This window comes from Gasterosteus aculeatus, chromosome 1, assembly GCF_964276395.1.
Source record: "Gasterosteus aculeatus chromosome 1, fGasAcu3.hap1.1, whole genome shotgun sequence".
NCBI lineage: Eukaryota > Metazoa > Chordata > Actinopteri > Perciformes > Gasterosteidae > Gasterosteus > Gasterosteus aculeatus.
Window position 1 is genome coordinate 5,398,742 of NC_135688.1, and position 255,614 is coordinate 5,654,355.

At 44.8% G+C, this 255,614-nt stretch overlaps 11 protein-coding genes and 2 long non-coding RNA genes across 54 annotated transcripts; 8 read left to right on the top strand and 5 right to left on the bottom strand.

Annotated features, from left to right (window-relative positions):
* Positions 1-4,418: 4,418 nt before the first annotated feature.
* LOC144411607 (uncharacterized) lies at positions 4,419-12,437 on the bottom strand. Its single transcript, XR_013468811.1, has 2 exons — positions 12,306-12,437; positions 4,419-11,790 (listed from the first exon to the last, which is right to left on the bottom strand). It is a non-coding gene; the product is annotated as an uncharacterized LOC144411607 (long non-coding RNA).
* A 121-nt stretch (positions 12,438-12,558) lies between these two features.
* On the top strand, positions 12,559-31,493 carry tiparp (TCDD-inducible poly(ADP-ribose) polymerase). The gene is made up of 7 exons (XM_040179317.2): positions 12,559-14,377; positions 15,491-16,544; positions 23,875-24,058; positions 24,359-24,546; positions 27,364-27,675; positions 29,095-29,352; positions 30,262-31,493. The coding sequence occupies exons 2-7, from the start codon at positions 15,517-15,519 to the stop codon at positions 30,449-30,451; spliced, it is 2,160 nt and encodes a 719-aa protein (XP_040035251.2). The 5' UTR covers positions 12,559-14,377; positions 15,491-15,516; the 3' UTR covers positions 30,452-31,493.
* An 18,551-nt stretch (positions 31,494-50,044) lies between these two features.
* Positions 50,045-108,922, top strand: lekr1 (Leucine-, glutamate- and lysine-rich protein 1). Of its 37 annotated transcripts, XR_013468838.1 has the most exons (10): positions 50,067-50,226; positions 54,381-54,485; positions 68,149-68,486; positions 78,989-79,064; positions 87,007-87,088; positions 94,030-101,430; positions 101,914-102,049; positions 102,502-102,651; positions 102,745-102,826; positions 107,743-108,922. XR_013468838.1 is itself a non-coding variant. In XM_078109174.1 (7 exons), the coding sequence occupies exons 2-6, from the start codon at positions 54,398-54,400 to the stop codon at positions 102,925-102,927; spliced, it is 531 nt and encodes a 176-aa protein (XP_077965300.1). In that variant the 5' UTR covers positions 50,067-50,226; positions 54,381-54,397; the 3' UTR covers positions 102,928-102,976; positions 107,743-108,922. The 37 variants fall into 37 exon arrangements, 5 of the variants coding, with proteins under 5 accessions (XP_077965300.1, XP_077965310.1, XP_077965289.1 ...); XR_013468827.1 differs by having other exon boundaries at positions 50,045-50,226; positions 94,030-94,201; positions 95,184-101,430; positions 101,914-102,976; XR_013468829.1 differs by having other exon boundaries at positions 87,004-87,088; positions 94,030-94,201; positions 95,184-101,430; positions 101,914-102,976.
* Positions 108,923-112,485: 3,563 nt separating this feature from the next.
* On the top strand, positions 112,486-121,982 carry ccnl1a (cyclin L1a). The gene is made up of 10 exons (XM_040183206.2): positions 112,486-113,545; positions 113,758-113,832; positions 114,524-114,633; positions 116,405-116,525; positions 116,673-116,737; positions 119,052-119,151; positions 119,250-119,354; positions 119,646-119,899; positions 119,985-120,083; positions 120,202-121,982. Exons 1-10 carry the CDS (start codon positions 113,306-113,308, stop codon positions 120,677-120,679), a joined length of 1,647 nt encoding a protein of 548 aa, XP_040039140.2. The 5' UTR covers positions 112,486-113,305; the 3' UTR covers positions 120,680-121,982.
* Positions 121,983-122,121: 139 nt separating this feature from the next.
* veph1 (ventricular zone expressed PH domain-containing 1) lies at positions 122,122-171,718 on the bottom strand. 2 transcript variants are annotated; one of them, XM_040183157.2, is made up of 16 exons: positions 171,522-171,662; positions 169,500-169,600; positions 164,853-165,369; positions 164,462-164,680; positions 162,374-162,548; positions 145,949-146,112; positions 144,501-144,710; positions 140,194-140,414; positions 139,130-139,348; positions 138,547-138,911; positions 136,474-136,613; positions 136,163-136,297; positions 131,637-131,754; positions 125,854-125,990; positions 124,614-124,667; positions 122,122-123,618 (listed from the first exon to the last, which is right to left on the bottom strand). In XM_040183157.2, the coding sequence occupies exons 3-16, from the start codon at positions 164,988-164,990 to the stop codon at positions 123,436-123,438; spliced, it is 2,478 nt and encodes an 825-aa protein (XP_040039091.2). In that variant the 5' UTR covers positions 164,991-165,369; positions 169,500-169,600; positions 171,522-171,662; the 3' UTR covers positions 122,122-123,435. The 2 variants fall into 2 exon arrangements, with proteins under 2 accessions (XP_040039091.2, XP_040039097.2); XM_040183163.2 differs by lacking the exon at positions 169,500-169,600 and having other exon boundaries at positions 171,522-171,718.
* Positions 150,656-157,434, top strand: ptx3a (pentraxin 3, long a). Its single transcript, XM_040183214.2, has 4 exons — positions 150,656-151,047; positions 153,140-153,299; positions 153,502-153,932; positions 155,686-157,434. Exons 1-4 carry the CDS (start codon positions 150,909-150,911, stop codon positions 156,318-156,320), a joined length of 1,365 nt encoding a protein of 454 aa, XP_040039148.2. The 5' UTR covers positions 150,656-150,908; the 3' UTR covers positions 156,321-157,434.
* Positions 171,719-172,976: 1,258 nt separating the features above from the next.
* LOC120823124 (lysosomal amino acid transporter 1 homolog) lies at positions 172,977-178,131 on the top strand. Its single transcript, XM_040183223.2, has 8 exons — positions 172,977-173,171; positions 173,414-173,774; positions 173,858-173,987; positions 174,152-174,239; positions 174,639-174,748; positions 174,952-175,053; positions 175,772-175,957; positions 176,090-178,131. The coding sequence occupies exons 2-8, from the start codon at positions 173,572-173,574 to the stop codon at positions 176,204-176,206; spliced, it is 936 nt and encodes a 311-aa protein (XP_040039157.1). The 5' UTR covers positions 172,977-173,171; positions 173,414-173,571; the 3' UTR covers positions 176,207-178,131.
* A 400-nt stretch (positions 178,132-178,531) lies between these two features.
* golim4a (golgi integral membrane protein 4a) lies at positions 178,532-191,216 on the top strand. Its single transcript, XM_040185555.2, has 16 exons — positions 178,532-179,280; positions 184,089-184,163; positions 184,518-184,567; positions 184,766-184,819; positions 184,935-185,085; positions 185,667-185,749; positions 185,875-185,958; positions 186,819-187,022; positions 187,115-187,396; positions 187,806-188,071; positions 188,298-188,374; positions 188,479-188,540; positions 188,887-189,099; positions 189,222-189,290; positions 189,385-189,474; positions 190,084-191,216. Exons 1-16 carry the CDS (start codon positions 179,067-179,069, stop codon positions 190,228-190,230), a joined length of 2,121 nt encoding a protein of 706 aa, XP_040041489.2. The 5' UTR covers positions 178,532-179,066; the 3' UTR covers positions 190,231-191,216.
* A 2,143-nt stretch (positions 191,217-193,359) lies between these two features.
* LOC120829042 (uncharacterized) lies at positions 193,360-197,700 on the bottom strand. 4 transcript variants are annotated; one of them, XM_078109326.1, is made up of 7 exons: positions 197,411-197,700; positions 196,828-196,957; positions 195,651-195,744; positions 194,702-194,835; positions 194,178-194,320; positions 193,875-194,072; positions 193,360-193,753 (listed from the first exon to the last, which is right to left on the bottom strand). In XM_078109326.1, exons 1-7 carry the CDS (start codon positions 197,419-197,421, stop codon positions 193,636-193,638), a joined length of 828 nt encoding a protein of 275 aa, XP_077965452.1. In that variant the 5' UTR covers positions 197,422-197,700; the 3' UTR covers positions 193,360-193,635. The 4 variants fall into 4 exon arrangements, with proteins under 4 accessions (XP_077965452.1, XP_077935659.1, XP_040048743.2 ...); XM_078079533.1 differs by having other exon boundaries at positions 194,178-194,299; positions 197,411-197,696; XM_040192809.2 differs by lacking the exon at positions 197,411-197,700 and having other exon boundaries at positions 196,828-197,136.
* Positions 197,701-199,816: 2,116 nt separating this feature from the next.
* Positions 199,817-214,101, bottom strand: serpini1 (serpin peptidase inhibitor, clade I (neuroserpin), member 1). The gene is made up of 10 exons (XM_040177010.2): positions 213,951-214,101; positions 213,413-213,525; positions 205,582-205,872; positions 205,243-205,473; positions 204,807-205,001; positions 202,899-203,103; positions 202,191-202,288; positions 201,088-201,174; positions 200,824-200,913; positions 199,817-200,728 (listed from the first exon to the last, which is right to left on the bottom strand). Exons 3-10 carry the CDS (start codon positions 205,847-205,849, stop codon positions 200,652-200,654), a joined length of 1,251 nt encoding a protein of 416 aa, XP_040032944.2. The 5' UTR covers positions 205,850-205,872; positions 213,413-213,525; positions 213,951-214,101; the 3' UTR covers positions 199,817-200,651.
* An 11-nt stretch (positions 214,102-214,112) lies between these two features.
* On the top strand, positions 214,113-223,682 carry pdcd10a (programmed cell death 10a). 2 transcript variants are annotated; one of them, XM_040177022.2, is made up of 8 exons: positions 214,113-214,526; positions 218,390-218,575; positions 220,155-220,208; positions 220,337-220,454; positions 221,052-221,178; positions 221,644-221,722; positions 221,813-221,895; positions 222,253-223,682. In XM_040177022.2, the coding sequence occupies exons 2-8, from the start codon at positions 218,486-218,488 to the stop codon at positions 222,332-222,334; spliced, it is 633 nt and encodes a 210-aa protein (XP_040032956.1). In that variant the 5' UTR covers positions 214,113-214,526; positions 218,390-218,485; the 3' UTR covers positions 222,335-223,682. The 2 variants fall into 2 exon arrangements, with proteins under 2 accessions (XP_040032956.1, XP_040032965.1); XM_040177031.2 differs by lacking the exon at positions 221,813-221,895 and having other exon boundaries at positions 214,149-214,526.
* A 1,018-nt stretch (positions 223,683-224,700) lies between these two features.
* On the top strand, positions 224,701-233,507 carry LOC120828888 (cilia- and flagella-associated protein 337). The gene is made up of 10 exons (XM_040192569.2): positions 224,701-224,921; positions 225,972-226,067; positions 226,150-226,458; positions 228,041-228,214; positions 228,615-228,698; positions 228,777-228,869; positions 228,989-229,154; positions 231,088-231,255; positions 231,450-231,598; positions 232,184-233,507. Exons 2-10 carry the CDS (start codon positions 225,987-225,989, stop codon positions 232,382-232,384), a joined length of 1,425 nt encoding a protein of 474 aa, XP_040048503.2. The 5' UTR covers positions 224,701-224,921; positions 225,972-225,986; the 3' UTR covers positions 232,385-233,507.
* LOC144383056 (uncharacterized) lies at positions 232,058-236,124 on the bottom strand. The gene is made up of 3 exons (XR_013450502.1): positions 236,035-236,124; positions 235,800-235,890; positions 232,058-232,330 (listed from the first exon to the last, which is right to left on the bottom strand). It is a non-coding gene; the product is annotated as an uncharacterized LOC144383056 (long non-coding RNA).
* Positions 236,125-255,614: the final 19,490 nt, after the last annotated feature.

The window sequence follows — 255,614 nt, forward strand, 5'->3', positions numbered from 1 at the left end:
TGGGCCCTGTTGTACCTCCAAAGATTAAGCATCTCAAAGCGGTAAATGTTTACTAAGTGACTGCGACACAGCTGTGTGACTTCATACATCCTGCATGTGTGTATACACTAACACATGCCTCTGTGAACATCCCTGGCGTGTTTGTTTGTGTCTTTTTTGACGTGTGCAACTCCCCATATGGGGAGCATGAGGGATCCGACGTTGTGGGTGGAGAACATGTGTGAGATAACAGAAGGAATTCTTCTTGGATATACTGCATGTCTGACCTACTCCACATTAAACCCCCGGGATCAAAGCTGAAGGGAGACTGTCCGGCTCAACTAAAGATAGCGGCGGGTTTTCAAATAGCCAGCAGATTTTTCAAAATGCACTCGTTGTTTGTTGTTTCTTCCCCCGTTTATGTATCCTTTCTACCTCAGGGCCTCACTTTTCATAGGACGATTCATCAACCCAGTTTATGTTCGGTGGCGTAGGGAGAAATATTGTGAGACCTACACACTGCAGGAAATGGGGAAGCTTGTGTCATGAGAGGCTTCGGCTGTCAACGGGGGATTTTCTGAACCGCAATTACAATATTTGTTTCACCTTGTTCCGAATCGTTAATAATACTTCAACCATAATATATTGTAAAATATTTTGCATTTCTAAGAGCTATGAGTCACTTGAATCACACAAACTATCTTCTAACAGATTATGTTGCTCAATTTAATCGATTTCATGTGTTATATTGTTTGTCTATTTAAAGTGTGCTCCTCATTGAGGAAAAAGGAAGTGTGATTCACATAATATTATTTCCTCTGCAGGCTGAAGTCGTCACCGTAGTTCCTGGATCTGTCTGTCCAATCAGTCAGGTCAAAGACAAAGGACATCCAAAAAGGAATTGTGTGCGGAGGCTACCGATGGCCGTTATTAAAAAACCTATTTGCACAATGCTCTGCATGTGTTCATTTTGTATAGCGCAAAATCGCAAATTACAAATTTGCCTCAGAGGGCTTTGCAGTCTGTACACATGCGACACCCTCCGTCCCGAAACCCTCACATCAGCACAGGAAAAAAGAAATGTATGCATGTGAAGACTGTGAAGTACTTTGTTTGCTGGTGTCACTTTGATCACATGTTCAAGGTGCACGTGTGAGATAATGTCCAATTCCCCGTGAGAGGTTGGCATGCTCGCATGAGAGAGTGTGAATGCGTGCGTGTGTTTGTGTGCCACGAGGCACGGCGCCAAGGTCTTATGAGGAGGTTGCTCTGCGTGCTCGCATGGCGGGGGGGAGTAGAATGAACGGCGTAGCGAACGGGATGTTAAATGAGGAGTGGACGAGGTGGGTGAGTGCTAGTGTGTGTGTGTTTACATGCGTGAACTGCTGTCCTAATGAAATGTGAAAGCCCTCCGAGTCACCTCTGCCCTCCCCCCTGCTGTACTGAATCCCGTCAGCCCCCCCGCAGTCTCTCTCTCTCTCTCGCTCTCTCACTCACACACAGACTGACACACACATTTTCTCTTATTCTCTCTTTCACACATAAACGGACATGCGTGCACAGCTCGTGTTAACATGGAAGCGTTAGCGTGGAAGGAGGTCTCCTCTCTGCGAGGCCGGGCTCTCCCTGGGCACGAGAGTACAGCTGGCAGTTTGGGAGCCTCCAGACACACACACACACACACATGTACATGCATGCAGACAGAGGCATGCCAGGCAGTAGGTCATGAAGCCGCTGGCGTGAAGGATAGACGGGTCTGACACCAGAATAGCAGACAGACTGCCTGACATGCACTGGGAAGCATTATTAGGAAAACAATGGTGTGCAGTCTGACTTTGAGTGTGTGTGTGTGTGTGTGTGTGTGTGAGAGTGTGTGGATAGGTGTGGGTGGAGCAATAATGCACGACATGCCACACAATGTGTGGGACTGAAAGCGTGAATACCAAAAGACCTCCTTGCTGGTGTTTATGTAACATCTTTTTCCTTCATACGCTGCCAAAACCAAAAGAGAAGAGCAAAAAAGATTAATTGGTGTATTCGTCTAGTAGTGACATGTGATTCAGTCAGCGTTTTATGTTATATTAGTTTGCGGGGTCACGGGTTATGTGAAAAAAAAAAGCCTGGTGTGTCCACTGTATCCAACATTAAAGTGAAGGCGCGCGTTTAACTTGAACTAAATTCCACATTCTAACAGCCAAATCATGTAGCAATGCGTCAGGTAGCTTTTCTTAAATTGTAAAGGGAGACAGGCTGTTTAAGATAAAAAGGCCGACATTCTTGTGCAAGTAAAAACAATAGAATATGTTTGGCAGTCGCATCTGACAATTTTCCTTTGCATATTTATAAATCTAAGACACTGCAATACAAGGAGAGCAAAGCTGTCGCTTTCTTCATCACATGCTGAACCTTCTCATGGCACATACAGTCTTTTCTCACAATGTGGTACACACAGCTGTAAAGTGCAAACTGACTAATCCTTCGAATGGATTGTGTGCTATGCCCTATGGACATATGAAAGATTCCACCAAGCTAAGAAAAAAAAATAATTTAATAAGCAAATTTATTTCCACCTCAAAACAAGTGTCATCAACATAAAAGCCCAGTATGTTCATTTTGAGTGGAGACTTTGCCGTCGGGGGCCAGTAAGTTAATGAGAAAAACAAGTGGTGTGCCATGAATAGCAATGACTTGGTTATTTTAAAAGCAAAGCGAGCGAGTGTGTGAAGAAGAGAGCAAGCGTGAGGAATCAGTTCTTTACTATTTCTTGTGAAGTTCGAATGAACCAATCAGGATCAGAGATTCCTGGCATGCCCCTGAAGGTTCTGCGACATTACCCTAAATTTAGTGAGTGACTAGTGCGTTGGGCGGTGGGGGGGGGGAGGGGGGTGGTGGTGGTTGTCGATGATGCAACGTGGCCCAACGTGTGTATTTTTACTGTAATCGACTTAATCGGGTGCGATGACTGATTTTGTTCTCAACTCCTTGATGGATTTAAATGCCACGCGTAGGCAACACAGACACATGGACACGCACACACACGCGTTCCATGCACTTGCAGCTGTGTTCCAGATGTGTCCGTGGTCCTCCGTTGAATCATACTACCAAGACTCATCCGTTGCAGAAAGCCGGTAGCAAGCAGCACATTTTCCATATTACCACCTCCTCCCTCCCCTCGGCGTTAATCCCCCCTCCCTCCCTGTCCGTATCTTCAGTTTCCCTCTCTCACATTTACTCCACTTTATCTGCCTGACTGTTTCATGCTTTATCTATCCGCCGCTCTCCCGCTTCCTCTGGTTTCAATCATGGTTATGGAAATTTAGCCTGTCTGTCAAATATGAAACTCATGCCAGTTAGCTTGGCTTTGTGTGAGGAATGGAAAAAGCAATTGACAGATGACCCGGGCAATAAAACCCTGCAGCACCTCTGCGGTTCATTAATTAACATGTTTTATGTTGTTCATTCAAATCAGGAAAGTAACAATTAGTGTTTTTTCAAGGAGCCACGTACAGTGCTATTTGTCAGCCAGGTGCAGTGAGCTTCTGGTGTCTTTACTGGAAACAGGTCACGTCACGATGACAAGAAAGACTACAGGAAATCACAAGCATGAGGTAAGAAAGTCCTGTACTCAACACCCATTAGCATGAGACATGCTCGTTGTTTTTATCAGCTCAAATATCACATATGGACATAAATGAGTAGCCTACTAACAATCTTCTTATCTAACCCTCAGCCCCGATGAGTGTGTTTCTGTTCCTTCATTGTGTGTGTGTCTGTGTTTAAGAGGAAGAGAGACACAGAGAGTGATGTGTGGTATTTCCATGTGTAAGAAACCGTCCAACTGGTCCACGTTAGTACTGTGTATAATTTCTGGGAAGACTGAATAGGCTCATACCAACATGTTTTCACTACAGACACACATAGTGTGTGTGTGTGTGTGTGTGTGTGTGTGTGTGTGTGTGTCTGTGTGTATGTTCATCCCTTACAGGAACTGTGTCACTCTGATGTATATTCTTTAAATAAGGTGGCGTGTGAAAGCACCAGGCCAGGAGGTGGAGCTAAAGTCTTGATATTTCTCAATCAGGAACACAAATTAGTGCAGCGATATTAATAATTAAATGATAGCTGGCTTCCCGGAGAAAAAAAGACTGTATCTGTGTTTTGCTTCTTTTCAAGAGGAGGTTAGTTAGATCAGGGTTAGATAGCGAGCCGGTACGGGTTTAGAGTCTTGCTCAAGGCTACTTCAGCAGGGAGTGTGTTTATCCACAGAAGGTCATGAACTGGGGATGCAGGACGAGTTGTTGTCCATTATACCCCCCCCTGGTGCCTACACTTCCTGGCCTTTGTGTCATAAAAGTAGAATCATCCTTCGCTTTTGCTTTCTGCTATTCTACTCCCCTTCCGATTCCTCCTCTCCTCTCGTGCCACTGGGCCCTTTTGCCAGGAAATGAGGCGATCGACTGCATTTCAAAACCACGCAGCAACACAAAGGCCACTGCTGTACACCTGCTTCCTCTGGAGAACGTTTGAGGGATAAAGTTCACCACCTTCAGTGTGAGTCAGTTGTCTTACAGCTCACACACAAACAAGCTGGCGCGTTCACGCGGTAAAACAGCCATGCACACACAACTATTACTTCATGTAAGCCTTTAGCTCCTTTAGCCGTAGTTTATTTTGCACCCTTGTTGCATGCAGCTGTGGTTGCTATACAAGCAGGAACACATGCAGAAGATGTACACAATGCTGCTTCTGTGCGTGTGTTTGGAAAAGCCTATGGTGGATCCACGGAGATGCAGGGGAAGCAATAAATGAAAACTCCGTCCTGGCAACAAGCTGTTTTCCTGTCAACATTGCCGTTTCTCTGCATGAGGGTGTATGTGGGAGCATTCAGGCTAAACGGTTTTTCCAGGCAGGAAGTGGTGGATTCTTTCTATCATCCTCCACCACTCCTTCAGTCAACATACTTGAAATCTTGACACCAGCCAACAGGCCTCCAGCTTGCTTTTACGTAGTTATTTTTCTTTTTCTCTCTCAGTTCTTCTGAGGCCTTTGTAAAAGTGTCATTTGAAGTGATGGATGGTCAGCGCGGGAGTAGCACATGGAAACATAATATGACAGGATAAGTAGAATAAAGGGGTATCAAAGATCAGTGGGAGTGGGAGAGACAGACGAGACAGACAGCACAGGAGATGATAACACAGTTTTGGAAGTAAAAAGAAGCTTAAAGCTGCACCAGCGGACACCACAGCCGGTAATACTCACCAGACCCTATGATATGAAGGTTTTTTTCTTTATAAGGGGATGAGAGAAGACCATTCCTTAAATTGAAAGGGCCAGGGCAGCTTTTGGGGACCAAAGATATTTCATGTGATTCATTGCAATCAAAGCTCTGAAACAAAGATGCAGGGATGGGCAGGTAGACCAAACGATTGACACTAAAACCTCTTAAGCCACTGATAGCAGAGTCAATCAATATTAAGATCATCTAGAGAAACAAGGTGTTCGGGAGAGATAAAATGGCTCGTGAGATTAAAGTGGCATTCAACGTCTCTTAAACAGGATTAAACATGTTTCAAACAACCATATAGACGATAACGTGCACGGCTAGTTGTGGTCACATACTGAGCAGCATGGGGCTGATTTCACAGTTTAACGGATGCAACAACTTTAACATGAATAGAGTTGCCAGCACAGCAGCCTTGACCACTTCCTTAACAAAAAGACATCTTTTATGTCCTCTTTTCTCTCCGTTTCCTGGTACCTCAAATTTCTGCGGTCAAAACCTGCACGCCAGGGGCGGTGCTGGTCACCATGGCGACGATGGCACCACTCGGTCGGGTTCATTCCCAGGTCAATGGGCTTTACAGTGTCTTACACACACGCAGTGATGGCTGACTTCAGGCCAGCAAAAGACTACTGACTCAAAAACGGGCTTTAGTTTTATGTCCTCAAATTATATTTTTAATAAAGACATCATAACTGCGTTTTGCCCCTTGGGCAGAAGGACAACATCAGAGTTAGTTTCGCATTCAAAAGCAACTCATCAAAACAACAGGGTATCATGTCAGACTGACAGGGTTCCTGTAGCTTACAAGCAGCCATACAACTCTCCAGGTTAGACATTAAAGTACATCATTCAAATATGAGACTGATTAAAAATATTCAATTTAAAAAACAAACTCTAGCTTTATCTGCAGCTAAAAGGGTTTTTCAATAATAGTAAATCCTTGCACAATAAGCTTGTATAACATGTGTTGCAACCGAACAGTTGAAGGAGAAAGAAAACCAACCCCCCCCCCCCCCCCCCCAGCCACAACCCAACCCCACCCCCCCACCTTACAACCAACACTGACACGCAACCATATCATATGCACACAGAAGTGTTGTTGCAAAAGAGTAGTAACGTCATCTTCTCCAGAAACTATCAGAGGTTTAGAGAGGGGGAGATGGTTCCCGAGGCTCGACGGGGTGAAAGAGCGTCGGGCGGAGAAAGGAAAATAGCAGATCACACCGCTCTGACGGAATGTGACAGCCGCGTCACGCTCGGGTTAAGGTTGGGACGTCAGCTGATGAGGGAAAGGGAAAGGCAACACGCTGTCATGTAAACAGAAACCTAAAGAAATCATTAACTAGCCGTTGGACATGACTGGAAACAGTGATTCTACTTCAAAACACACAGAAACCAAACAAACACAAGCACAGGGTATTGATGGCGTGACCGAGTAAAGATATGAAGGTGAGGTTGATAATGTTGCCACTGACAGTCCATGCAAATAATAACACTTATATTGAGCTTAAGAAGGGGGAAAGAAGGAGATTTAGAGGAGGAGGATATGGAAGGTATCTGAGGCATTCTCCACTCCAAACCTGCTGGGCTGGTTTCTGGGTCATTAAAATTCCTCCTCTGCTCTCCTCATGCACTTGTACTCTCTGAAGCCACAGTTTCTGCCCCAAGCGACATGCTGGCTCATGTCTACCTGCTCGGCCTCACCTCCTTCTCCTGCACCTTCGGTCTCTCTCTCTCTCTCTTATCTCCCCATGCAGGAGCACGCTGCCCTCCCCTGTGAGTCAGAGAAGACACATTTGTCCAGATGTTCCTCTGGCTGCGTTTTGCTTCCCTCTTTGTCACCCTTCCTTTTATTTGCAATAACGTCTCCTTGACGGCCCCCCTCTTTGTCTTTGTCTCCCGTCACTCACCTTCCAAATCTCAGTTTGTTTTTCTCCAGCTCTCACCTTCCTCCCCCCGGTGTGTGCCCACCCGAGCGTGTGAGTCGGCATTCTCTGGGGTGTCACTTGTGCTCAAATCCGAGATGATGAAGCAAACAAAGTAAACGTCAAACCTGCCCAGACTCCTTACCTCTTGTTTGGGTATCCCCTGCCAACAACAAGAACAAGAACAACAGCCATGACCTGAATGAAATATGTTCAGGCAACTGGAGTAGCTAAGCACTTTGAAATGTCACCTACTCAACAGAAAAAAAAACAAGTATCACAAAAACTGCCAAGAGATGCATGTTGAGTCTGCAAATAGCTTCAGTACTTGATGCTAATTGTACACGATGATTGCAGCGATCTGTTTGTGGATCACAGCGGAGGCTGCCATGGTTATTGTGGCCAGAAGAGTTGATGATAACGATACTGTGCCGATATCTATGAGCATGAGGCTATTTTAGCTTAAATGTATCAGAAAAAAAGCACTATAATAAACTAAATAAGAAAGGAGAAATGTACAGTATTAATAATAACACAGCAGTTCCATATGACACCCTAAATCAACTGCAGAAATGAGTCAGCCTGTGCATGTGTGCTGAGTGCAAGTCGACCTAACCGGACATGATGCATTGGAGGCACAGAAATAACTATGAGGCCAATTCATTGATAATATATTAGTAACTTGACCGATCAGCCAAAGAGCAAAGAGTCTTTCCTTCCATTAAACAACCGGTGTGCGATACAGTTCAATCAGTCAACTGTACCGTCCAGAATGGACAACAAATGACCCACTTAACAGACCGTCTACCAACAGCATCTATCACACATGCCGTGTGTGTCTGCTGAAGACACAATACCGTCCCTTTGTATTTCGGCCTGTGTAATCCCCAAAACTGCCCACTGCTCTTTGACAAATGGCAGGCACACAGGACCTGCTCACCCACAGCACACACGAACAACCACACACAAGCTCACACTCCCTCCTGGGCTAATCTCCTACACTGCCCCCCCCCCCCCCCCCTCTAAGAGCCAGAGCCGGCCTTTGATCAGCCTACATTGTCAAGGCACACTGGGTGACCTGAGTGTGTGTGTGTGTGTGTCACTGGGTGTGAGGCAGAGTGGCAGAAGTTTGGAGGGGGTGGGAGGTCCTGTCCTGAAGTGCTGGATATTGTTGCGCTACTTCCTGCCCTCAAAGCCCTGACCCGGGGAAGCACGGCCAAAGAGCCTTTTGTTTAGCTGACCCTCAACCTCTCCTCTGCCCCTCCCCGTCTCCCCCCCCCTCTTTCTTTCTTCTCGACCTCTTCTCCCTCTCTCCTTGAACCTCGTACACTAATGCCAAACTCTTGGAATACATCATCAAAGAGACCACCTAAGCACACGCTCAGACCAACACACTCACTCTCCCTGGCTCTATCTTACACACACAGACACATGCATTCCTGTTATGTTGCCATAGCAGCAGAGATTTTCGGTACCAAGCTTTGAACCTGTATGTTAGTAGGTCATTCTCACCTTTAGGGGTCTACTCAGACGGATGTGATGTGACACTGAGAGGGTTCCTTCTAAAGGTTAATGTATGATTAGAAGCTTGGAGAGTCTTGGAGGCGGCATGCACTACTGAGACATTAGTCTAGAAAAAGGTGAATGAACAAGTCGTTGATCAGCAGCGCGGCGTCTGGGATGATAACTGCAGTCATCTGTCTGTGCGTTAATTAGTCCACCAGTTTGCTCCAGATGGAAATATCTCTGCAACTATTAGATGGATTACAAACCTTCATGGTGGTCAAAGCAAGAATCCTAATGCATTTGTTTACACTCTAGCTTTTAAAACAGCATCATCATCTGCTGAAAACACATTTTCTTTGTTTCATACTGCAAAAACAATGACATCAGCCTCAGCTGCACTTATTGTTTTCTGCTAATGAACAAATGTATAAACTGTTAGACAATATAGCTTCTAAACACCTGCATTTATCATGTTATTGTTACCACGCTAACGTTCGCATTTAGCTCAAGGCACAGCGATGCTTAAGTCTTGCTTAACCTGATGCTGCAGTGAAGACGTTCTTTTGTTGACCAACTGGATTGTTAGCATCGTACTGTACTTATTTTGCAAGTTAGTTTGTTATTTTGCAGAAAAATGAACTCTATGGTCAACAAGCATTTATACTGTACTTCCATGTTTTGTTCAGCGTGATCATATTCACAAATGAACCATTTTTAAGATTTTTGAAGCAAAAGACTCATTTGCTAATCCTCATGCGCAAACATACATGCACTACATGTGTTTTAAGATTCCACTCATTCTACCATCAGACTTGTCAAAGCTTCTTCTAGTTATTTACGGGTATAGACTGTTGTCAGAGAGACACTAAAGTACAGGTGGTCTGTGTGTGTTGTAATCCAGAACGAGAGGATAATGATGTGTTTGTGTCTGGAAAACTGAAACAATAGTGTGCCAACTACTACTAATGAGGGAAGGTGCAATAGATGATGAATGTGTGATGAATTATGTTTGCCACTTCATACTGCACCCGTGATGAGATCCTCATAATGGGTTAGTACCACCAGCACCACAGAGCGTTCCCTACAACAGACCCCTAGCATCCCATTCATTGCTTTTAATTAAGAATCCACCCCCTGTGCCTTTTGGCAAATAACATTCTGCTCCTCATGTGCATATTTATAACAGACTGTTTTCAGTTTGCTTGCTGGTGTTTTCTGTCTCGTTTGCATGTGTGCAAGTGTTACACAATGTACGCAACCGTTTCAACTGTCGGGGATCACCTGAAATAGTTCTGGGTGCTTCATATATCAAAGCCGACCCACAAAAACAATTTATTTTCATGTGTCTTCTTTAGGAAAATGATGCAGAAAAGCGTGAACACAAGTTGGTAGAGGAATAGATTATGTACATTAGGTTTATCTATAGGTACATGCGGGCTACAGGTGGCTCATTAGTGATGCTACCCGTTTCATTCAAAATTCAAAATTCATTCAGATTTTATTTGTTGGCTGTGTAAAAACGCTTCACGTTGCGTGATATTCAAAAGATGTGTGTGGATTTCAATGAATCAATGATTAAAGGATTTTGATTGGAAGCAACAGTGTTTTATTGTAATGTTTTGCCCTTCTACTTTGTCACAATGCCACTGGCCTCTGTTCAAATCTCTTAATATCTTGTTTTATCGTCTTGTTGTTGTGTTCTGGATTAATTAATAACTATAGAACTACCTCTAATATAGTATTATCCAATGCGTTCCCCCCCAGTATCCATGTGGCTATTTCATAGTCTTTCATTTCTGTGGTGTTTCATCTCTAGCACAAAAGAATTACTTGTGAAGCCTTGGCACAGCTCTAAGGTGGTATAAGATGGACACAGAACCAGTTTTAGTCTGAAAGAATGGAACATGCTGTGTCACTGACTCACAAAATAAAGCACCTGCTGTGGGCGTTGGAAGTTACACATATCTGGAACTTTAGTCATAAAAAGTCAATAGTCTCAGTAGTTAACTCACACCGCAATCTGTTTTATCAGTGAAACCTGCCAGTATTCAGATGCATAAAATGTTCACATACTGCATCAAAATTCAAAATGGTACTTGAATGCAGGTTAAGCAGCAACATTTAGTTAAAGAATTGACTGAGGGAAATAACGTGTAAGTAAAGTGTTACGTTCCTCTTGTAAATCCGACACAACACCAAAGCCGAATGAAATTCACGTGATTCAAGAGATTAAATGACTGACAATAATCATACAACAAGACTTTCATCGTCGTCTATGGCACCCACGGGTTCCACAGCCCATCCGACACCAATTACGTCAATAAAATGTTTTTTTTGTCTGCACGCTGTGAAACCATTTTGGGCGTAAAACAGGCGTGTCGAGGCTGAAGGCCCGTCACCAGTGTTAACTGATCTGCCTCCAGTAGTTGTGTCATGTGAACAGATAACGTTCAGAGGGTGCGGCCTGAGACGCGGCCCCTTAACCTGCCAATTAGAAAGACCCACCCGGATGACCTTTGTGCTTTTGGTTTGTCAAATAAGTTCACTGTTACTAGCGTGAAGTTCCTGCTCCTCCGGGCATCTTCCCGGCTGGTTTGATCTTTGACCTCCTTTTTAGGGCGTGAGCAGAAATTCACCCACTCGGATTGAAGCATCAGTACATTTTTACAACGAGGGCTGGATAGTTTTTCCATAATGTTTCCATTATGCTTCATGAAAGCACCTCCCAGATGCCCATCGCGCTACTTGTTCTTTCATGCGTGGAGATCAGCCAGTGACTTCTGCAAGGCAACACGCAGGCTAAAGTTGGCAGGCAAGTGTCTCTTTTATAGGGCGTCCTCTGAGACAAGTCAAAACTTGAACAATAGGACGTCGTTATGCATGTCAGCCAGAGAGGAATGCTGGAGATCCGCCGGTATGCAACCAGGCAATTACTCTCATCTACGTCAGCTCTCCCCTGTCTTCAGCCGCAAGCCTGCAATTTCCCAATTACTAACCCTTGCTGGAACTGCTTTGACAGCACCGCGTTTCCCTGGTCGATGGTTGCAGACGTTTCTGTTCATCTCTGACCTCTTGATCCGCAGCCTGTGGCCTGTACTATGGATAAATAAATACATCAAAAACAGAGATGTGCTTGGTGGCTTGTGCGTGGTGAAATGGTTTGCAGCTGTGGCACACCGCTGTTTTCCCTTTTTCAGCTTTGTCCTTAAAGTTTAGGGGGTTAGTGGGCAGAGATGTTAAAGAGGTGTGGGTGCACGAATATAGAGGGGAGATTAATAGGTAAATCATTTCATCAATAACATATTAGATGTGGTGTTTCCTCCATAGTGGCTCCCACAGGGATCCTCAGCGGGAAATGCGGGGGACTTCAATTTCCTGTTATTTCACTTTCTAGAACAATAGGAATAAATACAAGACTGAGTGTCTCATCCGACTGTTGTTTCCCCATCATGACAGAGACAAACGCTGTACACTGAACCCTAATGGCTTGAATATTTGATTGAGTTTCTGGACGTAGGCGTTCTTATGAGAAACAATTCTAAAAATCTATCTCTAAATCTTGTTGAAGGGGAATAATAGAGCACAGCTTGTGACTGTCACAGCAGGCTTACCTTTAAATCCCCTCCTCTGATGTCACAATGCATGAGGTCATGACACCATCCACACAGCGCATGCAGCATAATGTGCCAGAAGCCCTGAATTGTTTTTAATCCTGACGTATCATATCCGCGGTTGATTTGCATTTTGCGCTTGGAGACGAGCCCTTTCGAAAATGCCTCTCTTTAGAAACTGCTTGGTTGAGCAGGCTTGTCTGCACACAACGAAACTTGAGCCGGAAGGCAGCACAGCAGGTTCCTAAATCTACTTCTGGTAAAACAGGGAGGAGAGAGGAGCTGACTCAATGTACTGACAGTAAACAGTTCACCTCCGTATGGAAATGCCACCGATTAAGCGTGCAGTCAGTCCAGTAAATACGCTGAGACGACAATAAATGAGAAAATGACTCATTCTCTTTCTGCTTTTGGTGAAATTATGATAATGTTTCAACAAGTCTCACATGAAATGATCTGCTGTGATCCATCCAAATGTTTCACTACGTGAGTTAACACATTGTGCACTAATGGACTCATATGTAAGGCGGATTATTACACTCCATTTCTAGGATTATAACCACTGTACTGACACTCAAACGTCCTATGAGTATTTACCGTACATTTTAAGGTGTTTCTTTATCTTCGGTTTCCCAAGCCTTTTCTACTTTTTACTCTGTGATATGTAGTGAAATTGTAGATTAAGATTTAACTAACAAGGGATTTTTTTGGGGGGGGAGGAGCGCCTCATAAAGTCAAGTAGACTTGGTTGAGATGGTCTTTGGAAAAAGATACACAGAAACACAAAAGTCACAAGAAAAGCCTCAGGCATTCTCTTTGTAAAGAATTAAAAGGCCTTTATTGAAATGTAATGTTAGACCTAAAAGCAAACTCTGACACGCTTTGCCATCAAAGGGAGCCAGAGTTTGCGCCTTGAGTTTTCTGGAAGGTCTAACATGTCATTACAATAAAAGCATTTCAAGACTTTAAAAACAGAGTGCCATAGAGGTTTTTTTAACCATGATTTTATTTAAACCACTAAAAGTGTTACCAACTTACGACAACCAAATTAAAATGCACATCTTTAATAGTACTCAAATGCCATCCTTTTTACGCGGTATCACATTGTTTCATTAATGTTTAAGAAATAATTATTTATCATATCCCAAAATAGACTACTTGGGTTTTTCAGTTCACAAAACACTCCATTTGGTGGGAGAGTAGTGCTTCGTTGTACTTTTACTAAGTAGGTCCAAATTACCAACCAGCAAAAAGCAGCTGCCCACTGCGGCCCCCAAAACTAGGCCGCCTGGAGAGTAGGCCTCGAAACCGTGTTGCATTATTAAGCTCCCTAATCACATGAACCCGTCCTTGAGGGGTCTTTGGTCACGACATCCCATTTAATTGAGCTCAAAGGGAAAACCCGTGGATGTTTTTTTTTTTTTTTTTCGAAAGTGTGTCAACTGCACACTGACAAAAGGGTCACTTTATCAGAAAATAATCCCGCGATATTATAAAAAGAAAACTGTTGATTTAATCCGCTTTATGACTATTCCCGGCTGGTCTGCCTTTATAGTTGTATAATAATGACATTTCTCGTCTTTAATCCCTACTTCCGGGGCTCGGCGAAGACCCCAGAAGGGGGTCACCGCCACCCCCATGCAGCGTCCCTCCGATTACCACCAGACACCCCCCCCCCCCCGCCCCGCCCCCCTCTGTGAAGCGAAGCCCCGCCTGTGACCAGGTTACGGGGCGGGGCCTGGCGGCGCGGAGCCGGGAGGCAGGCAGAGCTTCGCCACAGCTGTGCTTCGCCCTTTGTCGGTCTCTGCTCCTCGCCTGCGCCTTCTGCACTATCCGCCGAGCAGGATACAAAGAGAGGGACGGACGGCGCGCGGTGGAGACGGAGCATGAGAGCGACGGGGCCAGCGGAAGAACACGAGGAGACCTAACCGGACCACGGTCCGGTCCACGCACGGATAATAAAAATAAAAAATCCCCCGGACCGGGTACGGAGCTCCGCCGATGTACGCACTGGATTTTACCCACCAAAGAGTGTCGAGACCAGGGGGAGAGGGGCGGACTTTATCGCGCAGGTACTGGTTTTTGTCTTCTCATTGTGCTAATTGCCGTTGGGGTTTTACTGCTACGACCTCCACCACCGGGGTTTTACTGTTACGACCCCCCCTTCCAACCTCTACCCCGTCCCCGCAGTCCCGACTCCCGACTCCGGTCGTTTTTTTTTACGGGTATAAGCTCCGCAGAGTCCGTCGAAGAAAGCGTCTGTCGGGCGAGCTTTTGTTGCGCGGTGGGATGAAGCTCCGGGCTGCTCGCCGTGTTTCTTTTGTCGGCGCTCCGCCGCAGTGCCTTGTGTGTGTGTGTGTGTGTGTGTGTGTGTGTGTGTGTGTGTGTGTGTGTGTGTGTGGTTTTTGTGTGTCTGTGTGTGTCGACAGTAGCCTACGTGCAAAGTTGCTCACGCAGCGATGTGAAAGCGGCACGTAGACGGCAGCGGCCGCGTATCGGACTCCCGTGATCAAAATACTCTGTCCCGGGAGGCGCAGAGGGGGTTCGTCCCCGCGGCGATCGTATCGCTGCGGCTCGGCGACGCGGCTGTAATTACACGTATGACGTTAGTGAGAGCACAAAGTAAAAAAAAAAAAAAAAAAAGCAAAAGGCGAAGTGTCCAATGCGGTCCGATTATATATATTATACACACACCTCATTTTCTATAAAAAAAAATAAATAAATCTAAAACTGGTGAATATAATCTACCACTGTTATATACTATATGTATGTATTTTTTCCGCTTCAGTAACCCTTTTCCAAACGATTCATTAGAAACAGTCAGTCATGGGTTTCTAATAGTCTTTTTCAGCTGATTTTTCTCTCGCTGTGTTGTTCGTGTCGGGGAGTGTTTTAATTATTCCTGCAGGATCGTTATGAGATCACACCCGTCTGTAGTTGTGTGTCAGAGATGTTTAACAGGTTTCGTTTCGGCAGATGAAATGCAACGAGGGTTTCCTTTCCCATGAAGGAAAAGGTGACTTTACGGTCTCCCCCCCCACCCCCCTTAACTGCATAGTAGCTCACTCAAGCAGCCTATTAATCATACCGCTTTATGGATGACGGGATGAATTCAGTTTGGAAACTAAGATTATAGGATTATTGCTCTTATCTTTGATGACTGCATCTTTCTTTCTTTCTCCCAGGACTGTCGGGGCTTTAGGAGGGCACCATGGATAAAACTTTGCACATTCTCCAGAAACCCACAGAGGTCGTACCGACGGGGATCTCCCTGGATATGAGTTTAGATATGGATGACGGGGCAAATTTCCCAGAACAGCGGATAGTGGGTCTTCCGGACAAAATACCTTTGGTGAAACCTTATTTCAAAAAGAAGCAGAGGAAATTGGACACCAAATGCCTCCACCGGGCCCTGGAGGACCCCATACTGACCACTCTGCTGAGCACGGACGCGCTGGTGTCCGGGGACGGGGTGTTTGTTCCCCGGAACCCGCCGGGCAGGACTCCGGCCAACCTGTGCGCGGCGGTCGTGGTGAAGCAGAACCGCATCGGCCAAGTGTGTCTCAAACCCCCGGGAGCCCCCGGCAACGCCGCCGCCGTGGCCGGAGTGCCGGGGCTGTTGGCCCGCGACGGGGACGTGGAGATTGCCGATACTACTGCGGAGCTGGAGGAGACGGAGCGGCGGGGGGAGCGGCCCAAGATCGCCGATCCCACCCCCGACGGCCGCTGCTTTCAACCGAAACCTGGCCTCGGGGCGGCCGGCGGCGCCGCGACAATGCCGGCCCCCGGCAGAGATATACCTCCCACGGTCGCACCCCAGGCTCTTCACCAGGAGAGGAGCATCAAAAGCAATGACCTCTTAACCTCTGGGTCTAAAAACCCTCCAGTCAAAGACTGCACCGGGGCCCAGGACCCCCTTCCCCTCCTCCTGCTGCCCGACAAAAGAGTGCTATTTCAGGACAAAAGCGAAGAGGCCTCCCTGGACTTGGTTTTTGAGCTGCTCACGCAGCTCCAGTATCACACGCACCAGTCAGACTCCGTGGACATTTGCGTGGATTTCCTCCAAGGGCAGTGCGTGTACGGCAACGACTGTGCCCACCACCACACCGTGCTGCCCTACCACTGGCAGATCCGCAGGAGCAGCAACCAGACGTGGCAGAGCATCGCCGACGACTCCCAGGAACAGCTGGAGAGACTTTACTGCAACCCGGACAACGAGCAAGTCCGCCTCAAGTTTCAGTGAGTTGGCTGTATTTCTTATTTTATTGTGCGTGCTGTGCGCTCTCTGGTCACTGTGCAGGGGAGCGGCGACGCGGCGTTTCTGCTTTTCATCTGTGCATGCGGGCAACCTGGTGGTTGCTTGGGGAGTGGGGGGGGTCAATTCACTTTCAATTCAATCAACTCAAAAGAGGAACTGCAAACGCAGTTCATGCACTCATAGCAGCTTCTCGAGGGCAAGATGTAAATGTAACGTACGGAGTCCTTTGCACTCCGGCCAGTGTGGTAACTGCTGCTGAGGAGGGGTACGCCGTGTCCCAAGTACGTATAAATTAACAAACGTTTGACTCTCGTGACACGGCAACAATGGCGCAGTAAGCTGATCGGCTTGCTCGTGAATGATAAGCACCTCCAGTCTGCCGTGTTGGAAACCGTAGAACTCGGCCTGAGCTTCCTCTTTGGTTTCACCGCCGGTGACAAACTGAAAGCTTCGACTGCACAGCTGTTTGTGTGCTTGTGACTCACGTGCTGCGGCCAACTCGCAGTTCTCAATACCGTCAAAGCGCCTGTTCAATGCGCGTTTGAAAGCGTGCATCGCTCCTTTTTTTATTTTTATCTCCTCCTTCACGTGTCTTAGTTAATGTGTACCGGACACGCATCTTTTATTTGAACTGTCACGTCGGCTATTGGGCCCTCGTGTCGTCACGGCACTCCCATATCCCAGCCCCCAATATTGGTCATCCATTTTCTGGGATTTTTCTGCCCCCCCCCCTCGCTCCCAAATTTGCCCTGTGATTGGCTGCAGCTCCGTCCAAACTATGGCAGAAAGCTGTGAACTTCCCTGACCCTCGGTTGCCTTGTGCGGTCACTGACACAGACGCGCTTGGCAGCTTCTCATCATCCCCCGGTCATAGACACGCACTCCGCTGCGCGCACACACACACACACGCACACTCTGCTTGGCACGCAGACGCTCACACGAATAGGCTGCACAGAGAAGCTCAGCGGCTTGCAGTGCTCACACGCACGCCTTTTAGCCGACACAGATAAACCTTCTTTTTTTTTTTTTTTTTTTTCTCACTCTCACATACACACCCACATAGGCACACACACACACACGCAAGAACTTGGCAAGCCCCAGTGGGGTGATAAAGGAGCAGGCACCACTTCCTGTATGAAGGCACATTCACACGGACACTCACGCACAAAGAGTTTGTGCGCCGTGGCCTCGGTTCACCTGCTTCTGAACACAAGTTGCTTTATTGTTGATGTTTGTGTTCCAGTTTACTAAATCTATTTCTAGAATTGATCTCAGTTGATAAAAATCCAGCTTGATAATGATATCAAACCAGGCTTTTTTTAAGCACCTGACATTTTCTGACCTGTGCAGTTCTGACTAATGATTTAATTATCCTCCAAATGACTTGATTGTTCTCTCTCTTTCTCAGTCACGGCTTGTTGAACTAGTGTTTTTATGTTTGTTGGAAAACTTAAGGTATTCAGTTCACTATCGCGTCAATTCTAAAACAAATCCTCAACCGTTGGGAAGCTGCAACCAAATAATGACGTCCTTTGGATTAATAAATCAAAATGAGCCCACTCACTATTTCAGCCGGTTTTAGCAGCATACACAGTCAACAAACCACCTTTTAAAACCCTTTTAATGTTCACTTTAGGTACGAGCTCGTAATGTGGTCAGGAATTTGAACAGTGCTTCTTGTATTATTATCTGAATCGGTTTAAAAGTGGGCTCCGTGTAAAATACTCGATGACTCAGCGTTGTGCCACTACACCCTCAACCTGGTCCACATCATCGGGTCTTTCTTGATTAACGGAGCCCTTTGAGCAGCCATGTGTGTTTGTCTTTGTTTATGTCTGCGTTGATACCACACACACACACACACACACACACACACACAGGATCTGTATGTGTCTGTGTGTTTGACTTGTTGACTTATGTTTTCAACTGAAACTCAATGCAAAAGGCGTATTGCTCCACAAACGGGACACGCACCTGGTGGCGTCGACCCGGATCCTTCAGAGACCCGCTCGGTGTGTCACTCCCTCACAGCCGGACGGGACCACCTGGCCCAGCCGCCTAGAACTCCCAAACCGGATGTGGCAGAATCACTTGAACACGTTTGTTGTCGTTAACTGCACATGTAGAATTTCCTTGTGTTCTCATGTGCGTTGGAACGTTCTGCCCGACGACATGTGATTGTTTCTGGCAGGAATAGCACACGGCCCATTGGAGTTGTGTCTTTAGATGTGATACATTTTAAAAGTGGGCCGACTTCGTCACAAGCGAGAAAATCAGTGAATTTGCGCTGGTTTACATTTAATTACCCAATTCCAGACGTATGTCCAATTTTCCCCAGTGAGGGTCGTTGTCATCGTGACTGACCTTCATCATTTCACAAATTGTTGCTGCTACTTGCATTTCAACATATTTTTGTTCCACCACCTACTGCATACACCTCAAGAATGTGTTTCTGAAGTTTTCCCCACGCTGAGCCCACAAACAGGTTTGACTGCGCGGAAACACGCGACACAGAGGCTGCTCGTCTGCAGACGAACACCAGTTAATTCCCGGTTTAAAAAAAAGAAGTGCTGTATTGTCTTAATCCAATGTTTATTTACACCCCTGGTGAGGGGCTTAAAACAGGTGTGGGGGGGGCCGCGGCCTCGCCTGCACGTGAACCGTCGGGAGTTGGTGGTGGTGTCTTGACGTATTGGTTCGGGGCTCATAGCAGATCGGTGACAAGCGAAAAACCGAAAAGCCGGTAAACTGCTCCCACTGCTGTGATTACTCCCAATCAGTTCACTCAATGCTTTGTGTGTGTGTGTGTGTGTGTGTGTTTGTGAGAGCTCTTTTGATACTGTTCATTAGAGATGCAGTCCAGCCTGTCTTTTCATGCACGCAAGTACACACACACACAGGGCGAAGGCCTCACCGTGGTTACCACAGCCAAATGATAACATTTGTTAGCGATCTAAAGAGCAGCAGATGACTTAACAAGCCTTACTGTCGGCATAGCAACACGGTCCTGTTTTGTTTTTACCATCCGCCGCGTTTGAGGACAGGGAGTGGACAGACAACACTCTGCAAAGCATTTTTGTGTGTCTACGCGTGATTGTGTCCTGTGCGACCGGTTGTGTCGTATGCGAGTGTGTGTCCTGCGCTGAGCTGTTCTGTGTGTGTGTGTGTGTGATTCATAGCACAGGTTAATCCCATCCATATGATAAGCAGGAATTGAACTCCTGCTAGTCCTCCTTGTTCATGAACTCAGGAGTAAGGAGGAATGTCACAGTCGTCGCCGTGTTAATCTTCGGCCGTACACACAACTTACAGGAAAACAGACAACCAGATCTTCTGTAATAACACAAATCTCATCTAGTCCTTTTTTTTTTTTCCACGCTGACATGACAAAGCACATGAATCTCAAACGTGTGTGAATGATTGAGAGGCTCTTGTAAGACTGCCATAAAGAGTTAAGGAGCACTGAGGGCAGAGCGACCTGACACAATGGCGTGTGTGCGTGTGTGTGCGTGTGCGTGTGTGTTGATATCGCGGGGGATTCCACGCCACCTCATTGTGTCACGAATCAAAGCAAATCAAGAATGGTTGCGTCCATGGGAGCTTGTTTGCGTGAGTGAAAAGAGGCGGTGTCAAGATAATCAGACCGTGTGTGTGTGTGTGTGCGTGTGTGTGTGCGTGCGCCATCACGTGTCAGACAGTTCATGCCATGAATCAGTCGGGCGAGGTCTGGGTCGCTCTGCCTCTTATTACGCAGAGTCTGCCTTCATCCCTCCCATGTTTTTTTTTTTTCTTTTTAAACGTCCTCCCAACCTCCTCACTTCCTTACTGAATCTCTCATCCTCTACATGTCTTTGTCCCACCCGTCCCTCCCTCCCTCTCTGTCTTTGTTCATTCCCCACTAGTCCCAAGGCGTCCCTAAAGAGGTGTGAGAGATATGGAAATGTGCGCTTTGCCGCTGCACAAGTGTGCCAGCGTGTGGTTTTTTAATGTCGAACCCGTTTATCCACACATGTCTTCGCTGGCGCTTTTACCTTATTTTTTTTTATTTTTTAACCATCTGAAGAGTCTTAAAATTTCCCGAGAGGGTTAAAGGACCCACAGAGGACGACCTGAACTGTTGGCTTAATGATGCGCCGCAGAGGAGGACCGGTACACACTCTTAAACAGGAACAATCCAGGGCGGATTTGTTCCTGTTCTCTTTTGTGTCGTTCCCAAAGAGACCTCAAATCCGATGAAGCACCTTTTGAACCGATAACTGGGAAATGAAACGCTCCGACATGAGGAAACAACACTCATCCACAGCGTCAGGGTTGTGTGCCCCCGTCAGCAGTTTGGGTTGACTGACTTATTAAGCTGCGACTGGGGGGGAAGTGTGCGTGTGTGTGTGTGTGTGCGTGCGTGAGTGTGATATACGCAAATGAGCGAGCTCTCGTGTTTTTTTTCTTGCCCGTTACGTTTACAAAGGCATGACTGATGCTGGTATGCGGGTCCCTGTGTGTGCAGCCGTGAGAAAATTTGAAGTGTGTGTGTGTGTGTGTGTGTGCGTGTGTGTGTGCGCGTGTCTGTGCTGAAGGCCGCGTAGAGGATTAACAGCCATTTTGACACTACCGTGAGTTTCCTTCAGCCCCATTCATCCACGGAAAGGTTCTGGTGAAAAACGCGCTCTGTTTTCCTCACTCGCCACTGACCCACACGCACAGCAACAGAGGCCGCTTGCTGCACTTCAACCGCACGTCCTTGCTCAAGGGCCTTCTCCCGTCGCCCTTGGCACACAAGCGCCCCTCCCCAGTCAGCAAAGTGTTTTTCAGTTTGAAGTGTTTTTCCTGTAAAACTAAAACACGCTTTGCTTTCAATTTGCATTCTCTGTTGACTTATGCGTTGTGTGTGTGTGTGTGTGTGTACTCTTCTTTTGCACGGGCTGCAACCGCCCGACATTCGCTCTCGAAACAGGGTCGACCTTGCCAGAGTGGGCGGGCCTTGCGTCTCTTCCCAACCCTTGATTGGCCTCCGCGTTGAGAGCTCCGAATCTCGGTGCACTTAATTTAACTGGTGGAATTTTATTTTTAGAACGGCACAAACTAGTCTGGGAGCGAGGGAGGGGAAAAGAGGAGTGAACGGCTTTGAAAAAATCCCTGACTGACCTTTCTGGAGAGCGGCCTCCTTTCTCTCTCTCTCTGTGTATCTCGATGTAATCAGTGGGGCAGGGTGGCTTCTTGTAAACGCAACATTTAAGTTCACATAACCTCATAAACAAACCTGAACGTGTGACTGTGCAAAGTTCAGCAGAGGTCACACTCTCAGCATGTGTATGTGTGTGCGTGTGTGTGCGCGCAAACACACAACAGAGACCGAGACAGAGAGGCCACGTAGGTGCGCCTTTCCTTTCCAGACGTGAAATACAGAGAAACGGAAAGAAGGAGTGAAACAGGGAAGCGAGCAGAGAGATGACCTGAGAGCCGTTTGAGGAAAGAAATGAAGGATGTTCTGTTTTCACAGTTGATTTGTTTCCGTTACATTTGCAGTGGATTGCCTTGCCTGGCAGCGACAGCCTCCATCACCCTCTCTCTTCTGCTTCTCTGCGCTCGCTCTTTCTTTTGATATTCAAATTGACTTGAAACCGAAACTACGCTCTTTTTTTTCTTCTTTTTCTGGGGTTTCTCGGCTGCAAGTAACTCGTAGACGTCGTGGACGCCTTGTGTTCCTGGTAGACCTGTGAGCTGACCGGCGGTGACTCGCTGCTCGGTTTCTGCTGTGTTTTATTGATTTCACTTCCTCTTGTGGGGCTGCAGTCACAGCGTGACTTTGCACAAACACACACTGTAAATATTGTGTATGTAATCAGTGTTTTGCTTAGTGTACTGTCTTTTTTTTTTTTGAAAATTGACGCAGCAGCTCTCAATATCTCCGTCCTGACCGCAACTGTGTGTGCCTGCGTGCCTGTCTGTGCTCGTGTGTGTGTGTGTAACTTCAGTGACCAGTAGATGAAATCATATATTTGCGTTCAGTGCACCTATCACTATAAAATGTGGTTTCACTTCTCCGGGCTGTTGAACAACAACTCAGCAGGTCCACACATCCAAATCTTCTGTGTCTATAATGTAATACATGCGCTTTATTTAGCACAAACCTGAGGCACACAACCCTTACTTTACACACACGGACGTATTACACACACACTTCCAGACAGACACGCGCTGCACTCGCCGATGTCGAACCTTTTTGACTTGTCATCCGATTAGTTACCCAACATAAATCAATGTGCCCATTAGCATTGTCGTGCTACGTGCATCCTTTGTGTGTTACAAAACTTGCATGGGCGTCCGTGTGTGTGTGTGTGTGTGTGTGTGTGTGTGTGTGTGTCGAGGCATAGCGTGCCAGTCAGTGATGCCCACATTTATGCAAGTGGTATGTCTGACCTAGAAAGGATTTGCCAGAGGCCTTATGGAGGACTAATGCAGCGAGACCGTTACACACACACACACAGACGCACACACAAAGGGGTTTGTCCCACACTTGTCGAGACAGAGAGGGGTTAAGTGAGGTTGCATTTACATGATAAGATCAGATAAGATCATCATAATAAGACGTGCTTCGCAGTACAGAATCGCTGTCACAGCTTTGTAGGAGAGCTTGACCTTTGGGGAAATAAGCTCAGTCACTTCCTGAGTAACGGCGCGACTCTCGGGTCTGTACGCGCAACATCAAGCTCAACATCAAGCTCAGCATAAAGGCCGGAAACGGATCTAATTTTGCTCCGTCCAAAGGTGACTACGTCCCCTTTTAGAAACCCAAAAGCTCACATATTAACACAATATTGAAGCCAAGTTAGTCAGCTGAGCTTAATATATTCTACAATATCCAACTTTTGGCAAGACTGCAAAGTCAAATCCCCCATTTTTTCCTTTTTAACCACCATGTCAGCAGTAATGGCACATTCCTGCGCTGTATCGCTGACCTGGTTCTGGTTTAAATCTTGACAGAGTGAACTACAAGTTAAAAATAATCGCTGAATGCACGAATCATTACATCAGCGGGGCGTGCGCGCGTTTTCCATTTGTGTGAGCGGAATGTGTTGTTGGCGTTTGTCGTTTCCTGCCAGTTAACATGTGACATTCAAGTCGCGTAGCTGAGGGCTGGTCACGCTGCGTGACTCGCACTCGAGTGAGCGGGTTTGAGGTCTGGTCGTCTTGCTCCGGGGCACTTTGGTTTCATGGAATTCTGAGCTGTGACTGTTTGGGTCACCGTGCCACAGCCGCACGTCGGCCCACGCTTCTCTTCCTAACGACGGTTTTCCACTCTCTTCTCTCTAGGGGTCGCGTGTTTTCCCTCGACTTCGGGGCGATGCGAGTGTGTGACCTGGAATTTGACCGCGTCCGGCGACTGACCACTCCCGCCAGCCCCCTGCCCGCGACCAGCCCCAACCCCACCCCCAGCTGCCACACAGTGTGGAAGTACTACTGCAGAGACAACTTTGGCTGGAGGGAGTACTCCGAGGCAAGCCACTCAGTGCGATTGTGCGTGTGTGTGTGTGTGTGGGCAGGCTCGATCGGCATTGACTCCGCCCTCACCAATCGATCGACTAGCCTCAGTGATGGGATCGATCCAGACGCACGTGTGCAGGCCCGAAGCCCTCTCAGCTCCCAGCAGTTTATTTCTCTGTTATCTGCTGTAGCGCACATTTCCCTTCCTCATTCCACAGGGGAATGAAAATGCAGAAGAGCCAACTGCCTAAAATGATAAACCGTTCGGGTCTAATCTCTTCTTTGTCTTCCTCTTCCTCCTTCGCCGACGCAGCCGGTGGTGAAGCTCATAGAGGAGGCGAGTTCGAGGGGTCTCAAGGAGGTGCGCTTCATCACGCTCCAGAACCAGTACATCCTCAACATCCGGGAGGGCTTCCAGCAGAACGCCGTCTTCGGCTTCCGCCGTCAGATCAAGAAGCGGCCCACGTTCATGTCCTCCGTGATGCTCACGCCCCACCTTCAGTGAGTAAAGCCGTCATACACTTTACAGAACGGGGGGGGGGGGGGGTTGGACATGAGCCTCAGCTGTACTCCACCGTACAGCTGTGTATTGGGATAATACGCGTAGTTATAAACGCTAAACCTTATACCTGCTAAACCAACCAGCATCATTTGTTTCATAGCCTTCGTTCGAGACAATCATCTCATCCGATAAAGGACGAGCTTGCCAATAAGGTGATGTGTTAATGTGGAAACAGGGTTGTTTCTGAGAGTTCCATTAACCTCCTTGAAACAAATACAAATAACCCTCTGATAAACATCAGGGCTTAACAGCTGCTTGGTTAAAAGAAAATGTCAGGACAGTCAGTCCTCAGTTGATCATTAAGTTCTCTCATCTCAACCTTGTTGGGGAACATTTCGTATTCTGAATACGAAGCAACATTTAGTGTGGGAACAAAGTCCTCGATTTTTTTATTTTTATTTTTTATTTTTTTTACATTAACGCACAAAGTTGCCTCTTAGGTATGTGATACTCTGTCTTCCTGTGGATCTATGTGTTCCGTAAGTGTCCCTGTTTGGAGACAGACGGGCACACAGAGGTCAGTACACAATGCTAATGTCACACTCAGGGCTAAAGACTCTAAATCCCCCGAACAACACGTTCACCTTTAATCCTTTCCAGTACCGTTGCTCACATTGCTCGCGCTTAAAACCCATATTAGTGTTGGCAAATCAAACCGAGCTACTGGGACTCGTGACAGTACCAAAGCAGAATGAAGCAAAATAAATAATGAGTCTGAGACAGAGAGGGTGGGGAGAAAGAAATACAAATTTAAATGAGTCTGATAACTAGTGAGAAAAGGAGACGGATGAAATCCGTTCACTTTCTTCTGCGAACGAGCAGATTCTAGAATTTTTTCCATCTCTCGGCTCCCATTTAGTCTCCTTGGCAGTGAAGTGATCCGCCTGGCTGCACTCGCCTCCGTGATATTCCCGACACAAGTGATACCAGATTGGAAACAAGTGGAGTCATCTCACCCCATTTGCAGCGTGTCTCACTTCCGCTGCCGAGCAGGCTGCCGCTGCGATGTCCCGGACAGGGCGGACGCTAGCACGGGCTGTTCCGGGAGGGGGGGAGGGGGAGAGGGCGGAAGGGTAGGACAGAGGGAACGAGTGGAGAAAGAGGCGAGATGGGAGAGCGCAGCGAGGGGAAGTGAGCGCGGCCCAAATGGGTTCCAGGCCGGTCGCAGAGCCGCTGAAAGGAGCGTGAAATGTGACTGTGGGAAGCTGGGAGCTTTGGATCGAGGGATTTGTTCTCAGGACGTTTCCATCCGCTTGTTGTGCTTGTGCGTGTGTGTGTGTGTGCGCGCGCGGTTCGATGAATCACTTAGCGGGACAAAGATTGGATCACACGGTCTCATCATGGGGAATAAAAAGCAGAAAATGGTTGTTTTTGGGGAGGTTGAGTGTTCCACGCAGTTTCCTTGTGACCTAAACCTGTGTGTGTGTGTGTGTGTGTGTGTGTGTGTGTGTGTGTGTGTGTGTGTGTGTGTGTGTGTGTGTGTGTGTGTGTGTGTGTGTGTGTGTGTGTGTGTGTGTGTGTGTGTGTGTGTGTGTGTGTCAGGAACAAGCTGTGCTGGGCTTAGAGGTTGAGGTTTGCACTCTCCCTGGCTCCTTTCTCCTTGTGTCCACCCCCCAACCCCCCCCCCCCGCCCCCCCAATGTTATTCTCAGCTATCTTACCCAATCGCTCTCCTTTTGGAACCTCGACTCCCGCTCCTCTCCTGTGATGCGCTCCTCTTCACTTCCCCACTTGTTTACTGCAGCAGGCTGTGCTGAGATCTCTTCAAAGCTCACAGGGGGAAAAGGAGAGACGTTGATTGAGGCCGGACAGACACGATAAGAGAGAGGAGGAGAGCGAGGGGAAAAAAAATAAATGAGAAAATCTGTCGCCCTGCCTGGGAGAGTCGCACTGATCAGTCTCTGGACGACACGCGCACACTCTCTCTCAGGGCTGATGGGGCGAACGGCATTGACGCTCACAATGACTTGACAGCCAAACCACTGTTATTGACTGAAATGCCAGAAACAATAGCTTTTTTGTCGCCGTCCTGACAGCGCGGCAATTGGCTTTTCTTCTTCTTTTTCTCCCCCTCCTCCCCCTCCCTTTGGTCTCGTTCCTGTCAGTCCCTCACTCTGCCTCCCCGTTGTCTTGTTTAGTGTCTGGGTTTCGTTTTCCCGCTGCCCTGCTGTTTTGTTTGGTCGGCGGGGGCTGACGGCTGCCGTGGAGCCGCTCCGCTCGGCGACACACTGGTGTCATTGTTGACGGTTGGTGGGAAATGATTTTTGGAAGCAAAGACGGGTCGGTTTCATCGCAGCGGTTCGTTTTTTCTTTTTTGCTTTTAGGATGCAGCGTCTATCGGAAACTCGGGGGAAGGAAGCTGTATGAAGGAAATAGATGCAGGCTGATACTTGATATATAGTAGGAGGGGGTTTTAAAGGCTGTGGCAACTAACATCTGAGCTCTGCTACCATTCTCAATTTCTGAAATGTCAGCTGTTCTATAAGTGTGCTCCATGCTATATATATAAGTGTGTGTGTGTATATTAGTTTAAATTTATTATTTAATTATTTTTGAAAAATGACCTGTGGAGATGTTTATTTAGCTCGTTGCTACTATTGCGTTCCCCCTTTCTAAACCTTTCATGCAATAATATTCTCCATGTGTGTTAAAGGTGATCCTCATCATTTATCAGGCTCCAGATGGCAAAATTCCCCGATCATATTAAGTACTCTAAGAAGTAAATCCATAACACCTTTTCTATCTCTTTCACTGTAGGACTTTGGGCGGCCTCTCTTCATCTCCCCTCCCATGTTCCTCCTCCTCCTCCTCCTCCTCCTCCTCCTCTCCCATGGACATCACCGTGTCGCATCCCCTCTCGCCGACCACCACCAACCCACCCAGCCTTTTCCCGGAAACCTGGTTGCCCATGACGATGAGCCAGGACTTCCTGCAGGTGCCGGTGTCGCGCGAAGACCGCAGCTACCGGACGGTGTACAGCCTTTTCCACAAGACGGTGTCAGAGACCAAGTTCAGGATCCTCAAGATACAGCGTGTGCAGAACCCCTTCCTCTGGGAGAAGTACAAGAGGTGAGCCACGACGCATTGCTGGAGATGGCTTCTGGTGATCTTGAACCTTAAAATGCAAAAAAGAAGGGGGGGGGGAGCTCAGTCAGGATCAGATACAGTGGGGAGGACGAGTATTTGATACACTGCTGATTTTCCCACTTACAAGGCATGTAGGAGTCTGTACTCTGAATCATAGGTACTCTTTAACTGTGAGTGACGGAATCTAAAACAAAAATCCAGAAAATGACATGACTTAAAAAATATATATTTTGCAGTTTATTGCAAGTATTTAATACAACAGAAAAGCCCAACTTAATATTTGGTACAGAAACCTTTGTTTGCAATTACAGACATCATACGTTTCCTGTAGTTCTTGACCAGGTTTGCACACAGTGCAGCAGGGATTTCGGCCCACTCCTCCATACAGACCTTCTCCAGATCCTTTGGGTTTTATGGCTGTCGCTGGGCGACACGGACCTTCAGCTCCCTCCAAAGATGTTCTATTGGGTTCAGGTCTGGAGACCAGCTAGGCCACGTCTTACGGAGCCACTCCTTAGTTGCCCCGGCTGTGTGTTTCGGGTCGTTGGCATGCTGGAAGACCCAGCCACGACCCACCTTCAATGCTCTCACCGACGGAAGGAGATCGTTGGCCAAGATACACGGCCACATCCATCCTCCCGTCACGGAGAGAAAACAAGTGGGGCAACTGGGACCAGCTGTGTGTGACTTTGTGAGACGGGGGCGAGGTGTTGTGTGTGTGAACACGGCGGACGGGGAGATGATTGGTGATGATGGTGTCATGTTGCAGGTACAGTGGCCTAACCACTGCGGTTAGAGTAGGACCGGCTCTATCAGCTGTGACAGTTATAACTCTCCCACACTGACTGTTACCACACGGTTTCACAATGACTGACAGCGTGTGTGTTTGTGTGCGTGTGTCATTAACTCTGAAAGTGATACCACCCCCCCCCTCTTTCCTCTTCCCTCATTCCGGTTATGACAGGGAAGCAATTACTGCTTGTTTTGCATCTGTGTGTGTGTGTGTGTGTATCTGCTTGGTTGTCATCGTAAAAATTGGATGGTGGGAAATTCATCAATTTGGATTCATCAAAGTCGGTTTGCGTCGAGCTAACAGCATCGGGGTCATGGGAGGTCACGCCGGGGTCACAGCTTTAATGGCTGGAGGCGCTTTCACTTCCACATGCCTGATTGATCCGCTCGCAGCAAACTGTTTACGTGTGTGTGTGCAGCTCATGAAACGGATTAGGCCGAATGTTCCTCCCCGGTTTAGAGAAAACAAAGCTGCGACCACAACTTTTCAACAGTAGAACTAGCATTCTCTCACAGTGCACCCGCCCGGTCGAATAAAGAAGGAAGAGTCGGGGATTTTCCAGTCAGAATCAACAAATCTAACCCGTCCGTCCCTTTCTGCTCCAACAGGAAGAAGGAGTACATGTCGCGGCGCATGTCCGAGATGGACCGGCTGCTGAGCGAGCGCCACCTCTTCCACGGCACCTCGGCCGACGTGGTGGAGGGCATCTGCAAGCACAACTTCGACCCGCGAGTCTGCGGCAAGCACGCCACCATGTTCGGCCAGGGCTCCTACTTCGCCCGCAAGGCAGTCTACTCCCACAACTTCTCCAAGCGCTCGCCCAAAGGAGTCCACTGCATGTTCCTGGCCAAAGTCCTCACCGGCAGGTGTGTGTGTGCGTGTGTGCGTGTGCGTGTGCGTGTGGGGGCGCGGTTAACAAGTTGATACTGGGGAAACATTTTTTGTGTGTTTTGATTATGGGTGGGTCTCGTCCCATGTTGCAACTTCTTCACTGCAACACAATTACAGTGTTTTTCCAGTTTTTTATTTTTTATTTTTAACTCGTCACACTTTATATGAAAGATACAACATTCTCTCACTTTTTGTTTGGGTTGCATACTCAGATGTCCCCGCATGAGCCGTTTGGCCAGTATGTTCCCTGCAGCACATGCTGTAATGACAACAGCACTTTCTGAGGCTCTCACTGTTGGCGCCTTTTAAAATGAAAATTTACAAAACATATCAGCGTTAATTTGGGTGATGGAAATCCCGAGGTTCTTTTCCATAAGCCAACATTCAGTCATGCAATGCGTCATGTGACTCCCATTCCTTAAAATGCAAGTCAAATCCCGAGCCACACATGTAAAATAGCCAATTTGGCTGAAGCCATCATACATCTCCAGTTTTGCAGAGAGAGGACGGTGAGGAAACGCACCACACGCACCCAGGATGTAGAGCGATAAAGAAACTGGGTGAAACCGTGTGGTTAACCCTCCTGTCTGAAGCATCCGCTCTGTCTGCAGCTGAGAATCTTCTCAGTTTGACACGTTTCATTTATGACCCCAGAGAAGGTGGAACAAACAATGATGGATTCCAGGTCTTTAGAGTTTGACATTATGCATACATTCCATGAACATACAGTATATTGTATATTATCTGTAACTCCAGCCTTGCAGAACTGAATTAAAAAATTTAGTATAATACAAATATAAAGACCATTGCTTTGCAGTTATGTATTATAATTAGTCCAGACCACATTACCACCCATATTTATATTCTATTTGTTATATCTACAGGTTCACTGTAGGAAATCCCTCCATGCGGCGACCTCCACCCATCAACGTCCGTGACCCCTCCAGTGACCTTTTTGACTCCTGTGTGGACAACTGGGTGGACCCCCAGATCTATGTCATCTTCAACGATGACCAGAGCTACCCCTACTTTATCATTCACTACGAGGAGGTACCCAGCACTGTGGCCATCTAAGCCCTGGATCAGACCTGGCTGCGCCGGTATTTGCAAACACTCATAGTTTGTTAAAGTCTGTTAAGTTGCCACATGTGCGGCAAGTACGGTTCAGGCCAACGAAGAGCTGAGATTTGGAGTCACTTTGCCGGACTGGACCTCGCCCGTCTGCTGCTCTGAACCGGGTGAAACAGTCTTAGGAAATAATTGATTTAAGTCTGCAGTCAGTTGGATCCAAACCAGACTGGACTGCAGCGCAGCACAACAGTCTCGTCTAGACCGGATTAAACCGGACAAGACTGGACTGGCACAGGACGACACCTGTTTCATCCGTTGTTTCGACGTTGACCGCTGCGACCACCGCCGCTGCCGCCGCCGCCGCCGTGAGCGGACTCACACACCCCACTTTGTTATCCGGTGGGATCGGGAGCCGAGCGGCGGTCACAGCAGGATTCGGTCCACCACGTTGATCCGGAGCGGATGCAGGAGAACTGGACTCTGTTACGGTTTTGACTTGTTTGTGTGGCTGTACGTGAACTCGTCGCACAAAAGTATCGGCGGTATCGTTCTGAGGAAGCGAGGGTTAGCGCAGCCTCCGGCCCAAACGGGTTGTTCTTTTTTCTTTTCAAGTTCTTTTTAGTGCGGCGTGTTTTGAATCTTTTAATTTAGTGCAAATGAATCTTGTGGCCTCTTCAAACAGACGAATAGACGTGCGTTTCGGCGGTTTTACAAACGGACATCCGCAGAAACGGTTTCACCTGAAGCCCGTTCTGTGCCCGGTCGGCGTTTTTTGCCTTGGCGCCCGGTTAAATGCTCCAGTGAAATTGAAGAGTGTACAGTTTCACGCTGAGAATGGGCGGCCCCCCCCCCCCCCGCCCCCGTGAAACTCATCTCTCTCGGACCGCTCGCTCGCGCTCGGAGACAGTAGACATGTTTTAATGAGACAAACTGTACAGACGTTCTCTTTGTTTATATTTGAACTGTGTGCCTTTTGTTCATAAACAAATTTATTTATGTTAGTTTAATGTAACATTGATTAAATAAAGAATCTAAAAGAAAAAAAGAGCAATTGGTTTTACTTGTGCTTTATTCAAATCATGTTGAGTGGGATTTATGTGTAATGAACGTTGTGACATCCACATTCCTGTTAGCGTCATCTCGAGGTGTGTGTGTGTGTGTGTGTGTGTGTGTGTGTGTGTGTGTGTGTGTGTGTGGAGCAACACGAGACTTTCGTTGGATTGAAAACGCATTCAAAGAACGAATGCAGCTCCAGTTGCCTGAGATAAGAAGTGAAACCAAACCGCTGGTCTCAATATGAGCTACATGATATTAAGACCGTTTTCAGGCGATCATCTGATTATTTGTTCTCGTCCGGGTCCGGTGGTGTAAAAGCCAGAAAAGACTTTGCCTCCTCCACCCCCCCCCCCCCCCCCACATCCCCGGCCCATGTGTACTATCTGAGCGCCATGTCTAATGCGGACATGCTGTCTATTCCAGCCCGGGGACGGGGCACACGTGGGGCTCAGCAGAGGAACTCAACACCCCTCCTCCAACTTTAGACCAACGACACAATCATGTCTGAGGTTCAAGTTCACAGTGGACACAAAAACAACGTGGGGATAAAACCAACGATCGTGTTTTCAAATATCTATTTGACCTGTTTCATAACCATTGTGTGCTCGTGGAACCTTGTGACAAGAGCAGGAAAACGGAAGAATTTATTTCTAAATTAGATTTGCTTTTGTGTACATTTTCACAGACATTTTAAACACAATTCAGCATCACATTTGATTGACAGCCAATACGTAGGTTTCTATGTGATCCTCATCTGGGACTCCTAATCCGTCAGAACATGTTTTTGTGCAACCCTTTACTCCCATTTCCTCCCCTGAGCTGTTGGTGCCCCCCCCCCCCCCCTGCTCGGCCTGGGGTCACTGTGTCGTGCAAGCCTGCCGTGCTGAGCTTTGCTTTCTGGCAGAGAGTGGAGGGGGGGGGGGGCAGGAGAGGGACACGGAGGGAGGTGTTATTTTGCTCTCTTCGTGCCTCGCCGCCGAGCTGCGTGCGTGCCTGCTCTTCTCGTGTGCATGCTAGATCGCGCAGGTTGCCCTCTGTTTGCCCCCGTCTCTCTCGTCTCCCCCGTCTCCCTCCTCCTGGCCCAGCCTCCCTCTCCTAATCTCTCTTACAGCCTTCCGTTCTCGGTCCACTTTTTTCAATCTCCTTTCCCGACCTGTCCAAACCGAACTCATCAGCTCTTAGCAGTTTAAAATCCTTTTGCCCTCAATGATTCGAGACACCCCCCCCCCCCCCCCTCCTCCCTCCTCTCCCCCCAGACCTCTGTCTCTGTGAGTCATGCAGCGGGCACTGGGTAGGTTTGTTTGCCTGACTGCCCTCCAGGAATTGCTGCTGGCACACAGAGAGCAGCGCTTTGTAGACGTGCTGGCGGAGGTCAGGACGGGAGGAGAGCGGGGTTAGATGGTGAAGGAGGATGATAGGAGAGAAGCGACGCCGAGGACCGGGCTGAGATCAGAGCTTAAGAAATCCGAGTAGACCCAAGATGAGATGGCAGGGAGCAGGACTGTGTGTGTGTTAGAGAGAGAAAGATAGAGACGGAGGGGGAAGTACAGCCTTTATAAAAGCAACGACAGAACTTTGAATTATTCAAAGCAGTCAAGATTAGTGTGTGTGTGTGTGTGTGTGTGTGTGTGTTTACTTCTGATGTTTCACCATCTAAAGTAAGACTGAAAGGAGACCAGACTTCTAAATCAGATTCAAAATCATTTTAGATGCATTTATAATTCATTTGGGTCTCATTGTGCATTAGGTTCAAAAGTGCAGCTAACGCACACGCACACACACATCAGTTCAAATCAAGCTTATTCAACTTTCCGACCTACATTATTCAGCGTGTAGAAAGGGGGTTTCCATTCTACAGAAATTAGACCATTAAATACCAGCACACGCATCGGTAACATGCAGTTTTGCAGCGATTGAGCGTGTGAAAAAATGCCATTGCTGATGTTTTTTCACTCACAAGGGTTGTACTCGCCTTGTAGAGTTATTTTCACATCTAATACGGGAAGGTGTTACCAAGAAATACAGCAGAATAGCATCTTTGTTAATCTGCTACATACTGAGGAACATGTTACTTCTCACAACTACCTGGTAAATGTGTTTTTCTGCAAAGAAAGGAACACTTTTGAGAACTTTTTTGTAAACTACTCTTGTGTACTTTTTGAATGTGAAGCAATTTTTTGTTTTGTACTGCAGCCCCAAACCTTCTGACATAAGCCTTTTCATATTGCTCTAATATTTCCCCTTACTCACACACACATGCCGGCGTGCTATGCAGACACGCATGCAGGAGCTTGCATACATGTGTTTATTTTACAGACTCACATTTGCACATGTATCTGGAAATATCTAAAGCTTTGGACTGAATTAACCCGATATCTTGTTCATATTCCCTCTCACGCATGCACAGATAAACGAACCGACATACATGCACATATGTATGCACAAAGATACACAGACACACGCACACTTCCTGCATTAAGCCCGGGTCCATATTGCTCCAACGGTGCCCAGCTGCAACCAATGAACATTCCAGTTACTGTTTTTTTTTTTCCCTCCTTCCCTCTCTATCATTTCAAATTTCAGCTCTAAGCCTTTAAGAGAGCCAGCAGCCAAATATGGTCAGACTTGTGTCATGAACTTTGCGCGACCTGCTAAAGCGCCACGGAGATCGTGACCTCTAAGACCCCGCCTGAAGCTTGGCTTAGGCACCGTCCTGCATGGTCACGGAAAGAAGTCCGATGTGTGTGTAAGCGCGCGCGGTTGTGGGTCGGTCCCAGGGAGAGTTCATGACCTGTGACTACCAAATATTTACATACATTTATATAAATATGAACAGCTGGTCCACCAGTGTGGTCACAACTTGGAGGTGAATTAGCTCAAAACTGTGGAGATGACAGTGGACTTCAGGAAGAGCCCCCCTCCCCCCACCCTACTCAACAGCACGGTGTCTCCTGTGGAGACCTTCAGGTTTCTGGGACCTCCAATATGGGCACCATCAGGAGGACGGCCCAGTTCAAGAAGTTCAACGTGGCCCGGGAGCTGCTGCTCCTGCTCCTCTCCGCCGTCATCCAGAGCCAACAGGACAGGAAGCGGCTACAACGGATCCTCGGGTCTGCAGAGAGAATCGTTGGCTCCAGCCTGCCCTCCATCCTGGACCTGTACACCTCCAGTCAGGAGAAGGCAAGGCCTTCACACCACCCACACATACCTGTGCACAACGTTTTCCAACTCCTCAGAGAACTCAAACCACCAGACACAGCCGTCTCCCTTATGATCAGACCTACTGCACCTCCATTTGCACTATTACTAAGTACAGTATGTGGAGAACATTGAAAATAACGGAAATCTTGCAAAAGCGGATTCTGATATTTCTGACCATTTACCGGCTTGTTTTGTTGTTTCTGCCCCTTTTGCCTCTTTTTTCGTCATTTGAACGCTTTAATGCTGGAAGAGTTTTAGGAAACAGGAGTGAAAGGTATATTGACATATATAATCGTTTTCTCATAATACCTGGTAGGAAGGGGTTCCCTTCATGTTATGAGAAAGAGAGGATGGACGTTTTCCAAAGGCCACATCTGTCTTTTGTCACCTGTAACCATAAAAAAAAAAACAGGCAATGCTTGCTTATGCCAAGAATGTGTGCATAACAAAATGATACCAAAGATCCTCTGAGCAATGTCATGATGACGCACGGAAACACCAGCGCTTCCAAAAAAAATCCACCTGCGTCCTAAAAAAAGTACTAGTCCGTATTTGCTTGATCTGAGTAGGTAAAAAAATGAAGACCCTTGTTCTCATCGCTCTCTCAGCATCATCCATCCCTCTGGCTGAACTCCACCAGTGCTGCTGTCATCTCCTGTTTATCTAATTGGGGTTCAGAGGACTTGAGTGCGGCGGGGAGGAGGTGAGGAGGAGGAGGCAGAGGGACAAAGAGGCTTCGGCACCGGGGCCGTCAGGAGCCTCAACAGGCGGGGAGATTCCAAATAAAAGAACTAATTTGTTTGGTGTGCTGATCTGCACCGATCAGGGGGGGTGGGGGGCAGTCTGGCGTGTTAAACCTACTGACGGATTGTTGTTGCCCAGGTTTACAGTCCTGGTAAGCACTACATGAGTCATGGCTTAGTATCCTTCTCTACACAACAATATACGCTATATACAAAGATTAAATAGAAAATAAAAAATCATCACCAGCAGAATGTCATCGCTAATCTGTGGCTCCAAAGTTAATTCCGAATTGCCTGATCTTAAAATTTTAAGCATTGTTAGTTTAAGTATATATCTGATACTTGTGTTAGTTCTAATCCTTTCTATCTCTGCTGGGAGACATGCAGTGTGTACGTGTCTCTGCAAGCAAGTCCTTCATTAAGCAGAAACATCAAGACTCTAAAGAACTCGCTACTTAAAACTGCCCGGCTTGTTTTGCAACACGTCGCTACGTTGTGTGTGTGTGTGTGTGTGTGTGCTTTTACCAAGGGAGACCAGTTCTCTGTTAAGCAGTATGCGGGATTTACTAAATATGCATTTGCTTAGTAGTAATTCAGAACCGATGCTGGTGGGATTCTGGGACGGCCCGTCAGAAAAAACACCGTTTGGAGCCATTTTGGAGCAACAGCACATGAGCATACCAAAATCTTTGCGGCTTTATTCTGCTTCAGTCTGTCATGACCTGCCCCAACCAACCGCTAATTGTTACCTTGGCTAAAGAGCACAAACAGGCCATTTTTTAGTAACATGTCTGTTGGCATCAGCGCCAGCCTTCAGCTGATGGATGGAAAGCAGTTTGATTCAGATTTTTTAAAAATCTCCTTGATACAAATTCATATCATTGTGTCCTTTTAATGAATGAATGCAAGTCCGTGCAATGGATCGGATGCACTGTACCGTGCTGTGGATGAACAGATTCTTCATTTCCGCAGGAAAACTGGTTGAATTATTTAGGATTTTGATACATTTTTAATATATTTTGGATTATTAACCTGATTATTCATCATCTGCATCAAGTACTCTTTCTGATGTGATGGTCCGCGTGCGTCTCAGCCCTCAGGATGTGTTCCTGAGCGCTGCCTGAATGCCAAAGCTGTACAAAATCAAACCCCACTGATTCAAATATAAAACCTACAAATTGTGGCACAAATGAGTTATTGAATTATTTGTGTATTTCGCCCGTATGCATGTGGCATACCGATACACTCTAGAAGATAAAAATATCAGCAGCCCTTTTCTCCGCCAAAGTAACTGCGTGAGATTCAGGTAGCCGTCCATCCGTGTGTAATGTGTCCTTTCAAAGAAGAAAAGACGGCAAAGATGGCTCCTAATCAAAGACTCATTCAGGAGCCTTCGACCTACTCCCACAGGGTTGCGTGTTGCGCTGTGCACATTCACGTCTCCGTGTATGTTCATGTTTCCACTGCGCCTCTGCCTGGAGTTCAAAAGGTTAATTGTGCCATATGGAGCGTGCGTGCGTGCAGGCTCATGTACGCCAGTATGCACGCGAGCCAAGCTGGTCTGGGGCCGAGTTCAAAAGGTCGGCCGTGCCACTGGGCTGTGGATCCCGCGTTAATAATCGAGGCTTAACAAGCACGGGTTAAAACATCGTTATCCCCGACCTCAGTCCGTCACTGCTGAGACACGTGAGAAGAGTGCTTGTTTGTCCTCAATCAATTATTCACCAGTTCACACACCCAATGAGAAGCCCGTCTCCTTCCTCATTCCCCTGAAGGCTTCCGTTTTAGTCATCGTTACAGGGAGCTTTTGTCATTTATTTTATAATAATCACTTCTTTTTTGGAGGAGGGATAAGCACACCTGCCCACTCAGCCATTAGTCACCAGGAGAAAAAAAAAGAAAAAAGCCCACCATCAATCTCCCCACACGTCTCTCTCAAAGAAGGTGTGATATTTCTCTTTGAATAACTAGTTTGCACAAATACTCACCACTTAACACGTTTTATCTCCTGTGCTGCCGGTTTAACTCTGGTACATAAAACAGCAAGTCTGAGGGATTACGGCAGCAGTAACGTCAGTCACAGCATTTTGTGTTTTCTTTTTAGGGGCATGAATATGTAGATTTACATGTTTGATAATACAACGAGTAGATGTATCATGTGTTTTGTGATTATATCTAATAAATAGCATCACTTAGAACCATCTTATCTGATTGAAAAGCCTTTTGCCGCCCTGTTTTAAAGTCCCTTCCCACAAGAAGGCCAGTTTTGAATAGATTTTAAAATATCATCTCTCTCTCTCTCTCTCCCCCTCCGAGCCAGTTTTTAGACTACATTTCAATTTAGACATTTAAGTGGATATGTCAATTCTAGAATATTTGTTGCATTTGATATCTAACTAATATTTATCTGTTCCAATATAAAGAAACAGCCATGTCTTATCATGTTGGTCCATTCTAATGACCAGCTAACATTTCTCATTACATAGTTTAAAGTTATTGTTATAAGTAAACAGTGGCAATGAATTTATTCATTTCTGTGAATATGTCATTACTGAAAGTATCCGTAGTAGTCAGGCTTGGGTTACTAACCCTAATTAGTACGTAACTGAGATGGTCCTACTCAACCCATGAATCTATCATTATTATTATTATTATAGATCATGACCCAACCTTGATTGTCATTTAAATGCACATTATGTTGCTGCTTCCAGTATTTGTGTGTGTGTGTGTGTGTGGGCAGTGCAAACAGTGCAAACTGCCTCACACAATGCAAATGTTCAGCACAGCTGGCGACACCTCAGCTCTCTGGCTCGCGCACCGTGCTAGCGCTCATTCCCATGGCAACATTATCAGAAGTTCAACAGCCATGAGGCAGCTGTCCTACGAGTGCCAGCGAAATGGCCATTCAAATGTGGATTTGAATAAATATGCTCATCCCATCCATTCAAATTGAAATGTGTGTGGATCCGTGTCGGAGAACACAGTGTGCAGGCAGGAACAGCATGCGACAGAACGGAGCAGCCTGGCCTCTCTGGGTGTTCAGTAAGCCTACATCTGGGGATTTAGAGTCAGGGAGGAGTAGAAGGAGGGAGGAGGCAGGAAGGGTGAGGGCCAGCAGGGGCTCATTTCCAGTGTATACAGGTGGAATTAATGGGAAGCAACAGGAAAAGGCTGAATGTGTGCACACCTCCCCGAGGCCTTGAGGATTATGGCTCCAGCACACACACACACACACACTCACACACACACACAGGCTTCGCTCTAATACTCGCTCAGTCTTGCAAATCTCAACGTTGCTCAGTCCCTCGGATGCTCATACATGGGCAAACTCGTTTGTTCAGACACTTTTTACTGCTCCTCTCACACCCAGAACATTATAATTCCCCTCCACTCCTTCTTTACTCAGGCGTATGTACACCTTTAAGAATTAGACCGCTGGGTGAGTCAATTCGAGCCGCCGCCAGGTAACAACTAGCCAGGAATCAGCGCGCCCATCCGTACTGCAGCGTTTCTGGTGGGCTGGGACTCCAGATATTTCCGGTCGCTCCCAACAAGATAAATTAACTGGTTTGTCTTCTTCATCCATCCAAGTCAGCAATTGAGGCTAAATGTGCCTATTCTTGTACCGGAATGGAACAGAGGCTCCTCTGCTCGAGTCGAGAACCCCCGTGTGGACATTGGCAGTTTTATTTGAGCAGCATATTTTATTGCTAATAAACTCTGTGTGTATTAAGTTTCCTTGTAGCATTGGTTTAAAACAGCCAGCCAAGGAATGTTAGATGTGGAAATACTGATTGTTATTATTATTATTACGAGATCAAGATAAGAGTCTGATTAAAGCATTTACGGAGTTCACTATGAGCAAGTCAGAGCTAGGCACTTTATAAATAAATAGAATCGCAGTGGTTTTCTTGCATCTTTAATGTCTGCTTATTATTAAATATCATCCGTAATCAATGGGATTGAGGCTGGAGGACATTTTACGATTTATTAGCTAATGCCAGTAATTGTGTATATGCTGTACCATGGCAGAATGTGATTTTGTTATTTCATAAAGTGAATAGTATGTCACTTTTTGTCTACTTAGAACAATTTCACACAAGATCGATGCATGTGTTCCAAACATAATATTATATACATGATGTAAACGTTTTTAGTCAACCATTCAAACCAATGTTTGCCGGGCTGCTTTCTTTCACTTTCACTTTTCTATCTCCCCATTTCTCCCCCTAATAAGTCACAGGGAGGGAATGCAAGATGTTGACCAGCAGGAGGGAAACTCATCTTATCAAAAACATTTTGTTCCCCATCATCCAGTGTGTAGGTGAAATAGAAAACAGCTCTTTGTGTTAGAGAAAGATATGCTGGTGGCGCAGGAAGCAGCGTGCTGAGGAAAATGATAATGACTAAATGGAAAGAAAGGGAAGAAAAAAGGGATCGTGTGGAATAAAGAGAAGGAAAAAAAAGTCACTGCTTCCTGTCTTTCAGGGAGTTTGCTGGAGGAAGAGCGGGCGCCGTCGTGTCAGTCGGCGCGGGGATGGTGTTTGAGATTCTGTGTGGCATGCGTACGTGCCGCGTGGTGTGTGAGCCTCGTGGAGGTGGGGACCAAAGAACAGGATGCACAGCCCTTGAGGAATGTGTACAGCCTGGTGGCACGTCTGTGAAACTCAACCCCTCCTCAACCCCCTCCCATCCCCACCCCCACCCCCACCCCCCAGCGCACCACTCCGCTTTCCATTCCTCAGCCTCCTCTCGGCTCCTCCTGTCCTCTCCCCTCTGCGTACGGGACGGCAGTCGCACGCGGTCAGCGAGAGGGGGAGATCTGTATCTCAATTAAAGGAGAGCGGACGAGTATGAAAGAGGCCGGCGACGGGCAGAGGGGAGAGAGAGAGAGAGAGAGAGAGGCCCTTTGGGACCTTGAAAAAAGGTCAGAGAGATTGCCTTTGAAGGGAGAGTGATAGAGAGAGAGATGAGAGAAGCGCAGTGAGCGAGACTCGATCCCGTTATCCCTTTGAGTTCATGAAACTCTCTGCAGTGCTCCGCCGAAGGTTTCCTGCAGACAGTCACATCTCGCTGGCTCACTCAGGGGGGGGGGGAGCTCTCCACATGACTGCAGCCTGCACAATCACGACTTCAAGGGTGGCCCCGGTGACCTCAGGGTCACATGCCGACGCCTCTTCTCCGCCTGAATACGGCGCACAATCCCCCTGGAAGTGGGAAAAGTCATTTTCGCCTGACTTCTAGTTGTGCCGTTTACCTTACACCTGCACTTTCATCTCACTGTGACTCACTCTTGTGCTTTTGTGCCGGATCTTTTTTTTTTTTTTTTGACAAGCAGCCTTGGGCATGTTTCCTTCCCATTCATTGCGTCCACATTCTTTTCCCATGTAAAAGCTCCTCCATTTTGCTCTCGCACCCCTACCCGTTCCCATACGCCGCCCCCCCCCCCACTCCACAACCAGCCCCCCCTCCCCGAAACAGCTGCTCTCCATTCGTCCTGATTATGCCGGGGAAGCAGAAGAGAAGCGAGCATGTTACAGAAAAGCACAGGCCGCACTTTCTTTACTGTGCTGCATGCTGCTTAGCTCCGGCTGGCTAACTAGCCACAGCAGGCCTGCATTCCAGCCGTCTGCAGTCAGCGTGTAAACTGTGTCCCATACTTTGGAATTTGTAGCCAATGTGAGTCACTTTGCATGTTTCCATTTAACTTCTGGCGGACTAACTTCTATCTATCAATCCGACTCGAGGTGAGACGCCTCTAGATCTCACTGACAGAGACTTTACAGAAAACAAGAGACTAGATTTTCAATTCACATAGATTTAGTTGAGCCACACTGGGTGTAAACAAAGTGTGTTGTTCCCGGATTCATCTGCACTCTGTGGCAAAAAAAACACAACATTTCTACCAACGTTGGCATCACTTTGGAGCACCTCTCCTCCCATTTGGTGTGCATCATGAGCAAAAATAAGTGCCTTGACGTTCGGACTAATTTCCCTGGTCAAGAGACCTCAATCAAATCCTGTGTCAGGACCTGTGGAAGAATATACTTCTGAGTATCGATCATTTTTATATAGAACTGATTGCAGAAAAATACGCGTCAGAACACACAAACATCTTAATTCCAAAACTGGCAAAGGAGATGCTCATTTTCTTATGGAAGTCATATTGGTTAGTTTCAACTTCTTAGTTTCACGTGTGCATGTCTCTGTATGTCTTGGCTGTACGGTGAATATCTTGAATATCAGCTCTGCTCTGGGAAATTTTGATCTGTCTTAATTCTGTGACATTATAAACGACATTAGCAATACGTTGATTCATTGAGAAAATAAACTACAAAGAAATCAAGTTGTTGTCTGTCAGAGCTGCTGGCTATAAATGTTTGTTGTTGTTTTTCTCTCGTAGCCTTGACAACAAGCCATGGGGCCGTCATGGTCCCCAATCATCTGATATTGTTTTAGCACTCAAGATGTCCTGTCTGATTGAACTGCGTACACACACACACACACAAACACACAAGGTTGACATTGTGCTGAGGGGGGTTTACGGGATATTGGTGGGTCAGGGCGACAGTGTCTGGTTCTCTGGGAAATATCGAATACACACCCTAAACCAGGGAGATGGAGAGAGAGAAATACCAGACCTGGAGGAACAGATCCTTGTATTCACTCGGGACGCGTTTGTTCTGCTGTTTTTATTCCAAACTTCTTCGGTGGAGGTCGGTGGCTGTTTCAGGTCATTTTCACTGACTCCGTCGTAAGCTGTTTGCATTTACTAGCCAAGAGATATTTACTGTCAAACACAGCTGCTCGGTTAAGTAAAGATTGTGGGGTGTAATGGAAAGCAGCACGAAGGGCAGGGTGTACATTTTTATTACTGCATATTCTGCAAGTACAATACTTTCCTTATTTATTCATTCTTTTATGTATTTTACATTGTATTGTCGATAGCTAGTCAAATATATCCGTCAGTTCATCATACGCAGTTCACTCTCTGTAGAAATAATAAAGGTATAGCTTCAGGTTTTGAAGAAATACTGCCCAATAAGTCCTTCAGCATGTGATGCCTTTTGTTTCCTTTTTTCTAATTCAGTTTCTGCAAACAACAGATAACACAGCCTGGTTCTGCTCCATTGTCTTTTATTTTCTTCGACAAAGGGAGTTGCCCTTCAACCAGATGTACCCAATCAAACCCTGAAGACCACAAGGGCATTAAAGCTCAGCGGTTGCCATTCTGTGGCTGACCCTGACATGCGACTTCTTGGGGCTGTGGATCTAAAATCAAGGCTGGAGATTTATGTTTTGTTTGTTTGTCCACAGACAAAAGAAAAAGTTTCATGGGGGTTGCAGGAAACCAGCTGGGACTCCAGGAAGTTCTCCAGACTGAGCCAGGCTAGTTCTTTACCCAGATTCTAGTTTTTCTGCTAAGCCAAGCTAACGTACGCATTGGTATGGCCTGTTTACCAGATGTGTAGCTATCGTCCCAGATTGCTGTCGCTAATGAGCGTATTTTCCACAAATTTGTATGTAGTCCTTCAAAATGATCACATTATTACTTTTACCCACACTAAGAAATACGATCTGGCCCCAAACCTGGACAACAGTGAGTCTGCCGTGCAACCACTTCCTGAGAACACGAAGCTCACGGATGAGACATATCGGCACGATCAGCCCACATTTGCCACTTGGCAGGTGAAAGCAGGTGGGAGAGCCGTGGGTGTCGTTCACTCGAGAGGTGAGATGAAAAGCCCGGGACGAAGCCATTCTCCAGCCTCCCTCTGTTCCGATTTCTGCTCCTGCGTTGGTGTGACTCCGCTCTCATCTCCAAGGGCAATCAAAAAGGGAAACGGCAGCCGGTTGTCAGGGCAACGGAGGAGCCCCCTCACACACACACACACACACACACACAAATACATGATGCAGGTGATGCGTTTTGCTGATACGTGTGCCGTGAATTTGTCACTGCAGTCTGTTTGTGGCGCTAGTCAGAGCTCGTCGGCTCACGACTTTTACAAGCTGTGTTCATACAATGCTGCCTCTTCCGTACGTTGCCCCCAAACCACAAACTGTTGTGTTTTTTTTTTTCCTTTATCTCTTTCTCATGCGTCATTCATGTGTCACTCTGGCCCCCGAGGGCCCTGAGATGTGATGGCTGTAGGTGTACCCGCACTCGCATGCAAATGTGGGAAAATAACGACCATGCAATATAAAGAATAAAGATTCAAAACAAATGCCTAATTAGTAGCTGGGGATTGAAATGGAGCCAACAACACCACAGCCAATGTGAAAAACATTTTTCAAGAGAAACAGTGTGCGATGCATTGTTGGGTTTGAAGGATGCGTTAATGTTCACTTTGTGGGAGAAAGCACACATTGCGGATTAAACGATCAAAGGATTGGGCCGGAGCCTAAAATAAATTAAGGATTCATTTAGTAGTTCTACAAAGAGTGAATGAACCAGGTACAGGCAGGCAAATATGGAGAAACAAAAGGCTGGAACAAAGCCTCAACCTATTTGCTTATAGGGAAAGCAATTTGTTCTTTCTCACACCTTGTAAGCTTTTTTCTGAAATATATTAAGAGAGGAAATTCGACTCCTGAATTGGGTCATATACCACCAAGGTAAACAACAGACAAAACAATTTGACAACCAAAATCAAAATGGATAAGGCTGTACATAATCATGCGGCCATATCGCTGAACGCCCTCCGAGGTCCCAATGAACTCTGCCGTGGTCTCTGCCATGTCGGATTCGGTCACTCTGCTTCTGTTTCTGCACAGAACAATCTTGATCAAGATACACACCCCTCAAAAGGGCCCGACCGACTCCTTATCTCACAGAAAGGAAGTGAGGAGGGAACCATCAACGCTGACACAAAGGGTGGGCCGCTTGTGATGTGAGCCGGCCATGTTTTGGTTTTTGCAGTTTCCCACTATGGAAACTAGAATTTGACTTATTGACTCTATTGTATTCTTTTATCTGTACACTGAACATTACGACGTTGCAATGTGCAAGGACCTGACAATGAATGCCTTAAACACTTGATCAGGCTCAACAGTTTTCTGCTCGAATGTTTGTCTGAAATGTGCAGAACCTTTTACGTAACATGAAAGCAGACCTGCCAGGAGACAGCTTAGCCGATTGCTCATTAGTCTTGCACATAACAGTCTCATCTAAGTAACAGCAAGAAGTGGCTCCCAAAATTTAAAATTTGTTATTGAAATAACAAAAGTTTCAGGTTTAACACTTACTTACTGTGTTTTTTAAACTGTGAAAATGTTCAGACAGTTCCCCCTAAATCATACCGTTGGTGCTATTGCTAAGTAGATGCAGTAAATGATAAATAGCACCATGGGTGAGACTCATCATTTTCCATCCAGTTGAACACATTTAGCTCTGCAAGAACTGTTTGTGTTGTTCGCGCTGGCCATGCCGTCAGCACCGCCAGCTGCGAGTCACCGGCTCCGCAGTCTCCATGTCCGGGGCTGTGAGGAGGAAACTAAGCATACTAACGAATGACTAGTGAAAGAAATGTAACTAAAAGAATATTTTTTTGTATAAACATGGGTAGGTAGGTGAGTAGTGCCCCTGTGTTGCACTCCTCACCCCTTCAGCAGGGGTGGTTCAGCAGGACAGCCCTGGGTGATAGAGATCAGATTGCGACGACAGAATGAAGAGCAGCCAGGCAAACACACACGCACACACACACGCACGCACACATGCACAAAGTAATGAGGAGGAAATTAAAAAGGCATTCTGTAAAAAGAAAAGAAAAAAAATCAGCATTCTTGTTTGTAGTGAGTGAAAACAGAAGGGTTGAAGTTCTTTGTTCTGTCAAACAAACACGTCAACTTCCCAGAACTTTCTGGTGAACCTGCAACAAATGTCTTTCTGATTATCTTTGGTGCATCGTTTACAGATTGAGATGTTTTCGTTAAAGCGGCGATGGCTCAGATGTAGAGCGGATCCTTCTCTGATCGGAAGATTGGCGTCCAATTCCCGGCCATTCCACTCCGCATGTTGGTCTCCTTTGGCTGAACCCAGAAATGCTCCCTAAGGCTTTGCCACCTGTGTGTAGGTGTGTGTATGTGCATTCATTTAGACCAAGCATGTATGATTACGTGTGTGAATGGGTGAATTAAACATACAGCGCATTGATTGATCAGACAAATAGATGATGACAGTATTAAATATCAATGCAAGTCCATTTATCATATCTCTTGGGGTAGTTCTGTAGTTACTGTAGCGTGAACATGTCTGGTGTACCCCAAGGTTCAGACTGGGGCTTCCTTTTGTTTTCATCCACAAGCGTAGTTTCCACTGCTATGCAGTTAACATACAATTCAACATCTCTCTTTTGAAAATCTGAGCCCTTTGGACAAAATCTCGTTATTTTTTGGCTTAGTATCTTGGGGTACATTTTGTCCAATTAGGAACAACAACACTGCAGCCTGATTCCAGACAAAGCTAAACTGAGTGGAGACACAAGGATAAGCCGACCATAATCACGCAGACCGCTAGACGAATCATGCAAAAATGAAGAAGCCTTAAGAACGGATAAATGTGAGGCCCAAATGAAACTTCGCACTAAACACATCAGAAAGGCAAAGAATGTCAGATATATACAGAAAACAGGTTATTTCTTCATTTGTGTTGACAACTGATCTTCCAAATCTGCTGCAAGCTGTGAGACTGAGATGCTGCAAGTTCTTGAAAGTAATGGGCTCGAGACAACATTTCACAATGTTTATGGTGACAGTGCCTGTTAATAATGATCCGAGGACTACAAGAGAAACATTTCCGCTCTTTCCTTCAGTTAAACGTGTTGGGGGTCTTGATTCTGAGGATATTGTGCACCGGTTGCTTATCAAATCCAAGAAAGTGGAGCGGGAACCTTCGACCCTGCTGACGGACTAGAAACATGCCGCTCAGATTGGAATTTACAAGCAGGGGATAAGCATACTGTGTATTTTCCATACTTGACTCCGCCTATCTTTCCGTGTGTGTGTGTGTGTGTGTGTGGGTGTGAGAGACCTGTGAGAGCCTCAATCCACGAGGTCATTGTCTCTGGGTCCTGACGGCTCCGACTCAGGTTCTCATTGTGGCCTCACCTCACTCACAGTCACACAAGTTGTCCCTCTCTTTCTTTATTTCCTCATGGTCACCTCAGGATGGCTTGCACTGCGCGCGCGCGCGTGTGTGTGTGTGTGTGTGTGTGTGTGTGTGTGTGTGTGTGTGTGTGTGTGTGTGTGTGTGTGTGTGTGTGTGTGTGTGTGTGTGTGTGTGTGTGTGCGTGTGCGTGTGTTTGTGCCTGACACCGGGTTAGCCATGCACTGGGGCTACTACACCGCCTACACACAGCTCAAAGGACGCCCTTCATAACTTCAGGGAGAAAGAAAAACAGCCTCACATACCTTAGTGACTTGCCATTTAGCACAAAGGGTTTCCACTGCCAGAGTCATCACACTCATCACCCCGTCCCGCCACTGTGACGCATATCTTCCGCGTGCTTAATCAGCCGCCACGCCTCGGCGTGTGTGATGATGCAGGAGATGTGTGGGGATCCTAAATCCAGACTACTCCATAGGTTCATGGGGCTACAATTTAGTGGGAAGCCCCCGCTATGAAAGACGCTATGTTTTCCTTTGTCTAAGATGTAGATATTTTTTAATGGTTGGCAATGAGCTTAAGCCGTGTTTCTTGTAGGTTGAACTCATCCAAATCGAGGGCCGAGATGTGGAAATGCAACAACATCGAGATAAAACAAGGCTAGAAAAAGTAGCACGTATTTTTACACGGGTGTAAAACAAAGCCCCAGAACTGAATTTGGAAGAGAAAACAAAAAATGTATTATTAACTTAACCTTAAACATCCATCATGTTTTACCTCCAAGGAAATTGCTTCAGATATTTGGACTAGATTTTGTGCGTTACTGATCATCTAGCTGCTCCAGTTTCTATATCTCAACAAATGGGTTTGAACAACGTTATCATTCCTAAAAAGAAAAATGTCCAGTCCAATGAGAACGAGACCCACGCTGACGTGAACATGAACCATCCTAAACTCACAATTTGAATGGCAGATGAAGACGTTTTATTTGTTATTGTCCTGTGTTCCTCTTCTTCCCTTTTCTCCACTGTGTAGCACTTATTATATTATTACACATTATCCTATTGTTTCTGCATAATAGTAAGAGATTATCATCATAATAAAAAATAATGACCATGGGTTCATTTGATGCTCAACAGCTGAGGCTGCAATTTCCATCCTTATTGTTTTCACAAAACACTCTTAAACCACTCCCTCTGCCCAAGCGTGACTCGTTGTTGTTGTTGTTGTTATGTAAACACATGTTTATCTTTGGTATCACCAGAGCTCACAGATTCATTGTACAATAAATATACTCATTTTGGTTGGCACTCATTTAAATTGTAGTGAAATGTGTTAAAGTGAACTCTATTCAACCCTTATTCATTCATCCAGAGGGCAGGTTGGCCTAACAGGACAAACCTGTTCCTTTTCAAAGAATATGTGTGGGGCATTCGACATGTATGTCAGCGTGAGCGTGAACCCCCGCTGAGCTCATTAAACTGTTAATATCGCTGTCTTCCTCATCACAAAACCTGGAATCTCACGTGATGTTCCATGCTCAAAGGCAGGAATACACAACCCTGCACAAACTCTTCACACACACGCACAAAGCCTCACAAAGCTTTCCTGACTAAGTACGTGCCTGACTGCTTGCACACACACACACACACACACACGGCTGCAGCACAGCGCTCTTATTTAAACTGATGTGAGTGCTGTCACGACATCCGACTAGTCCTATTTGTTCCACAGAAGCCTTTGCGTGAGAGAGCAGGGTCACCCCACTGGCTCTCATGCAAATGCATTCAGCACGCACAAGCACACTCACAGACACACACACACACACACACACACACACGCACAAACGTAATAGTTCTGCAGATAAGACAGAGAGACGGACAGGCATGCAAGCGGAGAGCCATGTAGAGATTGAAGCAGAGACAGACGAGTGGACAGGAAAGACAGAGAGACAAAGAATATAATGTTAATATTGGGGCAAAAAGGTGTCCATGCTTGTTTGTATTTCTTTCACAAATGTGTTGGGCGCAGCTAAGCACAGAATGTAGCGGCCTCGCCCTTGTAGAGTAGATAAGAGAATGGGGAGGAGAATGCCAAATGAAATAAGTGGGAAATAGCAGAATAATACTCAGAGTCTAATTCTGGTTTGTTAGTGGTCCAAAATGGCAGCAAGAGATAACTGATAGCTAACTAATAACTAATAGAAACACTTTGGTGAAGGTGGAGGTAAAGAGAGGTTAAGCCACTGATGGTGTGTAACGGTCAGGGTTCAAATGGGGAGATTAGTGGAAAAGATTTATTCCATTTAGTAATACAGAGGGATCCATTTCCCTTGCTTAACACACCGCCTCCTGGCTCAAGAGATAAGTTATGTGCCCCTTATTACTTATGTTATGCAACAACGTTGTTGCATCAGAATCCTCCTTTCAATGTATTAGACATCCACACAAGTTGGTGACAAATTCTGTGAGAATGAAAACATCGGTGGTCTGCGTGTAGTGGTGCTCATGTCACAGTTATATCATACTGCAGAAAAATGTGAGCGCTTTTAACTCCACAGTGCGTGTGCCTCTCTTCTCCATTTGCCCCGTCAGTCACAGTTCTGTCTGTGGAGTTTCAGGTGCTGCATCTTGTCGGGGTTTTGGTTGAGTTAAACCTGCATGGTTAGCCATCGGATTTCTCTCACACAGCCCAGCACCAAATATGTCAAGCGTGACAAAATTAGGCATTTCATGCCCCCAAAAAAAGAATAGTGGGTCACATTCACCCTTCCTCTCCCTCTTAAATCTATGTGTGCAGACACACACACACACACACGCACGCGAACGCCTGTGGCTCCTCCCCCTTCTCCCCTCCCCTCTCACTCTCTCTCTCTCTCCTACACACACACGCACACGCATGCGAGCACACACTCAGCATGCTTCATTGTGCACTTGGCCACACAGCATAGCGTGCCGGAAACAGACTCCGTAGATGCCGAGTTCCTCGTCCCCACAGGCTCAGTGCCCCTAAAACACTGGATGCACCTTCCAGAATTAGGTTAATTCGCTTCTGCCACAGAGAATGCCCAAAATACAGTCTAGTGGTCCCACAAACAATTATGACAGAGATTTAATTAGATAATTACGGGTGGGAGTTGGATTTCAGCTCTCATCAATTATTAAACCTGGCAGAATAATAAACGGACCAACTAAAGAAAAGACACAATAACCAAGAAGAAAGCAACAAACTGTAAATGCAATCAGATTATTCTGAAAGTAGGTTAGACGTTTCAAAAAACACTTAATTTAGTGATTTATTTCACAATCAGAGCTCTGACAAACTTAAATACTATACATCACAACATGATTCTATTGTCCATTGTGCGTCCAGCTCAGTAATGCTTTGTATACCAAGTGGCATTACAGTAAATGCCTGCCTGCTGCCCTTTTTCCTATGCCCTTATCGCAGGGGTATTTGAGGATATGACCTGTTTCAGAGAGGGGAGTGAGACAGAAAGAGGAGGGGGAGGGCGGCGGGGGGAGACAGAGAGGGCTTGTCTTCCCACTACCCTCTTCTCGGCACAGTGGAGTGCAAGGCTTGATTACTGTCTCTGCCTGAATTTATTTGTTCCCCTTTTGTCACGTTCCAATTTCTTTCTGCTGTGGAGGCAGATAAAACAAGCACGGAAGGTAGGCTAGACTCCAATTTGCATCAGAGCAACTGAGTCTGCACGATTCTATGACGGCTCCAGAAATAGCACTAACATGCATCACAAATTGAATCATAGCAGAGAGTTCTCTCTCTCTCGCCCTCTCTGTGTTGGTGGGTGGGTGACATTAACCCAGATTAAGAGACAGGTTTGCGTCGGTCAGTCACAGAGAAATAAGGACAATCATGTCATTGAAAATGGCAAAAAAAAAGGTCCATCTGAAGACATTTTCTAACCAACCCAGCTGGCCCCTCTGGGAATGTCTGGCCGTTGTTTCAAATTACTTCAGAGAGAATGAATTAATTGCACACAACCCAAACAGAGCACGCAGTGTGACCTATGCATGCAAGCAGGGAGAGCTCAGCTCATATGACTTCAAGCCGTTGTCGGCCTGCATTTCCGACACCATTGCTTTCTCATTCTCTAACAAACCAAAATCATGATTTGTACTTTAAAGGCAAACTATTTTTTTTAATCTCGAATTGCATTCAAGCCAGGTTTGTTGCTTTTTTCAGTCATGGGAAGGCTCTGACATTTTAGAAACTTGACTTGTAAACCATCTGCATGGAGTTACACCATGAACACACTAAGTTGTATGCGATGGTAAATAGCAGTTTTTTCTTCTTGTATCTCACTGAAATGACTTCCCACATCTTGTCTGTCAACTGTGTTGCCGCTCGCCTGTTCATGTCAATCTGGGCCCTTCCCGCCGTGCTCTGCTGCCAGAGCGTAACATTGAAGTGCTGCGCATTACCAACTGATGACGCCGTCCCCTGAGACCACTGTGGTAGAGACAGTTGTGGCGAGGCGTAAACATAAGATGTTTCCTCACCAATGGTTGATAAAAATAGAGGTCTTCAGATGATTAAGATGGCTTGGGAGCCATATCCTCCTCTAATAGAAAAGTATTTTTATTTGCTATATTTTTTTGTTTTTGTTGAATTACTCACATTAGATGTGATTGTTTGCGTATTCTCATGTCAAACTCAATTGAGTGGTTTTATTTTGTCAGGAAAATAAACGTCACGTGCTTCATCCCGCTAACTTGATGGTTAACTAGACGTTACGCCGCGCGCGCCTTGACTACGTCGTAGCCATAGCAACGTGTTCTTTTTACTTCCCCGCGTAACAGACAGTTGACTACGGGTAGGTCTGATGGAAAAGCTTCGTTCGTGTGACTGCGGTTGTAAACGATAAGTTAATACGTCAGGAGAGAGTCCGCTATGATTAGTTTAACGTTACATGTCAGATGAATTAACGCTAGCTAGCTAAACCAGTTGACTGTGGTCATGTGGACCGCATTTCAAAATGAAATGTGCCTCTATTTAAGGTGTTGCGGTAAAATGGCTCACAGCCTTAAAGGCATTAATCGCCTATTTGTAAAGTGTCATATCCCAATCTTTGAACTATCTTTAAACCAGATCCAAAAATAGTAACACTCTGCTTTCCCTTGACCCTAGTTCATGTTGACCTCCTCTATGCGCATATATATTTATTAGTGCCTTTAAGGCTGTAAGCCCTTTTACCGTAACACCTTAAATAGAGGCACATTTCATTTTGAAATGCGTTCCACATGACCGCAGTACCAGTTGTTGGGATTAGCATGATATAAATCAAGTGGTGTCCGACTAACTAATTGTGCAAATTCCTTGTTATAGGAAAATATGATATATAATCTCAGCAACGTAGTTTACAGAGAGAAACTTAAATCAGCTTTTCCAAGGATTTATGTAGAGTAGCAGTCAAATGTTTGGACACATTTTCTCCTTCAATTCAATGAGAAAGTCTGTGCAAACCTTCGACTGGTACTCTGGATGTATTGGAAATGATTGAAAAGGTTTTATTCTCTCAAAGGGATCAACAAAGTAGTTCTTCTTTATCTTCTCATAGTTGTTCGATCACAAATTCCAAACAAAACTTCACGCTGCTCACCTTATAAAAACTATTGTCCTGCAGCTCGATGAAATCTAAATATCTCAACCCCATCTGCTTCCTTCAGGACGGAGGGGGGGGGGTGGAGACATTCCTTCATCTTGTTTTTTCAGTGCAACTGAACTATGGGCCCTTGTGAGTCTATACGTCCATGCGTGTTTCCTCTCACGACTTAGCATCCGTCCACGCAGAATACATGAGTTTACCAACAGCTTGCCTCCTTCGCATTAGACTGATTAATAGTTCAATCAGGGCTAAAATGGACAAAACCTCACGGGGGAACGGTTGTCGTGCAAAACCATCTCTTTATATCAGCGTCTACCTAAACGGATAGGCCTGCTTAATGCTGTCACAGGGCGTTACTAATTTATCCGTGTTGTGCGAGCCAGCGATTGAGGATCCCTGCCGTGTTTTAAACGCCGAGCTTGGAGATAGTAGGGGGGCGATCAGGCTGTGTGCGTGCGTGAGCATGAAGCTCTTTGACAAGGCAGGGATTGTCTGCACTGGTGTGCGAGTGCGGAAGAGGCCGAGGGGACAGCACGTGCCTGTTTACATGCTAGTTCTTGAATTATTGTGTTTGTGTGTGAAGTTAAACCTGCGTGAGCTTTGCATGCGTTTCTTAGATCGGGTGCGCATCTGTCTGTTCATGGTGCATGTGACCAAAACCTCATGTGTTGGTGCTGCGCATTGTCCTGCGTGTTCTCTCACTCCATTTGCCCGCAGATGGCCTGTGAGGGCATTTAATGTCTGGCATGCAGACGTGCACAGGGAACCATCTGATAGGAGAGACCTCTGGCCCCAAGTCTGCCAGAGGTATTTAATCTGAAGTCAAGTGTTGAGTTGGCGTGATGCCTTCCCCCCCCCACTAATGGTGATAGATAAAAGCCGGAGAGCGTGCACTCACAGATAGATGGACAGTAGATGGGTAAAAGCTTGCACTGGTCTCCTCGCGCGACCTCACTGGCCGCTACATGGGATAGCTGGACCTCCCTTGGTTTGCGACTAAGAAGCTGGGCAAAGCACATAGTACACAAATATTTTTTTTCTTGTCCCGTTTGACTAATTTTGTGAATAATTCCCACCCTTGAAGGTTGAACCAGTCCTTGTTAAGACCTTCTGTGGCCCTGCAGTGGAAGAGAAGCTAATAAATGGCGTAAAGTCAAAATAGCCTCAGCTGTAAAATGCCATAATCTACAGTCCATAAGCCTAACGCCATAAGCTTGACTGATTAATCTATTGTAAAGATTGTACAGTAAATGGGTTTATCATGGGGGACATCACGCAACCTCAGGGGCTAAGAGCCATTCATCAGTTTAAAGGTGCCTCCCACTTTTATCCTGTAAAGAGTCAAATTGTTTTGTGCAACGTTGGGAAGAACAAGCTGTCTTCGGGTGGTTGTGTCAGGATTTCATTGATTTAAAAGTGATTAAGAGGAATGATTTGATTTCACACACATTCTATTGTTTCTTGAGGCTGCCAGTGTTGGTCAATGTGTTGTGACTTGAAAAGGGGTGGATTTCATACAACAATCTGGAAGTTAATTAGAATAAAGAGGGAATAATCTGACCAGAGGTTCAAGAACTAACACAGGACACAATCTTGTTGCACAGCTGTTCTTACCTATCAAACAAGATTGTGTTCCCCCTTTTAAAAGCTTATGAAATAAAAATATATTTTCTTTCTTAACTAACTTCAATATGAAAAATATATTTTTCTATTTTTTTTTAAATATCAAATTCAACCTTCTGTAATTCAGAATTTGATGTGTGTTTATTTAAAATAGTACTTTCAAGTATTTCTATGATTTGAATTGGATCCTTCTTGTAATTGACCACCTTTCAAATATCTAATTTCACATGCAAATGCGTCACCGCACAGACGCTAAAGCTAAATCCAGCAATACCAAGTTTGGTGATAGATTAATTATTAATTAAACATTTTTAAACAAAAAAATGCATTTAGTGGCTGTAGATCTTCATTGTGAATTGATCGTTTTGTGCTGTTAATCAAATCAAGGGATTTTATCAAAGACTTTGTGATGTTTTATTAGTATTTCTGACTTTGCATTAACATAATTTGATGCCATGTATGGATAAAGTAAACCGATGAATCAATATTTGGTGTAGCACCAAATGTAAATCCATTGCACACATGATATTCTATTTCCAGTCTAGCTAATTCTGCTATTTTGCTTGTGTCCAGGAGACAAGGAAAAGTCTATGGAGCCGGACAAAGAAGGAGAGAAGGAAATGAAAATGGTTCTTCAGTTTCCTCCGCTCTACCCACTGCCTGAAGAGATAAAAAAAGGTAGGCAGTTCAAAAAAGTTATATGAACGCCACGACTTTCCCCCCAGGGGAACAAACACGTACAAAATCACATTCAGCATGCTGTTACCTTTCATGGCAGCATGTTAATGGAAGAATGATGAAAGACTGGTTGTTGTTTTTTTTACAACCAGGAGCACAAATTATTTGCCACATCCTGATAATCAAACACTGCTCTCTCTCGCTCTCTCTCTCTCTCTTAATATGCTGCAGTAATCCATATGATCTGCTCAAGAAATTGGACGTCTCCTCATTTAATCTTCCATCTGTTTTAAGATAAAGCACTTAAAAATTAACACGCCAATGATGGCGTGTTGCTTTTTATCCGTGTCACTGTCAGGTGGCAGTTACATATTCCCATATGATATGCCATATGGTATGAATTTAAATTAGCAGGCAATATTGCTTTCTTTTAAAAGAGACGCTTTCATGGTCTCTATAACCACTTAAAGCAGTTTGTTAAAAGAAACTATATCTCCAGAAAACCACGTTTCCCAGTTATTCTTCACTAATTTTTCACATAAAACCATTTTAAAAGGGTATTTTCATGTGATATTACTTAAGAAGAAAACAACACACACTTAAGCAAAGTAATTAGACTAACAAAATGTTTTGGTCGTTATTTGCAACCAGTTGTATCTCGTTCTGAAGTTGAGAACATTTTCTACCCTCGCCCTGAACAAAGTTGTTTAATTTCTCATGACTTGGGAAAAACAAGCCAACGTGGGATCATTCCCACTTACAATAGTACCTTTGTATACATCGTCTCCTCCACATTAGAGCTGCAGAATAAACAAACAGAGCAGCTGGCTGCTGATGAGAGGGACCTCTGTGATTGCTTTACCTGTAGCTCTCCAGGAGGCGGGGCAAAGTGGACAATCCTTTTCTGTCTTCCACAATCTGTCCACCCTGTGTTCCTTGTGCTGTCAGACTGCTCTAGCCATGTCTGTTCCCACCTCTCACTATTTGTTTTCATGACCGATGGAAGTATCCTTATGCTCAGGTATAATGTACAATTTGGTCTTTTGTGACCAAGACCACATAGCACGACACGGAGCGGCCTGCTCATGGAGGTCAGATCACTCAACGGACCAATGAGGCGGCTCTCTGGGATCGGAACTCTCTTCACGTCTCTCTCTGCTGCCGCGTCTGTTGCTCTCGAGTCGTTTCTGTCACTGAGGCCGGTAGAAGCTTTTGCTTTTTACATGGCCCCCGTACTGTACAGACCAACCCCTACCCCCCCCCCCCCCCCCTCTCCGGCCATCCCTCAATGTCTCCTGCAAAGACGCACACACTCCATTACCCCATTTATCATGTTGGTCCATCTATCTCTCCGTCCAGCAGACTCAAATGGGAATGCATTATATTCATTGTTTTCTGTGGTGGCCATCCATCTCTCCCTCCAGTCTGTGCGCGCGTGTGTGTGTGTGTGTGTGTGTGTGTGTGTGCGTGCATTCGTTTCAGTGCTTCTGTTTATGATTTTGTCACAAGGGGCACGTGACAAGCAGGCAAAGGAAAAGAGAGAAAGAGAGAGATGGAATAACAAAGAACGGGAGAGGGAGGGAGAGACTTGACATTTTGATCATTACCCATCTGGTTCGGTCTCAGGATCCCCCCCCCTCCCCCCGCCACCCCCTTCCTTTTCCTCCCCCTGTCATCCGATTCCAATAGGTCCATAAAATAGAGGATGTTCTGGGCTTAGCCCCCCGCTGAGCACACTTCAGCACCATTTATTGGAGGGGGCTTTGGTGGTTGGTCCGAGTGGAGAACAAAAAACAGCAGCGGCTGTGTGCGTTGCGAATCCAAAGCTGTGGGCAGCGCCGTGTGCACCAGTGGGAGGCAAAGAGGAGGCGGTGTACTAACAGCCCCATTTAAGTGCTGTTAATCCTGGTGTGCTGGGAGAGGGCTGGCACCACGGTTTAATGGTGGGCTGCTGAGAAGGAGAGCGCTGCGGTTACACACAAACACCATGCCTCCCACCCACTCACACCCGGGCAGAGAAACACACATACTCGCACTGAACTTTCTTGTTTGTTGTGTACACACACACACTCGGGTGTTGCTGCTCAGATACGCGCGCATGAATACACCTGCTATAACAGGACAGTGATCGACGTTGGACAGGAAGAGACACCGTCCGCTGAGAAGTTTTCTTTTCATGTGTGTTTTCTCACACATAAAAAAAAAAAAAATGGGTAGATACAAAAGCTCTGTGATGCAGATGCAGCATCTGGTGTGGCAGTCTGTCCATGACATGTCTCTTTGGTCCACTGCGTCCCAGAGCACCGCAGCATTAATCCTATTCATGCTGCCTTCCATTTAAACTGGGTAGTCAGAATTTCCAAGTCTGAAATTTTGAGTGGATTGAACCGTACTTCTGAAAATCCAATTTCTGAAAGTGGTCCTTTGTATTGTATATGTATATGGTGTTTTACACCTTGGTAGTAAAGTGTTCAACTGGTTTGGTTGATAACTGCTTCCCATGGCATGTTCTGGTTGGCCGAACCCCATCAGGTCTTCCCGACTGGTTGTACTGGAATGCGGTTAGCTCGGGTGTGAGATCATTCCCTCCTCCGCATCCGCTTTTTTGAGGTTAATGCAACGCTTCATTAGTATCTCTCCACTCTCTGGGTGTTTCCCGTAGATTAGTTTCAGCCGGGAAAGTGAAATCCATTGTTCCGCATTTCACATTGTAGATGCAATGTTGTGTCTTAGTTGATCTGTTGTTGCAGTGTACGTGAATGACATAATCTGACAGGAAGCGAACCCTTTTCCACTGTCTTCTCGCCACCCACTGGCTCAGCTTCTTTGGTGAGGCTCATGGAGGGTGGCAAATGGTTTTATTATCCGGCCTCATATTTCCGTGGAGCTAAATAAACCACTCGCTGACACATAACAGTTTTGAAAGGAAACTGAAACTAATCCGTATTATATTTTGTTGTAAATAGGCTTCACTCTGTGTCTTGTAAATTCAGTCACGCTTCCCCTCAGTCCTTGTCTGTATCTTTCTCAAGGGCACATCATCACTCGTCTTCAGGGAGCAGAGAGCGTCGCTCCTTCCATTCAATTAATTGTCTTTTGAATTGGAAGCCAACTTAAACCTGCTTCTCCAAGCAGGTGGTTGGACTAAAAATAGCACTGCATTAAAAAAAAAAAGCAAAATGAAAGGGCTGCGTAGGCGTGTTGCTACAGGTACCTGTGAGAAAATGGAATATGATCCAAGTCCAGTTGGATTAAAATCATCAAGTCACCTCTCTGGTTTATAATGCAGTGAGACAAGAAACCTACGATGCCAGAAATCACATTATGTTCCTTTTAAAAAAAAAAGACGAAACATCCTACCTGGATTTTGTGCTTGTACTCATTTCATTTGCCAACAGTACGCTGCTGGATGATCTTGCATTGCTTGAAAATCCTGCCGTGCTAATTCAAGGACATTTGTACACAACATCCTCCTTTGTCTGTAGCCAACACCAAAACTCAAACAACACAGTTTATTCCGTCCTCAATTTGCAGGATTTTTCTAAGTGACACTTTTGCGCGCAGTGTTCTAGTCCAAATGTGGATGAGTTGTTTTCAGGGCCACACCGAGCAGAGCACACGGCAGCCTTTCTATGCAGCAGCTGAGCACTTCTTGTTCTCTACAAGGCACTGAAACTACCTATTCACTCCTCAAGTGTCAGTCTGAGGAGCTCAAACACACGGTGGAACAGGACAAGACGTTCACCCCCCGGGGAGAGCGAAGCACGGCGGAGAAGAAGCAAGAAAAGCAAGCAGAGAGAAGCCCAGACAAGAGGCACAATACTCCCTGTTAACTTCTCAAATGTTGTGGTCTGCGAGGAGCCCCGAAACACAATGTAACGGGACAAGACGTTCGCTTTCGAGATAATTAGAGAGCGAGTGCAGCCCGAGGGAGGGAGGGAGGAAGGCGGAGAGAGAACAGCGAGCGTCTCTGTGCGTGTGCAGGAGAGAGATGTGACTTTCCTGTTTTATTTCCATCTGAGGGGGAGAGAATCCGGGGGAAAAGATAAATAAGACTAGAGCCCAAATGTAGACGTGTGCAAGCACACCAGCTCTCCTTTATGCTATTTATCTTTTTGTTTCTGTTTCCTTTGATAACACCAGACGGTCCCTTCACCAACACAACAGTAGATTTTAGACAAAACATTGATAGCTAAAAGGGGCCGTGTTTACCAACCCCTGTCTACACGCACACGCGCTGCACGTCACGGCATGCATTCACTACCTGTCTGACTCTACTTTCATCCATAATTGAGGTGCAGAGTTTTGTTAGCCGTGTATTCACATCATCCCTGCTGCAGGGCCTCACCAATCCGGAGCTTTTTTCCTTCTGCCTCACTCCCTCTTTCTATATGCAGTTCTGCAGGGACTGAAGCGCTATAGCTCTCACTCCCCAAGGTTAGACACGCCACTTATGTCGGATAAGGGACCCGTTGATGTGATCAGCTGTGATCAGAACGCTCCGACCCACATTTCCCTGTGTGTTGATCACACAGGTACAAATATATGTATTTTGTTAGCTTTGTTTTCTAAAATTCTCTGTGGTTGATAATATGTTTCATCCCTCAGACTCCCTCGGCTTGCTCAGCCTCCCTATGTTATCCTTCCCTCTTACAAAGGAGGTAGTGAAAAGTGAAAAGTTAATTCCAGCTTTCAGAATATGGTGTGTGGTCAAACTCGCTCGGCTGCATGTGTTCAGAAATGCACCATTTGTTGGTGTCCGTTGTTGAATCTGTGGGGGGGAAAAAAAGGTGGTAAAGGCTCATCTTCTTTCTCCACTTGGTCGGTTCGTACTCATCTGCCTCTCTGGTTTCCGGTGTTATCGTCCTGTAAAGCGCTTTCTGTTGCATCTGTACGAAATAGTTTTTCTAAATACACTTGAGCTAAAGTCATTCTCCACCCACTCCCTTGTTATATAAAAAATATAATCCCTCTCTTCGTACATCGTGAAGTTCCTTCAGTAGCTCTACAAAAGCTCATTTTATTTGAGAAGAGAACTTTTAAAAACATTTATTGTAAGAACAGAACAATTCTGCAAAGGCAGCAGAGCAGCGGCATATTGTATTTATTTCATCTACTTTGTATGGTAGTACAGTGTGTTCTTTTGGACTCCTCACGGGAGACTCAGTTGTCAAAGTTACAACACTGAAACGTTCTGGTTCTTTGTTATTCTGAAACACGACGCTCACATGATGACGGCTGCAACTTCTCTCACTGTTTCTCAATGTAAATGTGTAAATCAAAGTCCTGACTGTTGACTGTCTATCCTCTTGCTCTTCTTCTCCCATCCATTTTTAACGTGAGCATGGCAAAACTTGTGGGTGGAAAGGTGAGCGTAGAGATGAGCCACACACCCTGCATCTGTCAGAAGGCCCGTGCATTTTGGTCGCACACATTTGTATCTCAGACGTGTTCCCTTTCTCCTTGTCTCGCTTCGTTGTCTTTCTCACATTTTCTGCACCTTGACGGTAGGCTGGACGATATGACAAAAAATGGACCAATTACTAATTAATACTTGAAATATGCTAAATACAGAATATAAGGTCATTTTAGACGACCTAATTATCCCCATATGAAAATGCATTAATTCATCACTACACGATTTCAATGAAAAACAATACGTTATCATATACAACTATTACTCATTCCTTCTTTTCAGGCTGTTGTCCTACATCTTGATGGAGAGAGAGAGAGATTAGGAGGGGGAGCCAGGCCATCAGGTGATTGCTGATCTGCATTAATGACTGAGCGACAGCAGGGGGATTATTGTGCAATATTGTCACGGGTGTTGTCTGGAGCCTGGAAATACAAAGTGACGATATTGCACGATAATCCAAAGGTCAGTGGAAGGTCGCTGTTGATGCTATCAAGCAGTTGTCATGCCAGCCGCTGTGGAGGGTGTTTTTGAAAAAGATGAATGTCAAACAAACAGTCAAATGTACAGACGGTCAATCTTGGGAAAACTAATTTACTGTAGATGTTTGTTGCATCCACATTGTGGCGAAACCTTCCTCATCATGTTAATGGCATGTCATACAACTGAGTTGGATAGCCGACATTACAAGGCATCTACAACATTAAATAAGCCACTTCTAAAAGTTGCTCAAGGAAACCTCGTATCTCACGTATCTGAATTCTCGTATCTGAATATCTGACGTTGGGTTTTATGGAAAGTGGAAATGCCGAAAAGGTAAAACACCACTTAAAGAATAATCAAATAAACGTTGAATCTAAATTGCTGCCTCCCCCCATTTGGTGGCCTTCTGTGTCGGAAAGCTTGGGATATTAGCACCTGAATAAGACCTTCTCTGCTAACTTCTGCGTCAGAATCTTTGCCCGATGGACTTAAGCACAGAGTTAAACACGGCGGGCCTCGCCACTTGTTTTCTCTTGCTTAAGAGGGTTGAACGAGGTTGCGTTTTGCTTTGTTCCACTGAACGCCGTCTATCCAGACAGGATGTCGTTCCACCTGGATTGAGTGGCAAAGGAAGAACATAAAAGTAGGATAAATATTAGGATACGGGTGCTCTGTAAAACTGGATGGCGGCGACAAAAAACAGCAAACCCGGATAGGCAGGCAGGCACGCACGCACACACGCACACACACACACACACACACACACACACACACACACACACACACACACACACACACACACACACACAGCCAGTGTTACCTCCTCCGGCCTCTCCTGGCTTACTGTGCCGTGCCATGTCGTGCCGAGCCGTGTGTTGTGATGCGTGGTCTAGTGGGGCTAACGGAAGCACATGTGTTGTCTGCTAACTCTGATTAATGTAACAGGCTACACTCCCCCTTCTCTCTCTGGCTTATTCTTTTCCACTGGCCGCCCCGCTGTCCTGGCTTCACCTCTCGCATGTAATGTCTGCGCTTAGTCTGTGTGTCGGACCCGCGGCCTGAGAGGCGAGGGGGCCGTTCAGTTATAATACGGCTCCGCTCTCGTTTTGTTGGTATAGCATGAAGTGCAACAACAATGTAGCCTGAAATGGTACAAAAACGTTATTGCGGGGCTTGCATTTTGTATTTCAATGAACATTGTGTCATTTTTGTGAAATTTAAAATCAATCAAGATATGTGAACCATATTCCATATTGCCCTTTTGTTGTCAAATTAGCAAGCTGGCTCTCGTGTCAGTTTGTTCAGTTAGCTATGCAGCAGGTATTTATGGCAGTCTGGTGAAAATATTAAGTAAGAACATAGTATTTGTTTTATTATTAAGTCTCAGGCACATTTTGAGGTACCACAGCAGGCCAGCAATCATATGTCTGTATCGCTGTAGGAGCTAACAGTGAGTACAGCAAGATTTGTATATTGTATTTTTAATATTTTCAGTATTGCTCTTGCTGGTTAGATGAGGCCTGGCTTTGCAGCGCCCCTGATAATAACTGTGAAGAGTTACCTGGACGAGGCCGGCAGTTGTTCTCAGAGACGTGTTGCAAACTTACCCGAAAAAGACCAGAGGGCTGCTTTGTTCACTCCCACACGACCCGACCCCATCACATACACACAGCCGAATGGAAAAGTCCAGTCTTCGGCCTGCTTCTCCTCAGGCTAGTTGTTTGTTGCTGTGTGTGCCGGGCAGGGCTGTGCCGTGCCACGATGTGCCGTGCCGTGCCTCGCCCTGTGCCTGAGTGTGATGTGATGCGTGGCCCAGTGCTGGTCCAGGCAGCCATAGGTGATTCTTTCCCTACCGCTGCCCTTTCCCCGCTTCCACGCAAGTGAAGGAGGCGGCCGCGAAGGCGAGGAAGGAAAGGGTAATGTAACGGAAAGACAGCCAGCCGGCCGGCACACATGCGGCCTGGATTATACGGGGGCGGGTATAAACCCTTGCATTATTATACTCCCAAATTGTCATTACTACACCCCCGCCTTCCTGCACTTTGTTTGCTCTGCAGACTTTGCCCTGAGTCATATGTGACAGCGGCAGATCATTTCGGCTCTCTGCATTTGCACTTATGCCGTGTGTGAGTGATTCCTCGACGCTCTGCTCTTTCATTCAGACGCACACACAGCACACAGAAACACACACTTTGATTCACCCACTCAGCAGTGAAGCATGAGCCTGATCGGTCTGCCCCCCTCCCTCCTTCCTCCCGTCTCTGCTACTCGCACGCCTCTGGCCCCTCTTTTCCCTTTGCTCCCCCTTCTTGCACCTCCTTCTATCCCTTGTGACCGCTACTACCCCTCCCTAATTCCTCCTCCACACACACACACACACCCAGTGACACACACATGCACACCCAGATAAACAGGCATAGAAACGTTCTTCTCAGAGACACGCACACCGTGCTGCGGTCAAGGAAGTATTACAAACACACAACATTCTCACACACAGGCGCACATCCACACTGAAGCACGAGCTCATAAACACACACTTGTCATGTGATGTGCAGTGCGCCACGGGGTCCAGATGAGCGGAATCTCAGTGTTGGCTCTCGCTACACTGAGCACCACAGGGGGTCTTTATCTTTGCAAAAATCAACAAAGCAGCAGTCACGAAGCGCTGTCTCGGTCACACGCACAAACACGATGACAATCTCACACACACACACGAGAGAAAATGCGCCCGGGCACACGCACACGTCGGCAACACAGAACGTCAAATAAATAAATAAGAAATCGCACAGTGACAAAGGTTCACAGAAACGTGGACAAGCAAAGACGAGAGCACAGCTGGACAATGTTTTCGGTGGGATACACACACTTCACAAGCTCTCACGCACCGTCCCAGTCCACAGAAGACAAGTCATTTAGGTAAACTAGGGGGGAAAACAAGGGTAAGACCCTCAACTACTTAATCCCTTCCTAAACGCTTGCGTGGTCTGAGATAAGTGGGTCGGAGTGCCGGCCGAGCAGATGGAAAGGAGAAAGCACTTTCTAGATTGAAAGTGGGAGGCAGAAAGAAGGAGAAACGAGTTTAGAAGGCTCCAGGTTCGATGCGAGGCAACGATCCCGCCTTTGTTTGTTGTTTGTTTTCCTCTCTAAATCTGCCTCCCATCATCATATCACTTGATTAGACCAAAGCCCAGTGCCTCTAATCCTTTTAGCCCACCATAGCATCTCTCAGCAGATATTAGTGTGCACCGATATCACTATTTCTGTGATTGAGCGTGGGCGGTATTCTTCCTGCCTGCTGTCCAAAATGACTCGAGGGTTTTTTCAGGATGAGAGAAAATAAATTGTTTTTGTCTGTTTGTGAAAATCAGTTGGGGCCTACTGTCTACAATAATCTGATTTTTACAGCCTGCAAAATGCCCCTCCTTTATGAATAGTCTATTTATCTTTTTAATGCAATTAAGAGCCAAACATTGGCTAGGCTAAAATATTGACTGACCTTTCGACCTTTTAATTACCATAAACTGTACAGTACAGAAGCCACAGACATGATATGAGGTCATGAGGTCATTTTGAAATCCACAGAAACAAAGGCAAAAAGAGTTAAAAATCTTAACCCTTGACTTGTTTGTTCCCTCAGTGCCTGGCTGAGTTGTCAAGTAAACAACTATTGAGAAATAATAGAGCTCTTCTTGCTTCTCTCCAAATGTCTCCACTGCGTAACCTGCTGACATGAACGTAGCAGAAGAGGAGTTGAGCAAAGTCTTTATCTTTGGAAGCGTGATGTCTGCCTCGTCTCCACCCCCAGCACAATGAGCACATACATTTGTCACACAGACACACACGCAGACAGACACCGAGTTAAAAAGGCATCGCGTAAATTAATTATGTTTCTCGTCCTGGCGAGAGACCAGCCACCCATAGAGCCCCCACCCCCACCCGGCCCCACCGCCCCACCCCCTGCACTACTCCACCCCTCCTAAATGTTTCACGTCAGGGGAAGGAGTAATACCTCCATGTTTAATTGATGGAGCATGGAGGCAATGTGGCGATAACATGGACTGTTGATGGGGTTGCGAGTCACAAATCCCACACGGAGTGGGTGGGTACCTGTCAGAGGGGGAGGAGTCAGTGGCGCTCTGTGGTTATTGACTGAACATTAAGACCAGTGTGCCACCGACACCCTGAGGCATTATGCACGGCCTGCATGGTTACTTTATAATAAACTCTTTATTAATTATTGTTGCCAGATGAATGTGGCCTGAGTGAAAGCCGTGTTTGTCTTAATATTTTAAACCGCTCATGGCAAAAGGCTTGTGGGGGCCGTGGAGTCAATCAAGAGGCAGAATGGAAGGGAGATAAGGGAGACACAAGGGGAGCCATAGACGCGTGATGTGCACTGGAGGACAAAGATAGTTTGTGTGTAGGAGAGAAGGATCTATCAGCTGCCAGCATTAAATGTTTAAAGGACAACAAGACAACCCCCCCCCCCCTCCCCCGCCCAGTCTTTCTTCTTCTTTCACCTCCTTGTTTCATTCCAAGCATCCTCATCTTTCTTCTCCTCTGTATTTTTGCCAGCATGTGTATGTAGTAGTTATGGGCCTGTGTGTGTGTGTGTGTGTGCGTGTGTGTGTGTGTGTGTGTGTGTGTGTGTGTGTGTGTGTGTGTGTGTGTGTGTGTGTGTGTGTGTGTGTGTGAGCGAGCACCGTGTGGAGGGGTTAGTTTTGTGGTTTGAGTGCTAAGTGAACGTGTCAGTGCCGAGGGCAAGGGGTCTCCCCGAGGGGCCAAACTCAGTCACGGGAGCACACATCTACTGGTGGCACAGACCATCTGCCCTCAGGGCGTATGTGTGTGTGTGTGTGTGTGTGTGTGTGTGCGTTCAGAGTGAGTGTTTGTGTGAGTCTCCTATCCGTCCCAAGATGCCTATGTGAGTAAATTAGCCTTTGTATGTGTCTGTCTGCCACTGTTCCTTTTGTTTGTGCTCGCGTACGTTTGCACTCGTGTCTGTGTGGGTTTTAATGTGTGTATCTATTTGTCGGTCGGTACGTCTTTGGCTGTGTGTTGGTCTGTGAATTTAATGGGCCCCTGTGTGTACAAACTGCTTTTGGTTGGGTTTTTGATGGATTGTACAAGTTTGAGGTAGCTTGCCAATTTATGTTTGTTTGTGCGTGCGTGTGTGTGCGTGTGATTGCGTGTGTGTTAAGCCACAGCTAATATACAATCCAGCCCTCGGGTCACTTTAACATTGTCTCTTGCCTCGTCGTTCTCTGTCTTCTTGACTACTTTAACAACGTGCACACCCAAATTTACATGCACAAGCCTTTGGGGATAAGATCCAACCCCCAGTGACAAGCAAACACACTCTTAGTAGTTTTAGCCGTATCATGCCTGCAGGAACCGTGAAGACATCTGCACAGTGAACACTAAAAGCCCCCCAGCCCCAGTCCCAAATATTGCTCAGACTTGCACGAACTCTGGCTCTCTCTCACTCACACACACACACACACACACTCACACATATAGAAACTCACACAGCAAACAGATAACAGCCCATATTCCCCAGAGTGCATTCTGTGGCAACGCAACCTCATACACTGTGGAGCTGTGGAGCTTTTGCCCTTCGTACACTTATATTTCCCATATCTACCTACATGACAGATATGTCCTGGGCCGTTGATAAGATCGCATTTTATCGCATCTATAGAAGCATGCACAAGCTTCCGGATTGGCGGTGTTGGTTGCTCAGATGGTCCGACCCTTCGATCCGTAGACGAATGACTCGACAGCTTGCCGAAAGGGAACCCAAGCATCTCAATCCCCCCCTGGTGTCTGGCTTCAGAGGTCATTAATCCCGTTGCCTACATGTTAGTGGACGGCGCGTGGGCCAAACAAATGAGTCAAAGCCCACGTTAAGCCTTTTTTTGTTTCTTTTTAGACAATATGTTCACGTGTTCATTAAGTTTGGTTTAAATGAGTTATTTGATGAAAAGGAGGGGCAGGTGTGGGGGAGGGAGGGACATCATGACTGACAGCTGTGATTGACAGCTGCACTGAGTGAAGCGCCCTCTGCGCCATAAGCTCGGGAGTTATACGAGAGTGGAGATGTAATTAAAATGTTCCAAAACCGTCACCAGTCTGTGCAACAGAACATGTGTTAATTGGATCATGAATGTAGTTGTTGTGCCATTCCAGTCAAACAGCTACCCGGGTGCGACGTGGCCCCCGCCAACGAGCTGCGCCGCGATGCTTGATTGGCGTTTAAAGTGTTGTTGTGTATTTTATCCGTCGTTCTCATCTAAGCACGCTGTCATTCTTTTGGAATTCTCTCGTACCAATAAGAAGCAGGACACACGGGAGGCGGAAGGAGATGGATAGAGAGCATCATTTCAGGGATAAGCATGCGCAGCCTTTCTTTAGATCTCTGTCTTTGGTCTTTTTCTTGTTGGGGTTTTCAGCGTTTGTTGTTGTTTAGGTTTAAGACAAAGGAGCTTTCCAACACTATGAAAGTCACCTAATAGAATTCAGCCTGCAGCTACAGTATTTCACCTTTGAACAGAAAGCTAATTAAAATGTGCACTATTGTACACTATTCGAATTGCACTATTCAATGCTTTGACCCTATGAATAGTGTGGCTTTCTTTCTCACACACAAGAAAGGGGAACTGTTTTGGGATCATCAAAACAGATTAATTTGTTCATTTTGGTAGACTGAAAAGCATCAGGTTACACTTTGGTCGTGGAGTTTTTTTTTTAGATGTTTGATTCACTCTGACATTAAGTGGATGACCAAAAGGACCACGGCAATCATGTGACCTAATGTCCCTTAACAGCAATAATGAAATGACCAGTGCCGTTTCCTGTTGTCTTCCCATCAACGTCAGCTCTGTCTACTTTTCTCTGTCCCCCTGTTTACATCGTGTAGCAATCTATTTGAAGCCTTTTGACAAGGGAGCTGTCATCCAAATATCAGCTGCCTCTCTGCCACATATCATCATGAAGATGAAAGCTCGTGGGTGTGAGTTTATCCCTCATAAGCCTGAAAGAAGTGACAACAGCTTGGAGAGAACACAGTGACACGCACCGAAAAAGAAAGATCATTTTGGGAGATGTTTTTCCATCAGACAGCAGTAAAAACAATATCTGATGGAGGATTAGAGAAGCTGTGTTCCTCTGCTTTGAGCTGCCGATGGATGAAAAGATTTTTGACACGAGTGGTTGCAACAGATTGTGATGGATCAGTCAGTCTAAATGCTTTTATAGACAGGCCCCATGCAAGACACCATGCACAAGTAAATGCTATTTCTAGACTCATAGGAATCAAGGTAAAGCTGTTTATTTATACATTCATTTATTTAATATATAGCACATTTAGGAATAGTTTGTGTAACGGTAAAACATTATTTTATGTTGGAGAAAGTCTAATCATTATGTCTTATAATTCATGAAACATGAATCCTTTTTTTCAATCTATTAACTATTACACATGAAGAGGGGTTTAAAAGTGGGCAGGGGTGGAAAAAGGGAATTTTAAATCGTTCAACACACCAATCCACATTCTGCAACAATTGATCTGATTGTTTGCTTGTGCTTTGTCTCATTTTACCCAACCGTCATTTTCTGTTGTTGAACTCTTGATAAATAATGCCAATAACCCATGGGCTTTACATTTTAAAGCTAGTGTTGTCAGACAACGTCTGTAGTTACATTTAAATGTTATTTATAATATATATTATTATCATTTCCATCAAATTGTGTGTCTTTTACTCTCAGATGGAGCGCAGTGAGACGGTATGTCAGTACTGTGGTGTGAGCTCTAGAAGAGCAGCACAAAGACGCAGAACGAGCTCTGAGCGAAGAGTTTGAACAGAAGCACGAGACGGAGAAGAAAAACATAAAAGACGAGTGTCAGAAAATCAGCGAAGAAAAAGTGAGACAGCTTCGACGAGAGCTGGGACGGCTGCAGGCGGAGACCAGAAGAAGCAGAACGAAGAGCTGGAGAAGAGGAGGACTGAGGGGAGAGAGAGAGAGAAAGTTCTGAGTCACGCACTTCAAAAGGCCAATCAAAATGTAGACGAGTTGAGAAAATATCTCCAACAGCTGGAGGAGAGGTGAGGTTTTATGTGTGTTTGTCTGTACTTCCTGTCTCACGGAAAAACTCACTAGCGTATCCCACTAGCCTCTCCGACACAGACCTTGCTGTAATCTGCCTATTAATTAAAGAAATAGGTATGTGAGGCTGGCTAAAATATCAAGTGGCGTATTTGAGGAAACTTGTGCTGATTATATTTGATTATCGTGAAACAAGACTGTTTTACAAGATTATTTTACGCAAGTTTACTGGAATTGTCTTGCTCAACAATACAAATACTCATGCACGGTGATGTAAGCAGGGGCCGACTGATTATGGGAGGAAATGGTGTGATAGTGAACACACTGTTTGACAAACATCCTCCTCATATGATCAGAGAATTGAAAATATCTTCTTTGCTTATATTTAGTACAACCGCAAGAACACTAAAAACAATGATGGAAAGAAATGATACATGAGGGGGCAGAAGTGTTAGATAGACAAAAGATAACCTTCTCTGTGTCACAATGAACCAATTCAGTACATAACGTAGGTGGATACAAATGTATTTTAGCTCCAAGATGTGTGATAATAATAATGGTAATACTTATTATCTGTATAGCGCTTTTCATAGTTCCCAAAGACACTGTATTAAAAAATCAAATGTAAAAAATAAGCTATAAACTAAAAACATAAAATAGCAGTTGTGAAAAGGAGGGTTTTGATTTGTAGTTTAAATATGGAAAGGTCAGTGCAGTCAAGAGTATAAAGACATTTTAAAGACTGAATAAAAGCTTTTGATGTATAGCAATGTTAAAAATGTCAAATATTTGTTTGCGAAGCCTTTACGGCCAAGCAGCTTGCCTTTTGTAAACAGACCTCTAGTTGTGGCCTTTATAAAAAGCAGAAAGCGCTCCAAATAGGAGCAGCCTGAGAGTGGTGATGGATGGCATCATGTGCAAAGCCATCCTGGTCGTAGTAGGATTTTTACCTGCGGCCCAGTAGGCAATGGCAGCTGTCACTGGTGATACGATCAATAGACCAGCCTCAGGTCAGACCAGTTGTTCAGTCATGTCCACCTGTGAACTAATATGAAGACGCGTGCACAACCGACCAGATACCCCTGATATCACATTAGATTACATATAGACCCAACAGATATTGTGAAACATGATCAACAGTCTTAGTATTAGAATACATATTATATAATGTCAACTCAATGTCTTATTTTTCAAGTTTTTTTTATAGGTTTTAATAACTACAAACGTGAAAACTGGTAACAGTAAATTGGGAAAACAACAGAGGAAGCAGACTCTGTATAACATTTGGCATTTTGAATCAATAAGATATGTAATCCCAGGTTTGGGTTATTTTAATAGGTTTCATATGTCTCAATCCTCAACCAAGTGCCTCCTCTCTTGATGGGTAGGAGGCACCTTGTCCTTCGATCGCTGTGAATTTCTTTTAGATTCAACATTTTATGGGCTTATTGGTCTGCTATATATAAACACACACACACACTCCACATAATCCTCAGAATACATTGTGTGTCGGTGTAGCTCTTTCCTTCCCATCATTTGTTGCTATTTCTCTTCTACACATATTCTGTCAGCTGAATGCAACAAGTTCAGTCATACATGCTCGGGGCTGTACGCAGCTATTCCAGGATAGGCAAACCTGTTAAAAATAAAGAACGAAAACATAACATGTACATAAGTATTCACAGCCTTTGCCATGACGGAATTATCTGTAGACCTCCGAGACAGAATTGAATCGAGGCACAGATCTGGCGAAGGGTACAGAAAGATTTCTGCAGCATTGAAAGTCCCAATGAGCACAGTGGCCTCCATCATCCGGAAATGGAAGAAGTTGGGACCTACCAGGACTCTTCCAAGAGTTGGCCGCCCAGCCAGACTGACACATCGGGGGAGAAGGGCCTTAGTCAGGGTGGTGACCAGGAACCCGATGGTCACTCTGACGGAGCTTCAGCGTTGTTCTATGAAGAGAGGAGAACCTTCCAGAAGGACAACCATCTCTGCAGCACTCCACAAATCAGGCCTGTTTGGTAGAGTGGCCAGACGGAAGCCACTCCTCAGTAAAAAGCACATGACAGCCCGCCTGGAGGACTCTCAGACCATGAGAAAACAAATTCTCTGGTCTGATGGAACAGAGATTAAACTCTTTGGCTTGAATGCCAAGCGTCATGTCTGGAGGAAACCAGGCACTGCTCATCACCTGGCCACTACCATCCCTACAGTGAAGCATGGTGGTGGCAGCATCATGCTGTGGGGATGTTTTTCAGCGGGAGGAACTGGGAGACTAGTCAGGATTGAGGGAAAGATGAATGCAGCAATGTACAGAGACGTCCTTGATGAAAACATGCTCCGAAACGCTGGGCCGACGGTTCATCTTCCGACAGGACAACGACCCGAAGCACACAGCCAAGATAACAAAGGAGTGGCTTCGGCACAACTCTGTGAATGTCCTTGAGTGGCCCAGCCGGAGCCCTGACTTGAACCCGATTGAACATCTCTGGAGAGATCTGAATATGGCTGTGCACCGACGCTGCTCATCCAACCTGATGGAACTTGATGTTCTGCAAAGAAGAATAGGAGAACTTGCCCAGAAATAGACGTGCCACGCTTGTGGAATCATACTCAAGAAGACTTGAGGCTGTAATTGCTGCCAAAGGTGCTTCAACAAAGTATTGAGCAAAGGCTGTGAATACTTATGTACATGTTATCTTTTTGTTCTTTATTTTTAACAGATTCGCAAAAAAGTTTTCACTTTGTCATTATGGGTTGTTGTGTGTAGAATGTTGAGGAAAATAATGAATTTAATCAATTTTGGAACAAGGCTGTAACATAACGAAATGTGGAAAAAGTGAAGCGCTGTGAATACTTTTCGGATGCTGTGTGTGTGGTGTGTGTGTGTGTGTGTGTGTGTGTGTGTGTGTGTGTGTGTGTGTGTGTGTGTGTGTGATGACAAAATGTTGAATCTTCTTCTTCATGTGGTGCACATAGATGCATAAAGGTGGTAAATATAATTGTGTGTCACATCGGATTTAAAATGTTGGTGAAAAGCAGGAGACAATCAAAAGACCAATTACATTTCTGGGAAATGTGTATCAAATGATTCAAAGCTATGAATAGCCCAAACATGGACAGACTGTCCTGTAGTGATGCACAACAATGACACCGACCTGAAGCTCTGGTCACAGATACACACCATTGACGCACACCTGCAGCTTCCCTTTTGTTTTTGTATAACCCTCAGGCAGGTCAAAACTTCTGAAGTTAAAAGGATAGAATCTGATCATCGACGCCCTTGAGGGTTAGCATAGTCACTGTTCATCATCGCTGGTGTAATCTATGCATTACCAGAGGGGAAAGAGGGGTCAATATGTGGCGCTAAATCCCTTTGCATTTATTTCCAATTTCTCTGAAATGTATGCGGCATGTAGTGCCCTCAAAAAAGTAATGCCTGGAATCTATCATGAACCACCTGACAGTCAATTATACACTTAATCCCCATCATTTATTATCAGCTCTAAAATGTAGTAATGTAGTGTAAAATGAGTTGAATGCAAGACTAATTTTCACATCTATTAAATGTGGTGCACTGCATTGTGAGATTGTTAGGGGGAAATAGAATACATGAATAAACAACACCTTTTCTTCCCATTGTGTAATATTTATGGCACAGTGGATACATTGACTATGAGGAAAATTCATAAAGATCTTATTGCAGTTGCTGATGCACACTTAATTAACTGCCATCTGTCTCAAGGTCCAATTCAAGGCAAGGCACTAATGATATTAGAGCACAAATCTGGCCCTATGTTTTTCATTTTGAGTGTAGAAAGTACAGAAATTGGTTTTACTTCCAGTGAGGACTTGTTCATAGTGGATACTTTGCTTTATTTTCTGCAGTGTTTGTGTTTGCATGCACTGTGTGTGCAGGCTACAGCCGGCACGCGCACATGGCTAGCTGGGGGTTTCAGGTGGTCCGTATGTGGGTTTGTGGGCCAATCCACTGTCTGCTCTAATCTAAGCTGATTATCTCTCACACAGGCCGCCTCTTCATTGAGCCAAAAACACACGCAAACCGCTATGCTTCGGAGCCTTGGGCCAAGCGTGGGTCAGGAGGTCACAGGTTCATTCAGATAATGATGCACGCCACAGTGATGTGTGGAGGCCAGCCTTCACTAACAGCACTGGACTCTCTGCTCTTTTGTTCTTTTCTGTTTTATTTATATCATTTTTAGATCTTGCATTTCTTTCATTCAATTTTTGTATTTTCTTAATGTTTTACCTACCACGCTTTTTATCATTTGCCTTATCTCTCTGCATACATCTCAGTCATTTGCTTTCAAATGTAGAGTGGTTTTCATTTTATTTTTCTTATTACATTACAGGTCATTTAGCTGACGCTTTTATCCAAAGCGACTTACATTGCATTTTTAACCCATGGGGTTTTACAATTTTGCCCGGGCAGCAATTAGGGGATAGGTGTCTTGCTCAGGGAAACTTCAATATGGGACATGGAGCAGCCAGGGCTCGAACCACCAACCTTGCGGCTCCTGGCGCACCCTCTCTACCCCTGTGCCACGTCGAGCCCGTCCATTTCAATAAATCCATCTTATTATGGTTATAAACCAACTTGCTCTTTATGCTCGTCTCTTTTTTTCTCCCCCTCTTTAAAACGCTCACACCAGCAATTTGCCACACCTTTGCTGAAGACGTACACCTTCGCCCACGTGTGGAAATGCACGGACTAAATGAGGGAGGAGATGGCACGCAAGTGGGAGTTAATGAGTATGTTCTTGAATGGCTGACTACACAGCATGAGTGTGGCTCTGTTGCTACGTGAGATGCCTTCATGATTGACAGTCCTCCCTTTCTGAGAGACTTATTAGAGCTTTGGTTGGCAGATTATGTCATTACCAGAAAAGAAAAGGACAAAAGTTTTTTTTTCAACCAGGGACGTCAAGGTTTCTAACCCAGCAGAATAGTTTTTTTCTAATTCTGTTTTTCTGTCTGAGTTTGCTGTTCAATCCTGTGTTGATCTGACAGGACGAGAGGAGTGGTTGTTGTGTGTGTGTGTGTGTGTGTGTGTGTCTGTGCTTGTGTCTTTGTGGTAGCATTGTGAGAGCCTGACTGGTAGCTCCATAACAACACACTCTCCATACAAACCAAACCTGATTAAAATGTCACGTGTCACACAGCGCGTGTTCGTGACATGAGCTTTTTGGAGAGCGTTTGCGTGTGGGCGACAGGTGTGTGACAGAAGAAAGCAAGGTGAGAAGGGTAGTAATGTGGAGGGAGCAATTAAACCTCATCTTAAAATGTCACCTGCTTGACGGGTTCAAACACAGATGAGCAGGAGATATGTTACAAGGGCAAGGCAAGGAGAGAGGCACGAGAGAAAGAGACGTATTCACCACAAATGCCGTTTACGCCAACGTCCCAACAGGGATTTTGTCTTTGATAGGCTTCAACTTGATGTGTCAAAGTCAAACAGACACGGGAGTCTCCCAATGGTCATCAATCAAAATAAGAATACGAGAGCAAAGCTAAATAAACACTATGTTCTTACATGCGCCAAACTGGCTACAGCTCATTGACTTCACTTTGCACCCAGGGGGGAAATGATGAAGATTTACAAATAGGAACAATGGCAATCGTCCAAATTTTGAGCAAATACATAAATAAAAGATGGAATGGAAGGGAATACAAGTGATGAACACAACATCAGAAAGCAGCGGGTAATAACGGGTTTTGAGCCAACAGTGTTTGGCACGCGAGCTGCTTCGCATTGTACAAGCAGGTCGGTCACAAATCATGTGTTCTACCTGCTTTGTCGGGATCCCGGCAGCAGCTTCTGATTAATTGCAATATTTTTTCTTATTGGATTAAACTGGCTACCAGACCACAAGGGTAATCTAACTGCCTGGTGATGAATGCATGCAGTAGTCTTTTGTGTTTTTTTCAAGGTCAGCTGCAGACACAAGGTCTCTTTAGGTCACATTGTGTGGCCACTCCCAGATTCCTGTGCAAAACACACCCTGTCTACACAGAACACCTAATTCTGTTGTCCACCGCCCGCCCGTTTCACGAGACAAAGACGCGCTATTTGAATCGACGTGGGACTGTAATGCTGTTACACTGGGGATGTGCTGCTCTTGCCACCCTGTGATGCACCGGTTATTTCGAGGTGTCAGATGCATGTGATCAGCATTTCGCGTCATATGCTGATCACCTCGTTTCCTAGTTGTTGCTTCGGGCTGTGAACATTAATTAGGCTGCCTGCCACTCCAAACCGTTTTTGCCCTCTCAGTCAATAAAACATGATTACAGAGTTTAGTCACTCGTAAAACTTTAAAAAGCTAAATTTAAATCAATTTTATTCAGAATTGTTGAGTGGATTCTTTACTGCCTTCGACCACTCAACCCTTCCCAAATACAACCACTTGGTACGTTTTTTCTTTATGTCGCTGTTTGTTGTAATTTTAGGGTAGCGGCAGTCCCTTGTAGGAGAAACCGCTGGAACAGGATAGAGAGTTCATCTAGCTGAAGACAGGCTGAAACATATCATGTAACGTGAGAGAGATGTCTGGGAATCAAATACACTCGGTTTGCTCTCCACCGCGGCTGGATCCAAACAGTTACTCTGGATAGGGGATCTGCTTTCGGTTATACATCACTGTTTATGCGCCTTGTGCATTTTGACTTGCGTGAGGGTTCATGCACGTAACTTCAATGGATAGAAAACTGAGCGTCGTAAAAAAAAAGAAAAATCCTACTTGGCAGTTACGAAAAATAAATCATATGAAGTGTAAGAGCTCACACACACACACGCCTGACCTGGGGCTTAGATCAGAGGAGTGATAAGAAGACTTGCAGGTGTGGGAGAGAAGTAGACAGAAATAGATGACAAAGGCATCTATTTCCATGGGCTTCATGGGAAATTTGATTTACTATACTTGTGTGGTTTAATTTCAATTTTAGGTTTCCATGAGCGACCACAGAAACAATACACAAATCAGCATATTCCTCCGCCCTGTGTGGACTTATGTAAAGTCTACTAGAGTCAAACGGCCGTTAAAGGCAGCACGTGAGGTATTAGCAGAGATCCAACTGCAAGTTCACGTTACCACATCAAACAGGCCCCCATTTCAGATGCGCCGGAGGGGAACCCTCCCAAGCAGAGCGTGACATCGTTTCCTTTGTAATGATGGCTCAATATTACAGTGAAGCTCATGACAACAAGATAAACAAAAACAGGAACAGACAGCCACACACACACACACACACACACACACAATGGGACAGTTAATTTGGTAATCGAAGCGGTAGCATAGCAACCCAGCGATACAAATTGACACAAACAGACCTGTTGCATTTCTGAATTTGAATTCCAATTGACAAGCTGGAGCGCAGATGTATTCTAATATCTTTTGGGTTTATTCTTTTAGCCATAACTTGATATTACTGTTACTGCTTGTATTTTGTGCACGCCGGTGTGCTGGTTTGATGATCGTTGTCATGGCATCCCTGACATAGTAACCACATAACCTTAAAACAAAATATACACACACAGGTGTCCCACTACACACACACACACACACACACACACACACACACACACTAAAGGATTATGGGATATCAATGAGGCTTTGAGAGAGTTTTCATCAAAACATTTGACATTTTCAGCTTTGTAATTTAAGAAACATTTGGAAGATGAACATACACTGTGAGCGAGTGTGTGTTAATGCGCGTGTTTGCGGCTTTGGGTGTCGGAGTGTCACGTCCTATTTGTGCTCATTTATAGTTGCAGTAAAATGCCTTTTAGCTTTGACGTCTCTGCCATTTTGTGGATCAAAACCGTCTTTTATCTTGCACTCACAGTGGGTGAGCAGATGACACTTTGATACGGGTAATTACGGGTAATCTTTTATGTCACATCTAATGATGAGAGGAAATGCTAGCACAAATACACCCTCTTATGATTATGCAAGTAAATTTACACTGATAAGCACTCATACGTTATCGTTTACATAATAGTAATAGTCTTTAGCCGAGCGAGCCTCACTGACCCCAATCCCACTCTACTCAAGTCCCCCTCTGTCTGATGCTTTTTATTTTATTATCACCTATTCATTTCTTTTCTTATACGTGTGCACTCCCCAACTGTACTTTGTTAACTAACCTTGAAAGAGTGCAGACGCTATATATGTTGGTGTGAATGTATACTTTGTAACCTGAGCTGTTAAAAAAAAAAAAAATTCTGTTAGAAGGTGTGATCGCTTGTGGCTGAACAAATTGCACCAAATTTGTCTGTCTGTTTTTTAAAGTACCACTGAAAGAAACATTTTGTTGTCCAAATAGATACTCATGAAGTAATCTAGTGAAACAATATAAGCCAAAAACAATTACATAAAATTACATCAGCCACACAGTACAAAAACCAGGACAAGCCATGGGCTGAAAATAAGCCTACTAGCTTTGTAACGTCGACCTTCAGTCCAAATCTCTAAAAATACGAAGGAGCACAAAGCTGGTAAACCCTCTGACCCATACACACGCCAGAAGAGAAAACATTTGACTCGGTAGGTCACGATAACACGGTGGCTGGCAGATCAGCATTGTTGTTGTTGTGAGTGCATGACTTTGCGTGCGTGTGTGTGTGTGTGTGTGCGTGTATGAAACGCCCTGATGAGGCAGTTGATTTGGGCTGCTGGTGGGGGGTACTCTAATCCGGCACGCACTCGCTGGCCCTACACCACCTAGTTATTCCACTGACAGCCACTGCCCCGGGATCGAGAACTCAAGCTCACGCACACAACACACACACAGACGCACATTCAGATGCAAAATACACAAGAAACGTACACACAAGGACACCCCTCTCGGGGCAATGTTCTTTCTGATCTCGCTGTGGGACTGTTGGGGACAGATGGATGAACAGTGGGAGTCTGGCCTGCCATGTCTCGAAAAGCAAAGGCACGCACACACTGTTACACATATTTTACACGGACACAGACGCACAACATCGCCCCGACTTGTTCGGAAAGTGGCACATAAACAGGCGGAAGTCTAAGTTGTTCTGTTTCAATCGCAGACATACACACACACACACATACACACACACATATACACACAAAATGCCCAGCCACTCTCACCCCACACTGCTCTCAACCGTCCCTCTGCACATGAAAACCGGTTTTATTCATTAAACTGAGTTTGTCTCTTGCAAATACAAATCCTGTTGAGTTCAGGCCTAAATTCCTGCATGGATGGATAAGCACAGAAGCCTAGAGAAAGAAAGGGACATCATATTTAAATTACTTTATTACAATTGTCACATACATACAGGTTGAGTTCTGCATTTAGACACAATGGGCTGATGTTATATTTCACAAATCAGTGCGCAACAAAAAGACGGCTTCTCTGTGCGTTGATGAACATTCTTAACCTTTTGGGAGCAACACAATACACCCACTTCACAACAGCCCCTCCCGACGCGATGGTAATGAATAGTGAAATCAGTTATTGGCAGAGAGGAAGTGCCACAATATGTACTCAGAAAGTTTAACCTCATAACAAAAGCAAAGTGATGTTATTATGTTTCAGGATAGCTTTGCATGACCACGGCATCTTATTCAAATAATACACAACTTGATTAACCTTTGTTGGTCTGGTGTCACTGTCTATTTGTCTAGTCTGCCTCTTGTAATAGTTACTTTGTGTTTATTCCTCTCTCTGTCTGGCTGTCGGTGCTTATTTGCGGTCTTTCAGGAAAGAACAGGATGTGTTGACTCCGTGTCCGGGTCACACAATCTCACTGTTTATGCCCCCGGTTTGATTGCTGGATTTCGCCTGTCAGATTTGATGGCTCCTGCCTGGAATCAATCAGGCTGAAAGGCAATGCCGACAATACCGATAATACCCGGGCATTGCAATATTTGGGTGTGCTCAGAAGCATAAACTTTAACTTTTTCCCGTCTGTGGATCATTGTTGTCAATAAAGCAATGATATGGACACATTGCGCTGCACTACTGGCCTGAGGTGGGGAAGTAGGGATGTTAGCGCGAGTTGAGCGTGCTCCGGTCATTTTCAGGTGTCAGGCTACTTTTGCGACTATGATATGTCTCTACCTTCAAATTACTCTCAAAGTATGTCGCACTTTGATAGTAATTCTCTTTCTATTTCACACTTCAATCCTATCAATCCTTTGCCTTGACGCATTGCTTTCTCTAATCGTTCAAATAATGCATTTTTATGTTTTGAATTATATGAAAAAACATGAGCAGGCAAGGTCTCCCTGTTCATATCAATTACCACTAAAAATTTTAATTTTTCATCTCATTCCATTTCATCGCAATTATCCTCCGCTTTCCATTATTAAAGTTACATCATCTATAAACTCATTTAACCCAATTGGAGTGCAGTTCCATTACATTAGGCTTAGGTTACCCAATGAGTGAATATTGCTCAGCTCCTCATCCTCATTCTTCCACTCTTCCTCCTCCTCGACAGGCTGGCAACAGGCTTACGCAGAGGACGAGGCAAAGCGCTTACTCGAAACAGAGACGCAGCACCGCGAAATTCTCAGGTGAGGAAGGAACCAGAGTGAGAAGAGACAAAGAAAGCTCCAGTGACTTGAGAAAGTGGGGGGGTGATGATGTCATAATGTTTTGTACAGCCAAAACAGGGAGGAAGTAAATCACAAAAACAAAATATGGAACAAAACAAAACAAAATATCAGTCCGCATTCCCCTGATTGGACGGCGGCTCCATGACCAAATGCATGGCAGGAAGGCCGCGGCAGATGGGAAACAACTGTGTGAGACGATGGAGGGGAAAACAATAAAAGAGGAAAAAAAGAAAGTCAATTCAGCCGACCCGGCGGTTATTTCCTGTAAATAAAGCGAGATTTAAAAGGACTTGACAGGAGTAGAGGTGAAGTGAGTGGGAGGTAAGGAGAAAAGGAGACGTCAGAAGAAAAAAACGTTTTTTAGCAGGCCTCTGACATTGAAAGCTGCTAAATGAGTAAAGCACGGGGTGAGGCAACGCAGGCGATCACTCTCCTGTTTATCACCATCTTAGCCTTATCCCCCTTGACAGATCTGGCTCATATCTGTTCCTCCATTTGCTGCTGTCAACCACATGATTTATGTCATCTGACATTATAAAACTGGCTCTCGTGACAACCAGTGCTCTGCACGTACGGGCGCACACACACACACACACATAAACAGAAACACTCGGGCTCCGGGGAAAGAGCTGGAAGTCTCCCCCTTCATCCCGTCTGGTTTTATACTGTGTTCGTTTTTGATCACCTTCAGCCACAAACCCTGAACGGGGAAAAACAACAACCACTCAACGCCGCTCAGCCCTCAAAAAACGTCGCTTTACACGCGAGAGCCCACTTTGTTCATGGCGTTTGTCTGCGGGTCCACAGGCCTGTGTGTATTTCTGCAGGTGGGCGTGATAATGCGCCCCCTGTGCTTGCAATGTATCTATGAGCCTCACGTGTGTAGGTGCCCACCCACCTGTGTGAGTAGGTGTGCATGTGTGTCAGTGAGAAAATGGGAAACTGTTCAGTGTGCCCTCGCCCACATGTTCCTTTAAAAGTGTTCTTGGAAAAACAGAATGTTCTATTCCAGCACTCTAGTTTTCCACGTCCGGTTTGTGACTCGGTTGAACATGTGTGTGTGTGTATATGCACGTATGTATGCATGTGTGTGTGTGTGTGTGTGTGAGATGGACTTTGTGAGCTGAGCTAGTGATCTTTCATGTTGCTCAAAGTGCTTTTACGTCTGAGCATATACAGTAGCTCCAAGAGTCAGAGTGCTGTAGAACACAGCAGTGCCCTTTTTTGAGGATACGTGGTTACCTCAGTCCTCCTTACCTTCACTAATATCCTATATTTGCTGCTTTTCTGGTGATGACACGTTGAATTGTGTAACTACATATAAATAATTATTGAATAATGTTCAATGAGCTTGCTGATCTCGCTTTGTCTTCCGTGTGGCTGTGAGTTTTAACAATATTTACAGAGGAATTTAAAAACCTCACAATATATTGAGGGTGTGTTTTCACGGGACACTGTGTGCTCTTTCTCAGAAGCGCTCTGCTTAGAGGCCCACAGTTACACATATTTGCAGCAGGGAGCAGCAACCACAGAGAGATTGGCTCAAAGAATTGCACTTTGGGATTCTAACTTTCTTAGCCACACCTTTAACGGCTAATGTTGCCTTTATACACACTTTTGACTGCACTCGTTAACAGCTATTAGCTGTACTGTCTAAATATTTACGCAACTCCCATAAAATGTTTTATTTGTTCTTGGCATCCCTGACACAGCAATGAAGAACGGCCCATTTATCGAGACCAAATGATGAAATGCTTGTGTGTTTGTGTGCGTGTCAGAGGGGCGTGTGTGCGGCAGCAGGAAGCCCTTTCGAGCGGCTCTCTGCGTGCTCCGATCCTCCGGCGGGGAACTCGCCGCTGTACGAGGTTTCCTCAGCCAGCTAATCGCCGTCTGGCAGGCCTGCAGATCTCAGATACTGCAGCACAGCACACAGGCGTTCTCAGGTAACACATAAATATACACACCGCAGATATACACGCTCTCTCACACGGAGCAACTGAAGCTTCCCCTCTGAAGGAGGTATAAACAGACAGAGGTTTAGACGGTGTAGGATGGTGGTTGAGCAAGAAAGAGAGTGTATGTTAATCATAGCTGGAGCGGACCTGATGGAGACGTATTGCAATAAAGGCGGAGAGAGGGTTGAGCAAACATGCATCGGCAGGAGTTAATATTAGTTTAAATGCTGTATGGACTCTTTTAGGGCTGCGGGCAGCACCCACAGCATAGGATTGTAATGTGTGTGTGTGTATATTTACAATTTAGTTTACAGTCACTCACCAAATATAAAAATAATTTTGTAGGGAAGGAGTGTGTGTGTATGTGTGTGTGTGTGTGTGTTTATGGGTGGAGGCCTGTGTAATACCTCTAAACTGATGAAACTGACCATACATCTTAAAGAGAAAAGCAAGAGCTACTGGGTGCGTGTGTGTGTTTGTCTGTGTGTGTGTGTGTGTGTGTGTGTGTGTGTGTGTTTATCATTGACAGTAAATACCAGAAGGAGAGCTAACCTCCAGCTAACCTCATGGTTGGGTCTTTCAGCACGTCTCTCTTTTCTGCACGTTCCAAACGGCTGCCAAGGGTGTGTGTGCGTGCGTGTGTGTGTGTGTGTGGAGGGAGTTGGGGGTGGATCAAGGGAGAATTTGATAGAGGAAGGGGAAGATAAATAAAAGCAGTCTGCTGTTGGTATTGATGCCGTGTGAAGTGAAGTGTTTGTTCAGTGACGTGAGCATGACAGGCAGCTGCTGCACGAACCAACACATGCAATAAACACACCCAGGAATGCGCACACAAACACTCACACGCACGCATGCATGTAAGCAATGCATATAAAGTTGCAAACTCAGAAACCTGAATTAGGGGTTGTGTTAAACTGCACGCTATGCTGTGTTCTACATTTAGTTGTCTAGCATAGTGTGTATTGTCTCCCAAAATAACAGTTTGTTGCACAAACACATTGTAGATTAGGATGTGAATTAAATAACGCTTTAAAGTTTTATTATCTAAGTGAAAAAAATGCTTTTTTAGAAACTAGACTAGATTCGCTCCAGCTTGTGCAGAGCATTGAGTGGAAATATTGTAGCAGATATAAGAACAACTAAGTGTCTGTTAGTTTCTTTGCTACGCCCTCTGATATGTTTAGACCAGGTAGCTTACTTTTAGACTACTGGAACAAATAAGCTGTGTCGTGTTCCTCCCAATGCCTGGATAGTTTGTGAGTTTGTAGTTTGTTGGCTACGCCAACATCAAGGGTAAAGCCGGTCCGAGAGAGTAGGACCGGGTTTTCCTGCTGCGCTTACTGTTTGTTCTCCAGTCACTTTTACTGTGCCCCTGACTTTTATTTATTATTTTATGGATGAATTCAGGTATTTGCTGTACCGGGTCTGTAATAATTGTTGCATGTGTCTTATTCAGTTGGATGATTTGTAAAATGAAGCGTACTCCTGCTTTTTTCTTAGAGTTGCCTTTGACAGTTTTTCTTAGAAGCCACTAGTCCGTGGAAATGAGCCTAATCGTGTGTGAGAACCTTTCAGTCTCCTTGGGCTGATTTGCAGGCCTCCACAAAACACACACACACACACACACACACCTTAGCCAGTCACCTGTGTATCAGACTGCAGGCCGATATGGGCGTGAGCCCACAGTCACACCGTGCTACCTGTTTGCCAGCGTTCTGGCAAGCAGAAAAATAAGGACGGGGGGGAGGGGTGGCGGGATGCTGAGAAACATAAAGAGGTTGCCTAATGGGAACAGACAAATGTGGTATGCTTAGGTAGAGAAGAAGAGGGTGGAAACTAGAGAACCCTCAAGGGCTGTGGAATTTTACAGAGAGCAAGGAGGGGGGGGGGAAGCACCGAGGGCAGATGGAGATGACAACATCATTTATCCCTGATCGTTTTGTGCAGATGTCAGCAGCTGGCTTACAGACAACTAGATTTCAGGGGGATGGGAGTTTTCAGCCAACACTTTGGAAAAAGAGGGTTGACAGAGATATCGAAAGTTAAAAGAGCAGAATAAGTGTGTCTAAGGTTGTATGGATCTGTGTGTGTGTGTTTTTGTATTTCACCGATCGCTGAACCGCAGCCATCTGCCAACGCCCCGGGCTTTCCTTACACTACATGGTGTCTATTTCCCCGTATGTGTGTGTGTGTTGATAGTGACAGCAGCAGTATGATGACATCAATTGTGTTCTCAGAAGACAGTTTTCCTTTCCATCTCCCGCCCGTGCAGCACTGTCCCCTCGTCTGTCTGTCCCCATCTGTGTTTAACGCTCTGTCTGTTCGCCAGGAGGTACGTCAATACTACGTCATACTACACGGCTAACAGACAAACAGTAGCAGGACGGCACTCTGTCATACACTATAAACTGTTTATGGGGAGAGCTTTTATGTAAATGATTTATCGCAACATTTATAAATCATCCAAAGATTTATTACCTGCATTAGAAATAGACGTATTCTCTGACGTAGGAACATCGAATCGAACAGCTGCAGAACTTTATAATAAAATATCTTAAGGGGTTGGGCACCACAAACATTTTTCGGAGTGTCTTTTGCATAGTAAAATTAATACCAGCTTCTAAACCACAAACTGTGTGTGTTAATAGTCAACTGTAAAGGTGGTTGTAATTAACACCCTGGAGAGTCACATGTTCTTTGATGTTACACTTTAATTAATACTTTTCACCTTATAAATGGCCTCTTGCACTGTAAATACCAGCGTATCTGGAGGCACTGGGTGTGTCTGTGCTTTTGTCGGTTGAGGTGAGAGTGTGTAACCAATTACTGTGAATGTTATTAAAGTGCGATTATTAATGTAGAACTGATGCAGGACGCAGCAGTGTGTTACTGTGATCTACTGTTACCTCAAACCAATTCACAGTAATATATTTTCTAATGAATAACTGGCCAGTTATATGAAAGCTCCTTTTCTAATTTAACAAAACTGTGGTGATAGAAAAAAATCATAATGAGTCTCGACAAAAAATATAGAAAAATATTTCTTTTCACAGTTGATGTAATACTGAGAGATTTTCACTTCCAGTATTACCTAAATGCATTTTTCTTGGAGATTGCACATCTTTGTTGGCACTGAAAGCGATAAATGACTCAATAAAAAAAGATTGATTCCATGGCACACTGTAAGCATCTGATTTTAAATGCTAACCCCACAAAAGCAGCAACATTTTTGTTTTTTCAAAACCAGGCTCTGTAAAATTATAATGTTAACAAAAGAAAATTGGCATTTATTGTGTTGGTGATTTGTCACAACCTTCCCACCAACAATACTGGAATTAAGTACCGTGATATTTACATGCATGTGTTACGCTGTGCGTTGTTGTGTAAGCACGGTGACGCTAATAGAAGCAATGCGGAGAAAGTCGGTCAGATTGTGGTTTGCTTTTGTATTACAAAGTCTTTCTCCTCCATCTAGTATTTATAGCACCATTTCTGTGCTGCCTGTGTGTCTTTCTGCTTGTGTTATTGTGTGTTTGGTATTATTATTGTGAGTTTTCGGTGCCTCTCTGTGTGAGTGTGCGCGTGTTGCCTTACCCATGCGAACCTTGTCATGTCACAGTGACCACAGAGCAATTATCGCTGTATTGCCGCTTTGAGAAGGACCTCCTACACTTCCCTCTTCCTGCAGAGAGACGAGGAGAGAGCAAGAGGGAGCGAGGCCAAAGAGAGGAGAGATAAAAACAAAGCCATAGAAAGAGAGGAAAAAATAGATGAGGAAAGACTGGGAGGAGAGAGGTGCTGAAGAGATGGATGAAGGAGGAGAAGACAATGAGTGAGAGACAGAGAGAGAAAAAAACCCCAAGAAAACACTCGTAGGAGGGAAAGTGTCACGCTGACATTGCTGTGTTTGAAAGCTGTCCAGACTCACAGCCACTGTGCCTCGCGTTACGCTCAGACCGACTCTCAACACACACACACACACACGCTCACAGATGCAAACACATCGCGCTTCTTTGACACGCTTCACTACCCACGCTGCTAACCCCGTCGGCCATGCGGACCGGTCAGACACCCCCACAAAGCCTTTGTCTTTTGGCTGTTTTGGGAGCTTTTTGGATTTATTGAACAGCAAGGACTCGACCTGCAGCACCCGCAGGACCAGCGTGACCTAGTAAACCGCTTGGTTGTAGGCAGCATCGATGTGGGAATGAAAAGCATTTCTCAAGTGTTTCTTTCCCAGTACCATTATTGGGATTAATCCATTAAAACATAAGAAGAAGCACTTTTCTATTGTCATTGGCTATTGAACTGCATCATTAAGGCGGACACACATCGGGATTGATCGAAAATGGTGCCAACGTCCTGTTGATTATCATAACCTCACAATCTAAAACACATTATAATGTTAAATTATGTTTACTGTCTGTTTTTAGTGTATTTTAGTACACAAATCATGAATTATATTTTAGAAGAAGCTCGTACGTGGCTAACTGAGTTAACCGGATCGTTTCTAGGATAAGATGACTTTTCGGTTCCCCCGAATAGCAACACATCAAAAAACATCTGAGCTGCTGGATTAGTTGGAAAGAAAGACCCGTTATGACATCACGACGACGTCCTGTACGAGCGCCATCGATGCTGAAGACAGGAATCATTTATTTACAAGAAGATTTTCTTCGAGCCACAGCGTAACGTGATGAACATGAATATCACGCGCTGCAGCCGAGTATCCACTGTCCCACAGACTGTCTCACACACTGGCTCTCATACTGTCTCACACGCTGTCTTACATACTGTCTCTCATACTGTCTCACACGCTGTCTTACATACTGTCTCTCGTACTGTCCAAGTTTGTACAGTCTTGTGATGCAGGGAACATCTGGGAAGCCGCTGCATGTCGTGCTCTTCGTAAAGTTCTGTTGGTTTATTTGGTGCTTAAAAAACTTCAGGGTGTTCCATTTTTCACTGCTTCAAATGTCTGATTATGAATAACAGATATATGCTGATTTGCCCTTACACAGATTCACATACACACATAATAAAACTTTATTTGCCGTTGTACTGTTAAAAAATCCTAGTTTCCTGGTTTTCGGTGATCGACTCCTTCTAACGCGAGACGCGCGATTATCCTGATGACCGACATCTGGTTCAAACTAACGAGACGGTTTGAGCGCGGATCAGCCTTTGAGGAACCCAGGTAGCCTGACATCAAACATCTGGTACATTTGCGCTGGATAATGGGACATTTGATGGACTTAGTTGAACCACGTACGAGGAACAGGGCCCAGGTGTCTTCTTATACAAAATGTTGCCAAGAATCCGTGTTCTGCTACTAAGTACTAAGTACTACCCAACGTTTATTTGCATCCGGCGTACTAATTTGTATTTGTATTTCATGCATATTGTATCATAACTGTGTTTGGACAGACCAGTGCAGGGAGGAAACAGTAGCGACACAGCAGCTACTTTGTGTCAGACACACAACAACAACAAAGACTACCAGACTGTGGTGTACAGTTTCATGGTTTCCCTTGAACACCGACTCCCTTTTACTCCCTTCTTCTCAAACTGTCCCCTCCTTCTGCTCCCCCCCATCTTTCTCATTTTCAACTGCTTCTTTATGTCTCAATTTACCACCCGTGGTTTTCGTTTCAATCCGACTTCATTTCTCAGTCTTCCTCCTTACCTTTTGTTTGAGGTGCTCTCACGTTTCTGTCTGGAACGGCCGTCGTTTTGTTCCCCCTTCTCCAGTTCTCGGTGTCTCCTCGCAGACTCAGATACATTGATTTGGTGTAGAAACGATATGATAGAAAACTCTGCCTCCTCTACCTGTCTTTCTCAGTCTGTAAATCATACAATGTCACGCTTTGAGGCCGTGTCCTCGCCAGCTTTTTAATCTGTGTGCGTGTGCGTGCATGTGTGCGTTTGTGTGTCTGTTTCAGCAGCGCTCAGAGAGGAGCCGAGGCGTTCCAGTGGGGAGTTGCAGAAAACGAGAGCAGAGAAAGGCCGCCTGACTCAGCAGCTGGTGTAAGTGTCCAAACGTATGTGGCAGAAGCGTGCACATGCACGGATGGGGGACGCAGGTGGATTCTGGTATGTGGAATGTTTCCCGAGGGAAGAGAAGGTCACCGCGGGGCTTGGCACCGCATGATTTTCCTCCACCAATCAAAACTTTCTGAACAGCCCCACTTGCACCGCCCAGAGCAGGAGATGCTCACGTTCCGCCTTCCGTGTCTGCTGAGCTGCAACAACAGAGGAGTCCACTTGTATACGCCCACACAAAGGTCAAGTCGGGGCTTCTGAGAAAAATATGCCCCTGTGGCTTTTGAACATATGCTGATGACAAAGCAGTTCAAGCATTTTGTTGCTGTTTTTACATTTCGCGTTTTTCTTTTACGTGGACCTGCAGACACAAATGCACCCACAAACAAATGCACACTTTTTGACTTACACACGTGTTGAACACATATTACACAAATGCATCTAAAGATTCAGTTATAAATAAGTAAATCAGCCAGCATTTGTGTAGTTGTCTCAGGCAAGCTAGTGGATGGTGATGTTAACATCTGGGTTAGTCGATCACAGGCGTCCACTTCAAAATATCTTAACAACAACATTTTATGGCATCAAATCAAAATGCACATTGTAAAATGTTTTTTTTTTATTAAATGAGGGGCATTCCCATCGTCTCCGCTGTACATAAGATTGTAAACATGACTTTACTGCTAAACATCAACCTTACGCTGTATCTACGCTGTACTTACGCTGTACTTACGCTGTACTTAGGCCGTATTTACGCCATGGACAGCCAGCATCCACTTTCATCCAAAGCATCATAAAACGGTCACGGTTAGGTCAACTTTTGCAGTCCATTAAAAGCTTTTTTTTCCTCTTCACGTCACGCCAAAAGTTCCAAATAGATCATTTATTCCATATGACACGAAGCACGGTGGTGACTTTTACAAGTGTTTGCACACATTCTTCATTCTCAGTTCTAGTGTTGTTTTCAAGCGTTTAGAGCACACTTTTTGATCCCGTTTTAGTGACTTTCATGATATTTGACTAATGAACTACTTCAAAAGTGCGCACACACACACACACACACACACACACACACACACACACACTCATACTGGCAAACACCCAAAGAAACACCCGGAAAAGTAGACAAAAACACAAATATCCCCCTACACACGCAGGGAGTAAATGTTAAACGTTGCTGCTATCTGAAAATCAGCACATTAAAGGACTACTTGACCTGACAGACTGCAGATGAAGCACTCTGCTCTCTAATGTGTCCTCCTTCTCCTTCTATAACCTCATCAGTCTTTCTCTCTCTCGCTCTCTCGCCCCCAAATGTTTTTTGTCTTTTGAAATATTGTATCTCTGTACCAGGTAATAGGAAAGTCAATTTCATTCTTGGTGTAGATGATTGTCTACACACATGATTGTGTGATAAGCTTAATTTAAGTTTACGTTAATGCACCATTGTGCGTTTTAGATCATTATGGATTATCAAGATAATGTCACATGATTTCAAAATAATAATAACCACCAAGTTGGTTTGCTCTCCAAATATCTCACCAATCTGGTTCAAGGAAAAGAAAAGTGCCAAATCCATCTATATTACTCTCAAGAAATCTATAGTGAACCCCTGTCTTTCCACACAAATTGTCCCAGACTCGTGTGTGTGTGTGTGTGTGTGTGTGTGTGTGTGTGTGTGTGTGTGTGTGTGTGTGAAATACAAATATCTCTTTGTGTGTATGGTTAGGTGTGTGTGCAATGTGCACGTCGGGGATGCGGTACGGGGATCAGGTCAGAGACAGAGGGGATGTTTGCAGTTGCACGTGACCCAGACAGACATATGGACATATGTTTCAGGGAGAATCAGCCCTGAGGCCGTGTTGCATAAGGAGCTGTGTGTGTGGAGGAGGAGAAGGCATGTGTATGCAAGGCCTGTGTGTGTGTGTGTGTGTGTGTGTACCCGTGCATCATATCCGTTTCAGCGCTTCGCAGACGTGTGATGGAGCCAAGAACAAAAAGTACCAATTTGTTTGTGTTGCCATGACAACTGCCCAACCCTTGACCCCCTACCTCCATCAGCGCTCCACACCTGTTTCTGTGGCGCCAGCTGCATTGCCTTGGAAACTCACGCACACATTTATTTGAGGGGCGGTCTAAAGACAGTGAGCGGCCGTGCAATCCCTCTGATCCTGCCGTGCAATCGGATCGGCATGCCGGCGAGACACTCGAGGGCGGATTGTTTGTTGTGACTATTTAAACTCTCCTTGGGATCGTTTAGCTTCTTCTCGATTGTCTGAATGTTCCTGTGCCTACAATATGTTCTACATGGACCTTAGTGCTGGTTGTCATGGTCGTATGATGATATGATCAGCTCACCTGACTCTGAACACGTCCACATTGATGTGTAGTTACAGTGTGCGCTTTCCCCTTTGGGCACTTTGACAGCGTTTGTGAAATAAGATCACAGTGAGCATCACAACCCCCCCTCCCCCCCACCCCCCCTCCTCCTAACGTCTGGATGACACGTAAAGTATATCAAAGGTGTTCGGGAAGCTTCCTGCTGCATCCTGATTGGCAGGAGACGTTGAGCTCAGCCTTTCATCAGGCGATGAACACATGGATCATCCAACGCAGAAAGCAGGCCCGGTTGAAAGGAAGGATTAGAGGGAAGAGAGGGACAGATGAAAGACGGGATGGATGCTCTGAGCGAGGGAGGACAGATGAAAGAGTGGTTGATGGAATGAGTGAAGGTCAAGAGAGAAAGAGCAAAGGATTGCTGGGATTGATGTGATACAGCTTGTTTTCGCAAGGCAGATGCACGCGCAGTGCAGATGCTTGTATAATGCTTGTGCTCCGTGTTTTTCTTGTTGGCGGGGGAATAACTATTGATTCCAGGGTGTGGCCAAGACCTCATTTCCTACAAAATGTTGCTCTGACATTTTCCCGACCGGCAATCACACACTCTGACACTTCTCCTCCCTGCCGTCACCTCAGCCCCGTGTTTATCACGTATTTGATCAAATCAACCACATAAACAACTCATCCCTCTGCTTTCTCTCTCGTTCCCTCTGGGCTCTGTTATCATGTGAGCACATGCCGCACAATAAATGGTATTTTCCTGAAATGCAGAGAGGCTTTTCTCTCTCATGTGGTGGTTTGGTATTTTGCAGACATTTGACGAGATTGTAGTAAACAGTTTTCTTCGCTTTCATTTGTATATTATACTTATTCGGATAATGAGCAGGAAGGAAGAGTGAAGATAATTGTTGATTCTTATCTGCATCTGTCATCTACAACACCTATTCAGCTTTCTAGGCGGCACGTGCGATCCATCTGGAGTCTGTTATTAAGCACGATGTCCACTGTGTTTTCCTGGTCTTACGAAATCAGACTTTTTCCCTCCTCCAACAAGTAACTGACCGGTTAAGATTCACAATTCGACAGTTACTTACTTTATAATGTACAAACTATTACAAGTGGAGGTGATTGAACCTGATCCGCTAGATGTTATTACACCAAACCATCTGAGACAAGGCATTTTAAAGTGTTTGGCAAAGAGGCTTTCAAACAATATGTGGCAAGTGATTGGATGAACCATATGTCAATCAAACGCCTGACAGAGTTGTTCCCTAGAGAAAAGCCTTCAGGGCCGTTCTTTGTTTGTCTTCCAAAGGAGAGACACCCTCCACTGCTGATGTTACTCATGCCATTGCAGCATCTGGGCAAACCTCATTAAGAGCCGCCATTGTTGTTCAGAACAAACAGTCCATGTTGTCTCTTACACACTCAATTCTCACGTGACCCTTTGACATCAAGAGAATGCAGCTGACGTGCACGGAAAGATTTGACTCACATGTCCATGGAAATCTGTGGTCCTAAGCTGCGCTCGACATGCCCGCTGATAACGTACGAGCTAATCTCACCTATTTCCCACTGTTTACACATCACGCCTGCAGCTACTCCCTCGGTGCGCCGTGCACCTGACTGCACTTCTAACCCTGCACCTCACAGCAATTAACAAAAAACAAAACATCTCATCTCATTCATCTGTACTCACTTCTCGCCTCAGAGAAGGAGTCACAAACAGGAGACCAGCAGATAAACAAATATTGGAAACAGCACCTGGAAGTGGTGTCTGAACGCAGAGACAGAAAGAGGACAGAGAAGGACGAGGGTTACAAACAGAACGCAGTAGCTGCACAGGCGGAGTGTAGGAGCACGCTGTAATTCACCAGTAACTAAAAAACAGAGAGAGAGAGAGAGAGAGAGAGAGAGATGAAATGCACACGGAGATGTGTGATGAGAGGTACAAAGAGAGGCTGACAACTGGTGCCAGACAGCTGTGAGTGTGTTCCCCTCTTTGTGATTGTGTGTGCTTATGTCTGTTCCTCTGCCTGTATGTGACTCAAATATTGTTGAAAATACTGCTGTTATTTATTTATTTATTTTTAAATCAAACCAAATATGCTCATGAGCAGCTTTCAGCAGCACAGCGTCTAGTTATTCATTTCGCAGAAACAACAGCCACCCTATTGTAATGATAAATGATTGATGGCGATGAGCTGCACTGAATCGGTACAATCGGTACGCTGGCAGTGAAAACAGGGTGTCTGCCTGTGAGCTCAGACGTGCGAGCCCTCTCACTTTGTATCCTCGTTGCGTGTAACTGCAAGGTCACCGGGCTAGACAGACACACACACACACACACACACATTAACTGATCATGCCGCCAGAGAGGGGATTAGCCTGGGAAGCCGGCAGGGTTGGGAGGGTTAGGGTAGAGTGTGTGTGTGGGTGTGTGTGTGTGGGTGTGCGTGTGTGCGTGCGCGTGTGTGTGCACAGGAGGTGGGAGAACCAAATACTGTCATGGCACGCAGAATTAGAATTAAAACTGATTTCCAATTTACTTTCTCAAGAGCGAGGCAGCAGCTGGAGGACGAGTTGATTTAAAAAAAACTCAGCCTCACACTCGGAGCTTATTTGAATTTACAATAAGTTCTAAACAACTTGTGGAAAGCTGCTCACTTTTAAAATGATAACCATTTTGCCGACCAAAAGAGTCGTCATATCCAGGAGGTTTCTTGAACTTTTGATGATCCGGGGGGCGAAGGCAAAGTTAAGCTCCTTCCGCTCCGAGATTGAAGCGTAGGAGTAGACAGAACAGGAGTTGTATGGATTTATTATCTTCTCAAGTACTTTTCAATGACACTTGAGAATGTTAAATCATACCCTGGTCGGGTATATTATATTTCCATATGCCTGAGTTTGAAATTTAGCTGCAATTAAAGAGAATTATATTTAAAGAGGGTTATTTTATTTCCATCTATGTGGGCGTAGAAACGTTCTGAATCAACAACTGAACGACCATGCTTTGCACTTGGTGTCCCTAGAAAGCAGAGGAGACATAGTGAGGGGAAGCAGAAAGACTCTGAGAAGCAACACACGGGAAAACTACTCGACTATGCTGTGCTCTCTTCTTGCTTTTTATTCTGCAATTTGGCTTTACCATGTGATAAATACGTCTCCAGCTTTCCCACAATCCCCGTACTTATCTGCCTCATTGTCCTCCAAATCATCCACTTCCTCCGCTTCACTTCTCTTCCTCCATCTGCGTCTTCCGGCAGAGAAGTGGGGATAAAAGTGTCAGCTGAGATCTGCTCTTGGGTCAGTCGAGGAGATCATAGGCTCCCCAAAGTACCAGTGACAATGCTTCGCGTGAGGACGGTGAAACAGATGGAAGCACTCCTTAGCTGGCGTAGAGTCATGTTTCCCCTTACACACACACACACACACACACACACACACACACACACACACACACTCATCTGTGCACAGAGGCATGCGCATATTATAGATATGCAGAGACACTTCTATGGGACTCCATCCCACTAATACGCAGCACACCCACCACACATGGGGTGTGTACACACACACACACACACACACACACGCGGGGCCTCTCATCTCTCCGTGCAGGCGTTAGATGTATGTTGGGTGTGTATTTCTTCACATGGTATCTGCTGGTATTCTTTTTCTAAGCCATCGGCAGCCTGGTGTGTTCAATTACACTGTCAATGTATTTCCCTTCCCACACAGCGGCCTCTGATCTCACCCTCTGGCTCCTATGCTGCTCAACACATGATAGCCGTCCACTTGGGGCGGGGGCGGCTCTTTGCGTATAGGGATGTGAGGTTTGGGGGAGGAAAGGCCGCTCCCTCCATTGCTCAGAGGAAACGTAACAGGAGACAACAATTTGCGAAATGATCCAAGATCGGAGCCCATGCCTGCTTAATAGTGATGTGTATGCAGTCAACTAGCTTTGCTTTCTGGAGAGAAATCTATACGCTATCTAGTAGTTGCGGCTTTATGTTGAATATCTCCAGTTTCACTTCAAATTAGTTGAGGTCTTTTCATTAACTGATTGTCAATACCGTAATGGATTGTTGACTGATGGTCATTTATATTCTCACGCTTTCCTTGGACTAAGGAGGAGAGATAAGAAAACATGTCTGTGCATTTCCATTATTGCCTCATTAGTCTTTCCATCGATGTGCTAGATCAGGGGTGCTCAATACGTCAATCGCGATCGAGTAGTCGATCTCAAAGGCAGTACCAGTCGATCGCGTGCCATTGATTTAAAAAAAAAAAAAAAAGACGTCTACCGCGGGGGATGACCGAAACTAATGCTAACTAATTAGAGTTTGGGGTTTGACCCAGCTTTGGTGTGTTTATATGTGTCAACCGCTAAAAGGAGCTTGATAAGATTACAGCTTAACAGAGTTGCTCTGACGCCTAAACTCACCTGTTGACCAGTCAGTGTGGACTTACTGTTTGCCGGCATGTGTGAGCGCGAGTGTGTGTTTTGTATAGTTATGTAAAATGCACAGACATAATGTAGATGAAAATGTGTGGGTTTGTGCTCATCCTCTGCATCTCGTCGACAGGTTAAAAGAGGAGCTGGCGGAGAAACACGAGAGGTGGTTGTCATGCCAACGCAGGTGTGACATCATGCAGGGGCAGCTGGCGTCACTCTGCGCAGCTGAAGAGGAAGTGACACGGGGGAAGGAAGCTCTGGAGAAGGTCCAGCTGGAAAGGAGAGAGCTGAGGAGAGAAAAGGTCCCGACTGGGTTATCTGTGCTGTTCCGCTCCGTCCACTCTGCTCTCTGCTCACAGACTACCGTTTCACCGAGCATCTAATTTTTGAGTATAACGGGGAACGTCCAGAAACCCATTTTAAAAATAAACTCTCAATGCTTGTAGGACGCTTTGCGTTTTGAATTTGAGCATGTTTAACATCAACATTCGTCGACGAGTGTCTCCGGACCGTGAATACGTTTGGTACAGCAACCCTGGAAAAAGAAAGCTGCGAGACGTCATCTTGCAGGTGTCCTTTTATTACACACACATGCTCAACCAACAGCTCCCTGACGCACACTAACTCACACATGCTAGCAGGGCAACACACAAAACAACCCTCCTCACCTTCTCTGTCACTGTGACAGTTCGACAGCTTCCCAGGCCACCAGAGCGCCACCGACACCGCAAACTAACGCAAAAACCATTTAACTTCTTCCCCTGAACAACATAACACTCATAACAAAACAGATTAACAGTACATCCTACTCAGTCTGTTTCAAGAACATTTCTAGTTTTAACTGCTCATTGTGCTTTTGCGGTTTCTAAACTGATCTGACATCTTCCCTGTGCGACTTATTTGTGTCACATTTTAAACGGCGGTTTAAAATGTGTCGGCCACATGCAGCTCACAGGAAGCCAGCTTCTGTGCATGGCTTCGCTTTGCTGGTTTGAAAAGTGACATCATCACTTATATATCCCTTTTTGGGAGATGAACCAGTATGTTTCAGAGAGCACACAAAGGGAGTAAAGCTTTGTCCGGTCTCTTTTGTAAGGTGTTACCTCTCCATGAGTATTGTGCCTCATTTCAGATGATCAAATCGACACAACGTGGGTTTGCTAGTGTTGGGCTTAAATTGATCCGATTGCACAGAGTTCTCGTGGAAACTCTGTGACCTCTCGTGAACTTGGGGTGGCTTGAAGTGTGCATTCCTTCACACCTGTGTCCTGTTACTCTGTGCAGGATTTTCCTTCTGAGGGGACATCAGGGACCTCTGATGTGTACTAAAGCTTCTCTTCCTCCGAAAAGCTGTGTCAGACCTTCCTGCTCCTCTCAGGGAGAGAAACACTCTTTCAGCAGCCATGAACTCCTGTCTGTTCGATAATTTGTCTATTCTTGAATTTCCTATACGTTAGTCTATAATAAATACTTAAGCACAAACAAGCTTATGATACTATTGATTTCCTTTGAGGACATTATCCACTCATTTCCACCATAGCTGGTTGTTTCATGGCGATGAACAGAAATAAACCATTTACATGTATAGGTGTGTATATAGGTCATCTCTATGCAGGGGTAAGTAACAGTAACGTCAGTGTTTCTTTGTGTGTGTGTGTGTGTGTGTGTCTAAACGTCCTTCTTTGTGAGGCTGATGAATGATTGATTGTACTCGCTTGTGTTCACAATGCAAGTATTTAAACATATGCACATGAACACGCACGCACATTCCAAGATTATCATGTGCCTTTGTTATAAAGTCAGGGTTTGACCACTTCCACTGACCTCCAGCGGCCCATAAAAAATCGCACGCCGTTCCCTTTGAAGTCGTCCTTACACACTCGCACGCAGATTTATACGACATTTATAGACGTTAAGCTCCTGTGCTTCCTCTTACCAAGGCTCCAATAACAATCTCATCCAGTTCCATCTTTTTCCTCTTCCCGTAGTCATTCATATTCATACAAACACGCTCTGTGTGCAACGCTAAACCCTCCCCACGCGTTTACAAACGGGGTAGATTGTTCTGTAGATTGTATCGACAGATGTGGATTGCGTAATAGCCTTTCTGCTGCTTAATATGGGTTTATAAGACCTTAATACGTGTTGATGGTGAAAATGTAGCTTCATGTCCCCTTCATACCCACCATAATGTTTAATTTTGCTGTAGCGTCCATATAGAATGAAGTACTGGGACGATTTATTCCGCACTACGAATGGACAATTACGAGAAAAATAAGTGATGTTATGATGATTAAATTAGGGGCATTTGTGTAAAATTAAACTCAAAACAGACCTACATTAAAGCAGAGTTACTGCTACTGAAGAAAGTCAGTCCGTCACGTTATGTTTCCTCCCCATCGTCTCTATTGGCTGCAGTTTTAAATTGTCTATTGTGCACCAAAGCCGTTGTTGATGAAAACCAGTTGCCCGCTGACAGCAAAAAGAGAAGTTACCTAACAGACAACGGCCTCCCAGCGGCAGCGCGCTGCGACCGCGGGTCGGGAATCATACAAGACACACGAGTGGAGAAGGGATGGACGAAGGAATAGTGGGAGGCAAAGAATAAGCGAAGGACGGATACAGTGGAGGAGGAGTGGAGAGCATGACTTGCGGTTGCAGTCGTTGCTTCGCACACCGCCTGGCTGTCGCGTGCACGCAGCCTGGGTCACAGGCGCCGCAAACAATCGCACACGCTTGAAACGTGACAGCTTGCCCTTGATTCGGTAAGCGAGGAAAATAAATATGAGGGCGGGGGGGTGGAGTGGCAAAAGGTGGAGAGAATCACGAGAGGTCAGGAGGATCTGTGCAGTTCCTCATCCGTCTGTTAGATGTGAGAGGACTTGTTTCAAGCAGCGGAGGAATGTGTTCGTGAGCGAGCTGATGATCCCTTCTGTCTTCCCTTATACAGGGAAGTGGTTTGGCTTCACACAATTAGGCTAATAAAAGACTTAAATAGATGAATCACAACAGCACACCTGTAAGATCCCTCCCTTCTGCTTTGTTCACTGTCTAACAGCGCTTTGTTCTCTCTTCTGTGTTTGTATTTTTGACATTTTCCTCCCAGACTGTAAACATTATATAATCGTTGTCTGGGTTTGTACTTTAGTTGTGACACTCGGCCCTTTTTGTTCACAGGGAAATTTGCTGTGCATTCGTAAGTCAGTCCATTCCTGCTGCAAAAGCATGGGGAGAAGATTCTTGACTTCTTCCCTGAAGAAAAAGCAAAGAGGCCGTTTAAGATGATTTCAGGGAAGATTCCTGTTGACCCACGTTGTTGATTCATAAACAATAAATACTATTTAAAATTGCCATTGAGCTTGTTTGCGTGCGTGTGCAGACGCAGGTTGTATCAGCATTAAGTGGAAAAATAGAATGTGCCTTTAGACGAGGTAGCAGCCGTTCAGGCCGCACGCACACCCACACACTGCTCACACGCACACCCACACACTGCTCACACACACACACACACACACACACACACACACACACTCGCCTGTCCTTAATAGCAGCCTGGCGTGTGAGTGAATGAGAGAGTGCTCCCAGATTTTCCCATCATTCCTCCCTGTAATCCCCCCAGACCTCCTTCCGAGGGCTGGATTTGCACGCTGCCGCTCCCCGGGGGGTCTCACACACGCATAGACAGACATGCCGACACGCACACATGTGCACATGCAGGCTTAGGGTTGATTTTAAAACGTCTACCTTTGCAGGGGTCTTCTTTTTTTAATAACCAGGGAAGCAGAATTATAGATCACAGCGGGATACAAACACGCAGGAAGTCGTGCATCAGCAGTTCGTTGTACACTAGAGAGTCTTCAGCTTTATAAAACATCAAATCCTCACTTTTTCACCAGCTGAGAGCAACTGCAAAAAGATTATGCGCTTTGGACAAAAAGATTTTACACAAACTGTTATGATGTCGGTCGTGCAAAGTAGAAATGTCCTCATCCCATCCTAAATATATCTGTGCTGACCCCAAAACATCGAGAGTGTAGAGGTGTGCGTGCCACAGGACAACCCTGAACCTGTCTAACCTGTCATGTTTTCTTACTGGTGGAGGGTTTCATGATGCTGGAGGAACAGCGACACTCCTTTTAAAGCTCACATCTCCCCTCCGAGTCCCATCTTTTACAAGATAGGCACATTTAAATGAGCTGCTGGAGTCAGACCTTGGCATCAAACTTACAACTCTTGGGAAGTATTCATGCATGGCTGTCTGTCTGGGTCTGCATCCGTGTGTGTGTGTGTGTGTGTGTGTGTGTGTGTGTAGGCTGGTGTGATTGGCCAGAGCCAGTGGAGTGAATAATATTGTGTCTGCACCGACTAGGAAGAGATGGACTGTAGCTGCTCTCCATCATACAGCAGATCATCCACTCCACTTTGAGATATACACACAGTCAACTGTGCTTGTACACACACAGACACACACATAGCTGACGCAGTTTTATTTTAGAGATGGGCCTACTTACTCACAGAAAGGACTATGACGCAGTCACATTGGGATTTACACTTATATTGAAATCATGTCATCGGCCTTTGCAGCCAACTCAAACTGAACAAATATTGTTAGGAAACATACGGTCTTAACTTCTCGGTGGCTGGATTCAGATACGTGCTGCTACACATCTTATCAGCATGAACAGCTGCTGAGATGACACATTTTATTTGGATTTGGATCAGCAAATCAATGAAATCCCCCCTGCTATGTCAACTCTGTCTGACTTTCTTTTGCAGCTGTTTCTTTTGCTTTATCGTCTCCCTGTCTCTTTTCCCCTGGAGACTGCTGGGAGTGTTCCTGTTAAATATTCCTCGTGTAACCGAACATGCTGAGAGGATCATCATATTATCAAAGCCTTTTGGATTATCAGGATATAGATGTGATGTTGGCTTACTTATCTATTCAACTGCCAAAAGTGCTGCACTGACAAAATGCTTAATGGATCTCCCGTGTGTGTGTTTGTGTACGAGCGAGAGCATTTTACTCTGACTAGGTGGTATCTTCTTATTTTTACATTATCTTTTCATTACACTGTGGAAGCTCCATGTTAACAGGTTCAGTTTACTTTTGATTCCACATTCATTTTAGAGGAAATTCACGGCCTGGAGTGTCATATTTCAGGGGATTTACTGGCAAAGAGGGAATCTAATATTCAACTATTAGTTTATTTTGTCCACATAGAATGAGCATTTGTTATAATTACATGCTGTAGGGAGCGGGTCCTTTGCCATGCAGTCTGCCATGTTGCCATTGCAGTGTTTCTAGAAGCCTGGAATGAACAAAGCGATCGATGGCTTTGGAGGCGTTGTAGGTTTTTGATGCTCTCGGAATGGGAGAGGTGAACCTAAAGGAATTCAATGGGTTGCAATTAGAAACCGTAACAAGCTGAAGGCCACTGGATTCCTTTACCGTTAAGCTGAGGCACAGGCACAATTGGTATTGCAAAGTGAGATATCTGAGGGACCAAATGCTGCAATGTATTTACATGTTTATCTGATTTCCTTTAATAGAGTCCCATGCCAGAGCCCTGACCAAGACGAAGAAGACTGCAAACAGCAAATTCACTTGAAGATAATTTTTGATTGTACTGCTGATTAACTGCCCAATATATTTAAATTGCCTGATCATTTTGGAACAGTACACAACGCTGCTGGATTATATTTGAAAAAAGAATAAAACTGGTCCAGACATCCTTATAAGTAAGTAAATACCACAATAAATTGGTTATTGAAAGTGGATATTGGTTATATCCTCTGTAGATGCAACAATACAGTTCTGTTTGTTGAACTTGTACAAATCCAAACGCTACTCTTACTCAGTGACTTTGGGTGTATCGGTTCCTGACGGGCCGACATTTAGTTCCAGTCTGTCAAAGTAAACAGACGTTACGACGGAATCCAAGCCTTTGTCACAGTTCAGAGGACTTTAACAGGGAAGATACCAGAGTAGAAAAGTAGATCATAGCATTAAATCACTGCTGTCTGATTGTTTTTTTTCATTTTGTTTTTATAAATTCTTAGTAATTGTGCAACATTGTTGCTTTGCATTGAACGGTGCTCTGGCTTTTCTTCAGTTCCGAATCGGATTACTGGTTTTAAAATTGAAGACTGTGATATTTGAGGTTGAGGACAATTTCTCCAGTTGTCAGATTAACTGTAAAACAATCAGACAGAACCGGTTGAATGATTATAATACGGGTAGATGAAATCCAGCGTTCTGATTGCTTGAGAGTCACGGGGTTGCATTATTGAGCGATAATGTACAGTTAAAGTAACAGGTTAGATTTTGCGCGATCGTTAGTTGACGTTTCAACCTTTAACTCGGTGGCAATCGCCGAAAAAGACCCGGAAATCCCACAAATTATCGTTTTCAGGCAACGCAAACTTCCGCAACCGGACTATTAAGGTGGATGTCATGAGCGATGAGATGGTGCAAGATCTTCCAAGGAGACCCAATGCTGTTTACGTGCATACAGGGACTATTTTTCTATAGAGTACTGAAATGCAATGAAATAAAATGAAATGCAATGAAATTATGATCAAATTCAACCAATTTTCTGGCCAGAAATGTTAACATTTGTCGTAATTACTATGAAACAGCAACAACCGATGACTAAACACCAGCCAATTATTTAACTTCGTCACTCACCCAGCACATGTCATCAGACAGATGTACACACAGCTCTACATTACAGCATATACTCCACATGTAAACGTTAATTAAATGTAACCAGCCAGCTTATTGTTATTATCATCTCAGAAGAATAATGAGTATGTGAGTGAGTGTGCACCTCTGTGTCTGTATATTGCATTTTTTGTACACAGACAGAAACAGTCAAACGTTTTGACACTAAATTGAATGAGAACATTTTATATTATTTTGTTATTTTAAATATTTTAAATATACATACAAATATAATTTTATAGTATATACTGTCAATGATACTTTCATCAAACTCACCGATCATTTTCCATTAAGTGTAATTCATTTCTAAAATAAGATATCGCCTTCAGTCAGCTTGCACTCTATAGGTGTAATGTTACAGTTTGCACACACATGTTCATACAAGTCATTGTTCATTATCGGCTTCCTGCCGTGTTTCTGGTATTAAAGGATGTGATCACTTTTTCAATACAAATGGCAGCTGTGTACATGCACAGATACACACAATTGCACGCACAAAAGGATATACACCCACAGGCCATCGTCACACGCACACTCACCGAGCTAAGAGGAAGTGGTGTTTTCTCATTTGATCTAGTGCACGCAATCTTAGTCTCTCATAGTCTCTCAAACCACAAGCATAATACACACGCACACACACCGGAACAAATATTCACATTTTCACACACACCAATCTGTCCTTATTTTCTCCCTGACGGTTTTTCTTTGTTCACACTTGACGGCATAAACACACAGAGACAAACACACCGGCCGTGACCTGAGCCCGTGGCACTGACCCTCAGTTTGTCTGATCTCCTGCAGAACGAGGTAGCCTTGGCTAATCCCGACTGAAAATATGTCACATGCAACTTTAGCCCCACTCTCGCAGCCAAAATCTGTGTGTTTCATGTCGCTGACAATTCACTTTTTGGCTGCCAGAGTTTGATGACAAGGCCAGTCACACAGATGTCACTGTCACACACTGTTCCAAAGCTTTGCATAACCACAGTGCCCCTTGTTATTATAATATGAGTTCCGGGCATTGGTTGTATTCAGACCTATAATGCAACCAGCGTCTCTTATCAGACACATTTTCAGCATGTAAGAGTGTTAAGCTTGTTAATAAATTGTGTGACAGTCGTCCTTCCAGTTTACATCATCATGAAAGCAACACTTCCTTGTCACTTTTAGCCTTTATAGCCTAATCCTTTAACCCCAATACAGTAGTGATGTCATTACTGTGTGAGAAGGAACACACACTATTTAACTTGTGTGGCAATGTGTCCTTTGTCTCCCTCTTTGAATTTCTAGCTGGCTGCTGCCCTGAAAGAGCAGAGAACCCAGAATGCATTGCAGCTGAGGGAGCAGATGGAAAATCTGCACAGGGAGGTGGAGTTCGAACCAACTGCAACAATACCAGCGGGACGGCACACAGCTTCAGAAGAAGGTGCATGCATGTTGACTGTAGAGGAAAATATGACGCTGAACACTACACAATATTACACGGGTAGTGGAGTAATATATCGTCAACTTTTCTAATTGGTAGTTTATCGTTTTTATAATTACAATATAACCAATGGTCCTTTCTTCTTTCTTTCTACGCCCTCCTATCTGGCTCTACTCTTCCATCTCCCCTTTTTCATCAACATATTTTGAGAAGAAATCAAACTAGATGAAATAGAGATACATTATCCGGTGGTTGCAGAGCAAATGAGAGACCATGCGTCACTCAGTTTATTGGTTTCCCCTTTTTCTTGCCTTCACCTTCTTTATTCTCCTTTGGTCCGTCCATTTCCTCTCTGTGATTTTCCCCCTTCCAGGAATTTCAGTCCCGCATTTTTCCATTATGTCTTTGCATGTACTGCCTGTCTGATGAGTCTACGTCTTTGTCTGTGTTAGTCTGTTTATTTTTCATATACATACACACACACACACACACACACACACACACACACACACGCATGCAGGCAGACTGTGAATGACCCTGCGGTTGTACTGATGAAATAAAGAAAGGGAGACAGAGAGAGGCATCAGATCTACACAGTTGGGGTGAGACAAAAGAAAAAACACATCAGGTGAACCGGTTTCCTAATGTTACCACACGTTGACAGTTTAATAATCATGATTTATTTAATTGTACAGATCTGCAAATTGGAATCTACTATTTAATGTTCTCCAGCTGGAGGAGAGAAAGCAGGTGCTACAAGGACTGCGAGACATGCAGGTGAGAAGCCGGGTGGAGGAGGAGGAGGAGGAGGAGGAGGATGTACGTCAGGAGCTGCAGCGCTCCCAGCAGCAGGAGGCGCTGCAGCGGAGCCGAGCTGAGGCCCAACTGCAGCGGGCGAATGAGAGGAATGCTGAATTTCAAGAAGAGGTACGCGTACGTCACTGTCTGTGCACGTCTGTCAGCAATGTTTCTCCATTGTGCGGTTCAATTGTCCATAGAAATGTCACCGTACGTGTGAAACAAATATGATTTCCCTTTAGTTTACGACATTCTACTGGCATGTTTCTGTTGCAATGCTTTTCAACCAGAGTTGGATTCGATTTAGAATCAAGTGTGTGTTTTTGTGAGTGAGGTCACAGCAAAAGGAAGTGAGTGAGCATGCAAACCGTCACATACACAAACAACCACAATGCCACACATGCAAACACTTGCATCCTCCTGTCAAATTTCAACTTTTTAAGACTTTTCTTTGGAGGTCTAATGGTGGAGGTTCAGAGAACAGCGCAATCAGTCCGCTCTAGAACAGGGCCCTTTCTCACCTCACACGTAGGACCTTAATCCCTTTCTCTTGCGAACATCGTGCAGCTTTATGATTGTAGAACGCTAAATCCACATTAAAACTGTTAAAGCATTAAAGCAAACCATAATGTAGAAAACTTCGATCCGAGTTGAAGTATTATTAAATGGCGGGGCAAAGGTGCCACTGAATAATGTGTTTTGCCTTTCGTCCTCAACGCTTCGTTTGTATCACTCCTTCATCACCTTCTCGTCCGTCTCACCCTTTCATTTGGCTCGGCTCCATCGTGCTGCAGTCCGACAGCCGTCTAACAGCCAGCCCGCTGTCTCTTTAACCGCCTCCCTGTCAGAGCGCCGGTTCAGCTGGTTCAAGGTGCCCCGATGCCAATTTCACAGCTGACATGCTCTTTTATGTCATTCATGGACCTGCAGCCCAGCAGCTCCTTCCCCCAGCCATCTTTCCTTTCAGTTCTTTCTCATCTCATTTAAAGGGGGCATTTTTACTCTGCTGTGTTTGTGGTTTTAGAGCAGATCAATCAGTATAATCAGTATAATCCCTTCAGATGACCTTTGATTCGTGTCTTTTTCTTTCTTTCTTCTTAAATGTCTTTCTTTCTTTCTTTTTTAGCCTTTAAAGACTGTCCTTCAGTTCTGTTTGTAATGATCCCCCTCAGGTCTTATCTAGTTCCTAACCCGAGCCTCCATCATTTCTTTAGAATAGTTTATTGATCTTTGGATGTTTGTATGCGTGTGTTGGTTAGAGATAATGAGGGTTTTGATCATGACCTTGTGATATCGCTCTGTTGCCGAGATACTGTTGCGATGTTGAGGCATTCTCATCATTGTGTGTCAGAGCATGTGAGTGACCTTTTAACCAGTCAGTTTGAAAGATACATCACTGAAAAAGTCATTTCAGGACCGAACAACAGAAATTAGACCTGAAAGTCTGAAACAACGAGCGAAAAAAGAAACAAATGCTGATCCCGATGACCTGATGTGGTTTCTAGTTTTATCCAATAAATCCGTCACCTGAAAGGTGCGACTCGACTCGCTTTTGGTACCAGGTTCTTTGTCCCTTTTATTTTCTACTGCAGATAATAAAATTTGTTGATATCATGTTTAAGTTTGCACATGTTTAAGTTAGTTTGAGCTTGCTGTTTGGATCTGATCTGTCTAGCGCAAACACGATCTCTCAAAAAGTTCACATATTGTCTTAAACGTGCTCGTCATTCAATGGCTAACACAGTGCACACATACTAAAGCTCTGTTGTGTGATTGTGCACATGGACACACAGACAAGAACACACACTTAAACACACTGTGGTGGTTCAGTCCCTCCCCTCCTCCCTCTGCTTTGTATTTTCAGTCTGCTCCTTCCCAAACTCTTTCACTTTGTATTTCTTTCTTTATTTGCCCCCCCCGGCCTGTCTGGTCTCCCTCCACCTCCCCTCGATCTCCGGCGTGAATGCAGTTCGACCAGGACAAGAGGAAAAGGTCACTGTGTCTGGGGGGGGGGGGGGGGGGGGGGCACCTGACCTATAACCTCTCAATAACAGCACTGAGGTCACACAGCAAGCACACAGACACACAGACACACACACACACACACACACACAGACGCACACAGGTCCAGACGTAGTGTGGTTGTGTGCGTTGCCACTGGAATGTGGTTTACAGTGTCAGATTAAAAGCAGGGGCCCTGTGGGCATGCGTGTGACTTCCACCTAACGGCCCTGTAACCCTGCTCGCACTAGGAGCCCCTAATGATGGCCGTCTCTCCGCACCGCTAGACTGGCACGCAACACATCACACACACACGCAACAGAGGGGAAGGAGACTCACGCGTAGAGGTCTTGAACACTCTTAGGGGAAGTGGTGAAACACATATGTGCAAACTGTCTCTCGCGATCGCAGTAATTGCAGGCGTGACACGCCGCACATGGAAAATGCATATAGAGGCGTAAAGCCACATGGTAACACATGCGCATATGTTAAAAATTATGAACACATGAAAGAAAATTAGAAAAGAAATATGACGGTAACACACACATTTACCAAATCTCGTTTATATTTGGGGAATCCCTTCATAGAGCAGATTTAGACCGAGGTCGTAGAGCTACGTGTAAATAACATGTAATATATGTCAACCCCAAAATTCTGTTTTGCAAATGAATTACTCGCGACTGGATGAATATGACTTGGATTACACTGCACAAGTTGTTGTCAGTGTTTGCAGATGGACGTTTTGATAACGTATATTCATCTAGCAATGCGAGGGTGAATGAATCTGGAGGTGATACGTGATCACTGTTTGCACAGGGAGTCATCGGATTGGAAGCTTTACATGTCAGACAAAATGACACCTTCTTCCTTCTACAAATGAGTTAAATTAAATGCCATTAAAACCAGCTGTTCGCCTGACACCCTCGATCAATTCAATGAACTCAAGTCAAGTTTATTTTTATTTGCAGCAGACTTTAAAAAGACATAAAAGTGGTATTGCTGAATCAGTTCATTAACTTTATGAACATTGTACTTCAGTTACTGTACCTGTGTAATGATCTTTTAGCATTTTTTGTAATTATCCCTCGCTAAACGGCAGCCAGAGTGTGGTTTCGTGGTTTGATGTTAGTTGTATTTGTTTGTGACCTCTTTAGGGATGCACACAACACAAGTCTGTTTTCAAACAGCAGATGGTCAAAATGACGTAAACCATTCAAATGGCACGTGTTTGCAATTAAATGAGCCAGCGAGCAGTGTTTATGATCGTGCGCCATACTGGCATGAAATGCATGTTTAGTGATGACAAAGCTACGAAGGGCCTTGCGAAAGCAGCAGTTTGTTATTTTTCAAACTCTGGCACAGGACTTGAAGTGAGCAGCTTTCCCATTGTCTGGCTGTCATATAACAAGAGCTATAAAGAGCTGTGGTTGGTTTGAATCAGACCCTGACAGAGGCTCTATTTCTCAGAAGGTCATGGTTCATGTGATTACCTCCCAACAACACATTTATTATATCTGGAAAGAAATGGAAAGAAATTGTATATGTGAATAGAATACACGTCTGTATTAGTTTTTTTCGATTGCTAAACGACAGTGGGCACAACTGGAGTCACGTGTGCAAAACTCTAACTACAGTCTGCACAGCAGCAGTTTATGTGGACCAAACTCTAGATCGTTTTCATTGCTTGAACACAGTTTTCAAAACTCTACACACTTATCACATGACGTATCCACAACCTGCACAACACTGTGGATTTACAGCACTTTGTTCAAATGCTAACACACTGCTGTCAAAACTGTGAACCACACATTCAAAACGGAATGTTAAGGTAAATTAAAATTAGCAGTTTGCTTCAATAGTGTGTAGTAATTTACGGAATTATAGTAATGAGAAAAAAAAGGTAGAAACTAAAAGTACAGACTGTAATTGAAACAAATAAGTGAGGGGCTGATCCTGCCTCTCTAGCATCAGGCCACAGGTTTTCATCACCATCACATCTAATGTTCTCTCTTGCCATGGACCTGGGGAAGAACCTTCTGGAGGTCCTCATCCATCCCTGGCAGTCCTCTCGACTCCTCGAGTCCTCTCGTGTCCTCACATCCGGCTTCCAAAAGAGACATTTGGTCATGTGGGTGGTGACCAAACACTTTCCACCTCCATGCAGAGAAAAACTCCTCTCACCTGTTTGTATGATGGAAAACTTGCATTACAGATGCCACTGTGGATGTTTGCAGATTGGGTTTCACCCCCAACTCTCTCTATGAGAGACCGTGGTTCACCACATGGTCTATAAGTGAAGCCCTTATTTCATCTGAAATAACAGCTCTTTGTCTTCTTTGTCTCTTCTTTGTCTCTCTCCACCAACCCGTCTTCCTTGTTCCATTTCCAAAATGAGTCTTTCTGAGCTCTACATATATGTACTGTATATATATATGTGTGTGTGTGTGTGTGTGTGTGTGTTCACTAACAAGTGTAAAACAAGACACCTGCTGAGCCTTTCAGCTGAAATTGCAATCAGCAGTGTTTGAAAGGCACATTCCGTTTTGTGTTAGCATTTGAACAAAGTGCTGTAAATCCACAGTGTTGTGAAGGTTGTGGATACGTCATGTGATAAGTGTGTAGAGTTTTGAAAACTGTGTTCAAGCAATGAAAACGATCTAGAGTTTGGTCCACATAAACTGCTGCTGTGCAGACTGTAGTTAGAGTTTTGCACATGTGACTCCAGTTGTGCCCACTGTCGTTTAGCAATCGAAAAAATCTGTAATGGTTCATGGAGATATATTTATTTTGAATCTGTAGCTTACTATGTCTATGGCTATTTTGCTCAAGTGGTTATTTCATCTATGTGTGTTGTTTAATTTGAGCAACTTTTAAATAAGTCTCTCGTCCTCCAGGTGTTGTTACTCCAGGAGACCGTAAGAAGGAAATGTGAGGAGAGGGAGGAGCTGACTGCCGCTCTGCCTCATGCACAAGCTGCGATCCCCAGCGTCTCATCGGGCCTCCTCCGGGTCTCCACCAAACCCCATGGAGGGACGACCCCCCGCCCGGGGAACAAGCATCTCCATCTCCAAGCAAGTCCAACCCGAGTAGCTCTTTGAACTCGCCAAACACACTGCGAGCATCGGCTGCCTTCACAGACAAAGACAGAGACCAGACAGACGCCGAGTCGAGAGGAATCGAGAGGAGAAGAGGCGGGAGGTGACACGGCCCCCGAGCACAGTGAGCGAGGTGGAATGTAAGAGCGGTTTAGCAGCGGTTAGGAAGGAGAGACTGCAGCGGTTCAGATAAAACAGAATTTCCGTGTTGTTTTAGAATATTTTTTAATAGTATTTTATCGTTTTAACCGTATCATTACCATTTTAATAATTGTCTACGCTAAAACTCACGCACACAAAACAAAACACACTTTATGAACAAGACAAAACCACTATACTACGTCCTGCTCAAACGGCAGTAAACTCCCCGGACACACACACACACACACACACACACACATACACACACCTGTCACAAGGGCAGGGCTGAAGGAGCACCGCAGCGTGTCCTTTTGCCACCCGTGCACACAAAGAGATGGCAAACACAAAAGAAACCGTGAGGCCAGCGTCCCCCGACACACATGCACACACATGCGCGCACAACAATTACCCAGCTCTCAGCGATCAGGCATTGTGTGTTATTGACATTATCATTCACTCCGTGCAAGGTCTCTTCCCCCTCCCACACCCCCTCTCTTTTCCCTTCCTTCTACATTTGGGTTGAATTGGCATGATGGGGGAAATGTGTGAAGGGGTGTGTGGCATGGAACTCATTTCCCTGCTCACTGGCACACATGGAAAGCTTTTTGCTTGACTTCCTCGTGTCCCTCTCTTTCAGCCCATCTGTGAAACAATGCACGTGCGAGTCGTTCGCACACAAAGGTGGAAGATAATGATTTTACCCTGCCAACGTTTCCTGTGTTTGCCAAAACACGCACATATGGTTAATCTGCTTACGGTCTCGTTTGGTGGGGGAGAGGACGCTCTGAAATATAAAACAATGAACATTCTGTTTCATTAAAAACTCATTTTAAACCTCCTCTGTTTTTGTCACGGTAGTTTAATTTGAAAAATGGCCTAATACGCGTGATTTATGTGCTTTCCTGAGACTGACTGTCTTCAATTCTGTTTCTAAAAGTAAAAGTTATTTATTCATTTTAGAACCTTGGTTTGCATTTGATTTTTAACGAGATTTCCTAAGAACTCTTCCTCCACAATTAACACTCCCTAGCTGCCCCCTTTTAATCACAAACAGCAACATGTCCTCCCTTCATGTGGCAATGTCCTTTCCTTTTGAGCTCTGCCTCTGCCTCTTTGTTGCCTTCCTGTGGCCTTGTGTGTGTGTTTACTCATGGCTTGAGACTCTGCCATGTGTGTGTGCGTGTCTCCAGTGAGCGATTGTTTCCGTCCCAGCACCACCGACGCTCCGTTTCTTCAATCAATCATCTCACTGAAGGACATTGATTGCATGGTAATCATCCCAACGTGGCCTATGCGTGTGTGTCCATATGTTACATGCCAGTTGAGAGTGTGTGCTGTGGGGGTTCGTTTTTCAATATTACTCCCGTTTTTTTTGTTCCAAAATGATTATTCTTTCATTCGCATTGAGCAATACAAAGTGAGTAAACCCTGTATTCATTCAACACACTCAGTCAGAGAGCTCGACAGTTCAGTCACTAAAGAGTCTCAACTCAAGGTTTCTGGTTTGTTCCAAACAGTCTTCATCCGGTTTGCTTAGTTGTTGTTGATCTGTAAGTGTTGAAACGCTCCATTGATCTGAGCACTTGTATTCAATTCTGGCTAAAAGTTTGGCGGTTCACTCTCTTTGTCCACTTTAGTTTTGATTGAAATGAGCAACTGTCTAATCAAAGAAGAAGTAAGAAGAAGAACGGACACCTTTTCGGATATTTAGCACTTGAAAGCTGCTCCCTTCTTGAGAGGAATAGCGTTTGTGTACGAGGCGCTTTACACCGTTCTGTGGCGGTTTGACTTGTTAAAGCAGGAAAAGCTAAGGAGGAATCAGTAACCTTGACGGTGGTCGGGTTCTGTTCCAGAGCTCTACTATTGTTCGTGTTGTTCACTGTCACGCTGACACGGCTCCCTGGGTCACTCCAACAGAACAGAGCCGTCATTCACGTTACTATTTCCAACTGTCTTTCTTTTTCTTGCTCTGACGAAATGTCTGCCTTGAAAAGGGTCCAGACTTGATCCGTTGAGAACTGCTCACATCCTCCACGAACAAGCTCTCGTGACCGTTGACATTGACCTTTCACCCCGGTTAAACTCGCTCACGCCGTGACCCGCACGTCTACTGTGCACTTCAAGAGATAACCTCTTCTCCTGGCCCCCAGTGGCATAAACCCACCGGCACTGCTTCTGCTCTCTATTCCACGATACACAGTGTTCTGACAACACACACTTTCTGTTTCCTTCCTCCCTCAAAACACAAGCCCCCCCCTCTCTCACTCACTCTCTTTCATGCATAAATATGCCTATTTGTAAACATTATTTTAATCTCCTTGGCTTTCCTTAATTTAGCATTTAACCACAGTGACCCTATTTCTAAACAGGTTTCAAAAAAATATTTGATTTATTTTTGATCCAGTCAACTTCCTGGTGTGTGTGCTTGAATAGATTCAGTTCCTTGGAGCACATCTGGATATGAATGTAGCAGGCTCACGACATAAAGCCCCATTACGTTGACATTGGCTATTAAACATTCAAACGTAACCGGCTTTAACAAAACATTCATATGTAAACACACCAGGCGTGCATTGCACACACACACACACACACACACGAGGAGTGTGATCTCCTCGCTGTAATTACCACAGCACGGCAGGCATGCACACGTGCCCCCGGGGAATCTCTGCATGTTGCTCGTAAACACACACGCACACTCGTATGTATAACTAAGCCCTTGTTCGTCACTGGGCGGCGCCCGAATGCCTCTCTCCTCTACGTTTTTGGTCATTCCGGAATTCTACTGTCCCGTGAGCCCTCCCACACCCTGTAATTACTGTCGCCCGGGCAACCGGAGAAATGAAAAATGCTCAGCATTCTTGTCGCCGTGGTGACTGCGTGAGTGCGGCCCGACGAGCTAGTTGTAGGTGTCGGTTAATGACAGGGACAATGAGACCTCGGTCTCAGGCCTCTGCCACCTCCTGTTAGGAAAACCCAGGCGTGTGTGTGTTGGTGTGTTTGTGTGTGTGTGTGTGTCCCTTGCGTGCCGCGTAGAGCTTCAAACAGCTTATTAACGCAAAGCCTTGTTCCGTGTTTGCGTGATTATGCTATTGATGACAATAGCTTTAGACTCACACAAGCGCAGACACACATACGTGTGGTATGTGTTAGATTCAACTTTTCATGGAACCTCAGGCAATGTTTTCTCGCTTTGGCTCTAGCTGACCGCCAAACCACATTTCATCCCCCTGGGTGGTGTGTATGTATGGAGCCTGTATACCCCGCACACAGCCTAACTGTGAAAAATGTCACCATGTCTGCCTGTTGACCCATTTAAAAAACCCAGAGCTCATGTTGCTGGAATAAACACAATGCCACAGCATTAGTGTGTGTCTGTTTGTTGTCATTTTACTAACAGAAATCTGCATTCAGGACTAGAACATTATAATACAAACCAGTTCAATGGGTGGCAACATCTGAGGTATAAAAGTAATTGTTTTGTCAACAGTAATCGTTGGTTTCCACGTAATTGAAATTTGTCTCAATTTTACACACAAATTGTTTTACTTAAAGATATTAGAGTTAAAATAGTTCCTATAATATATATATATATATATATATATATATATATATATATATATAATAAAACCTCTGACGCATATTCAAATTAAACACACTTAGAGAAGGAAATACTATGACGAGAGTTTCCAAGTAGGCACTACTTACTAATAAGGGGTCTCAAGCCAAAAAGATTGGAAACCACTAATAAAAACAAGATATTGAGATGAGGTAATAAGTTGTGATTCACCATTTTTGATATTTTACTTTTGTGTTGCAAGAGCCCTCACACATTTGCAGCTAATCAAATGACAAAATAACAAATGTTTTGCAGTAAAATTTGACCTTTAGGCTGATTGATCTCTCTAACCCCAAAAGAAGACCAAACCAACAGATTTACCAGCAAAAACAATGCTTGAGTGTGTAGATAAAACATTCACACAACAGACCCTGCAGCAGCATAAGCCCACTAGTCACTTCTCGGTAAAAGCATTTCAAACATTGCAACGTTTGTACCACACCATCAGGTTGTTGGTGTTGTGTCTCTACGAGGTCAGTATATATTCCTCATAAAACACATTTAAAAAACAAGGAGACCATTTCCATGACGAGGCCCGGGATTTTCATGAACCTCAAACGGTGGGTATCTAGTTCTCTCTGCTGTCTGTCTCTAGGTACTGCATGGCTTCATCCTGGAGGCTGAACAGTGAGTGAACACAATGTTCCCACAACTAACTGGCACGTGAGGCTGCGCCTTCTTCGGCGGAACAATTGCCAGAGTATTCAAATCAAGTTCGCACATTGTCTTGCATAATTTTATCCTACTCCTACCTGGGTTGCTCTTTTAAACAGTTAAACAGAACATGGTGGATGATATTGATAAATACACACGCTGTTTAAAGGAAGTTAACTATTAATGTAATGATAAAATATATATTTCTGTTGTGACTCATGTTGCTCTTTATTGGCGGATGGATATGTTCCAGAGGTGAGAAGTCTGGACTTTCCCGTAAAGGACGTCATAGAAACCGTTGGTTGCGAGTCGCTTCTTTCCGTTGCCTGTTGTCGGAAAACCCACTAGATACAAAAATACAATTATCTAATGAGATTCTTGTATTTTATTATAGAGTTACATTATAAGTTATATTTTAGGGGATAGATATACTGGCTTATATGCTTTAACTATTTTTTAAACTGAGTATCCGTGTAGTAACAACGTATGTCGGATTAAATTCTTAATGTCTATATCTATATATATTCTATCTTTATAGATGCCAAATAAAAGGCTCGTAATTTTGCAAATAATAAAACAAAACAAATAATAACGTGGCATTATTTGGCCGGCGAATCTGGTTATTGACTATTTCTTACGATATTAACTTTGTTTGGACTGTAAACTATATACTATAAATGAAGTAAACGGGAACCATTAAATAACGGTGAGATGTGTAATGCATGTTAAATTGAAGGGAAATGGTGAAAATGTTGAGCAAAGGTGTGTGGTTTGTGTTCAACGATTTATTATTGAGGGACTACTTTATCGGCGGGGATGTGCACAAACGTTTGCGTCCTAACGAGGCGGTGACGTCACCGCTTTGTCAGTCTCCCTGCACCGCGGTCCTTCCGTCGAGGCTGTACGAGCTTTTCCCGATAACTGATAATCGCTATTTTTCGGGTGAAGATGGCCGCAGGTCCCCTCTCTGTGTCCTCCAACGCATCGACAAACAACGATGGCATTCTCATCGGTGACAAAGTTTACTCGGAAGTGTACCTTACCATCGACAACTCGCTCATACCGGAGGAGCGGCTCTCTCCGACGCCGTCAATGGTCGACGGCCTCGACTTGAACACAGAGACCGACCTTCGCATCCTCGGGTGTGAACTCATTCAGTCGGCGGGCATTCTTCTCCGGTTACCGCAGGTAAGCTTCCTAGCGTGTGCGGTTTGTTTTCAGTGAGTGGAGCATTCGTTTCTAGCGTGAAGCACATCTCGGCCCGGTGTTAGCTGTTTGCTAATGTTAGCATCCTAACGTTGGCGTGGTGTAGTTAAAATGGCGGCTCTCCATTGTGCAAGGTTAGGCCTGCTTATACAAGACTGTCGAAACTCAACGGTCGGTCTGTTTTATCTCGACAGGTGGCCATGGCAACTGGGCAAGTGCTGTTCCATCGCTTTTTCTATTCCAAGTCCTTCGTCAAGCACAGTTTTGAGGTAAGTCATCTTGAACATACGGTCCTTTTGTCAGGGCGCTGGTTGTGCTCTGTAACGTTAGCATAGCTTGTCGTCGCGCTTACGTTGGTGGCGGCCATATTGTCGACGTTCTGCCAGCGTTTTTTGAATTGCCGCAAAAGGGACGTTACTTAAAATCCGTGCGGAAAAAAAGTATAAAGGTGGCTCCGTATAAAAACATCATTCGTCTCTTTTGGGTGACGTTAAGTGATGTATAACTCCTGTAAACACCGCACATGTGAACTTAACGTTACGTAACGTTCTTCTGAGAGTCGATCTTTAAAGCTTCAAGTGGTCGTTGGTTGACCGGTCAATGTTACGTCATGCGTCTTCTATATATTATATCTATATTCTATAAATAACTTAAACTAAACTCGTTGAATGAATACCATCATCATTTACACATATCTGTTATGTCTGTGATGTACATCACAAGCCCAAACAATAAATGCCCTATTTAATAATTTCCTTAAAGCTGTTCTTCTCAATCCGTGATTTAATTCTTCCAAAGATCAAGAACAGGAATAATTGGTAGAATTTCTTGATTGTTAAATTCATGTCTTATTTTTCCAACATTGATGTGTTATGTTCGGGTACTCTTATTACTGGATGCATGCCATAGGTTATTGAACTCTTGTCTTCCAATCGTTTGTGTCACTCATCTTCTTCCCAGATTGTTGCTATGGCTTGTATCAACTTGGCCTCCAAGATTGAGGAAGCACCTAGACGAATAAGAGATGTCATAAATGTTTTTCACCATCTGAGACAGATCAGAGGCAAAAAGTAAGTATGGATGCTGAATCCAGTCTTCCATCTTGTCAAACAATACATGTTGTTTTTACATGGATCATGCTACATTTGGATGTATCCAATATAATGTTGTATTGTGTTTTTTTGCTGTGAAAGTGCTCTTCTGTATATCCTTGTACTCTAAACCATTTAAAAACTTTTCAGTTTCCGCTTCACTGGTAGTTTCAGACGTGTAATTGTCAACAAATAACATCTGTTTGACAGTACGCTGAAAATTGACAAGCGCACTAAAAATTGTGCATTGTGAGACGAGGCACCACAGCTTTATTTGCGTGTGCCTTTGTCTACATAGAAATCTGTTCATGTCAATACTATAGGCCTTGGCATTAACTTGGCTTCTTTTTTCCCTTGCAACCAACTAACAGCGACCAGCTACATTTACCAAAGCCTGGGTGATGTGGAATGGTACGTAAGATGAAGCAGTCGGCATGACAACCAGATGCAAGGGGGTCTCTCCTCCCCCAGGGCCACCCCACCCCTTCCTGTGGGAGACGCCCGTGGTCTGAACCCCTGTGGGGCACTGGGATCAGAGAAGACAGTTGGCCGAAGGTCCTTGGCCCCCGGGGCGGCTTGAGGACTCCTGTGGTTCAATCTTAAGCTTTGGGTATCTGTGCGTCAATCTGCGGCCCGTTGGGTAACGTAGTCTTCTTCACTGACTGCTCTTCACTGTGCATCTTGTTTGTGCTTTAAGAGTAAAACCCCATTCACCAACTGTTTGCCAGCCCACGGCTTTTATAGAAATATCACCTTGTTTGCAGAATAATACAGGGTACTTGTAGACCACGCGGGTTACGTTCTTGTTCAGGGTCGGTGCATGCACTGTAGCTTTAAAAGGAAAGGTATTGTTTGTAGTGACTTTGATTCTGCTGTAAAGCTAAAACCATGATGCACTGTAGCAAGTCTGTTTTTTAGATGACTGGGATGGTTGGTCATGTTATATAATAGATGTCACACAGATCATTTTACCATGCATGACAATATTCACATTTCAAAATACTACATTTTGATTTGAACTTTTATAGTTGTTGGTAAATATGCTAAATTATTCTGAATAATAATGTGGTTTAAGTTCTTTGTTTTGCTAAATTTATTCTCTATTATATACATTCATATCATGAATAGTACATGATGAATGATGGGGAGGCCCACACACATCGTCTGTTTTTATAAGTCATGGTTTTAGAAAGGTGAGGTTGTGTTAATGAATTTTGCTTTTGTAAATCTGTTTGTCTGCATTTTAAATAATCTGGTTAGCCAGCAGATATGTTGTAGGTTTGCAGGTTTTTTTCTTTTCCCTTCGATATGCAGCTATACTATGAATAAAAGTCATGTGGTTTTAGTTAACCGATTATTTACTTTACTGGCATGTACAGTGCACAGGAATAGGCAAGAAAAGGTTTGCGACTGCGTGTTGAGGTAGTTTTAGGTTTTTGAGTTTTAAGATTTGGTAAATTATTGGGTTGTTGATGTTGCAATTTGAAAGGCTCTGAGTTGATATTTCTACAAAAGCTGTGACAAATGGCGAATGAGGTAGAGGGCCGTCTCCAAAATCCCATATGCTTTCACTAGAACCACAGGAGTCCTCAATCCCCAGCAAACTGTCGGGCATGCAAACAGTTACACCTGTTGCTTTGAGTTGGTTGAAAGGGAAAAGGCTAAATAGTGCAAGAAATCAAAAGGGCATTTTCTTTCTTTATTTCCAAAGGGGGAAACATTATTTTATTTTGATTCCTTTATGAACTAGGACTCCAAGTTCATTGATACTTGATCAGAACTACATAAATACAAAAAACCAAGTCATCAAAGGAGAACGGCGGATCCTGAAGGAGCTGGGCTTCTGTGTGCACGTCAAGCATCCTCACAAGGTGAGTTTAAGCCACACTCGTAACTATTTAAGTACCATGCAGGTGCAACCAGCTTTTACAAACTAGTCCCAGTTCTTAGTGCAACATGAATGAAGCCCCTGGGGGTGATTCCGTGTTTTTAAACGTACCGTTCTTTTATGATTCCAGATCATCGTCATGTACCTTCAAGTCCTTGAATGTGAGAAGAACCAGACACTTGTCCAGACGGCCTGGTAAGTTCCCTTCAGGTTCTCCACAGTCCATTCCCACAGCAGCAACCTGTGTCATGTCTGCAAGAAGTGCCACCAGACCTGGGCTAAATATACTGTTGAACGAGTTTCAAATGGTCGAATCACTTGAAGCGCACTTTATTTATCTGCTAGGATCTTGGAACAAACCCATATATGGAACCGGCACCTGTCTGATAAGTGATTTTCAAGTGCCCCATGTGTTCTTAAGCACATTTGAAAATTATTCAACAACCATTTCGCCCAGGTTTGACTGCGACGTTCCCTCACTCCATTTTTAACCCTTCACCTTTTTATTCTTATTTTTTCTGATGGAGAAATTTTTGTTATTGCAAACCTGTTGCGTGTCTCACTCTCTGCCCTTACATGGCTTTGCTGTAAAGTCTGTTTGATTTTTTTCGGTGCTCGTGGAACTTGGTTTAACTTTGTCCTTTCTCTCTACTCTTTGATTAAAGGGTAGTCCATGCTGGTAAGTCACATAAAGAACCTCTGAACTCTGCCTCCTCCAACCACATGACCTAAGGAAGCTCCCCCCATTGCCTGGCTGCCCCTCTCCAGACAGCCAATCCCAATGCCGAGATTCACTGAAGGGGGCGGGCGGGCCTTTCCCAACAGCCAACATCATCTTGTTTTCTCTTGGGTGTCCAAAAGGATTTGTATTTTTTTTGGTCTTGCTACAAAGGTTTTAACTGTAATGCCCAGTTTTGATAAGTAGCTACACATACGTTTATATTCTGACTTTTTTTCTAGTTTACTTGCATCTAGCAATGAAGTAAACTTGGGCACAACAGAATATATATATATATTTTTTTACCCTTTAACATTTTTTTAAATATTTACAGTATTCTACTGTGTCCTGTCCCCAACTTACTTGGTGTTCAGACATGTGTCTGTTTTACAGGCTGATCCGGTTCTCAGCTTTTGCCTCCACGGACCTGTCTCGCCCACGCAGCAGTCAGAACCCAGCGGCTGTGTGTTAACTATAGTAGCGTTAGCATAGCAGTTTCACAGACTTGCCAAAGTGCATGTCGTTTGATGAAGGCAGGCGAGACTGGAAGTAATCCCGGTGTGGCAACGTTGTTCATAAGTACTCGTGGAATCCCTCCAGTAGAGCAGTTCATATTATTTGAAATGGTGTAACTCAACTATTTGGAGATATTTCACTGCTTTGCGAGTAGTAGTACTTTTTTTGCTGGTTGTAGTTCTTTTTGACAATATGAATGGGATCAGTGTCGTACCAGGTTATGGCCGTTTAATCATCATTTTTCTGTTAACACTTTTTTGTCTTTAGGACTTCTATGTTTCCTTAGAACATAGATGCTCACACCTCCCTGTACTTCCCTAATTCACATCCTGGCCATTTTGTCTTTTTTTTTTTTTGTAAATCCCCCCCCCCCCCCCCCCCCAACTCTTCATGGCTAATCTAATTTATCCATTATCCCTGTTTATATCACAGAGGTTCCACTCAGCAGTAGTGAGGTATAGATTGCAATCTGATGACTTTTTAGATACGTTGGTCACATGGGGTTGCAGAGAAAGGAAATCAGTTCTACCTTTTTAATTAATTGAAGCCAGAGTATTTTACTTTAAAATTGGCTGCTATTTTACAGTTGAGTCCCGTGGTCCATGTGTATCATCAGAATATTAGACTAGTTCTGCATCATTTGAGCAAGCCCTATTTGTCATGCATGCCACCATACATGCTGCGCCTCCCTATTCCCTCAGATTTGTCTGATTGAAAGTACAAGTGCATTCTCAATGAATGTGTTGAATCCGTATGTCTGCATGCCCCCACCTCTCACACGGCATGTGTCATTATCGCAATTATCATTAGTCTTGGTTTAGCTACTCAAAGGTCAGTGTGGTGAAATGGTGTTGGCAGGTCTTCAGTAGATTTCTTTCCCCATTTGTGTCTTCATGCTTTTCCTGCTACATACAGCAATCCCATGGATGCCCCAGAGAGAAATGGACAAAGTTAAATTTGACAGATTCAAGTGCATATCGCTTGTTGCGTCTGTGCAATGTAAAATGTATAACCGTTAATGCTGTACGTGCCTTTACTGGTCTAATCCTTATTATCTAAACTGAGTGTCTGTTAGAGGTTTGTGGTGATGCTTATTTATAAGTCACCCACAGGAAATCTGTGGTGAAAAGTTAGTTTCTTAGCTAAATCAGATTGTTGACCGACAGTAACGACTTGCGGTGACGCATCTTCAGTCTGTTGCTGTGAGTGAGAAGTGGATTTGTGTAGAGAAGATGCTATGTTTTTGTTTCTATGTGTTATTTTTGTCTTTAATAGGAACTACATGAATGATACCCTGCGGACAAATGTGTTTGTGAGATTCCAAGCCGAGACCATCGCCTGTGCCTGCATATTCCTCGCTGCCCGAGCCCTGCAGGTGGTTATCTACAACACGTTTTCACACTGCCATGTTGTGAGATTGTGTTTTTGGCACTAAATCCGGTTTACTCTAATCCTCTGTCCTGTGTGTCTCAGATACCTCTACCATCCAGGCCTAACTGGTACCTGCTGTTTGGAGCCAGTGAGGATGAAGTTAAAGAGGTCTGCATCACCACCCTCAAACTCTACACCAGGAAGAAGGTAAGCTTCTAGTTTGACCTTGGATTATCATAGTATTGACTAATAATAAAATTAAGCAATTTTAGACAGTTTCTTCCTTTGCCAGGTATTATTACTCAGTGCATTATCAGTAACAGCGCTGTTAATGAGAGTTAAAGACTAAACTGGTGATTAAAATAAAATTACCGCCTAAACATCGGCATAGATTCCTTATTGTGTGTGATAGAAAAAAACGTTATGTCACAACAAACCCATCAGGGACGCCGTCCGCTAACAGCAGGCAGTACGCTGACATTGCGTTTTCTTCCTCAGCCTAACTACGACCAGATGGAGAAGGAGGTGGATCGGAGGAAAATGTTCTTGGCGGAGGCCAAGCTGAAAGCGAAAGGCCTGAACCCCGATGGCACCCCTGCTTTGTCCACACTCGGTGGCTTCTCTCCGGCTTCCAAGCCCTGCTCGCCAAGCGTGGCAAAGGCAGAGGAGAAGTCTCCGAACCCCCAGACCCTCAAACCAGTTAAGAAGGAGCTAGAGAGCCGGACTCAGGTCAACAAGAGTCCGCACAATGGGTAGGAAACAAACCCACACGGTATCTGTCGTTTCACTAACGGTGTGTTTCTATTTTTATATGTTCCTAATATTTGTATTTTTCAGCTTAAGGAAGGACATGAAGATTGGGAAGAACAGTAGGAGCAGAAGTCGATCTCGTTCAAGAACACGGTCCCGGTCGAGATCCCGCTCGCCTCGCAGACAGTAAGTTGCCGGAGAAGATGTAGAAGATTGTAGTTTAATGTCTTGATGGCATCTCAACATCACTTCTATGTATGTTTAACTAGCCGAACATATTCCTCATCTTTCTCTGCTTTTACAGTTACAACAGCAGACGCAGTCACTCGGGGACGTACAGTTCTCGCTCACGCTCTCGCTCTCACAGTCGTAGTCCGTCTCCTCGGCGACATCCGCCCTCCCCCCTCCTCCCCCACCTCAAGTCCAAGTCCAGCCACCACAGCAACAGCGACTCTAAGCCCAGCAGTCGCCACAGCAACAGTGGCAGCGCAACGGCTCACAAGCGGAAGCGCTCGCGTTCTCGCACGCGGTCCCGCAGTCCGGTCAAGGTGGAGCGGGAACGGGAGCGGGACCGAGAGCGCGAACGGGAGAGAGACAGAGAGCGCAGCTCCTTCGAGCTCACCACGAAGAAACACAAGCACGAGCGAGGAGGCGGTCACCGTGGAGACCGGCGAGAGAGGGAGAGGTCCCGGTCCTACGACAGGGACCGGGAGAGAGAGCGCGGCCACAAGAGCAAACACCACAACAGCAGTGGCCACTCGGGACACCGCCACCGCCGCTGAGACCACCCCCCCCCAACACACACCACCAACAGGCTATCTCGAGGACTGATGGTCACTGAAGTATTTCCAGTATACTCAAAATCAAAATAATTTTGGCGTGTTTTCCGAATGCGCAGTGTGCTAAATGAGTGCAACTGCGAGTGTTTGCATTCGATGACGTCACGTCTTGCGAGTTCTTCTGGCGGTTGACTAAATGGTTGCACTTAAACTATTAGGGAAGTTAAACAAATATCTGCAGCTGTCAGACGACCTCTCTTGACGTGTCCTCACAATGCTGCACCTCTGCCCGTGGTTGAGCAAACATGCCAAGTTTGGTTTCCTTTTGGGTAAACTGAGCCTAATGCCAACATAGTTGGCTGACTGGGCTTCTCATATGCATCCTAAAAATGACCATTTAAACTATATGCTTTACGGGAATTTTGATCCTCTTCAATCCTCTTAATTTTGCTGGCCTGTCAAATCAGTACCTTTTTTTTGTTTTTTACTTATTTTTATTGAATTCTTTTTTTGTCATCGATGATATTTATGGAAATAATGTTGAAATTGCCGAGATCCTCCACCTACCTTCTGCATGTACAAATGTCTTAGTTATATAATACGCATTGATTTGACTCATCTACGCAACAGCACACTTGTAGCTGATATTTGGCGGAGGTGGTTGATGTTGTGTTTCTGTGGACTGGAAGTGTGTGTCTGAGGAACCCGGGCTGCAGCCGCAACTACCAGCAGTAAGTGGACTATTTGTACGTTTACTCACCTTTTTTCACCCAGCGAGACATCAGTCCCAGACCGGATGTCCCGCCCTCTCCTGCTATAGGTTGATGTTGATTTTCCCATGCTACCTCCAACCCCGCACACACACCACGGCCATCTCTCTAGCCTGCCCTTACGTTCTTAGTTTTACATGTAAAGTTATGGACTTTGGGAAAACAAAACTTATTTACAGTGTAAAGATGGATTGATATCTGCTGACAAAATGTGAACGCTTTGATTTATAAAAGCGAACCGCTCAGTGGAACATTGAATGAACAAATGTCAAATAAAAGCGATCATTCAGGAAGATCAGTATGTTTGCAAATTAAGGGACAGGTGGGCGAGTGGTATATATATTTTTTCCATTTTTTTTGACATGTATATTGCTAAAGCAGTTTTGTACAGTTTCAATTTTTTTTTTTTTTTTTTACAGCAGGGGTTGCAGATTGATTTGAAAAAGTTTAGGGTTGTCAATTTGTTACACTGGTTTTTAGTCTGCACGTGTTCATGTCCAATTTTTATTCAATAATAAATGAGCTATGCCACTGAACTGGTCTTCATTGGATTGGTGTAACTAAGTAGAACAACCTGACATAGTTGTTGTATACGGTTGAGCACGGAAATAACAGATATGAGCTTCTGGCTAGAGGACTACTAGGAAGCAAGGAAACAATATACCCACAGTCCAATTTCTGCTTCTCCTTTTTATTCAACCAAACCCAGAAACTATAAAAGATTTATTGAAAAAAAGAAGGAAGTCAGTATCAGACATGCAAAAGGTGCAACAAGCAAATATACAATAGGTTACTAATTTATTTGCAGTGTTAGATCCGAGTTATATAAACACAATGTGGGAGAAAGCGGAAGACAGAAGCAACATTCATTGATTAAGTAGCATTTCTAGACATCACTGAAGTGTTCCAACAGTATGTGGAGAAAATAAATATTGAATTTATATGAAAAATCAAATATAAAATTAAATGGAATTTAACACTTTAAAGTAAAAAGCCTTTCCTACAATTCTTTACACGATGCTCATAAATGTTTTTATACATTCAGAAAATGTAACATCTTCACATATAGTTTTGTGATTGTTGATATCGATTGTTGATAGATGTATAGTATCGTCTCCATCCTCATAACTGAAAATTGAATTGAATGTTGTGCCTTAAAGTAGTGAAGTAGTAGTGTCTGCCATTGTGTGTGTGTGTGTGTGAGGCTGTACTTAAGCACTGCAGTGCTTTGAAGAAAAGTCAAAAAATGAAAATGTTTTGGAAAAAATAGTCAAAATATTTTAAATCGAACAATGTCATCGGAATTCTTTAAAAAAAAATACTTAGTTGAAAAATGTCATGCAGAAAAACCATGTCAAAAAGGGTTTTATGATAAAAAGTCTTTGTTAGGTTGAAAAATGTCATGGAAAAAAAGGTAAAAAAAATATTATGTAAAAAATGTCTGAGCTGACTATAAAGCTGCTCTTATAATTCCTGCTTTCAAGGAGACTGAGCAGTTTCATTATTGCTTACAGTCCTAATGAGGTCTGTGCGTGAAGTCTTTAATGTTAAATACTATTCTGGCTACAAAATGCATCTCAATCCTCGTGCATCATTAAACTCCAACAGATCCCAAGTTTCCAGAAATGCTGATTTAGTTTGATTGTTGAAGCTCACAGCAGTGTCGGGTCTCAAGCAGAGTAAGTCAAAATGTCCATACTATATGATCCAGTCAGGTTAAATGTATGTGTAACTTTGATGGTGGTCCATTGTGGTGTAAAATCGTTAGTTTGACACGTTGTTTCTAAAATCAGTGCATAAAACGTTTTTTATAATTGTTTTTTGAATATTGGAGGATACCACCTATTACAAATAGAAAGTTGTGGTACTGGCAGTGGACGTCTTTGTCTCCAAAATCTTAGCAAAAACGTAATCTTACTCAGTGTTTGCATATGTGTATAGCTATGAATTTGTATGCACGGCATGTATTATCAACAGTCACGTATTCTCTCACAGGTAGGTGGTAGCCTCTCTGTTCTCCCTCTCTCTGGCCTGAGCCACGGCCACGTGGATGCACTGCAGCCACTCCTCGGCATGCTTCTCATCCTGGGCCTTCAGCACGTACGTCTTACTGTCGGTGAAGATCTCGAAGGCCCGGGGCAGGCCGCGATCACGCCGCTTCTTGGCCACCACCTATGCGGACAAAAGAAGCAGAAGAGACTTGCACTGAAACATCCGTCTTCTTCATTTGCCTTTACTTCTATCTTCTTAACATATTAATACGTTACAAGGTTACATGGTTCAAGTATCCATGATGTGATTTATTTACCAATATTAAGACTTTCTCTTCCCTCCGTGGCTTAGAGGAAGTGCAGAGAGCACCTACGTTTTTAAAGGTCGGATATGATCAGCCGTTCCCACAGTACTTGGCAATGCTGTCAAAATCATAAATGAATGGTCCAACATGTCTCTCCATCGTAATGTTAACACTAACAATATGTAGCTAGTCAATGGCGCACCCTATCGTATCAATACTTACGACACGCTGTCCATCAATCTTGTCTGTCTTAAACAGCTACCGTTTTAAGCTCCTTATTGCCCCTGCTGTTAGATAATTGTTACTTAACTTGCTGCTGGTGATGGTTGTTACTACAGATATTGACTCTCTACCGCCTCCTGCTGGTGATAGTTGTTACTACAGCGTTTGTCTCTTTGCTTCCCTCTGCTGGTGATAGTTGTTACTACAGTTACGGTCTCTCTGCCTCCCTCTGGTGGTTATTGTCGATACTACAGTCACCCCTTTTTGTTGCCTTTCCTTTGTTTTTTGTCTTATATCCTCGCATCCTCTGGCCCCCCCTTTTCTTTTCAATTCAATCTCACACACTATACATTTCATTTTTTTTTAAATGGTATGGTTAGAATAGTTTCATAGGGCTTGTTGGTTGTAGATATTATTGTCTTTGTAGGATATTATCTTGATTGGTATAACTGTCATTTAATAAACTATTTTAAACTTCAAAGAATGATTTTTCTGTGTTTACCATGTCGATTTGGTATGGTGGGGATAGTAGGGTTCAATTTTCTGCTCAAAATCCAAAACCTTCACCGTTAACTCTTAGTGTATAATAGTACTTATAGTAGATCGTTTTGGCAGCAGGTTTTTTAGGGACGACACTGTAACTCCTCACCTTGACACTCTGCACTTTGCTCAGCTCAATGGGGATGTCATCCAGCTCATCTTTCTGTGGGGTGGACAAAGCATAACAGTAGTAAAAAGTTCATTCATTTTCAAACAGCTCTTGTACCAGGTTGTCTGCGAATGTGCTACATCATTCTGTAAATAAACATTGACTTTAAAAGAAAGGTCTTCATAATAAGAACCTTACTGGGCGCCAACGCTCTGGATCACTGACTCACTTTTCAAAAATGTTTTTTGAGTATATTTTCGAGAGACATTCAGGAAACCATATTTGAGATTAACAAATGCAAACAAACTACGACGCAAGACCTCATTAAAGCAAGAGGTGGCGTTTAATAACTGTGCTATACCTGTGTTGGCACGAGTCTTAAACCTCTCAATCCTTCAAAGATGCTCGCTAATTAATTGTAGAGGAAACAACCCATTTTCTTGTTCTCAATTTCATTCTCTTTTTCGGGGAAAATGTTTTTCACAACAAAGGTCTGCTGAAATACTTCCAGAACAAGGATGGACTGAGCTCCAAGAACAAAGACTCAAAAGGAGTGCAGACAAAAAAAAACGACCTCTGCGTCTCAACTACCAGAGAATATCCAGATAAACATCTTCGGCGTCGTGCTTGCTTCTATTTTTTTGGGAGCTGATTTTTATAAACATGTTTAAAATTTACCCTGGTGGGTATGACAATTATTTCAATTATAATTAATTGGTTCACTCCTGTAGATCACTGCCGTAAATCTGGATATAAGCACCACCCAAATACACAGAAGTGAAGTCAAATTTACAAAAAAATGATTTTCTCACGACTTGAGCTGACTGAAAATATTTTTTTTCTGGCAGCTGGATAAAATCAAGCTTGACCAAATCTTTTGACAAACTCTGACCTGAACACATAGTTGGCCGCCTTGCTTTCGCTTGATGTTTTGATTAAACAAACTTTACCTTCTCACAGAAACACTCCAATCAGTGACGTTAGCGTTAGTTTGAGTCACCAGCAAACACATGGAAGATGGTTCCTTTCTATCACCGGGGCGATGGTTTGTTACCGTCGGATTCACCCGGTGCTCCCGAGGGATAATGAGCTCATCGCGAGATGTGATTTCCACTGTTTCATAAGGTTTCACCACGATTCAAATGACACGGAACTAGGACACATTTATGAAGAGTTTCTGATCGAGAGGCCAGGGGAAGTGTACATGTGTGCGGAGGCTGGATTGTCATTGATTTCGTACTGATTTGCCTTTCCGGAAGAGGAGCTGGTTTCCTGCCAGGGTGAAGTAACGGGTTTTCCAGCGCTTGATGAACTTCCAGCGAACCTGCTTCTCCTTCAGCTTCCCCTCGATCAGAGGCTGTCCCTCCTGGTTCACGACTAGACAGAGGGGACAAGAAACAAAAGGGTTTCCTTTCCGTTTTCTTGACATTACAGCTGACCAACAATGGATTGATCTGGAAGGTGAGAAGAAATTATGCATTCATGAGCCGTTGGGAGACACTCAAACATAGCCTGTGGTTATGAGCTACGTGTCTACAAAATTTAGAGCAAAAGTTCTAATAAAAAATGTGGAATGTTTTGCGAACAAACAGTAACCACCGAGTTTCTATTCCAAGTTATTTTCTGTGGCGTGGGGCCGGCCTGGCCAGATGCAGCTCACGGGACAGTTTCATAACCCTCTAGAATAGGAATTATTATTATTATATCTGACTCACAAGGTTCTGTTATTTCATATTTCCCTTTGGGATTTTCCCACAGTCTTCGAGTCTACAGTAATAATTTGCTTTGTTAGCATCAACAGCAAAAAAGTCTTCTAATACAAAATGTATGTTTTTGAACCAGAAAGAAAGGTTTATCTGAAGGACAAAAGCCTCGCTGGAAGATCGAAACATCAAAACACGTAACTGGCTGAATATACAGAATGAATATCATGTTAAGACCAGAAAAACTGAATTTAAATGCACTGCAGATCAGCAACACATGTTATTGTGTGTCTCAGAGACGACGGTCCGATGGACCGGAACACAGAAGATCGGGTTAGTTTAAGGTTTGGTGCCAATTGAAGAACTTCAGATGTTAACCACAAGAAACAGAGCCACCCTTTGTATCCATGGCGACGAGGAAAGCAGTGGAGAGATAATTGCAATCAGTTCAGTGTGTGTGTGTAATTTGGGGTGTGTGATTGCCTCCTGCAGTACCCAGCAATGCAGTTTGGATGAACGGTTTACAGGTACAGAAATGCAAAAGATACACACACATACAGACTGGGAGTAGAGACAGAGATTCCTGCCTTCATAGTTTCATAGACAACAGCGGTGCATCATCACATTTTACTGTAATAACAGCAGTTAAATGAATGGCTGTGAACATGACTAGAGGAGGGGTAGGCATTGTGTGTTTTATTTTTATAACTCACTTATGATTCACTTGAATGCCAATCATCTGAGTAAAACATTTACATTTCTTCCGATATGTCCGTCTCTGTGTGTTTGTGTGTATTTCCTCTGCCTATTCACATCCTGTCAGGCTGTTTAGACACACTGCTTGTGTACAGTTGGAGGTACTCCCATCATGATCGTGTGCATCATCTTACAAATATTCTGCAGTGCAGAAATAAACTTGGTGTGTTGCTTAAATCGTTGGACCTTTTGCAGTCGCTTTGCTTTGATGCAGAGACCTGGAATGTGAACCCTGGACGTTGTGGAATGTGATCCGATGACGTTGTGGAATGTGATCCGATGACGTTGTGGAATGTGATCCCTGGACGTTGTGGAATGTGATCCCTGGACGTTGTGGAATGTGATCCGATGACGTTGTGGAATGTGATCCCTGGACGTTGTGGAATGTGATCCCTGGACGTTGTGGAATGTGATCTCTGGACGTTGTGGAATGTGATCCCTGGACGTTGTGGAATGTGATCCGATGACGTTGTGGAATGTGATCTCTGGACGTTGTGGAATGTGATCCCTGGACGTTGTGGAATGTGATCCGATGACGTTGTGGAATGTGATCTCTGGACATTGTGGAATGTGATCCCTGGATGTTGTGGAATGTGACCCCTGGATGTTGTGGAATGTGATCCCTGGATGCTGTGGAATGTGATCCGATGACGTTGTGGAATGTGATCCCTGGATGTTGTGGAATGTGATCCCTGGATGTTGTGGAATGTGATCCCTGGACGTTGTGGAATGTGATCCGATGACGTTGTGGAATGTGATCTCGGGACGTTGTGGAATGTGATCTCGGGATGTTGTGGAATGTGATCCCTGGACGTTTTGGAATGTGATCCGATGACGTTGTGGAATGTGATCTCGGGATGTTGTGGAATGTGATCCCTGGACGTTGTGGAATGTGATCCCTGGACGTTGTGGAATGTGATCCCTGGACGTTGTGGAATGTGATCTCGGGATGTTGTGGAATGTGATCCCTGGACGTTGTGGAATGTGATCCCTGGATGCTGTGGAATGTGATCTCGGGACGTTGTGGAATGTGATCCCTGGACGTTGTGGAATGTGATCCCATGATGTCTATGGCAAGTTCTGTAATTGACAACACGTCGTCTGAAACACGCACACACCATTCTTCTGCTGCAGCCGTCCACATGTGGTCAGATGATGCGCAGCAACCTCTTTTAAAAAGGTTCTGCTGTTGTTCCATTTAGAGCTCTGTGGGAGACATGGTTTTCCAAACTGCGACAAAGGACAAAGAGTCGAGTGTCCGACCCAAATCATTAGCAGAAACAGCTGTGCCTCCGAAAAAAGCACAACCGCGCCCTCACACGCAAACCTGTTTGTGTGTGTCAATTTGTATGGCTTTTATAATGTATGAGTGCATTTGAGGATAAATGCGTGTAGTTGGGTGTTTGCAGTTTTGGGCTAAAGTACGACAACATCGGGATGAAGTGTGAGAAGAACAGTGCGACGTGTCCTGCAAGGAAACTAAGTCCTCTGACTCACATCAACATCAGGAAAACATGTGGCTGCAAAGAAGTTACCATCCCCCAACAGGGTCAATGTCACGTTTTTCCTTTTTGAGGCATCAATATCACACCCCCCATGAATTCCAAGTCATAAAAGAAGACTTCAAAATTCAGTCGCATTCAAAATAATATATATTAAAAGTAAACGGAGGTCACCCTCTAAGTCCAAAATTAGTTTTGCCCAATGTAGAGTGGAATGAGGGAAGAGACGGTTCACAGGCCAATGGCCACTTTTCTCCAACAACAAGGTGTTAGCTGACATGTTAACTTAGGGCCACAGCCCCGCCAGAGGATATTAACAGAATATGTAACAGCCCCCTTGAGAAATGCTGTCCAAAATAATTTGAGCACTGCCCCATTCCCAGAACTCACACACCATCTCTGGCGCGCAGTGATGAACGTCCCCTCAACCACGGAATCTCCTGAATTTGCAACATGGTTCCCGGAGGTGGGAACTTCTGTCCAGCGTGTCTTTGCTGATCGATGGTGAAATGATGGAAAGTATTTCTTGTGGTTTTCTATCTTGTTTTTGCAATGTTTCGAGCGGTTTCACACAAACCAGTTATCTCGGTGGCAAGTTCAGGTATAAGACACAACCACACGCACACACACACACACACACACACACACACACACACACACACACACACACACACACACACACACACACACACACACACACACACACACACACACACACACACACACCTGTGCTGGTTACCACTCACTCCAACTCAACACTGTATCTTAAAGCATCACAGAGATGCATTAACAACCCGTCGCCTTTCTGGAGTCCACTTTGCTTGTGTGTGACCTCATGTGAACCGCATGCATATGTGGTAAATATGAGTTTACCATAAGGATTGTGTGCTCCATTTGTGCTGAAATTGCAAAAATGGGTCACCTAAAAGTGGTAAAGATCCAATTCCAAATCCACAGGATCTGAAGTACAGTCGTTACGTTTTCTTTAGTGAAATGATGTAGTTCTGGATGCAGCTGGACGGCTTCCAGTTGGATCAGTAAACACACGTCTCAAGTGTAAATTTGAGTTTTCTGGCTTCGACTATTATTGTTATTTTTTCATTTTGAATTGAGATTCTTGTATATGAGCTATTTAAATGTGTGTTTGCATCCAATATACGATGGAATGAAACAGACATGTGGTGTGATCACTAATCCCAAATATCAGTGGCACACAGCATCAACCATTTATTTTGTACCGAATGTTCTGTAAACATTTTCTTGCATAAAGCAGCGTCATTCACTCAAAGTTTTGTAGCCAACTTTCGACAACAATGAACACTGACTAATGACCTGCTGAAGATAATGTTTGTTCAGGGTTCATGTGACTGACACACAAATCTCAGGCCTCAGGTGCTGGAGGTCCCACAGGAATCGCTTATTGAATACAGGGGACGAGATTTATGGCCACAACCTCCACAAGTACTGCACATGTCAGGACTCCAATTCATCTCACTGACTGCCAAGTAGCATCCAGCGCTTCCAAGTCCTCATTTCTTTAACTCATATCACACGTTCTCATGTGTGCGGCTGAATGCCGGCTGCTTGTTGCACGTCTTTCTTGGAATGTGTTCATTTCCCGTTTAAACAAAAAACATCAGACTCAGCATTGCTGACTGCGTTGACTACAACCTCTGACGCTAATAAAATACGTGCGGTTTTTCACAGGTTTAATGAGAGTGATTTGATCTCTGCAGGGTTGTCTGGGCCCGGATCTCATTACAGATACAACATAGATGTCACGGCGACTCTGCTCTCTTTGGGGCGATGTTCACGATATTACATTTAGTTCCTGAGCCACGGTAACGCGGCGGGATGATTGACAGCCGCCCTCGGGCCTCGCGTTGCTTCTCCACCACGCGGTGCAGGCAGCACGGGCCACAACTTGCACTCTTCTTCCCCTTCCTATAAAACTAATAACTGCTTTCTATGAAAGACAGAGAGACACAAGAAGATTTGAAGCCTGTTCACCAAACTCATGTCCACATGTCCTTTGAAGGCTAATCGGTCGCTCATCGATTTATAGACTGTGAATTCAGTCTCTCGTGTCTCTTGTTTTTCAGAGACGGGCGCCAGGGGAGAGACGGCCAACAGTTAGAATAACGTGATATTACCTCCTATTAGTCCCACAGCGGAGTGTTGCAACAGTAGCAAAGGGAACATAGGAGATACAGTAAGTAGAAGGACTCAATGGGTGAATTGACATAATTGCGAGACGTACGAAATTGCACGGACGAAAAGCAAAAGCGAAGGAAGGAAGTCTGAACAGCGAGGAGCCAGTTTTTTGTAGAATTGTAGTATTAAGCCAGATGTAGAAAAGGGTGTTTTTGGTTTGTGCTCAATATATACTCAATACTCAAGACAGAAAACACAAACACAGTCATCTAAATGTGGTTTCAGGATTCGGTCGCTATTCCAAAATCTGACTTCATCCGGACAGAGTTCCCGCCGAAGGGGGTCGCTCGTCCAAAGTAAACTAATCAGCAGTAAATCAGGACGACTGATTACAGTGCTTTTTCAAATTGGATGGGCAGCTATTAAACAAGAGCTGCTCTTTGCTCCATTTCTCTCCACTTTTCTGGGAAAAGGTTGTCCCCCCTGATGGCGTTTTGAGTGGAAACATCCCATAGAGCTCAGCGCTGCGATGGATTCAGAATCAGCCCCCAACCGCGTGTCCGGGAAAGCTTGTGCCGTGATTTAAATGGGAGAAAAGTTCAAACCCCACTGAGGTGGTTTATTGCTCTGTTTCAAGAAGAAAACAAGGGGCAGGCGCAATTTAGGGGAAACCAGAGGGGAATTTTAAATGAGGAATTTTACGGTAATATATGAGAGAATAATCATTTGAGCTTATTTCATCCATCAGCGTTTTCACCATCATTCATTTAAATTAAATTTACACGGAACAAAAAATACTCTCGAGTGAGAGTAACGGCTCCCTCATTGAATACGAGAAGACAACGTGTGTGTGTGTGTGTGTGTGTGTGTGTGTGTGTGTGTGTGTGTGTGTGTGTGTGTGAGCATACCTGTGGCCTTCTCAGGATTGTTGCACATGAAGCAAAGCCAACCCTCCTCTTCCTCACTGTAGCCAAACAGGTCAAAAAAACGTACCTCCCCCAGCTGGATCTGGAGACTGTTCAGGTCCTGAAGACAAATGGAAAGAAAACAGAATAACTAATAAATATCCTGTAACTATATTCGAATTGCCTATATCGTTATTAATATTACAATAAACATTTTTCAAAGAAGACAATTTAGCGTTTGCTGGTGTTTTGCTGGCTGGCTCAGCTAACTGGGAAAAGATCCAGGTGGTGATTTATCCCATCGTATACTATACATATTACTTCTGCACAGCGACCATATAGCCTACAGTATAATTGACTTATTGGGACCTCTGAGAAGCTATGTTTCGTTAAATTAAAAAAAAACACCATCGTCAATTTCGTTAGAGCTGCTGTGCATGAAGACACAGACCAAACCACAAGCGCAATACACACAGATGGTAAGTGGCCCGTAACTCTGAGAGGTCCTTAAAACCTTGACATTCCAGTCATGGCCTGCGCAACTGGGCATCGGTGCGTGTGTGTGTGTGTGTGTGCATGTGTGTGTGTGTGTGTGTGTGTGTGTGTGTGTGTGTGTGTGTGTGTGTGTGTGTGTGTGTGTGTGTGTGTTCGGAGTAGAAAGTAATGGAAACCAATGAAGCTCTCTGAAGACCCGCTGCACATGGTAAACGTTACACTTCACTCTGACTACACGGAAAACACACTTCAATGACAGCTGAACCCTCGGGGCGATACGTATTTATATCAGAACGGGGACATCGGAGGAGGAGATGATGGATGACAGAGAAACATAGTTGTGCTCGTTCATAGTGTGCTCGCCTTTGTCTCCGTCTATGTTTGTTTATAATAAACTCACAGTTTAAATATACTGCACACAATACCATACTTCTTAATTTCCCTCAACTCAACGGGGTAGTATTTATCCCCCCCGGACGTGGTACTTTCGTGAAATTTTTACGGACAATGAGGAAAACGTGTGGGTGTGACGAAGGAGCCGCGAGTGTTGTCGACCTCTTGGCCCCTTCAGTCCGTCCTTGATGTCGAGCAGCGAGGACGTAAACGTGAAAGACGTTTTTTTTTTTTAACACAAACAAACGTTTGGAGACGTGCGCTGTGTCGTAATTGAGGGGAAAGGGCTTCGCCTGCAGATACAAATAAACCAGGACCATGTGGTGCCGAGGTGAAATATCTGTGGGTTTACGCAATTTCATTACTTCGAGGAGCGGATGGTCTTCAGGAGACGCGGGTTGTGAATGTGAGGAATCCTCATTAGGATTACTGTAAACCCACAGACAGACTCGTTATAAAGTCGAGTAAAGTAAAAACGATTTTACCCGACTGTCTCAACGCCGTCCTACTTCAAAATAGGTTGTTTGCGTTTCAGAATCCCACATGAATGACACAAGGTGCGTTGAGGGGAAGCGTGCCGCCGTCACACATTGCGTTTAGTTTATTCACCGTGACAACAGAAAGAACATTAAGAATTCCAGTCCAACATCAGCTCTTTAACTTTAACTACTTCCTTTAATCCAGGATGCACATTCAAGGAAATAATGCGACACAGGTGAAAGAACTACAGCGCTTTCATCTTCATTTCAACAAGAGACAATAAAAATAGAGCCTTTAAAAGCCAATCGGAGCCATTTTTTCTCTGAAAAGCCACAAAGGAAACACAGAAGCGAGAAAACAATGAGTCAGAAGTTGAGCAACAGGGAGCGAGCAACGATAAATCAGGGAACACGTGGCCCGGATCCGCTGCGTAACACCACGAGAAGTCAATCGTTCGTTTGTAGGGAAGGACGGTGGGAGGTGGAGGCGGGAGGGGCAGAGAGGGGAGTGCGGGTGAGGAGAGAGGCGAGTGGATGAGAAGGGGGAGTGTAGGAAAGGGGAGTGGGCGAAGGTGACGTACGAGGCGAAGGCTTCGCGTGGACGTCTCTCTTAAAAATGTCCAACCACGTCTGGGAAAGAATGCACATTGTTCTGATATTTGATGGGATATTTGAATTACCACATGTGAACCACATCCCGGGGTTCCTATTGGGGCAACTCGTCTTCCCGTTTCTTTGTCTCTCCTTCTAATCTCGGCCTTTAGCTTTACTCCATCAACCCCAGTGAAGCGAGACTTGTGTCTCCATCTCTCAGGCTTCCACTTTGCTGCCGCCGCGTCTCATGTCGGGTCTTTTCCCTCTTTTCTTTGGCCACATCCTCTGGATGTTTTTGCTTTTACCGCATCACAATCTCTTTTTTTTTAGTCTTTATGTTCACATTGTCTTTATGAATCACTCCTCGTATCACATTCTTCTTCTTATTTTTTTTTTTAAACAATCTTAGCTTTATAGTTTCTTATCTACAGTTGTCCTTTTATTCTTCTACCCTCTTTAACAGACAACAGATGGTGGAGAATTACCAGGCTATATATATTAATGAATTCCCTTTTCGACCTTTCCCATTACTTCCCATAATGCCCTTTAATTTTTTCCTATAATCTCAACCCTGCTCTCTCGGGATCTGTGTCTCTTGTGATTAAGACAACGATGCACTGCTGTCATTTTGTGGGGTTCATTCGAGTTTAATCTCGGATTAATCTTTATCTCTTGACCCCCCCGACCGGCTTCTCCTTTTTCCTGTTCTGTAGACCAATTACCCTTTTGTTGTTAATGTTCTTTCTCAACCTCCTCCATCTCAAGTAGCTCATTTCCATACTTTTCTGCTTATCCTTGAACTTCTCTCATCTTTGCTCACACCATCTTTTTATAATCTCTGGCATAAAACTACGAACACAAGTTGCCGCAGGTTGTACATATAACTTACTCTTAAATCTCTGGCGCCTCATGAAGCCCTGTAGTATCCTTTCAAATGTCTACGTCAGTACACACACAATCACAACCTTCTGTTTGTGATTTATGTCTTTCCTTCCTCTCAAATCTCCTCTCTCCTTGTCGTGCACTGCACGTGTTCCTCAGCGGCTGACAGGAGGGAAGCTGCAGGACTAATAGAGTGGCAGAGATAACAAAGAGGAAATGCACAGCATATGGATTAAGGGTCGTGGCCTTTCTATTCCTGCTTTGCTGTTAAATATTCCCTTTCTGCTGGGTTTTTTTCTTGGTTCTGCCAATAGTGAAAACACACTTTTAAGAAAAAAAAACTTAAGACAAAGCCAAGCTAGCAGTTCACGCTATTTCCAGTCCTTAAGTAACTGGCTATCTTCATACTTTTCCCATGAAAGTGGTGTTGATCTTCTCATTGAACGCAAACGGAGGCAAATAAGAGAGTAGATCTTGAAGTGTCTGACTTTTCCTTTAAGGTACGAGTGATGCAGTTGGGACTAGTCAGAAAAAAACCCCGTACAAAGCTTATTTGGCTTTTGGCTCAGCACGTAAATCAGAGGTTTTAGTGCAGAGCGATGCAGTGAAAGTTTACAACCACGTTTGAAGCATTGGCCGTCACACAGCGTGAGTCGTCCTGTCCTGCAGTGGCGGAATGTACATAAGTGCTGTTAAAAGCAAATCTGCGATATTAGTAATGAACATGTGTCTTTTCATGGGATTCCTCTCTTTTGCTCACAGTTTAGAGGGGAAAGTAAATATTGTACTTTTTACTTCTTGAGAACTAAATGTAATCATTGAACTGCATCTTCATGCAAAAACAGTTTGTGGTGACCTTTTATAATGTGAGGGTTTGCTACTAATTATCATTATTAAATAATCATTTCATCAAAGTTATGCTAAATGATTTTGTCTGTTGGTTGGACGAAGCGAGCACGGCGGTGTCGCTTCGGGATCTCATTATTTGGGAGACATTATTTCTCACAATTTAATCTTTTTTTTCTTTTTTTCGATTACTTAATTAACGTTTGATCCATTAGTAGTTGCAGTCAAATATAATATACAAAATACAAAGCAACATCCTGCTTAGCCAGCTCTACAATAATGCACGAGTAATCATAATCTGAGGATAAAATATATAACAGGATGAAAACCACAGAGACATCTTTTACTTTGAATACTCCTACATTTATCTGCACTTTTACTTAAGTAACATATCTGAACTCCAATACTTTCACTGTGCAAAGTGTGTGTGTGTGTGCATGAATACGTTTATGCTCCATGTGGTGACCAAAGCTGGTCAATCTGACAGAAGCCACCGTACCAGTGTAGAGACAGACAAACCACAGCTGTATTTTCGTTGTAGGTCCAATTATTTCCCAGCAACCATTTAGCCCGTCACATTATGAAGGAGCAGCACTCACAAAAACACACATTGAAATGAGCACACGTGTATTCACACACACACAGGAGAGGTTTTGTATACACAAGTGTCCATTTGGGGATTCAATGTTTAAACAAAGTGAGTGTTGAACACTTTCCTCGGTTGGAGTTTAGTTTTTTTGTTTCACTACTAATGACTTCATTCCCTCTGCTCAAGGCAGATGGGGGGGAGCAACACTCACACACACTCACACACAGACACACACTCTCACACACACACACCTTCCTGTGTGGGGTGGTGTTCTCTGTCATAGCCACTGGGAAGCTGTGAGCTCCTTTTAGCTGCGTCTTCTCCCAAAGGCTGGCGAGCCTCTGGACACACTCGTCCTTGGAGCACAAAGCGACGCTGGATTTACTCTGGTCAAGAGAGGAAAGACAACAGCAGCAAAACAAACACACACACACACCAAGTTACTCGTTGGCCATTTTACATCAGGCCACATCTTGATGCAACCTTATGTTGCATTGCACACTACACGGTTCGCTGTGCGATGTGAACCGACCTGTGAACCAGGAGCACATTGTCTTTGTACCTGGAGATGCAGCAGCATGATGCGTATCCAGAGCTGCGGCTGCCGGCTGGTCAGGTTGAAGCAGGACTTGGCGTACAGACAGTAGTGGCCCTTGAGAGGACAGGAGAACGACAGCTTGGCCACACATCCTCGATTTGAATCTAGCGCACAAACACGGGCAGACAAACACACACAAATAGCGACATTTGTATTTGGCAGAGGCTCAAGTTGGAACCTCCGGGCTAACCCGGTGTCATTTAGCAATCTTCCTCGGCGTGCTCATCGCCGCCCCTTGAACATATGCGAGAGGGACTCATTTAATTTGAGGATTTCTTCTGGTTAGAGCAACAAACACACATTTTACGAATAAGTCTGTTCACATTCAGGTGAAGGAACGTGAAGGAAAGGAATTATAGAATATAGTGTGCACATGCAGCCCAGTGAAGTAGTCCATGTCTCCCTGCTTTTTATTTTCCGGCTGCAAGCTGTCAGCAGTCTTCTATCAAAGAGATAAACATCAGCGTGAGTGTGATTCAAAGCCAAACCGTAATTTGTTATTTGGCACATGGGGATAAGCTTAATTGCCAAAGTAAGAGACAGTAAAGTAGATCATTTGTGCTCCTTGTGCATGAACTTTAATGTGTATGTTTATCCTGCTTCACTGTATCGCACAAGTACAGTGCAGTCAAACGTTTAGAGGAAATGTGTGTGTAAGAGGTCGTTTGTATGTGGTAGTCTGTGACGCTGTATTATTTGTCGTCTCAACGTGTGTGTGTGTGTGTGGATGTTTGGATTGACAATTCACTGCACTCTTCCGTATTATCTTCACCCCCGAGATAGAGGAGTCATAATGTGCTCATCCAGCTGAGACCACCTGTGACATCAGGGGTCGATTCTCAATTCTCACTGCAGAGAAAAGCAAATGCAGAGCACTTACGGATTGCACAGTGCCTGTATATCTTTCTGCATGTACACAACATTTTATTGCTTAAATCCCAGATTTCATCAATTCCTGTTTTGTATGCGTGCATACTTGTGTGTGTGTGTGTGTGTGTGTGTGTGTGTGTAACTCCTGGCTGCCTCTTGGTTAAAATAACATTATGACCAAAGGCGGAGCAATAACATCCCATCCTGTCAATCCAGATATCATCTCCTCTCACGTAGTGGTGAGTTTAGTGTTGTGTGAGTTGGTGTGTGCGCACTTTGTTCTTTAATGTTGAAAAGACTGAATCTGTGTCTCTATAGGAAAGAGTGAGAAAGGGTTTTCTGTCCAACATTACAGGATGACAATGACGTCTTAAATCAAGGGAAGGTAATCACATTAAAACCTGGAAAATAAGCAGAAATCATGAAGCATTGTCAAATATCAAACTACTGAACATGTAGAAAGTGTGCGTGCAAACAAAAACAATTCTCCTGATATTTACCTTGATTATTAGTTCCATTAACAAATTAGCTCAGGGACATTCCCCCAATAGAGTTTGGTTTTAAATAAAAGAGTACATTATTTCCCTCCAGTATAGCAGCAAGTGCAAGTTTACTGGAGTCTGCAGATGAAGGATAGTATTAATCTTATTATCAATAAGTGGTTTGAATATAATGTAAAACTGTGGATGAGGTCAATGGTAAACAAAGACAATTAATTAAAAACTAAGGTTGTTTTTTTTACAGACAGGAGATTAAAAAAATAGAAGAAAATAGAAAAATAGGTTATTCTCTTATGAGTAAGCCGCACAAAAGTACATATACAATATAAGGGTTCTGTTCGGTCTGTTTATAATGACGAAGTCAGGAAAGAAGCTCATCGGCCCTCTGGATGGTAAATCCAGTAAAATCATGAGGCGGATAAGCAGATGCTAAATTAAAACAATAGTCCCACTACATAAATAAATCACCGTCCGACCGGGGTTCAGCGTGTGTAAGATGAAGAACGATAGTGTGTGTGTGTGTGTGTGTGTGTGTGTGTGGGGGAGATTATCATTAATCATCCCCGGTCACCCTTGTCTGAATGTAATCTCATTCGGGATCAGCAGGTAACACAAACCCTCCCACTTTCCTGCACTTTTCTTCTGCAGCTACTGTGACTCACGTTACCTTCTATTGCACACTGCTCTGGCACGGGGATCTGCTGCGCCGTGTCTCGGCAGAACGCTCTGACCGTCTCTATATTGTCTCTTAAATAAATGAAGAGTCTGTCAGTGTCTTCGTGATCCTCCTCCTCCTCCTCCTCCTCCTCCTCCTCTCGGCTTTGACCTTCCTCCGCCTCTTTGGCCGCTGTGACGGGCATGGAGCCGTCACCCTGCGGCTTCCTCTCTGCGGGCGGCGCCTCCTCGTGCTGCGAAAGGGCCGACGCGTTGGAGACGTTGCCGTCGGGGCTCGGCTCCGAGCCCTCGCCGTCTTCCCCCGCGTCCGAGTTGACGGAGCGCGAGCGCCCGGCGTGGAGGGCCAGGCTCTTTGACCTCCAGAGAAGGAAAACAAAGTCAAAGTGGTGCCGCATCTTTGAATCTAAATAATTCAGTTATTTGCGCTTCCCGCTTTTGGCAACATGCAGGAGGATGTCTGTGTATCTTTGCTTCAATGAACAAAATCGAGTCGTATCTATTTGATTCAAGGCACTTCTTCCTAAAATCCGAAAAATCCACCTTTTTTAATAAACTGTTACAATCCAAAAAGCAACCTGTTGAATCTCATTTCTCGTCTCTCCTCCCGGACGGCTTGGCTCAGGCTGTAGCGTCGTTGGGGGGCAGGAGAGTCCTCCTCCAGCTCGTCCTCTCCTCTCCTCTCCTCGCCCATTTTCTCCTCAAAGGCCTGGATCTTCACCTGCAGCCGCTGCTCTGACCCCAAACCTCCCCCCGGAAGAGACGCACCAGGAGACGGCGGGCACGCCTCATTCCCCCTGCAGAACACACACACACACACACAGACACACACACACACACACACGCAGACAGGGACAATGTGTTGGGCCTGTGAGAGGAAGCTGGACAGACGCGTTGGGATGGATTTTAATAGCCTCCGTCTCCCTCCTCCTCCCTCTCCCTCCTCCCTTTCTGTAGTTCTTGCTTTCTCACCATGACAGGCTCCATTTCTGTGTCCCCCCCCTTTCTCCCTCGTTGTCGTGTGCCCCCCCCCCCCCACTCCCCCGGTGCGCTCACTGATAAACCATCCTGCCCCTCTCAGTCTGTCTTCCAGAGGACCCCAAACAAGGCCTTTGGAAGCTCCTAATCCCGCACATGCTGTTCTTGTTACGGAGAGAAATGCGTGTCTCACATGTTGTGCGTGCATCACTTTTATTGTGAATATACAAACCATATGAAAGAAGGAATAAAGACTTAAACATGAAGAATCAAAAGTAAGATTGTGGTATAAGAAAACCCCTTTAATTTTCTCTTTTAGCGATACAAACACATTGAATGCTTTGCCTCTTTATTTGTATTCTCCTGACTGTGCAAGTTCCAAACATGTTTCTGATTTCTCTCAAACGCTTCACGCAGATGTAGATGTCCAAACCAAATTTGCTCCTCAATGTAGTTTATAACCAAAGTACATTATTCTTTGTCATTCATCAACACCTTTCAAAGCCCCAGAAACACCGGTGAGATAATGACGCCGACGGGTTACCGGTTCCTTTAAGTGACGGGTTCACTTTCCTCCCATCAGTTGGATGAGAATATGAACACCACTCGTGTGTCTCCACAGGGAACAAGAAAAGCCCACCAGCTCAACCGCGTGTCCCCTGACCTGCGGTGCGTGGCCGTGCTCTCCTCCAGCCGCTGCCCCAGCAGTCGGGCGATAGCGGTGAACGAGTTGCTCATCCGGTAGATGTCTTTGCCGCAGCCTCCCAGCAGAGACGGGTAGCGGTCGGTAAGAGCTCTGATCTCCAGCAGCAGCGTGTGGTGGAAGCTGTGCTCCATGCTGCCCAGGCAGGACACCAGGTAGACCAACACGCTGAGAGCATGAGTCTGGGACACAGAGGGAAAGGAAATATACCGTCACAAAATATGGTCCCATTATAAAACCAAACAGAGAAATATACAAAGAAAGAGAAAATTGTTTGCTAACAAGTAAAAAAACAGTCGGGGTAACTTTTTGAAAACAGAAAAATGATTGGAATGGCAACAATGTTTCACCTGCTCACCTCTCTTTATGTACAATGTCGCATGCTATGCAATACCACTATCAATATAGACCTGGTAAAACAAAATCAACTTTCAGTTAATCGGTTTTTAAACTGCCCACCGGTTATTTAACAGAAAAACACACGTCGCGAGGTGTAAACTAGTCAACGGGAATCACGGCGATAACAGATCAGCACAGCGGATGTGGTTTGGCAAAGGCACCGTGTTTAAGAGCACAACCAAGGGCAACAAAACACGAGGAAGGAAAAGGACTGGGTTCTACTAAAAAAAAAACTCTACTCCCTAAGCTTGTAAAAAGCGTACATAGCTTTAACGGTAAAAAGAGACCTCTCTGTCCTCCTATTAGAGACACCGTGATTGATTAATGGAGGGAGAGAAAGAGCGACGGAGCCAACCTGTGCCTAACGAGCTAAAGAAAACCCCCGTGACAAAGAGAAGAATGCCGTTACAACACAGAGGGGGCATGTTTCACAAGGCCCTTCTGTGGGCTGCTATATTTAAACGGGATGTCAAGACCGCCATTAGAGAACTCGACTTCGTACTGTAACAACATACTTAAGTAGGTATCCAGGGGTTTGTGAGCCGCGGGTGCCAACTGCAGATGCAAGAACGTTACTAGCACGTGAGGTATTTCTCCACACACTTTCAAACTTTCACTGTTGTTGGGATGTTTTACTTTTTGAGGACTCACTATAATATCTTTGGACAGATGACATATGAGCATAATGCATAAAACTCCTGCAATGTGCATTAGGAAGTTACAAAATCCCAGATATGTTACATTTAATCATAACTGTTAATGTACACCAAAAAATTGTGAAAGGACAGAGAAATAAATCAGCTCTTTCTGCCTCGCGTGTGTTCTACTACACAAACAGACACACACACATAAACACGTCCTCTGACGAAGACAGAACTTGGCTCCAATCGGTTTCATTGGAGCCCCATTTCCTAATGGGGTAGAATATATGCTAAAGCATCTGTCTGAAAACTTCATTTTAAAAATAAACGATTCACAGTAGAAAAAAAACAAGAGAAAACTGCATCTTTCCAGCGATGCGTCTAAATCTGTGCTGCTCCCTTGTTTGCACGGATGCTTAGTTTCTTCCCCTTATTGTCAGTAGCACACTGGTCTCTGCTTTCTCTGGAGCTGGCACGCTAACAAGCCCCATGGAGATACTCCCGTGTGCATGACTGTGTCCTTTGTTTCCCACGGCACATTAATCACTTGCCACAATTGTATCAGTGCGGGGGGAATTTATCCTTTCAAAACATTTCTATCTGAACACAGTCACAGTAGAAAAATACAAAGCCATTGCGATTAAGTTACTTTTTGTGAGTTACACACTTTTGTTTGTGCACCAAATGTTTTTCCAGGAGTTATTATTGAGCTGAACACTTAAATCCCATGGACTTAGGTTATGTTACGGCTCCATGAAAGCAGCGCCCAACCTCTTTGGCTCGCAACCCCTTGTGCGGTTTTATATGTATAAGAGCTTTTAGTGAAGAGTTTCTCTTCACCTTCTCAAATGGTCATTTTCATAAAGGTGATATAGTCGTTGTAGTCATTAAGAAGTGTCTTTCGTCGAGACTCATTGGAGGTGTAACGATGTACAAAATGTTGAGAACTTTTTAACAGGGCAGCCTTATAATCTTAACGTTCTCATTTAATTGAATTGGAAGGTGTGTCCAAACTTTTGACTGGTACAGACAATACTATGCGTATTAAGGTACAACATAATAACAAAGGTCATAATAAAAAGAAGCAGCAGGATGCAAAGAAAAAACAGACACAACGACCCTAAAATATAATTTAAATCTAACTCTCTTCAGGAGGTAAAAGGAAGCGAGAGAGAGTGTTGGGCAATCGTGATACAATCACGTACAAATGGACCCCAGTGAGAATCTTTTCCCAGAAAATCGACGGTTATTTTCCAAATGGTTCCAATGTGAGGAAAGACACTGAGGTCTTGTGTGTGTGTGTGTGTGTGTGTGTGTGTGTGTGTGTGTGTGTGTGTGTGTGTGTGTGTGTATTTGTGTCTGTCTTGGGTTGGCAGGTTGTTTTGACAAGAATACTGAGGAGGAAAGATTTCCCTGAAACAATACAAAACTGTATTATGGTTTCTAGCTCCATAATGTGCGTGTGTGTGTGTGTGTGTGTGTGTGTGTGTGTGTGTGTGTGTGTGTGTGTGTGTGTGTGTTTGTTTGTCAGGAGGGTTGTTGAACTTCCTTAAATGGACCCAGAGAAGAAGAGAGAGAGGGGGGGGGGGGGCGCTCAAGCTGCCCTACTGTCACCTTCATCGCTCTGCACACACACATTATTGACTCGCTGTAATGTCGGCCTTCATGCTACCGATGTGTTGCATGGACGTGTAGTACTTGATACATCTGCAAGGCGATGATGAACACGATCACTGTATACTGACCCTATGTGAGAACAGTACTCCCTCCTGCCAACATATTATTGGCATCACCCAGCTGAGGTTGGCATCTTCCAAACTATCTTCACATCGGGTGTTTACTCTCTGCCCTGGAGGAGAACGTCTTTGCCAAGAGGTTGAAATCAGTATTTTCAAAAACTCTGATCATTTTTCAAAACAAATCTAGAGACATTTTCAAATCAAGTTGTCTCTTTCTGGCACAACTGTCAATAAACAGCCACATGTTTAAAGCCTGGCCAATAAAACCCTCTTGGCTACTCTGAACAACCTTCAGATAGGAAGAAACCCGGATTTCTACCATGAGATGGAGAGTCTACCGCTACACAATGTCACCATAGCCATCCATTCATTTACCTTGGAGCCACAAATGTCCACCACATGGGGGCAGCAGATGAAAAGTCAGAGGATCACCCAAAATTAGTAGGACATATTGTCTGGGGACCATGAATGTCTGAGCCCAATTTCATGGCAATCTGTCCAATAGCTGTGGAGACATCATCCATAGAGCCATTCCCCTGGCTCAAAATGAAGGTGGGGTCCGGAGCCAAGCAGCTAAGGAGACCACACTTCTAACTGACTAATGACTGCTAAGATAATTAACCTGTAATCAGCAGCTCAAGTGTTTCTGCAGAGGCCGTTTTTTAAACATTTTCTTGCGGTTAATATTGCCTTAAATTTGGTTGTACCATTTGTTCTTGTACCATTAGGCTTACAGGGCGGCTCTTTGTTGTGTTTCTTCTGTTTCTTTTCAACCGTGGGGAGACAGAACCCTCTGAAGAGCCGGCGTGTGCTTGTTTAGAGGAGAAGCTCCGCAACACGGATGTGTGTGGTGTCAGACTGCAGTTAAGATCTCCGGATGTGCCCGGTCTGCCCGGCGGGTGAGTGTGTGCTTTACACTTGGCAGGACAACAGAGAGCCGGTCATGTGAAAGTGCAGCCAGTTCCTCGCCACTCGTTGGAGAAATCACTGCTGCCCGTTTTGTGTGTGAACCCCCACTTTGAAACACAAGCGGGGTGTATTCATAGGATTATTCCTAAGCCATTTTAAAAGGGATTGACAGAATTTTTGCAGCCTATTCATGTTTAACACAAACTGACCATACAGAATATATTTGCTGCTGACATTTCATTAGTCATTTCATCAATCATTTCAATAAAAAACAGCTCTATATTTTGGGAAATACATTTATCCTCTTTCTTGCAAAGATTAGATGAGAAGATCAATACTACTGCAATGTAAATATGTAGTTGAAGATCAAAAAAGCCATGGGTAAGCTTATAGCTTAGCAGAAAGACAGAAAGAATATACTTCTCTCAGCACCTCTAAAGCTCACTGATCAACACGTTGTAACGTGGTTGTTTACTCCGTACAAAGAGTCCCTCATATGCATCTACCTTCAGTATCAACTGCAAATCACTGCTACGCATGCAAGCATGAACTTGGGTGAATGTGTCAGTGTTTCTAGTACCTCACTGATGATACCCACGGCACCATGGATTTTGGCCACTTTACCCAAGAGAGCGGGGCATTGTTGTCCCACAATCCTCAGCGTTGGCAGAAAGCTGACCAGCGAAGAAGGGCTGGCCTGTGACACGTCCACCAGCGAACCGAGTAGGGCCTCGGTGAGGGATTGGTCTCCTAGGTACCCGACTAGTGCGGGCACTTGGGGGCTCAACATCTGTTCGGGGGAGGGAGACACAAAGTTTGAGGTGGAAAATGTTTCATTGCTTTTGCGTTTGCATTGTAGCCGCGACCCCGTCACTGTTTTGGTACCATCGCTCGATGGAAAACGTCCAATGTTCCAATGATGAAGGCTTGAGGTGAGAGCAGCAACCGTGGAGCGGGATTAACACACCGGTGACTAATAAAGAACAAAGCTTGACTGAAGAACTGTCGGTACAAAGTGAGCTCGTGACCAGTTTCTGTACACGTTATCTGGTCTGGTCACACTGGAACGCACCAGAGCGGACTGGATCAGACTAACGACGCCCACCACGGCCCTCCTGCTGCAACTTCACGAGTCCCTCGTTCTGGATGATTATATTAATATCATGTGCAGGGAGAAGATGCTCGACTCCATAAAAACAAAGTTACGCCATTTAAAAGTTCCATATTCTGATCGTAGTGCGTAGTTTCAACACTGCATCGCTTCTAGTTAATGAATACTAGGCTGCAGGAGATGTGGTAACTTTTGAGATGAATGCACACAGTCACAAACAAAGTGATTTGTTTTTCTGTGTGCTGGGAGGAGAATAGAATAACTCCAGATGGCTGGTTTAGTTTCTTGAGGAGTGATATTATCCACGTTTCACCACCGTGTGTTTGCTGGCATGTGGTACTTTCCCTCTGTGCCGACCCCCAGCAGCTCTGCTTCAAAATATACAGGATTAAGGGGGTTCAAATACAGATACTCTGTATATATAAACTCCACATGCACCGCTCTTTTTCAGCACTTCAATTAAAGCTCCAGTGGATTTTTTCTATATTTCGGCATGACCTCATTACAGGATATTGCAAAGTTGAATAGAAAGATTTCTGATTAAGTTTGTCTCAGGGGCAGTAATGTTACACAAAAGCCACATATGTACCTACTTGTAATAAAAGTCTAATGTATTTTAACAACCTCATTATTATTTAGTAATACTACAGTACCAGTAGTACTGGAATAGTACTGGTACGAAAAACTAAGTACACGGCTGATGACAACAAAGTGGATGACAACAAAGTGGTTGACAACAAAGTTGTTGTAAAAAAAATGATGAAACAAAATCCAACAGCTGGTAAAGTGAGAGTGGAATAAGAGGGGTTCCCTTCGGCCCATGACACAACAAAAACTATTTTTGAATGTACAGCGAATACTTCAAAAGTGCGTTGTGCTTTATTTCCAAATCAAATTACACAACAAACGGCGCTCACCAGTGGATGTTGCTCGGCAACGATTTGGATAAGTCGGATTAGGTGTTGCTGCTCGGGGGACTCCAGCTGTGACATCATCGCGGTGAGGTTGCCCAGCTGACAGTGGATGGTGTCTGGTTGTCTGGGGTAGACCGAGGGCAACACTCTTAGCAGCATGTGGTTACCTGCCAGAGAGAGAGAGAGAGTTTATTTCAGTAAAACTTGTTGCCAAAAATAAATATGGTGACCACCATCTCAAACAGCGGAGAAAGATTTGTCTACCTGTGTTCTCAGTGAAAGGCACAAGTTCACCCCAGTGTGTTCATAGAATGCCCAACACACAAAACATTATCCCAAAATGAAACCCCAAAATCCCAGTCTTTTTGAGTTACACTGATAGAGGTTTTTACTTTGTGAGGGTAAACTAAATAAAACAAATGACATAGGATTTAGTGAAAGAGACACCATTAGTTGCATTAGTTTTAGCTGCATGTATTGTACCTAATAAATAAACCTACTTATCTCTAATTACATATCAACGTTGCCACATTCCCAGGTCTCGAACCCATGACTCTGTGACTATAATAATTATTGTATATTACCACCAAGAAAACTGAACTCAAGTAGCATGAAACCTGAGTCTTCCTTCCAGCTGTTCGTGGGGGAGCTCACGATTCCCCATCATGACACAACATCTGTGTTCAGTAAATAAGATGTTTTCCATTTGTTGTCTTTATTCCTTCAGTAACGCAGAAAGAAAGTCCGTGCTGACGCACAATTGTAAAAAAAAAAGAAGGCATTTTTAAAGGACGCAACCCAACAAAACCTTATGAAACATCTTTAAATGGTTCACTGAACAAAGACTCTTGCTCTAAAACGGAAAGTTTGTCAAGATTTAAAACAATGGCTTCTGTATCAGATGCCTGACAACAACATGTATTTTAAGTTATATGTTTTACCACAGCGACCGTTTGGATTTCAATATGAAAGTTGTAAAAAAAAAAGAGTGTGTTAAAGATGCTTAAGGGTTTAAATCATAGACTAATAATAAGTGGTGTTTATAATTGGGGTTGTCGTCTAACAATCCTTCAAATTTGGTGCAAGCCCAAATCCCCATCGCAGGATTCTTGCCACCATAGATTTAAATTCAAGTAGTGATCGCCGAATGGCCTTAACATGTAATTGTGAAATCACAGAATTTATGACCATGAATCATACTTTTATTTGTCCTGAACATCTGGTCCATAATATTTCAAATGGCTACGAGTTTGAGGTGAACCGCCATATTTCATAAAAGCTTAAAAATAGCAAAATAACTGAAATAACTGTTTAAAACAGGTGATCCACAGCTACAAATCACTCTAAACACAGGTGTTATCCTGTTAGAGATGACTCGTACGGATCAAACGAAAGGACGTTCTGTACTGTTCTGTGCCGGGGCAGAGAAGAGAAGAAGACGGAACATAAATGTTTTGAAGACGGTCGCCTGCTCTTGTTATGTTCTTATCTCTGTAATCATAGATCACAACTTAGGCCGTATCCGTAAGATCTCACATATCCGTTTCTGCACTCGCGGCACAAATCACCATAAAAAGAGACAGGCATGTACAGAAAAAGAGGGCGGGTAATAACATTTAACGGTCTGTTCGGAGGAATGTTAAAAGGCAGCAGGAGACGAGTGTCTGCACAGAAACACACAGGACGTCATTACATTACATTACACGTCATTCAGCTGACACGTTTATCCAAAGCGACTCACAATTTTGTAGAGCGCCAAAATGCCGAGATCAGCACAAATGACATCCAGAGGGATGTATTTGGATCGCTTTACGGCTTACACATGTTTCACAATAGTCATGTTGTGTACGTTTGTCCCCTGAGTCGTACACCAGGCATCTCTGGTGGAAGAGGGTCGGATAAACGGTCAAATCGAAGAAAAAAAAGAGACGGAAGCCAAACACTTCCCAGAAAATATATGTCTTTGGGTATTTGTGCATTTTTGTTTTATGAGTGAGTCCAACGCTGCGGCACAGCTGGAGGCACGCAGCCATGTCCCCTTACGCGTACACAAAGGTCTAAATATTTCCTGAGTGACTATTGCAAGGTTTAAACTCAATGTCCATCCTCCCCCCTTCCCCTAGATAGCTTCAGCCGAACAGACTCTCACTGACTGTGTGTCAGACAAAACGTCCTGTGCCCGCTGACTGACTGGTTCATGGTGATAAAATACGCAGTTTCTCGCAAATCCTTGATAGAGATTTAAAATCCCACAAGAAAACTATCGACTTATCTTTTTGACAGTAAATCATGTCGATTCACATCAAACTTCTGCTGACATTAACATTAACGATGTGCAAAACATTCATGGGAATGATGCATAAACTCACAATGTAACGAAATGCTGTACATTTGATGGATCTAAAACAGTATCTTACAGTTTTTCATAGATCTCAGGTGATGTTTCATTTCGTCTTTGTACTGAGGTCACGCAAAAAAAAGTGGCATCACGTTTTGTGTTTTACACCAGAAAGCAACGTTTAAACCGGATCAAACACATTGTGTAGTTCAACATTAGTCCATGCGATCTCAATTACCTCACATAAAGCTCATCACATCACAGGTCTGTTCATTTAAGCTATATGGTAGATTAATATTGCTGTGTTTTGCTCAAACACATTAGTCTTTCTATGTCACAAGTTTTCCTTTTATCTCACTAAAGATTTGCCCTCACCGGTTATTGTGAGGCACAAAGGAAGCCTCAGCTACACACCAAATGCTTCTTGTCAATGTGTTCATCCTGGACGTCGTAGAACCTTCCAGAAGGTCAGAACATTGTGTTTCTAAACGTTATATTGTGTTTGTTTTACAGCCACTCGCCATCAGAGATTGAGGATTACGAGCCAGATGCTGCAGGTCCTCGCTCAAGGTGTTCTTGTTATTTACTGTTTGCATTCATGTGAGTCAGTATATTTAAAATGATTTAGCAGGTCTATATTGTTAATGTGGACTGGAAAAGAGATATGTTTTTAAGTGCTTTAGTTATTCGTTATTTTACGATTGTATTATTTCTTCATTCCAAACACGCTCTAAATTTTGATCGTCGTTGAGGAATACAAATGTCCTACATCATTTGTCTTAAAGACATGTTACAAACTGCACCAATTATGTAGTTAATGTGTATTTGAGTGTTTCATTTGGGGGAAATCGAATGCAAAAGTAGTGGGTTGTAAATAAACGGTAATAACCTGACATTATCAACTCAAATGAAACCTTTTATCATGACGCATTTATTCTTTTACTACCTATTAGAGTGAAGCGCTTCATAAAAGCATCCCAAAGATGCTCTGAAAACAAGCTGAATTATATGCTTTCTGCTAATAAAATATGAAAGCTTAATGAAACACGTTGAACAAACATTGTTTTGTTTTAGAGATGTAAGCAAAGCAGCGTTTGCCACTCAACACAACTCCCTCTCTGTCTGTGGAGCTGTTTTGTGCAGATAACAAGAGAACAAGTGTGTGTTTCAGTCGGTATTTGGGAGAGAGAAAGCAGACACAATGAAAGAGAGACACCGGCAGAGTGAAAGATGGAGGGAGGGGGAGCGAGATAAAATCTCATGAGGAAGTCATTATTTCCCTCCCCTTTCGAAAAAACACACACATACGCGCAGGGATACATGCTGACAAACACTCACGACACACTAATTCACATACAGTATACACACACAAAAACGTACAAACCCATATGGTGGGGCGGACAAATAAATAAATAAACCGAGCAAGAGAACAATAAACCTATTTAGAAACCGTTAATGTCTGGCTCCTACACACACACACACACACACACACACATCTCTGCATGAGGCAGAAATCAGGAAAGTTGGTGTTCTGTGCTTCCTCCCCCCTTCCAGTGCTTCTTCCCGCTCCCCTTTCTCTCAGTGAGTCGAAGGGGCTGCCGCAATATCTGGTTACAACACACAGCACCTCCAACGACGCATTACTCACCGCCTCGCTCGCTCGCAGGCCTCAGAGCCGCGTTCTACGCTTGCGACAGAGTGAAAAGTTTTCAAGAGGATGAAACATTTAGCAAGCTCTTTGCATATTTACTAACTTACTCACAGGGTGCTCTTCCCGTGTTTGCAAAATTGTGAGTGATAAAATGGTTTATGAGATTTTGAGACGGGGCCCATTTCAAGACGCTGTTTGTGGTGTCAATTTAAAACAGATCACTAGTCTCTCAGGCCTCTTAAATAGTGATTAGTTTGATCAGTCAAGCGTGTCCAAGTCAACAAAGGAGGCAACAATCTCATTTTGCAGATTGCAATTAGAAAAGCACACATGGCAAACTGATTTGAAAGAGAGAGAATATAAATCAGTTGCTATGTTTACAGACAGTGTGGTTGCACTAAGGATTAAGGCCTGATCACTATTTGATCATCTGACCACTTGTGTTTATCTGTAGCTATGTCACTGTCTCCTGATGTACATTGTTATGCGTTTAATAGCATAAAGGCTGCAGGTTGCGTTTAACGGTTAATGGAGCAAACCAACGCACTAAAGAACTATTGTCAATGTGCGTGTGCAGCGCACGTAGCCCCTCTTGGGTAGAAGAACTTTACACTGCCAGGCTTCCTGCCAAAGGATTGCTCAGCATTCAGAGAGAGAGAGAGAGAAAGAGAGGGGGAGGGGGAGGTGGGGAGTCATTGGGGGGGAGGGACAAATATTGTATCAGAGAGTGAGGGGTTGAAAAAGACAGAAGTGGACCTGCAGCACAGTAGAAAGTGAGACAGACGGGGAGAAGCAGCAGAGATTAAAAAGAAGCCAGTCGCAATCGCACAGACACACACACACACACACACACACACACACACACACACACAGACAGGCAGGTTAGGGAGAGGACCTGAAACTTAGCAGACACACACTCTTTAAACTCTCTCTCTCTCTCTCTCACACACACACACTCAGTCGGCGGCAGCAGCATGTTCCTTCGGAGGCTCCCGCAGGCCGTGTGCGCGCTGCTGGCGTGCGTGTGCCTGATCCTCGCCTACGAGGACGAGATGGAGGTCAACTACGCCGACAACTACTACAACGAGATCACGGAGGGAGAGAACCCGGAACGTAAGTGTTAAACTGGGCTGCGTATCTGACTGGGATTCTCAGGAGGACATGTTGCCATTTCATTTAATCCCGGCAGCGTGTAATTGATTCCTTGCTGGATTCCTGCACGGGGGGTTGGGGAGGGGGGGTTGTGAAAGGTGAGTTAGGGACTTTATAATTTATCATCACTTTATGTTCAGTACCATCACTGGATCTGACAAATATGCTGTGCGAGCAGAACTTTTAAACTGACAAGAAAGAGCTGGACTTTTAATACTGATTTTAATGTAGCGATGGAGGGGAAACAAAGGAGTGAGAGTCGGGGGGGGGGGGTCCAGTTACACAGAAGCCGCCTCACAGGCTGCAGAAAAAAGTCAGAGAAATAGAGTCGCGGCGGTTAATTGTTGGGGATTTGCTGGGTGCTCTGCGTTTGATATGATAAGGCGGCTCAAAATAAGGTGATAAAGAAGAAGAGAGAACAGATCGCGGCGCGTAGGGTGCAAAGACTCGGCAGGCACGGACTGTATGGGACGAGCAGCATCAAAGAAAATGCTGAGCAAGAAAAAACACGTTACATCATGAATGACTGGTCACCCACCGCAGAACCACCACAGTGCACCGCGTCATCAGAAGATACAGTTGCCTCAAACATTCTTGATGATCCCGATGAGAAAGTGCATGTGCAATTAATCCCTCCAAGCTTGGATTTGGCATTAGCTTGTTGTCCTAAAACTGGCAGGAAGTGTAATTGCAGGAAGGTTCTGCTGCGGGCATAGCGACCAGATTAAACCGAGGAAAGAGGTGGGAGCAACGGGGTCGAAGAGACGCACATTTTCATAGTTGGCTTGCTGGACTGAGGGGAGAAAGTTAAATCACGTGGGTCACATGCAGTTGTGTATGCAGGTGTTAAGAAAGGGGGTGAGGGGCGGAGAGAGGGAGGCCCGTAGGAAGACACAGATCAGTGCATCTGACCTGCTTGTATCTGGTGGGAGTGGAATTTACATCCACAAGGGCAGAGAGGTCGTGACACAGTTCATGTTTTAAATGAATGACAGAGGGAGACGTGCAGCACTCCTCCTCCATCCAAACGCTTTTCTTCCGTCTGCTTTTGTGCAGGTAAAGTACTGTTTGCGGATTCATTTATCCAATTGCTTGGTGAAATGACACAAATAAATGTCATTCATTCATTAAGGAATAGTTTTACAGGCAGTAATGGCTCACTGAAATAATAAGAGGACAAAAAGACACTACTCACTCGCAGAGATTTGTCTTTGGCAGACGTGCACTTTTGGTTCGGTTAAGTTAGAGTGTGTGAAGCTTCTGTCTAATCGCTTTGAACTTTGGGGAACGAGCAGACAAAACACGTCCTGCCGTCCCGTGATAACTGATAACTCTAACGGGTCTAACGGGTAGTGAGAGCGGCCCGAACGTCAATCAGAGCGGTGCGTCTGGCACTTTGTCGCTCTGCAGGTTTTGCTTTATCTCGCTCTCCTTCTCCCAGCAGCTCTTTCCTTTTCATTGTAAACAAAACCTTCCTCTTCCTCCCCTCTGTGGCCTCGTTCACGCCGGGAGCCCAGATGATGTTTCCGGGAAAGCAAAGTGGTTTATGAGTCAATTGTTTCTCTCTCAACAACTCTCCCCTAACAACCTCATTTATCATTTCCCGCATCTTTACTCATCATTTTACCGGTTTTCCAGCTATCTGTGTTTAAGTCGATGCACTCATAAATCACTCCGATCTCAACACAGATATAATACAAGCCCATAAAAACTTTCTGAGTATATCGTTTTCTCCAAATACTGATATCATCACACTTTTCAGTTTTTGTCACGGTCAAATAAACCCAATGACAGTAACTGTGAATCCATGTGTACATTGCAAAAAGAAAAATACAAATTTCTCACACGTGGCCCATTTACCAAAATGCAAAACAAATACGAGCTACAAAAGGTGGTAACTGCTTCCATCTCCTGAACCATTATGGAAAAATCAGCAGTTGAGACAAAAGCAAATCCATCTCTACATGCGTGCTTTACAAACGTCAACCACTTTATCTCGTTTGTTCTTTAGCTCAATGTTTCTCTCCCCTCTTCTTACAATTCCTCCACGCAGCCACACCGAGTCAAGCGCCCTGCATTTCCCGCGACCTGACCAGATGGGACAAACTCTTCTCAATGATGGAAAGCAGCCAGATGAGAGAGAACATGCTGCTTCAGTATGCGGATGACATCACCAAGGTGGAGATGGCTTCACTGCGTGCAGAAATCCTCAGGTTGGTTGAACAAAGACAAAGAAAGCTAGAAAACAATTGTTTTTGAGAGGTTAGAACAATTGGTTGATGGATTAAATGAATACTTTAGACCAGTGTCTTGAATTCATCCTGTTCCCGAACTCCTATGGTATCAATTGGGAACAAAGAATGGTTTCAGGTCAAATGTTGGTTCAAACATGTAACGTTGGTCCATTCTGGTCAGGTTCATAGTCCAGTATGGTGGCACCTGTGGAACTGCAATGGAGTCAGCAGGAAGAAAGATGGCGTCGCTGTTAGAGAGCCGCTTCAAAGAAACCATGGAGCGCCTCAAGCCCAGGGATTCGGCTTCAGGTGCTGCTGCTGCTGCTGCTGGAAATTCTGTGTGGAATTTGAACCAGCTGGAGGACAAGCTCCAGCAGCTCCTCGCCGCAGCACGAACGCAAACTTCGCGCCTCACCAAGCTGGAGACCAGCTGCCACAGCGGCCCAGCAGCGGGGATGGGGTTGAATACGAAGCCGGGATCCAAGCTCCCAGAGGAGCAAGAGGTCACGCCGCGAGAGGCGGCTTTAGACGGGGTGCTGGCTGCCATGCAGAGGGCGAGGGTGGAACTGGAGGAGGTGCTCAGGTCATCCAGGCAAAGATTACTACCCGCAGGTGAGATGTCCATCTTAACGTCAGCCATTTCTGCGTCTGTCATTACCTGTTGCTCTCAGATGTGTTTACCTTCACCTTTCTCAACAATGGCAGAAGAAAATAACAACGTTGGAGTTTGACCACTGAGGTCAAACTCCAAGTAAACGAAGGAGAAGCCCTTGCTGGTGAACAACTAATCACGCAGCATGTGGTTGTGCCAAATACCTTTCGCACTTAGTCTGTATGTCTCCAGGCGTGTTGCTCCTCCTCAAGTAGCAACCGTTTCTTTTCTCTTCACAATTACAACGCGGCCAGTTCGAACATGGAGGAGACGGGTCACTTTGTATAATGTTCAATAACTGGATCTTATTGACGTCTGTTAAACATTTATTCACAACACAACAACGACAAGTCTCACTTAAGACTTTACTTAAATATATGAATAAAGTTTTGCGTGTTTAAAGGTGATAATGGAAGCCAACCAATGCAGGAAAGGATAACGCAGAACTTTAGTTGGACTCACTGAACACAAACATGATATTCGATGGGATTGCATGGCATATGGTTTCCATTATCAGAGCTACTACTCTGGTTTATCTTGCTTGAAAAAACACTGACTAATTCCAATGCAACTTTAGAGGTTAAGTGACTAAGTGTGAGTTGGGGAGACTTGGACCAAGTGGAGTCCTACAAAAGCACCACTAAAGACAATTTCCTTTCACAGAATGAATTAAGAACTGCAAAAAAAAAAAGGATGCGTAATATTATTTATGCACGTGCACACACCTTTACAGGCCGGACGTATAAATCTGGCCTACATAACGACCAGAGGGAGATGAAATCATTAGCCGGTCGCCACAAAAACCACAGCCAAGCACCCCGGTAAACAGAACCAGATGGAAACCATCCTGAACACTCATACACACACACACACACACACACACACACACACACTCTCACACACACACACTCACACTCAGCATTTTCACCATTATTTTCTGAGTGGCAGAAACCTGAGACAAATGAAACAATGATTTGGCATCCAGGAGAGAAAAAGGGAGAAGAGGAGACTAATCAGGGTACAGAATAGACGAGAAGACCAAAAGAAAGGATGATGTAAAAAATATATATATATATATATATATATATAAAATGGGACAAAAAGCAATAGTTTTCCCTAAGGATAAATTAATCTCAGTTGTTTTACGCACCAAATAAAATGTCTCAAACAACAAGGGTTTTCAACTCAGAGGGACTTCAGAGGGGTAAATCAGAGTGAATGAGTAGGTTTGAATGATTAGAAAGAGAGGAACAGCGGAAATGATGAATGAAGCAGAACAGACCAATGAACCGGGTAATCCAGATGACCCAGGGGGGGAGGAGTGTGTGCGGGAGTGTGTTATTGCATCTATGCATTATTAAGGAAGGACAAGAAACTCCCATGGCTCACAAACTCATCACCTGAACTTAAACTGAACTTTAACATAAGACCATGTGGTAATATAGCACAGGCTCAAGATAGCTTTAGTTAAATATGTCTCCTACCAGGAAAGAGTTCAAATCAAAACTACAGAAGCCGAGTTAACATCAAAGTATTCCCCATATGACCCGGATCTCTGACTCTCACTTCTAACTTCATGATTTCTTTTCTCGTGTGAAATTTTCTTTGTTTCAAATATCTTTAGCATAACAATTTAGAATAAGAAACGTTTGCTGTATGTTCCCCCAATGATTTAAGTAGAATCAATGGGACCAATTCTGTTTTCATCCTCAGGTTTAGAGACGGCCCTCCTCTTCCCTATGCGCTCCCGTCGAATCTACACCTCCGTCGTACCGGACGCCCCTCTCTCCCTCTCCTCCTTCACCGTCTGCATGTGGGTGAAGCCGACCGCGGTGTCCAACAGAACCGTGCTGTTCTCCTACGGCAACCGCCGCAACCCGTACGAGATCCAGCTGCTGCTGGGTCACACCTCCGCGCACCTCACCGTCGGAGGGGAGGCTCACCTGGTGGAGGCCCGGGGGGTGGTGAGCCCCGGAGGCACGTCGGAGTGGGTCCACTTGTGCGGGGCTTGGTCTTCCGAGCGGGGCCTGGCGTCCCTGTGGGCAGCTGGGAAAAAGGTGGCCTCCTCCCCCGGAGTGGCGGAGGGGCACGTCTTACCCGACGGAGGCTCCCTCCAGCTGGGGCAGGAAAGAGCGAACGGGGTGGCGGGGTTCGAGGGAGGGCTCGATCCAAAGGTGGCGTTCGCCGGCAAGATGACGGGGGTGAACATGTGGGACAGGGTGCTGTCAGAGGAAGAGATGTCCCAGCTGGCTTTGCGGGAGGGTCCCGGCGCCAACCCAAGGGGGAACGTGGTGGCGTGGGGGGTGACGGAGATGGTGCCGCACGGAGGCGCTCAGTTCATCAACTAGCAGGTGGTGTAACTCTTCATCGTCATTGTGAACATAAGCTTTCATGATGAAACTGAAGAGAGCAACTTACAAATCACCTTTGTCCCTAAAGTTTGACTTATTATGTGATTTTTGTCTTCATCATCTCCATTGCTATTATTGCTGCAATGAATTTTACTGTAAATGTTTGAATGAGTGAGAGACGATGCTGCGAGAGACTGAAATGTCTGAACCGAGGTCATAATATAAAAACACACACTCACGCTGACGTACATTCAGCTTAGATAACTTAGCAGAAGAAGAAGCGCTGCATTTACCAAAGACTCTACCAATTAGACTACAGGGAAGACAAAGAGTCGTTTGTTCCCAGCAGACAGCGGGGAAATAAGAGGTCACGGACAATTACACAAGATTCGCTTGCAACGGTAGAACGATGCAGTTTGAACAGTAACAATAGCGTTTGATCTCTTTCTACGGAAACAGTTATTCAATTATCAATTCAACACATTCAAGACCGTAATATGTTCCATCTTCTACAATTGTTGACTGATTGACAGTCGTCTGTCCCAATTACAAGTGAAAGCAGAGTTTCCCATTCATTTGTTAATAATATGTTGCCTTGTGCAGTGCAGCATTTAATACAGGTCTTTTTGCTTTAATGCATTGACAACCAGCAACTGCAGAAACAGCTTCAGGCAACATCATTTAAGCAACTTTTTAATTAATTCTCATACTGTCCTTGAATTTTTGAAAGCTTTTAAATCATTTTTAAGATCTTACATTCCCAAACATATACTCAAAGTGTTTACATTCATATGTTATTGTTAGTTTATTTTGTGAGGTAACCGTAGGGTTATATTTGTGTGTTGTCTTTTCAAACTACGTAATGTAATTGGAGTAAAACCATTAGATTTGTAACCCAAGATTGACATTGTTTATTTTGTCATTGTTAAAAGAAAATGAGGGCAATGTTTACAGACTAATTCTTTATGAAATAACTTGTGTTATAATGTAAATTACTTTTGATGTTCTTGTGAAAAGGTGAAAATGAATGTATTTTGCACATAAATATATTTTGTATAACATGACTGTATGAATGGAGAGTGAGTGAATAAACATCTCATGTTATAATATATTCTCTTGCAGTCTCAGTGTTTTTCTTTCATTTCATAATCTGTTTAAGTCCTATTAAGGCTTATAGGTACAATCAATAAATACAGTTTAATTGGTCACATTTTCTGTTTACTCAAAGCTTTAGGCACAGTAAAATGTCTTGACGGTATTTTTTTGACAACCGTTCCTTCAATCAACTTCACACTTGCCTGATGAATTGCAGCAAAGAAGTACAATTTCAAATACGAGCTCCTGACAAACTGATTAGTAGTTCCTTATGTTCCCACTGTATATTTGGCACAATCCCACGTCATCTGAGACTAGGGGTGTAACGATTCATTTTAACAACGATTCAGTTCGAATCGCGATTCAATTCATGTACAATCTAGGTTAATTTAGAACGATTCGATTTGATTCAGTGACTTGAAATCGATTCAGTAACTTTACTGGACAGTGCAGGCAAAGTTTCCGAGATCCCTGTTGTTTCTTGTAAGGAAATCAGGTTTAGATTAATTATGGATATTATAAACAAGCAAACAACAATTAATGGCAAATGTATTGAGCTTTTATTTGAATGAAGTGCCATTTTCAATGTAAACATTACACAATAATTACACAATGTTTGGATCAATTTACAGAACCCCGGATTTTCAACCACATTGTAGGGTCGCATGTTTTTACAGATAAACTTGGTAATTGTTACTGTGATGTTGAGTTTCGTGCTGGCGAGGCCTGAGGTGTCTGCAGAGCTGGAGTTACCTGCTGCTGCTGCTGCTGCTGCAGCGGTAACGCTGCTAGAGGTCCTGACTGTCGGCGTGTTGTTTAATCCCACGGCGCCTTAATAGATGGCTGGAAAGATTCGTCGTGTTTCCGTGTTTTTTTAGTTGTCTTCTACATATTCTACAAACAGCGACCGACTTATTTAGACACCTCCGTGTTTGCAAAAGCCAAAATGTTTCCACGCGCTGGATCAATAAGTTGCTTTGTAAATGTCTCGCTCGCAGTCGTCTCCTCCACGCTGTGTTTTGTTGTTGTTCCGAGTTTCGCGCGGCTGCCGCTGCGTACTGATGACGTCACAGACAGGCAGACTGAATCGAGTAACGTTTAACGTGTCTAAAGTGCTAAAAAATAAACAAACACACACACATCCATACAATTTTTGTACTTAAATCCAATGTGCAGTTTCCAAGTATCGATACAATCGATTATGTACCATTTCAATCGATTTGTAATCGATATATGTCGTCCGGAATGACGATTTGCGGAGCACAGATCGATTCAGTTGGATCGCAGGAATATAAATCGATTAATCGATTCAGTGAATGGATCGTTACACCCCTATCTGAGACTGTTGTCATCCTTTCAGATCCCTATCGGGACTCATTTCTCTCACCTGGTCCTTGACATCCATCTCACATGCAGCATTCCCTCATTGGTCCCTCGCTATTTAGGTCTGCTTCACTCACACTTGATTCTTGCCAGATTGTGTGTGTTTGCTCTCCAGCAAACACATTTGAATTTTCCTGAACTTAGTAAACCCAATCCTGCGTTGTGCATTTTGGTTCCGGTACGCAAGTCCTTGTAATTTGCAGCAATGCTGTCTGACACACTGGCAGTGTTCCAAATGCATGCTGCATAAATCCTGATCTGCATTGATGTAAAATTTAGCATTGCTAGATGATCCACATTTCTCAGATCCTAAACGATACACCTGCCGTGACTAAAATGTAAATGCAAGTCATCAACTAAAACTAAGCGTTTTAATTTGTCGTAGAGTAAATCAATATTTAAATAACTAATATGTGTTAGTGTGTTGTACACTGAGCGTCCTCGCCATGTGACCATCTTGTGTACGGATGGAAAGGTTTGTACAACACAAAGAAAAAAGCCTTGAGCTACATTTGTCTCCTTGCACCAATGCAACAGGAAAAATGCCAAAGAGTCAAAAAAGCACACACAGAAAATGATATCCAGTATATGCAAAATAAATGACACCAGCAAACACAGACAAATAGTACGCAAGTTGTTGTGCAGCTCACACTCGCTTATAGTCTAAGCGTCCTGCTGCTTGCAAGATAATGACGCGTAGCAGGTTTCTCCTGCAGCTGGAACCTCTGGAGAGTCTCCGACTGCTCCTGTGACTGTGACCCATCATGAGAAAGTCACCTTTCACACTGACTCACATCCAACGCACCCTCACAAACGTTTCTCACTCTGCCTTCTCTTTCCCTTACAAGACCAAGTACATTAACTGGACGTGTTTTGCAAGACACAATACATTCCACACTTCAGTGTTTTACTCTGACTTTAACTTTAACTCTTAGCTCTAAAATCCTTACGGGGCCAAAGCGATGCCATATGTCTCCACGTGCAGGTACTGTGTGTTTGTGTGACATATGATGATGGCCCGGGCCTTACTTTAGCCAGCCATAAAAACCTTTACGCTACCTCCCGCTTTCGACTTTCTGCAGCCAGTGAACACGCACGCACATCCTCGTTGTAAATGCAACAAACCACAAAAACAAAAATGCCACAAAGGACGAAATGCACAGTGATAAGGAGGAAATCAGTGAGAGCAGTGAATGCAGCGACCTCAGAAACAAACTTAAGTGTAAACACACACACATGCAGAGCCCATCCAGACTGTGTGATCACACCCTCCCATCATCAACATCACCCGAAACCCATTACATCAGCTCACATCTTGAACAGAGGGGCTGCTGGGGAAAAGAGAGCTCATCTGTTTTTACTTGTACACGCTTTTCTATGTGTGAGCGGTGTGTACAAAGGTTTGGCATGTGTTTTTAGTCTGCTGTTTATGTTGCGCTGTGTTTACGTTGCGGTTCGAGAGAAGAGGAGTAGAGTCTAGCTGGGCTCACGGAGGCGACGCGACGGCGGACCGTTCACAGCCCAGTAGAGGAGTCTCAGTGCGCCACAGTGGGGGCACAAATTTGAAACCGTCTCGGTCGCTGTAAACTCTGACCAAGGAAACGTAAATCTCAATTTACTTTTATAAAGCCCTCAAGCAAGCCTTCTCGCAGTATGTGTACGTGTGTGTGTGTGTGTGTGTGTGTGTGTGTGTGTGTGTGTGCATGAGTGTGTGACCCAACATCAGTTTCTAACCCCTGTCAAGCTTCTCACCATCTATTTTCATATTACTTCTTATCCCTGCGATCGTTTTCTGTTCTAAGCTCTTAAAAAAGGCCACGTTTTGTGTTTCAGTGTCCTGACATTTGATATTATGGGATCTTTTGGGATGTCATAAACCTATTGGAGGGATATTTCCTGATCAAAGTTCTGTTACAGTTATTATGACTGGATCTCCCCAGAGCGGCCGACCGATTCGATATGTTCATGTGGAAAACAATCAAAACAAGGACCTACTCGTAGAAACGCTGCTCCACAGCTTCACTAGAGCAGAAATCTAAAAGAAAAAACATCCATAATGAACCAGAGAAGAGAAGATATTGCATTAGCTGATTTGATTTGCTCTTTTGTAGAACCTGGGGTGTTTCGAACTTCAGAGTCAACATCTGCAGCGTAATGCTCTCCGGACATCAACAGTAAGCCACGTCGACAGGCATATGTTTTCAACACAGTACTTAAATGAATAACTAATCTTATTAGTCTCACATAGCAACTTCAACCAGAAAAACACCAGATTTCCGTTTCCCCATTGGCAGGGTATCTCTATTTTCAGGCAGTTTCATGACAAAAGTTGTAAAGTGTCTTTCAACGGTTTAACGCTCCAAGCCAAATCCCCGGCTAAACGTCCCATGCATAATAAACAGAGAGCGGAGAGCTAAGCTGTTTCATGTGCTGAGCTGCTGGCCGCTCGGTGGGAGCATCACTGGTGCTGCATGAGGGGATAAGCACCGAGCGATAGACTGTGTGTGTGTGTGTGTGAGGTAATAGTTCACCCTGTTGCCAAAAGCAAAAAAAAAACATCTCTACATGTAAGTGTGTGCAGAATCATGTTCACATAATGACAGCTGAACTATTTCAGACAAGGAGAACTGTTCTATTAAGTGAACCGCTGAGACACCTTATCCTCTTAATGGAGAAGCTGTGTCTGTGTGTGTTTGTGTTTGTGTGTGTGTGTGTGTGTGTACAAGCCTGAGGTGTCAACAGATCTCTATCAAGCAGTTAACTGCGGTTTTGAAGACAACTACACCCTAAGCAGGTTGAAAATCCTCTGTTTTCTAAATAGATCATATCAATACCTGAGGACAAACCCAACATGAGAGATCATTTCTATTATTTTGTCATTAGTAAAAAAAAAAATTGAACAATTATTTCATCAAACAGTACATGTCAACTAAGAATATTAACAGAGACACTGTACAACACAATTTTTTTTCTCCACACAATAACGTCTTACGTACGACTTTCTGCGCTGCATCAAAGGACCATCAAGGAAAATATGTTTTGCAGCTGCTGTTATTTACCATGATTATCATTATAAAAGCACTCAATGCAGCTCATGATAGGATAAGACATTGGGTTTGCTACTACAATGACTGCAGATTACAACACTAATTCATTTTTCCACTCCAGTAAACCAGCTAATCCCATTGTTGCACCACTCACAGTGAGAGCGTGAGTGTTTCTTCTACAAGTCCAACCCACAGCCGCTAAATAAATACAACAATGCCTATAATCAAACCCTTTTGATTTTCATTCTCCTGCAAAGCTCTTTCTGTGTCTCTCCTTCTCTTTGTAGTCCCAACAAAAGGCACACACACACACACATACCCCCCCAGCACACACACACACACAAACGAGCATCTGTATCTACATGGAGCAACCGAAAATGAGAAGAACTGTGCATTGCCTAGAATTTAAAAAGTTAAAACTCACTGACTTAATTTTCAAAAGCAACATCTAACATATGTCGTGTGCTCGTTAATGAATAAGTATGCATCCTTTTCTGCATGTAAACATGCGCGTGCGCGTCCTACCTCCGAGCACGCTGAGCGTTATGGCCTTCGTGTGTTCAGCCAGCAGATCCGCCTTGGCGATAGCAGCCAGCGAGAGATAACTGGACATGTTCCTGCTCAGCTCCCTGTTCCCGCTCTGCAGGAATCGAACCGCCACCGGGACGGCCAGCACCATGACAGAGGGACAACTGTAGTTCTGAGGGGACAAAAAGAAGAGAGCGCAAATAGTCACACCTCCAAGCAAAAGGAAGGGGACAAGTCGACATATATTTAATGGGTGGACAAATCTTTTCAGACTGACAGAAACTAATTTCTGGGTTCACAGCATGAAACAGTTTGACCTGAAAATAATCTGACCGCTGTGAACTATGTATCAAAGGTATGTTAAGTCATGTGACAAAAGGCAGTGGCGCTTTCCCCCAGCAGTAATGAGTGCCAGGAAGATTAAAACTATAAGCTTTAAGACACTTTTATGTTGCGTAAAGGAAAGGAAGTGTGTTGTGTTTGAGGACGCAGACACTGTGAACCTTGCAGGAGGAAGAATGAGTAAAGGGATTTGAAATGCACTAGCACCCTCAACAGGACAGACTGACACCAACTGTGTGATTGTTGGTGAGTTAGTGTGTGTGTGTGTGTGTGTGTGTGTGTGTGTGTGTGTGTGTGTGCAGAACAATAGAGGCAGAGAAAAAAAACATATTTAGCTGCAGAGGTCCAAAGGCAAAAGAAGACAGGCTTTAGATTTACATTTCTAAGACCCTCAGCAGTGATTCAATGAATTACGTGTGTTTTTGGATCGGTCATTTATCTGCGATGTTAACTGCACTTCTATTCACTGATTGGATTATTTCAAAGTAAACCATCCTTATGTACTTTTGCTTCAGAATACCCAGAATGCCTTTGAACCAGATGTTCAAGAGTTGAATATTTGTCGTCGTTCCATCTTTGTCTGTCATGTCTCTGTTCGCCCACTAGATGACCCCGCAGACGCAGTGTCACTGAAACGTTATTCCAGATGCCCCATTAATACTCTGTCAATCTACATTACATTACATTCATTTCTCCGCCCCATCTCTCGCTTTAATCTAATCCGGGAGTCACTTAAATGCCCAAATTAAAAATGATAAAGCCACGCAGATGCTATCATAAGGCTGAAATCTGCCGGCTGGTACGTGTGTGCGCGTGCGTTGTGCACAAGCAGTGAGCTGATGAAAATCTTGCTTTTTACTCTTCTCTGTGGGAGTCTGAGTGGAAGAGTCGGAAAAGTGTTTGTGCATTCAAAACGAAGAGAAGACAAACGAGTGGGAGAGAAGAGATGAAGATGAGTCAAAGGGCCAGAAGAAGGTCAGATAGAACGAGGGAGATCGTGAAAATACGCAGAATGAAATCAGGAGGAAACGAGACAGAACAAAATAGTGTGAAGAGAAGAAGTGCTTCCCTGATGACTGCTCAGAATTAAGACTTCACAGCCTGGAGTTGCTGTCAGAACCTTTAGTCTCACCTGCGCATGAATGTGTGCAGTTACTTTCCCTCAAGAAGCTGTCGCATTAAGATAGAATTAAGCACATTCCCAAAGGAAATGGAAGTGTGGGGGATAAGGGAGGGAGTGAGTAAGTGATAGCGAGAGAGAGAGAGAGAGAGAGAGAGAGGAGAGAGAATTTGCTTTTAAGTCTTTCAGCTTCAAAGACCTGATGGAGAAAGTGGCTCGATACGGATTTAAAATGCTGAGGGTCATTTTAAATCTGTACCGTGGCTACTTACCGCATCAGATCGCATGATGATGATGATTACATTCAGAATATTTGCCCTTAAAGCAAAAATCTTCTCAAAAGTGCCTTGGTATGTGCTTTTTGCATTTTAGTGTTTGCCCGAGTAGCCAGCCAACTCCAAAGCCTGCGACGCTGCTCTGCAAGATGTGCACTGATACATATCTGTGGTTATTTTTAGTTCGGCACATGGTAAATTCTCCTCGCCCAGAGGTGGGTTTGAACCGTAAACCAAAACCATAATTTCTCGGTGTCAACAGGTATGGCAAAGGTATGTAAAGCATGTGGCATTTGTGCTTTAGACATAACAAGCACAAATTAGAGTACAGTGTGTGTGTGTGTGTACCTGCAGGATACAGCTGGTGATGTCCGAGGCTATCTTGGTATGCGGCGTGTCCTCTGTGCTTTCGCCCTGCGGGGTGAGGTTATGTTCAAGACACGACTCCCACAGCCCCACCAGCGCCGTGCTGTGCCGCTCGATGGAGCCCGTCTCCCTTATGGCCGTGGTGATGCGCGTTATGCAAATCTCCACCACTGCCTGGTCGTTGTCATTGGTCAAATAGTCCTGTCAGCCGGCAGACGGTGAGAGGGCACGACATTAACCATACGGTGGTAAATGAAGGGCAAAAAAAAGATGAATTATGGATAAGGACGTGAATAATTATTCAAACTGACATTTGCCCGTGTCATTTTCTCTGCATAATGAGCATCTACGCGTGGTGGTTCTGCGTACTGACCTGTGAGCAGGAGATGGCCTTGATCTGGTCCAGAGCCTGAGACAGACAGGCTTCGATCTCTTTGTCCTCCAGAGAAAACAGGTCCCCTGCTCTGGACAGATCCCTCTGGCCGAGCACCTGGCCGAACAGCTGGTGCATTCTGGTGCTGGTTTCGGAACCGCTTTCAGACCAGAACGGGACCGGTGCTGCCCAGTTTAAGAAGCCTTAATGGCCAATGAATACATCCCCGACATGGTGATCAAGGAGAGCAAACCTTTGAATAAATAACCATTTAGAGAGAACACAACGCTTTTTGTATGTCATCAAACGAGAGTTTTTCAGACATTTTAGCGTCTAGTACTGTGAAAAGCACCTGATTAACAAAGACCACGCTACTATATCTCAAGAATGATTCATTATTTGGATTCGTGTTCAAATGCTCTTCGGTGCAGTCCAGTGTCGAGTAAGTTGAGTCTGCCTGAGGTCTGTTACCATGGAGACAAGGCGCTATCGGGAGAGCGCGTTCTACAGCAGAGGCCTGAGGACAGAAGGGAAGAAGAAGGAGAGAGGGATGAATAAATTAACTAAAGAGGACTAAATGCTGGCATAGTCATTTTGTATACAAATATGAATATTCTGGCGAGCAATAGATTGTGCAGCTGAGAATGAGAAAATCTCCTTCCAGAAGATTCAGACAACTTTTACAAGCAAGAGACGTGAAAAGGGGAGGAGTGGATGGAAGTCAATATTAAAAGACAAGTAACACTCAACAATATCTGAGGAGTTAGACAAGAGGATTTATATATCTGCAGCTGACACCGAGGGAAAAGACTGGTGTGAATGATGTGAACTGGATGACTCACGGTAATGTGTGACATATCAGCTACAAAATCATACATACCTAGAGAGGAACACACACAAACACACACATGCATGCACCCTGGGAATGTGTGGCTACAGTTTGCACTTCACAGAGCTGTTTGCTTAAACTATGCAGCCTCAGTGACACGTTGGGTGCTGGCGTGTGGGTGAAGTTATATTGTTTAGTCCAGTGCACATTCCACACTGTGCCACATTCAAATTACAACGATAACCCATGTCGCCTAAAAGGCTAAACAACTATATTGCCATTCAGTATACATTTCAGTACTGTATATTTCCTCATAATCCAAGAATGGTTGAATGAGAATAAACAGTCCTCGGCCTTGAAGTCTCATGAATTGCACGCACGGGTTTTTGGAGTTGAAAAGCAGCGTGTTAACCATTATCACTGTTCCTGTGAAATTCAATTAAACATTGAACTGCATAAGGGGCCTCGGCAGGGGTGAGGCAAGTTTTACACACAAATGCAAATGCGAACACATGCGCGCACAATCAATGAAGGCTTGTGACAAAAAGTGTTTTTCAATCAACAGCACGTCCCTCCGGTCTTTAAAGACACATTTTTAGCAAGTAGAAAAGACACACTGTGTTCAAAGCAGCGACCCTGTATGTATCTGTGACATTGTCTTCTCGCTAAGCCCGGTTTTCACTACAATCAGACGTCATCGCATCTCTGGAAGTCACATGGGAGCGAGCCCGAGCCAGAGCGAAGGGCGGCACAAAGCCGAGCACTTGGGAGGCCGTTGTCTCCTCCTGCCAAGTCGGTGATGGCCAGAGAACACCCCTCCCCCCCCCCCCCCCCCCCCCACCTACCCTCCCCCCCTCCTCCTCCCATTGCCAGGATACCACATCAGGAGTTCTTATTGGTCCGAGCCAGGCTGCTGGGACCACAACAACAAAACGACCACGAACACAGAGCGGAGCGATTCATTTCACACACACACACACACACACACACACACACACACACACACACACACACACACACACACACACACACACACACACACACACACACACACACACACACACCAGTTATCCTTGTACAAGCCACAATGTGAGTTATTTCTGTGCACGGGTGGAGGTACACTATGTGTGTGTGTGTGGTAGAGCTAGCAGACATCAATTACCTGCAGTGTTTTCTATAAATGCCGTACACATATATTCTTGAACGTTGACAGAACAGGATTGTGAGTTTATTGGGTGCGCAAATGTGGTCCTGCAATTAATCCTACCTATGATATTTTTGGAGATTTGTCACTTCAAAAGGAAATTCAGAAAGTAATTTAGAACAAAAAGCAGACTGGGTAGATAGATCTGAGCAAAAAACACGAAAAGAGTCAGGGCTGAGAATGGGACACGCTGAGAGAAAGAGAGCAGCAGCAGAGCGACAGAGGAGCTGACAGAGAAGAGAGAAAGCCAGCGGTTGGGTAATGTTTCGCTCTCCTGAATTCCCTGTGTAAGCTACTGACAACTCGCACACTGAGCTTCCTTCATTCTACCTGACTGCCTCACAATAGCTCTCATTCACCTACACACACACACACACACACACACACACACACACACACGTACGTGTACACTGTGCACAGGCCACCTTCTCCCACCAGGCGAGGGAACTGTTGTGTTCATTTACTTATCCTTTCCTGCTCTCACTGTGTCACAGCCAGGCTGAGTGTGTGTGTGTGTGCGTGTGTGTGCGTGTGTGTGTAGGAATTTCAGTTCTTAAACAATCAGCTAGTTACTATTAATCACCGAGCTACGGCTCAGTAAGCTCAGGAATGTGGCCTTTAAACACACGTTCGCAGCAAAGAAAATTGCAGTCGCTTGTGTCTCTCGAAACCTGTGTTTCTTCACTTTATACACAGTTGTGTGAACAGTTTTTACCCTTTTGTCCGGTCGGTACGGTGTCTGTCGTTCAAAAATAATCCCAATGAAGTCCGATTGAATGTAAAGCTTGGGCACCCGTACGTAGCGGGAGAGCTGTGTATGGGCCATTGGGCGGGTGCTGGGTGTGGGGGGCTATGTGAGGACAATGTGACTGAAGGGCCTCTCTCTCTTTCCTCCACCTCTGCCTCCACTTTCTTCACTCAGCGCTGTGAGAGAGGAAAACACTGGCTCTTTTGTATGACCTATAAGACAGATCAACCCCCCCCCCCCCCCCCCCCCCCCGTCCCTCCCTCGGCTCACTCGGCCCTATCTTACTGGGTAATGTGCACCTGCTCGGCCTGCAAGACCCCCCCCCACACACACACACACACTTTAGAAAGTAGCTGAGTGAATGGGAGAGACTGAAGAAAAAAAAAAGCCCTGCATTCCACATTAGAGCTTCATATCTGAGTAACTTTCTTTCAGTCTTTATTCCTGCACAGACGTTTTAAGAAGGGGGAAAAAGGGGTTCAGGATCGAGGCTGCATGGACGTCATCGCCAGAAAAAAAGCCATTTGAAATTCCTCACCTCACGCCATTGGGACAAAGACGGCCTTCTGGCCTTCGTTTTAACAGTCAGAAACCATTTGGAAAAACCTCCTCTGGACTTTCCCTTCTAATATTTGCTGTCGTTGGAGCCATGTGGCTCAATGATACTCTTACGACTGCATGTTCACTTTGTCAGAAAAAAATCTGTATTCATCTGGTTCATTTCTGACAATATGCAATCAAGTAGCATGCGTTTTAAAAATTGCACTAAAATGTGTCCAAATATCTATGGCACCTGTTGCTTGGTGTAGGGGAAAGTGGGAGTCCTAAGAAATTATTAGAATGTTTCTGCCGGCATGTGCTGCAAAACTTACGAGCGTATGACTTTCTTCTCCATTAAAAGCACAGTGAAATAAAAAGGTGTTCATTAAAAAGCCACAGTGAGACATAAATACGTACAAGTTAATTTAATCATTATTGATGACTCTATTATTTTCTCAATTAGTCGATTACTCGTTGAGGCTGGAGAATGTCAGAGAATGGTTCTATTTGCAACTGACAAATTCTTCAAACTGTGAGTTTAGTTTTGTTCAACCAAAAGTCCAAACTCCAAAGATATTCAGTGAAGTAAACACTGAGAAAACAAGCACGTCTTCAGCTCCAATTTGACATGAATAATCGGTAATCCGCTCTAATCCCATCAACTTCATGGTGATTTGAGTGCATCAGAATCATTCCAGGACTCCTTGAAAACCCTGTGAAGCATCGTCGTCCGCCAGAACGTCCCAAAAGTTCTATTTGTCTAACAACAACCAAACATTTTCAAATGTTTATGCCAGAAGGCCTCCAAACATTAAACAGGCAAAATACTCTTGTCGTGTCTTCCCGTCAAATCCTGAGCAGAAATCCACTCTCCATACGAACGGTTTTCTAAAGGCTGGTTTTCTTTCAGTTGTTCTCAATAACTGGGCCAATCCGTTACGCAACTGATGCCATGAAATGAATGAATAAGTGTGAGGACTAAGTCACTATGGAGAGATTCCTTGAGGACTTGTCTGGAAATAGGTCCAAACTGCCGCAAATAACTCTTCTTGAAACCCGGACACCTGAAAGTTTTTGCACAGGAAAATAATGCATGCGTGTACGGTATTATACGTGCATGTGTGTGCGTGTGGGACAAACGGGAAGGTCCTCCATTATTGATGCCCTGCTGTTGTGCAGCTGCAGAGTAACGTCTGGGAATTACAGTATGACGGCAGCTGGAGAAAATGGCAAGTGTGAAAGCACACTGAAGAGATGGGAGATGAAGGAAGACAGAGGGGGGAATGTGGGGGGCACCGAGCGAGAAAACGGGGGTGAGTATCTCACTTTGTGTCTCTTGAGGACCCGATGTGAGACAGCAGGAACCAGAGCACCGGAACACTCCATGTGCCACTCGCGGATGTCACGCTGCTCACTGCAGATGGGCTCTGAATACCAAAGAGGAGCATTGAAAAGGGTTCAATGTGACATTGTGGCCTTTCATCCTGCTGATGGACTAATCAATGTATCATTCCAGGTCAGTTACTAAGTAGTGCTATAAATAAAATACTACAGTATGGCAATCGGACATGAACTATAGAAGATTTCTTAATAAACCCACCTGATTGGTGAAAGAAAAACACATTTTGGGACCCACCATGATGGATTTCATGGTGAAATTTATTTAAGTTCCAGACAGGGGAAGAGAAACACAACAGAACCAAAAAGAACATCCCCTTCTAACAGAATGTCATTCCAGACTGATTTGGACTGGCGTCTCTGTGTGTTTTGGGATTTGTTAGTTTGTGTGTGTGTGTGTGTGTGTGTGTGTGTGTCTGTGTGTGAGTCTAAAAGTGTGGAGAGGGGGGATCCTCTTTGCCCTCAAGTTTGGTTCTGCCGCGCTGTGAGACTCTCGACCGCCGAGAGGATTTCCATAGCAGAAAGAAGTGCAGTATCGCCACACTCAGCCACACACACACACACACACACACACACACACACACACACACACACACACACACACACACACACACACACACACACACGCACACGCACACGCACATTTTTAAAGCATTCATTATTCACTGGTCCCTGCAGCCCAAACGCAGAGAGCTGAACGGAAGCATGTTTCAGCATATAAGGGTCTGACCCAGCGCAGGCTGAATTCAGTGCATCAAATATTAGCATTCTGAAAAAAGTCAGCTGCATTCAAATATTCCTAATATGTTTCTAAAAGTTAAGACATTTCTTTCACAATTTGAGTCACCCACATTATTTAGGTTTCCTGCCTCTGTGTGAGTAGGTGGATTAAACAGGTGATTAGACATATTACGCATTGGAGTGCATCAGAACAAGGAAATGCACAGCTGCGGAAAGATGACGCCATCCAATAATTCCTCATTCCAAGAAACTAAGTCAGATGATGAATCAAGCCATCAAGCCGGTGTAAGGCAACATGTTTGTAAATGACTCAATACAAGACAATGCTATATTTGACTTGATCTTTACAGTCCAGTGAGCAAGTGAATGAAAAATGTGTGTGCATCTGTCTTTTCCTTCACTGGCAGCCTCCACATGCTATTTGGATGGTGTTTACAGCAGTTTGGAAATCAATGTGAACTTCTTTCACCTTGTGGATGACGAGATCATTTAAATACCTGTTATTATAGACATAAGGCATGGAAATGACCCCCTTTTCCTGGGACGTAAAGATATCTGTCTCAGAAGCCTGTGACCTTGAGGAGTCCCTCCTCTCTACACACGGCAACACACACACACACACACGCACGGACCAAATGTGAGTAATGCGACTGAACTGGCCTTTCAAGCTGCAGGAAAACATTGCTCGGTATTTCCACTGAAACACTGAGAGGTCAAGGGAGTTTAAATGGAAGGTAAACAGGTGTAAAAAAAACAAAACTATCCAAGATAACTGAAATGTTTCCTAGATAAAACTTTTCACCATGAGGTGCCATAATCTCCGCGTGTACCTGTGCACTTTACCGTGCGAGGGCATATATCTACATCTTTAACAAGTAACCCTACATTGCATTCAAAGCCTTTGGTGACAACCCACGAAAACGCATCTCCGATCCACCTGCGCTGTCCTCCTGTTGAGATTTCACAGGTAAAACGCATTTGTCGCGCGACGCGGGCGGACGGCGGCGCATCGGTGGCGTGAACGAACGGTGTGTCTCCCCCCCACCCCCCCAACATCCAGATAACTTTCCCCACATCACGGAATGCTGGTGCCATTCGTTGCCTTTCGCCAGGCAACGCGTTTTTTGGTGTCTGTAATGATAGAATGTTGCCGTTCGCCAACAAATAAATAAATAACAACAAGAGCCTGAGTCATTTCCTCCGGCTTACCTGCCCCCCGCGCGGGACGAAGGACGCACCCGACCGTGGATGCAGAGCCGCGTTCGGTGAGCCCGAGCCTCGGTCCGAACGGAGCGGCGCTTGGCAGTACAAATTCCGCCTCCTCCGCTCCAAGTTGTCCCTCGGAGTAGACCTTCCATCCGCGCCAGCCGCCCCGCCGCTGCAAAAGCGCGCCACCGTGCGGTTCAGGAGGGCGCGGCGCTCAACAGGTGGATGGGAGTCGGTGTCGGGGGGACGGAGGGTGGTGGTATGGGGGCATTTGTGACCTTTGAAAGTAGATCATGGGTTTCCCTCAGCTGCTGATGCACTGATGGGAATAACAATGCACCAGAGTTCACGGGGATTTAGGTCACGGCATTAGGTTTTTAGGCTTTTATTAAATACATCCGTAATTAGTTAGTACTTATTAGTAATTATTAGTAGATTCAAAGTGAGCCTTGATAAACAGTTTCTGCAACTGGCCCAAATAAACTTGATTCTGATGTTAGTTTATGCGGTTGTAATTCTGCTTGGATTGAGATTAAAAAACGTATCGTTAGATTAGATTAAATTAGATTGCCCTCTTATTTTTGAAAGTTTAGATATATGAGGTCTCAGAGTTTACAAGGAGTCATTTAATGCAGCCTGGTATAAGCTAAATGAGGTCTAATGGCTTCATGGCTGTATTCCAAAACAAATTTATCCCTAATTTGGTTTCCCAGCTCAGTCATCCTTTCTAATGTTTTGCTCGAGTGCCATGAGACTGTCTGTACTGGACTATATTGCATTTGTCAGCTACAAGTAAACGTGTAAGTCAAGTAACCCTACATTATATATATATATATATATATATATATATATATATATATATATATATATATATATATATATATATATATTCAACTATTACATCATCCATATATTTCACTCTTTTTTTTGCACTGATGAAAGTTCCATGTGATTAGAAGGTGGTTGCAGTGCTGAATCATGTGAGAGGGGGAATGTGAGAAGGGGCTGTTCCACCCATATGGTTCCACCAGGCTTTGTCCACCGGAACGGGAATCTAAAAAGCTTGAGTGTTTCCGGTGCAACAAAGGAATATTTGGCTTTCAAAATAAAGGCGAATGATTTGTCACCTGGCGTTTGGCTGGTACAACACATTCTTTAAAGAGACAAAACTATCGACTTTGCAGGATCGTCAGACAAAACAAAAATGAATTAGTAAATTAGTTACCATGCCTTACATCTCCATTATATATTCGATTTGGCTAAACTGTTCGCTGTAGCAGAATTGAAAGGAGTCGCATTGTATATGTACAGTCAATGATATGTGCCCTTAGGCCTTTGTATAAATGCGTGGTCAATATATGCAAATGAATCACGAGCTATGCTCCGTAGTATATCTTGCACAACGGTATGGAAAGACACTATCTATTATCCATGTTTTATTGTGAAAGTTCTCACAGGATGTTGTAATGTCATTCAGGATGTCTTGTCACTTGAAGTCAACCGGCGATGGCTCACATTAAGCTAGGAGCTCATCTATAGTGCTCTTCAAAGGCCAGACACATCGCTCACGGAATTTGGCAAAGACGTGGGGAAAACCTACTCAGACCCATGAACACTCTGCAGAATAACGGAGTCCATTTCGTCGTTTGAGCGGTAACCGGAAGCTAATTTGTATCTCATCTTTATGCGTTAGCATCTCCTGCTCAAGTCGATGTAGTTAAATTAGCCTTAATAACAGTGTCTTAAGCTGAAAGCAAATCAAGCTGAAATTGGAGCAGAACAAGCAACCGTCACAAAACATTCAAGTGTCTAATTAAAAGTGTCGCGATACTTGTCAAATGTTCACTGTTGTTACTTGACGCAGCTTTTCACTGTTTCTGACGTTTCTCTTACAGAGTCACATGACAAAACAAGCGCTCCCTCATCGCGTCGGGCCCGTTTGCGTTGGCTTTGGCTTTAGTTGCTCACAATTTGGGAGCAGCAACAGGAGGTGGAGGAGGAGCAGCAGCTGGAGGAGGAGGAAGACGGATCCTGCAGGTCCTGTCGTACCGCCATGGCCTCCGCTCGGTTCCCGGGGGGGAAGAGTGTGGACGTGGCCGCCAACTGGACGGCTCCAGCGCCGGGCCGGCCGGTGTGCGTCAACGGGACGCCGTGGATCCTCTACCTGTTGGAGGAGTGCGTGGACAACGTGTGGGAGTACTGCAGCGTGGTGATTGGTCTCGTATCCATGTTCTGCTTTCTGTTGTCCACTCTGCCGTAAGTAACCACACGGTGTTCGCTCGTGATGTTCGGGTTACGACCTTCCTTTTAACACGATCCACCCGTTCATTGATCTGCAGGCAGGTGTACGAGGCCTATCGCAACGGTAAAGTGGAGGAGGCCATGTCCTTCGGCTTTCTTTTCTTCCTCTTCAGTGGAGATTTGACCAGCTTCGCAGGCTGTTACCTCACCAGCCAGCTCCCCATTCAGGTAAACAGGAACCCGCCCGCTCCGCCTCGCTGTGTGTTGGTGTCTGCACCGTCGACTCCATCCATCTCGGTGTGGTCGGTCCCCAGTTGTAGTCAAATCTACTACATCTCAGTCGATATATACATATATATGTTATTTTTGTCTTTCTTCCTTTTTCTTTCCAGCTAGTCACAGTGGTGTTCTACATCTTCACTGACCTGATTCTCATCTCCCAGTTTCTCTACTATAAGATCAAGAACAGCTCCAGCAGAAGTAAGCTCTGACATTTGGTTTCAAATGACTGAAGTCTTTTCTGCTCTTGACTCAATACATTTTTTTTATTTGCATTGCACGGCAGCCAGACACCTGCTAACTCCAATATTGGCCGATGCCGTTCCAAATGTTATTTACCTGTGATAAGCGGTAACCACGGAAGCCGACGGCACATGACTGCCTAAAGGCTCGTGCTGAGACTTATCCAAGACAGCACACAGCCATATGCATCATCTAAACCAGCTCTGTTTAATGCAGTCTTTGCAGCTGCCTGCTTGCAGTGAGGTATCTGTTGCACTTGACACAATAGGCATGGACACTACAGGAGTGTCGGTTCATGTTTGGCTTTGTGTGTCTTCACTGTCGGTTGTTTTCTTTGTGTTTGTGTGGGTGGTGTAGAAAGCCCTGTGTTGAAGTGGCTGTGCTTCGCCTGGTGTGGCGCTGCTACGTTAGTCCTGCTGGCTTTACCCAAACTCATCGTGGAAAATAATGCAACTTTAGACCCTAAGGTAGGTTGATTGTGTGCCATCTACTGTATGTATTTGCACCCATGTGCGCATATATGTGCAGGTGTTTAGATTTCAGTGCTTGTGATCATTTAGGTCGCTTCTTTTTGATGCGATCTTTGTCCTTCTGTTTCTAGTGTAAGCTGCAACGTGTTGCTCCCCTTCACCTCTCTCTCTCTCTCTCTCTGTGTCCTCTTCTTCACAAGAGTCCATCTACCTCAAACTCGGTAGAAGTCACTGGCTATGTATGTGGGTACCTGGCATCTATATTCTACCTCAGCTCCCGTTTCCCCCAGCTCTATAAAAATGTAAGTGCTCAGATTTCAGCTGCGATGTGAACGTTTTTTTTGGTTTGCATGCGAGCACCTGACGGGAGATCCTGGAAAGCCTTCTCGCATAAAACTGTACTTGTATATATCTGTTACTCATTAACAAGGACTGAGTGTGTGTTTTGAGAGGGCGGTTGGGTTTGTGTGTCTGCGTATCACAGAATGTGTCCTCTGTTATGTCCCAGATGTCAGACAGTTGTGCTGTTGTGTTTGAGAGGCATTGTGGCTCTGCTGCAGATATTAATCACTGGAGGGGATTGTCTGAGACACACACACACACACACACACCCTGACTATTGTAAACCATTTAAGATCGATTTGCCCAGCGGAAATTCCCTCATGTTCCCTCAATTATGCATTCAGCCTCAAACTCTTTCTCATTATCATCGCTGGGGGCAAGTTAGTGTCATCCAGTGTGGTGAAACCTAAACAGATACAGTATGTGTATCTGTTTGGAGCAAGTAGACCGAAAGCAAATCCCTTGTTGTGGGTGAAACGGAAACCTGGCTTGTAGTAAACCGACAGGCCCAGAACTTTTCCTTTTTCTCTGAATGTGGGTTCAATGTTTTATTTTTTACATATTCACGCCAGGAGATGATGCAACCTTGAGAGCGCAGTGCACACTTGGGGAACGAGAGCAACGAGTCGTGCCGTTTGGCTCCATGAATGAAATCCTGCGATCTCCATTCTTTTGCAGTTCCAGCGACAGTCTACGGAGGGGACCTCGTACCTGTTGTTCGCCCTGGCCATGATGGGCAATGGGACTTATGGCTTTAGCGTCATCGTGGTCCTGCCTGCACTGAAGGGCTCCAAACGGACCTTCATCATCAAACATCTGGCCTGGCTCATCGGCAGCCTCGGCGTCCTCATACTTGACTTCTTTGTATCCTTTTGAATAACCAGACAGGGAAACGCGAATCAGCTACTACACTTAATTGCCTCTATTCTTTTGTTTAGGGGAGGTGACATTGCTGAGATTCTTTTGTGTTTCTGTTTTGAGCCTTAACCTTGTCAGGTGACCGCCCAGTTCATTATGTACAGGAAGAACTGCTCGGCCAAAAGCAGCAAACTACTCGGGGTCCCGGAGGTGGAGCCTCTGCTGCGTGAGGAAGTGGAACTGTCAATGTTGTAGGACGCTGAACGGACGCCAGCATTCGTTTTTCGATCCTTCTGGGATGATTGATTCACTTATGACGACTTCACAGGACGGAGACGTAGCATATGCATCGTTCTTAACTGCGGGGGGGATCGAGTCAAATGAACTATCACTTTAGAGAAATCTTTGGTCTGTTTCTCTCCTCACAGTCGAGTTTGCTTCAAGGAGATATTGTCCTGTTTATGAAAACTGTTCTTCTCTTATTTTCTTGGATGGAATAATCCTTGGGGATCATACAGCGCAAGCTTTATGGAAGAACGAAGTGCCTGTTGCACTCACACATGTTGACATGGTGAATACAGCTGGACAGGATGGCAGCATCACACGAGAATGCATCATGTGGGAAGTGAGTGTCTTACCTGACCGGTTGTTGGGTTGTCGGGGTTTTTCTTCCTAGTTGTTGTGGATGGTTAACTGCGGCTAACAGGAATTTGTCATAAGATCAACGTAGGATTATTATACTTTACGTAAGATTATTATATTTTTCCGGACATTTCTTTTTCCCGGATATTTTATAAAAAAAACCTTCCTCTATGGTTTTCGAATGACCGATTTTCTAATTCAAAGGGATTTTGTATTTCTTGACCCAAGCTTTCTTTTTTTCCTTCTTATATACAGTCTTAGAACAAATGTGTAATATATATATATAATCCATTTAAGAACTAAATTATTTTAAAATTAAGTTAATTTTGTTACTATTGCTCGGGGTTTATTTAAGTGACATTTCTTTACAAAATGCTGTTTCTCTATGTTCCTAAAATATAATCTTGCGATTGCGATGATCAACTGCTACTGTTTTCTTGCATTTGTAACATTTTATTTAACCACATTCTTTGATCAAGAAGACATTACTTTATGATAACATGTTTTCTGATGGATCTAAGAATAGGAACATTAATGGTGTAATGTTGAAGACTTGGTGAAGTGATGAGGATTAAAATTAGTTTGCACATTTAAGGTGTTTTTACTCTTAAAGCGGAAAAGATGAAATATCTATTTTTAAAATGTTTTATTCTTATTAGATGCATTGCAACTGTTCAAAGAGTGACACAAAACAAATTAATGACAACAAATCAGAGCAGAAACAAAACCGAACAAATAGGCATGTTGATGACCAGCACTTCAAGTCATTGGACGTTCACTGAGGTCAATAGAAAAACCGAACCGCTCGTCAATCTTGGGCCAAATAATACACAATGTGTGTGTGTGGTGCTGCGTAACTTTAACGACTGTACTGTACGTCTGCACTTTTCTCTACCTCATTGTTGGGAGTACACCATTTCTTTTCCTGCATATATGAATAGCTGACTTGCACATATTGCATTAAAAAAAAGGTAAAATATACAATTTTGTAGCGTTCAAACGACAATGTTTTCTTAGAGAATTACAGGAAAGTTGGTCGCTTCCTTCACAATAGCATGACTGGCTTCCTTTCTATGAGCCACTCTGCTGGATTTATGTAGATGTTTTTGTGACAACATAATGTTTATTGCAAAGGGAAAATTTATTTGCTAATATATGCAATTGGGTTCACGTCTTAATACAAACAATTTTGTTTCATGCAAATTAGTTTTGTATTGTACTTTTCCATTCCTTTTATACAAGTCTGATGTATTTTTTTTTAAGCGTGGACGGAAAATGTATGTGAATATTTTTACTGTTAACTGCAAAAGATGATGTTTTTACTTTTTGGTCACACTGTACTGCTCTTATGTATTTATTTTCTTAACTGTTCAGTCCACGTTCATTTTTTTTTCTTTTCGGATGTACTGTACATGGCCAGTTACATTGTAAATCCAGGGTCGGTATACTGGCAGTGTGTTCTGATGTAAAACCACGCTGTGTATGACAATAACTGTATCTATATTGTACAACGCTTTAATAAACTACAATATACCGTATATCCTCACTCCATGTGTTTTTTGATGAGATAGAACATTTATATCCTTGATCACTGGCAAGTCATTTCTAAAGTTAAACACATATTTTTACGTTTAATTATCTCTCCGAGGTGATAGTATTTTGAACATTCATACATCCACAGTTATTGACCAAAGTCATGAGTAATTTTAATAGTGTTTTATTCCAACATAATTTCCACGGCAATAATTCTCACAACAATTTGAATCTTTTTTTGTCACAGTGTTGTCATTTGCACGGTAACTAAACAGGGAGACCAGCAATTACGCCCCCGCTGTTTGATCGAGCTGCCCGGCGACCAATCGATCGAACCCGTTCCCTCTGAGGGCGGGAATAGGGAAATGTGTGTGGAGGGGGAGGGGGAGGGGGGGTCTTTTTTTGGGGGGGGAGGGACTTCCCTTCAGAGTTGCGCTCGGATGGCAGGCAGCTGCTCCGCTGACACGTAACTGAAGTTAAAAGGTGTCCCGGAGGCCTCGTCCCGGACTTCACTTGTTTCCCACTTTCCCCACGAGCTCTTTTTTTTCTTCTTTTAAATCGCGTCGGAAAAGTTCACGTCTTTTAAGTGGCGCGCGAGCGCGAGACCTTCCGCCTCGTTCTGCAGAGCAACGAGTTTGATGCGAAGAGAAGCGGAAATCTCAGCGGCTACTTTGAAGTCGCAGGGCGGCGGTGGGGGTTTAGAAGAGGTGGGTGTCTCGAGTGGAAGTGGCTATGCTAAAAAAATGTCTACACCCGCGAGTATCCGCGTTCTAAATCGTGTTTGCTGCCTGGAAATGCTCGGCGAGTGAGAGGAGCAGGAGGAGGAGCAGGAGGTTTCTTCACGTCTGCACCCGGGAGGTAAAAAGGCTGTTTTTCGGAAGTTTCCACCGGCAGACGTAGGAGTGAGTGAGCGCGTGCGTGCTTGTGTGCGCGCGCGTGCATGAGGGTGGGGGACCGCGGGTCCAACATGGGGAGCGGGGTGTGCTCCAGGAGGCAGCGCAGGATCTTCCAGTGTCTCCTGCTGCTCACCGTGGTCTGCGGGATGATCTACGGCGGGATGATCTCCTACGAGATGCACAAACAGCTCAAGAGGACCGAGGCCACGGCCCTGAAGTACCAGCAGCACCAAGAGGCCCTCTCGGCTCAGCTGCAAGGTAAACAACCGCCCTGACCTAACCTGTCTTTGACCTATGACCCCCCCCGTAGGTCAGCTGATCATTCGCAAAGGTTTGAGAGTTAATTTGGCAGGACCAGGTCTAATTTTTGAACAAAATTGGGATTGCACGTGCACATAGACACACACCTGGCTGCAGTCTCCCCAGGCTCACCTTATGCAGATGAGTGTCCCTCAAAGTGATGAGGTCATCCACAACGCCTGCTGCTGTCAGCGGGGGCGGGAGGAACCGAGAGGAGAAGAGGGCCCAGTCACCTCTGTCTCAGGCGAAGCGCTTACAAAGTTCTACACGGTATTGATCCAGCCAGCCGTCCTTGTTACAGCCATTATTTGGTCAATTCTTCTCTCTACGTCAACGTGCATGTCTCAGTCCCTTGTTTACACATGCTATCGGTGTGAACATATCATCTATTGGCGATTTAAAACAAGTGTAACAAATGTAGTTAAAAAAAAGTTCAATATGGGGACTGATTAAGGGCATAAGTATGATTATTACATTTAAATAAGTGGCAATAATATTGGTGTGAGGGTGAAACTACTACTTTTTAAATTAATCAAATTAAAACACTAATATCCAGTCCTTTTTGTTTTTAATTAATCTACACCCAAAAATGATTATAACTACAACTTTCACATAATTTGGAATAATAATGGACTTAACATGTTTGCTGCCATGCTTGTAAATCAGTGACACACATTCACATGACATTCTCCTAGTCTACAAAAACAAATAATACAAACGTGATGTCGCTTGAAGTAACCACCACGACTTCCCCCCTCATAACGAACGCAACGAAGAAAAGAGTTGCCGTGGTGACAGGATGTGTGGTCTTGTGCCATTGTGCCATCAGGTTAAAATTAACCGCCGGGTGCAGAGCGCTCGCCCCCACTCGGCTTCATCTATCCAGAACACCGTCTGTGCCCACACCAGGGACTCAAATCATGTGTCAGGGTTTAAGGCCTGACCCTGTTCATTTCCCGCTTTGATGCACCTAACAAGTACTCATGGGGCTGCAGCTGCAACAAGTACTCATGGAGCTGCATCCAGTACTCGTGGAGCTGCAGCCAGTACTCGTGGAGCTGCAGCCAGTACTCGTGGAGCTGCAGCCAGTACTCGTGGAGCTGCAGCCCATCACTGTCGTCGGTGATATGCTTGCATGCACGTGCTCCTGTTTGTGTTGTTGTCCTGTGAAGCCGCCCGTAACAGATGATATCGTCACGGTAGGTCTCCCTCCCGGGTGGTGGTTGTTGTTGGTGTTTAGGGCCTATGTGAGAAAAGAATCATTGTTTGTTAGATGGTTGGATGGTTTGGGGGAGGGGCGGGGTTTGGTTGTCCCACATTTAACCAACAGCTAGATGACAGAAAAAACTCCCTCAAGTAGGACAAAGTGCATCTCCCACCTCGGTTGGCCTCAAGATGAGCTGCGGCTTTTAGCCAGTTTTCAGGTCGGCGTAATACAAATGGCTCCGATTTCGCTTTTAAACAACGCTGGTGGATCCGTAGGCCAAGCGTGCGACGGTGTAACTTGTCACTTATGAACTCAACTTGTGCACCGCACCCGTACTTTCATGCTGAAGCGAATTCAGTGAATCACAAGGCCTGCGCCACTTGATATCCATGGCTGACTGCTTTCTGTGCCCTATATTTAGAGGTGGGCCATAGCTTGGAGGGGGGGGGGGGGGGTCGCCAGCTGTATTGATTCAGAGTACTCCACAGTTGTCATTTAAAAGGATTAACTGACACTTTGACCAATGTGTCCCTGGGATTTAACTCTCATTCGTCCTTCCCCACACATGCACACGCAGTATTGTTTGTAATGTCATTTGCAAAACATTGGTCAGATGGAATAATGGTGTCCGCCTCTGAATAAGTGTTAATGTAATGTGTGTTACATTTTGTGTGCCGCCACCAACTGTTTCCGTTTATTACAGCGAGCGCTCTTCTCTCTTGAGATCAAAAATTTTGCCGTCTACGCTCACAACCACACACTCAATAGAATGATAAAATACTAATTCCTTCTTTTTAGAATGTGTCAATGGGGTCTGAAAATCCCCGATCTTTCACCTTTGACCCTTCGCCTGGAAGTCCATGGTTTTCCCGAAATGCGTGTAGTTGATACAATATGTAAAGTATATTGTAGTACATCTTTCAGCTTTGGTTCAAAGAAACGCTGTGAGATAAACTTTGGCACCACTTACAGAGACACCGTAAACTTCACTGCAGACCTGATATCTGCTCCTGCATCAGCTGGTGTGCTGTGCTCGACCTGGTTGTCCAGGGGATCGCCATGTGGGAGGCAGACCACCAGTTGAAGACGGTCGTCCCTCTTTTGATCAGCAGCACATGTGTGAGTGTAGCAGGCCGGTGAAGTTCACCAGCTCACACAGCGGCCTTGTTCTCGCAGGGCCCGACGCTCCTTAAGGAACGTGCCTCGCACCGGAAAATGTTCATTCCCATTAAGCGAGGTGTGTGTGTGTGTAGGCTGGAGGGAATAGTAGTCTGTACTTTAGTGCAGGTTTTACTGCATCAGCAGGCGATGATACAGATGTGTACAGCTGAACATTTGTAAAAATATTATGTGATACTGAGTGACGGTCATTTTGAGATCGTAGTTTGCGATGTTGCAATGTTGCTTTACAATGCAAAAACGCTGAAACCAACAAACTTCAATCAAGAAAAACCTTTTAATATATTCTAATCACTCAGAATTGACCCTCCTGTCTCTGCGATGTTGTTTATAAAGAAGTCGTTTTAAATAATTCAAAATGACCCTTTTTGGACTGTAGCCTCTTTGTAGCCGCTGGCCTGCTTGTCCATGTTGTCCCCTGGAGAGTGGGTGGGCATGTGTGTGTGTGTGTGTGTGTGCTGAACTAAGAACAACATGGCCTCATCTTTGGCCCGTCTCATTGCAGTCAGGGTACAGAACCTCTCACGGGTAGAACAAAAACCTTTTCTCGTGCATGCGGCCGTCCTTGACCAAGAGAGCAAGTTTGATTCCTAAGCGCTTTCCAATTCAATGGTACAAAGTGCGTTAAGGCGCAATGTAAACAAATGCACAAGAGAAACGCCGCACAGAACATGGACCCGAAGGGTGAGTTCAGAAGAAATACACACACTTTTTGCAGCTCCTGCCTGGATGTGGTTTGTAATGACACAAAGATAATGACGAGAATCCTTTCTTTGCTGATTTACTGGAGGAAACCTTGCAGACGCGGGTCGTTTGACACCAGCTGGCCGAATGCCAGGGAGAGCTTCTGGGTTCACGTGAATCCCAAAGAAACGCGACACGGCGTCTGCGCAGGACGTGCCTCAAAGGAAACGCGCACATGGAAAATAAGATTTGTCCTAAAAGTTGAACGCTTGGGCGTTTGACAGGGCTGACGAGTAGTTACTGTTTAAAGCGGCGTCATGTATTGGTGCAGACACGCTGGAAAGAGGTCGGGTCAGATGAGAACAGACACGTCTGCATTCATTGAAAGGACACGCGTGACTCAGATTTTCCGAATACCTGCAAACAGATGTTTGGAAAGCGGGATCCTCTGCAGAGGCAAGTTTCTTTTCTCCCCCCCCCCCGAGAAGAGGCCGGACGCGGCGGCTTAGTCCTGAAGCCGTCACGGCCGGTAGAAAGGGAAGTATTCGCCGCATCGAGCAGGCGAGGCGGGAAACGTCTCTGAAGGAAACGCGAGAGGAAGTCTTTGACCTTTTGACCTCCGTCACTGGACCAGTTTAGCTACCTTGGATTTTCCTCTTGAATTGAACGTTTGTCTTTGATACGTTTTTGGTAACCGCGATAGTTTAAGCTACCGTGTGTGTGTGTGTGTGTGTGTGTGTGTTTCCTTTGGGCCTCTTCTGGTTTCTGTGTGTGTGTGTGTGTGTGTGTGTGTGTGTGTCTTTCTCCCCCTCTCGTTTCTGTCTTTAATCATCTCACTGTTCCCACATTTGTTTTTCTCTCGTCCTCCTGTCTCATCCTGCCTCATGGAATGATTACAATGCACACATGTGTTTCTAAACGTTTTTCTCTCAGAAGAAGGAACAGCCACATCATCATCAGACCCCTTCCCCTGTCCGCCTCACCTCTGCTATAATAAAATAACGGATTCTCCTTTTATATTTTATTACCTTGGTGTTGGTCCCCAGTTTCTTGTTGTGAGATAATACTTTATTTAATAATTGACACTTGTTTACCACCAAAGCGTTAATGGGAGTTCCTATAATTGTATACTGGTACGCAACATGACGCCTGGGACGTGTCTCACTGTGGGGATGCTGCTCACGATGACTAATTCGGACTTGCCCATTTTTAATGCAACAATTAACGCATTACATCTCTTCCATGATTTGTTATTCTGTCATCACTGGAAAACATCTGTGATCAAAAACAACAAATGTAAAGACTGTATTAGCCGAGGTACTACTTCCCAATAAATACTTGTATTATTTAGTAATGAATGAGGCGCCTTTTAGATCTATCAAACGCTTCAACATGACCCCCCCCTACACTGAGCCCCTGGCGCTGAACCGCACCAGTAGTATTTGTAAATACCTGTTGGGCAGCGGCGTTGTGAGGAATACCACAGCGTTGTGTCCCGAGGTCACAGCCGAGTGGAATAAACATCACACCAGCCTCCCACGCCGAGCGCAAAGCGCCGCTCCAGACGGAACGTGTCGGCGCGCTCATTGTGCTGCAGCTCTTGTTTGTTGAGTGCTTGAGACTAAACACTACACCTCTTTTGTGTTTTCTCCCCCCCCCCCCTCTCTCCGTGTGTTTGCACATGTGTTCACATCAGTGGTGTACGAGCATCGCTCCAGGTTGGAGAAGTCTCTCCAGAAGGAGAGGTTGGAGCACAAAAAGGCCAAAGAAGGTGAGGAATTTAACCTCTATGTTTAGATCCGACCCCCGAGGAATATCTCGCACAGTTTAGTAAACTATGGTGCATACAAACCTTGAGGTTATTTTTCTGTTTGACAAAGGAATCCGCTAAATAATAGTGATATGCAAAGTAATAACGATGTAAAATAAATGTTTACCAACTTTAAGGGTAACTCTGACTTACAGTGGTTAAGAATAAGTGTGTTTCTCTCAACAAAGCATCCGAATGAAGCTCATATATCTCCACCATAGTGGCATTATAACCTTTTTCCATCAAAAAATGCATCAAGTTAAAGCACAATTTTCCCCCTGGTTTAAAATGAAACTTTTTGTTTGTGTTTTCTAGATTATCTGGTTTACAAACTTGATACACAACAGTCTCTGAACAAGGAGAAGGTACGTTTCCACTCATCAAATATCGCTGACGTTTCTTCTGGTGTAAACGCTATTGCGTCTCTGTCACCCGTCCCCCGTGGTTTTAGGTCTTCTCGTACTGCTTTGCTGTTCTGCCTCTGCTATAATTCACAAACCTTATAACAATAACTGCAGAAGTAAGAAAGTTGTTTCATACCTTTTCTCTGTATGCTCAAACAGCAAGACTCCAGCAGCAGGTTCAGCTCTCTACAAGTGCAACATCAGGTGCTAAAGGTACACACATCTGTCTGTGGCCTCACCGCGCTGCACCCGTCCTCTCTTTGGGATGACGCTCGCGTCTGCTTCATGTATGATCGCGTGATGGCAGTAGTCTCCTTCTCTCCCGCAGAACCAGCACGAGGACCTGAAGAAGCAGTTCTATGACCTGCAGGAGCAGCACCAAGTGCAGAGCGAGGACCACAGCCGGCTCCTCGGCGAACACAAGGAGCAATACGAGAAGGTGCAGCAGGTCAAAGAGGTGGAAATCTCCCACCTGAAAGGTACAGGCGGCCGCACACAGCAGCTGGGCTGTTACGCACGAATGTGTCCCTTTTGCGGTGGGGCCATCGCTGTTTTGACTCATAGCATTCTGCATGTTTGACGTAGTGTTCGTGCTCTTTTTGAGACTTTTACATCAACATCCAAGAACTGTTTGGTCGTGTCAAGCCTTTCAGTGGGAATTCAGAATTATTATTTATTTATTTCGGGGTGCGTGTGTATTTTTTCTATTTGAGCTATTTGCGTTTTATTGTGCTAGCTGTTTCTAAACTGAAAGGTTTGGATTCAACTAGTGTTTTATCTCTGGAAACCTCTAAACTTGTTTCCTAAAAATATATATAAATATATATTTATACATCTATATATAGTCCCTCTGCTTCAAGCCTTAAACTGTGTTGTCAGTGCTGTTAGAAGGAATATTAATTGTTTAACTGACCGGGTTAAATAACATAATTATGAGGGGACAAAATCACAAAACACACATGGTTCACATTATTTTGAAGTAGAAGATAATTCTTGCTTCTTGTGTTGTGCTGTGCAGTTGCATGATTTCCATTCACGTGTTTGCTGTTTGTGATGGCAGATAATGTTTACAACCTGAGAGAGGAAAATAAGCAGCTGAGGAAAGCCCACCATGACATTCACACACAGCTACAGGATGAGCACGTAAGGAAACCTCTTCTATCATACAGTGTGTGCTTCAAAATCAAATATAAATCAAAATAATTTGGCCAGTTGGCATGAAGATAACCGGTTTGTCTGATCTCTTTTGGTTGCACTTGTTTGTCCAGGTTCAGCATCAGGACCTGAAGGCGTCCCACAGCCAGCTCGCACTGACGCTGGAAGACCACAAGAGTGCGCTGGCTGCAGCTCAGGTAGGACGCTTGTTGTTTATTCCAGTCACTGAATGCAACATCAGCTGACTGATGCTGAATCGCTGCATCGTGAGTCATTTATTCACGCATAGTTTTGGTCCCATCGAGTGTGCGCGAATGTTACTGCGTGGCGTAGTCAACGGCTCTAGGTGAGATTTTGACATGTAGAATGTTGGCGGTGAAGCCACAGAGACGTGGGCGGGGCTAGTGGAGTGAAACGGACAGGTGAGGGGGAGTCGGCGCTTCTGCTGTACGGTCTGTCAATAATCCGCTCTGCATTCCTCTCGGCCTGCCTTCGCCCTTTTGCTTTGACCTTCTTAATAAAAAATAAAATGGATCATTGTAGCTGACGGTCTAATCCCCTGTAGGGGAGAAAAAAAGATTTTTTGGTTGTTTTTGGGGGGTAATTAGATCACATGTTTGCTGTTTTGCCCCAAGATCGACCTTTGAAATGGCTGAATGGTTTATTGAATGGATACTCACTCACTGTCCTCTCTTTTCTGTCCGTCTGCATTTTGCTCATTTATTTTAAAACCTGTCCTGCTTTCCCTCCGGTTGGACAGACACACACACACTTGACTCTTTCTTTCACTCCAGGGGTTTGTTTTATTTAGCGCTGTCAGGGCAGTACACGGAAAGCACATTCAAGCCAGAAAGACATAATAGAGGGAGTAGAGCAGGAGAAAGAGCGAGGGGAAGACTTGAGGATGATGTATTCTAAATGTAACTCTACGTGAATGAAAAGGATGGTGTTTTTGAATGGGAACTCTTTTTTTTATCAATTTCGTTTGGCTAATTTGAGGTTGTTGCAAAATCTTAAAACGGGTTTGTGTTAAAATAATATTTCCATCCCTTTTTAGGCGCAGCTGGATGAATACAAGCAGATGAGGGAGTCCCTGAACAGGGCGCCAAATCTGAGACGGCCAGAACAAAACCCCGCCCCCCCGCAGCCACAAGCAGCCGCCACAGCAGCCGAGTCCCGTATTCATGAAGCCCAAAAGGCCACGATGCTGGAACATGCGCAAGCGAACGATCCCCGGGTCCGACAGCACACTGAGTCCAGGGTAACGTGGGAGTCTTTGGCATCATGTTCTTATTTGTTTATACTTATCAACCCAAATGGCAAAACACGCCCATCTGGTTGCTTTGTCCACAGTTGCACCATCAAGAGGAGGTGATGCCCGCCGAGGACGAGACCCACGAGTCCCACCCGACCGCATCCCAGCCGGCCGTGTCCGACCGAGAGGAGGAGGGAGAGGCTGAGAGGAGGAGGGAGCTGGCCGAGGAGGAGATGGCTCAAGCGGGACAGCCTCAGAAGCTGGAGGAGGATCCCGACCAACCGCAGGACGACCGGCAGGAGGAGGACGAGGAGGAGGAGGAAGAACCGGAACAGCCGGACGAGAACGCCCTGGACCGACAGAGACGCCAGCCCCAACCGGTCAGAACTGTGGCCGACTTCTCACTTTAATCCAAACAGGGTTAAAAAAAGGCCTTAAACTGTCTTTGATTTTCTATATCTCCACTAATTGAAAGTGACTGGAATACAGGCGGTGTGGTTGAAGCTAAAAACACAAACCGTGTAATCGTAAATTAGTTACACGTGTCCTTGTTATATCAGGTAGGCATCAACTGCTCAAATTGAAGTGTTATCATGAATCCCAGAGGAATTAAAAGTAATTACAACGTTTCCTCAGTGTTAAGTGTTCATTGTTTTACGCTCTCATTTTCATCTATTAAAGTGTCCCAAAGGACGAATTACACCTCGTCTTTGCATTCATTTCTCAAATTAGCCTCTTCATTCTTGCTCTACATGTCGGTATTTCGCATTTATTTGTTTTCTCAAAAAGGGCCCCCATCCGGGGGAGCAGGAGCCGCACGCCCAGGTGGAGCGGGCGAAGTCGGCCTACGAGCAGCAGCAGGAGCAGCAGCGGCTGGAGGCGCAGAGGGCGGAGGAGCGCAGGCAGATCCAGATGCGCCAGGAGGCCCTGAAGGTCCAGAGGGACAAGGTGCTGAAGGAGAGGGATGAGAGGCGGAGGCAGGAAGAGGAGCGGGAGCAGCAGCAGCACCGCGAGGCCGACAGGCGGGAGCAGCTGCTGAGGGACGAGCACCAAAGGTCAGATTTTGGATCGCATCAAATGGTGCGTTAATGAGACTGGCCTTGCGTGGAGGCTTTGTTTCGGGGGGGCGGGGCGTGCGGACAGACACATTTTCTATGCGCGTGTGCAGAAACGCACCAAATTCAACATTCACCACCGCTAAATATCAATAACCCAAAAGAACGCTGCCCAAGAGCTCCGTCCTTCGCTCTTACCGGCTTGTCCTATGTGTGCTGTCATCAGAAAAAGGAGCGATTATGAGAATATGGACAATGATATTGTCCAAGGAGAAGAAGACCGGCACACAGGCGGTGAAGAAGGTGAGACTCCCGTAAAATAAAACCTTTAGAATCCTGTGCATCATTTTAGCGGTGAAATCACGTGAAATGTGCTCACGGGGGGAATTGTTTGTGTTTGTTGACAGACGCTCACATGATGGAAGAGGAGGATCAAGAGGAGGATCACAGAGTGCCGCCACACAAGCAGGTGACCGTCTGCCCATCCGTCTGTCGGCACACCTGTGCTCCACACCAGCGTATCATATGTCATGCATCCATTCGGCCATCCATCCGTCAGCAAATCGACGCTTTCTCGTCTCCCCACTATCCATCTTCCACTTCCCAGCCACTGCAGTGAGCTGTTGAAGCTTCTGAATACCAAACAGGATCATTACTGCATCATTAGAGTGCAGTAAACTGCAAAGTCAGTTGGATCATATTCAGCCATGAATCCTCCTCACTACTGCTTCCTGCTGTAGTACTCTTGAGCTAACATTTACACACTGCTGCACCTCTCGTTTACTTTGATTTCGGTGTCCTTTAACTCTCTGCAGGGTGGTGGAGAGCTGGACCCTGAGGACGACCCCAACAACCAGGGAGAGGACGAGTTCGAGGAGGCCGAGGACGATCGGCCGCAGCACAAGGTCCCACGGGTGGAGAAAGAGAAGGAGGAGGAGGAGCTGGTGGAGGAGGAAGAGGAGCCGGCGGCGCCTGCCCAGCACAAAGACGCTCGGCCCGAACAACCGGCCGCCGAGGAGGAACTGGTGGTGAGCGAGGTGGCGGGGGTGGAAACACGCACACAAACACGATGAGAGAGAGAGAATAAACCTCAGCGTCTCGGAAGGTAAAAGACCTTCAAGCTGTTTTTGAACTTGTGTGATTTGTGCAGATGGCCGGAAACCCCGACCAGCAGGAAGACACGCTGGATGACCAGTACCAGGAGGGAGGAGAGGACGACGTACGTGACACCGCGTACATATTGAGTAAAGCAAAGAGATGAGAGGGAGCTGTTTCTGGTGTAATTCTCTCTTCTCTTTGTTGGTGTCCCGAAGGTCCAGGAGGACATCGCAGCTGGACAAAGGAGAGAGGAGGAGGTGGTGGAGGAAGGAGAGGATCCCTATAACGAGGAGAACATAGAACAGGTGGGTTGTTGACGTCTGGCTGTCAGTGTGTTTTATTTCCTGTGCATGTGTGTGTGTGTGTGTTGTCTTCTTGCCTCCCACGTCCAGGTGGGGATCAGATATCGCCGGTGTCGGGTCACTACCCGAGCTCGGTTTCTTTCATACAAATAGAAAAGAGGAACTCTCTTTAAAAGAAAATTTAAAAGCCCACAAACATTTTCTGATTTTTTTTGACCAACACTGGTTCGGTCTTGATGATATTTCTAACGAATAACGAGTGATCTGATGAAGATTAGTGATGATCATCAGCCCAACTTGCTGATGGAGAGTGACATTTATTTGCAATGCCTAGTTTTCAGCCCACTTCTTGAACCTGCTTTGATGGAAACAAATGATGTTTCTCAGTCGAGCTTATTCCTCGTGGTCTTGGTCTGTTTCTTGGACTCTGTGTTGCATTTCCATTTATTTACAAAAGAATAGAATAAAAGCCTTTTTGCAAGGCCTACTTGGTTGTCTCTACTCTTAACGTGTAAAATGGGACGTGATGAAATGTAACACGCGCTGAATCAAATGGAAACGATATGCGGTGCCCGTTAAGTGGTCTTATTGTCTGCTTGTGACTCGCTCCAGGGCGACGTGAAAACGCAGGACGGTCCGAGACAGGAGGGCGATCACAGAAAAGAGGCAGAGAACAACGAGGAAGAGAATTACGAAGAGGAAGACGAGGAGATGGAGGCGGGTCGAGACAAGGGAACCAATCGGAGGGCAGAGATGTAGGACGGACGCAGTGCGTTTAGAGCCTGTCAGGTTCTTTCTTTCACTTGTTTCCCCAGCAGGAATAAAACCAGCCATCCATTCAGAATGCCAGTTAGGAAAATTGCGGATTTTTTTTTTCCGCAAGATAGGATGCCGTTGCGAACCCTGCAGGGATGGAACTGAGTCTGTGGAAACGGACAGAATTTGCCTGGTGGGAATCGGATGTGTACTGTATCTTTTTTATTTTGTTCAGTCAACCTGATTGCCGGCCTGGTTCTGTTTTTTTTTTTTTTTTTTTTTAAGAGCAGTCAAGCGGAGAATGTTGTCGTCTTTGAGTATGTGTAATGAAAGCAAAGATAAATTATGTTATTCTGATCTCATCGTGTTCAGGCCTTTTTATATATATATATATATATATACTGTATATATATGTTTTATGCAAACCGCTGTATACTTTATAGAGCTCAACTTTTAATCTTGCATTCCAATCAATCCAGTCGTTTTCTGTTATTTATTTTGACAATTGTAAGGAAAAAAGAATTGCAGCTAATGGTTCTTTTCCCCGAGTGAACTGGCGTGTGTCATAATGGCTTTTACCAGCTATCCGAAGCAATCATGGGATTATTTTCACTGGATTTTGCCGGTCAAAGAGACATTTCTGGTGAAGCTGTGGCGTGCTGAAAGTGTCACACTGACCCGTGCGTTTCTCTCTAGCTCTTGGTCATTTTACATTAGGAAAAAAAAAAAAAGTTAATAGGACAGGAGAGATGAGGGTGTGCAAGTTGCATCAGCGAAGCCTTAAATAGAGGTTTCATGTTGACTGCTGTTGTAAATACAACTCACAAATATAATGCAGTTTCCTGCCAAACCCTTTTTCTACTGTGCAATGTTATAGCAGAGAAAATGCTTGTCCCACCAGTTATATTTGATACAAGAAGTGGGATTTTGATTGCATTAAACCTCAAGTGCCAGCTCAACGGTGTCTGTGGAATAAAGATGTCAAAGGATTTGTTGTCTGATGCAATTTGATGTTGCCAGGATTTATTCTGTAGTGAAAGGGGGAATCTACCTGAACACGCTAAGATTAATACTGATGACAGCAAAGTATTTGTTTTAACCACTACTGTTTATTTCTTCCACTTTTTAAAATGAAAATCAAGAAAAAGTCCATTCAAGGGATTTTATATTACAGCAGAATAGTTACTTAAAAGACTACATTTAAGATTGATTGTATATTATCAGATATAACACACGGATAAAGCTCCTTTTTATATACATTATGTATATTTACAAATATGTGACCTCGTCTGTCTCCAGACGCTTGTTCGGTTTGCTATATTTAGTTAGATCTGGTCTGCAGTAGACGAGGCCTCTATTGTAACACACGCATGTTGAGTTGCATCAGGCAGAAAAAACCTCATTGAGTTCACGTGTCATGGCAGCTCTGTTGGTCACGTGTGCATCGTCCCGAGTCTGAATCCTCTCACTCTCCCTTCTTTACCCTCCAGCGAGGTGAGACGATAGTCTGCAAACCCGCTCACGTGGGAAATGAACCGACAAATTGGGATGAAATGAAAATCCCCTGAGGGGGGGGGGTTGAGTGAGCGGGCCGAGCAGCCCTCTGATAAAAAAACATACGTCCATGTCACCCGGTCTCCATCAAATGATCCCTTTGTCTCCTTTTCTCCTCTCGTCCTTCCTCTGCTTTCTCTCCGTCTCCTCCCTCTCTCTTTCCCCGCCCCCTTCATCATCATCATCATCCCCCCTCTGCTATTGTGAGCTCCCCAGAGGATCTTTGGGATGCTGCAGGAGCACGAGTGTAACAGGTGTCTCATTACTGTGCTAATAGCAGGCCACAGGGAGACGCAGGCTATTTCTGCGGGTGAATTACCCGGCATGAGTCATTTGAACGCGTCCGGGCCTCCAGCCCGACAGTCGCTTGAGCACACGACTGCCGCCGATTCACACGTCTTCCATTCAACAACAGCGCAACATTTTACTAAAAATGAACCCAAACTCCTCTGCGATTTTTTTTATTTTTTTTTCTATTGCCATAGCAGGAGAGATCAGAGCGTCGAAATGTGCAGCAAAGATAAGCGATGACATCTCCAAAAAAACAACAACCCAGTAGACGAGCTGCTTCTCTTTGTGCTGATCCAGAGAACTCATTATACCGTCTCTCTGCAGCAGTAATGATCCCTCACACATCAGCTGCAGACTGAAGTTCCATCTCCGACACACACACACACACACACACACACACACACACACACAACACGCAATCACACAAACAATCGGCCACACTTAAAGGAACCCCAATGAGGCATCAAACTTGCAGTCTGTGCCTGGCTGTGTGCTTGTTAGAGCGACATCGGCTCCTCGAGCTGTTTTTCTCCGCATCCCGTGTGTGTGTTTGCGTGCCCCAGTTCATACTTGTGTGTGTGTGTGTCACGGTGCTCCCTCGAGGGAACGCGTGGCAGTCTTCGTACTTGTGTTCTGACGTGTCAGATAACCAAGTGTGTTTATGTTTCAGGTGCAGGCTGAAAATGAAACCATTACCGAAGGATACGCTGCTACAATGTATGAATAAGTGAACTGCAGTCGACAGGGAGGGGGCAACGTGCGTAACCCCTCCAACACTTTATAGGACCGAGACACACACACGAGAGGGAATTAAGTAATTTTAGCGTGAGTGCTTTGCAAGCTACATACATACTCTGTGTACAAGTCTCAATTGTGTGTGTGAGACATACAGCTCAAGGGCCGTTAGGTCGAGGCCATTATCCAAACCCCAACCCTGGACACTGAATGTTTGATAAGCCTTGATAGCCGATGTCCTGTTGGTCCTCTCATACTCATGCACGCTATAACATAATAAACCGGTTTTGAACTATTGACTGTATAAAATAGATCTGTGCGATGCGCGTCTGCTCGGCAGGACCATCGTATCAAAGCAGAAAATCTCCTCCGTGTACGTTGGGTCCGAAGCAGATGGAGGAGTGTGAACGTGTTGACTCAGCAGAGTCCTGAGAGATGTCGAGCGGGCGGAGATGAGTCATCAGGCAATCTGATTATTCCTCCATCGAAGACCAAGTTCAGTCTCTGCAGCCGAAAAACGTTCAACGTGGAGGAAAAAACCAGCTGAAAGGATTCATGGTATTTTCTATTTATTATCAAAATGTGTAGATGAGTGTGTGTCGAGGTACAAAAACATTACTATCACAAAGGTATTAATAATGATAAAAATATAGATGTACATAAAAAGTATTCTGGATAGTCTTGGAGCATATTAACAGCACATTTCCTGTGAATGCGTTCAGTTTAAATAAATTGAAGAGTTCGATAAAGAGTTTAGCGCGATGTCAGTTTGTGGCCCAGCGCTTTAGCCGGCATCACGCGTGGGAAGACCGGGAGAACCTGAAAAGGTCATAAAATGCTGCACATCCTGGCGCTTTCTGGGAACTGTAGTCTGGTGGGTCGAGAGTCTTCTGGCAGCTTCGGGATTCCATCCAGGATCTCCAGCTTTGGCAAACAGAGGAAAACGCTGCACAACGACAGGAGCAGAAGAAGAGAACTTAAAAATAAAACAAAAAAACACTTCCTGTCCCTCGCCCAGACGCCCTCCCTCCCAACAACCCCCCCCTCCCCCCCCGCGGACCCCTCACCGCGCACGGTAGTCCTGGGTGAAGGTCACTGGGTTGCGGGTCAGGATGAGGGAGCGAAGCGGGCCGTCCCTCAGGGCCCCCAGACCCCCCAGGGAGCCGACGGCGTTGTCGGACAGACAAAGGTGCTCCACCGCCGGGAGCTTTGGCAGCTGACGCAGACACGCCAGGTGGTTGCGGTGCAGGTTGAGCATCGTGCACCTGAAATATTTCATTTTTTTTTTTTAACCCAATGACTTGATACGAACAAGGACATTTGAATTGGATGAAGGAGTCGTGGTGCATCTTGGGTAGTGAGCTGCGTACCGTGGCAGGAGCACGGAGCTCAGGTTGGCGAGGGAGTTGTCCACCAGCTGCAGCTTCTCCACGCGGATCAGCCGGCGGAGGATCCGCAGGAAATTCTCCTGCTGGAAGGGGTCCCCCAAGTCCTGGTAGGACAGATTTAACTCCTGAGAAGAGACGCGTGGTGAAATGGTGAGAGTCTTTGTCTCTCTGTCTCCCTCACAACTCCCGCCAACTCCCAGCATTCATTCTGGTCGCCTGCTAGGCTGCGCTCGGCCCCCCCCCGACCTTTACCTGCTTCTCATTTCCCTGCCAAATGGTGTCCTTTGCATTTGTCCCAGCGTCTTTGTTTCTGCCTTCCGATCGATGCCTGGTTTGCATGTGTGTGTGAGCCCGTCTAGCTCTTTCCCTCATTCTTGCTCCCTCTTTTTCCCTCTCCCTCCCTCCCTCCCTCCCTTTCTCCCTCCCTCCCTCTCTCTCGTCTCTATAGTTTCACCCGGCACAGTTTTCACTCTGCTGCTGTGGACAAACAACGCTCGCGGACTTACCAGGCAGTTTTCCCAATTCTCTTGCAGTCTCTCCTCCCATCTTTGTCCTTCCTCCTCCCTCCTCCTGCGTCTCCTCCCTCTCTCCAAACAGACGTCACCTCCCCCTCTTAGAAACAGCTCCTCTTCTGAAGGCCCTGTCACGATGACAGTATTCAACAGTTATCGGTTGGGATTCCTTTTAGTACGTCCGTCATTATCTGTCATTGTCTACTGCAACGCTTCCCAAACTCAAGAATGCCGCGGCCCAATTTGATATCTGAAAGTCTTTTGCGGCCCACCCGAAGCTTTAATGACAACCCTGATCAAAATATAAACTAGGGATGATTAAATGACCTTAAGAATTTAACCGATTAAAAATGTATTAAGCGACAATGTATGTTTTGTATACCATTTTCTCCGGAGCTCCTATATATTTACTTTAATATTACAAGACGGCGCCCCATTTGACATGTTTTGTTTGGCGGCGCCTTCTGTTATGTATGCAATAACGAAGAGCAGCCGTTTTGAGCGAGAGACTTATTGTTTTATTAATCTGTTCCTTTAAATTGTTTGTGCTTCATCAATTAATGTTTCACGTAACTAATGTGCCGCTAGAATTGTTCAAATAATACAATTTTTTTATATTAATTTCAAACTTTTCAAAATTGAAAATTAAAAACATTTTATTTATTTATTGTAAATGACCTGTCGCGGCCCACCTGCAGTACCTTCGGCCCACACTTTGGGAATCGCTGATCCACTTAATTAAATCAAAAGAAATGAACACGATAACGAAAGCAACGCAACATGTAAAGAGATTAATGAGCTCGGATGGCTTAGTTTTTGGATGCTCAAATTGTTTTCACTTCAGTAGATGTTGATGAGTTGATCAATTGAACGAAGGTCACTGCATCATCATCCTCATCATCATCATTACTGCACAGTAGCAGTGATTTACTCTGATCCAGACCTTCTCGGACCCTGGGGCAGGTCAGCTGGTCACCCGTGACATCACACTGCTCCAGGCCATTCCACGACACGAACCTGAACCGGCTCGACGGGAGCTGTCAGAAAAAAAGGAAGCAGAGAGCGGGATGAACGAGGGGGACACTGGGCGAGGCCGACCTGCAGAAACCTCTACTGATCTGTGAGGTGTGACACCCTCCTCGAGTGAGCCTGTGACACGGGGGGGTTTGCACACACAGGGACCTTCGGAGCTTTTAGTATGAAGCTGATTGGGAGAGCAGGACACGCACTAAAGCGTAACCTGCCACAGTTTCCCAGTGGTGCAATAATAACTGGGTAAAAGAAAAAATCAATGGGTCATTTCTAAGACCATTAACCAATACTGCTGCAGGCGTTAACGAGGTGAAAGCGCACACTACCCGTATTTCTGCTGTTACAGATCTTACAAAAAGCTGATCGACCGAAAGTGTTTCTATTTGTGTTTGTCTCCCTAAACATTTAATCCAAATTCATCTATTTGTATTTCAGGCAATTCTAACCTCACAAGAGTCACTTCTTTAATACAACAGTGCCGGTTTGTTGTCTTTGTTTCTCCAGCGCGACGAGGTGCTCTGCTTCCGCCGTGACCTTTTGAACCCCTCTGCAATCATCTCGTCCACCCTCACTTTTCCCCGTCACAGGTAACGGAAAAAAAGCTGCCGGCTCTCTCTATTCAACACCTGATGACAGGACGCTGAGGTGCTACGCTAAGTATCCATTTTCAACTGTAGATGCCCTTTTGCAGGATTTATAAGAAACACACCTTGCAAAGTACATTTAACCACAAAAAAAAAGATCTCTGCTGGGATCGTAGAGTGGACATTTTTTGATCTCTCTCTTTGCTCAAATAGTCAAGAGAGGCGACAAATCATTGAGCGGAGCCATCTAGGCGAGAGGCCAGTGGCCCGAGGGTAAAGCAGGAGAGTGAGAATATTAGGGTCAGCTCAGGGACGACAAATTGGACGGCGGATGGCGGCTGAAATGGAAGAAAAGGGGGAGGACACGGGAGAGGTGTAGGGAGATGAAAGAGTCAGACCTACAGCTGTGAAGGGAGGATAAGGAGCACGAATGACAGCAGCAATGAGCGCTTACTGGGTTATTGTGTGTGTGTGTGTCAAACAGAGAGCGTGTGATCCACTCACAGGTGTGGATACGAGTCCAGAATCAGGACTCTGGTCCACAGAGAGAGGTGTGTGTGTAGCCCCAAATTCAGAGTACTGGGATGAATGGGATTTGGGGAAACTGCCGCTGAGAGTGTTCACACCTGAGGAACTGAGAGAGAGAGAGAGAGAGATGCAGGACATTATCACGTCCTCGGCCAGCTGTCTTTTCGTAATGTAAGCCCCGGTGTGTCCTGAAACCCTGACCTCCGGCCGAGTGGTTAGAGTTACCGCTGAACTGGGCCTGACAATGCCGATTAGGACCCGTCGCCATGACGACAGCGGACACCTGAGCAGGTGCTATTATTTTATAATAGTCGCGGTGTGGGGGGATTGCTGGACACACACACGCTCCTATTGTTGATGCGGCATTTAATGATAAGCTACTTTACTACAGTATAATAGTTGAATGATTCAACGTGTAGCTTTGAATATCATTGAAAAGAGGAGAGGTTTTAGCTTGAAGCGTAACCGGCCCCTGTCGTCTCCTCGGCCGGATAGCGTAACGCTCATTAAATCGACAAACAACACGCTGTCACTGGACACGATATCGCCGCCGGCTTACCTTTCTGACATGTCCCAATCGTCTTTGGATAATCTTTCCCGGCCCTCTTCAACACGTGGTGAACGGCTGGGTTTGGACCGCAGCTCTTACCCATGGAGCCCGCCGCTTTCCCTCCTTTCTTTATAGTATTCACAGGCACAACGCTTTGCGTCCCGTGTGCTCCGGCTCGGGGGATTGGCCGGTGTGGGCCCCCGTGCTGCAGGTGAGACCGGTCGCTAAGCTGTGCCGGTTGCCTGGCAACAGTGTTCAGGCGTACGATACGAGAGAGGTGAAAAAGGAAACGGACGCCAGATGCTTTTGAACGAAGTCGACTGCGACAGCTCAATTATTTTAAATAAAAGAGACCAGAGGGGGGGACTGAAAAAAAAACCTAACAACTTGTTTTGTGTGACAAAAAAACGAAGGAGAGTGCTTCAATTTGTCATCTCTCAAAACAAGTGGCAACATTTTTTCAATATGCTGTTATTTTGCTCAATCCGTCGCACTGTGTCATGCCCGTCTTACAGTCTCCTCGGGCGTCCTCTCCCGTCTTTAGTTTTGCCTCTCTTCAACTCCATTAAACCGCCTTTGTTCATCTGGTTGGAATTTCATTTAATCCAATCCAATACATTTGGCATATATTTTGTGAACACTGGTGTTCTGAAACGGCTTAAATGGGCCAGACTCACTTTAAAAGAACACATTTGGGAATGAGGGGATCAATGGCGGGGAAATATGACATCAAATTGTCAAATAGAGGCCTTACATTTACACTTACATTTAATGCCGTGCGTAGTTTGTTTTTCCTTGTTTTCATTTCTGCCTTTATTTACTTTGTGTGGTAGTTCCTCTCCTTTTTTTCGGTTTGGCGGAGGAGGATTTTTGTTGATTCCGATTTTGAGTAGCACGAAGAAATAAGGCTCAGCTTTACCAGCAGAACTAAGTAATTTAGATCGTAACGTCCTGCACCCATCGGCTGTCGTCCCTCAACAACGCAGCTCGTTGTGTGTACGATATTGCGGCACTGAACACACACTATGCGCACTGAGGAGATGAAAAAGGCCATTACCGGTAGAGGTAAATGAAAACCCCCGGACCTACAGGGACTGTGCAAATGATTCACATCGTACTAACTTGTGTTGAGCTGTTGCCTTTGCTGGATATTTGAAAACTGCGTTATCATTTGAACTACGTGCTGTTGAAAGAATTTCACTTGTTCTCTTCCTTACGATCCATTTCATCTTGTGTGACAAACATGTCATCCATAATTGGTGTTCTCTAAACAGCGACTGAAGATAAGAACGGTGGCTTGCACAACGCATCAAACCTAATTCATCAAAGCATCTTTTTGTGGTATTCCTATTTATCACAAAGCACCAACGCTCACTAATAGCAGGCAGGGAACATCTGTTACAGATGTAAGTGTTAGTCTATTTTCTGATACATGTCAGTGTCAGTGAAGGAAGCAACTGTTACCTTGATGTGGAGTATTTGGGTATATTAACAATATATACATACATAAGTAACAGTGTCACTATGATGTCAATACAGTTATGAACGTCTGAGATAGCTCTAGATTATATTTAAATTGTGTTAATAGCATTGCACATATTACTAATAAATGTAAAGTTTTTCTGTGTGTGTGTATTATTCTATATTACTGCAGTTTGTTGCTTTACTTGGCATATTACGCTCACCACATATAAGCTACCTCATATGTTTTTCATGATGCTCTTATTTACCTGATATAAAGACAAAGTACTTCTTTAATATAAACAAAAAAAAAAACCTCAAGTAAATCCTGGAAATGAACATCTAACATTTCTCCTTTTGGAGTGACATTTATCACAACCAACATTCGTCCTTGGTCACAGTAAATCCTTGCCTGGCCCAGTGATATAATCTGTTTCTGTGTGTGTGTGTGTGTGTGTGTGTGTGTGTGTGTGTGCGTGTGTGTGTGTGTGCGTGTGTGCGTGCGTGCGTGCGTGCGTGCGTGCGTGCGTGCGTGCGTGCGTGCGTGCGTGCGTGCGTGCGTGCGTGCGTGCGTGCGTGCGTGCGTGCGTGCGGTAGCTAGGTGATGCCACAGGCCTGAAACCACTCCAAGATTCCTTGGCAGGGTCTAGTGTGCCCTTGGAAGCGGAGGTTACGGTTGAATAGCTTACTTCTGCCCCGAGGTTGGATTTTCAACTAAATTAGCCAGCCTTACATAAAGTCTATTATATATTCTGGCACAGAAAAACGTAACGGACTTTTCATAAAACGGTTTCATAAACTCAAGCGTGGCATGTATTTCAAATTGCAGCAAATCTGCAATTTAAGATGGAAATATTTCAGATTAAAGGCATCCCAAACTGTATCGCCCTTAAATGTACAGCATACATTCAGGGATGTTTTTAACACAACCTACATACACGGAGGAGGAGAGTCTTTTTTTAATGGGAACACATCCACGTTTTTATTGAGTAGAAGACTGAATACGGCTGGTGTTACGGTTTCTCCCTGGATGTAAATCCAATACAGCGCAGCAGATCTTTTTCAGTGCGCCTGCATGTTCCAGTCCGTCTCCATAGCAACCCGCCTTAGTTACGCAGTCACCTCTGCTCACCTGTGTGATGCACAGCTGGGCCTTATTCAACCACTGAGATATGATAAGGCATATTAGTACAGCAGCAGTTTAGCCATGTGCCACAGTGTAAAAAAACTGATTAGAATTTTGTCTGGAACAGATATAGTACTAAGATTCATTATATTTGGACAAATGTTTGCACATATTCTGCAATAAATACTGGAGTATATATTATGGATATTCATATAACACAATGTCAAACGTATTGGTGTATTATTAAAGTGTGAAACCTTGTGTGCACACACGCTATCTGGAGTGAGAAAGAGTAAATCTTTTAGAAGTAGAGAGAATATTGTTTTTGTGCATCATGTGTCGGCTTAAGTGAGCGCAAAGCTGCTGAACTTAAAGGGGTTGTGCGCGGATTACATATCATGTGTCCTCCTTCTCTTCTCCCCATAAACAAAGCACACCAGAGAATATGTACAGCGTCCTCGTCCTGCGTGTCTGAATCCAGGAGTTTAAAGCTTCCAGTATCAAAACACAAATGTCGTATGTCATATTTCAATATATAATATATTTGTATAATATTCAGTTTGTATATATTTTGTTTTAAAGAGTATAAAACACAGCTGAAGATGGCGATAGAGGATAGGTAGCATTTATGACGCCAGGGTCTTGAGTGAGCTCGCGCGGCGGTTACATGGAGTCAAAGTCGTGGTCGTTGGGCTCGATGACTTCAGGGGTCATGACCCTGCCCATGAAGAGGATGGACCCTAAGGGGAAAAAGGACGGAAAGGATAGAATGTCAGGCCACAACACACACACTGCACTTTGATATGCACAGAGACACACACACACACACACACACCTATCTTCCGGTTTCTGATGACAAAGAAGAACGGGTGATCAGCCATGACCTGCGGGTACAGCACCAGAGTCCTGGTCAGAGCGATCATACCTGAAAGAGAGAGAGGGAACCAGGGAAACACACACCGCAGTTATTATCTGACAGATGGGGGGCAGTTTTTGGTGAATGTGATGTTGCCGTAGAGACCCATATACACTAAGAAGATGTAGTCTGTGGTAATGTTACTGTTAAGGGCGACTTTAATGAAGAAATGTGGAAATTTACCTGATCCAACAGCTCCTTCCGCCCCCTCCTCAGTTACATCCAGGTAAGCCTTCTGCACAGCCTTCCCAATGTACAGGTCCTTACCATCTACACACACACATACACACACAGACACACACACACACACATAACAGAGCATCGCATCGTTCAGTCACGTTTGGAAAAAACGATCCGTCTTTGCTTATGAGTTTATTAAGCAATTTTCAAAATACCCTTTTTCTTCCCTCCCTTCCGGATACAGACCATTTCCTCCGAGTACATGTTTATTTAGCACAAGATGTTCTGAAGTCCAGTACAGCCTGCAGATTGTGTTTTATAATATAATACTAGCTCCACTTGACCAGTAAGAACAAGCTGTTCACTGTGACGCGAGACGGGTGTTTCTTTAATCCAGTTCTTTGCAAAGCCACGATATCTCCACTCCTCCACCTCTGCAGCATGTACATGCCTCTCTCTCTCCCTCTCTCTATCTATTTTTAACAGATGATGTGACAGCTCTGACCTGCCCACTCGGTGCCAGTTACCGTGGTTACCTGAGAAAGTACCTGAGGCAACTTCACTGCAGCCAAGAAGCAAAAGATGTAATCCACTTGTCATGCTGGAGCCTTCTAGAAGTTTATTTATTATCCCATTAGTTTCTATGTGTTTTGATATAATAGTCGAAGGGTATGAGTCACATATTTCATTGTTAGCACTTACTGATTCAAGCTAATTGGGGGGAAAAAAAGGAACCAGTTTCGAACCACATAATATAACAAATATGTACTAGCGAGTTCTCAGAAAGTTCAAAATCATCAAGTTAAAGGTTTGCAAGTGGAAGACGGGTCAGAAGGCTTCAAGAATTCTTCTACTTTTAGGTTTTATGGCATACAACAAAAAGTACAAGAACACCACCGACTGCATTGGAGTGTGGAACATAATTACTTATCCATTTACAAAAAAGAAGCATTGTCATGTCCTGATTGGTCAAGGGAGGAAATGAACCAAGCTGATGTCCAGTCCCACACCAGGCTCAACAGGTGATCTCAAGAACCCTTCAATTAACTCGGGGGGGGTTGTCATATCCAGCTAAATGGAGAAATAACAATAAGGTTTTTTAATACCTGTCATGGCCGAGAGATCAGCATCGTTGGTGAAGATGTTCTTTATTCCGAGCTCCTGCAGGATGCTCTTCAGGTCGATCTTCTGCTCCACTTTGAACCTGATCAGAGGTTCAAAGAGGTTCAAAGAATCAGAATCAGATGTGAATTTAAGAAAGCCAGATTCAGATTAAGCAGGCGGACACAAAGCCAGTCATTGTCAGAAGTTGTCTTCCCATAGCTTGCAGGCCTTGAGTATCACAGTGTTTTAAAGAAAAATCCAACAGTGTCAGATTTCAGTCCATCACTGTGCGGACTAATTAAACATACATATTGTAACTGGCCAAATATAAAATAGATGACATCTTTCTCCTATATTTTCAGTGAGTCGGCATGTGAGTTGAATAGCGTGTAACAGTTGAATGTTTGCTGCGTACGTACCATTGGATGAAAAATCGTTTTTAAGTACTGCCATTTTGTATGAACCTTAATAAAGCAGCCATAGAGTAAATTAAATTGCAATTACTGCAAAGAAAATTCTCTATGAGCTTTGCATTCTGGTAAAGTATGAACCACCACAAGAACATTTTGTTGATTTGTAGGTAATTGATGCACAAGTAACCACGGCGTATTGAGGTAAACTGGACAACAAAAAGAGGCGTGAAGCTCACTGATGTCACAAACAGGAGACTGCGTAGCAGCGCGCGAGTGTTCGATTGCGTCATCTCACACCTGGGGAGGTAGACTTCCACCTTCTGCCGTTTGACGTTGTTGGCCCACTCCTCCAGCAGGGGCGCTTTGATGATGGGCTCCAGGGAAGCCAGTGGCACCTCCTGCCGAGGCAGAACGATCATCATGGACATGTCCTCCCCCTCGTAGGGCATCTCCAGCACCTGGTACACGCCGCCGGCCTCCTGCGAGCCGTCGCTGAACTCACCTGGTTGGGGAGGAAACACGTGTAAACGCCAGCGTTGAGAGACAACACGGACACATGTGTTGGTGCCTCATGCAACGGGTCTGTGAAGCAGAGCACGTTGATCCACAGTTTAGTTGAAGTTAGGTACACATGTTGTGAAGTATACATACTTACTTTTACAGAAACACGCACACGAGAAATAAAACCCAGTCAACCAATCTGAGATCTAAAAACACAACACATCCTTGCATATACTGCATATACACACAAATACAAATACATACAAATGAACATCTGTAAGTGCCCATGTCCTCTTTGAGAAACACTACAGAGGCTGAGAAAGGGGTACCTTCAGTCCCAGGCAGATTATAAAAGAGAGATTGTATTTAATTAAACAAAAATCCATCAAGAACAAGACGAGCCAGCAAACGTTTACTTGAATCAAGCGAGACGGTGTTTTGTAGTGTAGATGAGATAATCCTTTTACACTCAAAACAAGTCCAACTAGGTCTTAACTCGAAGCTTATCTCCCTTACTTAGGTATCCGCAATGCGAGATGGAGATTATAAAGCAATCAACAGTGCCAGACTTTATATCAATTTTTGGCACAAACGTTCCTTCTGAAGCTGCTTTAAAGGGAAAATTACGACAAAATGACTTACTTCATCGTCAACATGTGGCATTCTGTGTTTTTGCTGCTAAGAGCAGGGCGTTGTTGTTGTTGTTGCCGCAGAGAGCGTCGCACAGGTTCCCACAAACATTTGACCCAACAGACATGATTGTGCTTCAAAACGAGCAAGAAAAATTTGAATTCTCCCCGAGGACCTGTCCCGGTTCTGCAACATGCGCGCATCTCCTGGGTGTGTGAGACTGCCTGTGTGTGCACCCTGTGAACGCAGATGTGTGCAAGTGCAATCTCACTGCACCAAAATACGTCAAAAGCGGCAACTTCAGTAGCAGTGCAGTGAGGAGCTGATGCGACCGTCTCTGGCACAACGTCAAACGGAAAACCGAGTAGATGCAGAAAAGACGCAGTGGGATCAGTCAGATGCAACAGTTTTATAGGCGACCTGCAGGATGAACAGTGTTGCACCTCGCAGTACTGGCACAACACCAAAAACTACCAAGTACAAAAGTGCTCCCAACTCGAAGCAGCCAGATTCTGACTCTGATAACATGGCCATGGCGTATATAACACTTTTCAGGATTGTGAAGACAGCAATCAGTCAGGCAGTAAACCCAGACAGTGTTTCAAGCATGTGTTAGCTGTATAATGATAACAACCCCACTTTATTCTACCGACTGTCAGAGTGGATTCAGCTAAACTGAATGTATCACTGCATAAGATCCGTTACCCTCCGAATATGTCCCTCCGACTGTCGCCGTACCAATGATATCGTGTGACATTAACAAAATGTACTACTGAATCAGACAGATGTACCAGGGGGAGTTTAGCAGCAGAGCTCACTGAGCTGAAAAAGAGGAATCTTCCCTGGGAATAACGCTCGAAATATGAATATTTTTAGATCTAAGATTAACATTTTAAATAACCCCAGGAAATATGGAATTTAAGGGCTTCAGGAAAAGTGCCACAGGCGTAATTCTAAAGACACACACACACACACACACACACACACACACACACACACACACACACACACACACACACACACACACACACACACACACACACACAGAGAGAGAAAACCACAGCTCATCCCTACCGTAGTAGAAGTCTCCCTGCTGGTACATCATGAGCGTCTGGACTTCGGAGCCGTCGTCTCTGCTGAAGGAGAAGGTTCTGGTGTTCTCTGGCCGGAACTGGTTTTTCCAGGAGCCCCTGAAGTAGACGGCATTCACCAGGGTCAGGCGGGTCACGCTGCTGAAGTCCTCGGCTGACATCAGCTCACGGATCTTACCTGGGAGGAGGGGAGACACACACACACACACACACACATATTGTTGTGATGCTGCTAAGGACGTCATAATCAAGGGTAACAAAAGGATAGCTTGGAAATGTCACTAAGTTTCGATTTTGCATTCAACGACGTGATCAAACAATGATGTAACTCTATGCCCCTTATAAAGCAATGCTGGGATTGTAGGTGTTATTATGTCTTCATATCTCTCCCTTTCTTCCTCCGGCCCACTCCGACTCACTCTCAGTGTGATTGTCCACCCAGTTGTTGATCTGCTCGGCAACGGCTGCTGATTCGCTGAAGTCCACCGTTTCCACATCAGCCCGGAAGTACTTCCGCATCAGGTGCAGGAACTTTGGGTTAAAGGTGACTCCTTCCTGCAGGAAAAGGCTGTTGGCGAATCGGATCACGTAGTGGGAGTCATTGCCCGACAGCGCCGCCGTCAGGTTCTGGAGCAGAGAGAACTCTGCGCCTGGAGAACATACAAAGTGGAAACATCAAATAAGATTTATTAAAGATTCTTTTCACTTTCAGAATTTAGACACAACGTGCCCCCTCCCTCCCTCCCCGGAACTCTCACCTGGCTGCAGGTGGCTGAATCCTAACGCCTGTCGTATCTGGTCCAGTGAAGCCCCGCCGGCTCCCAGCTCCACCATCCCCAGGGCCACGGCCACGCTCAGCGGGGAGAAGATGATGTTGTCCTGATCCCCCGCCGCCTGCAGCCGGTGGTACAGCCTGACCGAGAACTCCGATGTAGTGTCCTCCGGTATGTCCGCCGCCCGGCAACCGTAGCTCGGCAACAGGATGGCGAGGAGGAGGAGCGGGGAGACAACTTCCAGTACCAACATCGCGGCACAGACCTCTCAGACAGCTGAGTCGAGAGGGATGCACGGAGTGGGGGGGGGGGGGGACAGATGAGGATGGAGGTAGAAAGACAGATGAAAGAGAGAAAATTATTGGTCAAAAGCCAAAAGGTGAGAGAGGAGGATCGCAGAGAGGATGGCGAGGTGGAGGTGAGAAGGAGAGGGGGGAGGAAGATTATTGTGTGTGGGAGAAAAGGAGATTAAGGGGAGGACAAGGAGATGTTGGAAGGGAGGGAGACCGAGATATAAGTCGAGAAAGCAGGGATGTGGGTGTCCAAAAATAGAGAGAGAGAGAGAGAGGAAACATCTGTCAGTAAAACAATCTGCCAATTTCAATAATGAGCTCAGAAGGGGATTGCTAAAAAAAAAAAAACGTGCCTCCGAAAATATTCTACATGTTCACTCAGCTGTACTTGACAATGCAAAGAGGAGTCTATTTGTCATGAAGACAGAAGTGTTAAATACTGGAAAACGGCCATGATAGTGCTGCAAAATAAAAGAGGGGCTGAAAGGAGAGAGATTAAAACCGACTCAAATTAAAATGAATTCAGATGAAAGGGCAGTGGGTCATGGAGGAGATAGAAAAGAGGACAAAGGACAGAGGGGGGGGCAAAGGCAGTGGTGCACAGAAGCTAGCACAAAAGGTGACAGATAGAGAGCGAAGCAGAGGCTTTGAGATAGTTTGAGACTGCGCTTCCCACCACGTCTGCTAAATGAGCTCACACACGTCGCACGGCCACTCTCATCGTCTTTGTGCGCGTCTGAGCCTCTGAATGTGAAATAGACGAGTCTCTGCCCGGGGCAGAATGACCGATGAGGACGCGGCCTTTACCTCGCTCCCGCCCTCCACCCTTCCCCTCATCTCTCCACCGCACCGCTCGCCCTCTGATCTCCTTCATCCACATGCCATCGGTCGTAAAAAAACAACTTCCATTGCTCTACTTTCCCGTGTCTTTGACCCCCTCCCTTGCTTTTAATGCAGGTAGAATCACACGGAATGCACACGTACTGCGTCCTCTCTCTGGTGCCGCTGTTGCCAGGCAACAATAAGTCAATTTCATGTATGGTCCTGTGTGGAGAGAGACAAAGATACCAAACACAGGGACATTCGCCGGGGTTGTTTGTCTCTCTGCTGTGCTGTTGTCAGTGTACAGTTTGTATAAAAGGGATTCAATCGGGCCGGAACCTGCTGGATGCAGCTGTATGTGCGGGAGGGGGGGTGGGGGGGGGGAGTAGGTGCATTGTGACCACAGACACCTGCCCTGAGTGTCAACAACAACAACAATGGGCCGCAGCCAGAGAGTCAGCGAGCTACGCCATGTGACAATCGGGACGCGGTCATGTGACATCCATTAGGCGGATTAGTCCGGTGGCATTCTGCGTTTTTCCTCATTGTTTGCTGGTGTTCAGCGTCTACGGAGCCAAAGCACAGAAGTTATTGTCGGCCAAAGACTATTAAAGTACCCAGTATGTTACAGTAGGAGGCGTGTGTTTGTTTTGCTTCACTCGCCACATGAACCACCTTCCTGTTGTAAATGCTCACTACTGATACTCTAGCAGCCGCCAAGCAACTTTTTAAACTATTAGCTATTACTTTGAAAATGAAACTTTAGGTTAAGGAGTCGTAAAAATTGACATTTTTAAAACAAGCAGAGGGGTTTGGACTTTGGTTTCCAAATGTCCTTCCAAACATTTCGGCTTGTTTGTATTCTGACAAAGTGCTTTTGACAGGAATGGAACGGACCAAACTGCCCGAAGGATTTGCATTGTATTTGACTCAGCAAATGGAAATCTACTCCCATTTGCATTCCATCTATATGTATAAAGCAGCTGCAACACGTATGTGAGTTTTTAAACCTTTACAGGTTCAGTTGGCTGAGAGCTAGAGAGACAAGTCAAAAAGAGAAGAACTGATTTATTATAGATGTGTGTTCTTTTAATGGGGTTTGGTAATTGTGTCCATTCACACAGTATTCTAAATTGGATCAAGTCCTTTGTTAGAAACACTTTCATTTGATATTTAATGTGACCGTATATTATTACGAGTCGTTCCTTAGCGGGACGGCCCATCAACGGGGCGGAGTTTCCTGACTAAAGACGCCCTAATAACAGATTTTAGCACCAAAACAAAAATCAAATGGCGCCTCGAAGGCACCGACCTGGTGTCCGACGAGCCGCTGACAGACTCTCGTGCCTCCACTTACTCTCGGATGGAGATCCAGAGAGAGCGAGAGGGGCCGGGGGGGCGGAGGGCGGGGGGGAAGCAGACGTAAATGGAGGTAATGTTCCTGACCTTCCGAGCTGTGGGAGTTGAACTTCTCCGGGGCGGACAGCCCTGCTTTTTCGGTAAGGAAAGACCCGGCCATGCGGTTAAGCCGGGGGGGAGTAGTGTGGAGCATCGTTGTGTGTGTGTGTGTGTGTGTCTGTGCGAGTGGATGATAACACCATGCTGACCTTTTGAGGATCCCACACTCTGGACGTTTGCCCATCGATGACCGTGAGCCCAACTGAGAGCAGAGAAACCCAAAACGATCACTCGTGACTAAAATAACGGAATAGGGCAGAGAAACCTCCCGTGGTTTAACTTGCAAGACTTTAATTCTGTGCAATTAAACTCAGTGGCCTTTAAGAGCAGCCTCTAATCGCTCCGTGTAATCCTAATTCTCAGGCAGAACAGATCGGCGGTTGACATTTACACAATTGAAATGTGACGTCACCCGAACCCGCGGCATGTGCGTTAATCCGTACTGCCATTTAAACCCAACACCTTGAGACGCCATGCTTCGGTGGCCAGGGGGCTTTATTCTACACGGTCATCCTTATTCACACACACACACACACACTCCCAAACCCAGGTTACCAAAGCAACCGCAAGTGATGGACACTTTTCGTTTTGCCCGAGCTGACACAGAGAATTTCTACACTTCAAAGATATATTCCTCCTCCCTCAGCAGATAAACTATCTCTCCTATTTTCAGACACTTCTCGGCGTTTCCTGTCTAACCGTCTCTTTGCAGGAACTCTTCCCACCAGCTCCAGTTCTGTCACTCAGTTACACTCTCTGACGTTGTCTGGTACACACAGACACACACACACACACCAGACACATGCAGTACACAGAAGGGAAGCTCCTGCTCTTCTTCTTCCCTCTGGAAGGGATCCCCAAACACCCCCCCCCCCCATTAACCCACTTCTTTGCACACTGGTTCATCTATAGCTCATGTCCAAAGCTCAACGGCACTTACACAATCTCTACAAAAGATGCTAGCAACTCATCCAAGGGGCGTTTTTCGGTTCCAAGAGGACAAGAGTCTGATTCTCATTCACGAGTGTCACAGGTTTTCCTCGGAGGCGCCGTAGCGGCCGTGTTCTACATATTGTTCTGGTAAAAGTGAATTAACCCACTTCGTTAATCTCGAACCACCCACGTCTCAGAATGTCTCAGCAATTTGATTGGACGGCAGTCTCTCGCCCGTTTGCTCGGCGGCTGAGGTAAAAGCCTCCTGGAGAAGATTTACACAGCGAAGCTGAAAAAAATGAAGCCCACCACTGGATGGAGTCTTTAACTCCATCACAGGAAGGCAAGAAGCAGTAAAGCCCCGTGGCTTCCATTACTGGGTCCAATAAAGTGAAGACAATTCATCAAGATGTCCGCTCTGCTCTCGTCTTTTATTCACACGTGGTCTGGCAACTGTATCTCATCTGGGGAAGATGCGAGAGTTTCATATGTGATAATTCTGTGGTGAAGCAGGAATGGATGAGACTGTCACAGTAGACTCTCCTAATCCTAAAGAATGATCAGAACGTGAGTTCATTCTTTCATCTATGCTAAAGCAAATAGTAATTAATAATGCAATTTTAAAAGCGCGTTTACAACCTTAGATGTCATTTTGTTGTGGGTTACAATGTCTTACATTGTGCATGTTCATCATTTTGAAAACAACCCTTTCAACATCTTCAAAAGCCGTTTGCGACCACAAACTCAGGCAACAGGGACCAGGATGCCCATCGTGTCTTTTGAAACAAAAATCATAAAAAAATGAAATGCTTCGTGTCCGGGCGTTCTTTTTTTTTAATTACGTTTGAATTAAACCATAAATCCTAGAATAAAAGTGATGCAGCAGTTCCACAAGCAAATAATCCCGGAGATCACAACAACATTGAACTAGGCCGTGCGCGTGTTGCATTAGCGATGCTCTAATCCAACCACCGATCTGTCCAATCATTTACACGAGCTCTCTTTCCTTGTGCGACGCTCGCGAGATCTCACGAGAGCGCCGACAACCGCAGGGTCGGCGGTTTGAACCCTCACGTCAAAAGTGTCCCCGAGCAAGACACCCAACCTGCTGCCCGTCGTCCGCTAAACGACGTGATTGAACGAAAAAAAGAACGACCGGGACCAAAAGGGCAACGGTGGTGGCGATAAGATGAGTTATCCGTCTACCAGATACCGTGAATGATTCACATCACCGGTGAAATTAGTTCTTTGTTGGCAACAGATTTCATTTTACTGAGTCAAATCTGAGGGAAAACCCTTGGAATCATCTTATAAACCAGAAACAGTCTCTACAACAACAAAACTCATTTGTTTCCAATTTAAGGAATTACATTTCCTTGCGCTTAGGAAATGATTATCAAGTGTTAGATGTCTTATTTATTTGTTGTGTAACTAAGAAGAGCATGAGTCATGTGCCTTAATCTGCAGGGCCAGACAAACCCTGATGGACTCAGTACTTCAATAGCTAAAATTCAACAGTACTTTTTTAACATCCAACATGCATTAATCTCACAGAAACAACCGGTTAAACAAACAGGAACTCTTGCAGGTTGAAAGCATCCCAGCTGCAGACTAAACTACCTACAGAACATCCTCAGCTGATTTAGCCCCTTGTTAGAAGATGACATCACTCGCTATCGAAGCAGCCCCAAGTCCCAAGATGCTCATGTACAGTCCGCAGAGGACACGCAGAGGTAACAACCCTTTATTAATCCCCTCTAACAAAGACACCCAGAGGGGAGGGGGGTGAGGGATGATGGGGGGGGTGAGGGGCAGGAAGACAGTTTTGATAGACTCAGAAGAACAAAAGGACGAGAAGAAGGCAGCAGAAACAAGGAAGACGCGTGTAGGACATTGGGAGAAGAGGTGAAAAGGAACAACAAAGGACATCTAGACAGAGACAGGAAGTGCAGTGCAGCCGAATAGAGGCAGCTCACACGCAGACACCAGCTTTGAGTCAGAGCCAACGATATCTAACGCCCCCCTGCAAGGCACGGCAACATGGTTACGTGGCTCTGCCAAGACGCACTCAACGGTGTCCCTTTTCTTTTCCTACAGCAGTGTACACACACACACACACACACACACACACACACACACACACACACACACACACACACACACACACACACACACACACACACACACACACAGCTGTAATTGGATCGGCCTCTATTTGGGGTCAATGGTAAAAGTGAAAAGACTGCAGGCTGTTTCGACCGGACTAAAGACCGGGGGGGGGTCACAAGAGCACAGGAAAGGTCGCAAGAAACCACTGTGTGCGGGGGGGGGGGGGGGGGGGGTAATGGAGGGGAGACCAGGCGAGGGATGCTGATGAAGAAGGGATGGCAGGAAGACGGCAGGGAGATGAGACGTTGTTCGAATCGCTCACTAAGTGAACTGTGAGTATTTGGCTCTCATCGGCGGGCGGGCGGGCGGGGGGGGGGGGTTTAGCCGGCGAATGAGTGGGGAAATTAAGTAGAGGACGAGAGACAATTAGGAGGAGAACACCTGACTTCTTTCTGGACAGGTGTAAACTGCGTGGCTGTTGCAGCCGAATGCACGGGGGCCAAACCGGCTGCCTGGGTGGGGGTGCAGGTGGTGCGACCGTGTGTGTTTATTTAGAAACAGTGAAAGAAAAAAAAGCAGAACAAACTGCAAAGGAGAAAAAATTCCCAAACACAGTTTACCCGCCTTTCTCATGTTTCTGGTCGTGTCAAATTTTGACACATTTGACAAATTTTACATACAAGGAAAACTATCTGCTATTTCTCACACTTCATAAGAATTAGATTTCTGGGCAGGAAATAGGTCGTTTTTCCTGCCAGCCTTTAGTTGTCCCCCATTTCAGTAAATGTTAATTCAGTAATTCAGAAAAAAATTAATATTATTAGACTTCTTTGTTTCACTTCATACTAACAGGTTTTAGTCTGAGATGATGTGTTTAGTCAACCGCAGTATTTATTGCAAATGTCCTCTTATATTCACAGCAGAATTGTGTGACGGACTGAAAAACATCAAACCTCCTGTGCGCACGCACGGACACACACACACACACACAAGCATAACAAACAAGGTTATGCTTAGAAGTGCTCAGACACAGTCAGTTGCTTCTCCCTTCCCTCATTTTGTTTCGCTAGGCTGATTCAAAAGACATTTAATTATTGAAATGCAATTAATGCAGCACTCGGTGGGAATAGCCAGGACACACACACACACACACACACACACACACACACACACACACACACACACACACACACACACACACAAGCACTAATAACATTGCAGGGCATAGGGAGGTAACAGCAGGCTTTACAACAGCAGAGATTTAGTGATTAGGCTGAATACGTAATTAATACTTATTATTATTATTATTATAGGGATGCTGCTTTTCTGAATACGTAGCTGGTAGAACTTAGGGCTTAAATCAGGATTAAGGAGGTCATTATCTTAGTTGCAGAGATAAAGAGATCACAGGTGGATTAAGAGAACGAGACATGTGAGAAAGCAACACTGAATTGTTTATGCTATCGATGTCACTGTTTTAACTAGGAAATGAACCAGAGGTGCAATGTCATGTTTACATCAAGAAAGGCTCACAAATAGCTTTGAATTATAAAAGATGATTTATGAACCAGCTGATTCTGCCAGTTCTGTTAGTATTCTCATCAAACCACTATGAACACATTCACAGACCTGCATGAAATAATTACAAGGTGTGTGTGTGTGTGTGTGTGTGTGTGTGTGTGTGTGTGTGTGTGTGTGTGTGTGTGTGTGTGTAGGGTAGGACCGGGCTACTTCAATCTACCTCGTTAATTCTCACACGCCTTTGCCTCTATTTCAAGGGCAAGAATAACACTGCAATGCCCGAGCTGGTTTCCAGTGAAGATACAACAAGAACAACAACAACAACAACAACCAGAAAAACAACTATAGATCACCGATAGAAATTAAATAGCGTTGGAAAAAGATGACGCGGGTAGCGGTTTTAATAGGCTTTAGGGCGTTTAGCTTCAATATGCGTTTAAACCCGCTGGCTTTTTAAATGCCTGCACATGTTGATGGCAGCCTCATACTCCCTTTTATTCGACACTATAAGAAAACCAATAACCCAACACATTACTAGACCTTGTAAAAAAAACAATTCAATGGGCACACCGTCTTGCAAAAACTGAGCAGTCAAGGTTTGTTGTCGTTAATTGCCAGATGAATCAGTACAGTTTTTGAGACCAAACCAGTCGTAGGTTATTGCGTAGAACGGCTCTTACCGATACACGGTGAAAGGTAGGACGGAAGGATGGATGCGCGCGGTCTCTCTCTCTGCTGCTCTCCTCTCGAGCCGCACCTCGCTGCGTGTTCGTTTGCCGCAGACTCCGCCCCCCTCCACGCCAATTGGTCCAGCGGAATCGACCAAAGAGTGTTGGCGTTAAGCGAAATAGTTATTTTCTAGGCTTCCGCTTTTGCTTAAGATAACAGTATTAGCTGTTAATGCATTTTAGCGTTACCGTGATTTTAAAGTGGTTTACAAACGACTCAAAGCTCACTTGTGTTTAGCGTCTGACATCCTTTTTATTGAACTGTATTTATGTTTGATTTCTCCTGTCTCAATGTATGTCTCAACAGTCATCACGGTTTCTTGTTTTGTAGGCTAGTAACGTCCGTTCAACTTTAAAAAGTGTTCTTAACTTCACATTGGAATATATTTTAACTTTCTTGATACAATCGTTGAGGTCGATAGGGAACCTACTTGTTCTACCGGGTAAAAATAAATGTAGTGCTGCGTTAGCATAAATTATTTAAATATACCTTCTCCATTTGCCTCCCTGTTGTTTATTCTGCTTTCTATACACCGATAAGCGGTAGAGAAAAGCTGCTGCGTAGGTCTGTCAACGAAAGCGTCACAAAAAGCACTACTTGTCCCGTTCCTCTTTGGGATTTGAAGTCCGTTTCGTTGGCCATTGCAATGACGAAATATGACGTAGATTTTCAGAAAGAACTACAAACAGCCTCGCCGGCGATACCGACGGGCAGCGCGCGACACCGCCCACCCCGGGACTCTGGTCTTCAGCTTTGTCGGCCAGGAAACTTCCTGAATAAGACAACAACCACAACGAGCGGAGTCCCGGGTAGAAAACGCTCGCAGCACCCGTCTTATCTTTTTATACGACTGATGGTGCCGTTTTTTTGGTTGTTGTTGCCACCAGATACTTGGCTAGCTAGCGACAGAGAGCTAACAGTTAGTTAGCTCACGGCGGAGTTGATCACCTGCTGTTAACTGCTAATCTCATGTTAGCGCCAACACTACCTGTGGGTATACTCTTCATCATCACATCACCCAGCTCCTGGCTTGTCTTCACCCGGGACCAGCCTCCCCCTCCCCCGGTAAGTGTCTCTGACCATCGGTGGTAACGTGTTTACTTCTTTCAAATTGTGACACACTTGTTGGGGTGGATAATGTTACAGCTGTTTAAGACGCCGCGACATCGCCTCACATCGCGGTCAGTTTACCTCCTGCCAACACAAAGGGTGGCGTAAATAATGAAAATGGGAGGGAAAAAAGGGGTCTGTGGTGGTTGCGATTGCAAAACATTTTCTAACTTCCGTAATCTCACTCGCACCTGAATTGGCGAAACATTTCAGGAAGAAGCAAGATGTATTTTGGTTGAAACTACCACCCGAACTCAGATGCGCCCTTCCTGTAAACGTCACGATGAGATTTAGTCTGTGTGTGTGTGTGTCTGTGTGTGTGTGTGTGTGTGTGTGTGTGAGTGTGTGAGAGAGGGTCACTGTGGAGCTGTGATGCTGGGTGGGAATGATCTACATGCACCATCGTCCTCGTCACCTTCATCTTCTCTCTTTCTAATTCTAATGGTTTGGACAAATGTGTCTAATAGACGTTAGACCAGACTGGCTTAAAGCAAAGGTGTAACTAATAACATAGATTATAGATTACCAAAACCTGTGGTAGACACACACACACACACACACACACACATTATTACATTACATTACATTACATGTCATTTAGCGGACGCTTTTATCCAAAGCGACGTACAATAAGTGCATTCAACCATAGGGTACAAACTCAGGAGAACAAGAAACAAGAAAGTGCAATTTCCTCAAATAAGCAAATTTACAATTTGCTATAGATGAGTGACGTTACAAGTACAATTTAAGTGCTACAATTTGTTAGTCTTTAGTCGAGGTAGAGTCTGAAGAGGTGTGTCTTTAGTTTGCGGCGGAAGATGTGAAGGCTCTCTGCGGTCCTGATGTCTTCAGAGAGCTCGTTCCACCATTTCGGCGCAAGGACAGCGAAGAGTCGAGACCTAGTCGAGTGTTTTGCTCTCAGTGAGGGAGGGACGAGTAGTTTTGCAGATGCAGAGCGGAGAGTGCGGGTTGGGATGTAGGGTTTGACCATGTCCTGGATGTAAGCTGGACCCGATCCATTCACAGCATGGTACGTGAGCACCAATGTTTTGAACTGGATGCGGGCGGCCACCGGTAGCCAGTGAAGAGAGCGGAGGAGTGGAGTAGTGTGGGACAATTTCAGAAGGTTGAAGACCAATCGAGCTGCTGCATTCTGAATGAGCTGCAGAGGTCAAATGGCGGTGGCAGGGAGACCAGCCAGGAGGGAGTTGCAGTAGTCCAGGCGAGAGATGACAAGAGCCTGAATCAGTACCTGCGCTGCCTTCTGAGTGAGAAGGGGACGTATTCTCCTGATGTTGTAGAGCGTGTATCTACAGGATCGCGTTGTCGCGGTGATGTTGGGAGTCAGGGAGAGTTGGCTGTCGAGTGTGACGCCGAGGTTCTTAGCGGTCAAAGTGGGCGTTAGCACGGAGTTCCCAAAGTTGACTGTCAGGTCCTGGGTAAGCGAATCTTTTCCGGGAAAGAGAAGTAGTTCAGTCTTGTCGGGGTTGATTTTCAGATGGTGGGCGGACATCCACTGGGAGATGTCAGCTAGACAGGCAGAGATCCGAGCCGCCACCTGGGTGTCCGAGTGAGGGAAGGAGAGAATTAGTTGGGTGTCATCGGCATAGCTGTGGTAGGAGAAGCCATGCGAGCGAATGACAGCGCCGAGAGAGTTCGTGTAAAGCGAAAACAGGAGGGGACCCAGCACGGAACCCTGAGGAACTCCAGTAGTAAGAGGACAAGGTTCCGACACAGATCCTCGCCAGGTTACCCGGTAGGTGCGGCCGTCGAGGTAGGACGAGAGAAGGGAGAGAGCAGAGCCTGTGACACCAAGTTCCTGAAGGGAGGAAATAAGGATCCGGTGGTTGACCGTGTGAAATGCAGCAGAGAGGTCCAGAAGGATGAGGACAGAGGAGAGAGAGGCGGCTCTAGCAGTGTGTAGAGTGCTAGAGCACACATACATACATACATACATACATACATACATACATACATACATACATACATACATACATACATACATACATACATACATACATACATACATACATACATACATACATACATACATACATACATACATACATACATACATACATACATGTGTGTGTGTGTCTACCACAGGTTTCGGTTATTCTGCATTCTGGCTCACTAAAAAGGAACAGATTTATCATCATCAATTTAACTGTCTACAAGGGAAGCGTTTTATCTAAGGCTACTTGTAGTAAAACCTAATTGAACAGTTATGGTTTGAAATGACCAGAATTCTGTTTTAGGGTTGCACTAATTGACTTATCAACACACTTCTCTTCCTTATTTCAAATTTGCATTTGAATTTTTTTCAAAGATGGACAATTTAGTTTTACTCTGCACCGGAAATACCCATGCAAAATGTTTATCCTCAATTTACCTATTTGATTTTCTTGATAACGCTAAAAAAACAACAACATTTGGTTCATATCAAAGTTACATATGCATTTAGATGGAACATGTCTGCAATTTGGGCCGAGGAAAAACCCAAACTAAATATAATTATAGATTTGTAGGACTTTCATCTATAGATCATTTGAATTGTTTTGCTAGGAAACACCTTAGATCCATATTTATTTTGTATCAGCTCTGAAGCAAGTAAGTGAGAAACTATTCAAAGAGTTATGAAGCACTTGAAACCATCTGATGCAATTCACTGTGTTAAAATGAATTCAAAGCGATTAAGGATTTAATTTCTGATTTGTCTTTAACATCTTGCAAAACACAGTAAATATTGGTCCTTTTATTGTCCATGTTTATTGTTTCAATGCCTAACTTAAAGACTAACTTGGCTCCCCGTGGACATCTTGTGTTTGTTGACCTCCAGTGGTTTGTGGTTTAACTCCTCGCCCCACTGCAGGGATTTACAGCCTGTGACATCACTGATGGGCGTGGTGAACAAACCTTTGACCACACCCACCAGCGATGCTATTTCAAAGCCTACGACATCACTTTCCGTGACCGTAGCTGTCTTTGCACCTGGCAGGCCACTTCGGTTTCCTACAAAGTAACTTATTTAACCGCGATAAAAAAAAAAATCTTACAATTGCCGAATGTGTAGTAGTGGGTAATGCCAAGTGTACCGTAATGAATAATGACGCCAGTAATAAACTGAAGAGCCCTCTCAGCTGTGTTTAGAGAGGACTATAGATTCATCCAAAGATGAGGCACGCGCATAAAGGCCGACGCACCATCCCTGCGTTCAATTGGCTGCTATCATGAGCAGAATGGCGTCGTATTAGATCATCTGAAAGTGTCGTACAACAAACCGGGGCAGAGGAAGAACTGGTCCTGGAGGTGACGGAGCGAGCGAGCCAGAACACACTGCAAGAGAAGCAGATATGCCCCTCTTATTTTCACCACCGGGATTCGCTGCTTCCTTACGACTGAGGTCTAAAAATCACAGATCTGTATTTATAGCTGGGATATTTTTATTGCAGCAATAATGGTGAAGAGGGTGTTCCTTTATTGAGGCGTGACTCATGCCAGTTCTGTCACCATTGGACCCAGCGGAGCAGTAAAGCACACACATAAGGTGGCGACCCTGTCTGCGGCAGAAAGGCTTTCTGGGAAGTGGCATACTGATTATATGGCACAGAGTGGGAAATAATAAAGCTGCTGAATTATTAGAATGTATTTCATGAGTTTATTCCATCTCCTGCCCTCTCTTTTGAACGCAGGAACATGCAAACCGATGAGATGAATTTCTGGTTGTGACCATGATTCGATGTGTAGCTTTCTTTTAACCCCGACACTCATCAATCTCTCCTCACTTCTTCACCCCCCCGCCGCCTCTTCTTCTTCAGGTCCCCGTCTGCTCTCATTCCGTCAGAGTGATTGAATGAGGTGAAAGTGGCATCAGTGGACAAGCACGCAAATAAAGAGCCATCGATTGGTCCAGGATGACCATGGACGACATGAAGAATGAAGCCGACGCTGCCTCAATAGTCTCCATGGCTCTCTACACTGTGATGTACCCCGTTTTCAACCAGGTGAGGAGCGCAGAGTTTCACTTTAAGCAACAAAAAAAATAAAGAGAAATGCGGATACACGTTAAATATTCAGGTCAAGTAGACGAGGTCTTAAAGTGTGTTTGATGAAAATGCTGGTGCAGCTTTACGGGTAATTTTAATTCTGCTCGAGGTTCAACAGTTCATTGGATGGACTTTTTTTCAGTTCTAGTTTTTATTAAAATATCTCATCTATTGGATGGATTGCGGTGAACTTTTGATGTCAATATTCATGTTTGCCAAAAGAGGAAATGTGAAAACGTTGCTCATCTGACCTTTTTCTTCCAGTGTCATAATAAAAACCAAATGTGGTTTTAGCCAGTAGTTTGATTTATGACAAAATAGCTGCCAAGCTGACATTTCTCCGCTCCAGGTCTACTTTGTGATTAGTGCTAGGTCAACAAAAATGTTAGCATGCAAACATGCTAACATTTCCATTGTGAGCATGTTAGCATGTTGATTAGCATTTAGTGCAGCCTCACAGAGCCGCTAACACGGCTGTAGAGGTTGGCTATGCAAGCTTTGTGTTAAAAAAAAAGAGACAAATATCAAAGATACAAATCCCGAATGAACACTTCCATCGAGGCTTTTTGCGTGTAGGCCAACAGACGCAAACGTTCAGAAGCACAGGAGAAATTCACGCTGTACCGTAGAGGTTCGGTGTGGCGGAGTCATTCATTCTCAGCCCATATATGTGCCATTGTGTTACTAAACAAAAACCACTGCCAACTTTGCCCTCCAGAAGTTGCTTCGCTGAGCCCCCGTTGGCCGCGCTTCTATAAAGCATTGAATACCAAAAATACGTTTGAGCTGCACAAAACCGAAGCCTCATCTCACGCCTGATCTCTGCACCTTTAGTTTGTCTCCATTTCAAGACGTTGTCGCCGAGTTCGACTAAGTGAGGATTTCTGTGATATCGTAATAACATCGGCCAGAGAATTGGCGTACGCCATATTTCTACGCCCTCATTGGTTTGTCAAGACCAACCCGCTCTCACACAGACCAACACGATACTGTGGGTTTTTAAGTCCGAGTCAGCCAAAGGCACACACACGCACACACACATATATTTCCATTCGAGAATAGGTGATGTGAGGCTTTGTAATTTGAAACGGCGTTTCATTATTTATAATTCTGTGTCTTTGAGGGGAGATCAGGTAGTTTGAGGTTCAAAGCAGATTAGTTTGACAGTAATTGCCAGGGATCTTTTTATACTTTCTTTTATGTTGTTCTTTTATCATATTCTCAAGTCGATATTTCTTCCATTTATATAATTCCTCCCCTCGGGTCAGTGATGGGTTGTTCTGAAGAAGTTTACTGATAGTGCGATTATTTCTCATGTCCATAAAAGTTTCAAAAGTATCCGTGAAGCAGAATATCTGAGCGATTGAATGGACGTCAACGTGTGGACGGAGACACGGCTCTTCACAATACAATAACGCAGTGTCCTGTGTGCTATCTGCAGAATTACATTTCAGGACATCGAGGCCACGACAAGAAGGAAGCTGTGTGTGTGTGTTTTATGGCTGATGTTTGTGCGTCTGTGCTTTACAACTTGCAGTTGGAGAAAGTCAACTTATCAGCAGCACAGACCTTGAGAGCAGCCATTATAAAGGTAAATAATAAGCGAGCTCCTAATTACCATAATCCATGAATACCCTCTCTCTGATTTATGGAGTTTGATAGATTCAATGCCAGAGACGGCCAGAGTGCAGACTGTTCTCTTTGTTTTTCTGTTTCAAGGCAGAGAAGGAGAACCCCGGTCTGACCCAGGACATTGTTATGAAAATACTGGAGAAGAAGAACGTAAAAATTGACTACCACGAGTCTCTACTTCGCATGGCTGCAGACGACGTGGAAGGTAGGAGGCCCGGTGAACGTGCAACGGCAGGAGGGAGGTGCAAGAGGGCCAGCATGACCTCCGCGGTCCCTCAATGATGAGGAAGGCACATTAAACTGGCCAACATTAGCCTTCTGCCAGGACGCGCCCACCAGTGGCTCTGCAAGATCCGCGGCTCGGCTTCGCTCGGGTCCCCGTTGTGCCCAATGCTCGTCTTCCATTCGCCCAATCCTCCACCGGGGGGAGCCGTTTCTCCACAAATGGCCCGCTCTCCCCGGTCTCCAGCGTTCCTTCCTTTTCTGTCCGTAATTGAAATCTTTGTGCGGTTTACAGTGATTGATGGTATTAATGAATTCACACACTGTAGATGAATTTTAAATGAACCTCCTGCATGCTGCTGCCCAAGTTTGGCCTCTGTCCCGTCTCCAGTTGAGAAACTTCAACACCTTCACTTGTGTTCTCGCAATCACGCATGAGCCCGCATTCACCGTATACGTTTGCACTGTAGATTAATTACACCATTATTAATCACTTATTTCCAGTGTCACCCGAAGTCGATTGCACGTGTGTGAGTGTGTGATCTGCGCTCACATCTTCCTCTGCTGTGCTTTCTGTTAGAGTTCACGATTGACAGGCGAGAGCCAGAGTTCCAGGAGCTGAACGAGAGAGCCCGAGCTCTGAAACACATCCTGAGCACCATACCAGATGAGATCTATGACCGAGCGGGCTTCCTACAGAGTATCAAGTAAGACGGCTCCCTGTGTGCAATGTACTCCAGGTTCCACACTTGACGTCAGCGCACACGTTGCTAGCTAGAACTGATGTCTGTACGCTTAGCTGTTTGGAGACAAATGGACTCGATTTAAATGGTCATTTTGACCTTTTTCGTCATCGCACTATATAAACGCACACATGCACAGGCTAAAGAGAGGAGGTTTCATTTTCCTGGCCCACTTTGCCGTTATTTTTGTTAGAATTCAATACTCTTAGCGAGTCACCGCTTAAAGAACTTACCCAGCGGAGGGCTTAGAAAATAAAGTCAATTCCAGAGAAATGCCGGGAAATGAAAAGTTATGAAACGGAGGATTTTGAGTGCAAACCAGGAGAAAAAGTTGAAGGTGAAAGCTTGCTTGTGAGACAAGTTGAAGAAAGGGAACCGACAGATTCAGAGCTAATGTTTTCCGTGTGTGTGTGTGTGTGTCATCCTCAGAGACATCGCCAGTGCCATCAAGGAGCTGCTGGACATGGTCAATACGGTCTTCAGGAAGTACCAGTATCAGAATAAACGGGTAAGTAGTTACACGAAGAAGACCACCAATGTGTTCACACTAATGTGGTATCTCCGTGGGGCTTAAAGGCTGCGTGTACTTGTTGGTTAGGCGCTGGAACAGCAGAAGAAAGAGTTTGTGAAATACTCCAAGAGCTTCAGTGTCACTCTCAAAACCTACTTCAGAGACGGAAAGTATGACACTGTTTCTAGTTCATTCTCTTCCTTCTCACTCGTTGTCCTTTTCACACACAGCCACCAACACATTTAAAGGCTGTATGAGCACATCGCAGTACCACTAAACACACACACACACACAGACGTGTAAATGGTTGTCGTTTGATCACAGACTGGCTTCTTCCAAATCCTCCATTGCTGAATAATTCCCTTGACCCATTTCCCGTGGATTCATGCTGGTTTGCATCTCTGACATCCTCCGTTGCAGCCAGATCAAAGTGTTCCCTCGGATCAATCCTAATGTTGTTGCCATGGTTTCTTTTGCTGCATGCTTGACTTGTGTGTCCTTGTGTCTCTTGTCACGGTTGTTTCCAGAGTGATGAACGTCTTTGTCAGCGCCAACCGGCTCACCCACCAAACCAACATGATACTGCAGGCCTTCAAGACCGTGGTGTAGCCCCCAACACACACACACACACACACACACACACACACACGTTTTTATTAGAGAATAGGTGATCCGAGGCTTTGTAATTTGCAAAGACATTTTCTTATTTTGGGCTGTATAATTTATAATTCTGTGGCTTTGAGGGGAGATCAGGTAGTTTGAGGTTCAAAGCAGATCAGTTTGACGGTAATTGCCAGGGATTTTTTTATTCTCTTTTATGTTGTTCTTTTATCAGATTCTCAAGTAGATATTTCTTGGTTCCGTTATATATCCCCCTCCTCCTTACTTCAGTGCTGGGTAGTTCTGGAAAAAGTTTTGAAAAATGAGATTATCTGCCATGTCCTTTCAAAAGCGATTGATAAAGTTTTATAAAGTAAAATAAGTGGTATTCCATCTTCCCACATTCTTGCACATTTCTGCACTCATTTTATTATAATTGTTCTTGTTCAAACATAATCTTGATCCATGCGGTGGTATTATGTACTTGGCAAACTATGTCCTGCCTCTATCAGCTGACTGCAAATTTGAGTTAAATCTCTGAGGAAAAAGATCTGGAGTTACTGTGTTCAATATTTGCCTTCTCCTTCCTGCACTGTTTGAGTGAGCACTGCTTCTCCTTTCCTATAAACTTTTGTTTCAGAAATGTCTTTCAAGTCTTCACGTTTACTGTCCATTAACTATAGATCGTCTCCTATAGAAAAGGCCACACCGGTGCAATGACCCCATCCAACACTGTACTGGACCCTGTCAGCTGTTTCTAACCGTCTTTTCTTCTTGGGACCCCTTTAAACAATGTCTTCCTGTGGCACGTGGTGCGAGCACTTCAATCCTTCTCTGAATGTTTAATTTAAAAGATTCTAACAGAACTGGAGTGGTTGGAGGAATTTTCTGCAGGAAAAAGTAAAATCAATTTATGTTTTTGTCCTTTTTATTTATACAAATTAAAACACTGCATTGTTGCTGGCTAAATTGTTTTTCCCCCCTTTGTAAATGGGACGTGCATGTACCAACTTCTCATGAAGAGAATTGCGAGGGCTCAAACTCTGTTTGTGGAGTCCATGTTCAGAAGTAGTTGAAAGTCATTTCTTGTTAAAGTTGACTCAACTTTAATAATAATCCTCAGACTGGCAAGTTGTAACACTTTGCAACTAGACTCCCAAATCCTAAATTGATGGTTAATGGTTTACAGTGTTTTTTTATTCTGGATTATTAAGCAGCAGATCATGAATAATTGATTCTTTTCTTTGTTTAAACAAGACAATGAATGTATCATTTCTGTTCCTGTCCGTCTCTCTGCAATGGCCACAAAGAAACTACTTGAACCAAATGTAAATAAAAACCTCTCAAGAAACTTGAATAAGACTCACAAAATCTGTTGAAAAATCTTGTCTTTGCTTTACTGGAAATGACAAAGTTCTGATTTTCCAAAGTGTGTCTCTCTTCAGATTTGCGTTGTCGTACGGGAGTCTTTCATTTCCGCTCAGTTGCCCTTTTGTTCTCTTTCAGCGCGTGCACCTCTTCCCCACCCTCAAGATCCGCGCCCCCCCCCCCCCCCCCCCCCTCCTACGTTCCAGCAACTTCATTCTTCTCCCTGTATAATAGTAGATTTTCCACGGTGGATTTGCGCAGGGCTATTTTGGGCTGCTGGCTCTTACACGCACCACTGTAATCCAATTGTGTGAGCGTTAATTTTTTTAAAGCTTTATTATTGAAATTGCTGAGGCCAAATTTTTTATTTTTTTTCATCCTGTCAATGTTGACGACCGCTGTAATCGGCTAATTCAAGTTATTCCGGGCCATTAAGTCACCGGCGGGGCTCGGCCGCGGTCACTGAAGCAGCAGCAGCAGCAGCGGGATGATGATATCGCTGCCTGATGTACGGCTTTGATCCGCTCTCGTGCTCGCAGCCGCACAGGAAATCCATTCGTCCACGGGAGACTTCTTCCCCTCTATTGTCGTGCGTGTGTGTCTGTGTGTGTGTGTTGCTACGAGTGACCCACAGGAAGTCCTCTCAAAGGCATTTGAATGGCCTTATAAAGCTTTGGTTGGTGTGTAGTTTATTTTCTAGGTTCACATCAATACTTTTCTACTTCTTTCAATGCATGAGCACTTTTATGAGTGGCTGTAGAATACTAATGTTGTTGTGAATGATGTTGCTGGAGCCATATAGTGAGTGTGTGTGTGTGTGGGCGTTGGTGGTGGTGTACTTCACAAAGATTATCTTCTCTCCAGTGCCCAATCTGTGAATAGAAGCAACACGCACATAAACAGCACGTTGTGTGCAGGCGGTGGGGCCCGGACTCACAAACAACTCTTTTTGACTACTCTGTTGCCGGGAAACGTTGAGAGTGAGGGATAATAAAAGAAGGGGGGGGGGGGGGGGGGGGGCGCTGAAGCAGTTCCATTGCTGGCTGAGACAAACCACTGGACTAGAAGAATCTCCCACGGCTCAGACCCAGCTGAGGCCCCGACGGACCGACTGCGGGGGGGGGGGAGATTTCTGTGAAATGTCATACATTTAATGAATGCGTTTCAGCGCCTCAGAGCACTCTGTGCGTCCCCAGGCTGGACTGAGAGGAGGAAATTAGTCGTCTTGGTAAGTTTTGAATTGGTTATTAACCGCGTGTTCAGCGATACTGCGTGGACGTCACGATTCAAAGCCCCGCTCTGACTAAAGCGTGTGTGCACAGTGGAAAAGGCGGCAGCTGACTTGACAGCGATGCTGGCAGGCCGGCCGCCTGTCATTTTGCTGTTACAGCCTCGTGTTGAGGAAGCCTTTTTCATTTCTGGACAGTTTGACTGCTGTGTGTGTGTGTGATACATAAACCCCAGATAGAGATCCTGCAGTGACGGACAGTTTTGAGAGTCCACTGCGACTGAAGGGGCCATTTAGGAGCGGCTTTGTTTGCCAACAGTGACAATGACTTCACAATATTATATATTTTAATTTTAAAGACGTGTGTTACTTCAGGCTGCTCGCCACAGAAAACTTTTCCTTTGTAGACGTCTGTGCAGTTTAACACTTGCCAGTGTAAATAAAGAGGTGAATATGCTCATAATCATTTCAGGATCACGCTTTAGTTAGTTTGCTGTTGAAGAAGACGATGCGCAGCAAAGCATTAGTTTTTGCTTTCGTTACACCACCTGTCATCTGAATCTTTGCCCGTCCTCACTTTGATGCCACTTCCAATGAATTTGTCCCCCAAACGTTTATTTTGGGCCTAGAATCAGTGTTTCTTCTTCCCTCTGTGGTGTTTCGTGAGGCTTTCTCACATTTCGCTCTTGGACAACAGGCTATTGATCGATTTTATTTATTTATTTATTTTTTACAAATCGGACAAATTCCACCTTTTTTATTAAGGCCGGTCACCTACGCCAAGACATCACATGGGGGCCTATTCACCCACCTTTGAAAGCCTTTAAGCAAGAGGGGGGGGGGGGGGGGGTGGATTCTGTTGAAAGTGGAAGACCTGTGCACACAATTCAATGCGGACATGTGGATGGAGCCAAGAAAAGAAGTGTGCTGCTTTGTCTTGTAACACCTAGAAATGAGAGATTGTGAGTCTCGAATCACACGCATACCGTGCTTTACCTTCCTGACCTTGTCTCGTATGTTGTGTGTGTGTGTGTGTTAAATGAATGACAGGTCTAAGCCGTAACCATGGGAACGAAGATGGAGGTGGCTCAACTGGAGAGCAGGATGAACGTTGAGGACTACAGGAAGCTGCGGGGCCTCTTCCTCGTGAGCGTTTTCTTTTTTTGTTCAGTTTGTCGCTTTATCAACGTTCCAAGACCTCAAAGATCAGAGACTCCGTTTCCTGCAGGACCCCTCCGGTGCACCTCGCTCCTTGTCCAGGACCGACTTCATCAACCTCTCCTGGTCATCGGTTGGCCGGGGATCCGGGGAGGAGTACGGCCTCCTGTTTGACAGCGTGCTTGTCACTCGGCAGCAGCGCGGCCTCCTCCCGGACGTCGACGCCGTGAAGGGAGAGGGACGCATCGACTGGGGAGGCCTGTGTTCTTTTCTGCTGCTGCACCTTTCTGATAAAGTGAAGAACACCAGGACCAGCAGGGGGCCCCCCTGGAAGCCGCCACGCACTTTGACCTGTCCACACAGACACCCGGTTCAGAAGGTAAGAGGTCTGTGACCTATCGGGGCTTTAGTACAAGGAGAGTTTGTCTGTGATGCTTGGAACCTGTTGGAAACTTTTTTTAAACGTATAATCTATTGCATCATGTTATCTGGAAAACATTTTGACATTGACTGACTGGTGAATCCATAACGCCGCTGACTAGGTGGAATTCCACATTATTAAACATTGCGCGAGGAAAGTTTGAAGGTATTACGGCCCTCTCATCAAAATGGTCCACCTCTTTTGAGATAAATGGCTTTGGACCTTTTGGAGTTTAACATCTATCAATTAATATGTAAATGAAGCGGTTATGAAGTGCCTACTGCTGTCGAGAAAGTGATGGCTCACCACTTTAATCGTTCAATCCTCAGAATGTCAAAATGTCAGGATGTTGTGTAAGTTGTTTTCAAAATGGCTTGACGCTCTTGAACCCTTCAGCTTTAGCGATCTTAAACAGGCACACAAACTAATGGGGCTGAGAAGAATAATGGCAGCGGGAAACAATGTATGTAAAGAGTGGCACAACCCCTGCAGGGGAACGCAAAATATACACAAATATGTACTCAAACGGCCAATAAACCTCCTGCGCACTTCCGTCCCGCCACCAAACGGCAGGTAGATATTGACTTGCTGGTTAGCGAAGCGGCTAACGAGCCGGCTAATCCAATCAGGGGTTGGAGACCAAAACAGAACTGGGAGAAAGCAACGGTCGTACCAGCACAAAAGCCGTATATATTGTGTTAGCATTTAATGATCAACGCTTCAGTGGCTAAAGAACGGGAGCAGAAGTCTCACGAAAACCGTCCTGCTGATGCGACAGTCGAGCTCATCGCAAAGACGCGTCTAACTGAATGTTCACTTGCACTAAATGTCAGTTTGAATAAAAGTCTAAATAATAATTCGAGCAATACACAGCAGGTGAAAGGCAATGAGATCAAAAGTCCTCACGGAAAGATTCCCATCGCACCAGAGACTCAACCAGTAGTTGATTGATAGCTAATTAGAATAATTAGAGATGAATACGTGCCAATCTGAGCGGTTCGTTAAAGTTTGCAGGTGGCTGTGAGAGAGTGAAACAGTGCAGTAATTACATGGATAGTAAATCTAAGCCTTGACCTCTTCTAGAAGTGTTAATAAACCTCTTTCATTAACGATATTCAATGTCTCTTCCTCCTCATACACAGTCCGCTCAAGCCTTTCTTCTTCTCGCCCCCCAATAAAACGGCATCATTCATTAATCCTTCTTGTTTTATTAGTTTCTGCACCGCTCACTTGTTCTCACATGCTTCCAATAACGGGGAAGTTATTCTTGACATTACTTCTAGTTATTCTAGTGCGGTTTTACGACCAAAGATCCGCAAGAAAGAAACAGATATTTTAATCCTGAAGGCTCGAGCCTCCATTTGACTAATTAATGTCACGCTAGAATGTCACAGGCAGCATCACAAAGAGCATCGAAGCGGTTCTGAAGGTCAATTTTACAAAAGTGTTGCGCAAGCAGAAAGTCTTTTTCTCGCTGCTCGGCCCAATCCAATTTGTCCAGGTCAAATGTTTGTCTTGTTGTCTCCTCTGGTGTCCCCAGTTGTTGCACCTGCAGAGTTCATGTCAGTATCTGTCCGTGAGTAAAGGGGGAACCGTGGCGGTGTGGGACGCAGAAGACGTGTCCCTGCTCCGCACGCATCGACTGCAAAACAGCACGGTGTCACCCAAAGACCTCTGGGTCACAGACGTGGTGCTGCTGCCCAACGCGCACAAGGTGACTTTCATTTCTAAAAAAGAAAGAAAAGAAAGCAACGCTCTGTCACTCGGCAAAATGATAGATTGGTGTCCTGGTCGTGATTTTGGGTCTGAATGGTTTGCACAAAATGCTATAGTCAGAATCCTTTATATGAATTGATGACGTGTAATTATTGGGGCAGATATTGTACTGCACAGGTAAACAAAAAAAGAAACATTAGTTGTTTAGTAATAAAACCATCAATTATTGATCTGCAGACTTTCCCTTTGTAATTCAACAGATTTGTGGTAACAAAGAATCATCCGTCAGCAGAAATGTTATTATCATCTCATAATAATGAATTAAACTGCTTTCTACCTGCATGGGTCTCTGTTTTTAAACGAGATGATCTATTTCTCCCCTTTTTCCTCTTACCCAGATAGCAGTTTCCTTCACAAGTAAGGAGGTGTGTTTTTATGACATTCGATCAAAACAAGACTTCGAGTGCAAGTATAAAATACAGGTAACTTATCCAGAGTATACAAACCATATCTCTCTCTATGGGACTAATTTGTACATATTACGCATTGCTTCTTTCTAGGGTTTGAAGCTTATTCCCTGGTGTCTAGACTATTGGGCGGATCCCTCTAATCCGGACCACGCTGTCCTCACCATAGGAGACAACGGTGGACAGGTGGGTTTTACACAGAATAATAAAAAGAGGAAGGCTGAACATCGTCACGAGTCTTTATTTTCTGCTTCATTGGTTATTGGTCACCGGTCAGTTGTTCCATGACTCTGTATGTTTCCCAGGTCAGTGTTTTACATTTTACCGCAGCTCAGATCTCTCTGTTTGAGAGTCCGAGGACGGACTCGGACTCCGCAGACATCATCCGATGGGAAGAGCTGATGGAAGGAAAGCAGCGCTCCTGCTACACGGTGACACACCGAGGGCACGCGCCCGCCAGGGTTAGAAAGGGTAGGAAGTACGGACGCACCGACTCACCCAAAACCTTCTGTTTATTTCTGAAAACCTCTCTTTGATGAAACATCCAATCAAGTTGTACGAATACATACGTAATTGTTTCCCTGCCTTTTTCGTTGTGTTGTCTTGGCCTCAATTTCTATGTTTACACGTCTACCTTTTCAAGCGCCCACGAAGGCCCTGAAATAAATAGCCGACGGTCTTAACAAAGCATCGTAAAGTTGACGTTTCCAAATGAGTTTCGTGTTGGCTGATGAGACTCCCGACTTCTGCTGTTTTTCATTCCTGGTTCACTGCATTCATCGGGGGCGTCGGGTCAAGAAGAGAGTTATTATTCAGACAGAAGGAAAGCAAGGATACAAAACCAGTGGCTCAGATAACGGAGAAAAAAAAAACAAAGAACACAATCTGGGTGTCGAGGACACCTGACGCCGGCAAACACACACTTTCACCTTCACACCTGGGACGAGGAGCACCGGCTGTGCTCGCTTAACGGCTCAAGCATTAGAGGTGACTCCTGATTCCTCCATTTCACAGCCCTGCACAGCCAGACGTTAAACTATGGGCGTGAAGCGTCGTGGCTTGAGGTCCGACCCCGTGAGACTCCCTACTTAAGCTCCCCCTGCGTTACAAAGAGGTCACTAAGTCGTTTCTCAATTGCATCATATTGGCGTATGAGTCCCTCTGAAGAGTCCCTGCGGGCAGCGCTCTGAGACTATAGCTCGGCTGAAAGGGAAGATCCTGACAGAAGGGGAAAGCAAGAATAAATTTAAATAAGCACGACAAGTGGAAAAACAAATGGAGGGAGGAGGGGGGCAGAGGAGTAAGTGGCCAAACATTAAAAGCGCAGCTGAATTGAAATGTTGCAGGCTGTGCGTGCGCATGCATGGGAATCCACGTGAGATGGTGCATGGCGACGCCGGGTGTCTTGTTTGGAGAGTGTGAGAAAGGACCTCTGGGGCGCTGGTGGCTTTTCTTTTGAAGTTGCCCACCCTGCAGTATGAGTGGGCTGCATAGCATCAGACGCGGCCGGTTATCCAGACCTCCAAACCTTCGGGCTCACGGGCCACCGGAGAGGAGGGAGGAGTTGGGGGGGCCAAAGAGTGTTGGAATAGGCCTTTGAAACAGAAAGGGGAAAAGCGAGAGGGAAATTGGGATGAAAACAGATCAGTAACGACAAGTAAGGAGGGCTGTAGGAGGTAGGAAGTGTGTGTGTGTGTGTGTGTGCGTGTGCGTGTGTCGTCAAAGGAAAAAAGCATTAACACATCCACACGATGTTGTGATCAAAGAAATGAAAAAGGACATTCAGGATGAATGTCAGTGTCTCGCTAAAACCTGCCAAAATGTGGAGCAATTTGTTGCAGAACGAAAGGGGTTTGCTTTGATTTAGATACAGAGTGACTCCCGCTGTTCCTCTTTCCATTCTGAACTCTCAGCCATGAAAGGGGGGACATTACCGCACTGGCTAAAGCAGATGTTTTGTTTGTGTGTCTGTATCACAAATAGCTTGATTTATTATCCGTCTGTGTCACTGAGAGAGATGCATTAATCAATGATGAGTCATGCAGCGCTGTCTGAAAATCCACCGATCTTTTAATGGATGAAAGACGCGGCGTATAATGCAATCAGACGTAATTATTTGCCCTTGCAATGCGGCTGATCTTTGACCTGCGACTGTCGCGTGCCGTCTCTCCAACCGCACTTATTTGTGCAGTGTTTGAAAGCAAAGAGGCCTCTAATGGAGACATGCGGCATACGATTTAGATGTTCTCCATCAAAGTGTTAATTGAGACAAAATGGTGATGCAAGATTTTCTGTAATATCAGTGAGCAAACCAAACTGGCCTAATTCTCTGGGTTAGGGTTACCCCTACCCCCCTCTCCCCCCCCAAAAAAGACACTAATTAATTAATTTCTACCCCCTGCAGTGCGTTACCTGGACTCGCTGGACGCCGTTGTGTCCTGCAGCACCGCAGCGCAGAGCAGCGTGGCGATCGGATGGAGGCAAAAGGAAAGCAGGAGTCTACGAGTCACTTCTTTCATCACAAAGAGCGGCGTGTGGGACATGGACCACCACCGGGGACTCAATCTGATAGGTGGGTACTCAAAATTATAGTGACATGCTGTCAGGGTGTTACTAAGAGTGTTCGTCTTCAATTTGGTTTCTATTCACACGGTCTGAAAATGAAAGAACGTGCAACAAACACCGTCACCATCAGAGGCACGGATCGACTCTGGGCAACTAGTTCATGGTTTGGTGTAACGCGGTTCTCATTCCGATTGGTTGCAGCCACAGCCGGTGTGGATCACCAGGTCCTGCTGTGGAACCCGTACGTGACGTCGAAGCCGGTCTGCGGGCTGGTGGGGCACGCGGGCCCCGTCACCGCCGTTTGCTTCATGCATAACCAGCAGCGGTTGCTCAGCTACTCCAGAGATAAGGTACGAGTGTGAATGCGCTACTGAAATGTAATGTAATAATGAAGAGCCCCATCATTGTTGCATTGGTTCTGTAATTACTGCAGCGGAAGGAGGCTGCGGTGCAGATGATTGGTAGCCTGTTTCACAGGGTTGCCGTTACGAGAGCTGGAGCCCTTCAGCTCTTCTTCAGTCTGATGCAAAAGAGGATGCGGGTGCTTGTGCACCATCTCCTCTCCCCCTTGTTGCTCTGTGCATGTTTGCCTACTCTTTGCCTTTTCTCGAGATAATGAATATTTTAAAAGTGATTTATGTTCCATCTGCCTTTTTGCTCAAACACCATCTGCCATCGCAGGAAGCTATATCTCGGATTCCTCTTGAAGAACTCCTGGAACAGAAGCATTCCCCTTGTTTCGTGCCGTTAAAGCGAGATGGCAGTGCTTGTGTATTCTGACTAAGTGGCACATTATGAAGAGGCTGATAGAGTGCTCACATGTCTTTATTGTATTGTGTTCTGTAATCACTGTTTTATTTATCGTTCTGAAGAAGTATTTTCTCGTCGCTCTTGGCTTCCGGGGGGTACAGCTCATCTGCTCGTACCCTTTCCAGGTCCTGTGTTTATGGGATGTATCTAGTCAGCTGTGTGTTCGCCGCCTGGCCGGCGTCTTCCCGGAGACGCAGGGGGACGCGCAGACGCTCCTGTTTGTCCACGAGGAGCGTGGGTTCCTCGTGCTCTCCTTCAACAGCCGGCTTCTCCTGTTGGAGGAACAAAGGAAGAGAAGAGGAGCAGCATCCACCAGCACCCTGTGACCTGTGTGCTGTATTATGTGTATACACACAAGTACATTCTTGGGAAAAGTAGTTTCACAATTTGTCCTCAATGTCAGTTGTTCAGGAGCTTTCAACCATATTCAATACTTCTTATTTAAGATGTTTTGATAACGTTTGTTTAAAGGATAAGCAGATTTTTCGTAGGTGTGCTGCTGTCTACCTTTTCTTCTAAATGATGTGAAACTATCAGTGTGTTTACATGATGGTATAATTCTAATCTTTGCTTAGTTGGACTATGCTATCTTTCGGGGCAAGTGCTATTATCCCAATATACGTGGGAGTGAATAAATCGAATCATTGGCCGAAAGCATGTCATATCCGATACGATAGGTGGCGCTGTTTTCATTACAACTAGTTGTGATACAGCCATTTCCGCTTAACCGCTTCACCACTACCAACAACAACCAACAACAAAAACAACATCAACATTACCTGAAAATTGGGGACTTTAAATTGCCCGTAGATGTGTGAATGGTTGTTTGTCTCTGTGTAGCCCTGTGATTGGCTGGCGACCAGTCCAGGATGTACCCTGTCTATCGCCCGAAGTTGGCTGGGATGGACTCGAGCCCCCCCGCGACCCTGTGTGCAGGATAAGCAGTTTGACAATGGATGGATGGAACATTACGAGAAAGATGGCGAACGGAGAGCAAGGTGAAGCTACATCCCTCTACTATTTGTGCATGATGTTAATAGGAGCACAGCGAGTGGCGCTATTGGCTGATTTGATAACGGAGAGAAGACGCCGTCGGGATCTCCAGCATGCGCAAAGACGCAAAGTCCAGTTCCTTATCCGATTCACCGTTACATGACGCAATAGTCAAACTATCAACTGGATCGGATCGAGTTATCCAGGGGTGTTAGTCGGATCGTAGTCGGACCGCACATAGTCGGACAAAGGTGTTTACATGAAACGGATCATTCGATTTCAGTCCGACTAAGCCAGTTGGTCGAATCCATGTAACCACGCTGTATTATGATTTATTCTATGGGATTACCTTTTATTCGCTATAACAACCACAAAACTGACGCTAGTGTCCCCACACAGGAAATAAATACCACACACAAGGAAAAAATGTATACAATAAAGATGTCTCTCATTTTACAACGTGCACTCAGTCTTGCTTTTATTCCCACTTTACAGCATTAGTCACATGTTTACCTCAGTGGCAGCTTAGCACTAAAATAAAGTGTAACGAAGCATGGAAAATTGTTTGGCTTTGTGAGAGCCATCAAAGAATACATCAGCAGAACCGGCCTCTTTTACAGCGTAAAGAGGATCCAACTCCTTTAGATGATTGATTGTCTCTCTCTCTCTCTGCCCCTCCATCCATCCCTCTCTCGCTCTCTTTGCAGGTAGTCAGGTCAAAGAGGTCAAAGCAGGTCGACACACACACACACACACACACACACACACACACACACACACAAACACACACACTATTATAGCTGGAGGTCATTCTTCATCATAAAGAATTCGCTGAAAGGTAAAAGTGGCAGGGAACAGATTTTACTGACAAGTTATGGAGAGGAAGGGGAAGTAGCTCACTGTTAGGAAAACTATAAAGTTCAAGGTCAAAAATTGAACCTCTCCCAAAAGTAAGAAAAAAAACAAAACAGATGTATTTACTTGATATATTTGTGCGTGTGTCAGACCCACAGAGACACAATCAGCTGCGTGTGGTGGTCCACCGCGTAGAAGGTTAGCGTATTAGCACCGGTTAGCCCCCTGTGTCACATTGTCTCATGGACATGCGCCACAGTACAGTTATATTGCGGCGATCTTCAGTATAACTCCACCGTGCTGATTAAACAGGTTGGGATAATCTTGTTTGTCTTTTGTTAGCTTGGTTGTCAAAATATATCCACAGTGATATCATTAGCTAGCTATCTACGGCTAGCTAATGCCTACTAGCCTTAGCTAGTATTGTAAAATAAACGTAAAATAAACGTGTTATGATATCATTTTTAACGAGAAATCAATGTTAAATTGTAAGAATACAATACTAACCCTAACCCCCTCAAAAAATCCAACATGGCGGAGAGACGTTCACTCAAGAATCCAACATGGTCCGTCATGTTGTTCACTCAAGGGGCGTGGTTAACCACCGCCACTTCGTATGTATTGTTACGAATTTGTATGTTCAAGATTTTCGTATACATTTTTCCGAACAGGTTCCGGAGATCACGTTGCAGCAGCAGGTTCCGACATGCCTTTAATCATCATTTTTGTACTGTCACTGCTGTAATATTGCCGTGCGGCAGCGAGGAACTTTTTCCCCTTACGGCAACCTTCAACATCATCCGTAATGACAATTTTTGTATGGATCACACCAGATGTATTTTTACAATAAGTTCCAACGTTGGCATGGTTCTGCTCTAAGGGCAAACTCCTGCATCTGCCAGGAGGGGGCACTGTAGACCTTTGGAAACTTATTTACAGACACAACATTTAACACTTACCGGCCAATAATCTTTTAATCATATTTTCAGGCCCAGAATTTACGGTGGTGCGTATTATAAAATCTGATTATTTGCATAACATTTACAGATGTATCAGAGGCCTTTGATGGTTTGATTGTCTTGATTGTCTTATTTTGGTACCTATAAAGCCACAAGTGGCTACCCAACAACAACTACCCCCCCCCCCCGCCCACCCATCAGAAAGTGGTGTGAATTGGGGGGGGGAAATGAGTGGCGTACTGTTTGTGAGGACCAACAAATAATGTATTGCCATAGCCTATGCCTCACATGCATAAGTGAGGTAGTATGTTTGGTTCTGCATGACGATACATTTTTTTCAAACCTTTTTACAATTGAGAACCATTGTATTGCGCTGTGTCTGCACACGCTCTAATTACATGTGTGCACAAGCAAGCAAGCGTGTCTATTAGCCTGTATTTCAAACAAGTGGTGCTCTGTGGCTACAGTCCCACTCCACATTCAAGCACTACATAATAACTCCGAGCCCAGTGCAGTTGTTCTCGACAGATTAGCAAAATAATTATGCGCACTATAATCAATACAATCAACCACATCAGCTCTCTGTCCCCATGAGCCCTTGCGAGAAATGAATGTGTATCTTATGTGTATCCTGCACACGTGCGAGCGGTGTCAGGTATCCACTCACGCTGCCATGTGAAACCACGACACAAGTCATCCTTAGCAGAAGAGGCAGGCACCCCTTGGGCCAATTAGCAACAAGATGCATCATCTCTCCAATTTTCATCAACACTGAAACCCGCGGCGAAGCAGTTAGGGCCATTCAGAATTTAAAATTTTGACCTTTTAATTACAGCGTTCCCATTGGGCCAATCAGTGTCTCTTTGTCAAATGCCACAACACAGATGCAAACTGCGTCATCATGCAAAATTGGACAAACAGTGTGAAATGGTACCTGAGCTGTCAAGAACAAACAATATGGTGGATCCTTGGTCCTTTTCATCCTTGCGTGGAGCAGCTGATTTAAGAACATCTGATTTCCCTTCCTGAGAAAAAAAGACAATATTGCAAATGTCAGAGACTAAAAAAGGGTGTAATATGTACAGTTCTGTGTAAAAGGGTTTGGTGGAATTTAAGTGACATGTAGACAGTTCTCTGTTTGCATTTCGCCGTGCCCCGGCGTGACCCACCTTTAGTGTTGCAATCGGGCACTGGGTGTGTGTGTGTGTGTGTTTCTGTCCTGCATCCTCTGTTTGCCAACAACTGAGAGCCAACCAGACATCTGGACTCTAACGAGTATGGCTTGCCCACCTCGTGTGTGTGTGTGTGTGTGTGTCTCTTTTTATAACCCCCACACACACCCCTCTCACATCTGCTCTTCATCTTCATCATCATTTCACACCCAGTGAGCGGAACTCGTCGGTGAGCCGTCATCAAGTTATACGACACCCTCTTTGTCTCTGTCTTCTCTTTCTTTTACGCACGCACACACACACACACACACACACACACACACACACACACACACACACACACACACACACACACACACACACACACATACGCGCACGCGCATGCATGCACACTGTGCTCTCTGGGGGTTCACAGTGGGAAAGAGAAGACAGACGATAGATCAGCAGCTGTAAAAGAAAATACTGCCGTTTGCTTCCAGTTTCTTCACATCCGTCCGGGCCACAGTTTAATCCACACGGTTCTTTGTTGCAGAACTCGATGTCCGCTGGACGTCCGCTGCTCATACGATCTCATGCAGGAAGAACTATCTAAATCCCACTGCTGCACACATTCCTCGGTTTGAAACAACTTTCCATCGTTTTCTTTCATTTCAGGTGCACTTCTTGCAATAGAAATCAATAAAAGAGCTGTCATGACATGTAACAGAATATTAAAGAAGCAGAACCCTTTGCAGGTGTTCTAATGCATTGTGTCTGCTCTAGAAGTGTGTTTGAAGGAACGGCTTCCATTTTAATAACAAACGCTGCTCTGATGCACAGCATGTGTGAAGCAGAGTTTGAATCTATAGAATGTAGGATGGAATTTATACAGGATTATCATTGAAAATGATCCCACCGAAGCTAACTGAGCTAAAGTGTTCTCTGTATTTTGCTTGATCCCATCACTGATTTTGTGTCCAATGAAAATATTCTAAAGTACCAAATGTGCTTTTATGTTTACCCCTACTCACTCAAAATAAATCGTACTATAGATGGTCAAATTTAGACAATTAAAGTAGTGACGGGTACGAGTGAATAAAAAAAATGTTCTTGAGGCATCCTGTCCGCTTACAGATCCAACCTGAGGTTTTTAAGTCGGTGTTCTTTCCTTTGTGAGCCACACTGTTGAAAGATACAGTATTTCCTTTAATCAATCAATATTTTATTCCCAAGGGGAGCAGCAGCCTGCGTTTCCTCATTTTGAGCTGACATTTTCCTTCACCACAGGCCAAAACATGAACCCCTTTAATTGGCAAAACCTCCTCCTAATAACATTTTTAATTAGAGCTCCATTAAGAGCAGTTGAAATAGACAGAGCGAGCAGTATTTAAAAAAAAAACATACTCACTCATTGCTGAGACACTTCTAATAAGGGAGAGATCAAGATATAATTCCAACACAAAGTAATAATGTGATTTTGTTTGTTGATTCATTTCTAATCTGTCGGTATCTCAGTGTGGGAGAGACGTCTTGTCATTGTTTCTGTGTTTGTAGCAGGTTTTGATCAGCAGGTGGCTGTTTTTGATTCTATATTTAACAGCTCACTAGAGGTTTTCCTTCTAAGGGGGGAAATTATCCAGAATTACCATCAAACTGATTAGGCAATAAGTTTGTGAGTTCAGTGTCAAATCAGTGTGGAGTCCTAAAATCCCACCAGCGCTTATTGAAATGCAGAAGCACTCGGCCCCTCTGGCTGATCTCCTTTTCTAATCATAATATATGACACCGCTTCTGTGAGCTCCTTCAAATCCTCCAAAAATTTGTGCACTTGGGTTTTTTTTCTTTCTTTTTATATATTTTTTGGGTATTGTGGAATTCACCAGTCTGGCAGTTCATCCCTTTTGCTGAACTGTCACATCGAGCAACTCCAGACTGACAACACTCCGGTGACCGATGAACCCCCTCCCCCACACAAAATACTTTATGAGTTACAGGAAAAAGTTGAAGCCGCTCGCAAAGAGAGGAAACATTTAAAAACCAGCAAAGCGCTTCAGGGCTCAACACTTTCTTAGATGTTTCCCTCCCGAAGGATTGAAGTGGCAACGCTTCCATTCACTGGTCCACGGCTATAAGCGGCAAACTGCCAACGCTCTGCCCCCAATTTACACCGCGCTGCTCTTCGGTTTGTGAAGTTGTGTCGACATTTCTAGAGAGCGACAGAGTGAAGGATGGAGGACACGAAAGGTTCCTCTGGCCTGCTTCTTCTCTTCATCTCTAACTGTCCCTCCCTGTTTGAATCGGTTTGCTTCATCCACAATCACTGAATCCCTCAATATTATTCGTTATATATTTGTGCATCTGTCTATGATTCATTTCTCTAACTCTGTTTAATGCGATAGTCTATGGTCAACGTCCTGAATAACAATTTTTGTTTCAACCACTCGCATCACAAAAGATTAAACCGCTATCTTGTTCATGAACCGTTACTCTTCAAGAAACAATGTCAATCATTTATGAATTACAAAAAAACATTTGATTGATTGTGTACACACGATCCCCTTTCTCCTACGTTTTCCACTTTGGTGAAGCGAAAGGTAGATTTGAACTATATCACTGTGTTATTTTTTTAATTCAACTAACTGCGGTGATCAATTCTTCCCCTGAACGCGTCGAGCAAGACGACGTCTAAACGCAACAACGAATCCGCTTCACTTCCCAGCACATTTTTTCAGGATGACTGATCTTGTTCTTACATCAAAGCCTGCGTGAAAAAAAGCCGAGTGAAGGCAATGGTGGCATCAAGGTGACAAAAGGCAATTTAAAGTTTAGATGGACACACATATGCTTAGGATGTGTGTGTGTGCGTGTGTTTGTGTGTGTGTGTACAGGCATCTGTTTGAGAAGGAGCATTTGGCTGATGTGGGACCGAAGCCTCCTCATCTGTATTCAGAGTTTTTGTTGGGTTCCACTTGGCTTCTCGTACACACACACACACACACACACACACACACACACAGCAGGGTACACGTGCACAGGGGTCCTGCATACATCCCTTAGTCACAACCCTCCTCACTTGTCCCTTTTCCTTCCTCCCTCGGATCCCTTAATCCTCCTTAGCTGAACACCTTCCCAGCGACGGAGCACCAACTCGTCTGAACTTGATGGATCGCTCAAAATTTTTGTGGAAATGTGGGTTTAGGACGCTCAATGATATCTTTTTCAAACACAGTGTCCTCTGATTATATATGTTGTGTTTTTCAAATGTCTTTCCTGACAGCTTCACATGACTTTGTGCCGCATCATTTTGATCCTTTCATGGACAAAGGTGATTTTAATGAATGTTTAGTTTGTTTAGTTTTGATATATATATATACATATATATTACATATATGTACAAATTAACCTGTATCTCTGGGCGTATGAGTCTATCTGCTGTGTGTGTGTGTGTGTTGTCACAAATAGCCGTAGAACACCTTCAAAGTTAATAAGGGTGATGCTAATCGAGCTCTATGTTAAAGCTTAATATAGTGTAAGATGCTGAGATACCCCCTCACCTCCTTTTCATCACTCGGTCTCTCTCTCTCACACACACACACACACACAGCCTGATAAAAGTCCCTTGAAATAGAGCTGCGTGAATAATGCGGGCGACCCCCGCGCTTTATTTGTCTTATTGCTCACACATACGCACGTCCCGTATGCAGCAGACTCCTCACATATCTCATTAACTCCCGCTGCTCAACTGTCGAACCACCTGATGAGATTCCTGCCTCATATAACAAACCCACGCACCCTTTCTAATACATGTATAATGTAGATTATTGGAAAAGCCCTTTCTCTTGAGGTGAATGTTGAATGGTGATATAGATGGTAGCTGGGGAAGGACGTTGAGCTGCATCAGCTCGCATGACAGACCGATCGTGTTAATTGTTCATGTTATTTTGAAAATGCGCAAATCTTCTTTGTCTGTCAATTTAGTCTTGCAGCCTTTTTTCGTGTCTGTGCAGGAAGCCATGATGGAGAGGTTATAGTGTGGAACAGCAGCACAGAAAAAGCTTTGAGGAAACCGCGATCAGAAGGCACGACGTCTCTTTCACACACAGATGCAATTCAACAAACACTTTATTTTGCAATTGTAAATTCAATATTTCTTGCTCTTCTGCCTGTGATCCGTCTCGCTTCCCGTATTTTTTAATGCTCTGCTGAACTCTGATATTCTAGGTCATGACCCCGAGTATTCGCTTGGTTTGAATATCAAGACGATGCAGATCGCTCCATTGCAATCACTGGATTGTTATTCCTTCCTTGCAGCTGTAGCTAAAGGTAAGGTAGTGAGAATGTCCTCCTCCTTTTGTCCTTATTTGTTGAAATAGGTTTTGTAAGATGTTGGACGTGGCATCATGCTGGAATAACGATGTTAGGAAAATGCCCCAGATGCTCCCATAATAAAAGAGGTGGCCTGCTCTTTATTCCTGTGGCTCTGGCAGATTTATCCCACGGTGGTTCTGTGTGTGTGTGTTTGTTGTTCACAGCCCTCGCTTACCACTACAGCGCATCTATGAGCTTCTATTGTCCTGGATCCATCTCAGTTATCATGGGAATCCAAATTCTGTCGTGGGGTCCGTCGTTTTGACTGTCAGTCGCTGTGGAAAATATCTACTCACAACTGAAACTTGGGATGTACAAGAAAGTATTTTTTGCGCACATATGTATAATATTGTACATCAGCTGCGTGGACGATACTATCACCACCCACCATGACGCTTTTCTTACTGAAAAAGGAGCGAGAAAGATGGAGGCTGGTGCAGACGGAGCCAGAGTGAGGGTCAGAGAAGAGACAGACTGTCGTAGACAATAAAGAAGGGTTGAACCTCCAGATCTCTGTTGGATCCGGCGTGTTGTTCACTCTTCAAAATGACAGACTGCGCTGTAATTTTGAAGCCTCAACTGCTCGCTAGAGTGCAAGCAGACCAGTCAATCATGGAGAAAATCTCCAGTGATACAGCAGAAGGAGGTAATGTCCCCATCCTCTGTATTTCATTTCAAACCTGAGAATCAGTTTGATAGAACGGGAGGATGCTTGTTTGCAATTTGTATTCTCCTTTTTAATAAACTTGAAATGAGTGTTGAGAGGCAGATTTATCCATGTCACCTTTTGGCAAATCCCCTGCACTCAAACTTCTGTAATTCCATCCAAGCTAGTTGATTACAAATTTACTAGGGTACGTGCTTCACATACACAACACATCTTCGGAAGCTGAAGCGTTGATGATACCTCTGAGAGGCCTTTTGACTTTTTGACTTTTGATTCTAAAGACTTGGGTGGCATCAGTGGTAAGAGGCGAAGCTGCATCCCTGTCATGCTCATAATCGCAGTAAAAGAACACCCTCTCGGGTATTATTGCCACAATATTCAGAGCTCAAATCTCTGTCACAGTTCATAAGAGGGGATGAATTCAGATGAGTGCGTCTCATTTGGCTTTGAGTTTAATTTATGGAGATGTATGTATATGTGTAACCGAGTTGCAGAAGTCGGACGAGCTCAGCGCTCCAGCAGAAATCCTGTCCCTTGGCATGCGGGGGAATCAGCTGGGAGTTCACTACCAGGTCCCTTCCTAACATGTGGCTCCAGTGACCTACTGCTCCTCTCGTGTTCCCGCGGTAGCATTGTCTCGAGCCAGATGACGGAAAAACCACAGAGCCTCCGGAACCGCTGCGTAGTTTCCGCGCACACCTCGATCGCGCGTCTCACCTGGAGATGTGTCTCCATGGCGACGGACTCCTCGTTCCCCCCGGCGTCACCCGACTGCAGTGTGGCCCTCATCCTCCCAGCTGAAACGTACAGCGGCACAGGCTGCCTCTGATAGGGACTTTACCCCCCCCTACAGTTGACGAAATGGATGTGAAACCCAACATCAAGCAACAGTTGTGTGTGTCTGTGTGTGTGTGTGTGTGTGGGGGGGGGGGTTAAAGGAGACCCATAATAAGTTAGCCTGGGGCACTGTCTGCTTGCTGTTGCTTCATTTCAGTTTGCCTCAGGCTCACACTCACACACACACACACACACACACACACACACACACACACACACACACACACACACACACACACACACACAGACAATCACACAAATTCACCACAACCTTAAAGAAGAACATGCATGCACACATCTGCTTGTGTAAACTTTTTGTTCCCATACTCGTCCAAACAACAGCTGGGGGGACAAAGAAAGTTGCTTACCACATGTATGTTTCATAGGATTATGCTATTAGATGCTCCCTATGTCTGTGTAACTTTTAAGTGAATAAAGACTACATTCAGCATTTGGGGTTAGCAAAGGAAATTATGAAAGTGTTTTGGAGTAGAGAGAACAAGCAGAGATAGTGACTCACATTTAAAGGCTTCCCATGCAGTTTGATAAGATTACCTGCAAGATTAGGACCTCAAATCCACATGACCCCAGTTAATCCGCCACTTCAAAGTGCCCCCCCACCCTCGCGGCCCCAAGGTCGTCCTGCCCCGAAGCCAAATGTTTCAGGGCTGTTTTGCCGTCTCCACCGCTCCCCGTCATCCGCAGGAGGAGCAGTGGTGCTCGGAGAGACCCGGACATCTGCACCCACAGCAGGAAGCGGAGGGGACCTCTGCCCACCTCCAACTCCCAGTGAGACGCGCCTTGACCCCGGAGCCGACACAGGGGGGAGAGGTCGGGACGAAAGACGGGAGGGGGGCGGACTGTGGGACGAAGAAAACATTTATCCAGGTCAAGGGTTGGTTCAGTATGAAGTGCATTGGCTCTGTTTTGTACCACTTCAGCTTTATTTTCACTTTGGTGAAGATGGACGGTGCTTTTGATTTGTCCTGGAGGAATATCCAGGGAGGAACAGCCGAAAACAAATGTATCTTTTAGGTTTTGTCATTGTCGTGTCATTTACTGAAATTCCATGAAGAAAGAGTGTCATAAAAGCTGTGCTAAAAATAACTAAGCCATTGTCTACCATGTAATCAAAAGAACTTCAGTCAGAAAAACACCATTAAATTGCTGCTTTTTTCCCCCCACTTTATTCCGATGCCTCAGGACAGCGTGGTGCGTGAAGCAGTGAACAGTTACGGATGCCTTTCATAACCACGGCATAAAAAAAAGCATTTGTGATGCTCCCAATTCTGTGTTTTGTACTCTGATGCTCGGAGAACAGAAGGAGATCACTTTCAGCGTGTTCTTCGGGGGAGGCAGACTAGAGTGTGCCTCATGCTTTCAAAGTGGTTTTGCTGTTGTAATGTAAAAGTTGGTAGTTGTCGCTGGAGTTCTCAAAGTCAGCCCCCCCCTCCACCCCCCCCCCCCCCCCATTAATTTGCAATGGAGGCCATTACATGTTTTTATTTGGAATTAGGAAATAACACAATGAATGCTATTGATAAGTCTTGCATTTTATAAATGAAGCTCTGAACGAGGATTAAAATTCCACTTTCATTTCATCGTCATACATGTGTTGTTCCAAATGTCCTGTCTTGTGAAGAGGTGAGGTAAGGAGGACATCCAGTATTTGGTATGCAATAGTTACAGTCAATCTCTGCCATCTATTAGAGGTTTACATGTTCGCTCTGTGGCATTCTTTACCTCCGGCTTCTTCACAGGATATCGTGGAGTTACAGATACAGCAGTGGACAACGTGTTGAGCATACACATTTTCACACTGCTTCATCAGAACAAAGCACAACTGTGGCTAACAGGTAACCTAAAGCAAAGTACATGATTCATCGAAAAATTGACCTGATGATGGCACCAGAAAAAGATTTAGGAGATCGGGTGTCTGTATTGAGTTCTATTGCAATTTGTCGGATAGACATCTCACTCAACACCACAAATGTCGCTGTGGGGCTGGAAGAAATCATTAGGACAAAACGGTGGAAGGCCGTGGATATCTGGGCCAAAGTCTGTGCCAGTCCGTTGTTGCTTCGTGGAGCAGGTGAAGGGGATCCCTGAAGAGCAATGTATTTGTTGAGATACTTCCGTCTGGCCCAAAGGGATGGACACAGAGCCACAGATCAACCTCGGCGTGTACAGTCACACTAATCTGTTCATAACAAAATGAAATTCAGGTGTAATATTTAACTCTGATGACATATGAAATCAAAGTTATATATGGAGAGGGGCTGCAGGCAAGGAGGAAAAGAAAGTGCTTATGATTGTGACCTAAGCCGCAGGTATTCATTACAAGACCATCAAAACGCAAGCAATCAAAGGAGCGATGGGATGTTAATATACAGTGTAATAGTTTTCTTCAGGATAAGAGGTAGATGTGGAGAAGAGATTGTGTGTTTAAGTGTCTGTGAGCCCGAGGGCGGGTCAAATGACAATGGACTCCACTTTTTAAAAGAATTGCTAACTTTTGAAATGTCTGAAAACTGTGAACTGGAGCAAAGGTGCTCAGCAGGACTGTACAGGGGGGAATCAATAGCGCCACGTGGATCTATGTGTGTGTGTGTGTGTGTGTGTGTGTGTGTGTGTGTGTGTGTGTGTGAGGCGAAGGGTACTGTACTGAGCTCATCAGAAAAGTTTGTGCGGTTGATTTGGTGGACGGGCCAATTGGCAAGTCCACACTGGGCTGCCAGCCAGCTCGGGCACGAGGTGAGCAGAGTGAATGGCCTCACTCCATCACTGGCCGAGTGTGTGAGTGTGCGTGTGTGAGTGTGCGTGTGTGTGCGTGTGCGTGTGCGTGTGTGTGTGTGTGTGTGTGTGTGTGCGCGTGTGTGTGTGAATACTCTTAGTCCATCAGTGCAGCCATTTACCGGTGAGTGAGAGCGTCAGGTCTGTTCCGCTCACTCCATCACTGTGTGCGTGCACAAGTGTGTGTGTGCGAGTGTTTGTGTGTGTGTGCGCGCGAGTGTTTGTGAGCAATTCAGGAGTCATGGATATCGATGGGTCTGGGTGCTCAGTCTAAACTGTGCAGCAACACAAAGTACTCTGGTATCCACAGGAGAAATAAGACACACTGCCCTGTGACACGCACGCACAACAAGGTGCAGGATTTGATCTTTGTGTTTTTATACAGCCACGAAGATCAATTGAGAATATAACAAACTAGATTACAAGAGTGAATATTGGGAACAAGTCTAGTAACCAAACGTGATTGTGGGATGTCTTTAAATTAGGTAGCAACTTCACACACAACGTGGAGGCGGAAAAAGCAATTACAAGCAGGCAGGTTGATTTTGATTTTAATTGGAGCTCTTGCTGTGAGCTCCACCTGTTATCGTCGGCAGCCAACAAAAATAAATGTGGAGTCGTCAGTACCGAAAAACTCTGTCGCTCAGTTTTTATAGAAATTTCAGCAATTCCTCCTCCAAGCCATGTAATGAATTGGTTGAACAGTTTAAGTGCAAAGAGCTGATTGGCAGTTAGTGAAATGTGTTTTATTATGATTATGATTTCTGCAGAAGTTTTTACCAGCGCTTTAAAGTAACTTAACATTCCCACTCGCAAGCCGGGTTATCGTTTTGATTTCACTGCACTCTTCACTCCGCATTCACGTCCACCTGCTTTTCATAGTGCCGATTCCAGCCTCGGGCCTTACCTGGATTTTCATTGAAATAGTCAAATACACTTGAGCTTCATATGCGCTTACAAATGAAAGCATTTGTCAGCATAGTTCCATTTTGCTACAAGATTCAGAATCTCACTTCTTTTGCTCAGTGGAGGTTTGAAGGTTTTAAGTGTTTCCATTCTTCTCATCTAAAATTCCTGTAACATGGTCTTTGAGATGTGTTGACGGTTTGCGTCTCTCAGTGTGAACAAGGAGCAGTTATGTAAAGATGTCTGTATTCAGCATGCTAACATTGATGACTGTGCTGGTCAACGGTTCATCACTTTGATCTAGATTGAAACCTTTGGAAGGATTGTTATTACATTCATTTGGTTCAGACATTCATGTTTCCTCCAGAATAAATTGTAATAATTCAGGTAATTCCATAACTTTTCATCTGAAGCCATTTAAAAAACTTGTCGAAATCTTTTTTATTTGTGAAGGAATTAGTTCACAATCAGAAACTACTACTGGGTTTAGAGCTAGTTTTAGACTCTTAACAAGACGGCAAGCTAAACTAATCGAATAAACATTTACCCGCTAAATATCAGCATCCTAGCATCTGACATTAGCATTTAGCGCACAGAAATACGTAAAATGATCACAACCTCGCAACTGCACATTACGCTGTTGTGGCACATAGCGTTTATAATACATGGTGTTACCACGGCAACAAGTTGACATTATTCAAGTATTTGAGGCATTTGATAAGATTTGGAGAAAAATAACACAGTGAGGCTTAAAGAACTTTCTTTAAGCCTTACTGTGATATTTTTTATAATTATTAATTATATTATATTATTATTTATATAATAATATGTTTTGACATATTATTATATAAAAACATCACAAAAGCTTCAGTTTAGTGCCTCGCAGACACCCTCTGTCTTTGTATTCATAATATTGTAATTATAATCACTGTATTCATGACAGTACATATCTTTAACAGTGTAGATTTCATTCCGACCATCACTGTCACTAATTGATTGTCTATTTAACTTACTATTGTACAATCCATGTCCCATCACATCGATGTCTGCTGATATATCACTGCATGTAATTGTGTTAAATGTGGGCCTGTGTAATTTTTTTTGTGTGCGATGTGCAAATTTCCATTCAGGATCAATTAAGTCATTACTTCTTCTCCATCATCCTTGTGATTACTCTTCCTCCCTCCAAACCCAACACATCTCAGACTGATGATGGATTCTAATGACGGAGTTTACGGTCATTATCAATAATGTAGGCTCTACAACACACACACACACACACACACACACACACACACACACACACACACTCCTCAGATCCGTCAGAAATCGAAAACAACCCGAGACACAAGCATGGTCGGGCACATAAATATGATATGGTACATTAGAACCACCTCCTCTCCGCTTCATTTGTAGTTCAAAGTAGGCCCAGTGTGGAATGTCTGCCCCAAAATGCCCAATTGATCTAATTCACTCTTTATAATATATGGGACCTGAGCTCAACCGCTCTGTGCTGAAAGAGTGGAGTTAAACTGCTGGGAAGGGAGCTGCTGATGCTTAGCCTGCGGCTGCATTCCCCATCGTCTATATGGCAGTGTTAGCATTTCAAATTGAGTTACACTCTAAACAAGCAAAGCCAATGCTAACTCGGCTGATTATAGCAGGGTTTCTCCTCTATTAGAGTGTTTGGGTATTGGTTTTTATGTGTTTATTTTCCTCTGAATTATTTGTTTTATTAACATCAAAAACAAATTGCATTCATCTGAATGTGTGTACTTGTGTGTGTTAGAGAGAGGGTGCGAAGGTGTGTACAGTGTATCTTCTCCCGTTCCTCTTCACAGGAAACACTCATGATGTAAATCAGTGAGGTATCAGGAGCGAGCTCCTGTTCCTCTGCTTTCTCATGAAGATGAATACAAACCAAACCAGTGATAAAAGAGAGAGGCGAAGAGAAATTAGATGAACTCTGATTAAAGTGCACTGCTGTACGATGCCTCTCGGTGCAGTTATCTGTGTGTGTGTGTGTGTGCGTTCACACAATTTGCATGCTCAACTCAGTAGTCTGTCACTCAGTGAGCTCAGTTTTTGAGGTGACATGATTTAAGTTCTGGGAATCACATGATTCATTGCTGTACCCTGTGCATACAGTACATCAGTCTGTATATCAAAAATACATCCGTAGAATTTATGATACCATTAAGTTCTACGGGTTAATGTTTTGCCGATATTATTGCAACTTATAATTGAGGTTCTGGTTTTTGCAAAGACACCGTGCATTGTGTGTGCATGCAATATGTTTATGTTCATGCGTGTTCCACACAATAATTGTCCTTAAGCCCTTACGCTTGTGATATTGTGTTTGAATGGTGCATAAATCTCTGCATATACTTTCAGGATAGCTTCATTTGTATGTATGAGTTTGGTGGCAGGTGAATTAGTCCAAGTCGACATGCACATTGCAGCTTAGGATGCCTTACTGCAGCATAATTACCATAAATCAAATATACATTTGTCATGCAATTTAGTACTCATCTCGGTATTGCCTGGTTAATTTCAGCATCCACTGCAAATAAGATTTATTGTCATACAGATTAATAACTGGAACACACACACACACACACACACTTGTACTTCCCACGCATGTCTCAAGGGAGCTATCATAGTAACTCAAACAGTGTGTGAACATTTGACACTTTAGATACATCTTTCCACCCCAGCGGCGTTCGCTCTGGCAACCCCACACTCTCTAACGGGTTGTGTTCTTTTTGTGCTCACCAGCCAATGCACTGAGTGTCACGATGACTCAGATAAGTAGATCGTCGGGACGCCACCACAACAACTCCACGCTGACACTGTTGCCATTTTTATGTTTGGTTATGAAAGTGTTTCTGGCATGTGTCCCGGCTTAAAAAGAGACTCCTGCTTACTCCTGCACACTAGACGTCTTAGTCTCTAAATATACACCTGGAGGCAGGGAAAGGATGCTCCTTGCACAGTAAAACATTGTCCAAAAGCTCCTCTTTGGAGCCAAACTATAAAACAAAAATGACCCAGCTGGACAAACCTATAAATAAACAGCGTCTTTAAATAACTGCAGTCTTTGTCATGTCATCATGACAACAAACTGAAGGATGACATGGCCAACTTTCTGACCATTGTTTGCACAGAAGGTTTTATTGACGGCGAGTCAGAGACAGAAAACAAACTGTCATTGTTTGTTTTTGTAGCGCAGAGAGCAGAGAAAAGTATCGCAGTGTCAAACGATCAAACGGTATTTGTCCATTCATGAGTCATTTCATTCTTATATAATTCCCGTCTCTAATTGTGTCCATGATCCTCAGAGCATCCCGTGTTGTGATGAGGGGAAGGAACATGCAGCGACATTTACAGTGTGTAACTTCTCTACTTCCTTATCAGATGGGACCCTTTTGTGAAACAGATTAGTATACACATAAAGTATATTAATACCAATAATGTAGTGTGACATGTGAAGCCTTTCCAAGTGCTTTTTTTTTTTTCAACAGCGCAGAAGTGGTGGCTTTCTGTACTTTTATTACTCATAACACCAAATATAATGTCTCGTGTTCATATGCAGAAGTATACAGGCGACTTTAATATAGCTATAGGTGTAGAATGAATTATCATTGCATTTACCACGTGTTTTTTCACATTGTTTAATCATTATGATTATTAAAACATGTATTTTTTACCTTCCCACAGTGGCTGATAATGCAGACATTTCTGGTCCTGAGGTTAAAAACAGAACAACTATGAACAAAGCACATCTGCATGATACAAGACACAACGTTTCTCTCAGTTTTAGCCGCATATGGCGGCTGTCGAGCTCAGTAATAAGCAATGACTCCAGAGGATTGTGGGACATTTAATTGATTGAAAATAACTGTGTTTGTGACTATATTTCATTCAAATTCACAAGCGAACATTTCTGTCTGCTCACTCTTCTAATTCTTGCCTTCCTTCTCCTATATTCTATTTTTGTGTACCTGAAAACAGGGGATTGAACATGGATACTGCCTGAATGAGTTTGTAATTGCATTTTGACTACAGCCGCACTTGTAAAGGCGGAAATGACTGGATATTATATTTTTTACGGGGGGGGATATTACTCCTTGCGAGGCTATTCGACCCGTTCTAGCATTTTATATACAGAAACTAAAGCATGTTATCGTCACCAGTGTGTGGTTCCATTTCATCACCTGGTCAGTACAGTACATTAAAGCATGGCGACGTCTTAAAGACAGAAACCTAAAACAAAAGATTTCAATCCAAAGAAACTGCTGTATGAAAACTATACATCATATGCAGTCTATGTATGTGTTTATCTGGATTAGATCAGGCTAGAGTTACAGCGGGAAGATGCAGGCTATCAGAATGCTAAGCAGCAGTTTGCTTCTTCACATTGAGGAGGGCTTAAGGCAATACATTCACTTTGTCACTGTGTGCCGCTTCCCTGGGCTACGATGCTGCTGATCAGCAGGTGCACACACACGCCCACTGTTGTAAACACTGATGCCCTCATGAGTCAAAACAGGTTTCTTATACACTTTATCTACCGTAGTCTGCCAAGCGTAAGGCCGAGGAAGATGCAGAGAGGCGTGGTGAGGATGGAGAAACGGGACTGGCGGGCACGGAAAGAAAGAGTAATGGAAAGAGTCGGGTGTAAAGGAAAAGCTGATGAGAGTGGAAACAACGGAGCAAAGGTGAGAGGAGTAGAGAGAGAGGATAAGAAGACGGGAGGACAGAATCGGTAGATGGAGAAAGGAGGGGGAGGAGGCATGGCTGGAAATGGAGAGGTGGAGGAGGTGTGGGAGTGTAGAGGTCAATAAGAAGGGGCAAAAGAGAAATGGTAGTTAAACAGTGAAAGCGATAAAGGAAGTGAGGAGAGGGAAGGATGCAATGACAGGCAGTGCGACGGGTAAAGAAGAGGACAGGTGTTCATTGGCAAGCAGCCCGACACCGTGTGTATTTTATTTGCTAATAACCACCACACTAATCTGCACATTGGAGTTTTTATGCTCTTGTGGCGTGGAATTTCTTTTTCCAGATTTTCGTCACTATTTTTGTTTCCGCTCCACAGGAGACGGCGTTGAGCTTTTTCTGACTTCATTTCGGTTACAAAAACCCGACGACGGTTAGGAAGCCTGCAAGCGAGGGCTCGATGTTGATGTCCATCCTCAGGTAAGTGAAGTGTCGAGTGTAAAGGTAAGGTGCAGCAAAGCACGTACAGAAGCCCCATTATTCTGTGCGCATGTCCCACTCCACGCACAGGTAGTCGGCACGTAACCATCCAGCGGTAAAGATCCCGCGCCAACTATAGACAGTTTAAAATAGAGAATGTGGCATAAATATTCATATATTATTACTATTCTGGTATCATGCTGCTCAGTTCTGCTTTAGGCCTCATTGAGTTCTTCAATGCAAATGGATTCCTGAGTACATGTATTATAAAGCCCTGCATGTGTGTGTGTGTGTGTGTGTGTGTGTGTGTGTGTGTGTGTGTGTGTGTGTGTGTGTGTGACCACGTTGTCTCTCAGGATGCTAAACTCCCTTCGACTGAACCACTCCACGTGTACCACTTAAACTGCTGCGGGCTGGTTGGCTTAACTCCTTTCGTTTGGCCCCGGGGTCACATCCCCATAGCTGATATCCCCTAATAATCTCCCCCCTTTTCTCCACTCAGCCGCTAACTGGAACCGCGCGCGTGTCGCGGAAGTGTTACCGGGTGGGTTTGTGTTGAGGTGGAGATAAGAGGGGAAGGCGTGTTGTGTGACGGAACGTAAGACAAATCGCAAACACGCGACGCTAACAGACTTTAGCTGGGATTCAAACATTTTTCAGGGGACTGAAATATTGAAGCCGTTGACTCGCCCCCGGCATGTATTTTCCTCAACCTCTCCTCACCTCCCGTTCAAGGTCTTTTAAAATTCTGGACAAGCTCCGAGATCTCTCCCTTCACATCTCTCTCACTTTCTTTCTTTCTTATCTCCTTCCTCGGCTGCCCCCACACCCCTCCACGTCCTCTTTCTCACACCCCGCCTCCCGTCCGTCATTTCTGCCTTCTTCGGCCCGAGTAATCTCCGTCTATACTGCGTCTCACTCCTTCTCTCTCCGTCCTTTCAATCTACTCTCCAGCTGCAGCTTGTTTCATTCTCTCTACTCCTAACAGCCCCCCTCTCCCTCCTCCTGTCCCCCGCCTCCCTCTCCCCCCTCTCCCGCCTCCCTCGCTCTGTGTCTGTGTGTCTCTCCAATGGTCCCCCTCTCGCTGTCTGTTCTTCCATGAAATTAAAGCGCTCTAAGCTGCTGTTTAATCAGAGCCTGTTTGGGAAAGTGCTGCGATGACAGAAACTGTCCATCCCGAGTGCCGTGTCTATGTATGCATGCATGTCATGCAGAGTGTGTGTGTGTGTGTGTGTGTGTGTGTGTGTGTGTTCGTGACTTTAATTATGTACGATGAAGGGAAAAGGCAAATAGCTTCACGTTGCTCGATTTCTCCATGTGTGTTTGTACATGTCTGCGCGGGGTGAAAGATGGGATTGGGTGGTCATTAATCCATAGATAATCAGCGTTAGCAGGTGGTGTGGCCTGATACAGTGATGATTAACTAGAAATCTGGATTGTTTACTGGTGGGGGCTGGATAACTGAACACTGATCAACAGAGCTAATTAAATACCATGTGCCACCACTAAACAGTAGCGAATGCCTCAGTGTTTGATGTGGGGGGGCTGGGAGAGGGAAGGCATGACTGGAGCCGGTGAGATGGAGAGACAGATAACTGACCGCCATAAATTATTCTTCCACTTCTTTCACTAAAGGACACCGACCTTTTTGGTGTTGAAAGGAATATTTTGATATTTGGAGGTATTTACCCCACACTTCCTTCCTGAGAGTTGTTGTCATGTTTGTGCATTTGGTAAAGAGCTGGGGGCCAGGCGGTGATTAGTACAGCTAACTGTTTTGTTTGTGTTTGTATTAAGATGCAATGTGTTAACCGGTGAACTTTAAAGGCACTTCTATTTGGACTTTTGGACTGAGCCAGGCTAATTCCCCATGTTTCCTTTTGCTAAGCCAACCTAAGCTAAGCGCTATAACTGCTAATCGACTCCTCTAACCCTCGGTTGGAAAACAACTCTACATATTTCCTAACGTGTTTGTGTATCAGAAGCTGGCGCTGTCCAAATACTGTAGAGCTCACACGTAAGTGAACACGGAGACGCATCCATTAAGGCCTGGACACCAAATGCCAAACAGACATGATTGATTTGCACCGATCACCTGCTCCTATGTGTGCACGTGCTATGGTCTTCTAAGATGACCAACATGCTCACCACACTTCTGCCCTTTAGGTATCTAGGTTATAAATGTGTTTGCGACAAACAGGCGGGAAAGAAATGATCGATACATGATCAGTGTCCTCGCTCTCCTCCCCAAACTATGTGTAGAGGATGACAGGTCATCAAGCAGCGGCCATTCTTCAGGCCACAGCTGTCTTCCCATCAATCCGCGACATGTACCACATTGGGAGCTCTAGATGGCAGTAGAGGTGCAGCCCACTCACGGAACCTCTGCGAGTGTGCACTCATGTGTGTGCATGTACCTGCAAAAATCTGTTTGTGTGAGCGGGAGGGGAAGCAAGAGTGATCAAGCGTTCAAAAAGAATACCAGCGGCGAAAGGTATCCAAGTTTTATTCTACCGGCGCTCCCGCGTACGGTGTTTTACAGACATTGGAGGGAAAATTGTCAATTCTAAATCTTGTTCGTGCCACCGTTTGTCTCTGTAATCCATGGCACAACAATAGGCTGATGTGATCAAACAGTATCAGCTTGTTCCCTGGTTATTAAATGTCATGTCTGACCCAGATTCTTTTGCAGCAGTCATTGTCACATCCGCAACCTTTCCTGGAGTGGGATGTAGAAGAATAGGGTAAAATAAATATAAAAGCAACGAAACAATTTTCTTTTGACGCAGCTTTGACAAGACGAGTCAGTCCTGCTGTCAAACCTTCCACCTGAGCCAAAATTAGCAATTAATCACCGTCCCATGGAGGATTGTGCTTTATTGCGTCCTCCATCGCTTTTGCAGTCTTTCCACGCCTTCTCTTCTCTGTTTCAGAGGCTTTTTAATGGTCTGCAAACGTTATTACCTCTCTCCTTTTTTCTTTTCTTTTTTTTCATTCTATTTTTTGCCTTTCATCAACCAGCCGCGACCCCTGCTTACCGTCAAACACCCAAAGTCCCGATTGATCTGCGCGATCTCCACGTCTCTCATCCTAATCCATCCATCTCTCCCTCCCATAGTCGTCCTCTCAATTTCTCACTTGGCCTTTGTGCGCAGCCCCGCGGCCTCGCTCCCCTCCCCCGGAGCTCTCATTACCTCTCTTTCTCAGTGACATCCAACGTCTGGCCGGTCATCAGTTCCCGACACCACCGTGTTCTCATCCCTCCCTTTTTTTTCTTCTTCTTTCCCTCACACAGTCTTTTTTTTGGCATACCTCCTCCCTCTCTTCACTTTTGTTCTTCCTCTCGGTTTCCTCTCTTTCTTTCCATACAGTCACCTCCTCACTACCTCCTGGTCAAGGTCTGTGTTTCAAACACCCCCCCCCCCTCCCCCCTCGTCTCTGCCGTCTACAGTCGGTGGATTGAGCTTTGTGTTTTATTTCTTTCTCCGGATTTCATACAGTGTCGATGTTAATCAAATAAAGATTTTTAGAGTTCTACATTTGTCTTCAACAAATGACGTATATAACAATCACACACGTACAGTATATAAGCCTCGGGTTTACACGCCAGCTAATAGCACACCCGGTGGGACCTTAGGCTGGAGGTCAGGGGAGAATGAAGACATCATTTGGAGAGACATCATACTGGAGTCTTTTCATGATGTCAAGGACATGGACAAGTATTCCTGTCCATGTTCTCGCCCACTGTGGCCCAAAAGTAATGACACTGAACTTCATTCTCTGCTCTGGTCTCTGTACCCCCTCATCATACCGCTCAGATCTGTCCACTGAGTACCCCTCTTCACAGCTGTGGCCTGTTATATATATATATATATATATATATATTTTTTTTTTTTTTACCAGTGATGAGAACCTCATTGAGAAGGAATCTCATTATTTTCAGTGGATCTGCTGTTGGAATTTCCAAACAACAGTGACAGTAAATTATGTTTGTTGTCTCTGAAATAACTATTGCCGGGAGTTAACAATTATTTTTGTGGTTTTACTCTTTCACTGCAGTAGGAGCTCTGCGATGGATGTAGGTTCAGCAACAACAGCAGCCATGCCTGAGTCATTTTGAAAAATGTGTGTACAATATCAAAATTTGGCTTGCCATTATGATCACGCAGCCTCACTTCCCTCTAGGTAAGTTGAGTTGACTTCAATTACTACATCACCCATTACTTTGGATTTGGGGCACTTTACTTTGATTTGGTGCGATAACTTCAGGTCAGGATTGAAATAGTTTAAGGCTAAACGAATTCCCAACCTTTCATTTTCAGCGAGGGGCAGCTAATGGGCTCAGTGATTAAAGCTGTTACCTGACAGTCAAAGTGAGAAGATCCTGGATCAATGGCCAGCTGTTCATGCATCAAAGCCCCCCCTCCCTCTTTTTGCTGCTGGCCATTAGAACTGCCCATATAGATTAATTTACCCAGTGTTAATTCTATGATGGACAGCTGGTGTGCCTGCCCACCATTTGTACATGCAGACAGTCTTCACCGCCCAGAAGGTAGGAATAAGTGAACCAATGTGCAAAAGCGCCAAATCAACTTGTTTCAAGGTTATTTAACAATTACTCCACCATTTGCTCTAACAGCAGTTCCAGAAATAATGTTGATTCTGGCTACCTGAAGACTTTCTCTCTGCTTCCTTTCTCTCTGTCGCCAATGCTACCACTCTCATCGCTAACAGGCTTTCCAACCATTGCCAGTCTATATATATATATATATATATGTATATATATATATATATATATGTATAGATACAGCATCAAGCCAAGGAAGAA

What these genes read in the sequence shown, in the direction of transcription:
- ptx3a (XM_040183214.2), top strand. Translation starts at nt 150,909, where the DNA reads ATGTTCCTTCGGAGGCTCCCGCAGGCCGTGTGCGCGCTGCTGGCGTGC. An exon ending in GGAGGGAGAGAACCCGGAAC is followed by an intron (nt 151,048 to 153,139) that starts GTAAGTGTTAAA and finishes TCCTCCACGCAG; the next exon opens with CCACACCGAGTCAAGCGCCC. An exon ending in GCAAAGATTACTACCCGCAG is followed by an intron (nt 153,933 to 155,685) that starts GTGAGATGTCCA and finishes TTTCATCCTCAG; the next exon opens with GTTTAGAGACGGCCCTCCTC.
- serpini1 (XM_040177010.2), bottom strand. Translation starts at nt 205,849, where the DNA reads ATGTTGGTACTGGAAGTTGTCTCCCCGCTCCTCCTCCTCGCCATCCTG. An exon ending in ATTCAGCCACCTGCAGCCAG is followed by an intron (nt 205,474 to 205,581) that starts GTGAGAGTTCCG and finishes TATGTTCTCCAG; the next exon opens with GCGCAGAGTTCTCTCTGCTC. An exon ending in GCAGGGAGACTTCTACTACG is followed by an intron (nt 203,104 to 204,806) that starts GTAGGGATGAGC and finishes CTCCCCAACCAG; the next exon opens with GTGAGTTCAGCGACGGCTCG.
- tiparp (XM_040179317.2), top strand. Translation starts at nt 15,517, where the DNA reads ATGGATAAAACTTTGCACATTCTCCAGAAACCCACAGAGGTCGTACCG. An exon ending in CAAGTCCGCCTCAAGTTTCA is followed by an intron (nt 16,545 to 23,874) that starts GTGAGTTGGCTG and finishes TCTTCTCTCTAG; the next exon opens with GGGTCGCGTGTTTTCCCTCG. An exon ending in GCTGGAGGGAGTACTCCGAG is followed by an intron (nt 24,059 to 24,358) that starts GCAAGCCACTCA and finishes TCGCCGACGCAG; the next exon opens with CCGGTGGTGAAGCTCATAGA.
- ccnl1a (XM_040183206.2), top strand. Translation starts at nt 113,306, where the DNA reads ATGGCCGCAGGTCCCCTCTCTGTGTCCTCCAACGCATCGACAAACAAC. An exon ending in AACTCTACACCAGGAAGAAG is followed by an intron (nt 119,355 to 119,645) that starts GTAAGCTTCTAG and finishes TTTCTTCCTCAG; the next exon opens with CCTAACTACGACCAGATGGA. An exon ending in AACAAGAGTCCGCACAATGG is followed by an intron (nt 119,900 to 119,984) that starts GTAGGAAACAAA and finishes TGTATTTTTCAG; the next exon opens with CTTAAGGAAGGACATGAAGA.
- golim4a (XM_040185555.2), top strand. Translation starts at nt 179,067, where the DNA reads ATGAGGGTGGGGGACCGCGGGTCCAACATGGGGAGCGGGGTGTGCTCC. An exon ending in GGAAATCTCCCACCTGAAAG is followed by an intron (nt 185,086 to 185,666) that starts GTACAGGCGGCC and finishes TTGTGATGGCAG; the next exon opens with ATAATGTTTACAACCTGAGA. An exon ending in ACGAGGAGAACATAGAACAG is followed by an intron (nt 189,475 to 190,083) that starts GTGGGTTGTTGA and finishes GACTCGCTCCAG; the next exon opens with GGCGACGTGAAAACGCAGGA.
- LOC120829042 (XM_040192809.2), bottom strand. Translation starts at nt 196,989, where the DNA reads ATGTCCTGCATCTCTCTCTCTCTCTCTCTCAGTTCCTCAGGTGTGAAC. An exon ending in CTGCCCCAGGGTCCGAGAAG is followed by an intron (nt 194,836 to 195,650) that starts GTCTGGATCAGA and finishes TCATCGTGACAG; the next exon opens with GGCCTTCAGAAGAGGAGCTG. An exon ending in AGAATTGGGAAAACTGCCTG is followed by an intron (nt 194,321 to 194,701) that starts GTAAGTCCGCGA and finishes GTCTCTTCTCAG; the next exon opens with GAGTTAAATCTGTCCTACCA.
- veph1 (XM_040183163.2), bottom strand. Translation starts at nt 164,990, where the DNA reads ATGCACCAGCTGTTCGGCCAGGTGCTCGGCCAGAGGGATCTGTCCAGA. An exon ending in CAATCCTGAGAAGGCCACAG is followed by an intron (nt 125,991 to 131,636) that starts GTATGCTCACAC and finishes CCCTCTGTCTAG; the next exon opens with TCGTGAACCAGGAGGGACAG. An exon ending in GCAAAGTGCAGAGTGTCAAG is followed by an intron (nt 123,619 to 124,613) that starts GTGAGGAGTTAC and finishes TTGTCCGCATAG; the next exon opens with GTGGTGGCCAAGAAGCGGCG.
- LOC120828888 (XM_040192569.2), top strand. Translation starts at nt 225,987, where the DNA reads ATGGGAACGAAGATGGAGGTGGCTCAACTGGAGAGCAGGATGAACGTT. An exon ending in TAGGAGACAACGGTGGACAG is followed by an intron (nt 228,870 to 228,988) that starts GTGGGTTTTACA and finishes TATGTTTCCCAG; the next exon opens with GTCAGTGTTTTACATTTTAC. An exon ending in GCCCGCCAGGGTTAGAAAGG is followed by an intron (nt 229,155 to 231,087) that starts GTAGGAAGTACG and finishes TACCCCCTGCAG; the next exon opens with TGCGTTACCTGGACTCGCTG.
- lekr1 (XM_078109163.1), top strand. Translation starts at nt 54,398, where the DNA reads ATGGAGCCGGACAAAGAAGGAGAGAAGGAAATGAAAATGGTTCTTCAG. An exon ending in GCCTGAAGAGATAAAAAAAG is followed by an intron (nt 54,486 to 78,988) that starts GTAGGCAGTTCA and finishes CCTCCTCGACAG; the next exon opens with GCTGGCAACAGGCTTACGCA. An exon ending in GAGAGCTGAGGAGAGAAAAG is followed by an intron (nt 94,202 to 101,913) that starts GTCCCGACTGGG and finishes TTGAATTTCTAG; the next exon opens with CTGGCTGCTGCCCTGAAAGA.
- pdcd10a (XM_040177022.2), top strand. Translation starts at nt 218,486, where the DNA reads ATGACCATGGACGACATGAAGAATGAAGCCGACGCTGCCTCAATAGTC. An exon ending in GGCTTCCTACAGAGTATCAA is followed by an intron (nt 221,179 to 221,643) that starts GTAAGACGGCTC and finishes TGTCATCCTCAG; the next exon opens with AGACATCGCCAGTGCCATCA. An exon ending in ACCAGTATCAGAATAAACGG is followed by an intron (nt 221,723 to 221,812) that starts GTAAGTAGTTAC and finishes CTTGTTGGTTAG; the next exon opens with GCGCTGGAACAGCAGAAGAA.
- LOC120823124 (XM_040183223.2), top strand. Translation starts at nt 173,572, where the DNA reads ATGGCCTCCGCTCGGTTCCCGGGGGGGAAGAGTGTGGACGTGGCCGCC. An exon ending in TTTCTGTTGTCCACTCTGCC is followed by an intron (nt 173,775 to 173,857) that starts GTAAGTAACCAC and finishes ATTGATCTGCAG; the next exon opens with GCAGGTGTACGAGGCCTATC. An exon ending in TCCCCCAGCTCTATAAAAAT is followed by an intron (nt 175,054 to 175,771) that starts GTAAGTGCTCAG and finishes ATTCTTTTGCAG; the next exon opens with TTCCAGCGACAGTCTACGGA.